Below are 286959 nucleotides of genomic sequence, written 5' to 3'. Positions count from 1 at the left end.
TGAGCCTAGTGATGCAGTTGTAAATATATGAAAAAAATGTTTAAGTCAAGGTTATCATTTTAGGTTCTCTCAATAGCCAGTTGGGAAAAACTGGGAGCTCTTAGAGGTGTTTTGGCTTCTGCTGAAACAGTCATTGAGTAGCCACCCAGCTTGAATGGAAAGAGTCTTGCCCATGGGAACATGGAGTACACCAGCATGGCACAGCCCAAGATAGACAGCTCCAGGTGTGACCGAATATACAGCCTCTCCCTGGCATCATGCAGCATCACTGCAGGTCCCACAGCCCCCTTGTGCATGGCACAGTGGGTGTTTGCAGTTTTGCTAAAAGCTATAGAGGCAGTTGCAGAGCTTGTGCTGGTGAACGGGAAGCTCTGCTGTGCGTGAGCCCTGCTTAGGCTGGACTGTCCTGGTTTAACCCCAGCTGGCAGCTGAGCACCCAGCAGCTGCTCGCTCGCTCCCCCTCACCCCTGGTGGGATGGGGAAGAGAATCAGAAAAAGGTAAAACCCATGGGTTGAGATAAGAAAATAATAAATGAAATCAAGTAAAATACAGTACTACTGCTAATAATAATTGTAATGAAAAAGGAGATACTGAAAAGAAAGAGAAGAATAAAACTTGAGAAAAAACAAGCAATACCCAGTACAGCTGCTCGCCCCCCACGGAGCGATGCCCAGCCAGTCCCCCAGCAGTAACTGGCAGCCCCAGCCAACTCCCCCTGTTTATATACTGGACATGGCGCCCTATGGTATGGGATAGCCCTTTGGCCAGTCTGGGTCAGCTGTCCTGGCTCTGCTCCCTCCTGGCTCCTTGTGCCCCTGCTCGCTGACAGGGCTGGGGGAACCGGAAAGTCCTTGGTTTAGCGTAAGACCGACCTAGCAGCAGCTACAATACCCGTGTGAGCAACATCATTGCCATACTGATCCAAACCACAGCGCTGCACCGGCTGCTAAGAAGAATAATGAGCTCTATTCCAGCAGAAACCAGGACAGAGGACTGCACTCATGGAACCAGTTCAGCTGGCTTTTGGGGTGCTTTAGGGAATTTGTGGGTGCTGCCTGCCTTGTCGGCTGTTTGGGGGGCTGCAGGCCAGTAGCTTCAGTGCCCTGCCCTGTTGGTTCCACCCGTTCCTGTCCAGAAAATGGAGAAGGTGGTACTGAAAAGTGTTGACATTTATTTCTGAAATTAGTGACATGAGTGAGTACTACTTTTTTTTTTTAGTGCATTCTCTGCCAATCTTTTGGATTCACTTCACTTGTTAATCCCTGCTCCAGCCATTCAGGGATAAGGTGTGATGCTTTTCCCCTTTGGAGCTACTGCTCTGTATGAAGAGTATGGAGACTTGGGAACTGGCCAGTGCTTTCCCTACTCCCAGGACTCCCTCTCTTCCTTCTCTGTTGTTGCTAGATATTTTGTACATCACTGAAATGACTGTGGGGTCCCACATGAGTCTTTTTTTCTCCACCAGAAGACCTCAGAAAATTGTTTCTCAGTTTCAGCTCCCACTCGGCACTGCTTTAAGTTCACGTTGCAAGAAAACGAGTGGAGTAACGTACCGTGGTGGCTGTTCATGTCTGTATGGGTGTAGGGGCACACGGAACAGGTACTGGTCCTGGGAACTGCCAGCTCCACAAAACCTAGAAATCAGCTGGAGACCGGAGGGTCAATGGAAGAAGGAGAAGAAAAAAAAGGGGAAAAGATGGGGCAAGAGATGCCCCCTGTCCCATCCAGACATATGTTGACCCCAGAGCTCTCGGATGTGTTAGTACAGGCAGCTCTTCCAAAATGCCTCCTTGCACCAGTGTCAGCAAAGACTTTAATGGTGTTTCCCAGCCTGGCTGTAACTGTGGGCAAAGGGAAACGCTGTGCAGAGCTCACAGACTGGTGGCTCTGGGGACAGCGTATTTCTGCAGAGGAGGGTGCTGGGGGGACCTGGCTGGTCCAGACAGGCCAGTCTGGCAGCATTGTGCCATGGTGGGCTCACGGGTGCAGCTCCCAGCAGGAGGTCGTCCCTGCTGAGACACCAGCACGAGGGCTGGGCTCCAGTACAGAAGGGCTTAATTGCTAAATGAACATCAGAGCTGCCCCAAAGCTACCATTGTGCTATTGATGCAGCTTTTTTTTTTTTTTTAAGAATGCCTTTCTTTCCTTTCTTTTTCTCTGGTGTTTTTTTTTTTTTTTTTTTTTTAAATGAGTAACTTGCACAGAAAAAAACCCAAAATGCATCTGAGTTTCATATGTGCCTCAAAATGATGTCAGTTAGAGATCACATCTTGTGAACTTCCCTTCTCACTTACCACATCCTGGTGGGGTTTTCTGTGTCCCATCTCAAGTCAGACATTTCTTACAGGAGGTAAATATAGCTGAGCACCTACTCGTGATGAAATGCGTGGGCCGAAGCAGTCGCCTTTGGGGGTGTAAGCACTTTCTAATTATAGCAGGTCCAGCTTCCTTTTTTCTCCCCTTCACATGTCATTATGTAAAACTCATTCTTCTCGGTTGTCTTTCCTGAAATAGGACCTCGGTGGATGTGTGTACGCAGACTAGAAGCGAGTGTCGGAATAGTGTCCTGGCCCAGTCTCCCTTTGGCCTGGTGGGAACTGGACCAGTGTAAATCAGATGACAAGGGCAGCCTTTGTTTCGTTTTGTTTTGGGCAGCCCTGGGGTGCGAAAGGTGAACACAGGAGCTCTGTTCTGTAAAAATTTCAAGAAAGCTCTTTAGAAATTAGTTAAATAATGGCAATTTGGCTCCTGTAGGCTGGAGGCTGAGAATACAAAGAGGATAAATTGCACTGTGAGAAACTGCAGATTAATCACTAAACTTTCATCTCCCATTTAACTCACTGCTATAAGTGTGTGGCAATTGTAGTCCAGCCACCCTTAGGTGGTTTTGTTGTGTTTTTTTTTTAAAGGGAGGCGAGAGGGTGGCAGATGAAGGTCCCGTTGCAATACTTCTGTGCCCTAGAGAGTCACCAAAGCTGGTTTGACTCCCAAAGTGGAGGGGGAAGGGGTCAAGGTGAGGTGGGCAGCTGTACTTGATTCACTCTATGTAGTACATCAGCCTGGATTTTTCTGCTGAAGAAGTGAGCAAAATCAGTTGTGTAGGGCCAGGCATGCTGCATACGTAGGACTGAAGTTTCCATTACAAAGAGTGCTGAAAAGGACAATTTGAGTGGAAGTGCTGCTTCTACCACCCCAACACTGCGGTCAGAGGCTAACTGCAGTCCTCCGTCCATTCCAGTGGTGTGAGCATGTGTTGGGACTGGGGTCAGGGACCTCTCCAGCATTGTGGCTCCAAATGTCGTGGCATTTTGCCATGCCTTTGACAGCAGTCGAGGTGGATGCTGCAGTGGGAGGGATGCTGGGAAAGGCTGTGGGCTTGTGAGGTGCAGAATGTAAAGGAACCAGGGCTTTCAAAATAAACACACGTAAAAATTGCCCATAACCAAGGCAGACCACTGCTCACATGCCAAGTTATTTGATAACTGCTGTCACAGTGGGTACAAGATTATGCGATGATGTACTGAGGCACTTGCAAGATAATTCATCCTGTAACGTTGCCTTGTAAGCAGAGTGAATGGTTCTGGCTGAGCAAATAAAGAGGGTGCTTTGTAGCCCTGCAGTGTTCTCTGAGATAATATGCCTGGGTGTACAGGTCCATTGATTTATTCCTTTGTTTTTATGGACTAATGTTTGTGGCAGACAGATGCTGACATACTGATATTGCAGATGGGTGGTGATGTATCACTTGCAGAACCTTTAGCTGTTTTTTTGTTTTAGTGTTTAAAATGCTTTTTATTGCAGCTCAGCCTTTTATTCTAATTATCCTGGTGTTGTCAGTAGAGAGCAGAGGCCGGAGGTTACAAGTGCCGTTACCACAAGGACAGGAGGAAAGAAGGGTGACAGCAAGGACAGGGATGTCCTCTGCAGCCAGGACCATTGGGAGTGTGTCTGAACTAACAGCAGCCTTTTGGTGGCAACTTTCTTTTCTGGGTGAAGGGGTGGCACAATGGTGCTCCTGCAGGATGACAGCCACTGGTCAGGGTTTGGGACAGTCCCTAAAGTTCTCTTTTATGCGTCCACCCTCCTCAAAACAGGAGTGTCCATTGGGCCACGTTCTTCTTCTATCCATGGGTCACATGGAGTCATAATCCTGTGATTTGGGGTTTTTTTACATGACTTTACTACCAGGGAGTGAAGGTGATTCACAACAGGCATTGCTTGTGGGAAAAACAGCACGACTCCAGCCTGGTGGGGTTGCCCGGAGCCCAGCTTCCAGCCAAGACACAGCAGAGATCTGCCCCATGCTTTCAGTGCAAGGTGGGAGAGGGTAAGAAAGGCCGGTAAATATGTTTTTTACGTGGCAGTGCTCCTTTCTGTGGATAAGTATTCTCCTCAGTCCTTCACTGTCAACCAACCTAACGTGTGGATTTACAGATGAGTGGAGAGGTTATAATGGAAATGTGGAACGAATCACTCCTTAAATTGGTTATGGGAAAATCCAAATAACTGGGGTGTTCAGCACTGCCAGAACTAACAGTACATGGTATTTTCTTCCTCATAGGATATATAGTTGAGCCACTTTTCTCTGCTGCTATGATAAGGGATCAGAGATGTTCCATAGGAATTAATGGTGTCCCTTTATGCTTCCAACTCTCCACAGCTGCACTCAGTGTTTCAAAAAGTGCATGGAATCATTCTAATCCATAAAAAAAGCCTGAAAACAGTCAGTATTTGCTACCTGTCCTGACCTAAGAGCCCTGCCTGTAACTATTTTGGGTGCTGTTTTTCTGCTGTTTTGGGGAAGTAATCCAACAGAAATGGGCAGATCTTTAAAAGCTGGGGCCATGTGGAAGCTCCTGAAATGAAATTACTGAAGAAGCCAGAGCTGCTGTCCTGTGGGGTTCCTAGGTCCTCAAAGGGGCTCTTTTGGAGTACTGGCACTCATGGAAGGCATTTGCAGCAAGGGCTGTAGAGGGCAAGGAAGCAGCTAAATTCTTGAAGTGGTTTTGTTTCTTGAAAGAGCATCTTTGTCCCAGCAGAAACACTGTTTTCCTCCCAGGAGACAGAGGCAGGAGGCTTTGCCTTGTTCTTGGTTGGTGGAGACTACGTGGACCTGCAGGGAATAGTCACCCGTTTTCTCTGAGATGGGTGGGATGACAGGTGTGGAGGGTTGCCGTGAGTGCTGCTTCCAGCAGGCTCTTGACTACTTTCAACAGTTTTGAAGCAATGAGGCATTTTGCAAAAATATGAGTACCTTCCCGTTCCTCACTGTAACATTTGGGTGGGCTTGGTAAATCCAGATAAATAAGTATTATTATGCTTTATGATTTTGCTTTATCGGCTTTGCAGTTGAAAGCCTGTCCTCAAGCAGAGGTGGGCAAGCAAGATTAGTCAGTGTAACAGTTATTCATGTGTTCTGTCTGTAAAGCAAGGGATACTCCTTTGCCGAAGCGATTGTGAAAGATTTCTCTCACCCCCTCCAAATCTGATGTAATAAATCAGAGCTAGAATGATCTCTTCTCTTTCTTTTTCCCTAGTGTAGCATGATATATTTTCTGGGAACAAATGTCTCATGTGCCTCTCTGCAATGGAAATGACCTCATTTTCAGAAAATGTCTGTGGATTGTGTGATTCTGACACCGTACATTGCTACTGCTCTCCTACTGAGGTGCAAAAACTTTGCTTCTTTTGGAGGCAGCTATGGCAAAATTATCCCGACCCTAACGCTGAAGCATATCTTGTGTGTGCATAACGTTTGGAAGGCTCTGCCCAATGCTGCCGAGCTGCACTGGCAAGGAGGTGCAGTGCGCAGCTTGGAGCAGTCCTGTGTTCTGTGATGCACACTGCAAATGGTCCAAGATGAAGTCATCCAGGCCTTCCTCTGCTGTTCTCTGAATCAGCTTATTCTCATAAATTACTTTCAGGTTCCTCCATAAAACACCCAGGGTGTGTGTTAGTGAAAGAAGCAGGGATCTCTCCCACATATATACTGTAACGATTGCAGCTCTCTGTAAATAAAGCAGTTTACAGCTGGGAGCTAAGCTTGCTGCAGACACACCAGTCATTTTTTATGGTAACAGTAGAAGAATTATTCCTTATTATATATCTGGCATTGAGGTATATCAACAATATTACTCTTTCAAAGCATCATGAGGGAAGCAAATCACCATAAAGCTCTTGGTTTGAGGGCTGTAGAATAAATCCATATTGTTTGCTCTTCTGCTGTTTTATGAATCACCTGCGCCAGAAACTGACAAAAAAATGTCATAGGTCATAATGAATGTACACTGAATCATAAGATTTGTGGGGAAAACCCCTCTGAATTTCATCAATGAGAGGTTTTATTCAGCCCTGCAGAGGCAATGCTTACTCCTCCAGGTTTCCCTGTCAATCATAAAGAGGAGGCACTGTTAGTCAGTGAGGTATTGGAAGAGGAAGTGTTTAAGCAGGATGCTAACTTCAGTAGAAATTAGTCAGCAGGACAGAGCAATAATCATTCAAGACTCTCAAAGGCACTTAGAGGGGGTGCTAGGCTGCCAACAAAAATACACAAACCTGTTGAATTCTACTTCTCCCCAGGAGAACTGGACTATAGCACATGCCATAGCTGTCTGCAGGAGCTGCAAGGTGATGAAAGAGAATTATAGATCAGCACAAGGGTGCCATGCAGAAAACTGGATGAAAGAGCTACAAAAAGACCAAAAGTCTTCCACTACAGGACTCATGCTGGTTTTCTGCCTTTTTTAATTTTTTAAAGGAATCAATATGCTGTGCAGTCAGAGAGCCAGCAGGCTAGAATTTATGTCAGCTTCCAAAAAATCTTTGATGAGGACTTTCACGATGATGCTTTTAGAGAAATTTAGTTATGGACAGAGATGATTTCTAATGATATTCCATTAGATGACTAAGTAGAAGCTGAAATCCTCTTTGGGCAGTGGAAGTGTGCAGGCTGCATTCGCCGTGCAGGTGGGCAGGGTTTGCAGTGGCTCAAGCCTTTGCAGGGGAGACTTGGACAACTCAGCATTAAGTTCTGCACATCACTGAAGAAAGCAAACAAAGGTAGTGGGTGTGCAAAACTTGGGATGGAGAATAATAATTGACATTATCAAAGCATTTGAGAAATATGGCTGTGTTCTCCCTGAGCTTACTGTCATGAACACCATCTCGAAGTGCCTCTGCTAATGACCAGACTTTTAGGCTGTGGCTAAAATAGGCTGAGATTTACCTCTGAAGAAAGATTAAAAGTGTTTTAGCAAAAGGGGAAACAAGCGTGATTTTATAGGATATATTAAGCAACAAGTGGTGAAGAAAAGGCCAACCCAAGTTTCCTGTTGAGGTCTTTCTGCAATACAGGAACAAACACAAAGCCTTAAAGACTGAAAAAGAAATTTTAAAACAGGCAGCTGGCACAAAACTGCTTCGTTGAGCATCTGCTTAGAGACACAGACATGAGATGTTAAGTGGACAGTGTTCATAATACCTTAGCTAAGATTAGCTAGCTGTTAGCTAACATTAAGATGTTATGGGAGTATCAATATTTCTGCTCATGAAGACAGCCTGAATGCCAGGTGCTTGGAAGGCGCTCCCTGCGGGCACAGCATTCGGAGAATGGGTCAGCGAAGGAACCTCTGTTCTCTACTGTCAGAGACAGGTGCTTACATACCCTTTTCCAAGTATTTATGATTTTGCGAACACCTCAGTTTAGGATCTGTTTATCAGTGGTGATTTCTCTTGCTCCATAAGTATTCAATTAAATTTGTTTCTCCAAAATTTTAAGCAGGAACCATGAGCTGCAAAGTGTTTCGGGGTTTGTCAGTTTCTCACACAGAAGAAAACCTTTTTTCATTAGGAAATGGTATTCTTACAAAATACAAACATGGTGTTTGTTTACAAAGCAAATCTGCAGATGGTGTTTTTGAACAGTATCAAAACTGTGGTTTAGGACAGGTGAGATTTCATAAAATCACTGATCGTGTTTTGTGCTTGCATTGTAATTACCTAATCTTTTTTTTCTTGTGGCTTTCAGAGAAAAATAGATGAACAGCATCCAGCAGTGCTTATGCTGATACAACACTTTTAAACAGTAATCTAAATGGAATATGAATTAATAATGTGCCTGATCCCTGCTGTAGTTCCATTTAAGTTACACATTTGCACCAGGGCAACAGACTTGACCCAGTGCATTAGGTGTCCTAGGCTGAAAATTCCCTTCTGTTCAGGGTTTGTGCAAGTTTTGTACCCGTAGCAGTGAGCTGGCCTGCTCCGTGCAGCACTGGTGCAGTTTCATTGGAATGGGAGATGTTCCCTGTACCTGCCGCTTCTCCTTCCTCCCTCTCCTGGGTGCCTGTGCCTTGTGGTGCAGTGTGGGAGGGCTCAGCACCACGCTGAGCATGTGGTGTTGGTGTTGCTTTTGGCTCTCATGTTGCTGCTGCTGCAGACAGTGAGACATGCCCTGTGGAGTGTTTCCATCTTCACTGTGTCTTGCTGGGAGGGGTGGAAAGAAACTGACTGGGAGCGACAAACAACACAAGTCATGGAAATGTGTGTTTCTGCCCACCGTCAGACCTAAGCCCTGCGTGTGAGTCCCTTAGTTCTGAAGATGCTCCTTAGGGAGGTAACTTGAATAAAATATCAGAGAAAATTTGAAAAAGAGGCTGTAAATGCAGCCCTTCCCCATGGATTCGCTGCATTAGCATTCCTTGCTTAAGCAGCAAACTTATCTCTTGTGCCTACCCAAAATCTCACATGGGCACCCAAGCACCAGCAAGATATTTTTCCTTGTTTTAGCTTGATTTCTTAAAGACGCTTTGGAAGTCACTCTGCCTGTCAGTCTTTTCCTAATATCTTTTGCATCTGCTGGCCAATTTCAACTTCATTCGGCGGAGGGACAACCTCCAAGATAGTAAGTTCTTGCAATTTCTGTGAAAACTGGCACCAGGACAGAGCAGAGAGACCCAAGTGGATGCTGCCTCTAGTTAAAGGACTTTTATAGTTCATCTTCTTGATCACTGCAGCAGGCAATGGCCTTATGGCCACAAATGTATCCCCAGTGGTGGCCCAGCTGGCATGTGTGGCTCCAAGCTGGTGACACTCTGATCCTGCCTCATGGGCAAAGCACAGGGATTTGGATGAGCTGGGCAAGGCAGGAGGGGCCATAGGGTGCAAACCTATAGCACCTTCATGTCTGCTTCTGCATGTGGAATAAGTGTGTGCGTGGGGGGTGCTGATCTTTTGATCTTAGACTTTGAGTCAGCTGGGGAAGACTAACTGTCAGGGCTCTCCTGGCTCTTTCTGCTAGGCAGGGTGGTTGTGAGGTGCAGGGAGGGATGCATGTGGATTTTGAGGAAAGTCAGGCTGATCTGAAGTGTTTTCATTGTAGTGGTGAGATGCAGGCTAGAAAGACCCTCGTGTGGTTTTCAGATCCAGTTTAGAAGTCTGCTTTTGGGGAAGGTCTGAGCAATCACGTACTGCTTCCCATAAGCATGTGAACGAGCTTTGTGAATTTTCCCTTCTTTTGCTTTCTGTTAGGCTCTGATTTTCTCAATCACTGAACAGAACCTGGTTAAATACATACATGTGGTTGCAGGTCCCAAACTAATGAGGCTTTTCCTGGATGTAAGAGTAATGTTAACTTCTCCTAACCTAAGGAACCTAACATGGACCTCTGCATGGTCCATCCTTGCGGACTGCACTGGAGAACTAGCCCAGGCCATCCCAGCCTTTCGATGTAGACTGACTGGTGCCTGCACTGCTCTGGGTGAGATGGCTGCATCCACCCTGCAGAGGTTTTCATCTTCTCCAGGCCTTTATGACACTTCTGTAGCCCTGAGACATTGTTTTTCTTTATTGGTGGGGTTTGGGGGCTTGAAAGAGGAGAGTGTGGCATCCCCTGTGCACTGCTTCTGAGCTGAACCTGATGCGGGTAGCTGGCAGTTGGAAGCTGAAAAGCTTTGCATGCCTTCCCCATGCCCCCAAATGATTTTTAAAGAGGTCTTTGTCCCTGTGGTTTATTGATGGGACTGGCCAACCTGCTTGGTGGTTTGTAGTTGTGCAGGCTCTGACCCCTGCACCTCCCTGCCATGGTTCTCCACCTTTGCTCGGTTCCTCTTTACCTTTCTGTTTTGTTCCTCCACTTCTAGCCCTCTCTGCCTGGCAGGTCTCCATCCACCCCTGCCCATAGGCAGAGTGTGGCGGCATCCCTGCATCCCAAGGGTGCCCAGCTGCGCCCTCCTGGCTATTGGAGCTGCTGCAGCAGGAGCTTTCCACCAGCTGGAAAATCCAGGGAACTATTTCCTTTACAGTCCCACTGGCATTAGTATACAGAGTAGGTCTTGTCCCCAGTTTGACAACCCTCTTTTGTCATAGCCCGGTGGTTCCTCTGTTCCCCTCCCCACCACTGTGCTCAAACAGCCGAGTTACAGAGACTCTCCTCTTCTCCCTGCCACCGCCCAGGCCATCCCCAGCCCTGCTTCCCTTACTTCAGCCCCTCCTCCCAGCAGAAAGACTTTTCTAGACTTGTTCCTAGTTAGTTTTAGGATGTTCTCACTCATTTATCTTCAAAGACCCCCGCTCCCCACCACTCTTCCAAAAATTAGAGGTGCAGTGATTCCACACAGCACACACTGCTGATGAACAGCAACTTCTTGCAGAAAAACTTTGACCCAGCAATTCCCGTCTCTTCCAGTGTCCTACAAACTTAGAGGCTTTTTTGGTACCTTCAGAGCTGGTTTTGTAATTTGCCTTTTGAAGATACTGCAAATGAGAAGGAGATCTCTGCCACTCTGGAAAGCAGCAGGCACTGAATAATTGTGAAACAGTCCCTGTGAAATGAACCCAAGGCTTCTATGGATAAACATGTGAGCACCGGCCGTGCTAGCTAAAAATATAATTTATGTGTCTGGTGTCTTCAATATTTCACATGGGCTGGAGAATGAAAAGAGGTTTTATAGAGTATGCTGAGATTATATATATATATATATATGTATATGTGCGTGTGTATATATATAAAACACTGTATCTCTATATGTATTCATATTTAATTGTCTATTAGAAAACAGGCTTGGTTTTGGTTTTAGTTACAAGCATCTTTATGTAGTTTGGCTTTAATCAAGTTGCTTATCTGCTTTGTACTTCCATTTTCCTGCCTGTAAAATGGGCACAAGGATATTGCCCTTATTAGGAACTGATGAGATGTGTCAGGAACATGTTAAAGCCTGCATAGGGGGCTGAATAGAAGTTGACAGACACATGTGATAGATGCTGTTACTGCTGGATGCCCTGATCCAGCAGTGTGGATCCTGACAGTTGCTCTTAGCAGAAATAATTTCACTATTTGCTTATACTGTGAGACAAACATATGTAAGTGTATTCAACCTTGTAATATTTTCATTGCTGAAGTGGCTGAGGGCCTTTCTACTGTTGCTGAGTTCAAACAGATCCTTCTGGTAAGGGAGTCTAGAGGTACCAGCAGGTGGCTGGTAAAGCAGAGGATTTGGGAATGTCCCCACCACCTCTCTTTTATTGATGTGAAGAGCAGAGCATTGGGACCGTGTTAATTATAGACTCAGGATACAGCAAATCTAAGCAGCTGTATGACAGAAGGAAATACACAAGCATCACTTAGCGCTGCTGTCCTTTAATTAATAATTAGCCTTTCTGACTGTAGATGAGAATGTCTCAAAAGTGCCAGCAGAGAGTTTCAGCCCTTGGTGGAGCAATAAGACAAACAAACCAAGCCTTGAGGAGCTAATTAAGGGCATTCGTCATCAGACCTAACCTCGTCTGCCTGTTGCTCTGGCTTGAAACCTGTGCGGGTGACCTGTCCATGAAGTCCTGGGTTGAATTTCCATCTGCAGAAGAAGGTGGTTGGCACTGGGGATGACCCAAGGGTCTGAGACTTGCATAAAACCACTTGGCTAGAAAGGGAGGTAGCCACAACCCAGGGCAAACAGGCCAGACTGCAGTCAGCCACAGCTCGGAGGGAGGGCAAAAGCTGTGGTCAGAATTGTCCAAAAAGCCGATGGGAGTGTTTTGTCAATACCTATCCAATGGGTCATGCAGGGAAAGAATCTCTTTTTTTGCTTCTTGTGGGTCAGTCTGACCAATGGGAAGGGGCTTGTCTACTCCTCTTGCTAATCCCTTGCCACCTCTTTTAGGCATGTGGTACTGGCCCACCGTGTGCTTGCTCCTGGGTCCTCAAGCAAGGTCTCGGTCTCACTAGGTCCATGGCAGGAAGGCTGGAATGGGGGAAACACCAAAGGGACCTTCTCAAAAGTTGCCTCAGAAGTCCTGGTTTCCCCAGGACAGATGGTTTTCTCTCAAAAAATCCAAAACTTGTTGGCCTCTGTTCCTTGAGGTGTTTTGAGGGTTGTATGTTGATGACAGCAGTCTTAAAATTTTCCTCCTTCCACAATACAAATATGAAATGTAATGCAGCCATGTGTATAGTGCCAGAAATTGTTTACTTTTATATGAGAATCAGCATTAGAAAACCATGTACATCACATTTAGGAACTCATTGCTCACATCGGTGACACACACTGTCACTTCTGTAATGGGACACATATGAACAAGCAGACGTAGTGCAAGGTGAAAACTAGACATACTATGCATGTGTCTACATGTGTGTAATTCACAGCTGGGTTTAGAGAGATGGCAACTGGAAGAGCATTATACAAGTAATCATTCAGAATATAAATAATGATGTTTATATGGTGAGTGCTTAAAAAAAAATCCTGCAAAAATATGTCTCAAAGGCATTTTCACTGCTGATGGCATTCCTCTCCCAATGCCTACAGGCTAAACTGAAGGTCAAGAAATTTTAGCCAAAAGAATGTATTTTTCTGAGAAAAGTTAGTGCCACCAGCACGTGAGCTGTCTGTGAAATGCAGCACGTGTTCAGCCATACGGAGGCACTGGGTGAGTTGCACAAGTGTGTGGTGCTGGGGCTATGCCTGCAGGCATATGAGAACTTGATTTCCTTGATCTGAGGGAGTGACACTTCTGTTACAGTTAAAGTTACACAAGATATTTTATTCTGATAGGATTTTTTTTTTTGTTGTTTAAAAAGTGCTAGCAAAAAGTAAAACATGGGAAGTGCTTTTCTTACTGGCTTGATATAGATTTGGGCAGGTTCACATGGAGTAATGCAATTTGTCATGGCTACTTTTGAGGAAAAGGCAGAAGAGATGCCTCAGCTGCCCAGACACTTTTCATCTTGTTCACAAAGAAAATCTACAAGCAGCTGGGACTTGGATTCTGCCTTTACTTGTACCACTGCTAAGCGATACGGCACAATATAGAATTAGGTGTTGCTTTTTATTTTTTCTTTCTCTTCATTTGTACAAGCTGCAGGATTTTTAATAAGTTTTTCCATTATCTGCTCATTCCCAAGATGTTGCAGTTTTGGAAGTGTGACCACATGCAGTTGTAGCTGTCATGACTCTGGCTGAGTACGATAATAATTGCAGTATTTGATCCTTGTGAAACTTGGGTCGTTATCTATTCCCATAGTGTTTCCTCTGGCACGTATTCTCAGGAAAATACTTTCTGGCACTGATTTCTATTAGATCGTGGAATAATCTTCCAAAGGAAGTGGCGGAAGGCCAATTGTTGATCCAATTAAAACACTGGTTAGAGATTAACCCCTTAACAGTTGCAAACCACATATGTAGTTCACCAAGCACAGAAAACCAAAGTAATGGAAGATACAAAGGTTAAAGCAACCATAAACTGCGTATCCTTTCTTCACAATTCTTAGGGAATTCTTGTTATTATTTTCCCCTAGTGCTCAGCTGGTTTGTTATTAGTGGCTATAAGCCTTGTAAATGAAGAAAATAGTCACAGTGCCCGCCTGTTACAGAAACTACCATCTAACTTTGCATGGAAAGTGTGCTTAATAGAGAACTATTGCTATATATACATTGTTTTTAAAAAAGAAGCTGTCTTTGTGACAATGGGGCTAAGTCTAAGGCCTGATTAGATGGGTTTTGTCTCTTCCCCCCACCCCCCCACCTCACATAGGCAGGCTCTGATTACTGGGAGCGATATCTCACCGTGAATGAATGGCATAGAGGGAGCTGCAAAGACAAAGAGCTGGCTTTGTCTGCTGATGAATTAAGATAGCATGTGGGTGGCTGGGTGGCTGGTGAATAGCACAGACTTTCTTCATCCTCCTGTCACTGAGCTTTTCTTGTGTTTTCATTAAAAAAAAATGGGCTTAATCCCATGAACAATGAATTGAGAGCAAATTAGGGGGCTTAGAGAGAAAATAATGCTACATCAATATCTCAATGGCGACTAGGGCATTGTCAAAACTCTTGAAGGAAGCAGGATCTTGGCCTTCTGTCACTAATAAATATATAGAGAAAGCTGCTGCTATTATGATCATCATATGCTTTCCTCCCGCTTTGGTCTCTGTTATATCCATGAACATCAAAAAGTCCTGGACTTGCGGGTGTACTCCAGGAAATGATAAAATTTGTGTTGGATCAGTGATTCACACCAATCCTCTCATGTCTTGCTGTGCCTGAGCTCTCTCCCTGGGCTTTTCCAGGTGGTCCCTGCCAGATGCCAAGTTTTTACTGCATGCAGGGTGGCATTTCTCCACCCCTCTGCTCTGGTGCTGCTAGCAGGGTTACAGCCGGTGGCTGGGGATGGATTCAGCACATAGAAGCAGGGCTGGGTCCTGCCTGGAGCCTGGGGCAGGGGCTGAGGAATGGCTCTCAAGTCAAAGGATCTACTCATTTCTCAAAGGTGCGAAGCATTTACAACACAGTGCAAGTAACAGAAAGAGCTTAACCAGTTTGTACTCCTCTCTTGGCTTGCAAGCATCCCACCTCCACTGTCTCCCTGCCTTTCCTGCCTTCCAGGCTGGATCTCCTTTTTCTAGGATGGGTGTCCTGCCCATATCTGCTTTGCTTTCCATTTTTCTTTTGGGGAGGGCCTGGGGGAAGCTACCCCTTGTAATCTTAACTCCTCTGAGGTCAGATGCATCTGCTTTCTCTCTGTTATTTCTTGTCTTTCCTGTTTGGTGCTCTAACAGCCCCATCACTGTGTCCTTTGACGTGAGGGAGGCATTCAGGTGGGCACAGAATCCATGTGGTGGGATAACGTGGGCATTACAAGTATTTTCCCACATTATTACCTCTCTGTTCAGGGCTCTTATTCCTTATTATTAGTCCAGGAAAGGAACATTTTCTTCCACGAGGACACCTGTGAGATGTGATGTCACAACTTGGCCTGAAAATAGGCTCACCATTGCATACTCTTATTTTCTGTTTTTCTCGAGATTTCCCAACAGCTGCTTTTATTTGGCCTTAGGTTCCGCACATCAGATCCTAAGTCTGGATTTTTAGCCTGTCAGTCTCTCAGTTACTTTTAGAGTCATGGGCTTGATTAGTTGTGCAAGTCTTCAGACCATGATGTTCATATCTGACCTTGAGTTAGATGCTTCTCTTGCTGCTGTTGAAAACTGCAGCACTCAAGTGAAGAGGGAGAGCAGAGCGCATTTAGCCGAGAGGTGGATAAGAGGTAGTTTTTTATTCTGTGAGTCCCAGCCATGCTAGCAGTTTACCTGCCTGTTTTTGTTGGGTTTTTGTTTTGGTTTTTTTGGGGGGGGGTGTGTGGTACTGGATATTGCAGTCTGTGTGAGAAAAGCTGGAGTGGCTTGGAAATTTCTGAGATTCTAAGAAATGTGCAAGCATGAAGTTAGCCCATATTGTTAATAAATTAAATAAGTAAATAATTATTCATTTACTGACATGTTTACTTCACTACTGGAAATGTAATAACCAGTTGCATGTTCTTTAAGAAGCTACCACACCATCTCTCCTGAGAAGGTAATAAAGTAGCCTAACCCGGTAAACTCCTCCATATACCTTGTACATGGGTCATCCAGACATGCATTCAAACATGTCCCTCTCTCCCCCGTGCCAACGGACACAATGTATAGGTGCACTTGGCACAGTCACTGGTAAGACAGAGGTCAGCAGCCTTGTTTCTAACCCTGGGTGCTACATTTCCAGAGCAGATGCAGTCATAGAATACAGCAGAGCCAGCCAGATATGTTACTTATGCTGGATGTTATGCTCAAGTTTTTTTTTGGGGGGGGAATGTAGAAAACTTCAAATTTGGCTTAAAACCCAATAAAACTCAACATTGTTTCCATGTCTTGTCTGGGTCCTTTGAGGTAGAGCTTGCCACCTCCCAGCCTGGGTGTTGTAGCCCGATCTCTCATGGCCGTACCTGGCTTTGCTCTTGTCTTTCCTGCAGCAGCTTCTGACATTTCTTGCTCCCTTATCTGCCACCAGTGCTGTTTTTGGCAGAATAAAAGGCATCACTGTATTGAATCCACCTCCTTCTTTGCCATGGAAATAGCTCATGGCTTTCTTGCTGCAGAACAAAGGAGGATCAAAAGAGAAAAGAGAAAATGCTTTGCTCCATTGGGATGGCATCTTCTGACCTGATCTTTACTCTCAAAGAAAGGCAGGGAATTTAGCCAAAAATAACAAGCTTGAAACTGGGAAACCAACCAGAATGCTCGTTTTACTCTTCCTTCTTTTGACCTCATGCCTTGTAGCAATATAATTAATGCATATATAAACTAATCTGTGGGTCCTCTTTTGCATACCTTAAGCAATCAGACCAGAAAAAACCCAAACTTAAAACATTGGCATATATATTGTGTGTCCAGTCAGAGTACATTGAGGAATATGCTGTAGTAGATAGCTGTTATCTCAGATTTTTATTGGATATAGGAGAAACTGTGTTCAGAATGTGATGCTGGAACTCAGGAGAGTTAAGTACAACAAGGGAAATTCATTACCCTGATACTTGAGTTCTGGTAGTGGAAATTAAACCCACCAAACCCATAGATTTCCACTGTGATCACGGGGCACCAGGAAAACCTCGTCAACATTGTTGAGGCAGCTTTTTGTCCTGTGTGGTGGAATAAGTTGTTTCAGTATCTTTTGCAAAATCCCTTGGGATCTCAGCTCCCTAAGCTTGTTCATGGTATTACAGATCATACCGCAGGCAGGTCACTGGCAACAACCTACCCTGCACCTAGGACTGGAGGGATGGAGCTGAAATCAAGCAAGACCATGAGTCGGGGCTACGGTCCTGGCAGGAGCTTCTTTGTATGTGCTGAAACATTAGTTACGTGAATTGTGCAAAAGCAGACGGGAACACAGCAGTGTTTGGGATGCACTTGCTGTTTGACGTGTGAACGATGGCTGTGGGCTCTGCACTGGGGTGTGCGCGTGCATGTGCTTGCCGTTCTTGTATTGCATATTTTTATAGGGGAATTACAGGAATTATTCATACTATTTTCCCCTGTCAGATTTTCTAGAGGACAGGAAAAGGGAAAATGTTTAAAATAAAAGACAATTTTTTTGCTCAATGCACCTAAATCTTGAATACATTCTGTATGTGTTTTGTTAATAGTTTAGCTGGGAAGATGGTAAAAGGGTTTAACAGAAAAGTCGTCTTTGGTGTTGAACATGGACCTACCCTTTAGACTGAAAACACTCATTGCAGATCTCAGCAGCTTCACATACATCTCTAAAGCATGATACAACTTCTGATTATTTGATATAGTTTTTATTTATAAAGCAAAATGGAAGTAAAGCAAACTATATTTTTGATAACCCTTTCTGTTCTTTCTTAACTGAACCTGGGCTTCATTTTATTTTTGATTGTACTCCATATTGAAAAACAGTTTTCTTCTCTGATTTAGTTGATTTAGAATAAAGATTTAGAAATGATCTTTAATAGGATTTTTATCAAGATGCAAGAAGGAAAAAAATCCAGTTTAATTTTCATATCTCAGGAGGAATATGCATTTAGAACAAAAAAAATTTTTCCTTGCCAACTTAGCAAATTTGCGCTGCAGTCATCAGCAAAGGGATTTTATTCCCATATCATGGAGCACTCATTATTTTGTCTGTCGGAAGAAGCATCTCATCTGCATGGCACTTCTATTGAGCAGCAGTGTCAGTCCCTGCTGTTGGAGCTGGCAACCACGTTGCCAAGTTGAAATGCTGTTCTGAGCTGATGCAAGCTTCAAAAGCAAAGCCCAGGTATTTCATTATTCCCACCGCTGCAAAGCATGCCACGGCATTTTCCTTTCCCGCAGAACCATGTCCCGTAACACAGCAGGACTGAGATCTGCGAGTACATTTGAAGGAGGGGTGGGAAAGAGAACTATTTAATGGAAATGCACTGAATTAATACTGCTCTGAAGTCTAGGGCTGGTTGCCAAGGAATTTTTGGGGTGGTTTGAATTTATTCCCACTGTGCCACAGAGAACACTTGGCCTTGCTTACGAAGGTTGAATCTTGGCTGCAACAAAGCTCCACAAATGGGTAAAACAGGGTGAGATGCTGCCGCTTTAATGTACTTCCAGGTGCATCAGCCCTGAGAGCTGTGCAAGTTCGCTGGTTCCTTGGACTTCCTTGTCGGGCAGAGTCATGGCCTCTCTCTCTCTGGGGTGAAATGGAGTCTGAACTTGCACTGCAAGTGAAAGGAAAACCATTTGTGAGGGCAGCAAGCATGAATTTGCCGGCGTGCTGCTCTTGCATGATGAAAAGAGGATCAAGCAATTAACTAGCACATGGGAGCTGATGCACTGCTGGCTAGACAACTGGTGCTGATTCATTAGACTCTAATTACAAGTTATTTTTACCCATCCTCCCATCTTTACAAAGGGCTGCTTGGAAGGCAGTGTTGAAAATCTTCCTTCATCCAGGCTTTGATAAAAGTCAGATGGAAGCCTGTCTGTACTTCTTTGTGTTTATTTCTTTGGAAGAAATACAAACCCACTTTGCAGATGGAAGGGGCACTGCTGCATTACTGAGAGTGGCTTGTTTGACTTTTTGCTCAGGCTGAGATGAACTGGGGGGCAGGAAACCTGTGCTGGCAATATTTGCTCAATGAGTGTTTCCAAGGGAAAGCCCAAGTTTCTCTTCAGATTAGTGGGGGGTTGATCAGTGCAAAAAACATATATTGGACTTAGGATCTCAGCCTTCTGGTTTTTCTTTCAGTCCTCTTCATGTGTTGTTTCTGTAATGATAAAGGAAGTAATTAATTAGCTGCCTCTCCATCACTTTTACTTTATGACCTATATCATGCAGCATGTGTGATTAAGAGATGGTCTGTGCCCAAAGTGACACATTACTGTCCTGTTTATGGTGCATGAAGTTTGCTCAAGAGGAAGCATTTAAATCCCATATCAGTGCCCTTACTCTCAAGGGTCAGACCACTTGCTGAAGGCGACACTTGTATTTCCCTCTGTACATAGCTTAATACTCTTCCACTAAGCACTGTCTCTAGTGACAAATTGCCCTCTTAAAAAATCCTGACGTGCTTGGATAAAGCATCTTGTCTGAGGATGAAACAGTATCTTCGTAACCCTGAGATTTCCATGCAGGTGGGAATGACCTGCCTACTTCCCTTCCTTACCTCGAGTAACACTTCCTCATGCCCTTTTACATCTAACGTGTCCAAAGCCCTTGGTACTGGCCTGATGCGGTGAACCCATGTGTGCCCAGAGCAGACTGTGGTAAGGAAGATGCCTGGACATGAGATTTCCAAGCAACCAGCAAGCATTATCTTTCTTTTTAGCTTGCCCTTTCCCTTCAGCTGGAGGTCTGAGGTCCCTGGGGTGAGTTGGCCCAGGTCCTGGGGAACGTTGGTGCAGGGAGCATGTGCCACCAGTCCTGCGGAGCCGTGACAGAGTGATGCTGATGGGATAACATTGCTCGTAGATAGTAGTTATGATTGCTGGCTTTTGTTGGGAGCTTTGGATTTCAGGCAGGCATAAAAGGTGCAAATCATGGAAAGAGCTTGTTTTCCAACACAAGATGGATAGGTCTGTTGAGAAACCTGTCTTGGCCAGTTGGCTTGGGGAAAGGTCTGCAAAGGAGTTGTCAGCAGGGTCATTGCAAAGGAGCAGCAAGGGTCATCCTGCTGCACAGCGTCTCCTTCTTTCCTGGCTTACGTGTCTCAAGAAGTCAGAAAACAGAGCAGGGAAGAGCTGGCAGACTTGGAGCATGACCCACTGAACTCTCTCTGGAGGGCCCCAGGTCAGGAGGAAGAGTGCGCACATGATGCTTCATGTGACTTGAGAAAGCCTCCCAGTCTGGGATGGTTCTCAGTCCACAGACAGTAATTTATAGGTGATGATACCTGTGCTCTGCCAAGTTCCCTCAAGCTTTTGTCAAAGACGGGAGGGATGCGGACTGTTTTCTGTGAACCCCATCTGGAAAGAACCCATTTTTCCCCCTCCGGGTCTTTCTGAGGGACTGGAGTAGAAGTGGCAGAGAGCGCGTGTGTAAGGGCAGCGGAGCGAGGAGCCAGGCAGGTTGTGCCGATGCAATGGAGAGGTCCAGCTGGGGCACTTTGGCCAAGCTGGTGGGTGGGAGGCAAGGCTTCGGGGGGGGAACAGGGAGCTGGGGAGGAGGGCACAACCCACAGCACACCGAGGGAGGCAGTGCAGGAGACTAAGTGCAGGAGAGACTGGAGGAGAGCTGGTTCTGCTGGTCGAGGACAGAGTGGGGCTTGGTGGCTTGGGCAAAGAGAGAGGAAAGCACAGCAAATGCTGAGAATATGTATCCTCCTTATTTGGAATTAATACAAAATTGAGAACAAACCTCCTAACCCCATTAAGTAGTTCTGCAGAGAAAGCATGGTGCAGGCTTTTTATTACCTTCTGGAAGAGCACACAGCCAGACATTTGGCAAGAGGTTCCAGAAAATCACTAGGTAAATGCAAACTGCAGGTGCTGTGTTAAAACGCTCAGTTCCCTGGTTCTCCCAAACTCCAGGAAAAGTCTTTTAGCACAGGGAAAAAAATAAAAAGGTCAAAAATGAGTCTTCTATCCTCTGTATAAGTAATGGGGCTCCCTAATGTGGCTTCTGCAAGCTTTTGGTGCAGGAAATGTTTCTTTTCATGCTCATTTGATGCAATCTGTAACTTTTGGTGTGCTGAAGGTTAAAAGGGGAAGAAGACCAAGAGCCCTCTCCTGGCACAGACCAAAAGGACAGCTGGAAAAATAGCACAGGCTAATGGACTTGGATGGGCAGGTGAAAAGAAGGCATGAACACTGAAGTAGGACTGAAGGGCAAGCCACACACTTTATTTATAACCCAAATATAAATGTACTCCAGGCTTAAATCTGGAGAGTGTATTCTGGGTAGGCAGGCCCATGTTGCAGGCTTGCAACATGGAAAGTGGACCGATCTTGTGGGTTCCCTCCAGGCTGCCCCTGCCCAGCAGAGCACCGGCAGTGCACAGGAGGTGAGGGAGCGCTGGATGGCATGGTTGATGGTAGACAGGCATGCTGTCAAGCCAACTTGCAAGAATTTGCGTAAACAGCTCAGCAAACTACATTTTGAAAGAGGTTTTTGGAAGGCAGATCAAGAGGTACCTTTACAATTTTACTGGACTTCCTTCCAAATTTGAGCAGCAGCTCTGGAGGAAGCACAGCAAGGTTTGCTCTTATCTCGAGACCACAGCCCCCATGGAGACCTGCAGGCAGAGTCTCCTTACTAAGTTGATTCTCATCTCACAGGCATCAATACTGAGCAAATAATCAGCTACGGTGATACAGGATTTTGCCCTACTCTTCTTCTGAACTTGTTCTATACCATTTCCCCATGGGCTCAGGATATCTCATGGGCTGTACTTGCAAAGCATGGGGACACGCTCAGGGGTTATGCTGGCAGGTGGAGCTGAGCTCTAGGATCCGTGTGTAGACTGCTTTTTACAGAGCTCAGTAACATCTCAGTGTTGCGTCTGGGATCCTGCATCTTCCATGGTATGTCCAAGCTCTTTTCAATCCATTTATGGGTTGGAAGTCCCTGGTCACTGTGGCGTGTCTGTGGTCTGCTCCCACGCCAGGTTGTCCCAAGGACATTACATTGCTGTGGTGCTTTGGCCAAGCCATTTGGACAGCATGGGTCACTGGAGAATATTCCTGATCTGGCCTGATGTGTATACTGTTATATGTTCTGTGAGCACTGCCTGAGGTCAAGACCACTGTATAATTGCTGTAATTCAAATCTTGTCTACGCTTATGTATCACCCACAGATCCAATATACCTTACGTATATGTAAACCCTAGGTTTAGATGTGACCCATGCAGTATGAGCTCTTCCATGCTGCCTGGGTTGTAACTCTCCTTTAAAAGCCAATATATGCATGAAGGTGTTTATAAGTTAAATTTTCCCATTTTGCAAACAACCCTCAGGCTTTAGCTGTCTCAGGGCTGGGAAAATCCTCAGCCTGCCCAACACTTGCAGCATGCCTGTGCCTGTGCCAAGCTGCAAGATGCTGTGTCCGCCACAAAGATGGAAGCAGAGCCAGGCACTCATTGCTCTTGTAGTCTGCAGGAGTGGGGGCAGAGGGAGTCAGTCCTCCTCCAAACTTCACATTCCCTCCTAGCATGCAAAAGGAGGCTGGGAAGGAGAGGTGCACGTATCATCTGTGCGGAGGTGATGGCCTCAGTTACCTTCCAAAGAAATAAAAACTGCCCCTCGTGTCCTCCTCACTGCCAGCATGCCCGCATCCCCAACTGCTGCTGGCACAGATGCTGGCTCCCTCCTTGCTCCTCCCTCCCTGGCACATGCATGTGCTCCCAGTACAGTAGTTTGGAAGCGCAGAGGTCCTGGAAAATGTGACGTAGTGTGAAAAAAAATTAATGTGTTGTCAGAGTAAATAAACAAACAAGGAGGGATACTCTCCTGATGGCCCAAGGTGGGGGGTGGGGGGTGGGGGTGGGGGCTGGGGGTGGATGATGCTGGGAGAGGGCCAGAGCTGCACCATCAAGTGCCCCAGCCACATAGTTCTGGTGTGATGTGTTGCGTGGGCAATGGCTTCATGCTGGCACACGGACAGTGCACTGTGAGTATTAGGTTACAAATTGTCATACAATTTTGGTGAAATCCATGCATATTACAGACGCCTGTGTTACATTATTATCCCTTCAGATCCTAGAGACATTCTTCGGTGCTCCTTTGGGGCATCATCTGTGCTGCTAGTTCCCATAACAACTTGTGAATTCATCATTCCAAAGCTTCTTTAAAAAAAAAAGAAATCAGCCCAAATTCTCTTGTCTTTTGTCAGCTACTGAAGCATTCGGATCCCTGGCAGCCTGCCGCTTCTTTTCTCCTCCTCTTTTTCTTGTTTTTTTGTGAAAAGAAATCCAGGCATATACTTAGAAGAGTCATTACAATTATTTATGAAGAAAAAGCATATTACCTATGCAGTATTATAGGTGTTGGGCCTTGGTAAACATTTAAAATTGAAAGACTGGTAGATTAAAAGATTTTTATGTTATGGGCACTGATTTAGTTGATGTATTAGTCTCTTTAGCATCTCTCTGACAGGTCTATTTAGAGCTTCCTTTTCATCTGGCCTTCCTCGGGCAATGACACTCATTACTCTCTGCCTGTCAGTCAAAAGGAGTTATAACAGAGCTTGAATGGGTCTCCTGACACAATGCCCTTGTAAGAGTAAAGGAGTGATAAATACCAACAATAGTGCTGCTACCTGTAGGCGCCTGGGGAGGGGGCAGGCAGCACCCCCGCTGCCCTGGGTGCAGGCACTCCTTCTCTCTCCCCGGGGTGCTGGTGCAGAGGAGAGTGGGTTTGTTCTGGGAGTTAAGGGGTGATGGGAAGGAACTGGAGGCTTTTGAGGGATGTGGAAAGACTGATCTTCTAAACACCCAGGCAAAGCAAATCATGACTGTGGTGAACTGAAATTGGTATGTTGTCAGTGTGGAACTAAAACTCAGTAAGTGAACAGAGGAGGAAGATATTCGACATGGAGTGGGACAGACAGGGAGGGTTGTTTAGTGTCAGCCTGTAAAACACCCCAGCATCCCCAGGGAGACAGTCACTTTTGAAAGTGAACATTTTATAAGAGAACATTTATGGACCATGCTGAATGTTAGCATGGAATAAAAATTACTTAACTGGTTAGAGATGAATGCATCTGTTATTTTCAGCTCCTGTAGATCTTTGCCCTCATTAAGGTTTCCTTGCCCAGGTAATTATCAGGTTACTTTTAATTCACTATCTTGTTCTGCCTTGGTTCTTGAGGATGGTCCTGTTTGAGTGTGTACCCTTATGTGCCACTACTTTTCTCCTCCTTTCCAGAAAGAATACACAAAAATGCAGTGAAAACTTCAGTAAGTTTAGAAGTACAGATGCTTAGTAACATCGGATATCACTTCGAAGCTATAGATAGACAAGTTCTGCAAATGTTGACAACCAAGTAATTGGACTTAAGTCACGGACTTAGTCACATTCCAGCATCTGTGCTTGTGCAGATGGGCTGCTTTGAAATACAGAGGCTGTGGGCAAAATCAGAGCTCAGGGCAGTTCATGACTTTGCTAAATTAGTGGCCACACTACATTTTAATGCAGTGGTCAGTCCTTGAGGTAAAGGACTTAACAGCCCGGTGAGAATGAGCCTGAATGTGTCTGAGGACTGTTTATTCGCCCTTCTGTCAGTCACCACATTCCTCTCTGCTGAGCAGACCCGGGGTTCAGTGCTTTTAAGGACAATGAACTATTGCTTAGGAGGAGAAATAGTCCCATTTGAATTAGATTATCTGACAATTTACGTGCAATTGCATTAAAACAGCATTAAAAAAACCATTAAGATATTCTAGATAATAGGTCAGCCTTGCCTGGTATTCACATAGCACTAGCCTTGGTTTCTTGGCTTGCTCCACCTTGTCCATCAGCCATCCAGGAACAGAACAAGGCAGATGTATAAAACTTACACAGAAAGAAAAGAAATACCTTTTCTTATATGCCAAACCTGGTTCTTGTGCATAATGGAACAAATTAAGCTTGTGGAGCCAGCTGTAATTTTGGCATTTCTCAACTCTGCAAATAAACATTCTTTAATTAAAGCCCGTCTCTCACTTCCAATGACTTTTAGAAGAAGCAAACAGAGCAGCCTGCGTTGGCTGCATGGCTGGACCCTCCCGTTTGGGCTTGCGGAGCCGCTGCCACCGCAGGACACTGGTGGCACCAGCGAGTGCCCCCCTCTGCGAGCTTCTCTGCCTGGGAGCGGGGTATGAGGTGCGCAACTCGGATTCGCTGCTGCCCTTGAACAGTTCTTCACCAGCAGCGGAGGCCGGGCAGAAAGCAGGACTCCTTACAGAGGTGGTCTAGCGGCACAAGACAGCAGGAGCAAAGCTGGCTGCTGCCATAAGCGGGGTGTATCTGCTCGGGTGAGATCGCCAGGTTTACTCAGCCCTGGGTTCTGTTCCCAGCTGGGCCAGAACTGATCTGATGCAGCTTCTCTGCTGTCTTAGTTCTACGAGTTTTGAATTATATTTGCCTTGCTCGTAAGATCAGAGACGTTGCTCAGTATTATGGAACCCAGGGAGGGCATTGTCATGGGTTGCTGGAGCTCCTGGGACTGGAGCATGTGAAAGTGTGCCCCCACAGTCCAGTGCTCCTTCCTGAAGGGGCAGTTGCAGTTTTTGCAAGCAGGGCATGATCACATGCCTCCCTGCGAGTGGGGTATGTGGGCTGCAGCAGGGCATTCAGTGTCCCGAAGTCCAATGAGGGGGCAAGGAGGGACTGGAGACTTTAGCCCCAAGTAAGTGCAAATGACGATCTTCAGGTGTGTGTAACTTGGTGAAATGGAGTGAATTTTCATGGGAGCTGTAAAGATCTCCTTCCCAAATCTAGGACTTCTGCCATGACAATTTTCCAGTTGGAGGGATCTTTAGAGAGGTGGTTGGACAGCACAATTATTTTTACTTGGGGTAAGGCATTTTATTTTTCATTTGCTTTTTGATTCTGCTGCTAAAATTATTATTCCAGTAGGACTGAGTTGTTCCTTACTAATTTAAGTGTCTAAAATAAAGTTATAAATGAGCTGTGTTTCCATGAGTAAGATCTTCATTCATCATTGCAAGGTTTCTTTCATGGCAGTGAAATCATTACCAGTAAGCAACTAGTGTGCTTTGAAAACACTGAAATCATTTAGCGATGATAATTAAATACAAGGAGTTGGTTTAACAGCTAGTATAGATTAGTTCGGCACACTAAAAATTTTGCATTTATTTACACATTGCAAGGGGAACACGTTAAGAAAACAGCACAGTGAGATTCATATTTAAAGAGCCTCTCTGCTCTCATTCGTGTGGTTTGTGCAACCAGCGTACAGTGAGCAGAGCGGCTCTGAGGGGGCACACCTCTGTAAACCTGCCATAGTTGACGGTGACGTTTTCCTGAATCTTTTTTTTCCCATTTAAATCAACAGCTTTAATCACAGTTTTACCACCTCAACTCTAATTTAGTCTCAAGTATTGCCCCTGGGAAATTCCAATTTTAGGTTTTCAAAGGTTACCCAAAGTATCAAGTTATTGGATTATATTCTGTGAGCAGATTTGGGGGGACCAGGGAAGAAGCGTGATCAATATCTGTGTCCTCTGGAGCTTTATGAAGAAATCCTCCCAGGGAATAATTTAAGCTCTGATTTTGCAGAGGTTTGGCATGGCTTAGTGCTAGCTGGAAGTGCTCAGCATCTCACAGATCGCGGAGCTGGATGTGAACTGGGCTGTTGCGCTGTTTTATCCGGCATTTTCAATGCCTCAGGATAACACTTAACAAAACCGGGCTTTGGCCAGTATCTGTAACTTGGGGTGGGGCTATTCCCAGTGTGAGCCAGACATCCCAGACATTATTGTATTTACATGCCTTGTTTTTCCTGAAGAATCGCATATCTCTTCGTTCTTCTCTCGTTACCAACTGACTTAGTTCAGAGAGACTCTTCATAACTCCCATAGGTTGACTTTGGGGTTGTCGTTAGTTTGAGATGTTATTGGCAGTGGGTTATAGGAGTTACCGCCAAGAAACATGTTTAGGCATTTGGATTACTCTTGTAAATTTTAATTAATCACTTTGCTGCTGTATAAGGCAGCACTGTAACACACACTTAATGCTCAAGTATTCAATTTCTTACAGCAACATTGCACTGCTGGTTAAAAAATAAAGCTGTGAGGTAACAAATGTCTACATTCATGACAGTTTTATTTGTAAAGAGGCTGTCTAAGTGCTCTCTGTGTCTGGAAGGGTTGTAGTTCAGGGGTACCCAGCAATGCACCTTCGTGGTGTTACCTCTGCACTGTCCAGTTAGCGGGGTGGTGATGGGTGCTCTGCCTCTGCTCCTGCAGACATCTCTCCAGACGGTTCTTCAGAAATGTTGTCATCTCCTGGCACTCTCCAGATAGCTAAAATTACCCGGTCAGCTGTGTGCAATAGGAGTCTGGCTCCCAACATGAAGCCTGTGCTCGGGGGTTTCTGTTTTCTAAGAGATGTCCAGACTTCTCAGGGGCTGCCTGATGCATTTGGTCTTTGTTTGCTTTGACAGAAGGGTAGGCATAAGCCTTTAAAATGGCAAGTGTCAAACAAAAATAAGAGCTGATGGTTTGTTTCTCTGGTCACGGCTGCAAATAGCCACCTGCAAGCTGGTGCTGGGAGGGGTGCGGAGCATCATCTCGAGCAGCCCATCTGTGGAGCAGCACATGCACGGTTGCTGTCCGGATGATCTGCCCACAAGCTGCCGTCAGGCAGGGCAAGGTGTGCGATGGGCTTCTCAAGCACCTGCAGGGACGCTTCAGGTGACGGGATCAGGGACCCAGGATGCCCAGGCACAAACATCTGCCTTTTTTGCAAAGAGGTCTGTGCAAAGCCTGTGTGCCTTTTGAATTATGCTGAAATACTGCTACGGCCTGAAAATGTGCTAAGAGAGGCTTTGAGTGGTGCAGGGGGTTTCTGGTGCTTTTGCTTTACATAAAGAAAAAGGCTTTCTGTTCCCAAGTTTGTTAATGCAGCACTTTACATCAACAATAAATGCACGGAGTAAGTCACAAAGAGAATTAAAATAGTGTGTTGACTTTAATTGAGCTACAGCTGTGTGCCATAGTTTCCGACCTCGTGGCATAGCAGAAAAGTTCATGGGTGCTAATAGGTGCAAACCATGTCCCTAATACAGTTAGCCAAAGGGGAGACAAACTCCAAACAGCAGGAATGACATGAACATACTGTCTTCAGGTTTTGTTTGCTGTCTTTGATGATGCAGTTGCGGTACTTGCAGGAAAAGGGGTTTTCAGACTGGGACTTGTGTTGTGCTAGGGGTAACCGGGTTGATTTTGAGGCACAGAGCAGCTGCTGCCGCCTCTTGCCTGCATGTCACCAGGAACTGCTGCTGCTGTTGCCGGTGCTGCTGCCATGCCCAGGGACACAGGCTTTGGTAAGTCCTGCTGCAGGGTGAGCATGGCTGAAAAAATCAGCCTTGCCATTATGGATTATGCTGGGGAAAGGAGCTGCCACAAATGCAGGAATCGGAGGGGAAGAGGCAGGTCAGGTCAGATTTATTCCTCCTCCCCGGAGCCGGTGCTCAGCAGAGCCTTATAGCCCATTCTCCAGGGCTTTGCCCAGCCTTGCGGTAAAAGGGCCTGCTACCACTTTCTTAGGAGATATTCCAGTCTCAGATGTGTCTCCTCTCTGCTAGCTTGTTTTTGTAGTACTCAGCCTAAATTCTCCTTTCCATCGTCTACTTTACCAGGAAAACACACTCCCTAGATAATTTCTTTTCAATCCAGTGTTTACACCCATCGAATTATTTGCAGATTTATATTCCCTCCCACTTTTTTTTTTTTTTTTCTTTTTTTCCCACTTGAATGAAACCTGCATGTTTGGCTCCTTTAACTCCTCCATACAAATCAGTGCTTCCAGACTCCAGGCACTGTGTTGCTGGTTCCTGGACAGGTGGTAGTTTGACCACATCTTTTAGCACAAAACCCCCACCCTAAATGGGCTTTTGGACCAGACCAGAGTTTTTGCATTGCAGCCCTGTGCAGAGGATGTTGTGGAATAGCATCAACCTAAGATGTTTGGCCAAAAACATGTGTAAAGGGATGAAGAAGACAATTTTGCTGCTTCCTTGTCTTTGATGCTTTGATCTAGGGTACCAGTGCAGCCTGGGATAGGGCAACACCCAGAAAGATATACTGAATAGGTTTTTTTTTCTCAGAAATACTGTTACAGAACCTGCCATTAGAGGCATTACAGATATTGTGAATTCCTGTGATTTTGCCCTGCTCTTATTCCTGCAACGGCTGAATAGTTGTTCTTTCACTTCTTTTTTTTTTTTTTTCTCCTAATTCTGTTTGAGAGTGAGATGGGGAGATTGACAGAGGCTCAGCACATTCTTCCAGGGCTGGAACAATATAATGGATGACTTTTGCAGCAAGGCAAAGCTGTGATTTTTTTTCTTATTTTCTTTTATTTTTTTAAAGTGAAAACCAGACTCCACAGCCAGCCTCATTACTCGAACAACTGTCCTTCTGGGACAGTGTACCCTTGCCTGCTTAGCGCTGCTGTAACTGCCTGCTCTGTACCGCATCCTGGAGCCTGGTACTCCAACCTATTGATTGACATCTCTGTCTCCAGCTCTGATCTCATGTCTTGACCATCTGCTTCTTCTGGTGGTCTCCGGAGGGTCTGCCAATCAGCAAAGCAGGCTCAAAACTCTCAGGCAAATGGGTTAGATTATTTTTGGACCCTCCTTGCAGCCATCTGTTTGGGAGGGAGCCATGAGCTTGTCTTACCCAGCTGGGTTAAGGTGCTGTGGCAGCCTGCAAGGGAGGAGGAAGCAAACAGGATAAAGAAAATTACCCTCTTCTTAAGGAGCTGATTCAGCTGCGAGACAGCGCTGAGCTCTCAGTCAGCAGCTGGCACCGCAGGGAGATAGCAGAATATTTCCTGGTTCTTGTTGGAGCTGGCTGGTGCCTTCCAATGACACCAAGCAAAACAGCAAGTTTGGGGTGGCTTTGAAGCTGACTCGTGTTTCCCAAGACAACCTGGGTTTGTCTATTTTACATACACACTCATATGCACGTGCAAATGTTGCTATAACAGCCACCCAGGACTTTTTTAAAATGTTGGACTCTGTTTTCCAGGTTGCAAAAAACACCTAACTTCTGCTGCAATCCAGGAGGCAAACAGCTGCCTTCAGTCTCTTCCCCCCATCCCCGCTAAAAAAAGCACTAAATCAAGTATGTGAGGCAAACTGTCTGGGTTAATTATGTAAAAGGAGTCTGTAATGCCTTAGTAGGAAAAGAGAGGCACACAGGGCTCTGTGCTATTCTGGTGTTCGAAACAGCCCAGCCAGTTCACGGTGGTAAAGACTGAAATGTAAATGCTGGGTTTGGTGTCTCCAGAACATCAGAGTTAGGTAACAGCACCAGTAAAGCTACTGGTGTCACCAGGCAGCAGTAAGTCATGGATCGTGGATGAAGACTATGGCCTCTTCAGTCTCTGACCCAAAGTGATCCAAAGTAATGCTGTAACCTGCAGGCCAGCAATCAGGTAAGGGTCAGAGCGTGGGGGGTGAGCAGCTAAAAGCCCACATTAGCCGTAGGAAGCCCTTCCCTATATCTGCAGGCTCTGGTTAAGGTACGATATCTAGGCAATGGCATTTGTCTCCTGTAGCAGGTTCACACCAATACTCTGTATTTACTCCTTTATTTCAGAGTGATGGGGACGCTCTGAACAGTGTTGTGTTCCCCAAAAAAAAGTTTTCTTTCAGGGAAGGGGAAAAGACGGAGAGGCACATCCACCAGCCAGCATGTGTTTCACAGGATATGCATGCGATAGCCCTCGTGTGCTGGTCTTCATCTTGTGTGTGTTTGAAAGTGAGTTTCTCCCATAAACCCAGCCCCGAAGGAGGGGAGGGGGCTCTGGTTTCCCCTTGTAGGCAGCGCTTGGTCTCCCTGAGCAGTTTGTGGTGCAGCCTGCTGCTGGGCCGCATCCTGCTGCGCAGGGGTGGGCACCACTTTCCTCCCACACACCGCAGATAAGATGACACAGAGGTTGGAGCAGGTCACTTAAGTAAGAGCTGAGAATAGAGCCCAGGACCTAATACAACACATCTCCGTGTCCCCTGGCTTACAGCTCCACCTCTGCGAAGCCATCCCCTGCTCTGCATTGGGCCCTCGGGGCTGCAGGTGATCTCAGGCAATCAGATATGAGGCATGCCATGCTGTTTCATGTTGTTTAATCTGCCAGCAAAACATGTGTCCTGTCACTCCCAAAAGTGACATACAGTTCTTCATGTGTTGGTTTAGTGGACAAAGATTGTGCTGGATTGTCATATTCCAAATTCAAGCCCATTATATGAGGGGAGAAAATAACTTGTGATTCTGTGATTAACTTAGCACAAACACTGATGCCTAGGGTACTCCAGACTTTTTTCCCACCCAGAAGCTATGTTGAGAGAACAGAGGAAAAAAATGCTTTGGATATTTGTTTGGGATTTCTAGGTATGTGATAGTCCAAAACCAGCTACAGCAGCTAGGCTGTTGGAGGTCTGAAAATCCTAGAGTAATCCTTGAGTAGGAGGTTTATACCTCCTGGTATCAACCATGATTTTTAATTTGTATGAGGGCTCTTCAATGATTTCAGCCCTTCCAGCAGGTTTATGTTGCAAAGCACTGTCTGCAGACATGGACTGCGGTGCTGGTAGACATTTCTTCCAGTCATGTTTTGCAGGTGATGTTGGCCTCCCATTAGCAGTTGAAATTTCATGCTTGTTTACAGGCTGTACTGAACAATGTCTGAATAACTGTGGGGGGTGCTTTGCCTATATTCAGAGATGGCGTCCACAAAAGGACAGAATTTGATGTAAACATGCAGTGTTCTAGAAATCGGTTCAAATTTCCAACACATGCCCTTACCTCTTACGGCTGACTGGAGACCTCAGAACCCACTCAACTAAATAAGGACCTTTTCATCCAGAGATCACTACCCTGAATCCAACCCAAAATATAAAGTATACATATTTTGTGGACTGGGGTGGTCTGTATCAGCAGAAACCATCGTGTTTTGCTCCCTGTGGTGGCTTCCAGAGAGAAGCCTTGAGCTGTGTTGGGTCTGCAGCCTGGCCTCCCTTCAAGGCCGTGATGTGCTGTGGCAGCACTCATGGGAAGCCTGTCCTCATAGACAGCCCCGTTTGCCAGGCCAACACTAAACTCCACTTTGACGTACAGCTTCTTCTCCAACGTACAAATTAGCTCATTAAACACTTTGCATAAGATACACAGGAGCTGGCAGCGAGGGAGAGGAAATCAAACCTGCTCATGCTTTGTTCACCTGCGTTCAAAGTTATGAAACCTTCCTGCAATGATTCATCCCAAGCCGCAGGCTCTGGAGCCCTGGGTTTGCCTTCTTCAGAGCTGCTCCACGGACAGGGACAGGCTGCTGAGCTGAAAGGAAGCTTTTTAGCTGCAAAATTGTGCAAGCCAGCGTGTGCTATTTCTGGAGCATGCTGTAATGTATGCGTCTAGCCTGGCTCTCTCCAGCAACGGCCAAATGTTTTTCAAGCAGTAAAGAAGGTAAAATAGAGCAACACTGTACTGGAGCCAGATTTTCCATGCATTCCATGAGCAGAGCCTGCAGGAGCTCACACGTGCGCTCATGGACACATAATTAAATTCGCCAGTCACCAGAAGGATGGAGCAGGGGGACCGGCGACCTTGGCTCAGCAGCTGCACCCGGTTATGTCGTGCTGTGGCACAGCCTGTGGCAGCGCAGGCAGCACATGCACTCCCACACTGGGGCCAGCAAAGCCCAGGCTGGGGTGAGGGTGGGCACTGCTGAGTGAGCTGGGGGTTCTACCAGGGGGAGAGAAGTGGCAGTGAGAAGGAAGCAGCAAAGCATGGTAACACATCACCCCATCTGTAGGGCTTGCAACCCCCAATGTCAGCTTACCTTCCAGGGGGCATTGGGGTGGTCATCCCACTGCAAAACTGCCACATGAAGGGCACGTCTGCGCAGTGCAGCATGGTGTCACGGGGCAGGGGCTGTACTGGCTTGTTAGGGGACTGGAAGCAATTACAGCAATGTTAGCTTGCTTCTTTGCCTGGGCTACACGTTGCTGCTTCTAGGGAGGGAGGACTGGCCAAGCCAGTGCCACGTGAACGAGACCCAACAGATTTTGGCTCTGGAGCGAGCCAATCTGGGGCTGAGTGGTGCATCTTGGCTCAGGCTGCTGAGCCCTGCAGCACACTTCGTGATGCCACTGTCAAGCAAATGTCATGATATCACTGCGTGTACCGGGAGGCCTTTGGGACAAAGGGACAGTTGCAAGGGGCTCGCTATGGGCACTGTTAACCTTTTTCCTATTTGACTGGTCTCTAGCACCCTGCTCAGGCTAATCCTGCTGAGCAGGGGGACTCATCCCTGCCGGGTTGCAGCTCCCAGTTGAAGATACACTGGAGGATGGGACCCCTCTCACATTACAGCCCATCCTGGGGGGCTCTTGATCCTCACTTGCTCCACCAATCTGGCAGCCTACTGTATGATTCCTGCACTTTTGCAAAGGTGAGAAAGTGGTGATGCCGACCAAGGGGAGAAGAGACGGAGAGAGGGACCTATCTGCCTTCCCCTGCGTGATGATTGGGATCACCCCGTCCCCCTTGCTGGATGCTGCTACTCAGAGGAAAGAAAAGGGAAAGAAGGAAAGAAAACAGCAGAAACATGGCTAAGGACTGTTTAGAAATAATGCAGAGTGGGATCTTTCTGGATCAGCCACAGCTTGGCAGATTTCTGCATGCATGCATGGCAGCAGTACCCAGCCACAGCAGGGAGACAGGCATAGATGTCTCCTTGTTTCCCTTCTGGAAGCTGGCAGGTATATGGGGCTCTGTAACACTACTGAGCACCCATGAGCCATCCTTGTGTTTACTGGCATGGAGTTTTATATGTGTTGAATGAGAGAGCTATGAGTATTTTCTGGTGTTTTACGAATGCTGCTGGCTCTCCAGGAGCAGCGTGGGGGCAGGTGCAGAACATGACAGAGATCTGAGCTGGGGCTTTATAGATCTCTGCAAAACCTTAGGTAAATTCACATTTGAGAAAGGGGCAACAAAGTCTCTTAACAGAATTTAGCAGAAAAAGGGATGATTGTTTGTCACAAGTGCTTCAGAAATTAATTGACCCATGTCCATGTTACTGTGTCCTGATGCTAGAACAAACATTTACTCACAACCTCTATGGGTTGTTAAACTGATTTTGTAGACTTGTTGGACTTTAACTCTTGTTAAATTACAATATTTTACTGTAAGACTGTTGCAAGATTAACATGTGTTTTTTTCTTTGTCTGGTATTATTGAGTAGGGTGTTTCATCTTCACCGGTGCTTTTAGCTTTTTGCTCACAGTGATTTAAAGTATTCTCAGTGTTCATATTCAGCTTTGTCCTGCCGTTTTATTTTTGTGCATAGGTACTTTTGCAATAACACTGTAAGGAGTTTTCTGTAACTTCTTACTAGCTCTGCGCCTGCATGCGTCTGCCAACGTGCTTTCAGGAGAAGCCACTAATAGGGGTACAGATTTTAAATTATCTAATTGCTGGCAGCAGAAGGCATGGTGCAGGAGATGTTATGAAGAATTGCTGGATGGCCTAACAGCGTTAGTTCCATTAAATCCTCAGAGTCTGACCTGTCTGTAGTTATTTCCTCCTGTGTAATGAGAATAATGAATTTAAAGAGACAATGAGAATAACCATGGACGGGTGTATCTGAAAGTCCTGGAAGAATTGTGGTGCTGATAGCAGATCATGGGAACTGTGTGGGCTCTATACCAGTGTCTGTGCAGCCCTGTATGGCCATGGCTGTGAAGCTGCAGCCCTCCCTTCCTCGGTTTCCACACCAGTGAAATGGGGTTAATCACTTGCTTGTTTATCTGAGATCATGAGAATTACTGGCTCACTATAAAGTGCCCAGAAATCTGCTGACAGGAGTCATGCAAGGGCACTATTCCCCCATGCTGCTGTTCTGCAGGCTGCGGTTGCTCCTCTCACTTTGCTTGCATGCCTGGTCACAGTTGGCCACTGAGGATGCTCCATGCCACCATGGGGATGCTGCCTGCAGCCACTGCAGCCACCTCTGCACATGGGGCTGCTGCCCTGGGGATGGAGGCACTTGGGAAGTGATGCCCAATGGCAGCTTTCTCCTACTGCGTCTTTTCCCTGCTTCCAGGGGAGGTGTTATGGCTTTGTTCTTTAGCTCTGCTCTAAAACAATCTCAGCCTTTTGAACATTATTTTTCCTGGATACCTTCCTATAACCCGTTGTAGTTTTCTATTAAGGCTTAGCCCTGCCAGTCCCAAGCTTGGAAGTGAAGGATCAGTTCCAAGCTGTGCCCACAGCAGCTCACCATGTTGCAGGCTGGGGCAGGGGCAGGGCCAGGGTTGGGCATGCAGGCAGCCTGGGGCAGTGCTCGTGTTAATTTTCCTACTCTGAAGCAGTCAGGATGGGGTCCAGTTTGCATTCGGGGTCTGATTCTAGGAGTATGAGTAAGCCCATCACCATCCAGGTTTCTGTGCCTCGTCTTTGCACATCTGGAAATCAGTCATTTCATGTGTAAAGAAAAACCTATGCAATTATATTCTTCAAAAGTTATTTGTCCTCAAGTCCAGGTCCTATGTGAGAAGAGGACAGCATAGAGAAAAATGCCTAAAAGGTTAGGCCGAAACAGCGGCAGAAGGGGATGCAGATAAGGTGGAGAGGGCAAGTAATGAAAAGCCCTAATGTCTCGATGGGAGCATGTAGGAAAAAATCTGAGCTGTTAATACAGTTGGAGAGATTGTGTCTGTGGTATAAATAGCATACATTTAACTGCCTCATTACATTAAGGTCTCATGTCCTCTACCCCAGGCTCCCTTTCCCAAGTCACTGTATGAATACCTGAGTCTCCTTGAAGTATCAGAGAGATGAACCTGTAGCGGCTTATCCACAGGTAAGAGGCTCAGGCACTGCTTTGGTGCCTGCTCCAGTGATTTGGGAAGCGTGGGGGGCCACCAGCCCATGGCTGCGGTGCTTGGGGGCTGGAGCCCATGCCCACGCTGCCTCACCTTGTGATGGGATTTGCTTTCTGCCAGGATTCCTGCAGGTTTGATGCCCCTCTGAGGTGATGTGGTCACAGGGGTTTGCAGTTCCTAGGGCAACTTACAAAGGTGTTTTGAGGAGCAAGGACTGATCCAGGCTGCTGATCTTGGTTTTTGATTTTATTTCTGCTGACAGTGTGTCACTGGTTTTGTTTGTAGCTGCCCATCCAGAACAACCTGTGCTCCTGTACAGGTGCTGGCTGTAATTTTCTAAACCCGGTAGATGTGGATGCAGCACTGTGATTTTTCCTATGGCTCTTTATCCGACAGCTGCCTAACATAAAATATTTAGAAACAAGCTGCTGCTGGGTGTCTCCCCTTGTAGCTGAGCAGCATGACCAGCAGGTACCCAAATCCCACCCTCCCTTGCCTGCTCTCCCTGTCCCTTGTAGCCGTGCCTCTTTCCCCTTGCAACCTTCACAAAGTTGCTTCATTTGCTGATGAAGTTTTACCTTCCTTGGAGATGCTGCTTGCCCAACTTTGGGGAAGTTTGTGGAAATAAGATGCTGTTCATGGAGCTCTTGGAGAGCCTCCAGAAGAAGGTGCTGTGCTGCTGGGCATGGATAGTAGCCACCAGCATATCGTAGAGTCTCATCCCAGGGTCTGGCACCCGTGTTGGGTGGATTTTAATGACTGGGAGTCACTTGGCTGGTATAAGACAGATTAACACAGTCCTCGAGTGAAAAATGGGTTTGTCTGCTCCCTGCTTTAGAATGTACAGCTTTACCCATGGGATGCATCCCATGCTGACTGCAGCTGGGTTCACAGACCCAGGGGCACATTGCAGATCCACAGCCAGGGGTTATTTTCAGTGTTAAAATGCAGCCGCGTAGGATGGGCAGCACAGCAGCATTCCCTGCATGAGCAAAAGGACGGGGATGCACTGGGGATGGGGACGGACTGGGGGGGTGATGGTGGTGCTGCCCCTGCAGAAGCCACAGCCTTTTCTCGGGGAGAAGCTGTTGGTCTGGAAATAACGTGAGAGTGGGTGGGTAGGAGCACAGCATCCCAGTGAGCAGCAGCCGCTGCCCCGCTGTGACACAGCCAGGCCGTTTGTCTCATCGGCGAGCGCTAATTGAAGGGGACAGATTTGGCACCCTGGGAGCAGCAGGTAGCCACACTCCAGTGAGAGCTCAGAGCCAGCTCCATCAGCAAATGCTTCTTGCTCGACTGCAGTTATAGCTCATTATCTTGCTGACCTTTAATTTCGCAAGTGTTTCTTGCAATGTGTTTCTTCAGCCTGGTCTGGCTTCTGACCTCCATTCCCAGAGGCAGTGGGATAATATATTCATCTGCTGTGTTGTCTAGCCACTTCGCATCCCTCCCTCCATCCACCCCTCCGTCTCTGTCCTTTTTGGCAATCTGTCATTTTTATTTTTGGTACAAGTCCAGGAGCTGAGTAAAAAGTACTTGGGCAGCTGGAGCGAGAAACAATGGATTTTAAATATGCTTTAATGTGTTTGTAAACAACTGCACTTCATCAGGGTCCCTGCCCAGCACACTGGCAGCAGACAAAACTGATGAGACTCTTCTGAGATCAGAATTAATTACGCTGCATGGAAATGGTGCAAAACAGACAGCACTGCAGTGGGAAATATCTCCTGTTCCATGGTCCGTGTCTGTTCGTTTATGCTGTGCCTGCCACTGTGGCCACTGAGCACCTGAGATTGCTCCTCTCTCAGCTGTGGCAGGGAAGGAGATGAGAAGAGAGAGCTAAAAACATTGGGAGGACTGTGTAGCTGTTGCACTTTGAGGATGCTCTACGGAGTGTCCGGTGGGATATCGTGTTTGTGGGAAATATCTATCAGGGAAGATCAGTACCGGGAATAATGCTGCTGTCCTGTCGAAATATTCTTATTTCTCCTGAATCCCCACAGCTTGTTCCTGGTGAAAAAAAATAGGTTTGTGGCTTCTTTGTATCAGGGAATAAAAAAATCTTTCACTGAGGATGATTTGAAGAGGGAAGCGAGCTCAGAGGCATAGGGAAGGGGCAAAAGAGCTGTACTTGGAGCCCATGGATCAGGTGATACCAGGTAACCCATTGGTAACTCACTGATTTTGATGAATAAATACTCAGTTTGCAGGGACGGGACTCCTGCTCTGTGGCTGATGGCTGCGAGCGGAGTGGGGCTGACCTCACTATATGACTGTTCATACCTGCAAGAGTTTTTCTAGTGGGGAAATAATGGAAGAGAAAAATCAAAGCACTTTGAAATTGACCCCTTCGCTGCATAGCGACTTGGCTCAGAAAGCCCTGGTGGGTCTGTGGCTGCTCCTGCTCGGGGGATGGATGCAGCCGGTCTCTGACTCTTCTGTGAGTAACAGTGTAATTGCAGAAATTGGCACGGTGGCTTGGAACGAGATCTAATTAATTAATTCAAGACATGCTGGGATTAAATTTTATTAAACCTTGGAATCAGAGTAGACTAGATGAAATGTAAGCAAAGGCTGGGAAGAGAAAGGAGGAGTATGTGCCACATGTGCTGCCTGCCAGCATTGCTGCCATCATGCCTGTCGCTGGCAGGGTACAGAGGGCGTGCTCAGGTTATATATAGATATATACCTGTGTACATATATATGTGTGCACATGTGCACCTATATACACACACATATACCTGGTTTCACTCCAGCCAGGGCGGTCAGGGAGGCTTTACTTTCCTTGTCCAGTTGCTCTGGATTTTTGCATGCAGGGTGACTGGCCCATCCCTCTCTCCTGCAGCAGGTCGTAAGACACGCGCCTCTGGCCGTGTACTCCCGAGTATCATTTGGAGTGAAAAGGAGGTTTCTTTTGCTTTTCCCCTGATCCTGTGCCGACAAACATGTCATGCCCCATCCAGACCTGCCTATTATTTTGTAATAAGGGATGTCAGCTCCATATTTACTGCCTTTAAAATGATTTGGGGTCTCCTGGAATGGAAATTCAAGACGGTCCTTGCTCACATAGTTGCGTCTGAGAGCTTACTCCTCTCCCAGAAGCTGCCTGGTCAGGCATATATGTACTGGCACATATTTACACTGCTGGACATTCCCGGAATAACTAAGATTTCTGAACAGGTAAACAAGTGTGTACGTGGGGTGTATGCAAAACCATTGGCTCTCCAGCAAGAGGTGCAGCACAGGACCCAGGCTCTTCAGGGATGTTGTTTTGCCTGCCGAATCTCTAGCATCCCACACGAGCCATCTTTTCTTCTGGTGGTTTCAAGAATACACTTAACACTAATATTAGCTCTCCCTACAAGGTGGGTATCTTTGGGGCTTGGGCACAATGAATGCCTTATTCACAAAACTACAAACACTGTAAAAAGAAGAGAGGAGGTGGGGGGCAGAAAGTGTCCCGCCCCAAAATGTTTCTGATCTCCAAGCAGCTATAATTTTGGCTTGCTCGGAGAACAAGCTGAGGCAGTGTACATTTTAACAGCCAGGAAAGGGCTGTCTGTTTATATTTAGGGCCTTGTAGATTTGCGCAGTATATGCAGGTGGCACATTAAAATGTGTGGATGATTTCTTACCAGGATAAGGCTGTGTTTTTACTGGACTGCCACTAATTCTCTTTGAAGGCTAAGTAAGTAAGCATTGAAAATTTTGTTCTAACAGTTTCTGGGGTTAAGTTTTGTAGCCTTTGGAGTGTTGTTTTGAGCTTAATCCTGGTGAATTCCTCCCATGCACCTTCCTATGCAGTTTTGCCCAGAACCCACATTTTTAAGAGCAGGTTGGCAGCTCCTGCTGTTTTGAGTCTGTAGGGCATTGGCATTAGTGATCATCATTCAGTTCTTACTGAGTAAGTGTTAGTAGACCACTGCAATGAAAATAAGTAGGTGGGTATAGAGCATCCTCCAGCAATGAGGTGGGTAGTTATCCAGGATCTCGGTCAACTTGATGGTTACAGCTCTGACCTTCACCCTGCCTGAGTCTGAAGAAGGCTGTGCCTCCCATCTATCTCCAGCCCTGCTCATTATCCTGTTGGCTCCAGGAACTGCAAAAGCCAAATCAGTGCTCACCTGGAGTCATTTAGATTTTGATGGCTTTTCCTTGGCAGGAGCTGAAGAGGATAGCGTATCCAAAACAAATGCATGTGCTTTTGGGCCATGCCATCTTGAGTTGGGCTGTTGTTGCTGTTTGTACTCCAGTACTGCAAAGTCCTGGGCAAGCTGCAAAAGAGGCAGCTTTCCAGCATGGCTGAGGTTGGTCCTTCAGAGGGAGCAGCGTTCATGTCTGGAGAAGCAGAAATTGTAACAAAATATGCATGCTGTTTGTTCTTGAGCTGTAGCTGAACAGCAACCAAATATGCTGAAGCTCCCTTGCTGATATTTGGGAACTGAAAGCCTGGTCCAGCGGCCCATCATTCTTCTGCCATCTCTCAGAAATTGCTCACTGGCTACTAATCTTGCTCTATTAATAACTAATGCCCTTTTCGTGGGGGAATCCGGATGCTTATTTGGTATTTGCAAAGCTTACCAAGATCACAGAGCTGAGGAGGTTTGTAAAAAGTAGAGTGCAGCTATTAACGTCAATTGTCTCAGTCTCCTGGAGAGTGCCTGGGCTCCAAGGTTTGTTCACCGATCCAAAATCAGAGTTGTTGAAGGTTTTTTCATTCAGAGTTATGAAAAGTCCCATTTGACTGAACTGAAACACCGGGCAGCTGTGAGCAAATGAGCTTCAAGCTGAATGTGAGAGATGGATGGAGCTCAGTGTAGAGGAAAGATATTGAACTTTAATTATATGTACCTGTGACATATCATGGCAGGTTACGGTCTCGGGACGTGGGATAGAAAAAAATGAAATCCAGGTTCTGTTTGCACTAAAATATTTCCAGGCATGTTTGGGTACTTTGCTGTGGTAACCAGAGGGCCTATTTTTAGAGTTGTTCCCAAGATGCTCCTCTATACTACACTGAGTTGCTTGGGAAGCTGGCGTACAAAGCAGTCCCAGGGGTTTTCAAGTTAAAATGAGCATTAATTCAGAAAGATTCCAAAGGACTATGTTCTTCAAAACTGATCAGCTTATGTGTGAGATCCTTCTGGCTGCACGTCCTGCCTGGACTTCATGTTGGGCATCTCTGAGATCCCAAATTCCAGCATTTAGGTGTGAAAAGTGTCTTCTTTTATTTGACCAGATCTTGACTACAGCACTAAACCAATTATATTGCAATGGTAACTTGTCTCAGCAGTTAAAGAGTAATCCCAAAATATATGGTAGCATTTTATAACCAGGGTATTTTTGGCACTCAGCCAGCACAGTGCCTCAGAGTCCAATCTTGCAAAGATCAGCTCTGTTTTCCTGTGAAGATTCATCATGGAAGAGAACAAGCCCACAGGTTCAGTTGCACATTTTTGTGTGACTCTATGGTGAAAATTTTACCCTGTCTTGTTCATCTGAAAGTCCTTCAGACTTCACTAGGCTGACACTGGCGTATTTGTATGTTCTGGTTTTCAAATGAAAGGTATTTAGAAGATTCAGCTTGAAACATTTATTTCTTAGGAAAGTGTTGTTACGCTCCATAAGGTACATATCCAAAAAGAACAAAAGCAGTCCTATTCAAAGAAGCCACAAACAACATCAACAGAGAAAGGCAAGCTTCTTTTTCAAATGCCATTCTTCGTATTTTGTTGTCTTTCATCCATAATCATTTAAATACACTCACATGTATTTGAAAAAATAACAGCAGCACAGCAATTGCACTTTACGCATAGCATGCTTGTGAATACATTCTATTCTGTGATATATTGTTTCTCTCTTGGATTTTTTTCAAAGATGTTCTGCAAAGCGTTTCCATATGCATTTTAACAAGACGGTTCTCTGTCTATACATGGATTTTATACCAGAACAATGTGCGCTTGCTCAAGGGCTCCATTATTCTTTGAACATTTTAGAAATGCAGTAACTGAAAATCTGCAAAAGAATGTCTATACACTGTCAGATTCTGAGGAAAAGGTAACCTTACACATATACATCCTAGCATACAGGCCATCAAAGAGGATTGACACAGGGACTGGGACAGTTTGGCATAATGGAGACCCAGGACTGGCACACAGATTTGTAATGCATTTCAGTATTTGAGTCATGAAGAAATGAAGCCCCACAGCTTTTAAAATTATCTGTGAGTAATGGGTCATCTTTGGTCCATGTGAACATGGTCGCTGTTGAGAGCATGATGGATTTGCCTCTCCATGATGCATCAAGCACATGCGTTAGACTAGCATGGGTGGTACGCAGTGAAAATCCTAAAGTGGAAAGTGATACGGTCTTGTTAGCATTTGTAACATGGGCGCTCTCAGCTGCTCAAGTCTTTTACTTTTAACAAGCATGCGTTGTGATATTGAGATAGATTTCAGACTTATGCTCTATTCTGTAGCCATAGAAGCTATTATAATATTATTTGCTTAGTCTCAATTCTTCTGGCTTTTATATGAAAAAAATGTAGCTTCTCACAGACAAGGAGGTAGTTAGCATTTTTTAATGCTTTGGATTTGCTTTAATCCCATGTGTCCATAGTTATGCATTTAATCCTGGAAGGTGAAGTAACTTTTAAACTCAAAAAGTTACTCGAGTTTTAAAAGCGATGTTTACCAGCCCAGTTTCATGTTGACACAGATGAACAAAATGCCCTTGTTCTTTCTTGGTTGTTTTCTTATTTCTTCTCTTATTATTATTGTTATACCACAGAAAGCAAAATTAAGTAGGTGAGTAAATAGCATCTTGCAGCAATGAGGTGGGTAGGTTCATTTTCTTATTTGTTCTGGGTGTGGGAAAAAAACAGTCTCCAGAGTACGATTATTAAAACCAGGAGGCTAGTATGGACCTGGTTACGTACAGGTGTAAGTCAGCAAGTAGCATTTAGAGGAGCAAATCTGAAATCTGTGCACATACTTAATCTTCATCGTATTAGATCTGGTTGTCATGTCCTGGTGATGGGGAAGCTGAAGCGAGAATCTGGGTGTTGCAGCAGCATGCAGCAGAGAGGCTGCTGTGGAACCTCTCCATGTACGCCTGTCCTTCTGTAAAACCAACTGCACATGTATTAACCCAGCTCACACTACAGGGAAAGCTTGTCTGAAAGCTATTAGACATGGGCAGTCCTGGCATGACAGCATGGTTTACACCACAGTGATCTAGAAGCAACAGCATTTTATCATCTGCTGGTTGTGGTAGCACGACAGCCAACGTGAAGTATTCGTTTGAAGAATGTCAGTGCATAAACACAGTTTCTCCCCGAACTGTGAGGGGAGTGTTACCAAGATGAGTGTGGAACAACAGATGTTTTTGGGGCTTTTGGCATTAATTGAGATGGATGTGAAGGATTTCTATAAATCAGTGCAATGTTTAGAAAGGGTGACTCCCTTGGAGGATACATGGCAGTGGCAATGTATCCAACACACAGGAATTCAGTCGATACAATAAACATAGTCTAAAGGTACTCAGGATACCCAGTCTTGTTATTCAGCCTGCCCTGAGAATGCAAGAGCACGTGGCCTCTAACGAGATTAGATATTGCATTTAAAAACACTAAGGCTGTTAACGCAGTGCATAATTAAGCCCTGGAACTCATTGCCAAGGAAAATCTTTGAGTGGATCTTAATAACATTCAAAAAGAGACAGACACATCTATTATTAATAAAACTAGGCATAGATCTGTTCCGTGAGAGGTATAAAAAAGCACAGCTGCTTAAGAAATAGTCTTACATGTGCAAGTCAAACACCGTCTGCCTAGCAAGGAAGCATTTTTTTCCCTTTCATGCTCACTATTATGTTCTGATTTGCACCTGTCTTTGAAGTGCTGGTGCCTGTGACTGGGGGAGATGGCTGGGATGTCCACAGGCAGGTCCTGCAGCTCCGACCAGCAGATTAGGGAGCTGTCAGATAAGCAGCGGGTCAGCTAAGGCACTTCTGAGAGCGCTCGTGCTGTTTAAGGTCACCATTACCATTTAGCAGAGTGGAAAAAAAAAGGTGTCAAGTCTTCCAACAATGTGGGGTGTTTTTGTAGCGGTTTGCCCGTAAACAGCCGAGTGTGGGGCGTGTGGATTGCTGTGTGTCTGAGCTGCAGTTGTTTTGCTTTTGAACTTTTTAAGCTGGAGGAGCAAGCAGGCCAATAAAAGTGGCTGCCAGCAACCTCAGAGTATTCTGGGCTTTCACAAGCCCCACTTTGTGCTAGGGTTAACCCAAGCAAAATCTGTGGAGAAGGAAAACGGGATGAACGCTGTCTAACCGAATGGGTGTCCTGTATCTGCACTTTGTGTCCACCAGAGCTTTACTCCTTGATTCCTTTCATTCTTAATCAGCTTTATGACACTGTAAGTCTATGAGGTCATGTCCAGTGACCTGTCAATGGTTTCTGTCATGCCAGTTCATGATCTGGTGGGCATTAATGTTTCATGCTTGATGAGGTTGTGGGTGGCTGGGTCCCATCCTGCGCTGTGTATGGAGAGGAGCTTTCTTTCAAAGGGAGGCAGACACATGGTGTGGTGATGCTGCAGGCAGACCCTGGCCATGCTGCCTGCATCTCTGCCTGCAGGCACTTGCTGGACCTAGAGCCACCGCAGCACCTTCTCAGGTGGTGGTGGTGGTTTGTGGGGCAGCCCTGGGATATGGTGGACCCAACACGTGCTTCTTGCCTCTGATCTCAAGCTTTCCTTGGTCTGGCCCACACCAGCCTCTCCTCACTCCATCAGTGGAAGGAAGGTTTATGAGGGTGTGGCAGCACTCACATGGGGAGCACAACAGGATGCGCATCATGGTACAGAGATGAATGCCCAGCACCAGATTCTCTGTGGTCCATGCGAAGCAGCTTGCAATGCTCAGACTGGCCCAGTGCCAGCAAGCTCTGGGTCAGGAAGCCCTGAGGCACTTAATGTCAGGTAACAGCCCTAGGATACCTGCTGCAGGTGTCCCTGCTTGAGCAGGGGGTTGGACCAGATGATCGCCAGAAGCCCCTTCCCACCTCAACCTTGCTGTGTTAATGTGTCTGTGAAGGATGTTTCCCTTATCCTGGGCACACAGGGGTGAATCAGGTATTAAAAGTAATAGCCCAGTGATGCTGCCACTGGTGCAGAGCCTCTTGAGAGCCAGGCTCCTTCTTGTGCTCTTGCTGTGACATGGGCATGAGGAAGGCTGGAGCTACAGCCCCTTCCCAGCTTGTGGGAAGAAATCTGGGGCGGTGAAGTCTCAGCTTTCCATCTGCTGCTTTCCCTCCATGTCCTGGGATTTGCCTACTCAGTTTCCCCTCTCCGTCATCCCTCTGGGCTTGGCTGTGCTGCTGCATCCCGCTGGTTGCTGCCATCATGGATGATGAAACCTTGAAAGAGCAATTCACCGCTATGTGCCTTGCTTGGGACGCAGTGAGCAGAGACCTGAGGAGTGCCTGGCTCTCCCTTCCCACCAGCGTGGCCTTTGGAGGGGATGTACACATTTACCAACTGGATAAAAGAAAGTTTTCAAGTTAATGATCTTTTTTTAACCTTTTTCTTGAAGCTTGTGTTACTTCCAATAATCTGTGCTCAAGATGGGGGTGGGGGTGGAGGATTCCCACAAACTCCCTGACTCAAGCTGCTGGTCCCAGTTCCCTGGGCTCTTTGGGAGCCAGCCCTCTGCCAGGAGCACCTGAGGAAGCCTGCTTCATGCTTGCTGCTTCTCCTCTTCCTCTCTGGCTGTGGCAGTCATGGGAATGGCAGGAGCCCAGCAAACGCTTACACACTGCAGCTCTTCACACTTTGTCGTGAGCTTCAGTCTGGGAAAGTATATAAGAACATCCTTAAAGTTAATTATGTGTTTCAGCACCCTCCTTAAGTAGGCATGTGTTTTTTTTTTAATTGAGACCCTAAGCTGGAGGTGAGAAGAGACAGGATAAGAACCTCACTAGCTTCACCCTGCAGGTTTGAAGTTGATTTTATGCCAAAACATCATTAATTTCTGTGATATCAGAAATTAAGCCTTTGCTGTCTGTGCTCAGTGCTGAGATATGTAGGTCTTGCTACATAGCTCTATTAGCTCAATTTACCTTTCTCTTCCAAGGCAGTTTTATCGCTAATTGACCAGAATTCAAACCAGCCTTCTCTCCTGGTAATGTGGGTTCATTGCTTATAATTGACCTGCTTTTCTGGCAGTGAAGATAGCTCTACTGGCCAGCATATACTGTGTGACTGTAGCCTGTAATTACTTAGTTTTATGCCCTTGAAGGAAAGTTTTAGGAGCTTTCTCTGCTGAATTGGAACTATAAAATAATATATATAAAAGAAAAAATTCCAAGCTAGTCTTTTAAACATCTAAGTAGAGTCAGGAAAGGAAGCTTAGCATTTCAGAGCTGGTGGCAGAATACAGCTTTCTGGAGGGGGTTGTGGATTCAGATCTCCTGGATGGGTGACCAAAGGAGCAATTTTTATGTTACTGTCTCAGAGCTGTTGGTTGTAATGGGTGACACAGAGATAGCAAAACAATTTTGCCGTTCTAAAAGCAAAAGAAACCCTGATGCTTAGGTGCTGCAGTCGACCATGGTCCTGTGCCACTCTGCAGCCTCAGCTGCGCCAACTTTGCTTGCTGGTACCGACCCACTCACACACCAACATCTCCACATACACCCTCTCTGGCAGCTGGCCAGGACACCCCAGTCTCTCTGGTACCCAATTTTTCCTGTAGTCTCACCTGTAGTGAAACATTTGCACCCCGCAGGATCCCAGGACCTTCACCTACTTGCCAACTAGTCCAGCTTGGTGTTTGCTGGTGATCACACACTGACCCCCAGTCCCAGGCCAGCTGCTGCACTCAGACCCCATACACACAGGCATGCAGAACAGTCCCACATCCAGGAAAATGGTTAGAAATTGAGTTTAGTAGAAGATAGGACGGACCGCGCTCATCAGCTCATCATGCATAGGGCATGGCTGGACAAGTGTACTGACCAGCACTGTTTACACAGGGGTGGCCCTTTTTATCTCCTTATCCCTCTGCTTTACTACATATGTTCCTCCCAAAACTATCTTGATTCCTCCCTTCCCCAACTGTGGTTCCTTCCCTAAACATCCTATTGTAAGTCTTGTGCAATCCCCAAATGCCCTCCCCCTACATCCTATGTGTCCACACCCCCTCAGGCCCAAAGGAGCTCCAGTTGAGTCATCTCAATGGGTTTCACAACTGTACCCTGGGGCTGGTAACTCTCCTGGGACAGCCATGGGAGGCAGGCTGTCCCTTTCTCCCAGCCCATAATTTGGGTCTCCACCTGCCATTGTGCTCTGTGCTCCTCTGGGCTTGTGGACATGGGCCAGGGATGGGCTGGTGGCTCCTGGGATGGGCCTGGGAGTAGCTGGGCAGGGTGTTGTTTGGTTTCCCTGCCTGCCATGGGCTCTGTGTTCTCCTTTGTCAGCGTGCAGGTAAGATTTTTATTGCAGAACCTAATACAGCCCACGGAAGTGGCTGAGATGGTCACAGCCATGTTCTGGCACAGCCTTACATGGCAGTCTCCACCAAGAGACTTCCCTCCTGGGAGGTGAGGGGAGCAGGAACAGGTGTCTAAGGGGAATGGCAAACCTCTAGTCCAAGATAATGAGATAAACCATCTTAAAATAAAACTTATCCTGGGAAGGAGGTGACTTCCCATCAGCAGTTCTCACACAGCACCTCTCCCACTGTATCAAAGAGCAGCTTTTGTGCTTCATGCTGCTTTTGGGGGTTGCTCCTGCCTAGTGGACGGGGTCTGAGCTGTGAGATGCCTTCCCTTTGAATCAAGACATAGATTAGATATGAGCAAAGTGTCCAGCTCCAAAGCTTGGGCATTTCTGAGCATGTGTGGATGCCTGAATGCCAGCACCCAGGGATATTTTAGGTACTACATGGCCTCTGGTCAAGTTTAGGCATCTGCAAGACTAAGCAGCTTGGAGGATGGCACATCTGGATTGCATTCCTGAATGTGTGCAGTGCATCAGATGCCAAAGTCAAAGATACCAAAGAAGATGCAAAAACATCTGGACATCACCTAAAGCTCAAAGATTTTCTCCATCTTCTGCTGATATCCAGCATAGAGTGTTGGCTGATGTCCAGCAGAAGTCCTTTTGTGTTCTCCTGCCTTGGAGGTAAGCAATAACATAACTTCTGCCATATAGCCATGAGGGAGAGAAGAAAATTGAGAGAGTGGGAAACACACCTCGCTGTTTAAATTAACCTCTCTGGGGTTCTTTTTAGAAGATAGGAAAAATGACAACCTGATTTACAACAGCCCTTTTCTGCCTTGAAATTGACTGTGTGCCTGTCCTGTCTCTCAGCATCTAGAAATAAATCATCAAGCGCTTCAGAAACACGCTCATAGAAATGTACCCTTTTATTTGTCCACCATATGCACTTGACAGCTCAAACACGCTTTTTCAGGCAGCGCTGCCTCTCCGTGGTTCTTCTCCAGACCCCCTTGAGTTTGAAGCATTGATTTTACATTTAGGCTTTGTGATTTTTTTGCTTGGTTGGGTTCTCTAAGGGGCTGCACAAGGGGACTACAGCAGTTTTTCATGTTGTGTAATGCTGTTTTGGCGAGTTATAATGGGAAACTTAAGAAGGATGAGCGGACGAGTTTTAAAAGCTTCATCCTCCAAAATGAGCAGGGTGTGCACGGATACACAAGGCCAAAGTTCACAAAAGCTGGTGTAATAGCAAGTTGGTGAAGCATCACCTAGCTGCTGTGTGGGCCCAGACCGGCTGTGGTTTTGCCTAGGGCATGAGAGCTGACTCAGAAAGTGCTTTTCTCTCTTTCCACTTCACAGAAAATAAAATCCAAGCTAAACCAAACCATTAAGGTCTGTCCTTCTTACCTCACGTGACAGAAGAGGCAATCTAGAGGCAAAGAGAGAGAACTACCAAGTATTTAATTCCTCTTTCTCTGCTCAATAAAATAACCAAAGATAATCTGCTGGCTAATTTTATGACATAATGGTACACTAGAGAATGAACTTAAAGTAGCTGTAAAACAAAAATTCTTTTAAAAGTAATCACAGTTTTGAAAGTTTGCATTTTCATACAGAGAATGGAGGACTGGACACTGTGTGCTGGGGGGGTGACGATCAGTGCAGCTTCCCTGTCCCCAGGCTTGGACACTCAGTGTGTTCTTAGGCACAGAGGAGAAATGTGGCTGCACTCTTCTGAGCGCGGGGAAGCAGGAAAATTGGAAACTTTGGGTGGGAATATCCTCCCAGTTCTGACCATTTTCTCAGATCTGGAAAGAAATCAATGACAGAGGCTCCTGGGAAGTCCCATGCACAGTCAGGCTTAGCTGGTCCTGCCTGTGGGACAGCTGTGCTCTTGCTAGTTGTTTTGATACACGGAGAACCCTAGTCAATTTTTTTCCTCCAGTTGATAACTAATTGTTCACATAAGAGACATCCAGTTCCCTATGCGAAAGGGTTATGATCCACCTCAAACCTGCCAGGTTATTAGGATGCTCACTTGGATGGAGAAAATTAGATCTCATCTGAGCTTCCCTCGTTGTCACTGAACACTTCAAACAGCAAATTAATTCAAGCCGAGTGAAGTCTTCCTCCTGATTTCATTTTTCAAATTACAAAATGTGAAAGATCTTCATTGCACTCCAAGGCAGAGCAGGCAGATCTCTGAAATAAGACATGCATGCATGCACACACACAAAGAAAACCTGTCTGCCAGCATCCCTGCTACAGACACAAATCTGTGTGAACTTCCCCATCTTCCTCCCATAGAATCTGCTGAGAGCGGGAGGCTGAGATGGCCCAGCAGTGCCTGTGTTTAGCTGGTTCCTTTGCCCTGGGGGTGGTGGCTTGCAGGACTGGTGTGTACTGCTTGATTAGGAGTCCAGGTGATCCCATGCTGCAGGCTTTCAGTTTTCTGGAGTTTCAGTGCTGTTCTCTGAATTCCCAGATATCTGCCTTCTCATTTCCTAGACCACTGCCATATCGTATTTTTCAGGAATAAATCCCCAAATCATCTCTATGGCCAATTCATACTCTTTCAGTTGGTTGTGTGACTCTGAATGCAGGAGAGAGAATATGGGACAGCAGAAGAAAAAAAAAATTGGAAAAAAATATCTTCTTGTGTAAAGCAAGTTTATCGGGGGTGGTCCTGGTGATTATGAAAACTCCCCTAGTCCTTAACAAGATGTGTTCCGTTAAGAGAGCTGGGATCTTGCATGTAAACTGTTTACTTTCAAGTTGTCAAAACTAAGTTTGGAAGAACCTTAGCCAACTCTTGTCTAAATTAGCAATGCCCTGCCCAGTCCCTGGTGCTGCCCTGGGAGGAGCAGCCGTCAGCAAATGGGTCAGATCCACCCCTGAGTGCCAGAGTAGCCTGCACACTACTCCAGGGGTACTACTACTGCAAGCTGAACTTCACTTGAAAATATTCCAGCCCCAATGACGTTGTAGCCACATACACAGATACGGTCTGGGTCACTTGGCCGTGTGAGGACATTATCAGCTATTTGCTGGCTCCACATGGACTTCCAAGTGGCCCAGGCACTTTGCAGCTGTTTTACCCTGTTTGTGCAAACTGTTGGCAGTTCTGGGTCTTCATCATGATACTGATGAAGTTTGATCAACCAGTGGAGAAGACCTGTCCTTATCCTGAGTGCAGTTCGATGGTACACCGAGCTTCCTACCTGCTGGCCACCGCTGGAGGAGGGATGCAGGAGTGGATACACCTCAGTCTGACCAAGAATGGCAGCTCAGCTTCTGGAACCACAAGCCCTGCAGTGGTGACTATGGTTTTCTGCAGTGCATTGGCTCAGAGTGTTAGGGGGGTTTTGCTACCTTCATTTCACATATGTTTATTTGATTTTATTTTTGTATGTGACCTGAAGTCTTAATTTTCTACATGTATCAGTTCTAAGTTACTACATTGTACTTGGAAGGGACTTTTTGATGAATTTCCTTGTCTAAGATTTTTTTTGTTATCATTAGTGAATGATACACAGCTGAATGTATGAATAATACATAATAACCACAGTGAGGGTAGTCAGGTGACATTTCTAGTGGTTTGATGAAGTGTAAAATAATGTACACTCATGCACCCACATACATCCTTTTAAGAGCATGCTACCAGAGTTTCGGGACAGTGCAAGCAGCAGGGTTGGGGCTCCTCTCATCCCTCTCCAGCTGAGAAGTCATCCACTCTCCCTTTGCAGTCAGTAGAGAGAAAAAAATGTTCCAGAGTGTGATTCACCTACCACTTTAGATGTGTATCTTGCAAAGAAGTGAATCAATTCTAGGACTTCCTCCTTAAAAGGAGGTGTGGAGGTATTTATTTTGTAGAAATCTGAAGTTGGAGGAGAGAAATTCCAGCTAGGAAGTACGCTGCAGAAGACAGACATTAATATATTTTTATTAGCAATTGCTTAGGAGGCTATGCTGCCAAGAATAGCAGATTGGGAAAAGGTGTGCAGAGTTACAGCCCCCAGCGGCCTTTTTCTCTGTACTTTAAAGGCTTTTTTTGTGCTAGGAAGCAGCACACAAAGATGCCAGACAAAGAGGAAAGGCTGCTGGGAGCCCTGAAGTCCCCAGTGCTCCAACTACCCAGTAGCCACAAAGTTTTTAACAAGCAGTGGCAAGTAAGCAAGGAGAACTGCTGCCACACTCTGCTGCCCCTGCCCATTCGTTTCAGCCAGCAGTGGATGTACAGCCATGGTACATAGGAGATTTGTTAATTCTTGTCTCACAACAGCCCTGCTTCAGGGATGTTGTATTAAGTAGCCGATGTAACGTAGGTGAGCACATTGAGTAGGTGCAACGGTCTTTCATAACTTTGCTTCATTATATTTTTCCTAGCATAGTCTACATGTAAGATTTTACTGAATTTTAACTTTGCAGAAAGTATTTCAGAGCCAGCATTACTGTGCTGTGAAGTCGCATAGGACAAAGACAAGCTTGCTGCAGAAACTAGTTTTGCACCAGTTCTAACATTATTACTCAGTGGACGCATATTTCTACACTTAAAGAACAAATGCTGTAAATTTGGAGAAGCTGTGCTGTGTGCATTTTCTTATACATCAAAGAACTGAAATCCCCCCTTTACAAATGCAAAAAACCTCAACTGACTCTTAACTATAACGTTATGGTTGTTGCCTGAATGATGCTTTTTTTTTCCCCTTTTTCGGTGTTGTTAGGCTGCTGCCTGCTCTCCCTAGAGCTTCCATCAAAAGATGCTGCCTGTTGGTGGCCAAATGCATGCCCCCAGGTCCTGTTGAGTTTAGCCACAGATGCAAAACTTATGATGTTTTGTTTTTGAAGTTTGTTAAAAGGACACAGTCCGCTAATAAAACTATTTTGGTTTTCTATTGCTAATTCTGACTTGAAAGAGAGAATATAAGCCGACAAAATGTTGCAAGTTTCTTTATTGAGAAGCAGAAATGAAGTAATGCAATTAATGCAAAGAGCAGCAGAAGCTTCTGGTAGAACTCTCACCATGGGAAATAATTATTCCAAGAGAATTCACTTATGCGTTGTTACCTGCTTTACAGTATATGGCTATTTGTGGAGTTTCAGTCCAAACACAAACTGCTGATGCTACTGCCTTAAAAGTTTTAAGAGCTTCTAATTGCTGCTCAATATACTGGATTTGGAAAGCTGTAGCAAAAGTTGTCTGTTTATCCTTAGGTCCTAGCAGAGGAGGCAGTTTTAAGGAATGCATGCCTGTTCCCTAAGCACTTTCTCTAGAAGAAAATAAGAGCTGTCATTGTCTGGCCCCATCCAGGCCTCGTACTCATCTGTCTCGTGATGTAGCCCTATTCAAAACTGCACTTCAGCATTAATCTAGTTTTTCTCTAATGAGGATGTATTATTCAGTGTTTCTTGTGTCATTTTTTATTTTACTTCTTCCCGGGGAGTCCAAAGCCATGTGCAGCTTAAGCTGTCCTGTTTAAACAGCACTGAGAATCTGGGGCCAAATGCAACCTCAGAATTACTCCATCGGAATGAATGGGCAAATTGTTGGGAAAACTTTCCTGTTTGTCTGTGTACAGAATAATGATATTAAAAGAGCACCCATCCAAAGGCCTGGGTGCCCAGGGGAAATTTTTAAAAATAGTAAAGCAACTTGCCAGTTCGGCTGGGGCAAATGAAAAAATCCTGCAAGTGAACTGAGTCCCTCAGCCCCATGGGGCAGTGCCCTGGCTTCCCCCTCTGCTCTGTGCCAGGGGAGCGGGGCTGTGCCGGGCCAACAGGTAGCAGGATGCTGAGGGAGCAGCCGGCGAACTTGTGCCAGGGGTCCCAGATGGGGCACACGCTGCCTGCGGCTGCCACCTCCTGCTCAACCCCTCCTGCGGGATGGTGCCTGCGGCAACAGGTGCAGCAGGATGCTGCCCTGGAAGGGTGGAAGAAGCAGCTGGCTCTTGCTGTGCATGGGGTTTGTCCTCTGAAACAAAGAGACAAGTTCATCCTGGCTGCGATTACACCAGTGTGGAGCGTGCACAGCATGCTGGCGATCCACTCAGCTGCACCAAGGCGCGCAAGCTGCAAGTGGAGGATCCGCATCCGAGGGTCGGTGGGTTGTGACTTAAAACCTGGAGCTCATCCAAACACTCAAAGCCCATTGCGCTCCCTGAGCCTGACATTCAAATAACATGGCTCCCCCAGCAAAGTGTGCACATCCCATGTGCTCCAGCAGCCTGTGTGGCACCAGCTTCGCTTTGCTGGCTCCGGCAGCGGAGGTCTGTACCACACCACTTCTCCCAGCAGGATCCCCGGGGCAGGCTGCTTGGCTGCGCCACCCTCTGCTGCTGGTGGTCGATGGCTAGGTGTGACGGGGCAGCAAGGCACGTGGTAAGGGATGATGGAGCAAAAAAGTTTTGGGTGTTACTCAACTCTCAGTTGCACTGGAGTAAACTGGGAGGGAAGGAATCGACACTGTTAGGTCAAACCCCATGTTTACTTTTACGCACAGCCTTTCTCCAGGGTGTGTAGTATTTTTTTTCTTTCTCTCTCTATTACCTCCTCCACCCTTTAAGTATTTTATTTATACTTTTGTTAGTTACTAATTTCTTTTGCTTGGTTTCCTGTTTGGTGCTTGGAAGCCCTGTCTCACTGCTGGTCACACATAGAGCTTTCACTCCCTGCCTCCTGGAGGCCTCGGGGTTGTGGGCAGTGTCCTGTCTGCTTGGGAATTCACAGTGAAGGCATCCTTTGCTCTGCCGTATTTATGGGTGTTTGCATGGGACAGTTGATAATTTCAGAGTCATGAATGATTGCGGTTAATTGAAAAGTGTTGTCAGGGTCAAAACTATGGAGAAACAGGTTTTAGGCAGCATGACTGAGTTCTGATGGCAATTTAGATAGTACCTTTTGTCTAAAAGGTGTGGACTATATACATATGGTGCTGCCAAAAAGGAGATAGGCTTGGCGATAGGAGGCTGATTTTACAAACAGGCATTTAGGATATCTGAGATGAGCAATTTCTAATGGGACGTAGGAGCTCTACTAGATAGAATTCAAAAGACTTTATCCAGTTAGACACAATGATGGCAATTTGTGGCCATTTAATTTCTTAAAAGCAAAATGGAGCTTTTATTTCTGCATGATTTTTGAGGGGAGATGACTTCTGTGTATATAGTGTCATTCAAAATATATGGTGAAAACTGAAAATATTTATTTACTTTTTAGATTAACAGTCTTTATGTATAGACACCCATTCTGCTAGATGTGGACCTGCTCTGTAATACTTCGTTTCATGTGTGTTGATGTGGTTATTGGGGTGTTTAGAATATATTGGTCTATGTCAGTGGTTTACAACTTATTTTTATTATTATTATTTAATTTGTAAATCTTACATTTTTACAGTGGGGTGCAGTCATTTGCATGGCAAATTTAAGGTTCCAGGCACTGGATTTGCTTTTCTTAGTTACAACTCACAAAACCCTTAGAAGCTGCCTCTGGATCCCCAGGGCTCCCCAGGCACGCTGGAAATGACTGGCCTAAAGTTAATAGGAAGGTTGTACAGAAAAACACAAGGGAAGGGAAAAAAAACGTGCTGGAAGGTAGCTGTGTCCCTTCCCCCAGTGCAAAGAGGGCCAGCAATGGTGAGAGTTCAGGCTGACAGCTCTGAAGATGCTGCCTCCTGTCCCCTGGTACTTTGCAAAACTAGGTTGGGCAAGTGAGAAGCTGCTCAGGTGCTTGTGCAAAAAAAAAAAAAAAAAAAAGTAGGGTAAGGTGATGTTTGAAGACACATGTGTAGTTTGTTCTAGCAGTGCAATAAGCATTGCTTAAGGCCCTTTGATCCCTATAGATGCTCATATGGCTGAAGGGAGAGGTCGCAGGTGTCCAGTGGACCCTTTCCCTGGGAGATGCGGAGCAGAACCTGGGAGGCAGGCAGGGAGCTGGCAGGCTGGGTACCCGCAGCTCCTGGGAGTGGTGGTAGAAGGAAGGGGCACAGGCAGAGGGAGAAGGCAGAGCCCCAGGGCGGGGGTCTGTGCCCCCAGCAAGACCTGGGGGGGGCAGCTGGAGGCAGGAACTCGGCAGCCTGGTGATTTTGCTCATTAATTCCTGCCATGCCAAAATGCAGCAACCTCTCTCCCTGAGCACTTTTCACCGTAGTGGAATATATGTGCTCACTCGTATTACTCATAGTTGGCTGCAAGTTCTATTCGCAACATATTGTTTGACAAATGTCAATTCTGAAGAAAAATAATTTAAATTACTTCTTCGAGACAAAGTTTCAGATTTAACATTGAGCAGATGCTCTGTCTAAAATTAGCATAATGATTCCTCATGCCTGCTACTTACCAGGACATGTGTCTTTAATGTAAGTGTTGGAATAATAATGAAACTTTGCAGTGATTTTCTTGATAATTGAAGATTCTCCAGCAAGCTTTTAAAATGTTTAATGAGCACAGGGACTTTCTGAGTTAAGGAACGCTGTTATTCCCATTTTACATATGTGGAAAGTGAGATGCAGAGCTCTTGCGGTGCCTGAGATCCAGTACCCAGGCGAGCTGGGGAGAGCAGAGCCACAGAGGCTGGGGGGTGGGGTGGGGGGGGTGGGAGAGAGGTGGACCAAGGCCCCCAGGCACTGAGCTCCTGATTGCTGAGGTGATGGCTGAAAAGGGACCTGGGCTTCTGGGGCCAACCTGTTCAAAATAAACACCTCTGGAAAGGTGCCTGGTGGGATTTCCATAAGCAGGGGAAGCTCAGCGCTTGTCGGTGGTGCTGACTGAGCCTAAAACTTCCGAAGAGCTTGTTTCACTTCTAGGGATTTACAGTTCAGTTGAAAAAGGTTGTTTATATATATATATATATCTGAAATACGTTTGATTCACAGGTTTCTGCTGCTCCAGCTTTCCCAAGGGGAAGAATGACATGAAAACCATATTCCCTGTCCCCTCCTCAGCCAGGAGCATGATTGCTCATACTTGGGCATAGGGGCTTAAAGAAAAAGCCCCCAAAGCAGCATTTGTAAGTCCCTAGACACTTTCCCCAGATGGGAAGACTTTGACACAGAAAGGTGAGATGACTTGTTGGTAGTTGCACCTGACCGTGCTTTCAGCTCCTGTTAATGCACTCTAGCAGCAGGGAAGAGAGGGATGAGTTAGGGACCAGCTGGCAGCATGCAGAGCACTGGAGCACGCTCCGAGGAGGAGCACGGAGCACGGAGCTGGGAGCTCTGGCACAGCAACAAGGATGGTAGAAAAACTAATAGAGCTCAAAAAAAACCCCAACCAAAAACAAAAAAACCAAACCTCCCAAAACCAGGTGGGAGCAGTTTCAATGAGGCCTTTTCAGGCAGCGGGGAATTTTTGCACACCCGGGGCCATGCTGAGGTGAACAGGGGTGGGTGACGGATGGGCAGCCAGCATACCCGGTCTAAACACCAGGGGAGGGAAGGAGCCTGACCTTTAAGTGAGGAGTGAGATGTGGTTGGTTTGACCATCCTAGGCCTGAGGAAGGTCCCTTTCCTGACTAAATGCTCCTTTCTAACAAATAATTTCCACAAAACTTCCAACCGTGGCCTGAACTTAACCTCGTGTGTTCCTGACCCTGCAGTGGGAATAGGTGTCCCAGGGGAACCTGGTCCTTCATTTTCCCATTTAAGAAAAACCACACTCTTCCACCTAAGAAAAGGCACCACCACTGGACTAAGGAACACCTTTGTGGATTGCCTTGAATGGGCATGATTACCCTGAATGGCCTTTGTACTGTTCAGGGAAAAATACCTCAACCTTTTTGGGTGTTGGAGCACAGGCATCAATCTCCAAAACTGGGAAGAGGGTGTTTGGTGTGATGGGCAGAGTCAAGGATGCTGGTTGAAAACAACAACAAAAAAATATCTATAGCATTTTTTTTTTTTTTTAATGAAAATCTTTAGTGTGCCCATGTTGGGTACTGTGCGGTGCACTTTAAAAGCAGCATTAGCACCTTGCTGTTATTTACATGAATTCCTGGGTCTGTGTCTTCCAAAGGGGAGAGAGTTTATCATAGCAAAGGCGCTGAAGCCTCTTGCAGGCATGCTGGGTGCCCTCGCCATTTCAGGCTGAAAGGTGATATTTTAGTAAGTGCTTCCCACAGCCAGTTAGTTCATCCCCATGTGCAAAAAAAAGGAAGGAAGATCGTAGATGTGTCAGGAGGAGATGATCTGTCTGTCTGGCCTAGTAAAATCATAACCATCATGAGGCTGCTGCTAGAATCTGAGGCGCTTGCACAGTAACTGAGATGCAACTGATTTTCCCCCCACTGTGGCATGGAGTAAATGAGAGACATCTTTGGTGGCAGCTTTTGGTTGTGATTAGGGGTTCTTGCATTTCTGTCTGTGCTCCTGGGAGCTCTATTTCATTTATTACGCATCAGTCCAAATTCTCAACTCAAATTTGATGGAGAAAGTGGGTGCTTGCCACTGAACCCCCGGTTCAGTCCGGACTGCACTAGCTGGGCTTTCAGTGGCAAACCTGCTTTTGCTGCTCTTGGCCCATCAGAGTGGGTCCGTGCGGGGCTGGGTGGGATCTGCTGGGAGGACCAGGAGCAGGCTGGGGGTGCAGCTGGGGCTCTGACCCTAGCAACCCGGACGCAGAAGCTCTGTAACTGCAGCCAGCCCCATTTGAAAGTTTGCTCGAGGGGGAAACACACCCAATTTTGGGCAGTTTGGCAGGGCAGAGGCTGCTCCGCACACACTGCCTGAGAGTCCTTGCAGGCCTGTTTACGTATCCAGTGTCTGGCTGCATCTGTGCAATTCCTTAAAGACCTTGAGCAACTGCACCTGCTGGCACCAAAGTGACTCAAGCTGAGAGAGAGCAGGGAAGACTGTAGCAGCATGGGAACAAAATTAAACAAATAAAACTCTGAAGAATTTTTGCATCACACTCTAATTCTCATTTCTGTCCAGAATGAGAGAAGCTGAAATTGAGTGTGAAACTGGGCTGTTGAGGAAATAATATGCTCATAGAAAGTACATGCATTCCATGGTATTTTCTTGGGTTTAGCACCAAAAGCATTTTTGGGGATCCAGTTTACCTGGAGTTTGCTCTGTGGCTGGCTGAAGATGAGCCAGGCTGGTGTTTCAGTAGCAGGTTTGCAATTATTAATTCTCCTAAAAGCAACATGATATTTTCTGAGCAAATCAACAGCTCTGTTGATGTTCACCCGAAAAAGCACATCCTGCTAAGTTTCTTGTTTGGCTGCCAGTGTAATTCTTTCCATCACAGAGACTTTGTATCATCATTATTTCATTGTTAAATGACTTTTTTTTTTTTTTTTTTTTTTTTTGTGCTTAACCCTGACTCTTGAGCCAGGCAGGAACATTGGCTTGGTAATAGTGGTTTTAGGGGGTGTGGGTGGTGTTCTTTTTCTTCTTTTTAAATAGTGTGGGGTTTTTGGGGGTTTTTTTGTTGTTTTTTTTTTTTTTTGTGTAGCCTGCATTAGAAAAGAAGGGCTGGGATGCAGCTTGGCTGGCATGGCCATGCCAGCTATGGGGTAGAGCCATGGCTGCTTTCAGCACGGAGCAGTTTACCAGGTACACTGCAGAGTGGCGATCAGTTATCAAGCACATACTGACGAGCTGAGCAAAGTCAGTTATCTTGGCCAGAGTTCACATTTTTGCCAGTAAACGCCTATTTACAGCAGCACTTCTAATGACCGCAGAAGTAGGAAACATTTTGCTGAATGTGCACGTATATTTTAAATGTGAGCGCAGCCTGGGATGCGAGGCTGCCCTTCTGCTCTCCTCTAAACCCCCCAGCCTGCATCTTCCCAGCTGTCTGGCTGAAACCCCGGGGTTATCTCGCTGTGTCCTCTGAGCTCATCCCGGGCTGCCCGGAGCCGGGATCCCGCCTGGGAGCCAGGACAAACGACACTGGAGCCCTTTTGCCATGCCCACGTGGAGGAGGGACACGCTCTGTGGATCTTTCTTGCCTGCCTGATCATTTTGCCTCGCCTGCAGCCGTATGAAGGAGCACTTTGTCTCCCCCTTTTAGCACAAGAGCTCGGGCTTTCAGTTTGTTACAGCAGTGATAACTAACAAAACAAAACAAAACACCAAATCAAACAAAAAATATGGAAGAAGAAAAAAAAGGCAAAAAATTAAAAAAGAAAAAAGAAAGAAGATAGAAAAACACAAAAAAGAAAGAGAGCAAAAAAGGAAAAGGCAACCAAAAAATGAGAGGCCAGCCGAAAGGCGAGGGTCGCTCTTTGGGGATGAAAGGGGCAGCGTGCGGGGGCGCAGGGCGCTCCGCGGGGGAGTCGGCCAGGAGCGGGCTGCCCCGGCGGCGCGCGGCCCGGCGGGGGGTACCGGTGGGTGTGCTGGAGGATCCCCCCAGCGTGGCCAGCATCCCCCTCCCCGTTCCCCCAGCGCAGCCGGGGGGGGGCCGCTGCCGCAGAGCGCTGCGCGGGGGCGGGGGCGGCCGGATCAGCGAGCGGGGGAGGAGGATGAGGATGCGGGGGAGGGATGGAGAGAGGAAGGAGGCGGCGGGGTGGCCGAGCGCTGGCAGCTCCGCCGGCAGCGCGCTCCCTCCGCGCCGGGCCAGCCTGGCCGGGACCCCCGGCCCCTTGCAGGCAAGAAACCGCTTCTGTGATGGAAAATGCCGGCTGCGCGGGGCGGGGGCACCTTCTCCCACCGCTCCCGGGCTCCGGCCGGGAGGAGCTTCGTTCCCCCCCCTCAGTGTCTGTGCTGGGGGGTGGGCAGCCTCGGCAGCAGCCCCCAGCCCCGGCCCGGAGGATTCCCTGCTCGGCGCCGCCAGCGCAGCAGCCGCCTGACAACAGGAAACAATGTGTAGTGAATGGAAAAGGGGGAGGCGCCGCCTGACCGACTTCCCCTGACATCACTGCCCAAATAAGGAGCTTCACACCGGCCCTATCTGTTGCAGCCTGGCAGAAGATCCCCCCGGAGCCCCAGGGCCGCTACCCCCGCAGCGGCAGAGCCATGGGAGAACCGCAGCTGCGGTGCGGGGGGCAAGTGCAGGTAACGAGCGGCCGCGCCGTGCCAGGGCGGGTGGCGTGTGCGTGCTTCACAGCTCTAGCGATATTATTATTATTTTTTTTTCTTGTACTAGCCGCGGTCAGTGCTGAGAGGGAAGAGCAGCCGATGAGGCGTAATTAAGAGCACTTGTAACGCGCCGCGGGCATGTCTCGCTGATGAGGTCACTGCGATGAGTAACCGGGAGTTGCTGAATGTCGGGCTGCTGTGTACTGTAAACACGGAGGGATTGTTTCTCTTGAGCCGCCGCCAGCCGGGCCGGGTGCCTACACGGGCACAGGCATAAACTGCAGCTCCGCTCTTAATTGGCGGCCACCTCTAACTAAGGTCCTGAGAGCCGGGGACTTTGGCTGGCTGCAGCGTGTGGCAGGGGTGAGCTGGCTGGCTGGGACGGATTTCCTCCGTAGCACTTGCACGGGGAAGCCAGCGGGAGGCTGGGGGGGCTGCGGTGCGCGCAGGGGCTGTGCGGGTCCGCTCCGGCCGGCGCCCCCCGCCCGCAGCCCCGCTGCTCGCCGGGGAGAAGGCGGCCCCCGCTGGGTGCACAGGGAAGTCTGGCCCTGGGGGTCACCTTTTGGCTGTTTTATCCCTTTACATTGTTTCTCGCTGCTGCTTAGCACCCGCACATCAGCGTAAAATGAGGCAGCTTTAAAAAATGGGTGCTAACGATCTAAGCTTCTTAATCCTGCTCGATGGAAATTAATAACGCTTTTGATGCACCCAGAGGTGTGATCAGAAATGCAAACACACGCCGAGCTGCTCTATGCAAATGTGTGGGTTGTTATTCCGGAAAAAAGGCACTGTGCATTATTATAGGTTTTTTCCTACTCGTTCTTTAACTAATTGGCCCACCATCACGGAAGCGCCTGGCACTTTTACCCAGTCCCACTCTGGCGAGTGGAAACGGCTGGGGCAGCTGACATGGTGATTTATGGTATGAGCAATACAATCCAAACCCTGCTCGGCTGCTGGAGGATAACCTGTAGCTTACAGGCTTTTCATTTCCCTGGTGGTGAAATATTATTAGCATCAGTGCGCTGAGCCAGTTTTACCCTCTGCTGCCGGGATGTCCTGAGAGCCCCTGCCTTGTAACTCCCACCTCTCTTACTTCAGCGATCCCCCAGGCAGCTGCTTGTGCCTGTTGGGGACTGTCAAGTTTTTCTCACAGTCTCAGTGCTTCAGGGGCTTTTCATTCTGATCCTTGTAGGATAACGTTCACAATGCCATCCGAGTGCACTTCCCTGAGAATAGGTAGGATTCGTGTGGGGTGGGATGTTGTGATTCTGGCTTGGCTCACAGGTGTCGAGAGGCTCCAAAGCCCATTGCAGTGAGTCTCATCATCCCCATCCCCTTCCTGCCTTCCCCTTCTTAGCAGGCAGGTCTGAATGAAGGGGTCCTAGCAATAAGATTTCTTTCATCCCCAGAGAAGTATCATTCAGTGAAGGATGCAGAGATACTGATGCAGGAGATGGGGGGCGTGGGGTGTGTGTGTGTTAGTATGTGCTGCCCTGACTTGCTTCTGAGAAGGCAAGCTTTCCACCTCCAAGGCTTGCTGTTGGGCTTCTTGGACCGGTGAGGGGTTTGCTGCAGTCCTTTTTAAGGAAAGGGAAAAAAAAAAATCTGTAGAAGATTTATGTAAATGGTGCATTAAAGAAAAAACTTCCAGAAGTTACTAGTTAATTAATTAATGAATGTGTTACCACACAACTGCCTGCAGCAGGTCTGGGCTTTGTATCCTCTGGGACACACTCAGCACACACAGAAGTGCGGTGCAGCCCCTGAGAAATGCCTTCCAGGAGCCCTCTGCTCTCCTGGGGAGGCTCTTGCAGCATAAGGCAAGGGGACTTGCTCACTGTGCCTGACTATTTTCATCCTAATCCACAATGGACCCTTTTTTTCATGTCGGATTTCATGGTGTCAGAAATAATCCATTTCAGAAACATTTGTATGTCCCATTGCACTTTTAGCATCGTAACGAGGGATGCTCACAAGGATTCTTTCCCCCCTGCCATGATGAGTGGCTGCCCCAGGTGCATGAGAGGCAGAAAAAGGAGAGACAGGACCACAGGCTCTGCTCGTTTGGTTTTCCTGACTGAGGGAAAACATGTTCTCACAGCTGGGGTGAGGGGAGAGCAGACCGGGGGGGTGAGCAAACTCAGAAATGTTTGGAGTTTGCTCTTGAAAAATATACGGCAGCTGTCAATAGAATAGCTCAGTGTTCAGCTTGCCTAGTTTGCAGCGTGTGTGAGCGTGATTGGATGTGGGGGACTACTGAGGGGATCCGGTGGGGTGAGTCCCTGGAGGAACGGTTTCGAAAATAATATTTATTCTGAAGTTAACAACAAAAGCGCTGTTGAGAAACCTTTCCTGAGCTGCAGGGATAAGGCATCGCTGTCATGGGTGGTTTAGCAATAATTGGAGAGAGCAGGGGAGTGTATCCCGGCTGGGGAAATCACCGAGGCTATCCTGTTGATTGGGTGGCAGGTCATTAATGAGGGGCTCCTGGGAACTCCCTTGCTGTACGTCACTGGTGAAGTCCCATGGCCGTCGGGTAGCTCCCTCTGCGTTAGGAAAGCTGGCTTTCCTCCGGCTTCTTCAGTCTCCCCTGGTCACAGAGGTTCCTGCTGGCTCGTTGCTCGGAGGAGCTCTGCCGTCATAACTCCTGGCCACATTTGGCTGCACATGTTGAATGCAAAAAGCATTTCAGCAGACTTGCTGTTTCTGAAGTGCTTTAAAGCATTTGGTTTCTTGGCAAGGGGGTTCAAACTTGCGGGGGAGGGGGGAACCTTTGGAAAGGAAAATAATTTATTTAAAATGTACATTCAACACGATTGTCTGTGACTTTAGAAAGGCTGCTTGTTAGTAGATCTTTACAGCTCTGCTGGGATCTGCAGTCAGTAGGGCCAGTTGGGATGCAGGGAAATATATATTCGGTTTTCCATTCTGCCCTTTACACTTGCTGAATTCTTCCCACCTTTCACTTGTTAATCCGGACGGGTTTCTCACTGGTGCTCCCTCTCCTGGGCTCTGCGGAGACCACCTTGCAAGAGGACAGTTGTGCTTAGTGCTCCCGCTGTGCCAGGACTCGAGTTCAAGCAAACGGTCTTTCCCAGACCTGCTCTGTGCAGGCAGCTGGGATCTCGGTCTCTATAATCGGTGCAGTAATCAGAATGGAGATTTTTATCCTGCCCGGCTCTAATTACATGCCTGTATAAGGTGAACCTTTTAATGAGCATCAAAAGATGCATTGTGTGGTGGTGGTGGGGGCTGTGTTAAAGGGACTAGGAGATTATTCAGTCATTCAAAAACCATTTGGTGAAAGTAAATGTGCAATAAATCTTCCTTAACCTCTCCATTGCCTCATTTTCTTTGCAAAGCCCTGAGCTGAGCCCAGCCCCTCCTCCCTAGCAAGTCCAGGCTGTGACTGGCTCATGTCGCACCAGTTTTTGCCTTCTGCCTGCTTTTTGGAGCTGTCTGAGAAAGCGCGCGTGCGGTAGGGTGAGGCGAGGCCATCAGCTGTGTGGAGCTGAAGGTGGGGAGTAGAGATGTCCCTGAGCATTTACTGCGTGGGAATCTTCCGAGAAGCCCTAAGAGAAGCAGTACCCAACCCATTTAAATACACCTAGATGGTATTTTTGTAACCGTTTTTTGTTTGGTTTTGGTGTTTTGGTTTTTTTTTTCAGTTGCATGGAGATTTTGGTTTGAGTGCACTTTCCTTCTGGGAACTGCTCAGCAACATTTAAGCAGGGATAACTAAGAGAGAAAACATGAGCGAGATCAAGTTTTCCTGCCTTCCCAAAAGTGACTTGCTGTAAGCAGGGACTGCTTGTCCCTCATTGACTTGAAGCCCATGTGCTGTCTCGCAGAGGCACAGAAGCATTTGCAGGGCATCGCTGCAGGGGCAAGCAGTCACTGGGACAAACTCAGAGCATCCTTGGCATTGTGGGAAACCTTGTTGTATATCAGCAACATACAAATCCTTATTGTGCAAATGAGGTTTTTGTTTTCAGCAGCTCCTCAGCCTCCAGATCCCAAGTTCTTTTTCCATGCCATTTATCCAGACCTTCCCTTGTTCCTTCCTTGGGCTTTGGAGGGTCACTTGCCCATTAAACCATTATTCAGGCTTTGCAGCCCTGGAAGGCTTTGGGCTTTCAGTTATTTCACTCTGCTTCTCTGTTGGACCTATAGATTCTAGTCAAGAAGGCAAGACGTGTCAAAATTTGTCTAATCCAGCTGAATTCAGACATAGGATTTGGGTTTCTCTGCTAATGTTGCTCTCAGGTGCATCAGGACCCAGAGGGGGTTGCTGAGCACTTATTTGGTGGTGCAGTTTCAAGGGAAAATCTCAGGAGAATCCAATAAAACTGAGCCTGGCCCTTTTCCCAGCAAAACTGGTTTTAACTGTAGTAGCTCCCTGAAGTCTTCACTGCCACGCTCCTCCATCTGGCTTGACATCCAACTTCTGCATTGCTGAGGCGATCTCTCCTGAAGGGCAGCTCACCGCTCTGCAGAACTCCAAAGGAACAAAACAGACACAGCTGTTAATTCTGTAACCGCCTGCTGTCACTTTTCATATGAATTACTAGTAGATTTAAGTCTCAGGTATACAAGGCCTTCTTCATCCTTGGGTGTATGAGTATTCTCTCCATAGCTCTGTCTGTCACCAGTGTCATGATGAACCATGAGCCAGCGGTGACAAAGGGACCCAAGGGGTGCTGGGCTGTGCACTGGCTGCATTCCCGATGCAGGGCAGGGTACAGTCTTGGGGTAAAAGGCCAGCTAAGTAAGTGTGCGACTGGACACGTGCTTCCCAGAAGTAACGTAAGAAGGTGGGTTGTGGGCTGAGTGCTTTAGAGGTCTGCATCACCGCTGGGAGTGGTGGTGGTTGTCTCCAGCCATTTCATCTGATGAAGGTGAACGGGAGGTTGTTGCTTTAGTAGTGGGGTACAGGGTTCACAAAATAGATTCTGAAACACAGATAGCTTCTAGGAGCTTTCACGGGCTTGGAGGAACACCCTGAGCCCTGGACTTTTGGCTGGCTGTTCCTAACCCAAGCAGCTGGGAGATGCCCAGGAGAAGGTGTTGGGCAGAAAGGCTCTCCCCGTTGCCTGCTGTTCGGGGCGAGGCAGTGAGCATCCTGAAGGATGCAGTGAGTGACCCGGGGCCAAAGCAGTGGGTTTGTCACTGACAGGAAAGTGCCTCAGAGTGTTCCATGAGGCATCGCTGACTCTTTAAATAGCTGCCCACAGGTTTCCTGTGTTTCCTCCTGCCCTTTATTCAGTCTTTTTGGGTTTGTTCCCTTCTGGGGAGATTTACTAACAGAAGTTAAAGCTACAGAAAAACTGAAGATGGAGCTGAGATGAGCTGAATAGAAATTAAAAAGTTTCATAAAGTTCACGTGTTTTGGAAGGCACTGGGATGGCACCTACTGCCTGTAAGACAAGAGCAGCTGCGAGTTGCTCACCATTTGGTAATCTGCAGTTTTGGCACAGGGATGTAAATCTAATTAGCTCCCTTGGGGGCTCTGCAGCCACATAGAGTTCCATCAGCTGCAAAGGAGCAAACTCAGGGTGATTAGCTGGTGGGGCATGAGGAAGGATGGGGAGGTCATGCTGTTCCTTGAGGGGATGCATCCCTTGGGAGGACGAGCATTGTGCTGTGTTTCTGGAGTGGCTCAATTTGGGAGAGCTTTGTACACGTGAAAACAACTAAGGGGCTTCTTTACTCAAATTTGAGGTCTCTTGGTGTCCCAGCTGGAGTGCTGGTCTTAACTGGGAGGTTTCTGTTGTGGGGGATGTCAGGGCTGGTAGGGGCAGGATAAAGGGTTCTGTGTGTATTTGAACCCACCAAAAATCTATTGGATCTTCATGTATTTTAAAGGGGAAAATAGTTCAGGTTGTGTTTAAAAGAAAAATACCTTCATTGTGAAGATGTGGAGTGCGTGACTTTGGAACAAGACAGTGCAATGAAAGGTCAGGCTAGAACCAAGTGCAAAAATAGTTGTAGATATCTACAGAAGAATGTGGAGCTTCTCTGAGTTGGAAGGGAAATGAAGCTGGGTGTTTAATTACCGCCCACAAACTTGCCTGTAACGCTCAGGTATTTCTTTCGTGACTTTCTCAGGCTAGAATTAACAGAACCTGAAGAGAAGCCACTCTTCCCCACCGTTTCACCGCTCTGTTTATGTGAGAAAATTGGCCGGACACAACAGTGTGACCACTGTAGTCTGACCTAAGCGTGTGTTTCTTTTGGAATTAAGGAGCTCTGCTGGAAGTTATCCTGCAAGAATTCAGAAGTGTTCTGGCCAATATCTTTCCATGGAAAAGTGCCCGTCTCACTTCCCACTTCTGTAAAATGGGGTTAAAAATATTTTCCCTCCCTCCCAGCAGCATTGCCACACTCCCTCAGCAGCAGTTCGTAAAACACCACAGTATTTTTTCCTCCAGTGTGAAAAATGCTAAATAAAAGTAAATTGATACTATTTAAAATAGTATTTTAAGTGCTTCATGCTACAGTGGATGACTACAAATAACTATTAAAACATCATGGTAAAGATTCACAGCTACGGTTTGTGAGCACCCTAGGTTGGGGAAGCTACTGCTTTTCAGCCCTGTTCACCCAGCATCCACTCAAAAAACTGCCAAAATGGGTAAAAGGGATCCAAGAATCACCCAAGATCTTCCTTGCACTGCACAAATAGACCTGCCAGCAGCACAGGCTGGATCTTCACATCTGATAGCATCCTATGGTAATGACTCACTGTCTAATGAGTTTACTACCGTGGTTGGTATCATTACTAGGGTAATCCTTTTTAAGGATTTTTCAAGGAGTGTTTATTAAAACCAAACCCTTGCTGCTTTTGCAAACCTGCTTTGAATGGCACCATTTGCATTCAGAAACAGTAAAGCAAAGAAGGCTAAACCCATTACTGCCAAACTGAAGAATTTTTTTCTTAACCTTAAGGCAGCGCTGTGTTGTTTTGCTGCTGATGAAAAAGCCTGCAGTGTTGGTTTTATTATGTATTATGCAGGTTTTAGGTCTTTAAAGAAGTTAAGGGAAAGTCCCAGATGAGGTTGTTGGTTGCCTTACAGTCTCCATGGAATACAGTTGCTTTTTGATTCTGCCTGTAATTCCATGCCGTAGACACGGTCCGCTGCCTTTGTGTTTTGATCTGTCATCCACCTGTGGGGATTTGCCACAAAGTTAGAAAATACGCTGTGTTCATATTTGCATTAATCAGAATTTGGAATTATTCAGAAGATAGGAGATGGTATGCCAAAATGTTAAACCAGCAGTTACATTTTTTTTAAGTAAACAGGTGTAAAGGCAGAAATGAAGTGCGTGAATATAACAGAAATCCTCAAATCCTGTTTCTTCTGAACTGGCGATAGATCCTCGCTGGCAGTGGGGGATGTGTCTAGACCATCTTGGGAGGCTTCTGGTGTGGATGCGTCAGTTGTGCCGAGCGCAAAACCGATCACACAGAATTCTAAGCTGGATATTGTTGTTTAGGGTTGTGTTTTTGTTTTTTTTCCTTTTTTGAACCTATTTTTGTCACCTTTATATTAGAGTGATACCTTCCTAAGTAAACAGTAGTTTGGTCAGGTACTTTAATAATTTTTAATGTGAATCAAGGGGATAAACATGGTCCTTTTTTACACGGGTAAGTGTGTTGAGTTCTTCCCAGGCGAAACAAGGCTCCTGGCTGTTGAGGACTCTGAAAGGACACAGGGACAGAGAGCTGAAAAGGAGAAGATGCTTGAGAGGGCTGTGGGGAGAGAGTGGGAGCTGGTGCCTTATTAGTGAGCAAAAAGTTTAGTTTAAAAAAAAAATAGTTCATTTTGCTCTTTTCTCAGGAGCTGCGAGGCAGTAAAGAGTTTGAAGCAGGTGAGGGCACTTGTTGCAGAAAATAGCTTTGGGAAGGTGTTTGCTGAAAGCCTTCTCTCTCGGTAAATAAATGAGGAAAGGCAGAGATGCCAGCCCAGCCAGAGCGGCGGTGGAGGCGGCGCAGGGACAGGGGGCGCAGAGTGTCCCGCAAAGACACGCACAGTTTCACACAAATGGAGACCGCAGCTCTGCATGCCTTCGACCTCAAATACCCTAATGAGCTTGAGTGCTGGGGCCGGCTGGCTTAGAGAAGCCCTGACACTTAGTACTTTTCTTTCCTGCTTTTGCAGCAGGTCTGTTTCAGAACTAAAATTGCCTCTTGTAGGGCAGGACACAGCATCTGCAGGGGTCATTTGTCCCACCTTGCTAGGCAGAGTATTTTGAATAGTGTACTAGGGAAACTGCTTTTGGAATGTGGTCAGGGATTGTATCTCCATTTGAGGGTATGCTATTGCATGCCTGCATGTCGAGTGTACCTGCCTGTGTGCCACCACCAAGACACCTACTTAAAAAGTGATATTTTGACTCTGTTTCCATCTCCATTTGCATTTGCGCTGGGGTGGCTACTCTGTGCTTGGGCTGTCACTGTGAGGAGTCATCCCCGGTGCTGGTGAGCCCGTTCGCATTCGATGGGCATGTGCCCGTGTGAGAGTGAGTGCAGGGGATGTTTTCCATTTAACAATGTTATTTCTGGCACCGCTGCTTTTTCTGTAATCACTGTGGAAACTGTTATGCTTGAGGGCTCATCAAGGAAACACTGTAGGTTCTTCTAGGGAGATATATATTAAGCAAGCAGCCATGATACTGGTTTCATAAGGGCTCACTTCAATTGGGAACAGTGTTTTCAGGAGATTTTTACTGGCTGTGTTTCTAATGGATCTGGGAAACAGTGTAAGTAGAGGAGAGCACCCAGTGTGCTGAGAAAGGGGCTGTTGGTGTTGGGGCTCTAGTGCTGTGTTGTATGATGGTGCTTCAGAGGAGGAAAAAAAAAAAAAGTGATTTTTTTATTGTGAAGAGCAGAAAAGTTTGAAGATAGATGGGATGGTCTGGGCCCGGTCTTGGAGAGATATGACAAGTTACAGATGAACGTGAGTTGTGGTGACAGGGGTTTATTAGATCCGTTAACGGGTGTCCTGCTCTGCCACGGCCACAGATGGCTCTGTTAGACTGGTGTGGCTTCGCTGTGTGGCCGAGGCTGGATTTGAGATGCCAGATGTGCCCAGATGCAGGAGCATCTCCTGTGCTCGCAGAGGGAGGGCTGCGGGTGGGAGAGCCCATGGCCCTACCGCCATCACACTCTGGCTCTGCAGGCACAGCAGCTTGTACCACACTTTTGGGGAGAAAAGCGTACAGTATGTAAGTGCTGGGAGAGGATGGCGTGTGGCTTCCCGTGCCCTGCAGCCTGTGAACCCAAGGCGCCATGGCCAGAGGCAGCAGTGAGGGCGTCTGTCAGCGCTCACCCCCAGTGCTGGGCAGGCTTCTCCTACTGTGGCATATGAGGCAGTAACGGAGTGATGGGCATGAGCTGTGCTTTACCAAGGTGCCTGATATTCCTCACAGTGTGTATTTCTGCATGGATATGGTAGCAACGCTGTTCACAAATGGGCAAGATACTTCCAAAGAACTTTTAAAACTGATTTTGTAGATACAGCACAAAGCAGAGAGGTCCTAAGCACCTGCATGAGGCTGTGAAGTACTGGCATTTTGTGCAAATGTTGTCTATTAACCCTCACTAAACTACAGTTTGAGTTGTTACATTTCCCCAGTTCCTCCTTTGATGTAGAAATAAACAGTATTTCTCCTGGGTTTGTGCTTCACATGCTCGAGGGGTCATTATTGCTTGTCAAGTAGCTGATCTGACACAGTCCAGAGGCTGGGTTATGCTGCTGCTGCTGGCCGGAGCACACGGGCTGGGCAAGCTGAATCACATCAGTTCACCTTGCTGAGCAGCCTCACCCTGGAGGATGCAACAAGCTTTGCTACACATCAGCCATGGGATAAACGTCTCCTGGCCATTTGTGTTTATTGTCATTAACCACTTATTTATAATCAAAATATCACCGTCATACACTAGAAATTGCATGTATTGGAAAAACTGGCCACGTGGTCCCAGCCTTAGGGAGCTGACAATCACAAGCAAAACTCAGAGGGAGACAGTGCGGAGATGGGGGGAAGAGAAAGGGTTACGGTGGCCAGGTGTGTGGTGGATTTGCTAGCTTTCCTGTGGGCAAGGGTGTTTTATTTGTGGTACTTAAGAGTGCTCTTTTGCCTTGACATTTGTGGAAAGGCTGATACCGGAAAGAGGAAAGGAGGTTTTGTCTATGCTATACATATTTGATGTTTTGCATTTTAATAATTACCTTAATATGTTACTCAAACTCGCCTCTCACTTTATTTTGGGATCTCTGGAGGCATTCTGTTTGCTTAACACTCTTAAAGTCTTTACAGTGCTCAGCAAATGATTTATTACTGTTGATTCATATGGCACCCAGTACAAGCTTCATGGCAGTGGTGTGCAGAAATTATGATTCTTTCAGGACCACTTCACCCACCATTGAAATAGACTCCTCTGATTAACAGGAGAGTGGAGAGTGAGATGGACAGATTCATACAATTTGATGACCTCAGCAATTAATTATTTATTGAGCTTTTAATTTTGCATCCATCATTCTAGCTGTCTCCCCTGACTTTCCAGAGTAGTTTCACAGGGAGGTAGAGGATCAACAGATGCCTTTAAAGGTGGGGGTCTGCAGCTTTGTTTGAAGCAGCTCAGCTGTGCCTGTGTTAACCCCTGAGACTCTGGGAAGGGAAGGAGCTAATACCTACTTTGCCCCTGGGTGTTTCAGGTCTTCAGAGACCCTTAGTTTTAATCCCAAAAAGCTGTGTTTTCCCCAGCACTGTGAGCTGTGGGACAGATGACAGTGTTAATCTGTCCTGGTCCTGGGGCCTGTATGTGCATAAGCTTCTTTTTCCTCCGGCTGTGGACAGAGAGGGGTTGCCTTGTTTCTCTTAGCATCTTGTACTACTTCCAGCTCGGCATGAAAACTCTGCTTTCCTTGGGTCTTGTGCTTCAGGGTTTCCAGATGATGTCTGCAGGTATCAGGAGGGCGGTTTTCCTAAATGCATGAGCAGCTGAGGATGTTTTGCCTTGGTTTTTTGGCTTTTTTTTCCCTCTCTTTTTTGAAGGATTAAGGGCGGCCTCAACTGGTAGAAGGACGCTGAGGTTTAGGATAATCTGGTGCTTTCATGACTGTGATTGTTTCCTTCCTTGCCTGTGTTGTTTTTCTCACGGATTCAGGATCGCTGTATCTGTGACACAGAAGGAGGTATCTCATAAGTTACTCTTGGGATTTTCTTCTTTCCTTACAGCCAAGGACACTTATGGGACCTCTGCACACCTGATCATTTCCAGAACCTCTGGGATAGATGGGAGCTTGTGCGTAAGCCCCAGAGCTGCCAAGTCTCCTATACTTGTGCTTGTAGTTAGTGGCTTTTTTAGAAGCCACCGGAAAGATGTGCAGGATGGGAGAAAAGGTGATGTGCTCCTGTCCAGCCCTCAGCTGAGACTGTGCAAGATCTGGACATGGTGGAGTGGCCAAGCAGACCCGGTCCCTCTGCTTCATCTGCTGAAGGCACTAGGTCCATCCGTCCCTCCAGCTCCCAGCTGCCTCCCATTGCTATAATGTGGGCAAGAATGCTCATTCATCATTTTAGGGCAAAAAAAGCACAAAGAATTGAAGAGTCTCCATTAGGTGGATGTATCCTCCGACCAGATTGGGATTGTTTCCAAAAGGTCTGTGGCATGGGACATAAAACAATGAAGAAGGAGCTTTTTGTAGTAAAAGTGCTTTCCTCCCAAGCCAGACAAGCGAGCTGTTGAGTCCAGTTCTTCCACCCTCCGCTCTTAACGGGATGCTGCTTGATGCCTGATGAGCCCAAGCAGCAAACTGGGATCTGTGGGCAGGCTCGTCCCACTGCTGACTGCAGGCTGGCTCGGATCAGGCGTCAGTGCCGGGAACGGCACCGCGGGGCCCCCATGCAGGGAAAAAAACGTCAGATAACCAAACCTCTTACCACACACTTTCTTTTCCTCTTTCAGAGCTACAGTATATTATTGATGAACTGGGCTCATTTTCTCTGAAAGATCCACTTTTCTCTTCAGTCTGTTCCGTTTGGTGCTACGGAGAGAGCTGATGGGAATCACCACAATAAAATTTTAATTAAATGCCAGGCAATAATTTGCAGTGAGTAAATTGTGGTACCTGCAGTGTGCTGTTGACATCTGTTCACAGACCCAGAGGGCCATTAGTGACTTTGAGAACCAGGAGAAAAACACAGGTCCACTTACCTTGTTTTTTATTCTTTCAGTCTAGGGCACAGAGACCTATTATGTTTAATATTTTATAGCAGTGCATTGTTGCCATCCTTCCTGTGAGTCATTTTTCCACAAGAAACCCGTGCTCACTGCGTTATTTAACCCCTTTAGAGGCTTTAAAGGTGGATTGTAAATCTTCTGCAGAAATGGTCTTTCATACACTGTGTTTCTGCCACTGCATTGCTGCACAGTGCCAGGAAGCAAAAGCTGCTTTAATGTTCAGCAATCTGCATGCTCAGGGAAGGCCGGCAGCGCACCGGGGGATGGCACAGACATCCCAAAATCACTTGGAGGCTCAGGCTCAGGTCTGAAGCTCTGACCCAGGCTGCACTCCTCTTGTGTGGTGCTGTTTCCCCCTCGTCTGAGTCCACTGGAGCCCAAAATGTAGGTTATGATGATAGTGAAAATCTGCACCCTGAAAAGGAGTGTTTCCAACCTGATAGTGCGAGGACATTTGTCCAGCCTTGAGATGTTTCAAGTGATGGGATGAACCATGGTGGGATTTCCTGATGTTCATACAGCTCTTCCCTTCTCCTGTTTTGCCCCATCCCATCAAGATATGATGTATGTGCCTGTGCAGGTACCTCTGGACTCTGACTTTCACGTGCTTGTAGTTTTGTCCGTCCCCCCTCAAAACATCTCCAATGGCTTTGCCTAGTGGTACCTTGAGGTCTTTCCAGGTTTTAGTTGAAGAAAGTGAGTCACTAATTGTTTTTGAGCATCCCTTGTGTTTTCTCTATGTTTCTGACCAAAGAACCTGGACCTGGGCACAATTACATGTTGTTTTACTGATTTTCAGCAGAGCTCTGCTATGCAGCCTCATGGGTTTGAGGACAAAAATATACACGGGTTTCATTTAAATAACTGTAGTGGAAACTTTCTATGGAAAGAAGATACCCCAAAAAGCCCCTGAAAGAACAAAGTAATTGCCTTACAGAATGACTTCCTTTTGCTGCATTGTTTTCCGTTTGCATCAGCCGTTTGTCTCCTTTGGGCTGTGCAGTTGTGGTTCTTCGGTGTGTCATCCAGCAAAAGTACAGCAGAACTTCTGTGCAAAGAAAAGAATTACTACTTTTTTTTTTTTCTCTCATAAGGCAAAAAAAAAACCCAGCTGCACTTTCTATAAATTGGGTCCGTGACATGAGTGGAATTTAAAAATTACAATTAGTCTTGGACACTGTGCTCAAGGTTACATTTTTGTGTTGTCCTTCAGATGGGGAGGTTGAAGAAAGTGAGTGGTAGCACAGGAACTGCTAATAGGTGAGACAAAAATGCTGTGCCACTTCAGCACGTGCCATGTGGAGAAGTGCTTCTATTTACCATGCTGCAGCTAAGAGAGCCTGTCTTGTCATAACGTGGCTCTACCTGGCTGCTAAACCCTCACACCCCCTGAAGGTTGGGGTTTCTGCTCTGGACATTGGTGGGGCTGCACGGACCCTTGCAGGGGACTACGGGAGGTGTGATCTCTCCCCTTCTGCTGATGAGGTGGGAAGGTTGGTGTGAGCTTTCTTGTTGCTGGCTCTTGGGAGGAGCCTGGATAGTTGTATTTTGGAGGCTGGAAAGTGAAATTTCTCATTTTGTGCTGCTAGGCAGATGAAGCAAAGATTTTTATCTTAATGAGTCATTAGTACATATGTTTGGCCATTTATTTTTTAGTGAAATAGTTTTCTATGTGATGCTTTCTCCTCAGAGATGGGGGCCAGTGTTCTGCAAAGGGATTCTGTTTCCATTTTCACTCTTCTGTAGCTGGTTACATCCTAAACGTAACTCTCATGAACTGCTGGTTCGCTCACAGCTCACAGTCTCACTCCACTTTCTTTAGTTCAGCAGAGTACTTTTACTCTGCAAAAGTGTCAAAAAGTTAAAGTGCCTCACACTTACCCATACCTGTGACTTTCTTTGCTCCTCTTAATGATTTCTAAAGGCAAAGGTCATGCTTTTTAACATCTTGAAAAACTCTTAAAATACCATACTGAAGTAAAGTAAAACCAAGAAATGTGCCACATGAATAATTTTTCTGTTGTTCTTGACACGCTGTTGATACGGCTGTGGGAAAGATGAATGAATAGCTGTAGAAACTGCCATAGACACTATGTCATGCTTGACAGCAGATTTCTTTTGAGAACATTGTGTTTAGAATGTGTTATACAACACTTGGGGAAGGGGGAGGGGGATGGGGGCTGCAGATCTCCTGAGGGTCTTCAAGTCAAGACATCACTGTGCTTGTGCTATCCGCTGCATGGGCTGGGTTGGAGAGGCAGGTTGATGGGTCTCTGCCACGGCGAGGTTCGAGCTGCCTGCCTGAGGATGTGCATCCTGTCCCCTGCGGGGAGGTGACTGATGGGGTTGCTTCCCACCCTTTCGTACCACCTGTTTGCTGAAGCACTTGGTTTCAACTTGGAGTAGCCTACTGAGCAAATGCCAGAAGATGAGAAAGACAAGACCTTCTGGTCTCCTCGGTCTTCCAAAAAGATGGAGCCCAATAAGGTCAGAGGTGTGTATTTGGAGGAGAACCCCGAGAAATTTCCTTCTCAGCTGCTAATCGCTGATTTCAGAGCACCATAAGCTGCTGGACTTGTTTTTTCCTTTTTATACTTGTTTGTGGCTTGCAGTACCTTATGCTGAAAGTGCATCTCATTCACCTCAGAGACCACAGCTTCGGGCTTCTGCATGGCTTCTTGCTTCCTGCCTGGGAATGTGAAAATAAATGTTGATGGTGGGTTTAGAAGAGGTGTGTGGAAAACAAAGAACCAGCTTGGAGAGATTCTCCGAGTTTTCCCAAAGCAAGCAATCTGTGCTCTGTGGCAGGCTGATTTCACCTGTAGGCACTGGCTCCCTGTGGGTGAGCAGTTATCCCAGCCTGGCAGTGTGGTCGGTCTGTCATTACGTGGGTTTTCATTTAATTCCCTAGAAGATGACAAGAAAGTCCTGGTTAGGCATGATCTTAATCTTGACATTGATGTTAATTAATCCTGATACTCTCATAACAATGAATGAGGCCAGGCAGGAAATGAGCAAAAAGCATTACTGAGCAAAAAAAGAAAAAAATCTCTGATTTCACACTTTGGGGTGTGGGGTGGGAAAGCTTTGAAGATGTTGTGTTCCTTCTGCAGTATAATATATTAACTTTTTTGGGTTTGGCTCATGAAGTACTCTTTTTCCCTCACCCTTAGAAGCATCGGATGTAATTAAGCTCAGAAGCAATGGCCCTTTCCAGCTCTTTCCTGTCAGCAGGGTGAAATAGCACATAAATGGGGGAATTATTTTTTTTTTTTTCTTCTTAGTGGGGGAATAGCCACTACAGAAATTCAGTTCCTTGCTGCTGTGCTACCTCCTGAGAACTGCAGCTTTGCTGGTACCTGTTCTCAGCTGCTGAACCAAGACCCTGGGTGCTTTCAGTTGCTCGTTTAATTGACTTGTCCTGCAAGTCCATTTGGGACGCAGCACTGGTGTGGGGAGACAGGATGAAATCCTGCCAACAGTGCTGCAGAAACCCACTGCTTTGTAAGAAAGCAGAGCTGAACGGTGTGTTATCACCCTGTTCAGAGTCGTGGCAAAGGAGACTTGCCAGATATCTCCATGCTAGACTAGTTACGTGATTTACAAAGTTGTTTTCAACCCAAAATAGAGATTTTCTTGCCCTCTAAATGGTTTTGCAAGCTTTTATTCAACAAGAAAGGAGAAGCAGCAAGGCCCTTCCCTCTCCACAGAGGATGGCCAGAGGAGCGAGCTGCCATTGTCTTCCAGAAATGCATAGTGCAAGGTTACAGGAGCCCCGACCCTCCTCTGGCTTAGTGAGGGCAGCCAGGCTGGGATGTGAATTTTTAACCTGTGTTCAAACTGCTTTCCCAGAGTCACTGCCTGAAGACAGAAAGCACGCAGCCTCGTTAGAGAGGATGATAACAGCTACTTTATCTGCAGTGCCTGGACCGCTGGTGTTTTTCTTTCCCTTTTTCCTTTTAATCTGATATTCTTTGTTCAAAACCCAGAAGGGGCAGATGCCTCCCAGTTAAGACTGATGCGGCTTATCAGTAGAAGTCTGCCTGCTATTTCACAGGATGTTCCCCAGCTAAATTGGGGTAAAGGCTGGAGCTTCAGCTTGTCAAAGACAGTGCAAAAAGAAATCTGTTTAAATGTTTGTGCATCAGCAAGGTGGCAAGGCCAGCATGTATTCCCACTAGCATTTCAGCTGCTCTTTGTGATTAGAGATGCCTTGGAGAAGCCTCCGTGGCAGAGGAGTGACATGACAGTAATACTTTGCTAAAGCCAGGACAGTTTTGCACTAGTTAGCATCACTCTGTGCTTCTGAAATGCTCTCTTTATTAGTTTTTTGGTTTGTTTGCTTTTTTTTTTCTTTCCTATTAAAATGAAAATTCATTTCTCTTAAAAGCATCTGTAATGCCTGTTCTGGCACTGGATTTTCCTAGCTTATCTACAGCCAGGTGGCAGTGAGGACTTAATGACGCTGGGAAGTAGCAGTGGTTTCAAAGAGCCCCTTTTGGTCTCTTGAGATCACTGGTGAAGATCTCTGCACATGCTAGAGACTGCCTGTTCTCTGCGGGTGGGGAGGGAAGATCAAGTGGCCTGGGGGCGAGTGGCCCCCTGCCGCTTGAAGGAAGCTGTGAGACCCTTTGCCAGCCCAGGTGAGGTGCCTGTTGCATCCTCTGCTGCGGCTGTCAGCAGCCTGCCAGACTGGGGGAGCAGCTTATTATAAATCTATTTTTGCACTCAATGAAAATGGCTGATGAGCAAAAGCAAATATTTTAGCTATCAAACTCCTGCCCTCCAGCCCCATCTTTATTCTGTGCAGGTTGCTTGTAATAAGAAATTAGGGCTCTGATCATTTACGTTGCGGTTTTTCACCTGCGAATGAGTATTTTGCATGTCATGTGGGAAGGCAGATTTGTTCAAAAATAAAACTGTTTTGAGATCCTATTATGTACGGCCACAAGCAGGGCATCTGCAAATATTTGAGTGAGACCTCTCTTGAATATGCTTTAATAATTCCCTAAGCAGAAAGGTCATTTTGAGATCGCACCACTGGACAGGGCTTTTCTTTTATTGTGGCAGAGCCTCTATGACATTGGCATGTGACTTGGTCTCTTCAAATCTGTTCCTTCTCCACAATATTGACACAGTAATACTTCTTTCCCCTACCTGGTCTGTGTAGGTAGACAGTGGCTGGGGAAGACTGGCTGGGCTGCCTGTGTGGGTCGTGTGGTGGGTGGGGCCACGGCCTCAACTGTTGTAATATTGTTAATAAATTAACAGTGGGTTATGTAGGTTTGGCTGGACTGTCTTTGGGTTGCTTCCTACATTTTTTTTACCCTTTGAAACAAAAAAAATTAACACTTCAATGTGTAGCCATCTCCTCTGCGCCCTTTCCTGATGGACAGTCCCTTAATTTAGCTGATCTGAATGCTGGAGAGCCTGCAGCCGTCCTTGAATTTCTATCTGAGTGCTTTTCTTCCCGTAGTCAGGAAGCTCTTCTTGGTGGCTAACCCATGTTCCTTGGTGCAATTTAAGACTATATCTTGTGCTACTCTTGACAAGCCAAGAAGATGGTTTATTTCTTTCTGTTGTGGCCCTCTTGGTGTGTTCGAGGACCATTACAATGCCTCCCTGTCATCTTTACTTTTTGGTCCAGGCTAACCTGAATTCTCAGCTCCCCCCCTTGATTTTCCAGTCTGTGCTTTCTTGATCTCTGATCATTCTTGCTGTCTGCATGGGACTTTCCCTACAACTTTATTGAAATGCCGTGTCCAATATCAGAACTTCAGCAGTGCTACATACATTAAAAGTTCCCTTTGTGTATCTTGTGAGCAGTATACCTATGTATTGCAGTGTAGTGTTTGGTTTTATTGCAGTAACATGACGGTGTTCAGCTCCTGTTTGCTTTGTGATCCGTGGTAATCCTGAGATCCTTTTCCCCAAAAAATAACCTTTGTGAGCTGGTATTTATTTCTCTTGTGACCATGTCATTGATTATTCCTGTCTTAGCACTGTTCACCCATTGTTCCTGAATTGTCTTTTTCTTTTTCTCTCTCTCTTTTTTTTTTTTTTTTTTTTTTTTTTTCCAGACCATTTCTACAATTTATCAAGATCATTTTGAATCCTAATCCTGGCCTCCGAAGTACTTGCAGCTTGTCCCAGCCTGGTATCAGCAGCAATTTTAGTAAGCATGCTATGTTCCATCATTCAAATCAATTATAAAGATACCAAATTGTGCTAGAGCTAGGACATCTTAGACACTCACTTGATATGTCTTTCCCTTTGCCAGTACGTACTGTGGCAGTATCCTGCAGTGCTGTGTTTGCTTTACAAAAGGCAATGCAGCTCCCAAGGATGATGACATTTGTGACATTTATACCCCAAAGTGAGAGATTTCATCAGCCCCTTTGAGGATTTGTAATGAGAAATAAGCTTATTTGCCATATCACAGCAGTCTGGACGAGTAGAAGTGATGCTTTCTTGGAAAACCAGCAAGTCCGCTTTTCCCAATGTATTGGTTACAGTTTTCTTATTTCCTACAATCTCAATGGAAAAAAACACCTTCTGTTCACACCTCGTAGCTGCCCTTTTACAAATACTTGCTTATTAAAGAGTGTTTGGGGCTGAGACCTGGAGGGAAGGGAAGGAGACACCATTTGTTTCCTGAGGAGGCTCAGGAGAGACCTTCTTGCTCCCTACAGCAACCTGAGAGGAGGTGGTAGCGAGCTGGGGTTGGTTTCTTCTCCCAAGTAACAAATGATAGGACAAGAGGAAATGTGCCAGGGGAGGGTCAGACTGGATATTAGGAAAAATGTCTTTGCAGAAAGGGTGGTTAAGCACTGGAATAGGCTGCCCAGGGAGGTGGTGGGGCCACCATCCCTGGGGGTGTTTAAAAGCTGTGTAGATGTGGTGCCTGGGGATGTGAGTTAGTGGTGGCCTTGGCAGTGCTGGGTTAGTGGTTGGACTCGATCTTGAAGGTCTTTTCCAACCTAAGCGATTCTGTGATTCTATGACTTATGAACTGAGGAGGCAGTTGTAGGTGATTTTTGGGGTTGTGTTGGACCTGCTGGGGGTGGCAGCTGGTATGTGTCCACGTAGATGGTCTATATGTCCTTGGCTTGGATTTTTGCCCTCTGGCTCAAACACTGCGTTTCTGTATAAGCAGACTATCCCATAAATTCATTTTGGTGGAGATGGCGAAGGGTGTAGTACTCAAGGATTTATGAACTTCCATAGGGTCTGATAAATGAAGCTTTCTTGACCAAGCTTATATTTACAGTGCAGAGGGGCAGAGCCAGATGCTGCCTGTGGAGACCAAAAATATAGTGGACAGCCACTGTTTATGTCCCTGTAACTGTCAGTGTTTAACAAATAAGAAATGAAAACAAAAATGGTGAGGGACCTCAAAGGTAATCAGTTGCAAATGAACCCAGATGAGAATTAGCTTCTTGTTTTTCTCTCAGGAGGAGTATAAAGCTGGGGTTTGTTGTTAGCCGCACATAAATATGCGTGTGCCTCAGAACAGCTCTCGGTTTCAAACCTTGTCTTCTCTGTGACATCTGCTGTTTCTGGAAATTTAAGCTTAAACAGAAAAAAACCCAAATTGCTACTTGCCTTTCACCTCAGACTTCATAGATGTGAGAGTGAATTAGGATTTGTGGGACCTGTGTCACAGGCCAGAAATAATACCCCCCATGGCACGGGAGGCCAGGATAGTGGTAGGCTCCTAGAGTAAGCCTAGATGAGAAATACTGATTCTCGTCCCCTCCTTTCTGACCTCTGCCTTTCCCAAAGGTACAAGAATTTGACAAGAAATGAAGTTCTGTGAACAAAGACATCCAATTTGAGATTGTCAAGAACTTTAACTACATAAAACTGATTTACTTTGGGGGGAAAAGCCTTAAATATCCCTGTAGAGAGTACATAATGTGAATGATTTTGTATTTATTCATGCATTTCACTGAGTGGATGAAATCTCTCCCGATCGTAATGGAATTATATTTGGATGTGCTATCTAGTATGGTGGTGGTAAAAGCAGGTACACAATGGGAATTCTTTTTGGAGAGAGGTGAAAGAAAGCTTATGGTACCAGTAAATGATTCTTACCACGGCATTAATCCTAATCAGATTAATTAGAATTAATTTAGTTGCCTGGCTTTTATTTATGTGAAATAAAAACATGTCTAAGGAGTCCTGTTTAAAACATTTATGAGTTTTAGTAACATTTTTTTTACTTGTTTCATGTGATGTGTGTATAAATCTCCAGCTGGCTGAGCTTTTAGGGAGAATTAGCCATTACTTCTCCATCTCCTCTTACATCTTTTGTTTTCAGTACATCCATCTCCTGTCACGTTTCCCACATTGCCCGGCTGTAGGTGGCCCAGCCGCCCCTGTTTCTTTTAAGAATGGAACCAAATCTCCCCTCTGGCAGCAGCCTAGTTCTGCTCCTGAACCTCTGGCATGGCCAAGCACCCCACCTGCGTAGCAGGACCCTTTACCCCATCCCATGCATGGCCTTTTCCCTCTGGAACAATCCTGCTGTAATTTTCTACTGCTGTATCTCAACAGGAGCCACATCTTTCCTCACTTGCATATGCTGCTGACTTTTCCCATCACTTTTTTACTGCTTCTTGCTCTTACTGATTTCCATTTCTGAAAAGCTGTTCAGATTTTTACAAAACAAAACTGTATGGCACTGCTTATGTGTTTGCCCGTATGTATCCGCATACAGCAGAGGTTTCAGAACAGTATGTCAAATGAGGTAATTTTCCATCAAATTCATCCTTCTATTCTCGTTTTATATTTACTCCTTGGAAAGCTTCAATTAAAACAGTAAAATGGCTTTGAGTTTTACAAGTCTGAAAGACCAGAAGATTCTCCCTGTGGAGCTTTGTGGAAGCTGTGACTGTTCCTGCTCAGCGCTGAGTGGGAAGGCTTGGTGGCGCGGGGCCACCAGCAGCCACGTGCGCTGGCAGAGGTTCTCTGCAGCCGCTCCCTCGGTGCCTCCACGTCCCACCTGACTGCTGTTTTCCCGCCTGGTTTAATTCACCTTTTCTTTCCTTGCTTGTTTTCACTGTGCCGTGAATCTCTGGTATTTTGGAAGTGTACCCTTCACATTTGGTCTTGCAAGGATTCAACAGCATCTTCATTGGCATGTTTTCCTGTGCGCTGTCACAGAAGGTCACAGAGCACTGGGAGCTGCAGAGGGGACATGGCGTGGCCTGTGGAAAAGTAATTGCTCCTGGCAAAGATTCCATTATCCACAGTGGCTTTTGGTGGACACCTGAGGACATGAGGTCCTCGTGAGTCCTTGTGCCAGAAGTCTGCTGGAGCCTGTTTTGGGGGAAGGTGCTGGGGGCACACGTGTGCCGGGATGCTGCTGCTCTCCTTCCCTTTTCCGTTACTTTACTGGTGCAGAACGGGTGTGCTGGAGGTGCCATGTCAGGATAGGTCCTCAAGTCTTTGCATCCAGGCCTGGCTTCACAGCGACGTTGGCGTTTCTGATCAAAAGCACACATCGCACCAGAACCTGTTTCAGACCCAGGGCTGGCTGTCAGAAAGCAAACTCCTTACCCAGAGTTACACGCAGCCTTTTCTTGTCGCTTTTTTAGTGGGAAATATGCTGTTACTGCCAAAATCTTTGCTCATCCCTTTTCATTCCTCTCTCTAAGCCCTGGCATCTTACTACGTTAGCAGTGAGGTGTTAAGACTGGTTTTGAACTTCCTCCCCTCCATTTTTTCCAGTGTTTTCTCTCACCTCGGCAGCGTACGGGAGCCCTGGTGCTGGGTGTGAAGTGCCACAGCTCTTTACGTCATCCTTTACCAACACAGAGAGGCGATGTTTTTTAACAAGGTAACACACACTCTATTTTAAGGTGCTTCTAAAAATAAATTCCCGCACAAGCTGGTGTTGCTGCAGTGATGTTTCATATTTTAATTGGTGCAGTTTTCTTAGGATGATTCATAGAAAGAAGATGAGCTTTACTAGTTTTACCCTGAGGTGAAATAACGTAGGTGAGTTGCTGACTGTACATGAAGGTCTAGGCAGCTGTGAGGACTTTCCCAGTTAGCTCTACGATTGCTGGCTTTTCCCCTAAGGCTGAAGTGTCACTTAAACCCTGGACAAGCTCTCTCCTGGAGGTGTCTGGCAGCTAATACAACACATTCTGTATGCAGACGGTGTCCCACAGTGCTTTGAAGAGTTGAAGGCATTGTCACATCTAATGAGAACTAAGGACTAAGGGAAGTAATGAGGAAAGAGATGGTTCCTCTGGGAAATAAGGCAGAGATTTAAAACTTGTTGCATGTGCTCAGAGCTGCAGGGAAGAACCACAAGAGCCAGAGGTACTGGGTGAGGTGGAGGAACGCACTGCAGAAGTATCTAGAGAGCAGAAGACAACTCTGCCTTCCCAACCCAGTATCTCAGCATTTTGAGGGGAACAGCTTCCTCGCTGTAGCTCCCAGCATGTGGGACAGGTTTGTTCTTTTTAACATTAAGAAGACCAAGTCTCCTGTGCTGAACTACTTCATGGTCACCCTTGTGCAGGCAAACATGTGAGCAGCTCACAGAGGAAACCTTTGGCCTCTTTTCCAACACCAAGATGTGTCGTCTCCTGGGGTTAGTGTACACTTAGAGATGATTTAGGGATTAATGTGAAATAAGGAGAAGGAACCAAAATAACTGAAGGGAGCAGAAATGGCTCAAGTCCCCTGAGTAGACTAATCAAATGACTGTCAGTAACAGTGGTTCTGGTCTGCCTGTGAGAGCAGCAGGATTTCAGGGTTGTCATCTTGAAGTTGTCTTTGAAAGGCCAAATACCTCAAAACTGTGATCTCCAGCCTACCAGCTTTGGAACATCAGTACTGAATGAAAACTGGCCGTGCTGAAGGCAATGCCATCATTTGCTTTTCCTGTAGATTTGGAGCGGAGCAGCAGTAGGCTTGTGTGTGGTCACGGGCCATGTCAGTAGGTTGCAAAGGCAGCAGGTGACCCAGTGGCCATGGATTTGCCACTGTGGGCCTGACAGCTTCAGGGGATAAGAGAAAGTGCTGCTGCTTGTAGGGTGTTCACATGAACAATGCAGGATCATGGAAGACATAAGGTTGCCTTCACTTCTCCCAGAAAACTTGCTCTTGTGCCACCAGCAATGCCTGCAGTGCTAACAAGTGCCCTGCTAGAAGCCAGGTGGTCCTGGGCTCCATCCTATGGTAAAAACAAGCTGGTGTGTCCTGTGCTCTCACTGGTGCACCCTGGCAAGGGGAAGCAGAAGCACAAGCTGAAGAAAGCCTGCTCACACCTGAGGTCCCCAGTCATGCTTCAGGGTGTCTTACTGAGCTCGGTGCACACAAGAGAAGAGCCTGTCCCGCAGAAGTTGCAAATATGACTTCTCCTCCAGACCCCTGCTGTAGTGCAGATGCACACTAGAACATTAGTACTTCATGGGGAGACACACAGAATAACTTAGTGATGATTGTACTGGCATCCTTGTGTATCACAGATGGCCAAAAAGCCCTGGCCATGTGGAGATGGGCACATCTCGCTGCTGAACAACAGGAGAGCAGATCGCAGAAATTAAAGGTTGGGTGATGATGTACATCAACCCACAGCCTGGTCCTGTTCTCTTTGAGGTCTCTGGCTGTCAGAGGATTGGGTGCTAGTCTGCAAGCTTCCAGCTCCTCTCCTGCTCATATGAATATGCCTTTCAGAGCTTGATGGCACCCTTGAGACCTCTTGTTTCCTAGAGATTTCTGTGGTGGCATTAACCTGCAGCACATTGTAGTGAAGCAGACATGATTTGCTTGACCCCCTGGAAGAAGTGATGAGACTCCACCACGCAATTCAAAGGAAAGATTGCTGCATGGGAAGTGGGAGGAAAATATCATTGCTTGCTAACAGTGTGGTTCTTTAGAATGGAAAAAGAGAAGTTTATCATGATAGGAGGAGGCAAACCAGGACGTCTGGGCCCAGCTGTGGTACTGGCTTGTCATGCAGCACTTCTTCAGGGTCCTCTCTTTCAGTTGTAGTACAGGAATGATGCATTTCTGTTTTTGTGAGGCTGTCTAGGATTCACTGATGTCGGACTTGGGATCCTAGAATAAAACGCTGCTCAAGAAATTCATCATGTTTTGAACTGACAGTAGGGATAGGAGCAGAGGGACAAATTTAGCCTAATTCTGATCTTATTTACTGTGCATTTCAGGGATGTCTGTCTCAAAGACAGCAGTTACCACCATGCAAAAACAGTTAAAGAAAATCAGAATTGTTGTCAAAGCAAAAGCGTGCAAGTTGGGACCTCTGCTGAGGCTGAGCAGAGGCGTATTGGTTTTACTTGCAAGGATACAGGCTTTTTAACCTGGTGTTTTCTTCATTTGTCTTCATTAAGAAAATGACAGCCGGAGTGAAAATGAAATACCCTAGTGAAATAAAAACACTTCAGCTGTTGATTAGATCTGCCCAGCGCTACAGCGCAGCCTTTTCAGATAAGTGTGTTCCTTGGGTTGCCTCGTGGTGAACGGAACGAGATCATCTGCAGAGCATCAAAGCCCTTGAGTAGGCAAGACAATGAAACCAGTGAAGAAGTGGGAAGAGCTGCAGTCTCACCTCTCTGTGCTGAAATTGAGTTTTAATTAGGTCACCAGGATGGGACACACACATACCCCAATAGTAATATTTGTGCCCCTGGTTCCGCATGGCAGGGGTTGAAGCGGGACAGGGACTGGGGGAAGTCCTGCTGCCACTGCCAAAGTGTTAATCCCAACATAATTGTTTCATTCTCTTTCGGAGAGGAGTTTCTCCGTGGCAGCCTGCAGGGCCGGCGGGTAAGACGCGTGATTGTGTGTTCTGGCAACCGCTTTGCAATGTGAAATAAACACCCTTTCATATAATGGCATTCATTGAGCATTGTGCCTGGAAACTCATCATGACACATGTCAGCCCGGGGCTGGGCAAGCTTCCTCCTTTTGCAGCTCAGCAAAATATTTATACAGTGTCTTCTAGTAAACCAGTTCCTCTGTGCTGCTGCGGGAAGTGGCTCTGGAACTGGGCTTAATGGCTGACCTTGCTTCAAGTCCCTCCTAAAACAGCCAGTGCAGCTAGACTGTTCAACCTGCCAGCCAGATGGAACAGCTACCAAATTTGCTTCCCTGTTAGGTTTACTTTTTAATTTGCTGTAACAGCCCTGCAGATTTAATATTGCTTTAAGTAACTGGAATATTGCTTTAAACCCAGCAGCCAGCGTACCCAGTCCTCAGGCTGTGCACTGGGGAGCTAACAGGGAAACTGTGGGGACTGGTGGTTGCATTGCGTTGAACTTTCATTCTTGGGTACTGTGCACTCTGTGATTATTAAGTCCTGCAGTTATTAAGAAAAAAAATATATCTCTCTTCTTGTTTGCAATGTTTAAGAATAACATTTAAAAAATCTTCATGTAACAGGAAAAGGAATATGAATTTTGCTGTTGGCAGATAGCCAGATGTGGGTACTGGAATGTTGACTAGTTTGCAAAGAATAGAAATATATATATTTTTATTATTTTTTTCCCCCTCCTTTAACTTTCAGCACCATAGGATCTCCATGACCAGAGAAAATTGTGATGGTTTCTGGCTCCTGACAATTGCTGCTCATCAAAAGCTGTTCCATAGTGTCACAGTCAACCTCTGCAGACCGCAAAACCAGTTGCAGCTAGAAAGTTTGTGTAAGATGTATAGAAGGCTGATTGAAAAGAAGCATGTTTCCAAGAATTCTTTATGTTTTGGTTTGTGTACGGTCTAAAATTTAAAATGTGTTTCTATTACCCCAAGTAGATCTCAAGTAGTAATTGTAGGTAGGGAATTACAACGTAAATGGCTGGTTTTAGGAAGGGCCCACAAAGATCTGTTCTTGGCTTGTGATAGTGTGGGTATTTCTCCTTGAAGAGCAAAAACAACAACAAAATAAATCTGTTTTTTAATTTTGTAGATGCAGGGTTTGGGCAGTGAAGCTAGACAAAGTAAGCCTAGAAAAAAAGGAACAGAATCTCAGCAGAGAAGAAATCAATCACTGGAACGTCTTAACTGAGAACTGCTTCTCCTACCACCGTTTGTAGTCTTTAAATCAAGACCATTTTTGTGTTTTTGTAGGAGATGCTGAAACTCAAGGACAAGTAATGAGCTTGATGCAGAAATGTCTGAGGTTCTGCAGCCTGTCTTCAGCAGGAGGTTGGGCTTTATCATTTATGGTGCTGTCTTCTGGTCTTAACATTTGGGAGTCTCTGAAGATCATGTGAGATCGTGGCATCACGTTTTGAAAATCAACCTCTTAATCTTCCTAATTAAAAAATCAAGGGCCTTGACTACAGTATAATTGTTTTCCTGAAATTATCTATCTGTAGCCCCATAAATGTGCGCTTGAATGTTGTTTGCTGTTCAATCTAGAGCTAAGAATAGGAATTCCCCGGACGAATGCTGGACTAACTGCACAGCAGGTCATGGCTGTTAGGATTTGGCACCACAGAACAGCCCGGGGAGCCCCCACAGGTCACACTGGTTTGTGAGCTGGGCACAAGCTCCTTGTGGAAACAAACATGCTCTCTTGTGCAATTACCATGCAGTTCATGTATCTTTAAATTAACACCTTTGCACCCAGGCTTGAGCTTCCCTCTATTTCAGATGATCATCTTTTTATTTCTGGGACCGTTCTCTTAAACTCCAGCTTTGGTTCTAAGAATGCCACTGGAGAGGAGAAAAAAAAAAGGGTGTGTGTGTGGGGGGTGTGTGCACAAAAAAAAGGTATGTTACTGTCTTTTTGGGTGCATGTCAGATTGGTACTTGTCTGCCCAAGCATCCTCTCTTTGCAGCCAGAGCAGGGCTGTTATTTATGGCTCTCCTCCCCCGTAATCCTGTTGTTCATGAATGAATGCAAAAGACTCAGAGGAAAATTTTACAAAGCAGAAACCCAAGGTTGTAATTTCAGGTTCCTCAGAAGAGGGCTCCTACCCAGATGGCCAATTAATTGCTCGGTTCCTTCAGCTTTGGACGCTGTTGGTTACGGGTGAGCTGGTCGGGTAGGCGGTGGGGCTCTATGAAGCCCGAAGGATGATTCAGCATCCTCCACCCCGGCTCCGGGCAGGCGGTGGTACCTACGCCATTCTTGCAGCACCACCTTCTGGCCCGCAGCCCCGGGCGGTGGAGGAGCCTGGGCGATGCTGGGGGCGTGCAGAGAGGGGGGCTCCTCACCAGCTCCAGCCTGGAAGTGCCGTGTGACTCCCGGGGTGGCTTGTGGCCAGCTGCCAAGGTGATGTTGGAGTCGGGGCCAAATCTAAGCAACCTTCACGCTGTTTTTCTGTAGTGTTTCCGAGCCCTCGGGGTGCTGGGCGGTGACAGGGGTGCTGTATGTTGTGCACCGCTAAGCCAGCGTGCACAAGGGGTGTGGGACCACATCCTGCCCGCCGCGGTGGGGCACACCCCCTGCCCTCGGAGCCAGCGATGGCAGCCAAAAGGAAACAGAGAATTACTGATCTGGCAGATGAACTGGCTGGGCAGAGGCGAGCAGCAGAGAGGGTAGAAGATCCGGCAGCACCGTGCCGTGGGGGACTTTCCCCCTGTGGCACCCCATTCCCCCCGGCGGCGTGAGAGCTGCTCAGTCCGTGACTTGTTCTAGCAAAAGCTGTGGTGTTATCGACCTGCACCAGGGCTGGTGTGGCTGAAAGCTCAGCCGGGTGTTTCTGACTATGTCAGTTGGTCTGTTTAAAGACAGGAGCTCTTCCTCCAGCCTGGGCTGGCTGTTGGTTACATTAATGAGAGGTCTCCCAGGTCCCCTCCTTAAGATGTGGCTGGAACCGTCCGTCTGTTCAGGGGTGTGCAGAAACCTCCTCCAATACATTTTCTGAACCTGTCCCCCACTGTTTTGTATTTGTACTGACATAACTGTCCTGCCCAGCTGCCAAGCAGATGAAAGGCAGCCTCTGCTTTCTGCTGCCTAAATCAGCGAGTCGTGGCAGCAGAGGCAGCAGCTGTAAAACAGACTTTCACCCGTAAAACAGCCTTACACCCATGAACGAAGGTCTGCTCCTGCTCTGTTCCTGTCAAGGCCTGTAGCGATTCTTTTTTTTTTTTTTTTTTTTTCCCCCTGCTAATGCTCAGGCATAAAGCAGGAATGCTGGCCTCTTTAATACATGTGTGTTTTGGGGTTTTTTAAATATTTTTTTTTAACCTTTCTTAAAGAGGCTGGAGGCAGTTTCAGACTTGCCTCATCTACAAACATTGTTTTGCACGTTGAGGGGAAGATAGAGACAAATCTTGTAACACCACTTGGGGCTCCTATAGTCTTAACAGGCTGTTGTCTGCACCTGGGCCCTGCAAAAACGACTTGCTATGAATAACCAAAGTGGCCTTCATGTTGATGTGGAGGTAGTCATGGCGCGTTTTCAGTAGCCCTTGACAGAGAGTTGCTGGTTAGGGCTTTAGTGCTGTGCTTTGTAGATAGTATTTTGCAAAAGAACTGTTGCTACTCTGGGGTACACCAGGAGACCCCATTGTAGATCCAAACATGAAGATTACTGGAGCTAACCAAAGCATCTGGGCAAAATTCAGGGTGTCAGTACTCTCATAAGCTGCTTTTGTTATTTCTCATGCTTGTACAGCATAGTCAGGAGGAGAAATGACCACTGGCTGAAGAAACATTTTGCCAACAGATGTTGACTTGATGGGTTTAGAGTGGTTTTGTTTGGTTGGTTGGTTTTTAAAGTAGCCGTTTAATCTGAAGTTCAGATGTGTAGCAAGTTTTGATCTTTGACTGAAAAGTTTCTTGCTTGCATTAAAATAATGAGGGGCTTTTGTGATCTTTTAGCTGTTCAGTTACTTGGAGATTTCATCTTAGGTGAGTTTTTTTTGAATTGTTGTTCCTCTTGAGGCTTTGCAAAGCAGGAGGCTTTTTGGATCAGTAGCTGAGGCACATGAGTAATTTCTGGATCTAGGTTCTGCACAGGTTTAAGATCTGTTATTTTAGTTTCCTTGAAAAAGTAACCTGCTGTTAATTTACGCTTCCAACCTGATTTTTATTTTTTTTTTTAATCTTTGTCCATTTTTTCTTGCCAAAGACATTTCAGTTCTTTTAAAAATATCACCAAGTAAATGTTTTGAAGCCTAACTGTTTCTGTTGCGCCCTCTGTTAAGCAGAAGGAATATGATCTCAGATTTCCTGGATGACTATGCACACAGATACATCCACCTTCTTTGCTAGGGACGTGGGACCAGGCTTTGAAAAATATTTCTTTGCCTTGAAATCTTCAATATTTGACCTTCATAGCATTTCCTTGATGCCATTCCAACTCAAAGCCCTATAAGCTCCGATGTGAAGTGCTGGAAGATATTTTTAATGGTGCCTCTGGTCACCAGTGCGAGCTCATTTCTAATTAAACAGAAGTACACACTTTATTTCATTATAAGCATAATAATTAATATACACACAATTGGCTGATTCTTAATTCATTGACTATTAGAAACAAATTCCGTAAGTCTATTAGGATTAGAAAGTGGAGCTATGTGTCACTGAAGTGGTCTCATTCTCCTGATCTACATTAAGATGTCCTTTTGCTCACGGCCTTGATACGTTTGGACGATTTATCTGCTCTGTGGATGCGGTGGCAGCATATACAGCTTCTGCTGAACCACTGCCATAGGTTAGACTGTACATAAGATCTCTTTCCCTTTGATTTGGGGTAGGTGCTGTAACTTCCCAGCTGCTTTCAACAAAAATTGTGATTCAGTGTCACCTCTCAGTTTATCTTCACTGGGCAGATTTCAGTGGCCAATTAAATCCTAATAAAAGTCACAAAAATTGAGCTGCTCCTCATGGATGCTGGGGTGTCTAAATAGCTGCCTTAGAAAAATAAACAGGTGGATGTAGCAAACGGGGATCTCCTGCATTAGCTCTTCCTTTGATGGGTTCAGGTGGCCCCAAACGAAGACACCCCACCCCCCACCCCCCAGCCATCCCTGTGCTGTGGGGTTTGGAAGGTTTTGCACAGTTGGCTGGGAGTGGGGTGAGGCTGGAGGTCTCGCAGAGAAGATCCTGCTGGGGTGGGTCCTCCTGCTCGTCCTGCACTCCAAATCCGTGCGTGACCTACAGCCACGTAGGACTAGGTGTTGTGGTGGACTTGGGTGGCTTTGTATTCCTTATGCGCTGCCCTTTGAAGCTCTCAAAGCTTCACAGAGATAAGGGGAAGGAGAATGTCAGGGAGTGGCATTGTCTGAAGCAGCTCGGGGCGAGGAGAAGGCAGCACCAGGTTTCTTGGCTTTTAAATTGGTTGTTAAAACTGGGAATGTCTCTCATATCTTGGGCACAGGCAGAAGTCTTTAGTTCTTCATTGTCGTAGAGAATTGTTCTCTGTCCTGCCGCATTGCTTTATGCTCAGTAAATTTTCCCACTGAAGTGGAGAGCAGCTTCCCTGTGCAAAACTACCCTAGCTCTCCAGCAGAGCCACCACAGCCCCTTGGAAGCAGCAGATGCTAGAGCGAGTATTTGGTCTAGCTGAATCCCTGTGTAGGAGTCAGGGATGGGGAATTTTTGATTGATACTTTAATCCAGTCAGATTTAAAAGAGTGGAGGCTCTCTGGTGTGGAGGAGATCCTGTCTGGGGTGGTGGAGATGTGGAAAATCCTCTTCTGGGTTTTCTCTCATTGCCCCAGTGAAGGCTACTGCTGTGGATTCCTGAGCAACAAGTTTATGAGGGGGAAAAAACAGAATAGATGGACACAGAGCCAATAGGGTCCCTACTGTAAATGTTTGCATTCATCTACAAGAAATACCTGTTAATAAAAGGCCAATCACCTGGAAATTAACCAAAACACATTCTGGTTCTCATTAAATGCTGCTTCATTTCACTGGCATAAGGTGTATTTTTGTATGTGCATACAAGGGAGTTTTGTAGAGCTTGTGATGACAAGGAAGCAAACACTGCCCAGACTTGATTCTTTTCTTCCTACAAAGCTAACAGCATTCCCGCCAAACTCAGTCATGTTTTTTCTTTCTTTCCTGTTAAAAAAATGTATATCTTGATTTAAACTTATTTCTGCTTTTTGTGACTTGGCTTGGCCTTTGCTGGCAGTACGAGATCTCTGAAATGTGACATTTCCCTCTGAACCTCCACAACGCTGGTGTGCGGAACACCAGGGGCTTCCAGCAGTGACATGGCTTCACACCCTCCATAGCTGTTTCCAAAGGGCTTGTCATTTGGAATCACTGATGTACATACATATGTGTGCACGTGCGCGGACATCTGCAGGATATATATTATTTTTTCGAAGTGAGGTTTGAGGCACGTTGCTGGGGGAGAAAAGTTGCACAAGCTGCACCACGTCTTGCAGCTGGTTCAGTGTTCATCGATCTGCTTCCCTTTGCCTAGCTGCTGGTGCATGGCGCTTCAGCAGCTCTGTGTTGCCTGAGAAAATATTTATCTTGAGAAAAGTTGTGTTAATTAAACTGACTCTTCTACCAATTCCCCTACCATGTAATGAAAACACAGCAAAGTCTTTATCAAGGAAGCTTTTCGAGATGCAGGTGGCATTGGGGACAGGCAGGCGCCTGCAGAGTGCGTGTAATATGTATTTCTACTTTTTTCACCATTTCTATTATGTGAAAAGATACAAATGAATTTCAGTATATGCTCCCAACGAGTTAAGACTGTTTCTGTAGATAGGAGGTTGCCAGCCTGGTGATAGATCAGAAGCTCTATTTTTGCCTGTAGTGAAATAAAAGGACTATTTTCTTCTCTTTCTGGATTTCTTTTCATTGAGGGTAGGAAAAACCCCATTGTCTTTGGTCCTGAATCAGTGGGGAAAGTTTCCTTGTTGAATTGTTTACACTGAGATTCCAGGATTGTTTTTTTTCACTGTCACTTAAACAGAAATCTTTCAGCATCTCCTCTTTGTGTTTGGTTAAATAAGATACAAACTGGCATAATACAGCGTTGTGTATTGATGCTGTGTCCAGAAAGTAATGCTCTACTTAGGAAGATCTGATAATTTTTTATTCTTTTCAGAGACTGCGGACAGATGCAGTAATTCCCCATCTACATCCTGCTTTTGCATCTCCCTAATTCAGAGAAATAATAATGTATTTGTATTTCTATAAGTATTTTCTATCCTTACTGGATATCAGAGCACTGAGGAACTTGGCTAACGCAATGCATTGCTTCCGATGCTGGAGTACTGGGGCAGCTGGGTGAGAGCATGCAGCAACCTTGCACCGTACTGCAGGGCAAGCAAGGAAAGAAAAGCCACTTGTCCTGCAGAGTGTGGGAATTTTAGGCTGTGGTTGCCCAGAAGGGTTTATGAGATCTTTAATGATCAGTCTTTGGATTTCAGTCACAAACTTCCATCAACCTCCCAGCCTGGGGGCACTGATGTAGCTGCTCCTCTGGTGTAGGGCAGCTGTCTGCTGCATCTCCATCTGGATTTCCCTGCAGACCTCCAGCAAAATACCAACCTCTTCCAGATCCTGCTGTAGCCAGTGAGATCTGGCGAGGTTATGACCTGAAGTGATGCAAACTGTCCACAGCAGCAGGGATTTCCCACCTGGCATGCCATGATCTGGGGAAGTGAGGCAAAAAATATAAGCTTGCTTTTTGCTGCGTGGAGAGCAAAGCTGCTTTCTTCTGGGCAAGCTGCAGTGACGCAGGCCGAATAGCTCCCCTGGGGGTGGCATGGGAGCAGCTGGACTCCTCGGTGGCACGAGGAACGGGTCTGTTCCGACCCCACTGCTACCAGACTCCGACAGTTATGAAAGCCATAGCTAGCCCCTGCAGGGCACAACCCAGATCCTTTGGCCACGCCTGGCCCTTGTGCCCGGGGGCTGTAAGGCAGCCCCTTTGCTGGGGGCAGGGGCATGCAGCCCACCCTGAGGTGGGTGGCAGGGGGGTACCTGCTGCTCCCCGCTGCCCAGTGCCAGGGACAATGTGGGGGTCGCAGCCCAGCTGTGCATTTGCTCTGGTTTGTGGTGGGTTTGGTGTTTGGCTTTTTCTGAGGGGAGGGGGCTAGGATTAAGGAGATTTAGGTTCATTCCTGTGTGTCTCACTGTAGCAGTTTGCTGGGCAAAAGGGACCTTTGCTGCCACTGTGTGTGATGGGTGCCTGGCTCCCGTCTCCCTGCAGCAGTGGCTTCAGGCTGGGCTCTGCACCTTTGGTCCTGGGTCAGCACTGGGTTTCCTAAAGCCAGAGCGATGGCAGCTTCATGGCAGGGGGTGCTTTATCAGCCTTGATCCCTCTCTGCTTTGGTTGAAGGGGGGAGGAAAAAACAGCAGGCTGGGAGGGCAGCACTTTTTGTGTTTTCTGTGGAAACTTTCTGCTGAGAACGTGTTTTGCTGAGGCTGTGGGGAGCGCTGCAGTGAGCAGGACAGGCAGTCACCTCTGCGACGAGCTCTGGAGGCTGTGGCCTCTGTGCATTTGGCTTATTTCTGTATTGTACATGTCGGATGTGATGCTCCAGATTTTCCTGGCTGACTTTCAAACGCCTCTCACCTTTACTGGTGACTGGCATTTAAACTTGGGAAGGATGCAGCCCTTGGCACATCCCAAGAGTTTTCCAAAACCTTGTAAATTTACTTTTTTTCCTTAGAGAGGGAAATTACAAATACCCATAGATATTTAATGATTATTTTTTTATATATAAACCAGAAAACATTAAAAGGAAAAGAAAGTAACTATGTATGGGCTAGCCAAAACAAAGTATGAACACTGGAGCTGGGCTGTCAGTAATATATTAACAAAATGAACCTGCCACCCCTTTGTGAATTATGGCAGAGGTCCCGCTCCGTGCCATCCAGCCAGGATGTGAGATGCTGCATCTGCCCATGGCAGAGCCTTGGCTCGGGCAGTAGCTGCTCCCGCCTCAGCTCAGCTGGTTTCTGGTTTGTTTCCCATGTGTCAGCCAGCAGCGGCTGTCAGAGCATCTTCATCTGTAACAGTAGTGGGTTACAGAAACCAATGCAAAGATGCCCTTCTGTCCACAGGGCCTTGGAAATGCATGTGCAGTGATGGGTGGGCGGCTGGGGGTGGCTGGATCACAAGGCAGAACATCGTCTTGTCTTCAGGTGTTAGATGAGGTTTTCTGCTTGCCACCTGGCGCTGCCTGCCTGGCTGGTTGGAGCACAGTGCCTTTACAAGGTGCTGTCTGCAGGCCAGTTCCACCATCTCATGAATGTGCTGCTTAAAGGATACCCAGTTTTTCAAACCTAATGTGTCCCTGAAGGCAGAAAACTGAAGCTCCTGTGTAAACCTGGACAAATGAATTCATCATGCAAAAAAAAAAAAATTAAGTCATTGGAGAAAAGGTTGTCAGTTTGGTTGTATGTATGTGCTGACATGGAAAGGGTGGCAAACCAAAACTGGTGAAACCTCAGCAGTTGTTTCTGTTTTGACGGTTACATGGCTTGATTGAGTATGGTGTGTTGGTGCACTGTTTGATGTGTATGTAGATATACACCAAGGTGCAAATGCATTCAGGAACAGATGCCTCATTGCCCTGTTTTTCTGTGACTGTGTAAGGAGAGGGAGCTTTACTGTGGGCTTGGGCTGTAATTCTGCAAAGGGATAAATGATAATGCAGCTTGCAGCCACTGGTTGACCTCCACTCCCAAGGAGAAATGTTTCTGGAGACGTTTTTCTGTAGCATTTCTTCTTGCTTCTGTATTCAAAGCGAACTAGAAGTTTGAAAGATCACTTTGTCATTTTAGTGAGGTTATACAATAATCTTGGAGTCTGTTTTAGTTTTATTTTGCTTAAGTTTTATTGCATTTTGCCTAATTGCCTCTGCTTTATTGTTAATGAGACAAAAAGCAGCTTGCGTAATAGCTCACAGAGTAAAATTATCAAGGAGCAGAGATGGAATTTGCATGTTAAAAGTTTATTTTTATTGTTTTCATTGTCTTCAAATTCCTCGTTTGGTTTTGTTCAGTCCTACAAACCTGCTGTGCCCTGCAGGCAACATCACTGACCCATCTGTGTCCTGCAAGTACATCCTTAGGGCAAGCTCATCTGGACCAGAGCAGAGGGAGGAGTTCTCCTGGCCCGATGGTGATGGTGCGCTGCCCATACTCTTGGGCATGCACTTGGTCAGGGCAGTGCCTCACTGCCTGAACACTTGCATCAGTCTGTCCTTTCTGGTCACTTCTGCAATCAGCTGAAAGTAGCCCTCTCTTCTTATATTTGTGAAATACACCAAAATGCCTCATTTTCCCTATTGTGGAATGACTTCAACTCCTGTAGTAACCAACTGTAGAAAAAACAGAGGCTGAGTTAAATGATACAGCTAACAAGGCAGTGAACTTGTTCTTTGGGTGGTTTTTTTTCCTCCATTTTTTTCTTTAGTGAAGCCTGAGGGGAATACTACTCTCAGGAAGCCCATGAAATGCAAAATAAACTGGAAAGGAAAATATATTAATACAGCTGGTGAGCATCACTCAAGAAGCTAGGACATGCAGGCTTGTGCCTAGCATTACCCCTGCTGTGGAGAGCTGAGGAAGGCTAAATGAGTTATTACTAGCTCCAATCTGAAAAGAGTATAGTTGCAATCTTTTCACAGAGCTTTCTCTGTGTCCCTGTGAAGAAAACCGTATAGAAGTTATGTCATCTAGCGTGGGGTCCAAATCATGGGTGGTAAAATCTGTGTATCTAAAACACTGTAGAATACCCTGCAAGGAATGGAAATTAATCGCATTATTACATGCAGCCATGATTTCCTTGCTGTTGCTGCCTCTTTTCTGTTATTCGGTACTATTTTGGATAGTGATTAACTGACCATCTAATTTACATAGCTGCAGGCTTGCCTGCTGGGTAACCTTTTACTCCATTAATTGTTCTCCTAAAGTCAATGAGAGAAGTTTCCAAATTGGTCCCTTATGGACACAAAGTCCAGATGTGTGAGGAGGAGCCAGTACCTGGGACTTGCTGTGTATCATTGCTGGGTAAAATGAAATACGAAAAGTGCTGGGACAAACTTATTTCCATTTTGGTGGTTGATTTGGGGTCCATTTTCTCTCACTGAATGCTAAAATCACTGCTGTGTTACTGTGATAGAAATTTTGGTTCTCAGATACAGATGATGCACGCCGCCTGCGACATGGCAGGGTTCTGGGTCTGGCATGTATTTGCATAGGGCTTGGCAAGATGTGTGCAGTGAGCCTTGGACGCCTACGCATGCAAAACGACAGCTTCATGACCCATGCTCTATCTGCCTTGCTGCAGGTCTGCAGCGTGACCTGGCTGCAGGGGTGCCATGGGTCTGCCTGGGACCCCCTGCTCATCGCAGCGGCTGCTTACAGCTCTTTTCAAACTGGGGCCACATGCTGTGAGGCAGCATCAAGCAGGATGTCTGAAAGCTGTCCGGTTACCTGTTTCTTAACATTTTAGCAGCCTGACCTCCACTGTGGTTTGTCTGTCTTTGCTCAGCTTCCCGCAGCATGCTTCCTTCTGCCCCGTGCCAGCCCTTGGGTTCGCCAGACAGCGAGAGGAGTCAGCTCCTCAGGGCAGGAGAAGCAGGGTAGTGACTAGCTGCTGGTACAAACCTCCACCCTCCAGCTGTGGAGCAAGTGAGGCTACTCTTACACCAGCAAATAAAAGGAGCCAGGATCCATTTTCTGACCCTGGGAGTCAGTGGCACGGAAGGACCTCACTCCACCTCAGCCTCTAGGCTTTACACATGCTCTCTGCAGAAGGGCAAACTTCGTCTTGAAGCAAGATTCTGCTTCTCACACAGCAAAATAGCCTGGGACAGTCCCTGTACCTGCCGGGGGTTTGCAGTATGCGTCCCCTACCCCCGGCCTGTTGGCATCTGCACAAGGCAGGTGGAGAGCAGAGCGGGCAGTGTGCAGTGACCCTTGTGCTCAGCAGGGCTGCCCAGGCATGGCGGTGTGCACCCAGGGGAGGAAGGCAAGGCAGCCTCGAAGGCCAGGTTCATCGATAAGTCAGGGGAGGGTCAAGGGAAACCATTTTTAGCTGATCACACAGCTCGCTGGCCGTGAGACCAGGGACTGTGGTATTGACTAAAACCTCGTTTCCCACTGATTCACCCTGCAATTATGAGATTGAGCAGAAATCATAAACTCCATCTGAACTGTAGTTGTCCTTTTTTTTTTCTTCTCACTCCTGTGGTTTGAAACTATGTAGAAACGTTTGGAAGGTTTCTCAATACATGAGTTTAACCATAAGTCTCAGCAGGGGGAACATATTATCGGGGAAAGGGAATTACTGCTTTAGCTGTATGCAAGACACATTACCTTGGAAAGAATCAACATCTCGCCAAAAGCTGGCTTCCCACTCTTGGTCTGGCAGGTCTGGAATTTTCAAGTCAGATGAATTTTGAAAGAATCATTATGTAGCAGCAGTTTCAAAATATTAGTTTACTAATGACTTCCTTGCACCAATGAGTGTGTGAGAAGTGAAAGCAGCAGAGATTTTTGGAGTCCCCTGGAGGAGGTGTGACAGTGATGCACATCGTGCCTCCTCACAGTCACAAGCATTGGATGGTTCTTGGGGTCATCTTAAACATTGCTAGAGAACTTGGTTTTCTTCAGTTTTGTTTGCAAGAGAACAGAATTAGTTTCCTTACAAGTGTAAAAAAAGAACAACCAACAAACAACCTCTGGAATAAGAGTGGTGTATTGCCATGCCCTTACCGTCTGCAGGAGCCTGACTTCAAATCCCAGTTGTGCTTAAGGATGGAAACAGAGCAGCTGTGGGCTGGTCCAGGCAGCATGAGCGAGGCTGTGTGCGAGAGCTGGCTCTGCCTTAAAACTCTGCCGGAGTTGTGTGTTGGATGGGGCCGAGCCAAGTGCTGGCCTGGCAGGTAGGATCAACCTGCGTGTCCTGGGCGCTGTGAGTGTGCCCAGGAGGAAGGGAGCTCTCTGCTGTGGTTTGCCTGTCTGGGTTCGTGGTGCAGAGCTTTGCTCCCTCTCTGCCTTTCTGGTGGTGGTGCTTGCCAGGCTGCACAGGGCTAGTAGCTTTTTTTTTTGTTATTATTTCCTTTTTCTTCCTAGTTTCAATGATGATATTTCTGGGAATGTTTAGGTCTAAAATATGCAGATTTTGCAATAATTACTCTGTTCTGACTCAAAGGCTTTTCTGGAAATATGGTTTTAAGTTATGAAAATAGATTAACCCTTTGCATGTGCCTTGCTGGCAAAATGCAGAGTTGCTTTTGTTTGTCTGCTTTCCTCATGGTGCAGGTACTGGTGCCCTTGGCTGCCTGGAAAGGTAAGGAGAGAAGCTGCTGAAACCATGGAGGGTATAAGTACAAGTTAATAAGCACAGCATTCAATCCTAGACCTTTTAATGAGCAGAGAAAGTCTCCTGGATGTCCTGTCTGTTTCTAGTTCCATGGAACCCTGTTCATCTCTGTGGGTCTCTCCCTTCCCGTAGTATCTGAGGGCCTCACAGACATTAATGAATGACTCACAACACATCTGTGAAATAAGGAAGTATCCCCGTTTTAGAAACGGGGACTAACACGGACGTAGATGATATGACTTGCCCAGTTTCACACAGGAAATGTGTAACCGAAGTGGGAATTGAACCCAAGTCACTTGAGTTTAGCACTGGATTGCCTTTTCCCTTGGCAGGGCTACAGCAACTCTGCAGATGTTGCATGTGAGAATTTGGTTTAAGAATCAAATGTGTGAATCATGCTGGTAGATGCCTGGTTTTGTGGGTTGTTTTTTTAAAAATCCTTTAAAAAAGAATTTATATGTTTTCTAACAATTAGCTGCCACTGAAAAAGAGTAAAACTCACCCTGTGTGTCTGCCTTGGGACAGACGGGGATCAGGCAGTTTCAGCTGGGCAGGGTGTGAATGTGCTGCAGGGGTTAGGCAGCAGTGTTCAGGTGTGTTGAGTGAGCGGCTTCTCCCAGGGAGTGTGCCCAGCCCCTACTGCGCTGCCCTTCCTGCTGGCCTGTGCATGGCGGGCGCTGCCCGGGACAGCCGTCCCCCTGCCCCTCTGACCATACACTCCATCCTCACCATCAGCGCCGGGTACCTTTCATGCCTGCAGCCTTTGCCCCGTGGATCTCGTCCCTTCCCCTCACTGCTGTGCCTTTCCAGCTGCCTCCTTGCCCAGCTGCGCCAGGAGACTAGGGGCACGCGGAGGGTAAGTATGGCGTGGGTCGTCAGCTGGAAGTGGGGTTAGAGGAGAGGGGGCTGCGCATGGACACAAACTGCCTGAGACTGACCTTCACACTTCATACGGATATGCTTCTTTTATCATCGAGCCAGAGGAGCACAGAGGGAGCAGTCTTTTGCCCATCCCAAGTGCTGCTCTGAGCTGTGGAGGATGCACATATCCTTTCTGTCACTACTTTTTTAGCCATCTGTAGCCACTTAGGGAAGCAGCATTTGCCCCAGAGCATGGGGAAAGGTGAGTTGGGAGTCAGCATGGAGATTCCCTTGCCCCATGTTGGCCCCACGTGCCTGCTCGGAAGAACTTCAACTCTTGTTAAAGCAGAGTCCTCCCTTCTCCAGCAGAAGCAGAAGTTGGAGAGGAAAAGGGAGCACTGCTTGTCCATGGTCCCTTGGCAAAGAGGGGAGGAGGACCCTCACAGCTTCTTACCCCCTTCAGTCTAGAACTCCCATAATTGGCATGATGATGGCAGTGGTTTGGGGAATTTCCTACTCGAGGGTGGCTGGAGGACTGGCTGTCCAGAGCAGGCACCACAGACATGACGATGCTGCATGGGCTAGAGATGGGTGAGGGGGCATAAGGAGTTTTTGCAGAGCCCACCAGCATTAACTGCTGCTGTACATCTCTTCCTGCACCACTGCCCATGTGCATCTGCCCTGCTTTGCTCACATCTCTCTCAGCTCCACCTGCGAGCATGCTCCCTCTTTCCTCTCTCAGTGTGCAAGCTCCTCATGGCAGCGTTTATTTTCTGTGGTATGTGACACTGAGCCCATCATTGGGACTCCTAGATGGATAAATTGTCACTTGTTGAAACGGCTGATTGCTGGGTCGAAACGCTTCAGCGACTCTAGGCATGAGCAAGAAACACCTGCAGGACCCAAGGTCTCTTGGTGCACAAAGCGCAGCAATGAGTCCGTCCAGCTTGTGGCTCTTCACCCACAGAGCACTGCCTGGAGGTAGGAGCTGGGCACAGGGGATGCTCCTGTCTCTCCGCCATCCCACAGAGCTGCAAGGTGAAGGTCCCATTTGTTTCTCCTCTCTTTGGCTCATGACCGCTGTGCTTTTGGCTGCAGGTTGGCCAGCCCTATCTGGAAAGACAAAATACACCATCCTGGTGATGGGGCAGGGAGGATAACCTGGGACATGGAATCCAGCTTCCTCAGGGGCAGGACAGTCATGTCTTGCATTTCATCACCACGTGCTTCACAGCAGTGCAGGAGGCACCTCCTCTCTTAGGGATGCCTTGTCCGTAACACAGCATGGAGGCATCAGCTGATGCCAGATGCCAACAGGACTGAAGTGGTTTGAGCTGTTTGAGCTGGGTTTTAGGTGGCGTGGCCCCAAGGGAGGTGGAATTTCAGCCCTCTTCGCAGCTACATGAGTGCTCCCTGGGCCTGGGTGTGTGGTGGCCACAAAGTTCAAATGGAGTTTATGACACTTCACCAAACATGTTTCCACTTTGATCTTGGGACTTGGGAGTGGGCAGGGCTGTGTCCAGGCAGTGCAGTGCCATCATTCTGCTGTTTTGCTCTTCCTGAACTTACAGCTTCTGGGAGTCTGGATGGCAAAACTGGAGTGAAAACTTAAGTGGTGAAAAAATGACCATTTTCTCATGGATGTGGTTGGGCATGCTACTCAGGGGAGAGGATGCTACCTGCCACAGTGTTCAGCTTCCAGACTTACCCTTTTTTAGATGTTTGTATGTCCCTGTCTGCCTGGACTGAGTTGGTGTCTGTGCAGGGAGGTACACGTGTCCCTTGGGAGGCCCTTGCACACGCTCAGGGGTTCTGCTGTTTGGAGAGGTGGGCTGGTGAGGTGGCGTCACACTGCAACCTCACCTTTGTACAGCTGGTATTGGCACAAGGAGGTGCAGCGGGGCTTGCTGCACTGTGTTTTCAGGAGGAAGGAAATGATGGGGGCTGGAGATCTGACAGGCATGATCAGGTCTGTGATGGCAGGAGGCTGAGCAATAGGGAAGGTGCAGTGCAGAATTGGACATGCTGTGGTAAAAAGGCAAGGTGGTGGCAAGCTGGGTTAAAGGCAGGTGGAAGAAGGTGACAGGAGCAAAGCTCTTTTGGGCATGTGAGCCATAAAGTCAGAGGTTGTCCTGCAGCAGCCAGCTGTGGGAGCCCCTTGAGCTTTCATAAATTTGTCACAAAGCCTGAGAGACCTTAAACTGCTTCTGAAAACCGGGGTTTCTGTGCAATCAGAATTGTCCTCTGAAGGTGCTTTAGTAAGCAATATGTTCTGCCTTTGATCCTTCTGTGGTTCAGAAATTCTGTGGCCATGTAGGAAAGTAAGACAGAAGTGTTTAGTCCTGATGGTGTTCCTCGCTGAGCTGAGCTCTGGTGGCAGGTTCAGACTCCTCTGCTGCAGGCTGGGCTACACAGGTGCCATGGGACACAGGATTCGTGATGGGGAGGGACATCAGCCTGGGGAAACCAAACATTCTCATGTGGAATTGCAATCCTTGTGTGCAATGTGAAGGAAATGTCTTTTTCTTTGCATATAAAGCACACTTGGAGCACGGTCCATACTCAGGGTCGTTTTTGAAAGTAGATCTTCATTTGGAATGTTGCTTTCCTATAGCTAAACCTGACCCATGTGCAGATCAGTTCTGGTCCTGTTAGGAAATTTGGGGAAGGCAAGTATGGAGGAACTGAATGGTCTACTTAAAACTGAATGTGGTCTAAATGCAAAACTCAGGACTAAATAGGAGCTTTGCAGGAAGGGCTGTGGCAGCTGTGTGCTGATCTGAATACTCAGTATCTGAGCAGACCTGAAATCCATGCCAGGCTGTGGAGCTTTTGCCTTGGCTGTGCTGCATCTGCCTGCAGCTGACACTGGTCCAGGAGGAGGAATGCCCCTGGCGCTGTGGTTGCTGTAAGCATGCACGTCACCATCAGGGCACACGTGCTGAAGGAGGTGAATGCAGTCACCAAGGGCTTCTCCAGCTGTTGGGACTCAGTTTGTGTACTGTTTCGGTTACCAAGCAATCCTCTCCATCAGGGCACCTGATGTAAGTCCTGTGTGCTCACTGCTAAGATGGCATTTTAATGTACGCGCATTGCAATTCCAACATGCTGTTTCTTTTACAGACTGAATTAAATTGTGGGCAAACAGAAGAGAGACAGCATCAAAATTACAGACTACCAAATCCACTGTAAGTAATCTCTGTTTTTTCTCTAGTGACTTAGCCTGGATGTGTGCACTGTCCTTTGCAGTGGGCTTAACCTGGCAGCAGGACTTGCTTTGCTCTTTGTCTGGTTTATTTTGCTTTATCTTCAATATATTTGAGAAGCATTTGCCTGGTGCGTCCTCCCAGTGCTGCAGTAGCATTTTATATTTCTGAGCCTAGTTACAAGAGGTAGTGACAGGGGATCTACTACAGCTGCCCAGTTTGTGTTGTAAATCCCTCTGTCATGAATCACTCTGAATGTCTGAGGCGGCACCTGCCCTTTTGTTCAAAGCTGCAGTTGGGATCTAGTTGCAAAGGCCACAATCTCCAGGTAGCAGAGTGCCCTACCACCCTGTGCTTTGCCCATCACCTCATCTGCTTTTGTAAAGTGTGGACTTGCAGGTTTTTTGCAAGAACTGGGGAACATATTGAGCTACTGAAATGTTTCTGTCCAGATGTGTCTGTCCAGATTGATTCCTCGGTAAATTAAAAAGGGGTAAATGCTGAATGTGGCTTTTCCGTAGATGGGACATTTTAATGGCTGCCAATAAGAAGGGAGCTGCATCTGTCCCTCAGAGGAGCAGCAATAGGAACTTTTGTTTTACTTAGTTCACTCACTTCCACAAAACTTCTAAGATTTAAAATATATTTAACATATGTCAGATGTTGGTAATTAGTTAAGTTTAGTTAAAATTGCCCAAATGGCGTAAAAGTTATCACAAGCAATAAACAGGCAGATCTTCTAGCAGCACAGCAGACATTCTCAAATAAACTTTGCATTCTTAAAAACAGGCTCAAATTAGGTGTTATAGAAGAAAATGTTGCTATGGTTGGAAAAAAAAATAAAAAATAGAGGAAAGGCAGAGTTGTAACGTCTTCCCACTAGTCACACTGCGTCTTGATCTGGCTGGGAGAGGACCAAGCACTGGAGAAAATCCTTCCATTTGCTTGAGTATTGCCAACAGCAGAGTTTTGCCATCAACAGGATCTACTGTAACGATATGTTTCAGTGTCCTGGAAACAAAAGGCAAGGGACAGAAAGCTAAGCACTGCAGTTTCCACATCGCTTGAAAGGAATGAATTCTGGAGGCCAACTACAGTGCAGAAGAAGACCTGATGCCTTCACATGTCTTTTCAGTGATGTCCCCACCGGGAGCTCAGGTGGCAGGTGCAGCCTGCAGCATTTCTCTTCCGACTTATGGGGGGTCTCAATCCTAAATCCAATGGTAAAGAGCTTGTCTGGGTGTGTGGCTGCATATATGTGGTATAGTCTCAGGCACAGAGGGACCAGCCGAAGGCTCAACACTACTTAGCGTTTCCTCAAACCCTTTAGGAGGACTTAGGTGGGGCTTAGAATTGGGAGAGACTCTGTGCTTGGGCCGCTTTGCAGGAATTCATTTCAGCCATAATAAAGTAATTAAAAATATCAACAATTGTGGCTTTCTAATAGAGCATTTCTAAGCATTTTATTTCAGGCTTTAGGGTAAAATTCTGGTCCCGTTAGAATCAGAAGGAATTTTGTCACTGATTTCTTTCATCAGGTGGCAGTCTTTGTTTCCACCACTGCAAATGAAACAGGCATTTCTGTTCATGTTCGCTCTATTGCATGTAGAGTAAAACCCTAAGAAATTATGTTTGAATAGAAATAATAGCTGGAATGCCCAGTTTTAGTGCCTGTACTTTGGATATGCCCACAGACATGCAATGTTAACAGCTGGAAACCATGTGCCACAAAATCCATGTGACTTTTTTTCTTAAAAGATTTCCTGATGTGCCAATGCCATGTGCTGTCTTGCTGTGCATTAGCTGCTGTTGTGCTGCTCTGCAGAGAGCACAGTGCAGAATACACACTAAGTGAAAGTGATAAGCAAAAATAGTAGAGGCATAACACATGACAGAAAGAAGAAGCTACTCGGGTCATGAGGAGGAGATGAAAGTGAAACCAAAAGATGTGCCTTTTCTGAGAAAAAATGGGAGAATTGGGGAAGTGTGATGAATATTAAAAGGCTCAAGTCTGAAGGTAGATTTTGACTGAGGTAAGGAGTACAGAAACTGGAAGGAAAATAAGGAAGAAAAAAAAAAGTCTCTTTTCCCACCCACCTTAGTCCCACTAAGTCCAGGAGCCAGCAGGCATCTGCCTGTGTGCAGAGGAGCTCTGTGGAGGGCTGGCCTGCGCCAGCCCCCCTGCCTCTGCCAGCTGGAGGGATGCACCAAGTGAAAGACAGAGCAGTGGGAACAAGATCTCTTATCTGGTGTAATGCAACGAGATGCTCCTGAGTTACTCTAGGTTGTATCTGAGCTGAGCGGAGCAGTGCCAGGCATCTGCAGCCAGCTTGCTGGAAGCTCTCATTCCCTTCCTTCACCATGCCTTGAGGTTCACAGGGGAGAAGGCCTCCTACAGCTTTTAACTGGGTGGACCTAGTTTTTTACTACCACTTCATTTTCACTGCTGAATTTTCTTTGGAGTGCTTTCCATCTGGAGTAACTGCATCCAGCTAGGAGATTGCCATTGCCATTCCAGGGGCCATTTCCAGTAATGGAAAAAATATGTGGAAAGTAGCCTGAATTGCCCGAGAATGGCTGTGCTCGCTGCTGTAGGCAGCAGGTGCGCCTTTTTGTTGACCAATTCTTTAAATGTTAACTTTTGTGCAGAGTTCTTAACAAAGTCAGCTGGGGCCCATGTGTTCATCAGAGGAGACTGAGGATGGTATGAACATTTGGGATGATACTGAATCATCTCAGGAAGCTTCCTCACATTATTCCTAATTATTATACCTTTAGGAGTGAAAAGGGAGCCTATAGGAGAAAACACTATTAAAATGTTTTTCAGGCATTCTTGAGTTGGCAGTTCTTAAATGTGAGTGCTTGAGCTTGTGGGAGGCAGCGTTCGCTTTATGCTTGCTGAAAAAATCTCTGCTTAACTCCATTTCTACCAAGTTAACATGCCCTGTGTGCCATGAGTGGGGCAAAGAACAGCATCTTGGGCAAAAATCTACATGATAAATCAGCTCTGCAGCTGTCTTTGATCTTAAGTAAGTCCTGTGCTGTAAGTACAGTGCTCTAAGCCTAGCCCAGACCATGGTTGGTGTTAGTCAGCATTGAAGAGCCAGCACTCTCCAAAAAGGGGTTTCAAAATGTAATTAATTATTCTTCATAGCAATGAGCCCATAAACATGAGGCACCTTTCTTAGCAGGTTGGGGCAAGTGCAGGTGCTCTGCAGGTCCTGGGAAGAGGTGAAGCTCATGCTGGAGAGGAGCAAAGCCTATATTTGAGGAAAAGGAAGGTGAAGTTTAAGGACAGGACTGATTTTCTGTATATTCACCTAAGATGTGGGTGCCACAACTGGCCAAGTAAGCCATGAACCCAGTCAATATGAGCTGACATCTCAGGGCAATCAGTCTCACTGAACTGGGACCTTAATGTGGGACTCATTGCCCCCGCTGGGTCCCTCATTGGCACCTGCCTGTCTGTGATAGTATAAGGAGCTGTGTCTAAGGACTCGAACCCTGACTTCTGGCCCTCTAAGATTAGGTGAAAACAATCCTGTCCAAAGAATAGGCAGTTTTTAACCACTTTTGTAAAGTCTAGTTGGTCATGATATGTCCTAGGGTGTTGTCATATCTTGAGACTCTGCAAAATCAAAGTTGCTTTATGCTCCATTTCTCTCTCTCCTCATTGAATGTGGAGGGTCCACAGGGTTGTGGGAATGACTAAGGAGTGGGTAATCTTGCAGGACTTTATGTTGAACGCAACCAACCTCTTCTGCTGGCTCTTCACCATTGCTCCCCAAGATGAAGTCATACCATTGTGCAGCTGAAACCTCGGTCCCCTGTGCTTCCCTGTTTTGCTGGGTTTACACTTCAGCCGCAGCCACACACCCTCCCCCTGCATGGGACAGGATCAAAGCAGCAGAGCTATGAGCAATTTCCCATAATTAAACTGATGCCATTCTGTCATAGCAAGGCACTGCACCCTAAGGCAGATAATAGCTTTGTAAAGAAGGGCGATAGTTCTTTTCTCATTGTAAATTACATGTATCAATTTACTTCACCTAAAGAGCACCGTCCTTTTTTCCTTAGGAGTATCCCACCCATTTGCTATTCCATCTCTTGGTAATGCTGTCTTATTGCAGTGGAATCAGAGAATTTCCTTTCCGAGTGTCTCATTAACAGCTATATTTGCTGACGAGGGTGGTAGGTTTAATAGAGCCACCCATTCAAACTCACTGTAAGAAGGGTTCCCCTTTCCAGACAGCCAATTTCACATCCTGCCCGGACAAAATACACGCACACTATAGAGGTTGGATTTGCAACATTGTTTGGTAACAAAAGGCAGGAAATTAAAGAGGCAAGGTTTGGGTAAAAGCATGTGTGTTCTTTCTCTTTACCTGCTGTTGTAAATGACACTGAAGATTATTACAAGCTTAAGAGCAGATTTTATGCAGAAAAGACTTGCTTTTTATTTGTCAGTGAATGTATGTGCTACATTAGGCAGTGCTTTGTATTTAGGCACCCTTACTATGTAGTCTGTTTGGAAGGGAAACATAATCATATTGTAAAACCATAAATGTTTGCAGAAGATTAGAAGGAATTCAAGTTTAAAACTGTTTTGATACATTTTTCAAAACTGTCTGTGTTTCAAGTTACTGTCTTTGGTTACTGCTGCAGAGCCAGGTTGTGTGTGCATTAAACTGAGCATGAGTCCCTGAGGTTTGACTTAGTACAATGTATGTTTAGATTACTTTTAATGGCACTGTCTCACGAATGGTAGACATTCAGTCAGTTATTCTGAATTACTTTTGTGCAAAATATTTATCCTCTATGTTATCCTCTATGGAAGTAGCAGTGTTTAATTACTTAAATACAAATGCTGAAGTAATTTTTTTTCCTGTTTGTTTTCTTTTGGATGTAATTACAGAAATGTGGGAAATACTTTTCCAAGGCTTTTGAACTCAGAAGTGGAACAGAAGGAAGACACAGGGGGACATACACCATTCAGTGTTATTTTCCTTGCACAGGAAAAAAAGATCATTATGAGATGAGCACTAAAGTCTCAAGTTTTCAAAGGTTTGCATAACAAACAAGAGACACATTGTGGGTTGCATCTTGACTTTGAAGGCTTGCCACTGTCAACTGAAATAAAATGGCAAGGTTTAAAGCCTTAACCAAGTTCACAAGGAAAATATTTGGACTAAAAGTTTTGGAAAAATTTCTCTCTTTGAAGTAGTTTGTCATGTGTTACCAATGTGAACTTTATTGACCTTGAAACTTTTTTTTTTTTGAATCAAATAGCAACTAGTGACACTTTAGTAAAATCTTAAATCAACAACCATCTCCTGGTGGCTCCAGCTTCATAGCAAATGCAGGCAAAACAGGGAATCTACAGAAGAGACCTTTATTATTCATAAATGAAGCCTGCCAAAACCTTCCCGAAATAGCATTCAAAGACCCTTTTAAGGTCATGGATCCTGAACAAAGCCAGAAGAGCACAAAAAAGGCTGAGGAAAGTCCAAGAAAGAGGCTTCCCAAAGGAGAAGCTTTCCAAGCCAGTATTTCATCTGCAGCTACGTACCAGGGCAGCTCTGCTTCTTCGCAAGGAACCCCTCTCCGAGATATCATATCGCAGCAGCACTTTTCTGGTTCTTTGCCGATTCCAAGAGAGGAGTCTCAGGAGAAGACTGGACATCAGCAGCAACCTAAGCCTTCCTCTTTTGAGCATCCTCCCCACGTTTCACAGCTTCAGCAGCACGCACTGTCACCAGCATTTATGTCTCCTGGGAAACCAGAACATGTTCTCGAAGGTCCCACGTGGCAGCTAGTTGATCCAGTAAGACCAGGTCCCTCTGGCTCCTTTTCATCACCTGGGCTTCACTCTCACCACGGCCAGCTCCTACCTTCCCATTCACCAATCATTCCTGGAGAGGACATGCCATCTGTTCAAAAGGTCTATATCCCTCGCCCTTCACAAGTTTCCTTAAAACAAGCTGAGGAAGTGCACAAGAAGGAAAAGAAACCTCAGAAGCCAGGCAAATATATTTGCCAGTACTGCAGCAGGCCTTGTGCGAAGCCAAGTGTGCTCCAAAAACATATCAGGTCACACACGGGTGAGAGGCCATACCCTTGCATTCCATGTGGCTTTTCTTTTAAGACTAAGAGCAACTTATATAAACATAGGAAATCTCATGCTCATCGAATAAAAGCTGGGCTGGCCTCAGGGATCGGAGCAGAGATGTATCCATCGAGCTTGGAAATGGAAAGGATTGGTGGGGAGGACTTCGAAGAGCCAACAGAAGGAGAAAGCACAGATTCAGAGGAGGAAACGGGTGCGATGTCGGGCCACTCGGTAGAGCTGTCGCCGAGGCGGAAGCACACCCTGCTGTCCAGCAGCCTGCTGAGTGGGGGGAGCCAAGGCTCCAGCCATGACCGGTGTTCATTGTCTCATTCCAGTATGTCCCAATCTCTTGAGGACAGCAGCCAGTTCGTGGAGCCCTCGTCAGACCATGCTCTGAGCCATAAATCTGAAGATACCCATACTATAAAGCAGAAGCTTGCACTCCGCTTAAGCGAACGGAAGAAGGTGATAGATGAACAAGCTTTCCTGAGCCCTGGGAGCAAAGGGAGTACCGAGTCAGGCTACTTCTCACGATCAGAAAGTGCGGAGCAGCAGATCAGCCCACCAAATACTAATGCAAAATCTTATGCAGAAATTATTTTTGGGAAATGTGGTAGGATTGGGCAAAGGACTGCAGCGTTAGCTGCAAACACAACCCAGGGGTTTCCACACTTGTCTACCGAAGAGAAACCTAGTATGGTACCATTATCTGTGCCTAGAACACAGGTCATTGAACACATCACTAAGCTAATTACAATTAATGAAGCTGTTGTAGATACCAGTGAAATAGATAGCGTTAAGCCTAGAAGAAGCTCTTTATCTAGACGTAGCAGCATTGAATCTCCAAAGTCTGGTGTATATAGGGAACCGTTTCAGTTTGATATCAAGTCTGGTTCCAGTAGCCAGTTGGATGCATCAAAAGTGTTGACATCCCACGGTGAAAAAATTAAGCCCGAACAATCATTGTTGTCACTTCAGCAATCCCACAGTGCCACAGAGACAGTGCCTCTCCTAAGAAGCCACTCAATGCCTTCTGCTGCATGCACTATAAGCTCCCCACATACCTTTAGAGGTAGCTATTCATTTGATGATCACATCATGGAGCCTGAAGTCTTAAGCCGCAGTCAAGCTTTTTCTTCGCATCCTCGAATGCTAAAACGACAACCAGCTATTGAGCTACCTTTGGGAGTGGAATACATCTCAGAGGAGGTTAGCTCCACAAACAAAGAAACTGTTTCCAAACCTCCCGAGGAGCCTGAAACCAAGGAAAGCGATCTTACCAAAAAGTCACGGAAGGGTCCGAAAGTTAAAGGGTTCATGTATGAGTGTAACATATGTGGTGCTCGCTATAAGAAAAGGGACAATTACGAAGCCCATAAGAAATACTACTGTTCAGAACTGCAGCTCTCAAAGCCTCATTCTTCCACTTCCCATACCTCTTCAGAGACTGAGAAAAGTGTTGCGGATCCTGACACATGGCCCCAGATCATGCATTACAAGCTAGGGAGCAGTTTGGAGCTCACCCCACTACGAAAGAGGCGAAAGGAAAAGAGTCTCGGTGATGATGAGGAGCCTCCAGCTTTCGAGTTGTCTGACACTCCTTCCTCCAGTGCTGGGCCAACAGCTCAGTTTGCAAACCCAGCATCATCTGATGTCGCTTTAAACCTGACCCGTGAATCCATTAAGTCACCAGCAGATACATGTAAATCCGCACCTTCTGATATCAGTGGCAGCTTTCATCCCAGGAATACCAAACCGGCTTCAAGTGCGGAGGGTAAAGAGAGGAGAACAACCTCAAAGGAGATATCTGTCATCCAGCATACGAGCTCCTTTGAGAAGTCTGATTCTATCGAGCAGGCGAGCAGCTTGGAGGAAGACAAACCCTTGTCGCAGTACTCCTCTCAGCCGCCCCCCCAGCAGAGCCGCCCGCCTCACTCCCTGCAGCCCAAGCTGGTACGCCAGCCCAACATCCAGGTCCCCGAGATTCTGGTCACTGAAGAGCCTGACAGACCAGAAACAGAGCTGGAGCCTCCTCCAAAAGAGCCAGAGAAAACGGAGGAATTTCAGTGGCCGCAGAGGAGCCAGACACTTTCTCAGCTCCCTGCGGAGAAACTCCCACCGAAAAAGAAGAGGCTGCGGCTGGCAGAAATGGCTCAGTCCTCCGGAGAGTCCAGTTTTGAATCAGTCTCTCTCACCCGAAGCCCAAGTCAGGAAAGCAGCATATCCCACAGTTCCAGCCACTCTGTCTCGTTCGATCGTGAAGATCACAGCAAGTCCGAGTCAAGTAGCCAGCCCTCCGAGTCCCACCCAAAGCCGCCTGGTGTTGGCTCACATATGTTGATGGTACCAAGCCACCATCATCATTCCAGGGAAATGCGGAGATCTGCTTCTGAGCAGACACCGAACGTGTCACATCCTTCCCAGATGTCAGAGACCCGCAGTAAATCATTTGACTATGGGAGCTTGTCATCCACTCCTGCCTCCACCCCTGGCCCTTCAGCCTCCTCAGCTCCACAGGAGAGAAGGAAATGCTTTCTGGTCAGGCAAGCATCCCTCAGCAGACACCCAGAGCATGAGCCAGACTCAACCCCAGCAGGCCGGCCAGAGACAGAAGATCCCGTTCCTTCTTCAAGTAAATCTCCTTCAACAAGTCTGCCCCATCAGCTGACATCTTCATCCCCTTTGCCGTCTCATGGTACTTACCCTAGTGAAAAGAGTCAGCCAAAAGACAGCCCTCCGCCAGCATACACCCAGCCATACACAGAAGCTTTGCAAGTGTTTCACCATCCCGTACCACAGCTAACACTGCATGAAAAGCAGTTCATGTCCCCGCAGGTTTCTATCTTTCCCTACCAGCACCTCCTGCCTCAGCCCGGGCAGTCTGCGGAGCTCTTTGCTGCGCACACTATGTCCGACATCCTCTCTGCTCAGTTCACCATGCCCCAGATTCCTCCTTCCATATTTCAGAGCCCACCACTGCCCCTCCCCCAAACGCTCATCCACCCAGGCCCGCTTCATATCGCTCCTCCGTTAATGTCACACCCTGCCGACATGCCCTTCAGGCAGCATCCTTCATTCCTGCCAGTGCATTACCCTGGCTCCTCACCGATCCCTTCAGCCTTTTTTCTGCCTCTTCAGTCCCAGTTTGCTCTCCAGTTGCCAGGTGAAGCTGGTGGACATTTACCACAGATCAAATCCAGTATATTCCCAGCAGCAGGAACCTCCAATCTTTCCCCGTGCACAGAATATGGCTCGGACAGTAGGTTGCACCCTCTGACGTGCACAACAAGTCCTTCGGTGTCTGTGTCCACATCTCAGCTCGTCGTTCCTACAAGGTCAGACCCAATGGTGTCACTTGTTGTCCCTGTTCGCATCCAGACAAATATGCCGTCCTATGGGAGCGCGATGTACACAACGCTGTCCCAGATCCTGGTCACGCAGTCCCAGTGCAGTTCCTCTTCTATTGTCCTCCCGAAATTTGATGATCGTCAGCCCAAGGGCACCCTAGTCTGTAGCGCTGATGTTCATGGACTAGGTTTCGATCTGGCACAGATGATCACGGAGGATCAAAGGAGCATTTTCCAGAGCCCCTATCTGAGAGTGCCCTTACCCTTACCAGAGCGAAAAGGCTACATGCCACTCACCTCCCCATCAGACAATGTCCTCGGACTGGAAGGAGGCCCATCAACAGTCGGCGGAAGCAAAAGGATGCTCTCTCCAGCTGGAAGTTTGGAGCTGACAATGGAAACACAACAACAGAAAAGAGTGAAAGAGGAGGAGGTGTCTGAAGCAGAAGAGAAGTTGGAAGTGGTGAAGCCACCCAGTGCAATAGAGGAAGGGAAAAAGCAGGATAAATCTCACTTTCTTGCAGAAAGCCAAGGCAGGGTCGAAGTTGAAACACCACCTAGTTTGTCTTTAGAGCAGCCAGAGCCAAAGGAAATCCCAAGTACTTTGCAGCAAGCTGTGTCCCATTCAGGTTCTCCAAGTTTTGAGGCACTGGAAGAGTATAAGCAGCCAGCTGGCAAGCAGTTCCTCAGCAAGGCATCTTTGCAACCCGTGAAGAAAGAAGACTCCAAAGAACTGGTGGAGCAGTCTCCACCAAACCCTGCAAGCGCTGCACCTCTGTCCGAGGTCACTCATAGTGCAATGAAGTCTCGAGAAGGTACAGACATGAAGAAGGTACTTCAGTTCCCCAGTCTCCACACAACCACTAATGTCAGTTGGTGCTATTTAAACTACATAAAGCCAAATCATATCCAGCAAGTTGATCGACGGTCTTCAGTGTATGCCAGCTGGTGTATTAGCTTGTATAATCCTAACCTTCCAGGTATATCTACTAAAGCAGCCCTGTCCCTCCTGAGGTCCAAGCAGAAGGTGAGCAAGGAAACCTACACCATGGCTACTGCTCCACGTCCAGAGGCAGGCAGGCTTGTCCCATCCAGCTCCAGGAAGCCAAAAATGACCGAGGTAATGCAATCCTATATATTTCTCCTCATCCATTTGGATACATGGGAAGAGGGGGACAAGGGATGGGGAATTGCTATTCTTAGTTTAGTAGGAGTTTATTCATCCCTCTCTCAGTTTGGTAAGCATTTGTTCTCAGTGAAACTTTTAGAATGAAGAAGCGAAAACCCCCTGTAATAAAAAAAAAAAAAAAAAAAAAGGCAAGCCTGCTCAAAGGCAATGTGCCATATTTCTGTTCTCCAGTTTCTACTTGCCTTGTAATCAAAAGAACATGTAGGAATCACCACCACACCATGAACTGCCACTGCTCAAGCACAAAGCATTAGTCTTGATTTGCATTTGTCTTGATATTTCAAATAGCTTTACAACTTTTTTCTTTTTTATTTTTTTTTAATAAATGCTGTTATAATTCCCTACGTTTTGCATGTTATAAATGAAAAAGGATTACCTTGGGGAAATGGGATTCTGTCTGGTTGTGCATCTGCTGATCTCACATTAATGAACATGGAGAGGCATGCTTATAGTATTTAAAAATATTAAAGGAAGATTTGCAAGTGTACTCTAGGCCCCTAAAGAAGTGTAAAGGCATGCAGTGACATTTATAGAAGTGCCTCAGTAGGTTAGATGTGGTGTCTTGTTAAAACACACGTGGTGTTTGGTCCATGTAGTTCATGTCCTTAGCTGTCTGCCTGCTTTTGCAGGTATCTAAGGGTATTTTATACCTGGCCTTTAGAGTTAAGGGGAGCGAGGCAAGCAGCTTCACAGGGGCAGAGCTCGCCAAAGGCACTGGCCAGGCAGAGAAGTCTTTGAGACACTTCTGGTAGCTGCTTAGTGTTATGTAGCTCATTTTGAGGCCAGACTTTTCCCCTCTTGGTTAATGCTGAACCATGCAGGTCCCTTTAATCCAAATCGTGTTCATGTAGACTAGCAAACAGAATTGCTCTAAAGATTTTGCAATTTGATATTCATCTCAAGTCAATTTATATTGATGGATTATTCATTTTATTTCTGTATCATGAAATGAACTCTGAATATTAAATTTACCATAATCGCTGCTGCAGCTGCTGCTTATAAATATGTCTTAAAATACACAGTAGAGTCACTTTGATTCAATAAATGTTTATTTCTATTCAACATTTCTCCCATTCTTCTGCAGAAATCCAAAAGACAGAATTTCTAGGGACATAGGAGCAGACAATTACCTGCGCAGTGCAATAACCATGCTAATGCTCGATATTTATGCACTCGTTTTCAAAGGATTTTATCTGTCATACCATCCTTGATTTCTCCAACAGAAGTGCCTGTGCTCCTCTGAGCTTTGCTGTCTGACATGGTGCTAAAATGCACACCAAGTGTGTGTTTCAGAAATACGAGACTCTCATACCCTGAATTTAAAGGTTAAGCTCTGGACAGGAATGGTTAAGCCCTTACTCATCAAAATACATATTTCACTGCATGCATTTGCTCAAAAGACTCAAACGCCTTTCAGAAAAAACCTTAAAAGCTGACTGGTTGTAGAAGCTAAGGTTTCCATGGTACAGCTTGCAAAAGTCAGAGTTTGTCCTGCCAAATTCATGTTAGTTCTGACATTAGTTCCTGCTGCTTAAAGGAGTGAGGTTTGCAGAAATTATGGTAATTTCAGTGGAGATAAATTGAGCTCATGCCAGGCAGAGAAATAGGTTTTGATTAGATGATCAGTAGGAGTGAAATCCTCAGTTTAGTTTTTAAAAAGCCTATGACTAGCACAGATTAGGAAGCAGCGTTGCTGGTTACTCAGGAAGATGCGATTAACAGGAGCTGCATAGCAGTAGCATCAATCAGAGGTTGAAAGTTCAACCTTCAGTGAACTCTGCTCTAGCTATTTTTCTTAAATATTTTCTTCTTGATGTAACTAGAAGTTGTCAGTCAACACAACAGAAAACGTAAAAAAACTCAAATATTTTGTACAATTATGCATGCAGCAAGCTACCGGCAAGCAGTAGTACTGTGTATACAATCTACAAACTTGGCTTGGTTTTTAAATTACCAGTGGGATTTACTGAGCAGATCAATTCTGAAGTGACTGTAGGCTCCAGCGTGCATGTAGGGATGGCTAATTACACTGTATTGGGCTTGCACACTTTGTAAATTAAATGAGATTGTAAAAGGGGATAGTAGTGACTGTATGATTTTGGCTCTCTCTGGTGCCTTTCATCTGTCTATGTTTTGTGCTTTCAAAAGCTGCAATAAATAAACCTCATGCTACATCTAGCAAGTCAATTGTTTTGTATTCCTCAGTAAATAAGGGACTGAACTGGGAAGGTTATCACTAGCATTTTTACGAGCATGTAGCTCATATCAGGAGGTGAAGTGACAATGGCCAAGGTCTAATTTTTGAAGGTGCTCAGTGTGTCTCCTGCCACTGATTTCCTCTGGGCACAGATGTCTCCATGCCCAGAGACACAGCTCAAGACTGTTTCTGCTGGAAACTGGTTCCTGGCACTGTTCTGTCCTGGGCTGATAGCCCTCTCCTGAGCAGTTCCTGGGCACATTTAGGGAGATAGGACAGGACAGGGACCATTCCCAGGAGGACCTAGGAAGGGTTAGGTCGGTCTGGTGGTGTGGATGTGGGATCATCTGCGCGAGCTGGCTCCGGGGGCAAAGAGCAGTCCCGGGTGCAGGTAATGCTCCGAGCTGAGCTTCTGAAATTACTGGGCAAATTTGAAATGTTTGACCTCAGTTTTGTAAAGCTACATCTCAGTGAGTCCATCTCTTCTCCTGCTGAGAATCTAAGGGCAGTACTGGCAGCTGGCTGCTGTGGAGGCCAGGTTAAAGCCCTCTGAATTTTGCAAGTCTGGGTTTGAGCTAATCACTCTTTGGCTTCCCCTATAACCATGGGAGACAAAGAGGCACCTCTTGTGTGATTCATCCTCCCTTAAGATAAGTGTCTAAGGTAGGGCAGATGAATCACCCTTGAGAGCTGCCACTCTTTCCAGCAGCTATGAAGTGTAGAGGGTGACCAGCTCTGCTTTTGACTTCTGCCAGTTCTTTGGCTTCGTTCACACCAAAATCCCTCTTCATAACCCTGGTCTCTGAAATGCCTTCAATCTGTTCCCATAAATTATATATAAAGCCAGGACAGGGGTAATTCAGTTGAACTTCAAAGATCTTCTTGCACTTGGGTGAGAGGCAATCTGCAGTCCTCTTTCAGAGCTTTGGAGGCCCCTGCTAGTTGTGCTGTTAGGTCGTAGAGGGGCAATGTCCCAAGATCTCATTCTGGGTGTGGAGAGCTCCCCTGGCATCATGCAGAGCTGGAGAGGCAGCTGTAATGTTTAGGTCCATATACTATAACAAATAACATTAAATATGCTAGCTGAGATGTCAGTGCATGACTTAAACCTTGGTCCAAACAAGGGGTGGCAATTTTAACAGTGAAAAAACAAATTCTACCCTGGGAACATCTGGAGAGGTTGAGGGTTATTTTCTCCTGTTGGTTTTGTGGCTTTCTCTGTGCTGTGCCCTTGGCAACCAAGTTTTGGTGAAAGGAAATTGCCCGAGAGCTTTGACTGTCAAGAGATTTATATCAAGTTTATGTGGCTAAAGTCCAAATTTGTGTGAATGTGCGTGTATGTGGGGGAAACCCAAAGGTTGAGGTTAAATATATGAATTCTACAGATGCCTCCTCTCTAGACCTTTGTAGATGCATATAATAGAGAGAGGATTATCCAAGGACAGAGCAGTGGATTTGGGAACAGAGACCTATGGTTCTACCACATGTTCAGAGTGACCCCAGCCAAGACACTTCTCTTTATGCCTCAGTTTTCCAGCTGGCAAGAACTGGATAATATTGAGCCACCATATGCAGGGGGTGATTTAAAAACTTGTAAGCAGTCACAGTAAATATAACATAACCAGCAGGGCTCAAAATCCAGAAGCAGAGGCCCTGGCTGTTGAGAGGATGTCCTAATTACTGCACTTAGCTGTCAGGAGCAGCATGTGCGGTAGGTTGCTGTCTCTTTCTGAGGCTGTTTGGTCTGTGTCTGTCTTAGAGTGATTTTGTATGTAATCATTGATTGTTTTGCTCTTTTGGGGAGATAGGTTCATTTGCCTTCGCCCCTTTCTAATGAAGGTCGAAAAGATATAACTAGAGCTGAGAAGGAAGAGGATAAAAGAGGAAAATTGGAAGAAGAGGCTCTTGTAACCAAAAGAGGGGAGCCAGTCAGGATCAAGATCTTTGAAGGAGGGTAAGTGTCTCATTTTATTTCCCTTTCTGTGTTACAGTTGCATAGGAGTTACTGATAACAATGATGGCAAGTCAGTGAAGGTGCCATGTGGAGGTGAGCAGAAGTCCAGGTATGGTTGGATTTCAGCTTACTTTCCACAGCCACTGTAAAAAACTGGCCCTCAAGATCAGTAAATACTCCGGACTGCATTAATTTTCTTTTTTTTTGAGTTGTGTTTAAGCTAGCAAGCACCTCGATATCTTTTCTGAGCGGGTGGTTGAGCGAAGGCAGCTGAAGAGCACAAATGCATCTTGTAGCTGTCTCTGATGTGACAGAAGTGTGCTCGGTATCTTTTAAATCCTTCCAGAGCCACCTTCTGAAAATGATGTTCCTGATGGTTGTTACCATTACAAGGAGGATCTGGGGAGATCTTTTCTGATGCCTGGGGTTTGGGTGGGGGAGAAAAGAAGGATTATATTAATGTGATTTTAATCCCACCCAACCAAAGTAGCTCAAACCAGAATGGATGCAAGATCTAAATTTGATGTATATCTTAATTCTCAGCTCCAGATAATTCAGAGTACTCTTCAGTAAATCAGCACTGGTCTGATACTTCTGTTTATCTTTTCAAAAATAAACAATCAGCTAATAAGTAGCATGTCTGTGGGGTACAATTAAAGATCATCCTTCCTGTGTGTTGCAGAGGGGGCCAAAGACATGTAAGAAATCCCTAGCAGGGTTCATCAGTTCTGCTTTTGCCATTGGGTGGTCTTGTTTTTTGTATGTAAGAAAAAGGCTTTAATTAGTCAGTAGTTGTGGTTTTCTGCTGTTACTAGTTGAAGTTTGCTAGTTTTTAAAAAATATTTCGTTAACAAATGATCAAACTAGCTAATAAAAAAATTAAAATACTCCTTTGGGAAAGGAAACCTGCTGCTTTGTTCAAAACTCACCTCCCACCCAGATGCAGGTGCTGTGCACCCAGTGCAGGTTTAGATGCCTGTCAGCAGTGAGTGGGGAACGCAAAGAGCTAAAGGAGTGCGGACCCGTGATGGGTACGACCAAAGTGATTGAGGGAGGGAGCCAGGAAACAGCAAGAAAGCTACAGACGGAGGGGTACGATGGGTTCGGGGTGTTGCCATCACGCTCCTGTAGCAGACAGGGGCCATGGGGCTAACTGCGCACTGGGTTTCATTGCTCTAAAGCCCATGAGCAGCCTCAGTTTCCCTCAGCTGGGCTCTCCCAGAGCTGTGGCCGTTTCAGGGGGACTCGGGCTCCTTCCTAGACATGGTGAAAGAGGCTCAGTTTTAACATGAATGAAAGTCACCCTGCCCCTCGCAGAGCAGCTCTGCAGAGGCTCCCTGGGGAGAGGTGTTGGGTGCTGGCTGCTCCCCAACTGTTCCCCATCAAGACGAGCTGCATCCCCACATCCCTGTGCTCACATGGGGAAGCTGTCTGTGTCCCTGAGCCCAGCACAATGGATGCAGAGTCACGTTTTCTAAACAACAGACACAAAATAAAGCAACTTTTTCAACATGTTCCATGTAAGCCAGCATCAGGGAATGTATTAGTCATTCTGAACGTATGCTATGTTTTATTTTAAAGTTCCTGTAGCACTGACCTAAGGCAGCCGTCCTTCTGGATGTGAGACAGAATATAGTAGCTGTTTAACACCAAGCACAGGCACTAATGCAACACACCATGTCACAGAAATAAATCTCATACCTAAATTACATGCCATACACACTGCTAAGAGGTCAGGCAAGACAGGCTGTTCTCCCGAGGTGCTTTGGTGCATACCTGGCGGTCCGTGCCTAGCTCCCGCAAGGTTTCTCATGTCAAATTGTTCAGCCTCAGCAGCTTATATCTACGAGGATATTTCCTTGCAGTAGAGGAACAAGCCTGCAGATGAATCTGCATGGTGCCTAGTGCTTTGTGCGAGATACTGAAAGGATCAGACCCCTTTCCTGGCCATCTCTTGAAAATGTTTTACAAAAAGTGCGTCATTCTCAAGACATTATTTCACTGTCTTCCCCCCACCCCCAGCCTCCTGAAAATTTCCTCCTTGTCTCATTTTCCCCCTTATTTATTAGTTTCACATGGTCTGCTTCTGGCTGGACCCATCCTTCCAGCGGGATGCAGTTGGTTTCAAATCTTTTGGAGCCATCCCATGCTTTGTTGCCTCAACCAAGGAGGGAGACTGTAAAGAAATGCAAGTGTTCTCACAAAAGGTGAACTTGCTGCAGCTTTATTAGCTCCTTCTTCCCCTCAGTTTCTATTTTTTTAGAGCTCTTGCCTTTCTCACTGCCATTTTCAACACTTGCTTTTTCCCTCTACACAGTCTCCTGGCTCCATCAATCCCGTAGCTGCCTTTCCCCTGTTGTTACATTGCTTGTAGCACTGCCAGGACCAGCTCGCTACTTTCCCTGCTGCTGTCCAGCCTGCTGGCTGGAATCATATTTCTTGGCTTTCAGAGAAGACCAGAAAAGACAGATTTCATACTTTCATTATACCCAGTGCCCATTTTTAAGGAACAAACTGATGAACCTGCCAGAGTCTCTCGGAGTGCGTGGGGCAGTTTGGCTTCCCTTGCAAAGTCTCTCCCATTTGAAGATGTCTCCTGCCTGGCCGTGAAGGTGGATAGTTGCTTTGTTGTGTTTACCTGCTGGGAAGTGTTTTGGAAACAGCTTGCAGATTCCTTGAGCCTTGAGGTACATTCGTACCTGGGTGTAGGGTCCAGGCTCAGCAATGCCATGCATGGGGTGTGCTCAAGCTCAGTTTTTCCCTCATCACTCCTTCCCTGAAGAATGTCAGTCAGCTTCCTGTGGTGCCATCTCAGGATGTGGAGTGGTGGCCCCTGGGGCTGTCAAAAGGACCTGGGTGGTGGGAGGTGTTTGGCTCCAGCTGAGTTACCCAGCCATTGGAGCATCTACCTCCCTTGGCCCCCTGTAGTCCCTTTGTATTGTGCCTCTGCTTCCTGGGGACTGCAGGAGTGTGTGGGTCTTTCTGCCTTGACTTTTCCACAGTTAACTGTAGACAGGATCCGCAGAGTTTTCTGTTGGGCTCCTGTTTAAAGAGCAAATTTCTCTTAGAGAGCAAGTCTTAAGGTCATTCCATATGCAGTTTCAGCAGTGGCTTTTTACTTGCACTCCTGACATTTTTTAAGACTGGATATAGCTCCATTGCAACCAGCATTTAGCCCCCACCCCACTGGGACACCACATGTACCTGCCTGCAGAGGAGGTGGGAGTCGTTTATCACCCCACGCACAGGCTGGGCGCTGCACAGTCTCCTCAGCTTGTGTCTGGGAGAGCCATGCCATTAGGCAGCCAGGTCAGTGTTTGTACTCCTGAAGGAATTGATACAAATATCCACTGGACTTGTCCTGAGGGATATTGTGGTGGTTTTGAGCAATGAAAATGACCTTTGAATGTCAAGCTGGCCAGTACTGCTTCAGGAGAAGTGCTGTGATTCCTTGGTGGCTCTGTGTCACCTTCATCAATCCACTCTGGTACTTTGGAGGCACCAGGCCCATTCTGAAATCTTACATCATGAAACTGTAGATTGGTATTGACCTGATTTGAGAGTGAGGTATGCGATGGTATCATGGTCTTGTCAGGGAAATGTTGCCTGTTTACTGTGCATTAGCATTACCATGATGAAATCTGATAGTAGTGGGGTAGGTACAGTCAATGTATGTTCTTCTGTTTCATAGCCAAACTCTCTGGGCTTTCAGGGGGCCCATCAGGACGGCTGTCTGTAACTGGTGGGGAAAGCAATACTAAGATACAGAAGGTTAAAGGCCACTAACCTTAACTGACATCCCCAGCCCAGGGTTATGTGATTTGAAAACTATGTCAAAAGGAAGGCTCTCTTTGAAAAAGTGTGTGGCTGCAACCTCATGGCTGCAGACCTGAGTATCCTTGCATTCGCACCTTAAAAAATATGTCCCCTTCACACTATCCCATGTGTACAAATCCACACATGAGCAAGAAGAGGCCATGGTGATGTAGTGTATCGTTCGAGGGAGATGCTTATAGTGCTGTTGTAACTGAGGCTGCTCTAGGCATTGGTTTGGTCTGACTCAGATATGAATCTGAGTCCTTTGCTCTTTGTCCTCATCAATAAGTAACAGAGAGTTGCAGGTTCACCAGCTATGGGATCTTCTGAACTGAGGTCCTGCACCCCTACCTTAAATCACTGCTCCCTTGAGCCTGGGCGAAGCCGCTTCTGCCTGGTACAGTACAAGTGACGGGGGAGTTGAGCATGGTCTGTCCATTGCGTTCCCTGGAGACCCCCAGGGCTGGAGGGGCAGGGGCTGCTGTGTGGCGCTGCCCTTTGCCTCCATGCTGTGGGGCTGCTTCTGGGGCTTCGGGCAGGCGAGAAGATGACGGAGCTCTACATCTACCTAACTTGGCCTCTCTAGCGAGAGACTTTCCCCTTCGTTGAAGGAAAATGGAGAAGCCTTGGGACCGTGTTGTCAGAGTTGAACATGACTGCTAATTAGTGGATGTGTATGGAAAAAAAAAAAACCACCAAACCTTTGGGGGACCCATTAGCTGTATGCAATCCTCCCTTCCCACAGCTATCCTCCCAGTTCTTGCCATTGTGGACTCACTGGGATCTGTGGTTGGCTTCTCTGGGGTGATCTCACTCCACTTCTATGACTGGCCACAGAAACTGCAGCTCCCACCACCCGCTGACACACACCTAATGGAAAATCCCTGGCACAGCAATGTGAGAGTTTTATTACCCTGGAGAAAGCCTCTCTGTTAAACAAGCAAAGTTTCTCAGCGTGTAACTCTGCATCGGACCCGGTTCGGTCAGGGGATTTCCTTTGCTGCTTAGATGAGTTCTAAGAATTTACCGTGTTTATTTTGAGAGAAGTCATTCTTTATCCCAAAGACACTAACTTCAGCAAGCGCTTTAGCAGCAAGGGAGGAATCCGAGCGAGCCCCCATCTGCAGCACATCCAGCTGCCGCGTGTGCCAGCGCGGGTGAACGGCTGCTGCTCCCTCATTTACCTGCAAACCTGCCCGAACCCTGGTGGTGGGCTCACCTCGCAGCCCAGGGCACTGCCCCACATGGGCGTACATCTCTGCAAAGCAGGGCTGGTGGTAAACAGCAATATTTTACTCTGTACTTTGTTCCTAGATATAAGGAAATAATGCCTGTAATTTGCATTTTTAAGTGAAAGGGGTTTTCCTGAGACAGGTTGCTTTGCACAGGAGGGAGAAATTGGTGTTAAAATGTTTCTGTTGAGGTAGTGGTGCCAGACTGACCACTTGGCATTAATTTGAGCATCTCATGGGGTTTTGTTGCTGGATTTTCCCTGTCCTGAGAAGCGCTGAACAGGCATTGCTGTGCTCCATTTGGGCAGCCCTGTGGCTGCACAGCCCTGCGGGACATCTGGTCCTGCATGTGTCAGGCTGTTCTCTGAAACATGATGTTTAATGTCTGAAGCATCAGCTTGTGCACAGGTGCTTATCCTGCTTCTGTAAAAAACCTGTAAAAAGAAAAAAGTGTTTCTTATATGCGAAATTGTGTGTTTGTTTTTCAGATAGGACTTTACACCAAATGGAGAGGAGAGCTTTCATGCCACTGGCTTTGGCACTACCAGGGCCAGCCCTGGTGCCTAGGCAGAGCTGAAAATGATTAACCAGCTCTGGGAAAAGGGAAGAGCATACCCTGGTTTTTTTTATGCTCATATGAAAAAAGACATGTCGTGTTAGGTACTGGCGGCTCTCCAGGAATCCCTACCAAAGTAGCCAATCTCCATTTCCCTCTAAGAGGTTGGCTTTCTGGTGGTCCATGCCCAGGGGGCTGGGGGATAGCTCGAAGGGTCATGGTGCTCACACTCACCAGGTTCCATCCTCATGGGCACTGGGTGCTGTGCTCTGTGCAGGGGGAAGGACAAGCCTCATTTCTCGTGCCCATATAAAAGAACATAAGGTCTCTGTTGAGCACCATACGTTTACACTCTCTTTTTCATAGCACAAGCAAAGCAAGTTTTCTGCTTAAAAAGCTAACAATCCAAAGGAGACAAGGCACAGGGTGGTAATTTAAGGAAGGACAGATTTGTGAATTTTACTGATGCTGACAAGATGAAAGGAGAAATTGTTTGAAGAGACAGGTTTGCAGGCAGTGAGAAAGGCAGCTTGAAAGATACATTCAGGAATAGCAGCAGAGAAAAATAGCAGCTAGAGAAAAAATATTTTCAAAATGAAAGGAATATGTACTTTTTGCTTTGAAAATCACTGCATTCTTATGTTAAAATATACTTAAAAGCTACTGTGAAGACAAGGTTCAATTCAGCTTGAAGCAAATGCTTTTTTCTCCCCATCATATGTCTTCATGAAAATTTGGATTTTTCTTTCTTTTAATTTTGGGTTCAATTGAAAAAAAAAAAAAAAATCCCCCTGGCAACTCAGGGAGTAGCCAAGCTGAAAAATTCGTTCTTGTCAGTGGTGTGTTCAGGAAATCTTTGCTTGGATCAGGAGCAGCAAGGCAGACGGCAGGAAACTGCCCACGCAGGAGGAGGGAAGGGAGAAGTTTGCAGGTGGAGTCAGTGCAGAGAGCAGGCAAGTAAAGGTGTAACTTTCTTGGCTCCAGCTTTGGGCACCTCAGTCTGTCTGTTTGCTTTGAGCTGCTGCTGAGATGTGTTAGATAAGAGCTGGTGTGTCTGGGAGAGCTGACAGATTTGCTTTCGGAGGGAAAGTGTAGGACGGCTCTGTAACGGCGCCAGTTCCCGGACCTGCCACTCAGCAGATGGTGCTGCGTGCCAAGAGCTCTTGTATAAGTAACCTTGTATAATATAGAAATAACCTGGGGTTATTAACTTTAAAACAGGTTATTAATTTCTCTTGGGAGTAGCTTCTGGTTGTATAATCACTATTGAAGCATCATGCAAGATCCCAAGTGGTGTATCTTTGGGACAGAACTCAGGGCTTGAAGAACTTTCTATTTTCCTTGCTCTTATGACAACACCTGCAACCTGTAAGTTGATTCTATCCCTGAATCCTCCAGGATCCATGCAATGCGAATCAGCCTCATTCACATTCAGTCTACTCTTTTCTATCTCCTTTGGTTGCCCCTTACAGATGCCAGGTACAAAAAAAAAAAACCCACCCACAACAAAAAGCCCGCATTAAATCCTGCTGCATATGTTTCAGTCAACTAAGCATGGACCGAATCTCATTACCATCCCAGTCCCGGTACAGCTGGATGGAAAGGTACTTGCAGTCCACGGAACCCTGTGCTTTTCATGCTTCTGGTGCGGTGATGCTGGGCCATCCCTGCACCACCACCACCTTGGCTCCAAAAAGCAGGACATCCCCATGTGCCTACAGCTCGGAGCTTTCCTTTAGTACCAGCTGTGTTTGTGCTGAGCAGTTCCTGAACATGCTGTTCCCTGGCCTCCTGTGAACGGTGGTGGTTAGAGCAGAGCAGTGTGACTTGGGGATGTTGGACTTGTGACTCACAGTGACTCTTGGATAAGTTATTCTCCTCTCTACACTTCAGTTTCCTTGTTTGTGAGAGGGGACACACAAACTCACCTGCTCCAAAGCTTGATTATATTATGCCTTTAAAATGCCTTAGTATTCCTCGGTGGGAATTGTTAATGTTTCGTCTCCTGAGTATCTTGTCACTTCACTTGACAAATTGGCTTCATTCTGCAGCTTATTCCTGCTTTCCCAGGAAGTTTGACAAACACAGAAGGAATTAGTCTAGGTTGTTGTCTGGTTTTCTTTATTATTTTTCCTTAATTGTTTTTGCCTGTACAGCCAGCCCTCTTCCTTGACATGTCCTGCTGGCAGGTGCCCGTAGTGCAGCTTGATGCTCATTTCCCACAGCCAATTATTAAAAAAATGTTATCTCCAGTTTCCCATCTGACCTTATGTGGGATGCTCAGCTTTCTGCAGGGATTTCTTTCCTCCTAATTAGAGATCCTTGTAAGCATCCAGCCAGCCAACCCGTGGGCTTCCCCAGTGTGAGATGGTTACAGTGGGGCAGAGGCAGTGTGGTCCTCAGGTGGAGGATGGTGTACCTCCTGAGCCCAGCATTCCCAGTAGGGTTTTCCCAGCCTCTTATTCCACTCACTAGGACTTTTATCTTCTGTGGTTACACACAGACAAGAATTCCCATTTGCTTTCAGTTCAGATAATGAAAAATACAGACTTAATGAACAGTATTAAGCAAGAAAATGTCTTTGATACCTTGCACAGGTGCCTGGGTTACCCGGCAGGGGCCAGCCTGCCTTGCTAGCATTGTGCTGTATCTTTTTTTGGGAATGAATGGTGCTCCAGCTGCCAGACTTGTCAGTGTCCTGTTGTAGCATTAAATTAATTAAAAATATACTAATAATTGCATTCATTCCAGCAATTACTTTGCTTATAACACCATGTAGATCCAAGGCTCAGTCCAGGTAGATAAAGAGAAGCAGCCCTTTTCTGCAGGCTCTGAGACTGACAAGCAAGTACATCCCTGGGGTAGGACAGAGCATGATCTTCCTTCTTCAGTGGAAAGATGAGTTCAGGTCCCTGCAGAGGCAGAGGAGGAGCACTGTCTTGCTTGGGGTACCCTTTCCATGCCCTGCCAGAGATCTGTGACCCTGGCCATCACCCCACTTCTCTCTGTCATCCCTTTGCAAAACTGTGGGCAAAGTGGAGATGACAGTAGTGGGTGTTTCATTTTCAGACCCTGTTGGGGCTGTTTAGACCATTCCACGAGTCTGCAGCGTTGCCTCTTCCCTGAACCTATGTGCAACTTCGTCTCATTTCTGGGAGTGTAGTTTGCTCATGAAACCCTACATGCACTACTCTGGGGTCATTCTCTGTAGTGAAGGCACAAAGTATACGCACTCTGAGAGGGGAAGAAGGTAAACATGGGGAAGATGACACTGTCATCCCAGGCAGGGAGGGTCTGAGGATGTAACCTGTGTGCTGGTGGGCGTTTTATACCAAAGAGTTACAAACCAAACTGGACAAACAGCATTTGGGCCAAAATGCATCAGTGGGCATTACAGGTCCAGTTGGCAGAGCAGAGCTGTGCCTGGGAGCTGGCAGAAAGTGTGACATCTATGAGCAGCTGAAGGGACACAGAAGAGCATTTCACAGTGCCTTGGTCACACAGGTAAGGGGAGGCCAGTGGAAAGGAAGAACGTGATTTGATCAGACAGACAATTTTGGCAGCTGAGCAGGAATGCAGAGGGGTAGAAATTGGTTAGAAGGTAACATTGCAATTATCCAAGCAGGAGCAGATCAGGCTGTAAGATCTGAGCTCTCACAACAAAGAGGGAGAGCGTGGGATGGAGAGAAAAATGGTATGAGTTCCTGCCAGCAAAAAAGTGAAGAGAAAGAGAGGATGAGGGTCAGAGATTATCCTAGGATAGGGAAAATTACATACTCATTGGACTTGGCGCATGCAGGCACCAAGTGAGTAACGGTCATGTCTGTTTGCATTTCCAAGAGTTTCGTAAGAGTAAGCATTTTTTTGCAGTTTAATAAAAGGCAAGCTGGACACTTTCCTTTGTCAGGGACTTGAAAACAATAATGTAAAAACATCTGTGTGAAGTCCTGAAATAAGTCCGTGATCACCTGGACTGTCCTTCTGCATCTTGAATTCATAGGCATGACACAATGTCTTATTCTGAGCCACTGCTTGATATGGGCCAAATGTCTGGAATAATAAGCTCTCCCCATTCGCAGACTATTTATGGGCTTGTGGCAAACATCAAGATTATAGGGTTGTCACTTTATTGATTCCGTGACACAATTTCTACAATTAATTCAGTGGAAAATTTAAGAAGGCAAACGTTTTTACCAGGTTTACTTAGGATTAGCCAGTTCTTAACATCTGCATATCTAGGCAGCCTGTCTTACACAGAAGTGTAATTTATAGAAGTCCTTTAATAGATTCCAAGTACTGTGCAATCAATTAGAAGCTTGATGTTCAAATAGACAGACCCAGACCTGACTGCCTGTTACTAAATCCATATTCCACTAGGTACGTGGCAGGAAGATGACTGAGAATATAATTCTGCCCTGATTTTTGGGGACTTCCTTTTCTGTCCCTTTCTAATGATGAAAACGTTACTTTTGAGGAGACAGGTCTCTTCTCAAGGCAGATGTTAATCTGATTCCTGTTTGGTGGTTTTTTGGTTTTGTTGTTTTTTATGTTGGTTTTTTTTTTAGTCTTCCCAGGTGTAGCAGTTGATTTTTCAATTCTCTTTAGTATTGACCACCAGAGGATGCTGATGATGACAGATGGGATGTGACATTCTTGTGAACAGTCTACATGACGGAAATGATAGAAGTCCAAGAGTAAAGTGTGCCTGAATTGGACTTGTGAAAAGTGACATGCATTTGGGAGCATGAATCCCATGAAATCCACCCACTGTGTTTCACCTAGAGAGGGACCATGTCCCTGAAAATCAGGGAATTAAGCACTCCCCACTCCCAGTTTGGATTCTGAATTTTATTTTTGGAAAAGTTTTACTTTTTTTTGTATAATTTGGAAGTTAGTATATGAGTCATACTGTTGGTGAGAATGCTTGTAAGAACTGAGTAAAGCCTGTTACATCCTTAAGTGGTGGGACTGTGAGAGCCAGACTCTACATTTAAGAAAGATTTTCCAAGTCTTCCCATTTTGTTGCTGGAAGGAGAGCAGCTTAGCTTGTGTGCTTTGTCCTGATATAGCCCATCATGTAACTGGATCTTTGATGGTTTTTAATATCATTGTTCATCTGCACAACTGATGGAGGTGCAGTGCCATGGAAGGAAGGTGAGATCATTCCTCCTCGTGGGACGCTGCTGGGCTTGCTCAAGGAGAAGAGGCTTGAGAGGCTGTGGGACGTGGCAGGAGCAGATGGAAAGAAGACCATCAGGACCAGAGGGAATGAACAGTCTGCTGCTGCTCAGAAAGTCAGCAAGTTGCTGGAGGCAAGGATCCAGCTGCAAAGATGTGCTGGGCAGGGCTGCATATAAACTTGTTGTTGTTGTTGTTGTTTTCTTTTTTTGATACTCCATCTTCCCAAGGTGCTTTTCACTATTTAAAAGTTATAATTCCATTTTTTTAATGATAAAACACGTTTCCTACTTTTTAGTTGTAGTCCTTTTTTTTAGGAGGAGATCAGTAGGGATGTGCTGCAGGCAGATGCATCTTAGGCTGTAGCCAATCTGAGTCCCATGATCTCTGGACCATGAAGTGCTGTAAGGCAGCTGCCAGCCCAGCTCAGTTCCTCCAGGATGGAGGAGTGGGGAAAAGCCATGGTTACTCACTGCAAGTGCTTAAAGCAATTTCCCTGTCCTGAAGGACCTGCTGCTGCATTGGATGAAAAGGGAGGTGGGGGATGTGGTGTCCCTCCTTAGAACCATGTGAGACATTCATGTGTATGTGTTGAAAAATACAAATCCAGACTGACTGTAGCTGCATGCTGCTTTATGTGTAGAACCTCAGACAAAAGGCAATGTGACCTAATAAGATATTTTTGTGGGGTTGTTTTGCTGCTTGTGCTGGTGTAGAGATAAGGCTGAAGAACTACAAGATTTTTAAAAACTGGAAGCAGGGAGGGGAGATTACAGGCAGGGTCTTGGCTGACTCTCCCGATAATGTTCACCTGGCATCTGTGCACGGTGGTTCAGTTTCTTGGAAGTTCATGTGTTTCTTAATTCTTGGGTGCTTTTGTCTCTAAACTTTATTCAGGGCTTGGTGTGTCAAACAGGGGAATAATCAGATGCGTGCAGCCAAGTTCTTATAATGCTTATTCTTATATGCTCCAGCTTCTTGTGGACCCCAGACACGATTGAATTGGTTTGTGTAACTCTTGGTTGGGTTAGCAGCACAGTAGCGGCACTTTCAAAGAGCAAATATTTCTTGCAGATGTTTTAGATCAGCAGTTAAACCAGTGGTTTTCAATGTTTGTGAATTTCTTGCCATTCTTATTTAAACAAACTATTTGATGGAAGAATTATGTGGTTTTCAAGGTTGCAAGAGGCTGAGCACTTACACCGCTCTTCTGAAATCCAACTGTATGCATTTCAGTCCCCTTACAAAACCAACGGGTGCTTCCAAGTGTGGGGTTATCTGCAAAGCATTGGCCTGAAGTGTGCCAGAGCAGCCTGTGCCTGCAAGCTGGTTTTGATAAAGTAAGAACATTTCCCAAATGTGAACCTTCATTACTAAAAATATAGCCCCTCTGCTTGGCAAGAGAGCTGCTATGGGGTGAGAGACCTGGCAGCTGGCAGTTAACTGGAGCCGGTCACTGGGGGGGACACTGTGCTCCATGAGGTCCCTGCGTTGGGTGTTGCAGGGGTAGAATGCTGCTAGAAAGAAGCAGGAGATAAAGAGAGCCTTGGGTGGGTTTGGCTAAAGAATGATCAGTTTTTCACAAGAATTCAAAAAAGCTGAGTGATGTTGGGCCTGTGCTTACTCAGGCCATGTACAATGTAGGGGGGAAGCTGGTTTTTGCATGGCTCTGTTCTCGCCTTGGCTTGTGGGTATTTTCCCTCTTTCCCAAAATGTTACAGTGTTGAGCTGCAGTGAGATCTCCTGTGCGTGTGGAAATGTAGGGTCACAGTACAAGTAAAGGATAATTAGTCTATTCACGCTGGTTGTGAATGGTTTTGAATTTTGGAACTGAGAAATGCTAGTTGTGCTGCAGAGTATCACTAATAACTATAACCTATTATGAATTTAGCTCTTTATGTGTTGAACCTGGAGTTAAATTTGTTGATCTGAAAGCTGAGTTCATCACTCAGAGGAGGACTTAATCTTCCAAGGTGCTGAGTAACGGGCAGAGCTCGTTGCAGTCATTAAGAACTATGATTATTTGTACCTGTGCAAATTGGTCCTACATATGGGTGTCACTGTATGAGTTTAAGAAGCTCACTCGCAGCATCCAAGAACTGTGGCCCTACTGCATGGTTGTACCATTAGCGCCGATGGTAAATTAAGAAGATGCTAATACGTTGCAAAGGGTACTTGCAGGTGGCAGCAGCCTGTAAAAAAAAGAAGAGCCCTGAGGGATCCCGGTCCTGCACTGTGAACACCTGCAGCCCGCAGCTTGGCTTCACCAGCAGAGTCAGCGCGGAAATTCCTGACCCTGTGCCGCTGGCCATGATGCATCGCTCTTGCGCAGTGCAGCAGCCTCCAGGGTGCTTGGGCACAGAACATGCTTGGGTCTCTCTGCAGAAGCTTAGGGCATTTTTTATTTCTTGCAGTGAAAAGCAGTGAGTTAAAATTGTTTCTAATTCTGCCCCCCCTCCTTCAGAAGAGGGCTTCACGGTCCCTTTCCTGCACAGCTCAGAAATGCTGGAGAGCAGAGGACGTGTCAGCAGCAATGGCAGCCAGCTATTTTTGCACAGACAGTCTCTGCAGCCTTCCTGCCGTCTCATAAGAAGTGTGAGTCGTGTCACCAGAACTGCCGAAGCCTCCAGCAGCCAAGGTCACATCTGGAGCAGTGGGTTCGAAAACTGTGCCTGGGATCAGATGGCTTCAAGTTCCTCTGCAGATGGACATGTCAAGGGAACTCCCAGCTGGATGGTGATCCCACGAGTGCTGGTGGTTGTTGGCAGCCTCCTACCGCTTGATGTTTATCTAAGAGAGCGGAAGATGAGTGGTTTTGAGGAGGAGTTGCCTCGCATTCTTGCAGGGTTTACTGTCGCATCGTCTTCAGGCAGCAGCATGTCTTCCAGCAGAGTCTTAGTTGGAAGCAAGCCCTCATGTCCCATACGAAGATGTGTACCTGAGAGACCCCCAGGAGTCTGTGTGTGTGTCCCTGGCTTGGGAAAAGTGCCATAATCATAGGATAAGCAAGGATGGCTGGTTTCGTAACTTTCTGGAGATAAAAATGAATATATTCTGGTCTCAGGAAAACTGAGCATGATACACTGGTACATTTGACAGTCTCCCTTGCACACATGCAAAACAGAGCGAAAGCATTCTGGGCAGGGATTTCTGGGATCTTTCAATCTTGTTCTTTCAAAGGGAAATATCCCAAACTGTTAGTGCAGAAAGGGGTTTCCTGAAATACATGGAGAATGGTCTTTACTTCCGTGGGTACAGCACACTCTGAATAGGTTGAGTCTTGTCTGTGAGCCATGTGATATTGAGCTTGTCAGGATCCACTTCCAGGTGGCAGCTCATCTCAGAGGTGGGACCAGAGATCTCTTCCCCATTCCCTGGGGGTTAGTCTGGCTCCTGGCACCCCAGCTTTTCTGCTGGGTTGGCATGAGCTTCTCCAGTGGCAGGAGAGGGCTGCAAGCTGCTTGCCATTGTCACGTAACTGATCGCTCTGTGGAAAGGCAGCACAGGTGATGCAGCCTGACTTTTCTTCTCTGATGAACATGTGCAAAACCAGCAGCTGTAAATACAATGGTGCCACCAGAGTATTCCTGCCTGTGGAGTGTTCCTGTCCGCGTGGCTAATTTGGCCTGGGTTGGCAGCGTGGAGATGACTAAGGTGAAATGAGGGGAATCCTGCCCTAAGCATCAGCTCAAGTTCAACCTGGAAAAAACATGCTGTGCTGCAAATTTTCCATTCTCAGCACCTTTCCATGACAGCACTCAACACCACCACCTTCCTGCTGTTCTCTGGGGAGCTCACTCTGTGCAGGGCATTTCTGTGGTATGTGTAGGCTCTTTGCACTTCACCAGCTCTTCATGTACAACTCCTGAATACCACCTTTCCTGTCCATATATAGGAGCAAAATTCATCAGATGCTCATCCAAATCCTTTGCTGTATCCTGTTCTGCATGCTGACAGTGGCAATCTGGGTCTGTCTCAGTCCATTTTGGAAAATAGAAGAAAAAGTAATTTCCCTAGAGCTTTGTCTACACAGAGCTCTCTTTGCATCCTCTTACACTGCCTGCTTGCCCCCTATCACATCATATGCAAACTGCTGTCACCAACAAGACTCTTCACCGCTCAGCACCACCCTGCCTGTTGTCTCTTTTTGATTACAAAGATCTCATATCCTGCCTCTGGATGGTGGCATCTTTTTCCATCCGTTCTCCACTCCCCATGTGTTACGTTTTCAAACTGTTCTTCCCTGCTGGAAAGAGCTCTCTGAAAACATCTGCCAATCTTCTTTTTCCTCCTTCGACTCACCTCTGCTGTGAAGTGTCTGCAGAAATGGTGTTTTTCCAAAACATCGAGGCTGCTGTGCCAGGACATTCCAGCACATCGCAGTGCTGTCCTGCTCCATTCCCATGCGATCTCCCTGTGTCCATCTGCTGTGACTTCATATATCCTCGGGGCAGGAACTCTGTAGGGTACAAACTAGTTTTTTATTCTGCGTGCAGTGCCAGCATAGTGGACTTGTAGGCACCATGTTAAGACAAATAACAGGGTTCCTGTCTTGGGAAATTGTCTTTTTTCATGTGTGCAAGGTACTGACCTGCAGCACTGGGGAGCAAAACCTCTGTGTGCAGAAGGGGGGCTGGCAGGGTTGAAGGGGACCCATTCTGACCTGGGAAGGGAAGGGAAGGGGAGAAGCCAGTCTGGAGTGCAGAGACATGATCCATGGGAGCTCAGCTGCAGTTACCAGCTTCTTTCTCTTACGAGCTACCAGAAAACCGCCACACCATGACAGCTTTTAGCCACTACTGCTTTGGGCTGAATGTTGAACTACAGACTCAAAGTGAAAGCCCTTCAATGTCATCAGCAGACCTTGAGGCTCTCCAGGGACTTCTTTACATATATTTTTTTTCTTTTTTCTTTCTGTTTAAACACCCTCCCACAAACCTTAGGATCTTCCACCGTTTGCACACACAAACACTGGTACATTTTTCTCTCTCCATGTTATCTCTGTGAGAATTCCATGGGAAACTTTCCAAGGAGGGATTATTTCACAGTCCCTTTCAACCCACAGGGGAGGCAGCGGGACCCATGGCATTTTCCATCAGTGACTTGGGAGCTGGTCACCTCCTCCCACCAGCGCCACATTCTTTGGAGAGAAATCCAGACTGCCGGTGTGTCTCCATCCTGGAGATTGAGGGACTGCATCCCTGCCTTACTCATTTGCCAGCTGCTTTGCTGCTTGTGTCTCTGATCTCACCCACAAGTGTGGCATAACATCTGGGAACAGACGGACCATCGCGATCCCGCAGCCCTTGCAGGGCCTTGCAGGGGTGGGGAGTGTTGCATCCTTGAAAAGCTGGGGGTCCCTGCTGGAGCAGTGAGACCTGCATTGGCCATTTGTGCTGGATGATGGTCCCGTGAGAACCACTCTGCTACTGGGGCTTATGAAAACATTTGCGTGTCACAGAACTGTTATCTGAGGTTGTAAAACTGAATCTGTAGAAACTGTTTCTAAAACTATCAGGATGTAAGTGAGACTATCTCTGGCTGAAGAATATTTAGGGACTTCTTGAAGAAATTACTTAGGGCATGCACAAATACTGCTTAAGCTACAAAAGAGTCTGCTCTTGGCATAATGGTACTTTTTTATTATTACTGTAATCATTGTACACCGAAACTTCTGCACAGCAATTACCTAATGCATCAGCTAAAAGCAGATCTGTAAAATAGAGGTGGGTTGTGAGGTTTCTTTTCTTTTTTTTTTTTTTCTTTTTTAAGTTCAGTTGCAGAAAATTGAATGGGAAAATAGCATTATGAGTTTTCCAGATTTTTGCCTCAATAATTGTGGTATCTAATGTGCGTCAGTTCCAATTTAAAAGATGAGGGTTTTGAACTCTAGGTCCTGCAAGCACAACTTTGGCTCTGCTCACCTCCTCACACATCATCATGGGTAACGAAGGCTCTACCCCTGGTTACCCTTGTGCTGCCCTGTTTCCTTCAATTGCTTTGTATATGTGATCGTAGCTGCCTAAATAGTTGTGCTGATTATGTGTGAGAGCAGGATCCAGCTCCCTCTCTCTGGGCTGTCTTGGTTTTTGCAGCAACAGCAGAGGAGGGAAATGCCAAAGTTTTTTCAGTTGCCAAGTCAGAAATTCTGACTCTGGAGATGCCCTGGGGAGGAGCAGTGACATGGGAAGAGGCACTTTCTGAAGCACTTTTCAACTTGCTGTGAGTGGCCCTGAAAAACCATGGGGTGGTTGAAACTTTGCTGAATACTGCATGGCTGATGGAGGATGGTCCTTAGGGATGCGGGATTTTGTACAGAAGTGGGAATGGTAGTCACCAAACTCCTTTCAGAGTGCCTGGGCTGGAGGAGTGAGCTGCCTAGCTGGCAAGAAGTCAGTCACTTGGTCCATGATTCATTTACGATACATGGACCCAGTTCACACCATCCACAGCAAGCCCTGGCGCGACCCTGCCTGCCCCCGTGTCTGGGCTTTCACACTGGCTTGAGGGCTGGTTGGATTGGGGCCCCTGTTTTGGCTGTAGAAACACTAAAAGCATCCTGGTGTTCACAGATTCTGTGGGAGTGATGATTTACTGCCTCTTGCCAGCTGTTTCACCATGCAGGTCCTTCCCACCAGTCAGTCGTTATTAGAGTAGGGCTTAAAATCTGCTCATCCCGCTAGTCCAGATGTGTGCTGGAGGGTTGAGACACTTCGCTCCAGCTCATCTGGAATCTCTTACCTGCTAGAACCACTCTGACATTTGGTAGGACAAAATGTTCTTATGCAGTTCTGCTGTGTTTCTGCTGTCCAGTTGGACTGATGGTATCTCAGGCCTCCTTGGGACTAGCCCTCATTTCTTTGCTTGGCCATGACAGGAGACAGGAGGTGCAGGAAACGGGAAATAATTTAATCAGTTCTTACAAATTAGTATGTGTCAGATCCAGTTTGAAGGACGGTTAAGGGCCTGGAATGAGTCTGAGCACACATTTCCTTGAAGCATTTCTCTATCTACCAGAATAAGGTACAGAATTTCATTAATAATTACAACCCCTAGGTCCTGTAGAGCAGAATGAGGGTTGGTGCGATGGTCTTCTTGTAGGTCATAATCTAAGCTTAAGCCATTAGATCCTCTGGGATGTCAAGATGTCATAATAACCTAAGTGGCTTTGGGTATTTTGTCAGTGGTATTTATATCTGGAAATCAGAAATTCATCAACCATCAATACCCAGTGGTGATAAGGGCAAGAACAGACCAGAAAGTGATACTTACTATTTTTGTTAGTAGTGGTTCTCAGGCTGTCTTCACTCTGCCTTTGTGTACGGTTTTGTTATCTTTGGGGAAAAATGGAGCAGGCAGCTGCAGCTGCTTTTGTTTACTACGTTTCAATATAGCCAGAGGCACTTCAGTTTCCATGCTATAGAAATAAATCTAGTCTACTAGGCTTTTATTTATTGTTGTTACTTATTAAGAGCTTTCACTGGGGAGTTGGACCTCACTTAGGAAAGTGTCAGACTCAGAGAAACCATTCTATTCCATTTTGCCTTCCAGCAGCCAGTGGCTGGCAGAGCCAAGGTGCATCCCTCAGAAGCCTCAGCTGGCAGGAACCTCCCAGGATCCTGCTAGCGAGGAGATGTACTCTGACATCTTGAGGTCAGCCACAGGTTACACTAGGGAAACACATATTGCAAGAGACTGTGAAGGACTTGGCTGATGCTGCCAGACCCATCCGTACTGCCTTCTTGCCTGAAGTCTTTCTGAAGGTCTTGAGACCCCAAATGGGACCATTTCTCTTGCAAAACCACCCTGCTGCTTCCAATCAGCTCCCTGGCTTCTGCTGGAGCTTCACGTGGGGTTGGAAGTAGGGTTGTCTGGCCTGTCTTGTGTAGACATTTGGAAATCAAGCATTTGTCTTGAAGAAGTTATTCCATAATGTGCAGGATATCAGATTCATGTCCAAGGTTCTTTGAAATCAAGGCACTTCCTGTTATTTCAAAGCATAATCAGGCCGCGCTTGGATGGGGCCTGTGTTATTGTTAATGGCAGGCAGTCTTAGATGTTCAGGGTTTATTGTGCCAACAGTTTATGGATGGGTATTCATGCTGCTGGTGAAGAAGTGAGTAAAATTCAATACTCCCTGCAGGGCTCTTGCTGGAGCTGCTGGAAGCCTTCTACACTTGGAGGAGAAGTGTTTGGGTTTCTATTGCTAAGTAACAAAAGGATGGGGATAAAAACAGTTCCTGAACAGCATCCCCCCTCCCATGCCCCCATACACCTCCACTGAGAGCTGAGCATTGCGGCCTCCTCACACCAACTAGAGGGAGACTGCATTCCCCAAGGAGAGCATCTCCAGCATGTAATGGTGGAGGTGAAGGGACTTGAAAGGAAGTTTTCTTTTCTTTCACCCTTCCGTTTGTCCTTATGGATTCTTCCTGTGACACTCCCCAAGTCTATCACTATCTGAGCAGTGGGAATGAAGATGTAGGAGGTTGCTTTAAAAGCATCCTTGCCAAAGCCTTTCAGAAAGTCTTTCAGAAATAAGCTCACACATAAGGAAGCCCCATGAGACAGCAAGAGGAAAACAGATGTGGCAAAGCAGACATCCATCAGTGAATGGGTTTAGCCTGAGCCATTCTTGTGGCTCATTTGTGTAGCAGAATTAGTCCTTCCTATTCCGTCTGTGCACTTCTGAGTAGTAGCATGATCAGCATTACTAACATTGGCTGATAGTAAAGGAAAGATGGAAGTAACCAGTACCCCTGTATTACATTGCACCCTTCTTTGAGAGAAAGGAGTAGCATCTCCGTTGTTTGCAGGGAGTTTTTGAAATTTGCTCGAGTGAGTTAGCTGCACCAGAAAATGCCTCTTCTTCACCTTGTGAAATGCTTTACAAGTTTTACTCAAATAAGAATGGCTGGAAATTCCTTTCTCTCACTTGGAGTACTCAGGGGGTTAAGTAGGTGGCTTGGCCAAACAGTAAGTAAACACAAGATTCCTTGAAGACGGGACATGCCACCAGCACCAAGGGTGCTCACAGGGGAAGTGGCTTCAGGTTGCCGATGCTGTTAAAATACCAGGTTCTGTAGCTCTGACTGTAGCTCATGGCTTGTCCACTCTAATGAATACCAAAAGCCTCTTAATTGCCCATTTGAGTGATTAGAAATGTTCATAATAAAATGCATTTATTGATGTCAAAAAATAATGAAAATTTGGAAATGTCATATCACATATCTTCCAAAGCTTGTCAACATTAAAACTAAAATTTTAAAGATCGTCATCTAAGTTGTAGTCAGACCTATAAGGCTAATGGTTAAGAGGACAAACTTATATGTGGTATTTCCTGTTTTCTAATTAATGGAATTTGTAACTCTAACTGCAAATTTATTTTATTCTATGATTTAGTTATACAATTTTTTCTTTAGTAATATATACTGAAATTAGAAATAGTGCATAAGGCATGGAGTCAAGACACTTAAGTCCTGAAGCAGGGTTGGTGTGCAGATGTGATAACAGAACTTAACATCTCCTAGACTTGTCTAAAGTGTGAAATGAAACCCAGTACAGAAATGCCTAAAGTCTGGTGTGATGGAATCAGTTCGGTTCGGGGTAGGGCTGATGGCCTCACCTGCACAAAGCTTCAGCAGCCCTGGCCAGTCCCTTGCTCCTGCCGGGGGGTGCTCGTTCAGGATGCTTCCCCTCACCAGCCTGGATGCGGTGATCTCTGGCATCATCTGTTCACTGAAAGCTCGGAACCTGGGGCTGAAGGGCAATCGATGAGCCAGTTGGGTCTGTTCAGTTCTTTTAACTGCTGAGTGTTTCTTTTTATTACTGAGGTTGTCTTTGCCATTTATTTGGTCTGTTCATGTCGCAGCTTGTAGCTCTGCAGCAATGTTGGCAAGTGGCTCATTTCAAGTACGTGAAATAAGCTTAGGAACCTTGACTTGACAGTGGATGTTGTTGATCTCGGTCTCAGTTTCTTTGCTGCTTCTTGTCCCTCTTAGTGAAGAGTAAAGTGGTTTTCAAATGCACCATTCAGTGCTGCACCCCCCTTTCCCACCACAGAGGAGGAACGGGACATGGGGGAGCTGGGCTGGGAGTGCCTCACTCCAGAGCAGTAGCAGAACAATGCAGTTAAATTTCCCTTGTGTGGTGTTTGTCTTAATTACTGTTTTTCATTATTTGCAGAAATGTCATTTTTTTTAACACAACAGTGTTTTAGTCTAAAAAAGTGCATCATGGCTTTTTTTTTTCTTTTTTTTTTAAACAAAGAAAGAACCAACCTCATTAGGTATCATCTTTCTAAGTCTCACCACAAAAGCAATTAGCATTCAGGCTGAATATAAAATATGTTTTCTATGTTAAAGACCATACGGAATTGGCTGCTACACTACAGATTTATTGTAAAAGCCAGTAGATGGCTCTTTTTTTTTTTTTCCTGTTTGCCTACCAGTAATTCCATTGACTATGAATGGGACAGTGCAATTTGTAGGTCAGTGATCTCTGCAAGCAAAGGAATTACTTGCAGAAGATTAAGCAATAATTGGATGAAACAATGTAAATATAATTTTGGACAGAATACTAGAAAAAATTTCCAACCCAGCCTTCTGTTAAGTGTCAGTTGAGTTTGTTTCTCAAGTGAAATGATGAAATTCCACTTTTTAATACTTTAAAACTAAGCGATGTAGCAATGGAGAGCATACAGAGGCAGCAGTGATTTTTTTCTATACCTGTCTCAAAGACACAGAGGTGTGTTCCTTTGAGGTATAAGTTGTAAATGGGATATTTATGCATTTCTAATAGGCTGGAGAACAAGAAGGCTTGTATCAGAGGTGTTGACAGAAAAGAAAATGCATTTCTGTAACATAGTCACTGGAGTCAATGGTTACTCACCCTGTCCCATGGCAGGAATATTAAGCTTGTTTCACCTTGACTTGTGTTAGGTAATGGGGGCCAGTCTGATAACAGCGCTCCCCTGTGCTGCATCTTAATGACATGGCGTCTGGCAAAAACTAGACCTGGGTCAAAAATGGAGCAAGCAGAGCACCGTGAACCCCTCAGAATGGACAGGCACCACGCAGAGAACTCAAGGAGGAGACAACCATGTCTGGGAGACAAGCGGCTTTAGGAAGAAATACTCAAAAATAAAATCTTCTGGACCAGCCCATGCATCAGGCCTAGAGGTGCTGAGCATCCTCTGTATCACCCAGTTGGACTAGGAGGGGATTGAAAGCCAGAGAAAATTCATCCACAAATGGAATAAACTCTGAATCACAGGGAAGTGTCACTCCCGAAAGCAGATTTTTTTGGCCAGAAAATGTCTATTGAGAGACTCCATTGACTGTTACATCACAGATCTACTTAATTCTGTAGTGTGTGCATTTCTGCAGTTGATAAATGGACTAATTAGAGATGAAGTATTGGTAGTATTTACCCATGTAATTAATAGCTGGCTCAAATCAAGATTGCCATAAGGAGTGGACATGACTTTGAAAAGGACTGGATTTATGCCGGACTACTGAAAACTATGCTTCCCAGATGAAAAAGTCGGTAAATGTAAAAAATACTAGTAGCATCAACCCTTCAGTAAATGGTGTAGAAAAAAAATCTACTTGGAATAAATGTGGAGGTAGATATAACGTGATGGTACCCAACCTGAATGATGAGGAGTCATGTGTACCCTGAAAGTGTGCTTTTGTCAAAAAGGGGACGTTCTTTATACAGGCACACAGAAAAGGATTAACTAAATGCATTTATGTTTATGCATCTCAGAAACCAAATCCTCATGACGGTAATTTCTCAGAATGTCTGTAACTGTGTTAAGATAAACTCTAGAGTATATTAGTAGCAGCTTCAAAACAGAGCTTGATCCCCCCTATAGATCCTGGAGCTAATGACCATACAGCAAGAGTAGTGGGCAGAGTATTTTGATGTAGGCACTTGCTTCTTAGAGTGGATATTTCTGTTCCACAGCCTCAGTGCAGTTTGAAATAATTCTTGAGTTTTAACTGATCTCAATCCAAAAGAGTTTCTTCAAGAATTTGATGATCTGTTGAGGACTAACAAGTGTTACAGACCCTAACATGCCTCCAAAAATACAGGTACTGAAGGGAGTGCAGTCAGTACCGAGAAACAAAGCACTGGATTAAGGCCATTAAACATAGCCCTTCCTCCTTGACATGGCAAGCAACAGAAGGCCAGGATGGCAACCTATAATTAAACCAGCAATGGCATCCAGACTTGTTCATAGCACTTAGAAAAATAGTTGCAGAAAGAGCTGTTTTGGGAACAAGAAGTATCTGTGTCAGACGAGAATCAGTCAGAGAGAGTCATTAATGTCAGATTCTCTGGAGATTGTTTAATCAGTTCTGATGGGGGTGGAAGAGGAAGAAATGGGATTGAGACAGGTCATCTATGGGGATTTCCATGCTAGACTTTCTCTATGAATATTTTATGAATCAGCTGTATGAGTTTGTGGTGGTTGTTTTTGTTGGTTTTGTGGTGGTTTTTTTGTTGTTGTTGGGTTTTTTTGTTGTTTTTTTTTGTTGTTGTTTTTTTTTAATCCAGTATTTTATTCTATTTGTATGTGATCTTCAAAAGGGAAAGGTGGTGCTGGAGCAGTGCCCTGGGAACAGTGTGCATGTGTATCCATGTGGACTTTTGTGTCGTGACCCAACCTGTTTGGCTGGTGCTGGGAAAAAAAGCCCAGCCTTGCGTTAGCAGTCATACAGCATTAATTTATTCTAACAGCGTAGAGGGAAATCTTCAGAAATGGACATGTAGAGGTGGAAGGCAGTCATGATGCTTTGTGATGCTGCCATCCTGGCCCTGTCATTGCAAAACACTGCAGCAGCTAATGACTTTCTTTTTTCTTCCCTGTTTTATGCCACTGTGGTGGTGGGATGAGGTGTGTAGATTGCACGTGCTCTGCAGCAACTGTTTGACTTTTGCTTGGCATCTTCTGAGGACAGGGACACATGGCCCAATTGTTAAACAGAAGTGAGAGACTGTGGAAGTTTTTGCATTACTCCTCTGCTCTTGCAATTGGATTTAATGGAAGGGAAGCCCAGAAGGGACTAATTAGCCTGTGCACACAATCAATGTAATTCCACATTTCTTCATGCTTAGGTGGCTAAAGCTGGCCACCTGGCAGGGACGATACACACACTTTTCACTGAAATACTTTCACCTTGCAGTGAATGTACTTTCATTTTTTCAGTCTCATTTCATCTCTAATTGCATTTTAGTAATCAAGCCCAGGTTTTCAGCTTGTATAAAGCAGTGTAGTACTATTTATATTGATTTTTTTTCTGAAATAGATGTGTTTTTATAGCCATTTGCAACAGCAATTAAATGATTAAAGTGTAGAGAGGATGAAGTTGTGTAACAGCAGATAGAGCCATAATGAGTATAACCATAATTTTATTTCTAATAGACTAGAAGAGGTCTGATGCCACAACCCAAAGCTGAATCAAGCTTTCTCTCAAGCATAACATTTAGAGAAGTAATATAAAACTGCACTGCTTTTGCAGTTTTATTTCCATGTACAACATTTGCTGGTATTGTGCTTGCTCTCTGTTGGATTAATTTAATTGAAGGAAGTCCTGTGGTCTGTTTTGGACATACGACGCTGCTGGAGGGCCAGCTTCAGGATCAGGGATCAGCTACAGCTGTCAGTGGAGCAGTCCTCCCACCACAGACCAGCTCGCACACTCCCAAATGCTCTTCTCCCTGTAGCCCACAACACTTCTTCAATCAAAATAGGCTCTATAGGCAAAAGGATTTGCTTTTGCTGATGGAGAAATGCCATTAAAAGTCATTCTCTGGCCTGTGTTTTTATGCTAGTAAAAGCTTCTTGTGTGGATTTGGGTTGTTTATGCATATTTTCTGTATTACTCTCACTCTGGCTGTTTGTCTACCTCTGGAGATGCTCTGTGTGTTTTACAGAGGTGTCAGCATTTGTGTCAGCTCTACCAGTGAATTTACAGCAAGAAGCTGTGTCCAGTGAAAGGTGCTTTAAAGGCTGAACATGCAGGAGGTGTTATACTGCTTAAATTCATGCCACGGCTTTGTGCAGGGTAAATATACTTGAAGACATTGGACATCTTTTTTTCGTATGTAGCTTAAATTTTCCACTTTTTGGTTTTACTCTGTGGTTCTTGGGATAACTGTCAATATTAAATGTCTCTTCATCCTGACTATGACGTACATCTTTCCAGACCATTAGCCTCCCTAGACATTTTACTGCCTGTGGTTCGATATGATGTTTAAATTGCTCACTTTTGGTACACTTTCCTCTCAAATTCATCTTTGCACCCATCTCCTTCACCAGAGATGCTGTTTCCCTTCCATTTGTTCCGGTTTGCTAGCATCATTCAGACTTCAAAACCCAAAAACCTGGACACAGTGTCCTAGATGTGATCACATCAAGAGAAGTTTCCTTTGACTTGATGTTTCTACATTGACCTCCCCATGTCCTGGTGGTCTGGCTGCCTTGTCACAGGGCAGTGCTATAGGAAGCAACTCCTGTGGCTTTTTTCAATGATATATGGGCTCTGCCAGTGTTCATGTTTTGTTGGAAGCCTGGAGAATCACTGATCTGCTTTTGGACAGTGCCTTGACCACCCATGGTGCTAGCATCACTTCTGAAGCAGCTGGCTTGTCCCACGCAGCCCCAGTGCCACTGAGGTCGTGCTGACAGAGCTGTGATCGCAAGGAGCACACTGTGGGGATACACCCACTTTATTGCTTCCCATTCAAAGAAATGTGGAAAATTGCCTTAGGTAAAATCTGAGCTGTGAAGACCCACCAAGGATATTATAAAAAGCAGAAAGAGTAACTTAGGCCTGAGCTGTCCTGTATGATCTTTTTCTTTTGCAGTGCCACAAAATTCCTCTTCCTCCTATCTAGGCTTAGATTCCCGCAGAGAGAAAAATGAGCAGGATGCATTTATTCCTGAAGTTGCCTTTAGAGTCTTTTGCCGAATTGATGTCCATTTTGCAGCTGTGGTGATCGGCATTGCTGGCAAGCCAAGGGGACATCTTGCTCAGTGGGACACCCACGCTGCCAAGGAGTACAGGTTTCCATGCTGGCAGACATGCTGTCCGGTGCTTTATGTGTGCTAGTGACTGTACGAGTAATGACTGTACGAGTAGTGACTGTATGAGTAGTGCTCCTGTCCCCCGGGAAGTGCCTCATCCCGTGGCACCCAGCACGCAGGGGGTTTACATGCAAGAAAGCTGGTGGGTCTTTGATCATCCCTCTTTTTACCTAAGCAGACTGGATGATCATAAGCAACATCTTCCTCGTTGAGGTGCTGCTCTTTGGTGAGGCTAGAGATGTTCCTGTGCAAAATGATTTAAAGGGTTTCTTTGAAAAAGTATGATCTGTTATTGATAGGACTTGATGCAGAAATAACAATATTCAGTGCTCAGAGTATCATGGAATCATTTGAGTTGGAAAAACCTTTGAGATCATCAAATCCAACCGTTAACACAACACTCTCGAGCCCACCACTAAATTATGTCCCCAAGTGCCACATCTATGTGTTTTTTCAGCACCCCCAGGGACAGTGACCCCCCCAGCTCCCTGGGCAGCCTGTGCCAGTGCCTGGCCGCCCCCTCAGTGAAGAAATGTTTCCCAACACCCGACCTGACCCCCCCGGCGCAGCCTGAGCCCGTTTCCCCTTGTCCTGTCGCTTGTCGGCTGGGAGGAGACCGACCCCCCCTGCCTACACCCTCCTGTCCGGGAGCTGCAGGGAGCGATCAGGCCCCCCGAGCCCCCTCCTCTCCAGGCCGACCCCCCCCAGCCACCCCAGCCCCCTGCCCGGCTCTGGACACGCTCCAGCCCCTCTGCGTCCCTCTGCCCGTGAGGGGCCCAACGCTGAGCCCAGGGGCGCGGGGCGGCCCCGCAGCGCCGAGCGGGGGGGCGGGGGGGACGGGGGACACGGGCACTGCCCTGGTCCTGCTGGCCACACCATTGCTGGTGCAAGTCAGGAGGTGCATGTTTGAGATTCTGTGAATTCCATTTACTGGAGGGATGATTGGTTTTCCTGGTACAGATGAGATTTTGGCAGGAGATAAAATGAGAGTATTTATCACTTGCTCCTTCTGAACTCCTAAATGATATGTACACTTAAATAAGCTGTTAAGCTCCTTTAAGAGTGCCATATTATAATTTATCTTTGCAAATTTCTACTCCAAACAGAAAATTCCTATATTACTAGCCAAAAATTAAGTAGTTAGTAATTAAAAGACAATCTAACTGCTACTGGGTAATAATGTTTTATTAATTCTGTGTTAACATATTTGTTGGGGGAATATTTAGGATGAGAAGCTTGAGCCACATTAGCACTCATAAGACCAAAAAAATCCTGGATATGTTCAAAATCTTTGAGTTGTGCCTCTAAAACATTAAAAGCCCAGTGCATCAAATGAAGCGTTCCAAATTTTTAAAAACAAGTCAAGTCAGCATTTTTCCCCCAAAATGGAAAAATTTCTTCACCAAAAGGGTTGTCAAGCACTGGCACAGGCTGCCCAGGGAAGGCAAGGAGTCACCATCCCTGGGGGTGTTTAAAAGTGATGTAGATGTGGCACTTGGAGACATGGGTTGGTGGTGGGCTCGGCAGTGCTGGGGTAACGGTTGGCCTCAATCATCTCAAAGGTCTTTTCCAACCTAAATGATTCCGTGATTCTATGAACAAACTTGAAACGGTCGCAGAAGCTTGGGGAGAAGATGTGCTGGTTTTCATGTATTTCTTGTTGCTCCTTGTGTGGAAGAGACATTGGCAAAGCCGCAGGGTTTCCGATCAGACACCAAGCACCTGCGGTCAGTGCGTCTGTCATGGTGTCTCCCCACTTCCCCCTTCCACCCTGCAGCCCCAAGCAGCCATGGACCTGAGATGTGTGAGGGAGTCCTGAAAGGGAGCCGTGCTGGTAATATTTAATCATCCGCTATCAGCGATCAGAGGGAAGATTTGTGATAGGGCACATCCATCCAGCTCCTCTGCATCAGCAAAGAGCCCCATGCACTGGAGGCATTGCAGCACGTGGGGGTAGGAGCAGCGGCTGCCAGGCGCTCGTCCCATGCCAGCAGTATGTGTTGCTGATTAACAGATGTAATACCCCTCGGCCTCTGTGAGATTCCCCATTAGTACAAGCCAGCTACTTGTCTTTGGATCAATCCCCATCTGTTACCTGAATCGGAGCCCACTCAAAATGAGGGTCCCCTTGCTCCAGGCACTGTGCTGTGCCTGCGGCGGGAGATGGTCCGGCCCCGACATCTTACCAAGCAGAAGGCCCCGGGGTTTGCTGCCTGTGAGCTGGTCATCTGGCATAGTGTAATTCTTCCAATGTTAAATCTTATTTTAGCTGCTGATACCTAATTCAGGGGCAGAATGATGTTCATAGAAACACCTTCACACCAGGCCTCTTTGCATATGTCCAGTTAGGGTGGTGGGATCACATTCAGCTCAGGCTCTTCTGCAGCTTCACTGGAGACTGGCAAGTGCTGTTTGCAAAAGATCCATTACTTCAGGCAAGGAGGAGGGAATTTCTGTGCCAGGTCCTCCCATACCCATACCCAGCTCTTTCTCTGTCTTGCAATGTCATTCTTTGGAATTTTTTTGTTTGTCTTGGTGCAATATCCCTGTCTGGTAAATGGGGATGCTAGAAGGTTTTATGATGATTTTAGAAAGCTGGAAATGACATTGTCTGGTCTGAATTTTGTAAAGAGATCCTTCTGTTTGTTCTGCTGCAGCTTGGCTTGAGTTAAGGGAGATTTCATACTGTCTGGCCCTTAGGACACACCTCTGCGTGTGGTGGTCCTCAATGTCAGCTGCAGTCTTGCAGGGTCTCCCACCCCCTGTTTCCCTAAGGTCTGCAGCGGGTGAGATGAAGGACTTACACTGCACATGCTGTTTCAGAGCGGGGATTCAGGTGTCACCGTGGAAGAAGTGGTCTAATCATCTAGTAGGGAGCTGTGAGAAAGGCAACAAACTTACTAGTGATAGTGACATTATAGTAGTTACGCATTTATCAGCAATCTGGCAAATTTTGCGGGTGGCATAAAACGTAAATTAGATTAGTTAATGCCAGGGCAGACTGTCAGGAACTTCTGAAAGATTTAGCCAGGCCAGATGAGTGGTCATCCTGATGACAGATCAAATGTGCCATCACTAAATCCAGAAGACTTACACCGAAGGCAACAACCGGAGCTACTCAGTTCACTTGACTCTGAACTAAATGCAGCAGCTCAGGAAAGGGTTCAGATATCTGATTCCTGTTACTGTGCACCAGAAATCCAAAAAGCAAACAAGTGAGTTTAACAAATGTGAAAACCAGTTGAGGAAATACTTGTTCAGTTGCTGCAAAACTAACCAGAGATGTTCTTTACCATAATATATTGTCAGGCTCCAGATTCTGGAAATTCATAAAATCAGGCTGCCTCCATGTGACTGGCAGAGAATGCAAGTGCAGCTGCTGCGGTGAGGCTGTGACCAACAAGGTCACGTCGGCAGAGACTTTGCAGGGCAAGGAAAACTCCAGGGGGTTGGAGAAAGCAGGAGAGAAGGGGTGATTCAGTCCGACTGTGTCTCAGTGAAGCAGTAAGTCCCCCAGAAACCTGCTCTCCCTTCCTGCCTGTGAACCACCAAACTTCCTTCCCCCTCCTCTCTCCGAGGTTTTATTGTGTGGTTTTCAGCCACAGGAAGATTTTGGATGTGCTCACAGCACTGAGAGGGGAAAAAAAAAAAAAAAAAAAAAAGAAGAAAAAGAAGTGTCTGTGGCTAAAAAGGATAGCCAGGTATTTGTACCAGCAGATATTAAGAACTAAGCCTGCTAAAGCCTGCAAAGGAATAAATGCTTCATGGGTTTAGGTTTCAACTAGGTGTAAGGGAAAAAGTGGAGACAAAGCTTTCTCAAGGTTCATGTTTTCCCGTTGCTGCGTTCCCTGTGGCTCCTGACAGCAGTGACTGGTTTGGGGCCGTACAGCTGAACCTGGCGCTGCCTGCGGGTCCTCTCATGCTGCCATGGCTGCGCCAGCTCCTCTGGTTCTGAAAAGCATTTGTGGTGGTTGCGTGATATTCAACACAGGCATTTGCTAGCAAAACCCAGCAAATAACCTTTCAAAAAAGCATCAAATAACTGAATTTGTATCTTTTTGTGTGTTTGTTTGAAAGAACTATTTCCTGAATTAGTCTCCAAGCTTGTAATGACCAGTTAGCTCCCTGGGTTTCAGATCATCTCGGTGTTAGATGGGAGCTGTGAGTCTGTAGGAGGTGTAAGTTGCTAACTACAGGGTTATGAATTCCACAGTGCTCTGGCAGAGAAGCCCAGATTTGCTGACACAAACTCCAACTGTGGATATTAAAGGGATCTGGTTACAGCAAACGTTATGGAGCAGGAAGATCCTTTGTCTTCACATGAAGTGAGCTGTCACTGATTTGTCTTCCTGAGGCAAATCATATGAGCCTATTGGATCCACAGAGAAACCCGTGTCATACGGAAGTAATTACCTCCATAAACATACTATAGCCTTCAGTGTAGACAGATGGCATTTGCAGCAGCCTTCTCTATGTTATGGAAGTGTCACCTCCCTTGCTTTCTTCTTGTTTGTTTTGGTATTTAAGTTACCTTTCTTTTTCTCTTTCTCTCCCCTCCCCGTGTGTTTCACACACCATCTCAGGGAGCTGTAGAAAAATATCTGTGTTGAAGGATGGCTCAGTCTCACAGAGCGTCAGATAAACTGCAATGTCTAATTTCAGATCAAATCACGTGTCCCTTTTTATCCAGGAAAAGCCAGCCCTGATAGTTTTAATGAGGCTGAAGGGACTGTTGGACACAAAGAACTTGCTTAGAGATTTCCATGTGAGAGTGTATTTGTGGGTAGTGCAAGTACAAGGCTGATAAAGGAGCAATTTCAGTTTTTAAACGGCAAGGTGATTACCAGCACAATGACAGAAAGAAAGGAGGGCAAGAAGGAAGCTTCAAATATAAATTTGAACAGAAGGAGAGGAATCAGGATTCCTGACCTCCCTTTGCTCCTTTTGTGGCTTTAGCGTTAAGTCACTGACTGAGGAAGGGACACTGGCCATCCCTAACCATTAGTTCTGTGTGCCCTGGTGTCTGCAGGGCTAGATGGGGAGAGCTGGACTCGCCTGGGGGGGAGGCTGGCCATCAGTGTGTGCTCTCCAGCTCAGGCCCCTCTGGCCAAATAGTGAGAACCTCGTGATGAAAGGGTTTTGGTATAGGGGTTTTGCTGGGGTGGAGGTGGGGGGGAAGGCGCAGGGTAGATGGCATTGCTGTGGCTTCAGTTACAAGAGGCAGAATAGAGTATCTGGGCTACCAGCTGACCCTGGTTATGGTCTGGAGAACTGCTGATACTGAAAGACAGAAGTGGAAGCTGTTCCCCCCACGTGTAGCCATGCACACCAAGACCTGGGTTTGCTGGTGCTGCTACTGGTATTTCAGGCTAGACTGGGGCTATCAAGACACCCGTTTTCCCTCTCTTCTCTAGCCTATGTCTGAACCTGCGTGGGAGATCTGTGACCTCATCACCTTAGCGCATGGGCAGCTCATCATCTTTTAAGCATCTGCTCACATGTCTCCTATGAAGCAGAGAAGTGGCTCAGCCTGCCCGTTACAGAAAAGACCTTGAGGCAGAGAGGCCAGGACTTGGCAGAGAGGAGGGGTTTAGCCCAGAACTCCCACCTACCAGGTGACACCCAGGCAGACCATTCTGAACATCACGTGTAGTAGGTCCCCCAAACACTCACGTGGAACTGAAATTCCCTGTATGCTTCCTAAGTGAAAGAAACAATACGGGGTTAAGGGCATGTGCATTCTGCCTGGGAGGGGGTAGATCAAGGGGGTCGTGCAGTGACCTACCTGCTTTTAAATCCACACTTGGGGGTAACGGGGATGTATTTTCTTGGATGCATCCTGTACAGGCCATGCCATTATCCTAGCACTTCAGGGCTGGATTCATGTCCTTTTTGTATATTTTACTCAGTTTAAATTTTTTTTTTTTTCATTATAAATACGTATTTTTTTAGAATGTACTATATCTTCACTTACTTAAGTGCTCAAGCTATTCCTAGTGCTGCTGTTTGTATCCAGTTTCTCTTCAGTCTGGCTGCTGTTTTCTCAACATTCTGGTTTGGAAAAGGCTTTATTGGGAAGATGTGACTGATGGTGTTGTGTCTTCGGATCCCCTATTAAGATGCCTGGATGTTTGGAGATTTCTAAAGACCAGAGATAATTCATACTGGATAGAAAAATGAGTTGCAAAAAGTACCACACTTCAAAAATTTGGCCTCTTAAAAATCTGAGGGGACCAATTTCGTGGTACCTTATTCTTCTTGTGCTGCAAGTACAGGAAATTGCAGACTCCATTTGCTAAATGGCAGGAGGCTAAATGATTTGTCTCAGTCTTAGAATTATTTTTCAAACCCCCATGACATAGCCTTCCCTATGCACTAATGCAGGGACAGAAAATAAATGAATACACAGTGTGAAGGAAGGATGACCAATCTCATTCTCTTGGGTAAACCTAAGTGAGGTATTGAACCATGTATTAAAGAGTCTGATGTCTGTGGTGCTTACATTTAGTACTAGCACAACATAGTTTTAAAAATTGGTATTTTCTTCTCTTTGTGTCCATTCTGGGTGTCTCATTCTAGCAGGAGTCTGTGCAGGGACCACAGCTTGCAGTGTGGCATCACAGCCTTCTCAGATGGCTCTCGCTGTTGCCCCAGTGGGGGGAAAGGCTGTGCTGCAGGAGGCTCAGGGTGTATTTTCTCAATACTTTGCATAGTGCGGTGACAGACCGTGCATATTTTGAAACACAGTATAAGCTGAGAGAGATGGTTCAGGCAACCAGGCTGGACTGTGACATATCTTATTCAGACTATTCTGAGTGCATTGGTTGGTGTTTGAGGATGGGGAAATTCAGGACATTTGGGTGGCTTTGTGACTTGTCTCAGACTTTGGGCTATTTGTCTGTACAAAGAAGCAGATGCAGGACACGAGGACAAACCCAGACAAGGAAGCAGGCATCTAGGCAAAAGCTTTGGAAGATATTTTGAATTTAGCCTAATTACCCAGAGCTAGCAAATGGTAAATGAGGCTGGTGGTGTCAATAACATGCTGAATTAATCCAGGAAAGTTGTGACTACTTTTGAGGTGGGAATCTTCTTTTTTTTTTTTTTTTTTTTTTTTTTTTACCATGACACCTGTTGCTCATAGGTACAAATCAAACGAAGAGTATGTGTATGTGCGAGGCCGTGGAAGAGGGAAGTATGTATGTGAGGAGTGTGGAATTCGCTGCAAGAAACCCAGCATGCTGAAGAAACACATTCGCACGCACACAGACGTCAGGCCATATGTCTGCAAGTACTGTAACTTTGCTTTTAAAACCAAAGGTAAGAGACAGACAGCTCCTAGCTCCTCTGCTTAGTATTTGACTTACAAGCCTTCTTGGGGGCACTGGTGAAGGGGAAGGGAAAGCCTTCCCAGGGTCTGGAAAATCCCAGGAGTCAGAGGGAGGGGGATGAGGGAGTCTTAAATTGGCTGAAATGTTCCGAAGAGGACCAGTCATGCGTTAAGTTGATGTGTGTTGTGGTGGAGAGCACTGGCTGCATGTGCCAGTCTGCAGCAGAGCATCTGCACCATCCGATTTGAGCTTCTTAAAGGGAATGATCCTGGAATACAGCTTCATTGGCAGGGATTTATAAACCAAACCACCCCAAAGTGAGAGCAGGAGCTCCTGGGTACAGGCACATTCCTGACCGAGCACCTGGAGACAGTCTTTGGGTGGCTTTTTATGCTAGTGCTCTCAAGATCTGTTTGCGCTGCACATTTCCATCCTTCGCAGCTGCATGTCGCTTTGACATTTTCTATATCATATCAACAGACTTCTTTCTCTAAAGATCTCCATTCCAGGACATCTAGTCATTAATGATCCACAACCTCATTAGCACCGGATATTCTTTGCAAGCGACCTTCATCATTGCCTCAGTGAGTGTGCGAGTGAACTCTGTCAGGAGCATGCAAAACCACATTGAAAAAAAAAAGTTTCTTCCAAGAGACTGTGGGTAGTTTTCAAAAGTCCCAGAGGTGCCCAGGTCCCTTTAACTTCCCGTAAGACTCTGGCACCATGGGTTTGACAACTCTCCCCACCATCTTTGGTTACAGCAAGTCTTGCAATAAAAATGCCAAGTTCATTTTCTCTGTTACAGTTTGACATAAATATAAAATGTCTATTGTAGCTCCATCATTGCAAATCTCAGAAGATGACACAGCTGGGAAAGTTAATTTTTCAGGAAGAGCATCAACCCCCAAAACGGTGCTATGCAAGAAATTGGCGCAGTGTGGGTGTGGGGAGGAGGCACCGTGCGCTGCGTGAACCGCAGCAGGGCTGCTTGCCTGGCAGTCCCAATGAAGGGCATGTCCGTGCCAGACAAGTGACCCCGACACCGGGTGATTCAGGCTGAGCGATGCCTGGAGCTGGCGGCTTTGTTGGTAAAGCTGGTGGGTGATTTCTGGGCAAAGACATGTTGGCAATCACTGGGTATATGGGAGCATGGGGAAGTGATACCAAATTTGAGGCTAAATTCTTATCAGACACATGCAGCTGATCCGAGCGACGGTTCTTTCCCTCCCAGCCTGGAGCTATTTCTGATCCATTTTCTTTCTCTTTCCCTCTTGCTTTTGTTACTTTGTTCTGAAGTTTTCCTTTGAGAGGTGAATCCATTCAGCCTCTTCCATCTCTTCACCTTTCTTTCCACCATGCTTCTGTTAGGCTTTTATTCAGGATGCTGTGATCAAACCATCCTTTTCACCATGTCTCTAGCTGCTTTGCTCTTCATCTCTGCTCCCTTGAAGCACACAAACCGGCAGCGCTGACGGTGCCGATTGCACACTGCAAATAGATGCTTGCCTCCAAGGGGCTTCCCTTCTTTAACTTTGCAGAGACTTGCATGAGGAAGGCAGCATGGAAATGCTTCCTTCAGAAAAACAGCCCAGTATGGGGATTTGTATGCAAAACTATCCATTTGCCTGTGGATGCATGAGGGGATAGAACTTCCTGGGATCAGTGATTTCAGGACAAATAGTTGCATGATGGTAATTTGGAATTGCATGGAAATGGCTCTTTGCTGGAAGGGGAGGGGACAGTGGGAGCCCTGGCTGTGACAGTCAGAGCCCTGGCTGTGTCCTGTGGGCATGATCATATGCCGCGTAACTTTGCAGCACTTGAGTAAAAGCTCTTTGCTTTGCTGATGGAGACACAAGGACCTCTGGAACAGTTACTGGGAAGTGAGGAAAAGATCAGCCTTGTGTGCTGATAAAATCATCAGTTAAAGGCCAGTTACAGAATCATTGCTGTTGGTGATGGAGTGTGAACCGGAGGTTTGCAGAACTGGATGTTTCACAGCTTGTTTTGCAGACGTCTAGAATAAGTTTATTTGTACCCTGATTCATGAGGATCCTCCTTCCCTGTGTGCAGTTTTGCGACCACATTTAATTGCAGAATGGAGAAACTGGAGCTCTTGCTACCGGACTGCACTTGCAAAAATATAAGCTGAGTTGAAGCTCTTTAGAAATCCGCTTTCCAAAGTTAATTTTAGCCTTTAAAGTAAACTCAAGGGGGCTATCTGTGGAGCTGTCTTCATTTTGGCTGTGGTAGATCTCTCCAGCATGATCTAATGCTCTAAACTCTCAAGTAGGCTGGAAGCGGTGAAATGTTTTTTATTATGATGTTTGATGAGGATCTTTATCTGGTTAAAATGTCTCCCTCCCCGCCCCAGAAAATCCGTATCTGTGTTCCAAGAACCTGGAGAATTTTTGTAAAAGGAAGAGCTTTAAGTATTTTCCTCTTTCCACTAATTACACTGCTTGTCTGCTTTTTGTGCATTTCTGTCAGTGTAAGCAAAGCTGTTCCTTTGGGTTATAGAACTGTAAGGGATTTTTTTAAATAGTTATTATTATTTTAAAGCAAATCCATGAGATTTTTGTATGCTCACTTAGCTGATGGAAACAGCAGTCTTGGAAATTTGGTTTGTAAAGATTTATTTGATTTTACGTTTCTGGACCAGATATAAATGTGCCTCTTTAATGAGGTGTTGCTGCCTCTACTGCAGTAGCGCTCTCCTGGGGGCTGTGTTACCATGGCCTCCAAGAGGTTGTTTCGGAGAAGTTAAGCAGCTTCTTCATTGTTTTCTTACCAGGAAGGAAATGAAGAAAAAGTTGCAGTCTTAACAATTCACCCTTTCAGAAAGGTCAGGGGGAGCTTTTCCCTTGAGCACCATCCCGGAGGGGACACAGGGACTGCCAGCCTTCCTTTGTCACTCATCTCCAGCCCCCCGAGGGAAGGGCAGCCCCCCCTGCACTCCTTCTCTTGGGTCATGTGGGGATGTGGGTCAGTGTTGACACATTCATTCCCCTCCTGTGCAGACATGATCCTTTTCCACAGCTATTTTCTGTTCTCGTTCAGGCTTACATCAGACTCTCACGTCCTGATTGCTTAAGATTTCTTTAAAACTTCTGGGCAAAGCATGTGGAGCAGCTTGCTGTGTCGATGCCGCTGCCTTTGCTGGGAGGTCAGAAGGGACAAGGAGCTGCATATTAATTTAAAAGGTGCTTGTGTAAAGGACATCAGTGCCTGTTGGCTGGAGATACCCATTTGATAGTCTAGTCCACTCACAGTTTCCAGACACCAGACTTCTTCATGTCCTCAGCCATAGTCTTCCTTTAATAAATTAGTTTGCAGTTCCTTAAATCAGCACATGACAGGCACTGAGGTTATTGAACATGTTAATATATTAAAGGCATTACCCCCTCAGCCCTTAAAGGCAAGGGTATAGCTGCACAGTTTATTATTATTACTGCTCTAGCAGACTCAGCGCTCTGCTAAGCCTCCTCTGGAAACTACATAGCAGGTCCAACTGGCGGAAAGCTCCGAAAGAATGGACTGCTATTATAGCAGGGCAGATGGATATATAGATTTGCAAAATGTCCCTGCACCCTGTGTGTGCTAGGGCCCTTCCTTAGAGGCTGGGAGGAGGGAAAGGCTTCGAGCATCCCTGTGGAGCCACTGCTGGGAGGAGGCTTTGGTCCCCCTGCTTCTCAGGGTGTCACAAACCTCCGATGGGATGGGGACAGTTATCCTCAGGAATTTGCTGCCTGCTCCCTTACACAATGGGGCGTGAGACGTGTTGCTGGGATCAGAAAATGTCCCAGTGGCCCAGACAGGAGATGAAACAAAACGCTGTGAGTAAAAGGGCTTTTCAGCTTACCAGGGAAAGGTAAAAAAATAGAAACAAGGGCTGGAAGTAAGAGACTGGCAAAATCAAGTGAAATATTAGCTGTTATTTTTTTAAACAGTGCAGCTATTAAGTCTCAGCCCAAGCCTCAATGGGAATTATGCTAATTCTCTGTGTTTTGAAATCTGCAAATCCAGCCTGGGTACCTTTCTGGAAGATTAGTTTTCAGTCAATACAAGCTGATAGGCTTCATCAGAAGTTGGGTACTATTTTATAGCCTGCATCATTACAGGCAGGCAGCCTAGATGTTCAGGTTTTCTCCTTTAATCTTTAAGTCAGTAAGTATGAAAGATAATAAATATTATTTTTTTTAGAACTGAAATCTTTTGCCTAATAAATTACATAAATCTTTCCTTTTCATAGAGTCTCACTTGGGAACATTACCTCCTTGCTGAGACCTAAATCAAGGCCTGCACATTACTTAAGTCACACATAAAACCTATTTCAAGGGTTTATCTGGGATGAAAAGTACTGGCCTGTGGCTGGTTCTCTATGTGTGAGTGCATCTCACAGCAAAATGGGAGTTTGCTAGTTACAGGGCAGCTGTTGCTCTCCTTGACTGTTATTTTAAAAGAGGAGTATGAAAGTACCTGGAAATCTGTCCTGGAAAAGCTGTGAAAAACGTCCTGGAAAGCTGTGAATGTTTGTATCAAAATGTCGCCTTGGATGCTGAGATCATACAGTTGATCATTTGTTGGGGTTTTTTTGTTGTTGTTGTGGTTAAATTGTTCACATTTAAAAGAAGAAATAGAAAGCAGGGTGTATGCCCTATACAGACAGGATAATTTCCCCAGGAATCTTAATGTTTCTGTTGCCTACATTTTGCTTTAACTCTGCCACCTTTAAAATACAATAATGGATATTCTGAAAAATTAATTTCCCTCTTTAACAGGGAAATCACTTCTAGTCCCTATTAAGCTGCTTTAAGTGCTTTTGGAACACTAGAGTTTTAGCTTTCAAAACAACACAAGTATTTAAGCTGTTTTAAGTCCAGAATAAGACCTCACAATAGCAGAAGAGCTTTAGCAGCTGGTAATACATAGTTATAAGCAGGTGTAATGCGAGCGCTGTGCTGATGCTGTACAGACTCCTCCAGTGCAGCAATAACCGGGCTGGGGTCACAATTTCCACTGGTTCCTGAATTTATTTAGATACAGCCAGTTTATTTCAAATCTGGGAACTTTTTGGTATATAATCCTTAAAGAGGACCACTTACCTGCTTAGGAATCAGTATAACTCTTCTGTTATCTAAATCCAGCTTCTCTACCTGGTAGTTTCTCTCTTGCTCCTTCACATGCATTTTTCCCACTGTTCCCAAGGAAGCAGTGCTGTGTGGGACTGAGGCTGGTTTGGGAGTGTGTGGGGTGTTTCAGATGGGAGCCGGAACTCTGTAAGACAAGTAGCTGCAAGTCTTTCCTTGTAGGACTCATACCCAGCTTTTACTTAGGCAAAGTCGTGTTGATTTTACTGGAAATTTGTTGAAGGACTTTAACATTTAATCCTGCCAGCATTAATTGAGGGGTCTGAAACCACAAACTGTAGAAAGAACCCTGATAAGATTAATATCGTTGTCCTCCAAATTGCTCCCAAGATGGTAACTCAGCTTCTCAACTGGAGTAAACAAGCCTCAAGCTTTTAACTGCCTTAAAATGATGCAAACTTAGGTCAGATGAGAATCTGGCCCGCTGAGTCTCCCTTCTCTGAAAGGACAGCAGCATCTCTACTTTGCTGGCATTGCTTCTTGGTGTGCAGGCAGGGTGCTGTACATGGATAGACTGCACCTGGGGATTTGCACCGAGAGCTCTGCAGGCTTACTTTGTTCATCAGCGCGTGTGGGTGTTACCTTATCTCATCAAATGGGAATGGAAGATGGAAAGCAGAGCAGAAAAAAGTAGAAGGCAAAAGAAAGCAACACTTGCAATGAACTGGTCCTTTGGTATTTTGCATAAGCTCATTTGCAAAGTGGGATGGGGGGGGGGTGGGTGGCACTGTCTGTGCAGTGCTTTCCAGCTCAGCCTGTGCAGGCAGCCAGCGTGGGGAAGGGAGGGGAGAAGCCATGGCCTTGCCTTGCACAAGGACAGTTGCCTCCAGTGAAAGAAAATTAAAAAGGAAGTGACACTGATGGCTTCTGGCAGAGCCTGTCAACTCGAACCATTGCCCAGGGTGGAGCTGAGTCAAAGCAGAGGCGCAGTGAAGCGATGGGCAGGGAGCTGCAGCCTGCCGCTGCACCAGCTGGGCTCCCCGTGGCTGCCCAAGTCCTGCAGCAGCAAAAGGGAGAGCGCATGTTCACTGCGAGCAGCGCTGGAGCTGGGACAGCGAGGAGGACCGGGGTGTGTAACCAGCCTTTAGACATCTGAAGTGGCCAAGGTGGCCACTGTATGCCCCCGAGGACCAGAGTCCTTTCCTCGAGTACAGGGGTGCCTGCAGTCTTGCCCAAACCATGGCACTGCACAGTCCCCCTGAGTGATCAATGTTATGCCCTCCCGGTTTAGCCAAAGCCAGATACACACAGCACGGTGAACTACTGAGCTTGTTCTGGGGATGTGGTGGCACCAGAATGCCTGGTGAACCTCCCCTCCCCACTCTTCCCACCATGGGGATCACAACCAAATTCCTGAGAGGCCACAGACACCAATAACCAACAGCCCCCTGCTCACACCAGGCATTTACTTGAGCTTATTTTCTGTGTTTATTGTCACTGGAGGGAAGCCAGGTAGGGATTTTGCTGTGGTAGCTGAGCAAAGATGGGTCATTTTTGCCAGTCAGGGTGTGATGTGCAGTGATGGACAGGCAGCAGCAGCAGGGTTTGATTTCAGCAGATTGAGTCAGTTTGCCTTTTTGCTAGTTAGGCCCAAAGTTAAATTCCAATTCCATGAGGCCACAATTTGGATTCACTGGATACTTCTCAGTGAAACCATTTTTCACTTTAAAACAATGGTGATTCACTGGAAGCAGAAGTGTCCGTGAGAGCATGCTCTCGTTTAACTGGGTGTCTTTGGATTCCACAACACAACTCCTGGTCCAGAGTGGAGAAAGAGAGGTCTGATTCGGAGCAAGGACCCGAGCCAAGCTGGCTTCATCCTCGTACCTGAGTGTCCTAACTGAGAGGCTAAGGGTATTTAGGCATAAAAAAATAATAAATCTCTCTTATTGGAGCTGTTTTGCTGCATTTAAATTATTAAATATCCTTTGAATCCACATCCTAGATGGGAGCCAGATACACAAGGATATATAGTCAGCCTTTGTCTCTCTTGGTCTTTCCTGTTGGAGCTATTCCATTTTATATAAAACAGGCTAAATAAATAATTCATGGGCTAAAGAGAAACTTAACTTGGTAGCTAGATGGTTATGGCAGTCTTCTGAGATGTGAGGGCGTCACGGGTAATTCTCTGCTCCAATGAATAGTTGCTTATTTATTTATACTATCCAGAGCAGTGGGAGGCGAGGTTGATAGAGGCTCTCTGTACTCCCACCCAGCCCAGGGACCGGGGGACTCTGTGCATTGCAGGATACTGGCTGAGGGAACTCAGCCCTCAGCTGAAGGTTATAATAATGTGTGAGAATTCATTTTTTCTTTAATTTTTTTTTTTTTTTGGTGCGAGAAAAAGAAGCCTCATGTTCAGCGCTACTCTCAAGTGCTGGCTAACGGGAACCCTGATGCCACATCGTATTGCTGCAGGGAGTTTGGAGTGCGTAGCCAGCGCCCAGGCTGTGCTGGGAAATTAAACAGCCCTTGGTGGAGCTTTAGCAAGGGCCCAAGTTTCTTCTCATCATCAGCTTAGCCCGTAAAGAGCTGTGGGAGGAAAAGGAAAAACCAATATTTTTTTCTTTATTTCCCCTACCCTTTATTTTTCTCTCTGTTCCACCTACCTACCTTTTCTCCCTCAACAAAGGTTCCCCTTTGTTCAGTGTTTCCCTTGGATGGATACAGGGTTAATAACTGTCTAATTAAAGTGCCTGTAAGTTAGGAGTTAGAATTAGAGAGGTGCCCTGTGAGGCCAGCATGCCCATGAGTTACCCCCTCAGTGTCTCAGAGCATTAAGCAATGCCCTCATCCTGGACAACCCCTTGCAGGGGCTGCTCTTCCCATCCCAGGCCCGAAGAACCCTTGTCAGTGCTCAGCAGGTTTCCCCGTGCTGCCAGCCCGAGTCCACAGGGCTTCACAGGGCGTCTGTGCCTCCTCCTGCTCCAGAGAGCTGAGAACTTTTGCCTTCCGTGCATGCCAGAGCATCTGAGCCATCCTGCTGCAGGGGAGAGGGTGACTGTAGGGGTTTTCCCCGTTGCTGGAATCTTGAGCACTCATTTCAGCAGTGCCAGTCTGCCCTGTGTGCCAAGGAGCTCCTCACCTCCAAGCAGGTGACCCTGTGTGCTGGGATGAGGTGGGACGTGATGCTAGATTGACATGTGTTTCTCTTCCTTACTTGCCTACCATTTTTCTTTGCTGCACCATCACAGCTGAAAGCAATCCAGGACTCTCCTTTCCCCCCAGACGTGTACCCCAACTGTTTTTTCAGGTTGCACAACACCTGAAAGGTCTCACAGCCCCACCAGCACCTCCTCTTCCACCCCAGCACAGCAGCAAAGGAACGAAGGGGAGGATTTAGCCTCATGCCACGGGCTGTTTGCAATGGAGAGTGGTCTGGGGAGAGTCAGGGGCCTCCCCTGGCCCGTTCAGAGCCAAATTCTTAACTTGTAACTGCTGAACTTGCAAAATGACAAAAAAAAAAAAAAAAAAGAACCGTATTGACCAAAATATGTTTTCTGCTTCTTTTCAGGGAATCTGACTAAACATATGAAGTCAAAGGCCCACAGCAAAAAATGTCAGGAGATGGGTGTGTTAGTATCTTCACTGGTGGATCTGGAAGCCGAAGAAGGTAAGTTCTTTCCTGTTATAAAGCTGCCATTGCTGCTGAGCAGGCAGCCCCCCCAGGCAAGATGGGTGCTCCCCGTGCCACCCTCCCCAAGACCTGGAGCAGCTTTGTTCACCCCAGGTCCCTTCCAGCAGCCAAGGGGGGGTCTGCCTGCCTGGGGTGGGTTGTGGGGCTGTCCTGGGGGGCTGCATCCCTAGGAGGGTCTGTGAGCCCCCCTCTCCCAGCTGGGGGTTGTGGCTGTTTGGCTCCAGTGTTTTGGCTGGCTGCAGTGGGGGGCAAGAGTCATCAGATGGGTGGGGGCCATGCTGCCTGTGGCCAGTGCCCTGCATGTGGGCTGTGCGTGTAGCAATAAATAGTGGGTCCCTGGCATGAGAAGGTGCTTCTTGGTCTTGCGGGGTGTCTCTAGCAGTGGGTTCAGGAGGTGGACTGCAGTGCTCTGGAAGAGCCTGGGTCTCTCCTGGCCATAGCAGGAGCCGCTGAAGCAGCAAAATGAGACCTAACCCCAAGGATGAATTGCATGAGGCTGTGAGCCTCCGTTTTGCTGCTGCAAGCACAGTTTGGTGGGTGCAGGAGAAAAATCAGTCCTGGCACCCCTGGTTAGGATCTGACAACATCATTTACTGGAGATGAAATGCTGAGCATGAGCATGGGGTGACCCTTGGTGCGTTGCCCATGCAGGCTGCGATGTTCTTGCAGAGGGGATGCACTCCATCAGTAGAGGAGTCTTAATGTTTCAGGGGATGTCTTCCTCCTGAAAGGGCCTATGGAGGAGGACTTTTCCATAAGCATCACCTTCTGGGGACCTGCCCATCTTACTGTATTTGGCTGATCCCAGGAGACTCCAAACTACCTGTGCAAACCTGGTCTGTGGCCAGAGGGACTGGGGCGTGCATGAGCTGCTCCCACCTCTGCAGGCAGACCCAGCCTGGACCCTGGACGGCTGCTGCGGGCCTCAGCATACCAGGATGGGGCATGAGCAGCACGGGGGCAGCTGCTTCCCTCATCCCTCACTCTCATGGGTCTTTTTCATGTGTGGAAGGGAAGGTGAATCACCTGGGACAGAAATTATCTGGAAATTTTCTCAGTAGGGAAAGAGCCAGCAAAATGAAAATAATGTGCTTTGACATTTATTGGCATTATTCTGAGTGCTTTACAAGAAGATACATTTACCCTGACTCACCTGCTTGGTTTTCATCTACTTATGCACAAACACACACACACAGAGCCTGTCCAAAGGCTCTGTAAATTCAGGAGTCTGTCTGTTCTTTTAGAAGGATGCATGACTCTCTTATGGAGTAATTTCCGCCCTGGTTTATAGTATCTGCAGCTGAATTTCCCTAAAGTCATCCCAAGAAGCAGATCTCCTCCTGGGAGGCTGGGCAGCATCAGGCAGGAGTGTGGTGACCATAAGCACTCCTGTCTCCATCAGAAATGTTGAGGGAAAAGTGAGGAAGGTCTCCAAGCTGGGAGATGAAGGAAGATGGAGAAGTCTCGTGTATACTTAGCTGTTTGAGCTGGAAAAAGATATTTTACCCAAATTATTGGAGGCTGCGCTCCGACAGCTGTTAAGGGTTAGGTTATGTGTCTCCAGGGAACATTTAGATGTTTTTACAATTGTTATTCTGTTTCCTTTAGCAAGACCCTGACTATTCGGGGCTGGAGCCACAGCACAGGAATGATGGGGAAGAAGCCTTAGGGGTAGCAGATCTCAAGTCCTCATGAAATTTTGGGTGATGTGCATTTGTGTTCAGTGGGTCGTTTGCATTTATAGGATGCACATACCAGCTGTAGAGGAAGGAGGGGCTCTGGGGGCACAGGTCTGTCTCTCTCACAGTGTGTTTATTCCTGGATAAAACACTCAGTGCCACAGTCAGGGTGGTGGTTTCCATTTGCACTGCATTGCAGGCTGGTCATGACACCATTGACCCTTCCTGGCTGCCACCCCAGAAATCCCAGTATGAAGGCAGCTCTTGTGGCTGCCTTTAGCATTTTTTCCCCCTGTTTCACCCTCCTGTCTCACCCCAAACAATTTTGATTCACCCATCCCTGGGATCCATTGTACCACAGCCCACAAGGGTTTGTTGACAATGGGTTAAAATGAACTTCATAAAACACATGGCGCCACAGTTATTTTTATAAAGTGAACATCAGCTGAGCAAGTTCTGGAGACAGTGCTGTGAGCCAGGGAATGTTAACTCGGCAGGAACAACAAACAGCGCTTATCACCCCAGCTCCCTGCTGAGGTCAAGTCCATCAGAGGCTTTATTGGGAAAGGGGCTGGTTCCTGGGGCATGGGCAGTGTCACATGCTTCCTGCTTCATAGGTAATTGAAAATGACTGTGTTCCCCTGCATAGCCCAGGGTAGGAACAGGGTTTGCTCCGCCGCAGGCTGCAGCCCTTCATGCCGCAGGGTCAGCTCGTGGTGCAGGTGGCTCCCGGGGCTGGGGAGGCTGTGCCCGCCGAGTAGCCCTGGCCACTGGGACCCTCTAAAGTGCTTTAAGTCTCAGGTTTTGGGTACTGAAGGTTAGAAATGCTGTCCCCCACAGCGTGCTTTATACTTGGGTATCTTCGTGCTGGTTAATTAAACTGCTGGGGACATATGCAGGCACTGGGATGCCATCGTCTCCACTTAAACTTCAGGAGCAATCAGCAAGACATCTGTGGTTCAGGCCATCTACCACACTTCCAAAAAAATGCTGAGCATAGTTTGGGAACTGGTGTTCCTGCAGAGGAGGATGGATGCAGCCACCCTGTTTTGCAGGCACAGAGGTGCAGATGCAGAGCAATCTGATGGGGCTGCAAGACTTGTGTCTCTGTCCCAGGACAGATGTAGCTTGGCGGGCTGATGCAGCTGTCCTTGACCTGAACAGACCATGGCTCAACTTGCCGGCAGAGAACCTGTAGGGGACACCTGAGGAGTCCCCCTGGCTGAGCAGTCCCAAGCCCCCATGATCCCCAGTGCAGTAGCACTGCGCTCAGGGGACCAGGACAGGGGAGAAGGGAAGAGCCCTGAGGCATTACCAGACACCTGTGCACCCTTTCACAGTGCCTCTCCTGATGTGTTCAGGGTTGGGCAAAGGGCTATCCCAGGCCATGCAGAATAAACATCAAACAAAGGCTAAGGCTATCTGGGCTAGCTGACAGTGTGCTGCTCTGCTGCAGGGGATGGCTTTCTTCCTTTTATATCTGCTTGAACTCTTGGCTTTTCTCCAGCTCTTCAGAACAGCCTTTTGATCAGGCAGAGACATGCTGTACTTGGCCATGGCCTTTCTGAAGGACATGGCCGAAAGAAAACCTAGTCAGGGATTTTGCAGTAGCCGCCCCAAGGGAAAAGTGCCCAAGCAGGTGCTGCAAGGGAGGCTGCTCCCGTGTGAGGTTGCCGGAAAACACCTTCAGCCCAGGAACTCGCTTAAAATGATTGATTGGCTCATGGTCTCCAGAAATAGCTCCCTGCTGTTGCACCACCTGTGGGTGATGCTTCTGCAGATCAGAGCTAGATAAGGGAAAGAGGAAAGTGGCTCCTGAAATGTTGGTTACATGACTCTGAAAAGAACAATTGTTATTCTAAACTTTTCCATTATAGTCAATTAGAACTAATGAATCATATTAATTGAGTGTCATTTTTGAAAACCTGCAAATCAGAAGTCCTATTTATGTTACATGTAATTGCAGGCTTCTGAAGAGAGAACTGCCAGGGCTCGCTGCACCAGGCCAGGGGGGTGCTTTCTCTCATGTTTTACTTCAGTCATTCATCCCCAGGCTCATACAGGGTTAATAGCAGTGCACTCTGCAGCACGGTGTGCCAGCCGTGTAAGCTGATGGAGCACTCTGCTTGTGAAAACCTGCCTCTGGTAGGTGATGAGGCTGAGCTGGTCTCAGCCTTTGGCCTCATGGAAAGAGTCGGTCTGACCAAAAGCCCCAGGAAGGTCTGCCTTGCATCCCCACCTCATCTGGGAGAGCACTCAGCAGAAAGGATGGGACCATCAGCTGGGGGACTTAATTTTGGCCATCATTGTAGCATTGGTCCCTGATTGCTGGTGGCTGAGCACCCGGTGCAGGACACCTGCTAAGCCATGCGAGGAAGGGCCCTGCCGGGACTGCAGAGGACAGGAGCCCATTAGCTTTGGGAAGGGACTCCTCTCTCTTTGTTGCTGTTGGCTGTGTGGCTGCTCACTGGAATGTGTTGCAATGTCTGGACTTCATTGTGTTATGCAAGCAATCTGTGTAATTTTAGAATTACAAAAAATATACAGACCCCATTTCCTCCCATTGATGAAGACCATTTGTGTTTGTGTAAAGGGGACGGTCTGCCAGGAAGGAATGCAGAAAGGTGAAAGCGGGAAGGCGCAGTATCAGAGGACGTTTCCTTTCTTTTCTTCCAGCTTCTTTTTCACCTGGTTAAAGCTTTTTCACCTGGTTATTGTACTTCTGAAATTTCAAACATTCTGCCTTATGAGTAAGGAGGCCCACTGCTCAGAAATGCCAAGTAAATACTAAATAAAGCAGCCAAGAAGATGGTCAGAAAATAGTATTTTGTACTGTAATGGTTGGGGCTGTTTGGATGGGTGAGAAAATAACATAGAAATGGCAGAAAGGTGCATGAGAAATCAGAGATCACAGCTGTATCATGCATCCCCTGTTCTCAGAGCAGTGGATTACAAAGAGCCTTCCCCTGTGTAACCACAGAGTGTCTTCTCTGTGTGTGAACAGGCTCAGAACAGAGCCTAGCAAAGGCTATTTTAATTAAATTTAAAAAAAATAATAATAATAAAAAATACTATTTCCATGTGACAGAAACCAGCGCAAGAAGATTGCTGTGCTTTCCTTTGGGACAGGCGGGAAAGGAGCAGCAGTTTGTAAAACTCCCTGGATTATTTTAAACTAGCATTATATTTCACTTCATTGTTTTTATTTCTATTTAAGGGGCAGGAGAAAGTAAGGGATGTTACTATAAAAGGAGACTGGAGTATAATTCTTTACTCCTGCACTGGCTTTGCTTGGTGTGATTGCGCCAGTTTGGTAGAATAACCTTAAAATAACAGATGTGTAATGAGATGCAGCCCTCAGACAAAGCCGTCGACAGGGCACGTTTTCAGTAGCTCCTCTCTCCTTCATCTCTCCCCCCCACTCTGTCTTCCCCTAACTTGCCCTTTCGCTGCCCATTTGCTCAGCAAAATGCAAATCAGTTGCAAGAACCCAGGGCTCAGGTCTGTGCTCTCTTTCTGCCTGCAAGAAGGGGGTTAGGAGGCCAAAGCAAATTCCCTTTGGGCTGTCCCAGGACTCACTGAAATGTTTCCTTTGGTGCCAAATGCAAACAACTCCCCAGTGCGGAGCTGGCTTCAGCTTCCCTCGCTCCATACTTCCAGCCTTGCTCTCTGTCCTGGCCAGGGCCTGTCCGATGTGTGACTAGAGCCAAAAAAGGAGACCACACAGGACAGGGCTCTCGGACCCGCACCGTGGGGTGGAGGCCACAGCTGCCTGTCCATTCCGAAGCCCATAGACGTCAAGCCCCAAAACCAGAGACAGGGACTAGCTCATGGCTCTGGGAGTGAAACACATTCCTTTTCCAAGCAAGAAGCATGCACAGTTCACCCTACAGCTGGGAGAACTGGTCGTGTGGAATAATATTTGTTCTGAACTCCGTTCCTTTGGGAGCTCGCAAACAATCTGCCACTGGATCCTGTGTCCAGCAAATACCATCATTACACAAGCGTTTCACCACGGAAGTCAGCCTCTTGGTGGGGAGCTGCTGCCTTTGACTCTATGCCGTATGAATGCTGCAGTAGGTTTCACTTTATGGATAATTAACAGATACTTTTTAAACCGGGTGGGGAGCAAATGAGATGTATTTCAGGCTCCCTCTTGGATGGATGATCAGCTATGGTAAAATGCATGTCCTGTGTCACTGGTAATGCCAAATACATCGTGAGCATTTAACTAGTAAGGCCCTGTTATTCAAAGTAAACAAAATTAGACTTCTCACTGTGTGGCCACATCCCCTCCTGAAAACCACCCTGCCTGCAGCTGGCAGGTGTGGGCCAGCCTCAGCACTAGCTCCCTCTAATTTCCCCTCCGGCTCGTCTTGCTGACAGATGGCAGCTCTAAATGGAAAACCGTTTCGGTGTTCATCAGAGAAGAAACAGTGTCCTAGGCTGAACTGACGGGGGAAAGAGGCCAGCGGTGCTGTAATTAGTTACCCGGCTTCACGCAGGTGTCGGAGCAGCATCCAGGTGCTCTCCTTCCAAATCCACGGACCCAGCGTGTCCCGGCAGCTCTGCACCCATCGTCTTGGCGCTGGCACAAACGGAGTTCGAGAAACTAGTATTTTATTACACACACACACCGCGCAGAGCAGCAGGGGCTGGCAGGAAAAGCCGCCTGCCAGTGCGGTTTTGCTGAGCTACAGTGACATCCAGTGGCTCTTCCCGGTGGACCGCTCCGGGCTGAGCCTGCATTCCTGCCAGGATCCCTGCCAGGATCCCTGCGCATCTGGCATGGGGAATGGCAGATTTTCCCCAGTGCAGAGCAGAGCAGGGGGTGAGGCAGCAGCGATCAGCTCGGGAGCTTGGTACCCATCTCAGAAAGCTGCTGCTGGCCCTTAAAGTAGAAGAGAGATGCTTTGGTTTTACCTGCAGATGCATTTCAAGTCCTTGGGAATTTGCTTTTGGTATACTCCTCTCTGTTTCCAAGAGTTAACAAAGCATCCCGGTGCAAGACCTTCCACAGACAGACAGCAAAAACCTCTGCCACAAAGAAGCATCTGCTTCATAGCTAGAATTTATCAAAATAAGGAAAAATCCAGAGGTTTTCCAACCCTATTGTTCACTTTTTCAAAAAAGTCCTGTCTTACTGATGTTTGACAGCAATCCAGGCAGGAGAAGGGCTGGCATGTGGAAGATGGGAGCAGTCATCACAGCAACTTCCCCCTGCTTGGGCAGCTGTTGATATTTTGTATCACTTGTAACATTTGTCACATTTGTCACATTTGTCAGGTTGTAGTTTTGTAACATTGTAGCATTGTAACATGGTAACATGTAACATTGCAACATTGTAACACTGCAACATTGCAACATTGTAACAGCACAACCGCTGACATTGTAACCTTGTACTCCTGCAACACTGTAACATTGTAACATTGCACCAAATGTTCACAAAAAGCCCAGCGAAGCTGGGTGATGCTCTTCTCCATCGAGACACTTTTTTGCATTTCTAGCGAAAGGCAGGAGGGTGTGTGGGTGTGGACAGAAGAAGCAGGGACCGATGGCTGTGTGTGTTGATGGAGCAATGGCTAGAACCAAAATTAGGCTAGAGCAGGAGGTCTGGATGGTGGGGTTCATATGGATCTACTGGGATCATCAGGAGTGAAGTTGGCACAGAGGGCACAACTGCACAAGATGATCAGATCTAGGAAAGAGCCGGGCTGTCTCTCCTCTTGTCCCCTTATAACTTTTGAGCAGATTTAGCACCCAAATTGTCCCTGTACGTGTGTTTTACACTTTCTGTTTTGTGTTTGCCCACCCCTTCAGGAACCAGTGAAGACCTATTCCAGGACTCTGAGGGGCGGGAGGGATCTGAGCCAATTGAGGAACACCAGTTTTCAGACCTAGAGGAATCTGATGATGATGATGACAATGAAGATGAGGAAGATGAGGAAGAAGAGGAGAGCCAAGATGAGCCACCTTTAAAGTTGCTGGAAGGCAAGCATACCACCCTCCCAATGCACTCTTCAGGTGGCTCTCCACCTTCTCAAGAGGAAGGCACTGAAAGAGCATTGTCCTTAGCCCAAGAAACTGTTTCCAGCAGCCAAACAGTAGGTGACGGCCAGCAGGCCTCCTCCTCCGGGCTGGAAACAAAGTGGTCAGCAGACAGCAGTGACATTGCTGTGTGCCACAGCTTCTTGAGTCTCCACAGACCAGCTTTGACCTCCACTGAACAATTAGTTTCTGCTGAAAGAGAGTCTGTCACAAGGCCACAGATGACCTTAGTTATGGACCTGTCAACCTCAAAAGACACCTCCCCAAGAAAAAGGTGGTCTCCAAGCCAGGACTCTGGCAGAGGTGGTGGCAGCAGCAGACCAATGCTAGTGAGAAAACACCTATTAACCAAAAATGAAACTTCACCAAAACGGTTTTCACCAACTGGAGAACTGTCTTCTCTAAGGTGCCTGTCTCCAGGGAGAGGGTTGTCTCCTTGCCAGCGCGTCTCTCCCAGGAGGGAGGCATCTCCACTGAGATGTGTGTCACCCAGACTTGAGCTGTCACCCAGCAGGCATCTTTCCCCCAGAAGAGAGCTGTCCCCAAGAACATACCTTCCACCAGAAGGAGAAGTCTCCCCTGCGAGGCACTCCTCGCCAAGCAGAGAGATGTCATCAGTCAGATATTTATCGTTGAAGCAAGTCTTGTCACCAGGCTGTTCGGAGTCATCTAGATATCCATCCCCCAGGAAAGAGGACTTGCCTGGTACTAGCAAATTGGCAGCAGATGACAAAGTTCAAAGCTCATATCAAGCCCAGCATGGGATATTATCTTTGATGCCTCTACCTCACAGGTTCTTTGGCAAAAACATAGAGCTCTATGAGTCCAAGCTGGTAAGTTCAAGCCCCTCTTCCCTTCCAGTCCCTGCAGTATGTCCTCTGATACGTTTTTAAATGAAGGTTGCAATGCAGAAGTGCACAGTGACTCTGACTGTGACCAATGTCATGGGTAACCCAGTGAAAAGTGACAGCAGACAGCAAGGGGGGTTGCAACCATTTTGGTCCTGCCCATCTCAGTTCAGGAGAAATAAAGTTGTCCCTTGTCAGCAGGATTATTTACACTCATGACCCAGCCAGGCTCTTGCTGAGACAAGCAGTAAGGACAATTGTTTAGTAATGACTAGTTGTCACTAAGTAGCATTTTTTCCCTGGGATATCCCAAGGATACCTGTTTCTGAGACTTCACCAGCTGGGGTGATGCTGTGACCATTTTTCACTGGTCAGTGACCTGAACCAGATCTGAACTGGCCATTGCACTCTGTTGCTGACTTCTGAGCTACATACATATGCAGCCAGCTCTGTTAGATTAACTGCTGGGAAATGTTTGTTTGAACATCTCTAATTTCATCTTGCTTCTCTCTTCAGCACAGAGAGGTGTTTCCCGCTGGGTCCAGAAAATTATTTAATCTCTCTGCTGGACCTATCAAATACTATGGGTAAAGGAAAATTCCATGTTCCTCCCACTGCTACAGGCAAATTAGGTATTGGGTTTGGTGGGACGCTTCCCATTTCTACTGAGGTGCCTAGCTCTCCTGTAATTCATGCTGATGAACACGAGATTCAGTGGCTGGAGTTGCTCTGCTGCGAAACAGGTGTGAGGAGAGGCTTGAGCCCTTAGGGACTGCACTGGAAAGAGAGGCCTTTATACAGGCCCTGGAGAACCTGTCACAGCAGGTGTTGACCCATGTCTTCTCCAGAAAAGCCACACTGCCCAGTCTGCATTTCTTTCACTACCGTCTTTTGGTGCTGCCTTCCTACTGATTCCCATATGAGTGTCTGTCTTACCTTCTCAGAGACTGTCCTTTGAGGTCCAGACTTTTGCTCACTTTAATGCTATTTCCCTTTCCTGTCATTTAACTTCTTGTGGTGAATCCCAGGCTGTGGAAAGCCGAGTCCTTCAACTTTAAAGCAGCTCTGTCAGGAAAACTGCTCATTGCCCCTACTTGCAGCTAATCCCCTAAGCTCCCTAGTCCACATAGAAGACACTACTGCATACCCCTGCTTATCTGCCCATTCACACCTTTTAACTTATGCTCTCGCACGCATGGCTTTTTCTTTCATTTTCCTGCTCCTTTCATGCACCCAAAGTCACCACTGGTGCTTTTCTAATGTGCCTCCAAAGTGACAGTAAAGATCTGAATGGGAAACTTGCCATTTATCAGCAAGGTGGACACCTGTGCTTTTGTTGCTAAATCATGTTCCTGGTAAGGCTACAAGAGACAGAAAGATCAGAGGTGGATTTATGGGATCCCAAAAGGAGCTCTGTGCTCAAAACTGATGCCCTGTGTGGTGCTTAGACACTTGGAGACAATCTTAACTTGGCTTCACTGTAAGGCTTTCTGCCAAGCCTGCACATCAGGCCTCACCATGACCATCTCTCTTCCCACTGGCTCTTGCAGTAGGTAGTCATTCCTTCTGGTAGCTGTTACACCAGTGAGATGATTTGTTTGGGGGATTCCCAGCATCCCTATAGTGGTTCTGTCAAGACTTCATGTGGATAAGTGAGTCTTAGCAAGTGTTTGGGCTTGTAACTGCTGGCCAACTCTACACTGTTTCCAGCAGCTCTTGCTTTCTCTCTCTGCTGTTCTCTTCTGCTGCATTCCTCTGTTGCCTCTTCACAGAGATCCAGCTCACAGGGTCAGGCAGTTCTCCCTAATCCTACAGAGAAATATGCCCTCCAGTGAATCCTCAGGTTTTATAGCTAACTCCATCTTAATGGAAAGTTGATTTCAGTTTCTGTTGCTTCCTGTTCTTGGGAGTCCTGTTTAGGGGTTTAGTTATAACCTCATCACTAATTAATCCATTTCTGTTTAGCCACATATGTCTCCATGATGTACATTAGGAAACTATGTGAAGCACCGAGAGAGAAAGAGGAAAAGGTAAAATGGTGGGGTCTTAACCCTTGAATTCTACAGACCACACCATGAGGGTGGTGGTGGGGACCACACTGCTGGGTGTGCTTTGTGTCAAATGAGAGTTAATGCTATATCTTACTTGGTCCAAAACATCCTTGCAATTAGTAGCTGTAAGGTTGTAATCCTGCTTTCAGAAAGAACAGTAAAAATAAATAGCGTTGTTCTGGGCTCTCAGAAACCCCATGTACTGAAAGGGATCCAAAGCAGCTTGGATGGAAGGAACACCGGCATCCTCTGCCAGGGTGTCAGAGGCAACTCTGATAGCAGGGCAAGGGGTAATGGTTTTGAGCTTAAAGAGGGTACATTTAGACGAGATACAAGGAAGATTTTTTTTTTACGAGGGTGGTGAAACACTGGCACAGGTTACCCAGAGTGGCTGTGGACGCCCCATCCATGGAAGCATTCAGAGTCAGGTTGGATGGGGCTCTGAGCAATGTGATCTGGTTGAAGATGTCCCTGCTCACTGCAGGGGGGCTGGACTAGGTGACCTTTAAAGGTCCCTTTCAAGCTGAACCATGCTATGATTTTGTAATTATCCAAGCCTGAACCAAAGCCCTGGATCTGTGCCCCAACAGACCATGGGCACATTTAAGAGGGAAAATGCTGTGGGTTGTGTTGCTCCTTTCCTTAAAGGTTTGGGGGTCCAAATCTTCCTCCGTTGATTGATCTTCCTCAAATTAGCATAAAATGTTAACAAACCCAATCCTTGTAGGGAACATTAATGATGCTAATGCTGTTACTTGCATGTTGCACTGATTTGGCTGTTTCTTTTCCCTCTCCGGTGCAGAATATAGAACCACAAAGCCCAACAGGCTCACCTGGCGTCATGCAGCCTGTCTGCTCCAGACCCTTGCAGGCACCTCATGAGATACATGTCCACGCTCCCAACCGAGGGGAGGAGAATGTCTTCAGCCATCTCCCGTTGCATTCGCAGCAGCTCACAAGGACCCCATATCCTATGATTCCCATTGGGGGCATCCAGATGGTCCAGGCAAGACCAAGCAGCCATCCCAGCTTGGTGCCCAGCTCAGTTGTGTCCCTGCAAGCGGGGTACTTTGCCTCTGGTGGCAGCAGCTTCGCGGAGTTCAGCTGGGGTCCCAGGAGGGACAAGGGATCGCAGGTCCCGCAGGAGCTATCGTCAGCATCCGTCTCCCCGGTTGCAAAAGTTTCTAAATACACACTGTCCCCAGAGCTTACGAGTGGTGGTTACTTGGAAGAGAAAACAAGGACTAGTGAGCTTCAGCAAAAGACAGACCAGGAGGAATACAGGGTAAAAAAGTTCGCTGAGTCTAGCCACGCGGAGCAGGCAGGCTGCTCGGCATCCCCAGCCAGCCCCAGCACATCTGACGAGCACTCTCCAAAGCCTTTGACAAGTGGGGAAGAACCCTTGAAAAAAACGGGCAAGAAGCAATCTGGCAGCTCGAGCACTTCTTTTGAATCATCCTGCACTTTCATCTCAGATCTCCCCTCCCAGCCATTGGACCGAAGCAGCAGCACTGGCAGCCTCTCAGAGCCCTCACCGAGCCATTCGCACTCCGAGCCATTCTCTGGCCGGAGGAGAAACCTCTCTGGAGAGCCCAGTCGCCAAGGAGGAACCTCCAGGAAGAGCAGTCCACACCTAGAGCACGCAGATTTAGGTCAAACTCAAAAAAAGGTGGATGAAAACACGGGAAGTACTTAAGCCTCCACCATCTGTTCCACCTTTAGGCTTCCTATGTAAAATCAACAGACATTTTCAACACTATTTCCTTTAGTATAATCATTGCTATAAGAAGCACTCTAGTGAATGACCAAACCCATGGAAAATTCCTGGTTTTCTTTGTCCCAGTCTGGTATTATCTCCACATGTATGCAGTTACTTGTGCCTTTTTCTATACCTTTTGTTGCTTGAAATGTACAAAACTGTTTGAGGCTGTGAATATTTTTTTAGAGTTTTTTGGAAAGGGGTTTGTTAGACCTTGTCTTTTTTGCCATTTAGGTGTGCATAATTATGGGCCTGAGAGATGCAGAAAGGAAAGGGTTAAGCATTTTAAGAGGAAGAAGATGCACTGAAAACAAAAACAAACCAGAAAAACTTTTTTTATATTGATTAAATGATTAAAAAAGCCCCACAAACCAAACCCTTGCTCCTGTGTACAGAAGTTTATGATTCGTATTTATTACATGCTTTATTTAATTCTCGCAAAGTGCTTGGTTTTTTTTTCTTGCATCCCTCTGATTGCCTATGGTTGTGCTTTAAACAGTTGAGACTGCTTTACATTTGAAAAACTTGTTTACCCTGAACCTGTAAATGAAACTAGCACTTCCCTGACTAGGGGGAGGTTCTTCGCAGCGAGAGAAATTGTCACGCAAAAGAGAAAATGAATCTTGAGCATCCCTCCCTCCTGCAGAACCCATCAAAAAGCACTTTTCTAAAAAGGGACAAAAAAAGGTTCCTCTTCAAAGATTTAACTGCAAGAACATAGGAATGTATCGAATGTAGACCCAGTGCCAGGAATGGTGTCTCTCGCTGGACGAGCCGGCCTCCTGCTTGCTTTAATCCTTCCATCCTGTGCCCGCTCCCCACGTGCACGGCTGCTCCGCGATGCTCTACATCGCCCCGGCAATGTCATGCCTGTGCCTGAGAGCCCCTCTTTTCTGGGGTTTGGAAGCCCTCTGTAAACCCTCTCCCTTGGTTTCAAAGTGGAAGTAAACTCAGCCTTGCAACCATTTTCCCTCTGTAATTTTTTAGTTGCTGACAAGCTCCCTCCATCCCACCCCCACTCAGTCCTGGCTGGTTTGGCTTCGTTGAGCTCTAGGGATGCAGGAGCCGTTTGTGCTCTGCTCGTTTGCACACCTGCGGTTCTGTAGCTTACGAGTGACTCTGTGTCTTATTTTAATTTTATTTATTTATTTAAGTGGAACATCGCAAACGTAGTCCTTATTGTGCAGATGGGCCCTTTTTTGGTGTTTTGGAAGAAAAAAGTTATGATGCTGAGTGGTTCATGTTTGCAATCAGCTTGTTATGCATGCACAGTAACTTTTTCCAGAGCAGATTTTTAATGATGACCATTCACAGCAGAGTGATGGCCTCTACTGCCAATAGATACGATACCAAATACTGGGAGACCCGATGGAGCCATTCCTCTCTGTCATGTTAACACACTTTTTAAAATACAGATGTTAAATATATTTGCCCTATCAGACAGCAGGCTCTTTACTACTTCAGAGGGTTTTCTGGTCTATGGAATCTGTACAAACCTCTTTTTTTTTTTTTTATTTTAACAAAAAAAAAAAAAAACAACAAAAAGAAAGATAAATATTTAACAAGTGGACCAGTTCTTTCTTCTTTTGGAGCTGTTCCAGTTTACTGGGTACGTAACACACTTTTTTAAAAAAAATAAAAAAGAAAAAAAATCAAAAGAAATCAAATAAAAATCTGAATTAGAACATATTTCCTTGCCAGACTTGATGAGCTATGAACTGTTCCCATTTCATGGGCAAATAATATAAATTTTTTAATAATCTTCTGTGATATTTTTTTTTTTTTTTGCTTTACTTGTAAAGGGAATTAAGTACAAAAGAAGATATCATGGAAATAACATTAAGCCTGTGACATTGACCAAAACAACATCCAGAACACATTTATACCTTAATTAGCACTTTTATCAAGTTTCCCTTTTTCCCATCTCCCCCTCTTGTCCCCAAGCCTGGAAGCTGGTCCTGCTTTCAGACCTGTCCAGATCCCACAGCTGCAGCAGGGGCTGGGAGCTCCGTTCGGCGTCACAGCTTCTTTCAGTGAAACTCTTAAGCACCAGCTGAAATCCTGCATGGGCTTTAAGCATGTGCTTCATGTCAAGCATGTGCTTTAAGTGTGTGCTCATGTCAAGCATGTGCTTTAAGTGTGTGCTTCATATCAAGGCGGCTTGGCAGGGGCTGCTCAGGCAGGGTCTGTGTGAGCACCCCTGGAAACCATCTGCCAAATGCAGTGACATTTGGGCTTTCCTGGCTTCTGCCACATTTCCCCCCTCCTTGCCCTTGTCACACTCTTAACATTATTCCGAGGTAGCTTTTTGTATTTAATTTTTTTTAATATATATATATATTGAAATTGTACATAAAAAAAAAAAATGCAGCAGTTGTGCACTCAGCGTCCTGGTTTTGTTAGGTGCATTTGACATGAGCTTTGGGCTAGATCAAATTTGCTCGGCTTCTTTCTGTAATTGTATCTTAATCCTTGACCTGTTGATACTTTGCAAGGGGTTTGGTTTTTTTGGTTGTTTTTCTTTTTTCTCTCTCTGTCATTTCTGGACAGAGGGAAAAAAAACCCACCAAAACACCAAACCTCAAAAGTCATTACATTGGTTTCTTTCTTTTGTTGTTGCGTTTTATTTTTTTAATTATTGTTATTATTATTTTATTATTATTATTATTTAAAGTGTTTCCAGCAGCTCAAGATGAGTTGAAGCTTTCTGCATCTCTCAGCTGCAGAGCGGCCAGGCTGGCAGCTGTGTGTGCAACTGTCCCCATGCCCCCACCCACGGCCAAAAACCAATGTGGGGAGAGGAGCTTGGGAAGGGGCCGTGCAACACTGAGGTGCCCCCCAGGGCATGTGACAACTCAGGAGCTGGGCAAAAAAAAACAAAAAAAAAACCCCAAGGCTGTGCCGAGTCTTGACCCAGTTTGACTTCTCAGCTGTGGGCAGCGCGGGGGAGGCTCTGGCTGGGGTGAAATGGTGCTTCATGCTATACCTACCGGGTGCGATATGGCCTATTCGACAGGCAAAAAGGATCACAAAAAAATAATTGATATTTAAGGGCTAATTATCACGCCGACAGCTCAGAGCTCTGCGGGAAAGGTGTCCTCCTCCGCACCAGCACCAGCATCTCCGTCTGCGGGCAGAGTGGGCATCCCCAAGGGCAGCCCCAGCCCAGCTGTGAAGTTATAGTGTGACCCTGTGTGACTCGTGCCCTGCTCCCCCCCCACACTCAGCCCAGGGATGCAGCGATGCCACTCCACCAAGTGTCCTAGAGCCATGCATTGCTTACAGCGGGGTCAAAGAGGGGCCGTGGCTGGTGGCTGCCTTTCCTGGCTGGAGCAGCCCTTGGCTTCCCTGGGTCACACTTGGTGAAAGCTGTTTGCAGATCAAAGATTTTAATATCACTCTGGGTGTCTGTTCTGTCTGCAAAATAGGGACAATAAATCCCCACTTACTTTCCACAAGGGCTGCAGGGGTGGCTACATTTGTATCTTGTGCAGGCGCTTTGCAGAGCAGTTAGCAGTATTACTTGAAAGGGAATATATTAATAATGCAAATAGGCAAATTAAAAACCAGAGCCCAGTCCAGCCTTTTCGTCCGCAGGTGGAAATAAAATCCCCTGCTTTTCTTATGGCAGAGGTTCTTAAATTGATAGTCTGTGAAGGCATGTGGCCCCCAGAGACTGGCTGCTCCTCCTCGTTATGTAGCCGGTTAACCAGCCCGACCCCTGCTCTGAGATTTCCTTCCCTGGTAAGCTGTTTATGTAGCTCCCATGAATGCAGGTACTCAATAGCAAATGGATGCTGTGGCATCCAAGAAATCATTCTGCACAGAGGACTTGGCCCGTGCTCTTAAGTAACTCTTTGAAGCAGCCAAGTACCAAGCCTTACTATAGCCAGAGCTAATAAAGCACTTGTATGTTGGTGTAAGCTGAAGCATTTCTGGAGTTTCAGTAACTTCTTTGTGCTTAAACATGAATTTAGCTTCTTTTATCAAGGTTACAGGACTCAGTGTCTTGCAGGACTGAGCAGACCATGGGAGGAGGAGAGGGGAGCAGTTACCTCCCCAAAACGACCCTGTGCCTTGAATCAGATCCCTGTCAGCTCTAATTATTCACAGGTTGTTGGCTGGATACCCAGGAACTGCAGCAGGAAACTCTTAAAAGTAATGATGAAGTAGCTGTGACTTTACGACTTCTGACTGGGAAATGTATTTCATCACCTGCTCCAAGAAGGTGACATTTTCAGCCCTGGTGTCTATAAAGTTACACTCCTCGGCCAGCACTCGGGCTCGCTGATAAAGCCACCTGCCAGCCCCAAACCCTGCTGTGGCTCAAGCCGTGCCAAGCTGCTGGGCTTGCTGCGAGTGCTGCCCACTCCCGTGCCGAGCCCAGCGCTGGATGCGCAGAGGATGCTGGCTGGCAGTGCCGGGGGTGCTGCCACAGCCAGTGTCGGCATCCAAGCACCTGCCACTCCTCGGCCACCAGCTCCACCGAGCCATGGCAGGTGCCACTGGCCACCTCCCCTGCGCTTTTCGTTCACCTCCCCCAAAAAATCTGCAAAAGAGGTGGTTTTTCCCTTAAGACAGCTTTCACTTTTACCTGGTTTTTGTTTCAAAACCACAGAAACAGCAGCACCTGAACAAGCAATATACTTGGTCACACAGAAGTCATTAAAATTATTCCAGTTTTCATGCAAAATCCTGGACAATTTGATCTAGCCCTTTTCTGCTGTTCTTGCAATAGCTTTTCACTTGGTTTCATCATGTGCTTTTTTTTTTTTAAGTATTTCCATCTATTGCACAGTATTTACAAATAAAACCATATTGTAAATTATTTACAAAAAATAATAAAAAAAAAAATTAAAAATCAGTCCTGATGGCATAAAACCAATCTGTTTTCATTACTGAGATATGATGGCACTTACGATCACTTTAGTAAATGTAATGTAAAAAATAATAATAATAATGTGTACGCAAATTTAATATACATGGTCTCATGTAAGATAAATATTTGCCTTTTTTTCTAAAAGGTGTATGTATTCTGTAAGTGGAATAGTCTGTAGAAAGTTTCTATATGTTCTTAAAATGGCAATACATTCCAAAAAAGGTACTGTAAATATGTACAGCATACAATGTAATTTGGTAGTTTTGCCTGTAATTTTATTTTAACTCCAGTTTCTACACTTGCATCTTGCAATGTCTGTATGGTTATATCAGTGCAAAAAAAAAAAAAAATGCAGGTAAAAGCACAGACTGATGTAAAAAAAAAAAACCCCAAACAAAAACCACAAAAAAACAAAACAAAACAAAAAACAAAAAGAAGAAAAAATACTCAGTATTTGATGTTTGTGACCCTTATTGTAAATGACATCTGTACTGTGAATGAGAAGTTTTTACAAGCATAATATTGCCTTTACTACAGCTCAGATTGTCTGCTCAGTCTGAGCGTATTTTTTAAAAAATAGTGTGTTGGAATAAATTTTAACGTCCCAACATATTACTACTTGCATGACTGGCAGTCTTTAATTTTCATTTTATTTAGCACAGTCAGGGACCTGGGTTGTAAAATGACGGAGGCAACTTCAGCTAAAGCAGCGTTAAGCTGCAGTCACCCCTTCCAGCACCCCGGGTGCCTGTAAAGTGCTGCTGTAATAGAAATGCCACAAATGTGGGTTTTTTCAGTATTTCCTCCTTGCAGTGCAGGGGTAGCCAAGCAAAGGCACACTGTGCTGCTCTGGTGGGGCTCTGCAGAGGCTGGGCTGGATTCAGTGCACTGATCTGAGACCATCTGCAGGAAGCAGCGCTGGGTTTGAGTTTTTAAGAGGTGTCTTTCCTTGCTGGATGCCCCAAAGCCTGGGATGCTGCCCAGCATCCCACCGTGGCTGCAAATGCTGTGAGGGCTTGCTGGGTTTTCCGCTGCCGGGTGAAGCAGCATGCCCTGCCAGAAAGCCAAGAGGGCTGCTTTCCCCACTCCCTCCTGTCCCATCCCTCCAGATGGTTCTTCCCCCTCTGGCCAGGCTTGGGCGCTCCTCCCCACCGCATCCCTCCTCTCCTCCTCTGCCCTGCCATCGTGCGGCAGTGCTGCCTGCCCCTCTGCCTGGGGCACCCCTGCCACAGGGCCAGCAGGGGTAAAGCAGCCCTAAAAAGGGTATTTTGGAATCTGCTGCCCTCCTCGTCCTGCTCTGCCTGCTCACCCTGCCAGCGGGGAGCGGCTCGGGGGCTTCCTGCACCCCAGCACCCCTGTGAACCCCAACCTTTCCAACCATGCTTTCCAGCTAATGCAAGCCTCGGTGCAGCAGGCATGCATCACTTCTCGGGAGCCAGGCCTGCCTGAGGCAGTTTCCACTGCCGCGCTGCTGGTGAAATGAGCATGACATGGGGGGGGGGGGGGGGGGGGGGGGGAAGGGGGCGGGGGAAAGAAAAGAAAAAAAAAAAAAAAAAAAAAGAAAAGCCTGTAATTTCCCCCTGCTAATTGTCCTTCCAGTGAAACAGGCTGCCCTCAGCCCGTCACTTCTCTTTATGGGTCAGTAAACCCTTCTGGGCAACTTCCCACCTGCTCATCCTCACCCCATCGCCTCCAGCGGTCTGACCAGCCTTTGATGGACGTTTGCAGACAAGTTCAGAGACCGAAGCAGGGGGGCTGGTGGAGGGAGGCTCTGTAAAATGGGTCAGGGAAGGAAATCTCCATCTGATTTCTATCTGTGACCAAGCAGCTGGGGCTGCATTAGCCACGAGAACCAGCTGCTCCCTGTCCAAGTATCAGAGCCTGTAGCATGAATAGTTGGCTTCTCTGGCACTGTGTTTTCTGACACAGTGGCTGTGCTGGGTAGGAGAGGTGAGGGAAGGGGTCTCCATTTAGTCTCACAAAAGCCACATTTCTGCATGAAGAGGAGGGAGCAGTGTTGGTGTCAGGGTGCAAACCTCTGCCTTCCTCCTCTCCTAGATCTGCCTGGCTTTGCAGCAATTACTGGGTTTTAATTTATTCATTGCTCACTCAGGAGGAAGTAGTGTACCAGTCCCCAGCACTCAGCTGGGGCAGCAAGTCCCTGCTCTGTGCCTCAGTTTCCCCAACTACAGACAGCAATCATGGCTGCCTCATGCAGCTATGAGAAAACTCCAGTGGTTAAAGCATATGCAACAGCAAGGCATAAGGATGCACAGCTCTGGGTAACATCTTCCCAGGGGGGCTCCTGTGTTGAAAAGGCTTAGAAAGCTTTGGGTGGTAGATGCCATAGCCCTGTTCCGAGAGCCTGCTAGGTGCAGCAGAAGTGGATCTAGCATTTTGGTCTGTGCATCCAAAAGCCTCTGTGGGACTAGGGAAGATGTGTGGGAGTCAGGGCTTGGGGAAGGCTGGGTCCCTTACTGCCTGAATAACACCTTGTATTTTCCTTTATGGTGGTTGAAGGCAACAAGTCTTGGCTGGAGGCTGTGGGATGGTGACATTTGTTCCAGATACACTGCTAGCCCCTCCAGTGTGTGCTTTAGCCACTGAATGGAGGAATGATTTTTCCTTTTAAAAAAAATAGTTTCTCAAAAACAGAGAGGCTTTAAAGGCAGGCAGAGCTGTCTGGAAAATGCTGCAGCTAAACCCTGCTAATCTCCCAAACCTGGAACCAATTTGGTTTACATGAATCTCCAGAGTGGCTCCAATTAATCAGGTGTCCCAAGAAATTCCTTCCCCCTAAAGAATCTTTGTTTTCTAGACACAGAGACCAGACATTTCCTCCCCTGTCAATCTAAACATAGTATCAAAATATTAAGAATCCTTTGGCTGATGTTACAGGCTGGTTAACCCCTGGGAAATGCCGTTACTGATAGCCGTGTGAAGCAGGGAAGGTTGTGATGATGCTGTAGGAAGTTTGAACCAGTGCGTCTCTCTGGGAGGCTGAAATTTCTGCTGCTCTTCTGAAATACCTGAGTCCCAGGGTGAAATGGTCTTTCCTTCTCCCCCGGTTCAGCCTCAGCCTCCCAGCAGCTCGGGAGCTTGATTTGAGAACCTGCAAAGATTAATCCCTGTTATAACCAGGCCTTTATGTGCACTGCAGGCATAAAAGCACCTTCAGAAATCTGTACTCCTTGACCTCTCACAGGGCTCTTGCCTGAAGAAGGAGCCAGATTACCAAGCCAAGGGGTGGGGTTCAGCTGCACTGTGCTGGAAGGTGTATCCCAGTATCACTACTGGGAAGAGCTGATGATCTTGTGTGGAGAATGAGCTGGATGGCTTTAGCAAAATAAAATTAGTTTACCTGCTTTCAGTCACTCTGCAGTCTTGCACCAAGCTGTGGCAAAGGGAGCTGCTGGCGTGGGAGGAATAACGGAGGGGAAAGGACTGGGGACAGGGATGAAGTAATGTCTCCAGGGGGATGCAGCAGGACTGAAGCCCAGACAAGGGTGGAGGTGGGCAGGGGCGACTGTCCACACCAAGATCCAGCCCTGCCAGCAAGTTTCTGGTTGTTTACTGGTTTTGCTTTTCCACACCAGCATCAGTGCAAAGGGCCGCTAGTGCTGCCCTGAGGGGTGGAGCTGGCAGAGCTTGCTGGAAAAGAGCTGGGAAAGAGCTGAGAACCACTGAGGAGGGTGTTGGTCTTTGGTCCTGGCACAGAAGGTCTGGGTTGAACGGAGCTCACACAAAGCTTGTGAGGAATGGTGAAGGAGTAGGTAAACCTCGGGTCTTCGTTGCTTTGTCCTGGAGCTCTGTTTCTGACAGACATCTGGGTGTAGCAGCAGCCCCTCACTCCAAACATCTGCCATTGAGTGGCTTTGATCTGTCGCTGGCCATGGGCTTCCAGAAGGAGAAATGCCTTTGAGGCTTTGGATTTGATGGGTTTTCTGGAGCACAGGACTATTGCCCAGTGCCCCTGATGCCTTCAGGAGCAGCTCTGGCTGTGCCTGTGCTCCTAGCACCCCTTGGAGAAGCATGTCCTAAGCCACAGGGAGCCCGTGGGGGCCATTTCATCTGCCCTGGTCGGCTTTGATCCTGCCAGTGCCTCAGGGTGCGACATGTTGGAGTTGTGTCATACAGGAAGGAGAGGAGACCCCAGGGCTGAGAGGCTCTGGGGATATCGGGGCTCCGGCGAGAGATGGAGAGGAGGGATTGCTGGGGAAGGACACGGCCCTTCCTGCATCTGCCCCACATTGCCTGACTGCGTGGGCAGCTGGAGGGAGGACAGGGCAGGCACAGAGGGAGTGGGGCTGCTGCATGGCCAGGGACATCTCGTGGCAACATGTGTGGGTGGGGGGAAGCAGCCCCCCAGCCCCCTGCCCGCGGGTGAGCTCGGCCTCTTCCCCACCGCGGCCAGACGGCTTGGGGCTGGGAGCCGGGGCTTTCTGCCGGGAGGTGGTTTTGCTGGAAGAGCTGGCATGGCCGCCACGGGCTGATGCTTGTTGTTATGACAACAAGAGGAGGCTGCTGTGTGCAGAGCAGAACAGGGGAGGAAGGGAAGGAAAAAGGATGGCAGCAAAGAAGGTCTGAACCAGCCAGGGCTCAGGCAGAAGCATGGGGTTAGCATGCATGGTGCAGGGATGGAGGACAGGGGTGCAGGGATGCAGCCAGCATGGAGGACCATGAGAGGTAGGGCTTTATGCCTCCTCCCATGGTTCATGACACCACTGTGCACAAGAAGGGTCTGAGCGTGCCTGCAATGCTACATGCCAGCAGCCTAAACCCTGCCAGCATGTGCGTGGCTAATGGGACCTGTGCAGTGGGCAAAACCTGGGGAAATAATGCCTGATGTGACAGACTACTGATTACTGCAGCAGATCACTCATGGGGAGCACTGGCAGGTGAAGCATGACTTCATTCTCCTTACAGACATTTCTTGGACAGTTAGCAAGACAAATAAAATCACCTAATAACAAACTCTGTGTCCTGTTGGAGTCACCAGTGCCCCCTCACAGCCTCTCCTGCCCAAAAGGGGGTCGGCATAATGCAGGAAGCTGTCAGGGTAAGTCCATAGTGTCAGCTTGTGCTTTTCATTTTAATCAGATGTCTCATACTGTGCACTTCTTTGTAAAAACCACAGCTCCTGGACCTAGAAGATTAAGTGAAAACCTTGGCTTCCATTGTTAGAAAGATGCAAACAACCGTATCCTCTGGGTTATGGAAGAAAACTTGGAACTGTGCCTCCTGTGTGCCTGCCAAGAGGGATTAACACCCATGCAAAATTCATGACTCTGCCATTGCCTTCCTGTGACACCTCATCACATCCCTTAGGAATGTGGCCCTGACTTTTTTAAAGTGAGCATAAAGTAAATTTTCAAGACCAGACAACATAAAGGCTGGTGTAACCTGGTCTGACCTCCTAGCTGACCCTGCTCTCAATTCGCTTCCAAACTGGATTATCCTATGATGCCAACATGTACATCTCTGTGTGAGCAATGGGTTAAAGCCTTCCAGGTGCTCAGAAGTTACGCTGGAGGCAACACCAGCCAGACATTGCCTCTGCAGCCCTGTGCTTGGGAGCCTGGGGGACTGTGAGCCCACCACATCCTGCTGCCGCTGCCCTCGCCCAAGCCAGTGTTGCAATGACGCCAGTAACTTGCCCTTATGGCACACCTTTAACTAGGTAACCAAAAAACACTTTAAACCTAAAAAAAACAACCCAACCCAACCCCCCCCCCCCCCCCCCCCAAATATCCCTGAGACATGAGTCAGCTTTATTCTTCCTTGAATTACAGATCAACTACAGAGAGGACAGGGTTTCAGCAAGAGGCGGCAGTGGGTGAGAGCATATTCAAAGTGTTGTTTATCTCAGGTCTTCCCCTGTTTCAGCTGCAAGCTGAAAGGCAGCTCAGGCCACAGATATGCCTGCTTGCTTCAGTCCTAAAGAAATGCAACATTCCAGCTGAAATATTTGGGTTAGGAGATGGAATACTAGGCTCCCAGAGAGAGGATTGGGTTGTGCTTTGAACATTTGGTTAAACCTTTGGTCCTATAAATATGTGAGCACTGGGAATTCCCAGGCACACGCATGCCATCGCTAGCCTGGGATTGTTCAGTCCTGCAATGTACTTCACTTACAGCTTTTTGCTCCTGGAATCAGGTTATTAACTGAGAATCCAAATTTTCACTTTAAAAATAGATTTCTGAGTGTTGTGGCTGTGAAAAAAAATGACTGTATTTCCTAACATAAAGCAAATATGAAGAATTCAAAATGTATTATTCTTTTAACCTCATAACATTGAAGACTTCACTTGGGACTTCTCAATACACAGAGCCAACAGTGCCATGTCTGAACACTAATCCCCTGCAGAGGGGATCTCCAATTTTAAGATCTTTACTACCTACTAGGTTGCAAATTTATTTAAGGAGGCAAGCTACATAAAAATCAGGTAGTGTTTTAAGGAGTGCTGTACTCAAGGAAGGTCTTTTCATATTTTCTGACAAGCTCTATAGTTTTGTTCTGGGGCATGTATTGCCCAGCTGGTGGCTGATGGCATGTGAGCATCCCAGCTGCTGGCCCATCACTCAGACAGTGCCATCTGGCAGGTGAGAGTGGGGAGAAAAGGGTATAAGGGTTATGGGGAAAGTACGTAAGAGATGCATGAGGAGGAGGATACCCAGGACAGATGGATCAAGGTATAGGGGAAAGCCTCCAAACTGTGGATCCACATTGCTGAGTGGAAGAGCTCAACTTCTTGTGGTAGACACTGCAGCACTGGCTGATGGCATGTGGACATCATGGCTGATCGTCCTCTGTGACAGACAGATAGGCCAGAAATTCTCCTCCCAGCTTGTTTTCTATGCCTTCCTGCCTCTTCGTGAATGTTTGTGTAGTTATCACCCGCTTTCTGAACTCCCTCTTCAGAAACAAACCCCACAATTCCCAAACTCTCATGTGGCACCAGAGGCTGGTACTTTAAATTCTTCCCTCACAACCCAGAAAACAGTGTGAGACTCACAGGCTTCTCACAGCAGAAAAAGTAATGGCTATTGCTAACAGCAAACCTATCCTCACAGTGCTTTTATATATCTGACTGGAGACCTAATAAGCACTGAATTGGTGTGTGATTTAATGGGTCGAACTTCAAAGCTGCCATTTCAACACCTAATTCACTCATCTAGACTAATAACTGAAATGGGTGGCATTTTTTTTATTTCCTTCTAGCAATTTATTATTTACCCAGTTGCTTTACAGCTCCTAATTTAATAAGTGCGATAACCCAGGGGTAATGCTTCAGGAAGGAGGAGAAACTGTAAAATCCTACAATGTCTCCTATGAACTGCTTTGGTGGACACCAGAGGTCCCATTATAACATTTTAAGCCCCTTACGCCATTGGCAAGTAAGAGATCTGGAGTGTTGTGCATCGTCAGGCAGCCTCCATCTCCAAAATGTGCCAGCAGCTGCTGAAATGGAAGAATGGCAGCGCTGGCTCCTCTGCTGTGGATTTGTGTCCTGCAGAGGCATTAAGCGTGGCTGACTATGCAGCAGAGATGGGCTGCTCCCCTGCATCGAGCCAAAGGGCACCTGCGGATGGCAAAGCACACCTCCTTTAGGCAGTGGGGCTCATTTCTGGGGTCTCCTCCCCATCCAGGGATGTACAAGAAGGAGCAATGAGCCTGTCTTAAAGTAATTTCTTCCTGTGGGTTAAAATTATACCCCACTCTGCCTTCCAGCAAGGCCGAGTCATAAGTCCTAGAGGGTTACTTATAGAGGTCTGGAGGATGTTTTGTTGGGGGATGATCGAGGATGGAAGTTTCCAGACTCCTTCCAGGGACATGTGGATAGCTCTGGGTGTGAGGGAGGGATCCCAAAGCACATTATGGTTCTTAACCTCCCTCGGCCCAACAAGCAGGATAAATGAGAGGTCTTTCTGCCCTTGTGCTGTGGTGACAGCTTCTGCACTGCTGGATCATCAAGAATTGCCCGTTTGCTTTTCTGCTAGCTTCATCCCACCTGAAGCATCCTTTAGGTCATGCAGCTCCACGGGTCTCCTTGGATATTTCTCAGCTGTATCAGTTGGGAGAAATCTGAGCTGAGCTGTCTCACCGAGATATTCTTCAGGCGTGATTTCTCTGAGCTGTTGCATTCAGATATGCTCGAAGCACAATCTGCCGTGTTTGTCATAACCACCATCCTTCCCCTTCCACATTTCTCATCCCTGGATTTCAAAGCATTTTTGCAGACATTAAAGAGCTGTTCCCCAGAACCCCAGAGGCTGTGGCTAAACCGAGCTTGCTCTGAAATGTTCCTGCTGTTGCTGTGATACCAGTGAGCGCTCGCACCAGCCGCTAGCCTTTTTATTACAGCCTAAACTAGCTCAGAGGTTAGGTCATTTTACAGATAAAGAACTGAGCCAGAGATGTGACTGTGCTAAGATCTTACTGTTAGCCACTGGCAGAACAAGGGATGCTGCTTAGGATTCATCATCTCTTTAGGCAAACTCACATCCTCCTTTTCTGCACTTACACCATTCTCCCCTGCCTCCCCCCACCCCCCAACTTATTCATCCTTCAGGCACTGGCCGTGCTTTTTGAAAATGTGCAATGTTGAAAGCATTATGGTGTTTTGTAGCCTGTCCGTTAATCAGGCAGTTCTGCAGAAGGGGAAAATCCTAATAAACCTGCAGCAGGTTCCCCTGCTGCTAATTAATTTGATCTATTTTCCTCTGTTTTTAAGTGGGAAAATAGCAGTGATCCTAGCTCGTGCTCCAAAGCCACATTCCTGGCCCATGAGCTATTCCCAAAAGACAGCTCTGAGAGCATCCAAGGCAAAAGTGCAGCTCGGTTTTCCTGACTGTGGTGCACAATGAGATGGGGCTGCATTTCCCATTTTGGGCTGCTGATAATTGAAGCCAGCAAAACCTGCCGCCAGACCTTGATTTTAGAGGTGGTTAGGCAGGGACCTGCCTGGGCTCCAGGCCACGGGGCTGGGCTAAGCTAGGGAGCAGTGCAAGCCATTGCCGGTCCTGGGGCACAGCAAGGGGGTCATACCTGGGACTCTAGAGGCAGACAGACACTTCAATCACAGCCTCCGCTGCTGAGAGAGGAAGGGGAGAGGCACAGATGATCTGCATTGGCATGGAGAAGTGTACAGGGCTGGGCTGCTGGTGCTGTGTCTGCTTGGGGAAAAAGAGCACAGGCTGGGGAGGATGCGGCTCAGCCCATGCTCAGCCAAGTGGTGCACACTGCAGGTCTGGTTATGGTCTCACCACACCAGCCTCAAGGTGTGCTTGAGCCAGAGACACCTGGAACTAATGTGTTCAGTCTGAAAGTCATGAGCACAGTGGGAGGGTGAAGAACCACAATGGTGCGGGGCTGTGCTCCTCACTGGGGCTGTAGGCACAGCGACGAGATCAGGCTTCACAAATCTGATCACTCTGTAAGTCCAGCACATCCTAAGAAAGACCTACCTAACCCCTGCCCTGCAGCTGGAATTGGAATGGGCTCAGAACTGATTCTTTCTTTGAACCTCTGCTTTTCACCTGTGGATGGCAAAACTGTGGAGCAAAGTACCAGATCCCACAGCTGAACAGCTCCAGCTCTGTGCATGTGCCTCTTGGGAGCGCTGGCAGTGAAGGCATGCAGCTGGGCTGGGCTGGGGGTGAAGGGGAAGGGAAATAGCTGATGGGCTCCCTTTTCTCACTATCAACAGTTCCCCACCCTCTGCCACCGTGCAGTGGGGTGCAGAGGAGTGTTATCTGCAGAGCACCTGCCAGTGTAACTGTGTCGGGGTGTGCACCCAGCCAGAGCTGTTTGGGGTGAACATCTGACTGCAGAGACTCAGGCTGATCTGTGTCCGCAAGGAGCTACATGTGACACCTCTGCGTGCATGAACAGATAAATATGCATCTGGTTTAACTCTGGGTCAAGGTGCACACAGCTTTGCCAGCTGCATCACTGCAAACCCTTTGGTGCCAGCACCCTGCCTCACCCAAGGGACCAGCACCACCTGCCAGCTCTCCTGCCCCATGATGGACATTGTCACCATGTGTCTGCACTGGAGACATCCACCTGTATTGCTCTCTGGCAGCAGTGGGCTGGGAGATGAGTAAAGGGGGCTGCAGGTTCAGCAGCCTTTGCTGTGCACGGTGGGATGCACAGCTCTGCAATGACAGGGCAGGGCAGCGCAAGAGGATCAAGCCACAGAAGCAGTGAGGGTACTGTTTAAGCCGGGTGCAAGGAGGATACTGCAGATGATGGAGGTATTAGTGGCTATTTAACCAGGCCTGGGCAGACTTTCTAGGGGAGATCACCTGTGTGCTGCCTGTGAGGCTGTCCATGGCTCTGTCTGGGTACCCATGGCTTATTCCTGGGATCTTTGCAGTTTGGGCTGCTGCTCCCATAGCCAGTCCTTTTGCTTTTATTTGGCTCTTGGCTGTGGTTGTGCCTGCCTCAAACCTGCTGGACTGGTAGCTGTGGAGGTGGTTTCAGCGGCCATTGACAGAAGGACAGGCTGAACGTCCTGGTTGATTCCCCACAAACTATCCATTGAGAGGCAGCAGGATCTTGGTGGCTAGGTTTGAGTCACTCCAGACACAGCTTGTGGCTTCCTGTGATGATGTGCCACATCCCCAGTCTGCCGTGACACTCGGGCAAAAGGAATCTCCACTTGGGTTTCTCAAGTTGGGACCTACCTAGATCTGGTCCCTGTCACAGGCTTCCTTCATTCTCCTCATTCTGCTCCTTTCTTGTCTAAAGATGGTCACAGCCCACCCCAGTCACCCTTTATGGCCCTTGGACCCTCAGCCCCAAACTCTGTGAGGTACCCGGCCCATCAGCATCCCTGCTCTCATCTTCAGCCAACCCTTGAGCACCACCACCTTGACAATAAATTCTATTTTCCCACCAGCCCTGAACACAGAACAGCTAAAATCAAACCAGTCATGGCCATCCCCAGTGCCACCAATGTCTGTCCACCCCTTGCAGTAATGGAAATATTTGCCCTTGTTCCTGCAGAGCAGTAGCGATGGAGTGGAAACTGTTCTCATCTCAAAGGCCAGTGTTTCCTAGGGCTGGTTGCTGCCATCACAGACATGACGATTCCTCGATGGCTCGGTAGGGTTTGCAGTCTGCACGGAGGTGGCTGCGTGTACCCTCCGGCCCCGTCATTGCTGCCTGTCTAATGGCTGCATGGTCTTACAGTGGTGATAAGAGGGGATCGGATTGCTGACAGATGGTATTAAAATGAGCTTGCAGGAATGAAACATGAAAAGATTGGATTAGCACGGGTGTGGGTGCTCATGCCAATTACTGCTGGAGCGCAGCCCCACTCCTAGCAGCCCTCCATCAGGCAGGTATGTTCGGCAAAGATTTCTTTTTAAGAGAAATTAATGGCTTTTCTTGAGCACTCTTGTCTCTTTAATTAAATTGCCTCAGGAAGCTGTCAGTCAAGCCGTGTGAGCTGCAGACCTGCTGCCAAGCAGCCATTCGGTCAAGTGAGCATTTTGTGCTCATGATGCTTGGGAAGGAGCCAGATTCACCATTCGCCCCCATGGGGGTGGCACTGGGAGCGGGGCTGGCGATCTCCCTGTGCCTCAGCCGTGGGGCTGGGAGCAGGGCCTCTGATGAAGAGCATCACCCTGGAGAAAAAAAAAGACCCTTATGGGCTCAGCTGTTCCCACAGGCATCCCTGAGCATGGCACACAGAGAAGAAAAGGGTTTGAGGCCCGATGGAAGAAAGGATTGGGTCTTGGGGTTTGCTAGGTGTTTCTCTAGCCCAAGTCACATCTTCACAGTGCGCAGCGAGTTTCCCTGGTGGGGTCTGTTTCTCCCAGCTGCCCTCATCCACCATGCCATGGAGTTGGGAAGCACCCAGACCCTCTCCTCTGATAATTATATTCCTCCAAGCAAAACAGGACCCTTTCCAGCTCCCTGTAGCCCAGCAGCAACCCCCAGCTGTCCGCAGCTTGGTCTTCCTCTGGACAAGCACCCCACTTGTCACCTCGGCTGGAGGGCAGGCTGGAGCCGCTGGGCAAGGGGAGCAGGAGGAGGAAGATGCCCCTTCCCACTGTCTCTGTCCTACAGCCACATCGAAGGACAGCTCCCTGGCATGAGCTGTTGATAAAAGGGTCAAACCAAGTTTTCCGTTGCCCTAACGCCAGGCTGTTTGATGCCGGTTATACTACAAGGGAGATGGCTGTGGTGCCATCCTTCCTGGCAAACTGAAGCCTCCCAAGCTAGAGCAGCGGGGCAGAAGCCGTGGTTTCAGGGCTTCTCTCCCAAACGCACTCCCTCCTTCACTTCAGCAAACCACTGCCTTGCCTTAGGGCTCCATTTCCCACCCCTGAAACACAGATTGCAGCCCCCTTACCTACATAAGGAGAAGCAGACCCCCCCGGGGTTCAACAGGGAGACGAACGGGCTGGGGTGCCCGGCTAGGGGCAGAAGCAGGGCCCTGGCACGGGGCACGGGTGCTGACAGTGTTGGTAGGGCACCAGCTCCCCGCGCTGCATCACCCGCACCAGGATCGGGCCCCAGCTCTGCTGCCAGCTCAGCTCGGCACGGGGCTCTGCCTCACTTAGACAGTGAATTATGCGTGTCCACAGAGTGCCATCTAGTGGGGTTTTATTTTATCATCGATATTTCCTTAAAAAAGCTGTGTTTCCTTAAAAAATACAGCACTGTACATAGGATGCATGTCCGAGAGGAGAAAACAAACTAATTAATGCAAATTTTCCCTATCGCACGCTCTCCCAGAAGCTCCTTTCCAGTTGTGTTTTTGCTTCTCCTTTCCTTGCATAATGTCTGCTTTTTTTTGGCATGTTATCAATCTTGATTTAGAGTGGAAGCTCCACAAGGAAAATATTGCACGTTTTCACTTGTATTTAAAAAGCCCTGTAAGTCAGTGGTACTACAGGGTGGATAAGTACTGTAAGGTCTAGATCCTTTTGTGAGAGACCCTACAGAAATGACTACATCTTCTCTAAACCTACTAGTGCGTATATATACGTGCATCTCTGTGTATGGGATTACGTGTGACGGAGAGGGAGCAAGAGAGTGTGTGCTTGCACTTGTTTAAGAGTACATTTGCATTTCTTTGAAAACGCAAAGTATGTCACTGCAAGCACAGGTATGTGTGGGTGCCTGCCCAAGGCACATATGTGGGTTCCTCCGAGGGACAGATGCGTGTTTCTCCATGCTGGTGGCACTCCACATGAAACGCAGGGGACAATTTGGCTCCTTGCAGCATGTCTGTGCTCTGCTCTGCCTGTCTCTCCTTCAAGACCAAGAGCCTTGCACCAGAGCAAGCCTCATCCTCATGCTTATTCCACGCTGGAGTCATTGGAAGGGTCACTGTGAAAAACTCTCAAGTGCTTTTATAGCCTAATTGTGTCCTTGGAGGTCCCCATAAGTCATGGGAGATGCTGGGCTGCATTGAGAGGACCTATTTGGAAATCACGAGTCTGGAAGGGGGGAGACCAACAATAGAGATAAGGGGAGACCAAGGATAAAGGAATTGGAGCTGGATTTAAGGCTGCAGGAGGCTTGGCCCTCTGGAGGCCATGTAAGCTATGATCAGGATTTACCTGGGCCCCTCCATCTCTCCCTTGACCATACGCATACTCCCAGCCCTTTTCACCCAGCAGCTGGTCCAACACCAACGCCTGAATCTGCCAGCTGTGGACTCTGCTGTTCTCTGTGGGCTGGTACAGAGAAACTGGAGGATGCTCCTTCAAAGAAATGCTGAAGTGGCATGGGCGATGCACCTTCCAAGGCTCAGCCCCCAGACCAGCGATTGGTGATGCTCTCTGCATCAGGGTGACCACCTAATCAGGTCACCTGTACTAGGAATGTAATGTAATATTTTCTTGAAACAGAATGTCATAGAGCAGTGGGGAGAGGCTTCATTTGCTGAAAAATCCTCAAGTTTGACAAACATTTATTTCTGTGGTAGAATAAGGGTGGGTGGGAGGCAATGCCATTGTAGCTACAGTATGCTTATGCATTAAATAGAAAGTAGGACACTGTGGTTTAAGCACCGTATGTACATATTTTTAAATATATGTATACACACATATGGTTGTGGTTTAACCCCAGGTGACAATTAAGTACCACAGAGCCACTGGCTCCCCCCCACCCCCACCCCCCTGCAAGTGGAATGGGGAGGAGAATCAGAAAAAAAGTATGACCTGTGGGCTGGGATAAGAACAGTGTAATACTTCAAATAAAGTAAAATATAATACTAATACTACTACTGCTACTACTAATAATAACAACAATAATTGTAATGAAAAGGGAGATAACAAAAAGCAAAAGAGAAATAAAGTTCAAGGGGGGAGGGAAAATGTCTAACAAAAATCCAAGTGATGCACAGTACAACTGCTCACCACTCGCTGACTGATGCCCAACCAGTCCCCAAGCAGCGATCCCCCGCAGTTTACACACCAAGCATGATATCATATGGTATGGAATATCCCTTTGGGCAGTTCGGGTCAGCTTTCCTGGCTTTGTTCCCTCCTGGCTCCTTGTGACCCCCCCATCCATCCTGCTGGCAGGGCCTGAGAAACTGAAAAGTCCTTGACTAGTATAAACACTACTTTAGCAACAACTAAAACCATCACTGTGCTATCAACATCATCCTCATACTAGATCCAAAACACAGCTCTGTACCAGCTACTAGGAAGAAAATTAACTCTATCCCAGCTGAAACCAGGACATCCACAGACACACACACATACATATGTATGTATAAAGTATTGTTTCTGATATTTTAAATATATGTAGCAGAATAACTGCTAGACTGAATTATTCTTCCTACTCTACAAGTATGGTGGATGGCTGATATATTCTGGCTGTTGAAAGAGGTACGAGTTGGCAGAAAAGGTGCTTCCCCGTCCACCCTCTCTTTGCGCTTAGAGTCTGATCAACTGAAGTGTTAAAAGTCAGAAAAAAATAATCAGTTTATTAAAATCTATTGTCAAAAATTGACCCTAAATTTATACTTTCTTGTAAAATGAAATGATAAAGGTGGGGCTGCCAGAGTGGCATTATGTCTGCTGCCTTTTGTGGGTACAGCGAATCTCTATCCGAGTGTCAGTCCTAGATAGCATTAGTCATATTTTACTCGTTACTTACTCAAATCACCACCCACAAATGAGTTGTGTGAGGAAGAGCTGAGCAGAGCCCTGAGAAGCTGATAATGTAAAATGATAGATACCTGGCTATCTCCCTAGCTTTATTTGCACACTCATTATCAGGATACCTGATACAGCCTACATCTGCCCCGTGGCCGCAGCCCGGAATGCCTGCCTGCCACATCGGACCCAAGGTACGGCTGTGTGGCAGCAGGGCCTGCCCATGATGTGGCTGGGTAGAGCTTTGGAGGGTTAATCCAGGTCAACATGAGTTGTCTCCTCGGTGGCATTTCTCTGTTCTTCCTCCTACCCAGGATAGCCCGATGCAAGGGAGAGAGAAAGGCAGAGAAAAGCTTCATTGAATCTCAAACCTGGTTGGAGGTTTGCATTCCCAAGTGGGATCATTGGGCTTGGAAACATTTAGCTTGGCTCTGGCTTTTGCCTCCGCACTTTTGGCTGCTAGTGGTCTCTCTTGTTTGCTGTAATTCACCCTCAGATAGTCCCAGTGCCCGGAGGAGCCTCGCTGTTAAAAGGCTCTGTGTTTATTCAATGGAGCAGCCTGTCGCTCCAATCAGGCAATTCCTGCTCATGTTTCTCTTGCAGGGGAAGAAAAGAGCAGTTGTTTAATTTATTCCAAGTGAGTTCCCCTTCTCAATGAGGCTGATGATAACGATACCATGGACCTGTGCAGATAGGGGAGCGCAGCCACATACAGCAGATGTGAGTCACCAGCAAGCCATCACCGCCACTGCTTTGGGACTGGCCAGCACTGCCTTAGGTCCTCAACAGAAATTTCCTGCCTGTTAGTAAAATTACACCCAGGTGCAACTGGTCAGTGGGAAGCCACAATCACAAGAAAAATACCTTGGGTGCTGAGGTTACTTTTGGGATTAAGGACTTTGTGGTGTACTCCATCCATGGTGGGCCCACAGACATCATCACAGTCCACCGTCCTCTTTCTGGGAGAGCTGGGCTCGTGGGTGGGGTTTGCGTTTGAGGCTGGCTCAGGCTGTTGGGCACATGCCATAACCTGACACACTGTTTATCTAAAACATATTCCAACTTGGACCAGTCTGTTCTCAAGAGACCTTGGCCACAGCCAACATGGAAGCAGCAAAGGGGCCCCTTTGGGAATTTGGCCCAAACAGAGACAAAGCTGTTGGTGGTGATCCAAGAATTTTAATTGATTCTGCCAACACACACACACACCCCTCAGCACTCCAAGGGGCTCAGTGTTGGCCCACGTGCACGAAATCTTGCCCCAGGGGCCTGCTAGTGTTGTGAATTGCTGGCACACTCAACAGGCAGCACTAGGGCTTCAATGGGAACATGGTGGAGAGGCCCTGCTTGGTACCAGCTGCCAGCATCTGCTCCCCTGGGGAGACCATGTAGACATTAGAGCATCCAGACAGGATCTGTGGAGAGCAGTCACAGCAGGGACGCCGCTGGCTTTGCCTACGTGTGAGGGGTGACACACAACCTTCCTTCAGCCCTGGGGCAACTGGTTGGGCATAGCTGCTCCCAGACCTACAGAGGCAAAATCACCAGAGGTGACTAATTAACATCTCTGGCCTTTTTACACCGGCATCCTTGGGATGCTGTGAGTGCAAAGAGTGTGTGCAACAGGGACCTGGTACGCTAAACTCAGCACAGGAAGGCTTTGCAGCCATCTTGCACTGGCACAAGGGACCCAGAGAAGGATCAGCCCTCAGGCTGCCTGGTAGTCTCTCCGAATTGAGGCGGGGATGAGGGAGTGGGGCACTGGGCTGGATTCACTATCTCTAATTAACGTGACTCATCCCTGCTTGCTGGGATGAAGCTCCAACTGCTGCTCCACTTGCTGCCCCTCAAAAAGTGCAGGAAGAAACACCTTCATCTGAGGGCTGCTGGGCTGAGGGAGTGAAGCAGCTTGGAGGGAAAATAGATTCTGCTGATCTGTATGAAGGGGGGCTGTTTATACTGGGTTAGTATAAGCAGGTTCTATGCACAAAGTATTTTTCTCCAGTCTTCCCTGAGTCATCTGGGACCTGGTGAGCTCAATGGTGTCACTTGAACAGCCTTTGACATGTTGATTCTGGTCCCAGCCCAGAATGGGGAGAAATGAAAAAGAACAGGAAAATTAATGAAACTTCTGAAAAATCTCTAATTAATTGGCTTTTGCTTGACAGGGGGCACAAGAAGAAGTTTCACTGCTTTCCTCCAGTGCAGTTTCGGGAGTCTCTCACTGCTTCTCTTCCTGCACATGAGCCACTGCTGTGCCAGACAGATCAGGAAACAGCTAGGGAAGTGCCCGACTTTCCGTGGAGCATTGCCTGCAGCTCTGCTCCCAGTCCTGAGGCTATGATACCCTGGGGTGCCAACTCTTCAGGAAGCTCCTAACTGGAGCCTGTAGCTCTGGCGTGTTGAAGCCATGCGGCATTGCAGCCTCTTTAAGCCTGCCTTACATCACCATGATAGAGCAAGCAAACAAAATGTGTGTAATCAAGAGAGGCGAACGTGACAAGAGCGATAACTCACATGCCACTCTGCTTGCTCACCCGGAGTAAGTTAGGCAGAAGCTATATATAGAAGTGAGATTGCTAATAACTGGCACGGGAAAGCCTTCAGTGTCTCCATTCAATTCATTTACACCTCCCACAAAGAAGACAAAGCAAGCCTCTTTGAAGGACTGCCAACCTGCTGCCATCTGAGTCAGTCATGCTCAGCCACAGCCTCCACTGCAGCCTCCGCTACCCTCTGTCATGCACGTCGAGGGCCAGGCTCACCGTGTGGTTACCTTCAGGTGAACTGCTGCACCAAGGCCTTGCTCGTGTTGCTAAAATCAGCATCTGGCCTCACCATCCCTCCACCCATTATCAAGACCCCCAAATCCTCTGGTTCAGCTAGAAGCCAGCATGGGAGAAGATAATCTACTGTTGATTTTGGAGCTCCCTTTGCTGGTCAGACTTCACAGGCTCCTCGGTGAAGGTGACCAGCACTGAGCTAACCCCAGCAACACGCTGCACATTAACTAAATGCTGAAAAGTTTCTCAGATGTCAGAAAAGGGGATGTGTTTCAAGCATCTGGACATTTCCCACACCACAGTATTTTAATTGCTGTATAAATAAGTATTGTATGTTATAATAGCCTTCTGCAGTTAATTGGTAGCCAAGGAATGTTTGAGACACAAGAATTAATAGCCCCACCTGGGTTTTAGCCAAACACTGTCCTCCATGGGCCTTCTGGAAGGGCCAGTGCAAGGCTCGGGCTGGGTACTATGTCGGGTACACCAAAGGTTTGGCAGCTCTCTGCCAATGCGGTTTTCCAGGCCCTTTGCCATGGCCTTGACTGGGGCAGGGAAGCTCAGCTGAAGATGTATGACTGGCCTGGGAGAGCCCTGAGGTGCGCTGCAGGGTGACAGGCTGACCAAGCAGAGATGCCCTGATTACAGAGCAGCAGGCAGATGTGAATAATTTTTGATTCTTAAGAACAAGGCTGGGATTAAACCTGTTGGCATAAAAACAAGTCCACCCTGACCGCACTGCTGCAGCCGCTGCCTTGCAAGGCAATAAGGAGGCAAATGTGAGATGTCTTCTGGTCCTGCGCCTAATAGGAAGGCAATTAATATCAGAGCTGTGATCAGTGCTGGACACACATGTCCTGGCGATTTTGGACAAGTCACGCAGGACCTGAACTGTAAAGTTACCTGAGGCTGCATGCAGTTTGCCTAATTGAGGTGTCTAATTCAAGTGCTACCTGCTGGAAATCTTCCATGCCTTGCCTCAGGGATGGTCAGGAGAGGTAGGTGGCCTACAGTAACCGTGTTGGAGGAGGAGAGGCCATTGTCTTGGAGAATCTGCAGAAAATGAGCCAAGCAGCCTAGTTTTGCTGTTCCTCTCTTTGTGGACAGCCCATTGCCTAAATGATTCCAGATGCATCCACCTCCCCACTAAGAATATAAGGATGCTACTGGAAATGGAAGTTGTCTTCATCAGCTGGGAACCATCCTTTCTCCTGTTTGAAGATGGTGGGCAGCAGGGTGGGTGCTGGCCACCTCGTATATCATCATCTCTCGGGGGTAACGGCCCTGCTGTTGCAAGCCTCCTGCCTGCTTGTTTTTTCCCTTTTGCATGAAATAAAAATAAACAAAATAAACAAATACGTCCTCTGGAGCTGGGATTGGATCCAGCTCTGACCCTGTGCTGAGGAGTGCTGTAATCACGGGGCGGCTGGAGCCCTCTCCTCCTTCCCCAGCCCTTTCCACTGAGTTCCCAGCAGCTCAGCAACACCAGGGTGAGTGTGAATGGGAAAGCCCCCTCCGCTGCCTGCTGAGGGAAGCATTGCCTGCTGAGGCAGAGAAGGCACCTTCCTGGGGAAGTGCTCTTTATACAGGGCTGTTAGCCCAAACATTCTCCAACTGGACTTCAGAGGAAGAAGGGACCTCTTTCCCCACTGGACTGTTGGTGGACAACCAGGCACCTCTCATAAAGATCCCATCACTACTTGGACATGGGGAAGCTGCAGGACACGCGGTGTTCTGGTTTTCATCCTGAGCTGCCTGGTGGTTTCAGTGGCGAAGTGTGTGCTTCAGTAGGAGTTTGGTGCCTATTTGTGTGGACCCGGACTGTTACCTGTTACGCCTTTGCTCCTCAGCCATGCAATAAGGGTACTGAGCCTGCCCTTCTTCGCAGCTGTGTGAAGGATAGATCCACCCCTGCCCCTCAGACACATGGATCCTGCAGAAAGGTTGCAGCAGTAAACAGGTGAGCTATGATTTCCCCTATGTTAAATCTTGTTAGCATCTGTGGTGTGGCTTTCAATGTGTGCATCAATATCACAGGTGAGGGAGAGCTGGGCTTGCTAGGCTGGGCATATGGCAGATGTCATTAAGATCTTCTCGAGTCTGTGATGGTTAATCTGCTCCAAGCAGAGCTTGTTTTCCAACTCCTACATGGAAACACAAGGCAAGATGATGCAGTCCAACTGCAAGACAAGTCGTGGTTTAACCTCCTGAAAGGCAGCTGCCCGGGCTAGCTGGAGTCCAGGATGTGGGTGCAGTGTGCTGCGTGTGGAGGAGGTTGAAGCCTTTTTTGCCCCACTGCTTTCCCCAGTGGTCCCTGGCTCCATATCACCCCAAAGGAGCCACTCTGGCTTCATCTGTGGGTGCCAAGTGATGGCATGTCAACCCTTCTCTGCAACACCATTCCAGGGATGAACTATGCTCCCTCTAAAAGCCCTGTACCTCATTTACAGACATGGCCATAACTTCTCTGAGGTGCTAATTTAGGGAATGGTTAAGGTGCCAGCCCAAGTACAGGTGAGAGGAGAATGCCGACAGTGATCGATTGAAGCGATGAGGGCAATGCTAGAGGGAAGGAAGTGTTGACAGAGACAAAACTGAAATCTGTCCAGAGTCTAACAAAGGTGTGAGGCTGGAGCCACTCCAAGGAGCCACGGGAGAGGCCACTGCACTGAACGTTGTTTTCTCTGACCCTTTGCCAATACATTTCCCAGATTGTGACAGATGATTTGGGTTTTTAGTTGCAGCATGCATTTTTCCCTCCTGTCTGGTCTCTCACACTTCCACACCTGACTGACCAGATTGAGGAACGCAGTGCCCGACAGGTATCTTGGCAAAGCAGCTCGTTTGAGAAACAGTGTGACCACATTCCAGGACCCGAAGACTGTCCCAAGAGCAGCCTGCAAACAGATGCAAATAAAACATTGGACGCACATTTATGAGACTCCCAGGGGGTTTCTGCCTCCTTTGGGTATCCCCTGGGGACTGATATTTATCTTCCTGAGATTCCTTTAGCTATAGCCGCTGTTCTGAGATTCTCATGACCACAGGCATTAATGAGGCTTAGACTCAAGTGGGTGCCATTTATCAGTCTCCAAAGAATCCCCCCCTTACTCTAATTCAATGAGCTGAAAAGAAGTGGCCTCTCAAGACAGCACGGCTGATTCATACCCCACAGTTTGCATTCCAGTGGCCAGGGAAGCCACCACACAATGCCCATGTGATACAGGAGTACCTGTGGGAAAATGGCTTTCACCTTGGGATGATCGTTGGAAGGGAGAAATCTGACATGTCCAGATTGCACCATGGCGAATGCACAAGCCCAGAAATGCTCTTGTCCCCAGCCTGGAGAGTTATCAGGTACGAGGTCCATCCACCTGAGCATTTTTTGAAAATCAGAAGTCTATGTCCAAACTAGTCAGTCTCTGCTTCAGTGGTGGGCAGGAGACCTTCAGAGGGTGGAAGCAGGTCAGGGGCACAGAGTCCTGCACAGGGACTCACCAAACGTAGTGGTCTGATCTCATGCTGAAAGAGATAATGCCCAACCTAACTGACCTTCACATTTTGATGCATTACCAGTGGTGAATGCTGCTGGACTGAAAGCAGGAATTCAGGGCCTGGAAACCTGCTCACCAAGGCATAACAGGCACAGCAAAGGCATAACAGGCACAGCAAAGGCAAACAGCAAAGGTGTTTTCTGCCCATCGCTTTATCCACCTTCAAAATAGGGAAAAGGCGCTGAATAAGAATCAGGTTGAGAGAGATTTGCCACTCTGTGCAAGGCTACAGCTGGACAGTGTTGACTAGAATGGTCCCCTCCAACATCAATAAATGGGAATGGACATCACCATTCCCTTCACCCTTCCACTAAAATTTTGCTGTGCATGATCATAAAAAGTTTATTGCTGATTATATCGCTTTTGTGCTCCAAATTCTCATCTCCCAGGACCCACAGTAAGACTTGCACATATTTTCACATAAATGAGCTGAAGACACTGCCAAAGGTAGAAATATTAATTGATACCTGTGTATGAGAAAATGTGCTGGGAGGAGGGTGGTTTTGGCTATTTCAGGCTGTGTGAATGGAAGGCGGCTCACAGATGGCTTCCAGGGGCACATGAGCATCTCTAAGTCCCTGCTGACACTGACACTGGTCACAAAGCTCAGTGCAGACAACAGATACAAATCCCATAAGCACATAAAGGCCAGTGCCCATCCATGGTTTGGATACATTTCTATTTGACATCCTCACCACTCTGCCTTGTGCCCTGTGGGAAAGGACAGTGCTACCATCCCCTTTTTGAAGCTGGGGAGCTGAGCCACTCTCCAGCGGTGCTGTGGCAGACCAGAGAGCTGAAACTCAGTGCTCTGATTTCCTGGGCAATCTTTACTGATGTCAGTAAAGATAACTGACAATAAAACCCAGATATGTACATTCCCAGACTTGGAAGCTCATTTTACGGGGACTGCAGAGAACAAGCTGTGGGCAAGAGCCATAAGTGATTAATATACCCTTTTAGGAAACAAGCCTAATCTTTTACTCATTCTTTGTGAGAACAACAAACAAAACCTTTAAGTCAGGGTGATAACAATAGTGTCCTGCCTTCCAGCCTCCCAGGCACTCACTGCTGCAGGGACATGACTCTTCATGTCCTTGTGTGCTGCCCACTACAAGGCAGCAGAGGCAAATCCTTCATGCAGTCACAGGCCTGTGTCTTCTGCCATGCGCTAAGATTGTCGTGGCCTTTGAGCAGGTATTGTTGCCAACAGTGCATTTGCTTTCTCTTTGAAATATTTAGGCTAAAATAATTTCAGCAGACCTCTTGATCTTTGACAGTCTCTATGGCCTGGGGTGGGAGGCTCCATGTGCAATGCAGCTGCCTGGCTGAAGCAGGGGGTTTAGTCCATCGTTGCAAGGACCTGGCCAGGGATGTCACAGCCCAGAGCAGACTATTTTGCTGTACGCAGCAGACCTCTCAGGAGTGATGCACAGGATTTCACATCGCCACTTAGCAGCTAGATGGAAGCTCTGCTCAGGTATCATTCATTCATCTGGACATCAAAAGTAGCATTATGCCAGACATGACACAGATATAGTTAGTTGAACCAAAGTCAGCTGCAAGTTCATTTCCATGACTTGTTTGACAGGTCCATGCTATAACCTGGCATACCACAGCCAACAGTGATGCCAGGTCATCTTCCTTCTACCTCCTTGCCACCCCATGCGGTATTCCAGGCTCTGGTATAGGCAGGTCAGTGATGGTATTTGGGCTCTGTGACCACTGATTGTTGTAACCTCAGGTGCTTTAGGGTACTTGGCTCCCGCCATGGAGCCGAAGGGTTGAAGACTGTTTAGAGATAACCACTGGGGAAGTGAAGAGTGTGTCTCAACTTTGCTGCTCACTGACCGTAGGGATGTGGGAAGGCTACAGGGAAATTCCACTCCCCAATGGCACAGCTTTGCCCTGACATTAGGCAGACACCACGCAATTCAAATACAGAACAAGGGCTGCTTTTGGACAGGACTTTGTGAAGAGCTATTTTCCAGCTTTAGGAAGTAACTCAGAGCTTCAAAGACTGGTTTAAGGACTTGGTGACCAGAAGGGAAATTCATATTTCTTCCATCCCTAACAGCAGACTACAACCTGGGTTGAAACTAGGATGGGAAAAAAGTAGTGTTCCCTGCTCCTGCTGCACACCCCTCCTACCTGCAGACTTTGCCCTCCAACAGGCTGTTTGCAAATGCCCACCATCAGAGCCAGCCGCCTTCCTCCTCTGAGCCTGCCAGAGGTGCTGAGGATCCCAGCTGAACCCTTTGAAGGCTTTGCCTCATCTCCAGGCCCCTGTGAGTCGCGTTCAGTTAGCGTGATGGGGAACCCATGCTGCCACAGGTGAGTGCTACACTGTAGGTAATCAATTATCACTGTTGCACATTGTTTTCATTCCTTGCCTGTGCGCATTTCCCAGAGAGCTGATTATGTCACTCATTAACCTTCCAGACCTCTTTATTTTCTTTATGCAAAAAGCTGGCTTTTGTCAGGCCAGCACGTTCATATTTCGGCTGAGCTTCAAGAACAAAGAGTCCCCATTAATTCCTTTCTGCTTAGTCATACCCAAGTCACGTAGAAAGCTATTACCAAAATTGGTACAGAAAGGTTGCCAACCGCAGAGCTCCAGCCCAGCTGCGTGTGGTGAGATTTGCATATCAGCGAGCTGGGGAGAAGGCTCAGTGCAGGCAGCACTTACCACAAAAGATGTTTTTGTTCATTTCTGTGAGTGAATGTTTGTAAAGTCAGAGCCTTTCCCAAAACAGTGGAGATAATCCTCCCATCTGGCCTGTCCTCCCAGAAGCTTTTATCCTCTCTCAGCACCTATGTCAAAGCCAAACTAAGCTGGCATCTCAGTGGATTAAAATCCAGGGTTTTTTGATTTGCCACATGGAGGTATTTGCTTCTTGACAGTTGAGGAACGTGGTGCCATGAAAGCATCCCACGTCCCTTTTCACCCCTACGTGCTCAAAGCATCATATTGGAATGGTGCTACTGTGCAGTTGGCTGCCCAAGATCTGCATGACTGCCTGATTCCAGCCAAGATTAAAGCAGCAGCACATATTACAGCAGCATGGCAGCAGGGCTGCAAGCCAGGGGAATATTCACGTCTAACAGGTCATGAGCCACCCCTGCTTCATCATACACAGAGTGAGGTTTGGGCACTGGTGCCTCCTAGGTAGCATCTGCAGCAGCCACAGGTGTTCCTCCAGAAGAAAGCCAAGTCATCATCTCCAGGCTGCATTCCCAGCCCCTGCTCTGCACATAAGTAGTTTTACCTTGGATCTAGACAGAGTAAGAAACCTACTTTCAAACCATGTCAGCTGAGATTGTCACAGCATGACATGAATCCAGAGCCCGGGATTCTGAGGAAGTTTTTAATAAGATTTGCAATCATACTCTTACAACTGGTGCTGATGCATTTCAGCATCCCACAGAACAGTGCTGTACCTCAGCCTGAGCTCTTCTTCTGCTTGCACAGAGTGGTAGGTTATTGAAGCTGAAGTGCTCATAGTTACACCTGGTGCTGATGACTAGATCCAGAAGACAGTGGTCTAAAACCATGGTGACACAGGATATAACATCTCCATGGCTGAAGAAGTCATGACAAATGATCCCAGAGCAGAGTCATTCTTGATTTGGCAGGGGGAACACCTTTATTCTCCCACAGAATATCTTGCCTTCTTCTCTATGTAGTCGACTCTTGCTGTGGCGTGGCTGTGGAGGAAGTACCTCCAACGTGTCATGGTGCTCGTGGCTTCTGGTTGCACTCACGTTTGGAACAGCGCAGGACACAAAGCACTGTGAAACAACGAAGGGCTGTGTGCAACATGCCCTTCTCAGGCAAGCCCTTGTGCCTTTGTAGGTTTGTGCCTTAGGGTTGCTTTGCTGAGCTGGGTGGGGTACACTCCTGGTTGCAGCTTCTCTGCCTGCAGGAATGTGTGCTCTCCATGAACTGTCATCTGAATAGTTATTGTTAAAAGTGCCTAATGTTAACTAAGATTTGTGTTACATCATCTGTCAGTAGCATGTATACCCCTTCCTTAGGTGGCATCTGTCACCATGCAGATAAATAAGATGCCTCCCAGGGCTGCCACAACTCATAATTTTCACACCTATCTCATTATGCCATTAACCTAGGGCAGATCATCCTCCTAGTATTTCTGTTCATCCCTCTGACATAGCTAGACCAAGGCTTTGCTATATCATGTCCAGACAACCATAGCACAATGAGGCATCTGCTGCTGCGTGCAATTAGCTGTGCAAAGCAGCCTGTCTTGCTGGCACTGAATTACAAAGGTTTGAACCTAAAAACACGGTGATTGGAACAACTGCAAAAGCAGGGCAGAGGATGACTGAGCCAAAGATGAGCCTCCAAAGGGTTGAAGAGCCCCTCTCGGCTCATAATTTATCAGGACAAATGTTAACAGCAGGCTCAAAACCTGTTCCTGATGGACTCCCTTCCCTCTAGCTCTGCGTGAGTACGGTGAGAGCCCTCGGAGCTGTGCTGGAAGCTGCAGGGCTGTCAGTGAAAGAAAAAGCTACCTTCTGTGCTTTTCATACCAAATCAGATCAAAGCTGAATTTGGAAAGGCTTTTTTGAAGCTAACTTTGCACAATGGACAGATCTTTAAAGGCAACAGACATCTTCAAAAGTTTTGATTCTTCAGTGTCCAATACTTTGGAGGAACATGGCTTTGGAGTGCAATGACAGATCCCCTCTAAAGCCAAGTCCCTCTAGCTCCTCACCTCTGGACACTCAAACCAATGCCAGCCAGGCCATCCTGTCATTTCCAGGCTATGGACAGTCTTTTGGATAAATTGTCCAGACTCTTGGGTCCTCTTTGATGAAGCCTCTTGAAGAAGTCCTGGATTCTGAAGAGCAATTAGTAATAACACATCGCTCCTCTGTACCCAGTTTTTCCCCTTCCTCTCATGGACAATAAAGCTCTAGCTGACCCCAGGGACAAGGTGCCCAGCAATGCCGTTCCAGTGGACAGCCTTGGCTTTTAATTTCAACACTCTCACCCTCTGGTGGGATGGAAAAGGGAAGATGTGCCCATCTTTCCTCCAGGAATCAGCTCTAAGGAGCAGTAACACCCAACTACCTTCAATTTGCAGCCCAGCCATGCATGGTCTTCTACAATCACCAGCTTCATCCTAAGAACCTGCCCGTGTTTCCTCATGCATTCCTTCACAAGACTGACTTCTCCTTACTGTCCCTAACCCTGCGGGGACAAGTTTGTCCTCCACAACCAACCAACCTTGCATTACACCTGCAAACATTTGCCTTCTACTCTTTCACCTGAAGAAATTCTTGAGGGATTTGGAAGCCAATGAGTGCTATCATGTGTGGAGCTCTCTATGTGTTATGACTATTAATGTCTACAGTGATGCTAGATTTCAATTTAGAGACACAGGCAGCCAATTTATGTTCACTTCACTGCAGATTATTACTGAGGGAGCACAAGCAAACTCACACACTTCTCTCATGAAAACTACTTCTGTTCTTTCTTGTTTTGTTCTCTTACACAATAAAAAATCCTTCTGGCTCAAAGCACCTTTGCTCACCGTGTATAGAGAAACACACGTTTTGCCAGCAACTCTCCTGAAGAGATACCCTGCAGGGATATCCTGTCTACACTTTTCCTATCGTTAAGCGGAGGATGGAAGTCTGTATTTGGGGAGCTATCAAACACCCACTGTTTGCCACTTCGCCAATGTTATCAGTGTTTGTCCCTGCTCTGTTATGTGTCCTTCAGTGTACTGCTGAATTCCTTTCCAAAATGTCATAAAACAACGGGGACAACTCTGTTGTTTTAGGAAAGAGGAGAACAGTCTGAGTGCGGTGGAGAATGTTTATGCCATGGGGATGTGCACGTACCTTGTGTAGGATGTCTGCCATGCAGCAGCAGAAATATGAGTGTCAAAAAGCCTGGGGTGTAGACAGTTTTGTGTGCACTCCTTTGGAGGAACGTCAGCACCCAGGAACCTAAAGCACCTACAGTGTTAGGTGGCAGCTCAGGTTTTCAGTTTCTCAAGGATGCCTACATGCTAGGCTTGAGCACTTAATCCCCTCTGGATTTAGCTCTTTGGACATGGTGAGCTGCTTGTGCACAAGCCCTGGAGAGACTCTTAAACTAGGCGTTCCCCACTTTCTGTTTTTTTGGCAAGACTTGATCCATTAGGCATGTGCGGAGCTTGCCAAACCCACACAAAAGACAGCAGAGACGAGCCCTCAGACATGTGTGTGTACTAGTAGACTCAAAGCCCAGTGGTTATAGCGCTTCCCTGGGCTGTGGGACAGGCCAAGTGTGAATTACTTTACCTGTTTTATGCTGTGGCTATTAAATATAGAGCCCTCTTTGTAGGAGACAGTGAGGTTATCTGGGATGGGATTTTCATCTCTTTCCTTATATTTTGTACAACTAATTAAATACTGAGTAAAGTAGAAGGTTGGAAGTAAGTGGTCTACTGGGTAGAGTGAGAAGGGAGAGAGAGAGACCTTTTTCTTCCTGGACCTCATTTATCATGGGAAACACCGGACCAGTTCCCTTATTGAACTTTCGTGGAACATTCACAGTTAATATCCCTTCTGGCTGCCTAACTCCCTCCTTTGTATTTCCCAGTGGTTTAGGCAGCTTTCTGCTCAGACTGGGTCTTCTCTGTGTCCTGTCTCCTGCTTACACCTGGCAGCACTTTGTGGATTTACCACCTGAGACAAAAGCACCTCTGAAAATTCACATTTCTCAAGCACCTTCATCTTGCCATGCTGGCAGGAGAATTTCTAACATTTTAAAATCTGTGTTTTGGCATTTCCCAGGGCCCTGGAGGACGCTTGCAGCAGAAAAATGGGACTGAACCCAGTTTCCCAAGGTAGTTGATTTGCAGCACATTCTAGTCATCACTGTAGAAAATTTAACAACTTCTGTTGCAGGCAGATGAGGATTATTGCAGAGAGGGAAATGAAGGGGCGTGGAAATCTGGGTCTGTGGGAGGGCAGTGAGAAGCACATCTGACCTACAGCTGAGCCCAGCTAAATCTGAGCCCACTGGAGACAACGGTGAAAGGGATTGACTTGGGCCCTGCAGGAGGCAGAGGTGCTTCTCTGAGAGGGAAGGGGAAAGCAGTCACAGGAGGGTGGGCTGGCTGAGCCCCGCTGTGGTGGGCAGCTGCAGAAGTGGCAAGGAGGAGTGCAGCCATGGCCAAGCTCAACAGAGGTTACTGGGGATTATGGGAGGGCTGGGTAGAGATACTGCTCAGGCCAGTCTGCTGTCTTATTATTTGGTTTTCAGTGAAAGTATCCAGAAGTATCAGTAAGAGCCTGAAAAAATGAGGCAGTGCCCCCCACCAAGGACCGCTGAATTCCCTGACACCTCCTCAGGCAATGTCCCTGTTTGAAGGGGAAGAGGGATTAAAGCAGGCTGCTCCTGCATCCGGCACTCTGAGCCACGTTGGGGTTCTAAGCACCCATCCCGACTGGATGCAAAAAAGCATCCCTGGGCCATCTGGATGGGCTGGGACTAGCCCGTTCAGCTGCCCCCTGGCTGAGCAGCACAGGCTGTATTGATGAGAACCAGTGTCTATGTTTGGGGCTGAGCTTTCCCCATCAGAGGAGCTTCAGCACATAGTATCAGCTGGGCCAGAAGCAGATGAATCAAGGTGGGTGGTAGGTTTAGATTTGCTCCCAACTGACAGCATGATGTAGCCTCGGTCGTCAAAAGGAAGAGTTTGTCTGGGAGCGGCTAAGAAGGTTTTTGGGTGTCCTTCCTGATGGCATCACGAAACCCTCTCTTCCCCAGCCTCCCCCCAGGGCTGAACTCCTCCACCAATGGGGAGACCCCATGATCTTCAGGCAATGCTGGGCAGAAGGAATGTGCATCTCTACGTGATTCGTGCTAGAGAAAACCACCCTGTAAACACAGCAGAGGCTATTTTGAGGAATCCCTGAGGTATAACTAGTAACAGCTCAGGAGGAGCTGAGTCCTCTCACCTCTGCTACTCCTGCCTTGTTTTCTCCTCGACTTTCTATTATCTCCAGTAACAAAGGAGATGGTTTGTGGCATGCAAGAGATGTCAGACATAACTAACGAGTGGCCTTCAGAGCAAAACCACTCAATGGAAACACTGTGCTCCCTGTTCAGCAGCTCCTGTTGGAGACCTGCTCTCTGGGCTGGGACTGGATTACTCAGAACCATCACAGACAGCCAAGGAGTTTCTAGAATAAATAGACAAAACAACCAGTGGCAAGAAAAAGGACAAGATTTCCTCCTTTATTCTCTTCTCCACCGTTTTTATATTGGGAAATTGAGACAAAGTGAAGATTAGAAATGCAACTGCTTTGGGTGAGTTACAAACACAGCTAGTACTGTTAAACAGCCTTTTCAAACACACTGATTGTACTGAAACCAACAATCAACAGCAAAGTTAACAATGTTAAGTATTGTTACAAATCTGCAGTATCTCATGTCTACAGTTCAGGAATGGGTTATTTTGTTATCCTGATTAAATTTACTTTTCAAAGTGAAACCTTTCCTTCAATATACTAAAATTCCGTTTGCTCAGAATACTACATTTCTGTGACCTGAGGTAATTTTGCTTATGAGATTATTTTCTTAATATGAAATGCCTAATAGTTTTACATCATTTTTTTGTTGGAATAGAAAATTGCAGAATTTCTAGTGAAGCAGCAGATCTGGTCACTACCTTCAGCTCTGATCCCTCTGGACTTGCAGTGAGATACCAACAGTTGCAGCACAAATGAGCCTGTAAGAATGAAGTTTCATGGCAGGCTAGTTAACCAGTAACTGAAATTATGGTTACATCTGTCCAAGGGCAGAGGCATACAGCAAAAAGACACTGCTAGCATAGACTGATCCCTTGCCAGCTTTGTGTTGTGATTCCTCAGCACCTAATTACTCCTACTTTAATTAAACTTTCTTGTAAAACTTTTGTTGTTTCCTTCCCTAAATGATCTGCTTCTGCAGACTGGAGTCTCTCATCTCCTACCAAAATTGCAAATAGAGCTGGATGGAAATTATGACCTTCTTAGTTTGCTGGAAATGTTTTTGTGTTTGTTTTGGGTTTTTTCTTCTCAAATCAAGTATTTCTGATTTCTTTTAAAAACAAGTTGTTTTTCAAAGTTGATAGCTTGATTAAAATGTTGCATTTTGACAGGGGAAATTTTTTTCCATTACAATTTTGAGTCCCTGAGTGAAGAAAATTAAATCAATTCAACCATTTCGCAACAAATTGCAAGACTGAGAGCTGGAATAATTTTACTGAGTGTAACAAACTGTCTGATTCAAAAGCTCTGGACTTAATTTCTAATTCTACCTATTATTTGGGGGGAAAACTGAGATATTCTCAGTGTTCAAATTTTTCAGCATTCCAGCATCTGCACTGCTCATTGGAAAACCTTTGCAAGCAATTCAGATACTGTTGTGGATTTGTACATCGTTCAGAACAATAGGGTCTGTCCTCCAGGTGGCACAAATCAATACATCAATACATCAATAAACCATATCAATAATTAATAATTAACCACATCTACAGGTGCTGAGGTTTAAAGGGCATACACTTGCATTTTCTTTGTTTTTCTTGGTTTTCTTCAAACTAGATTTAACTTCTGCCTTATGCTCTATATGAATTTCTGCCTCTGCCCAGTCTTTGCAGCTTATTTGCCTGGGTACTCTTCCCCCGGCCCCATATCTCCCCAAAAGAATGACCTAGAAAGAGTGATCTGGAATGGATGTAAGCTGCTAGCCACATGAAAACCTGTTGCTTAAAGGGGACTTCAAGCACTTGTCATCTGCTGGTATCTGAACGGGATACTGAATATTGCTGAGTCTGCAGCCTGGAACACCTTGGCATCTGCAGAAAGCAGCTGTTGCAGAAAGGGGTATTTGTGCCTGTCCGGGTGGCAGGAACCTCACGGAACTTGTCTCAGCTGGAAGTAGTTATGTTACACAAGTTGTTCTCATGCACTTGCTGCAAAGGATTGGTATCATAAAGCAGTTAGCGATAGAAGACAGCTTCGAGGTGGTGATTAATTGCATTACACCTATTGTAATTATAAATTCCAGGTCACTCATCATTCTGGAAATCTGAAGGAGTTCAACCATCAGGGTGGAGTAAACGCAGACATCCATATTAAAGTGTTCCAATGAACACCCAACATACAAGGAATGTCTCCATGGGGCTGTCTAAACACACACTGCGCTTTGCTTTTCTTGCCCTTTGGGCACAGAAAGTATGTAATCAGACAGGCATACAGGACAGATCTGTTATTGACATTCAGTTTAACTCTATAAAAAAATGGTCTTACCTGCAAATCTTACCCTTTGGTGCAACTTTTCCATCCATAGAAAAAGGGAGAACACGTTTTGCTTCCCAGGTAGTGAGGAAGGAATAGGACAAGTTCACAGCCTTTAGAGTCCTTATGTTTGTGAGAGAAGGAATAGCTTGTGTGGAAAATATTCAGCAAATTTCTTGGTGTGGCAGAGTTGCGAGTTTTTACCGGTGACTCTCTCTGCAAAATCTCCCACAGCAGTATGGAAGGGTGTCATCAGGAGCACGTTTATTATGACTTTAAAATAACAACTGTAAATGCAGGCTAGCTCAGGTCTGTGGTCTGTGGCAGTGACCAGCAGAAGATGCTGAAGAGGAAGGTGGACAAGTCTTGCCGTTGAGGATGAGGTATGGCCTGCTCCTGCTGTAGGTCTCATTCCAGGAGAGCCCTGATGCATGAAGTTGAATGTCCCTTCCAAAGCTGATCACATATCCATATATTCACAACATCCCCAGTTTATCTGGTGCCTTCCTGGATTTAATTTGAACTGCTGTCCTAGAGGCAAGTCTTACCTCCCCCCCTCTTTTATTTTACTAGACTAGTTACTTTGCTATAAAATTAATCACACTTGTGTAACAGTGTGATAATCATCTTAGACTACCGACAGCTCAGTACATGTCAAAGGTCTCTGAGACATTCAAGTCATTCTTTCCCCTTCAAAATCACCTGAGAATTGCACCTCTCTTTTACTGCCCTGAAGTTTTCATTAGCAGGTTCCTGGACTGCAGGGTTGCAGGGGCCTCCTTCTGCCCACCAGCCATCCCAAGGCAGTCCGTCATTGCCACAACCCCAGTGGCACCAAACCTGCCCTGTGCAAATGACTTTTGAGACCTCTAGTAAAAGCCGAGGAGCACAGCAGCAAGGGAGCACAAATTCACTCTATGCCTGCCCTTCCCCTTTGTTGTCTTGTAGCCTGCAGTGGCTAGCAAGGATGCCGTGCACAGATCAGCCATACTGTAACAGGCTGGCTCAAGGCACAGACAAGGCAGGCGAAGGGCAGCATCCTGTCAAGGGGTCAGTACCGCCACGGGGACACACACTTTCTGGGTGATGCTACAACCGGGCTGGCTCTCCGGGATCTGACAGGTGGTCCGTGCAAAGTCCAGCCCAGCTGCTGCTGCCTGCCCCCCTCCCACCTCACTGGCAAGGATGGAGGCAGCAAGCCCCAGGCTGCAGGGCATGGTCATCACCTTCCCCTCTAACCCCACCTTCTCTCACCATTTTCCTAGGGAGATGTCTGCCTCTGCAACAGAGAAGCCTTGTTTGTGTCTGTGATATGGGGAGATGGAGGCAGCAGGACAGCTCTAGCAGTCTCAGATGACAGTCCCTATGCCTGGGGCCAGGCTACCTCTCCCCATGCCTGTGAGGGACACGGGTTTTCTGGAAACTCCTAGGAGAGGGAAAATACACAAAGATCTGGAAACTGGGACTAAACAACCCGTCATGGTATATTCAGGTGCCAAATAGCCATATGTGTGCTGGTCAGGTTTGTGCCTGCTCAACACAGCATTTGTGATAATGCAAACCACAGACAAACACAGAACAGGGACAAATCTGTTTTCAGTAAATCATGCAAACACTCATGTCTCAATGCTTCTTTTATTTAAGGATGCCATTTAATGACTGGCTTAGATTCGCTGAAGTCCTTTTTGCTGTTGAAAGAGTAATCCCATGTCCAGCTTGGCCAAGCAGTCCCACCTCCCCATCGCACTAACAGCAACCTGCTTGCAACAAACTGTGTCAACCCAGAGCTGCTGTGCCCTGCAGGGAATCTGACTGGGGTCTTGCAGAACATATCTGGGAGACGTGAGAGAAGCCTGCATTTTCCATAATAGCTCAATAATGATTGAAAAATGTCACAACCTGTGAGGGCTGCCTGGCTATCCCAGTCCTCTCGTGGGACTAGTCCCTGTCAAAAGAAAGAAGCCAAAGGGGAATTCAAGAGCTGCCTCGGAAAATGCCTGTGTACTGCAAGTGAACTTCAGGTCACTCTCTGTGGAGCTGGTTTTAAGCCAAAATAAGAGAGTCTGGGATCTGGAGGATGTCCTCATACTGCTCATGTAATTTAGTAACCTTAAACTTGGTTGAAATTCTCCACACCACTGTCTGTGCAAGACTCTGCCTCCTAAGATCCTTGCCATTCTCAGCAGCTTTGACGGTGCAAGGACAGTGTTCCACACTGCTGCTGTGTCAGCTCAAAGCCCTAGATAGCTAATGAGACTCCTGCCCCTTTGCCCTTACAAGTATCCAGACCCTCATGTGCACCCTTCTTCACTGTGTGAAATATATTCTTCAGGCAGCCCTGTGCTCAGCCTCCCAGCACCACCACTGAAATTCCTTGTAGTCAGCAGAAAGCAGTGATTTATAACAACTGATGCGTTGATCTGGGGTGGGGAGGGGGGGCGATGAATCTCCCAAAGGAAGCTTGACTTGACAATGTCTCTTTCCTATACTTCCTAACAGGGACTCAGTGGGGGATGACCAACAGTGGAAAAATTTTGCTAATGTCCCAGGACAAGAATTATGATTATTAGCTGGGCTTCCATCCACCGTGGGGAATTCTGGCTCGTGACATCACCCCATTGTTCCTGCTGGTGCCAAGAACATGCTGGGATCCTGTCTTTTCAATGGTTAAAGCACTTTCCTGTTTGCCCGTTCCTTGTTTCCAAACAGCGCACTTCATGAATGCTGCATGGGATGTCTCTTTCTTGAGCTGTTTTGTCCCTTTCGTCATGTCTGCCTGAAACTCTTCACAATGAAGTGAACAATGTATTCCTACAGTCAGAAACAAAAGGGAAAAAATAACGGCAGGAGGCAAAGCCCATCTTTGGCATTTATGATCCTGTGTATGCCTCTGTTCCTCCTTTGGAAGCCACGTCTGTGTAGCACAGACCCATCCCTCTGCTCCAGCCTGTTGTTTTTCTTAGGGATTTTAGTGTGGTGATAATGCCAGGAGGGCTGGCCCTGGGAAGCAGTGGCCCCTGCTTTTTATCAGGGGAGCTGGGACAGTGGCAGAAGCAGTGCAGCTTCTCTGTGTCTAGGAGGTCGAGGAGAACCACTGCTCCCAGTCCCAGCTGAACCCCCCAGCCCAGAGAACGAAGGAACAGCCTAAAATGAGGAGCTACCCTTGAAACCACCATGGTTAGATACCGGAATAGTACTCTGTGGGGATGGCTGATGCTGAAACAGCTGTTTCGCCCTATGTCTGGATGTTCTTCAAAAACCTAAAGGCAAATTACTTTTTAACAAGTCTTTTCTTTATTATTTTTTTTACCTTCCCATACAGAAATTCTGTGGCTCTGGACAAAGCTCTCAGAATCAAGTTCAAAGCGGTCCTGGTCAATGCGATCTCCACTCCACCTCTCGTCTGCAGGGTTCCTACATCCCTGCAACAAACGGAGGCTTTTCTCCATAGTTCCACATTCTTCAAGATCTTTGAAACAGTGGTGCCAAATAGCCATACGTGTGCTGGTCAGGTTTGTGCCTGCTCAACACAGTAGGGTATTTCCTGGAGGAAAAAAAATAGTTCAAACTCCATTCAGTAGACATATATGAACAAGAAGGTGTAACATTTGCTCAATTTTCTGCGACAGTGCAAAATCTCTTGGGATTTATGAGAAATGAAGAAAAAAAAGTGAGAAAAGAAGTGGGTGAAGGGTCTGGTTTGTAAAGATGTTCCTGCACCTGGCATTAAAGGCAGGTACCTCGCAGGTGCCTGGGTGCTTCTGTTCCTCTGGCTGCACAGCAAGAGACCTTTGCAGACAGTGACATGTAGCTTCAGGTGCTTCTTGGAAATGCAAGCTAAGCAACAAAACTACAGCCACAAAAGGAGTCTGATGAAGGTAATCACTTGAACCTTCATCTCCAAAACCTCAGGTTAGCTTGAGACTCTTCTTCCTTCCCAGAGGTATGAGGTCTTTGTGTGACAAAGTTTTCGGCTATCCCTTTCAGCAAATGAATCCTGGAAAGCCATATTACTGGGGCTCTGTCTCGCAATTCTTGCAGACAACTGATAGCACCTTTCCTCAGAAAGTGCCCCTTCTTTAAGCAAAGTGAAGTCATTCATTCCCCAGCCTTTCCTCCATGTGGGTAACTACGGCTGCATTACCTTCCCCACGTCAAGGATATCTTCTTTCACCCTGCAGTGACCAGAGTGAGGATCACAGAAACTGGAGCCAAGGGAGGTTTATTATATCACTGAACTGGCATCTGGAATGTCACATAGTATCCGAGCTCTGACATAACTCTGAAACTTGGCACAGCTGGAATATGGGCTGTAACAGGTAATGCTGCTATTGTATTTCCCTATATTCTTTAGGACAATCACTACACTGGCACACAGGCTTAAAAACTTCCCTCTGCTTGTTTGCTAGTCACACCGAAGCTGTATTTTATCAGTTATATCTTCATTTTCTTATTATTTTAAAATAAAATTTTCACTATTCCTGATTTCCTCTGCCTAATGTATCCCCTCCCTGATATTTTAGCTGCTTTTCCATATTTTTTTTTTCATCTGCTCTGGCCTCCTGTGTCCTCACGCTTCAGCCACCCGCCTCCCCCCTCAGTAAATGCAGCTCTTGACAGTATCCGTGTTCTCATGCGCCGTCGTAGTCAGAGTTGCTGGGTGAATAGAACAATAATTTCCCCTGAGCATATTTTTTGATCCCACTGTGGGTTTTCCCCTGCACACATGCATTTTGCATGAATAGAGAGAAGCACTCACACTGGTGCTTGGTCTGTTAAAGCTTCTTGTCATTGCTTGCAGGAATGCAATCATAACTTGCTTCACTTCCACGCGACGCTGTGAGCAGAAACTATTGCTCAGATGAAAGCAGTTTTCCACACTGGTTCGGTTCATTGCACTTTTTCTTACTTCTCTTTCCATTCCTCATGCACGTGTTACACTTTGCCTGAGACCTCACACTGATTGACTGTAATTGCCGTCATCTTGCATCTGTTCATAACAACAGTGCAATAAAACCCTAAAGTGCTCATTGTAAACAAATAAAAATACACTCCCTTTCCTAAGAAGGCTTTAAAAACATCTCAGAAAGGCAAGTGCAGTAGGTCTTTGTTGGCTTTTCTAACCTGCTCATACTCCAGGCATGCTCTGCTGCCCAGACTTACCACGGATCTGTGTGGCAGTGGCCCCAGGTGACACGGGGTGCCCGGAGGCTTTTGGCCAGCCCTGCTGCGGTCAGCGCCCGGCGCCTCTCGGGGACAGTGTCCTGCTTCTGCACAACACGCACCATGGGCAGGACCAGGCGGCTTTACCGGCCTCCTCGTGCCTGCCAGCAGGTCATTGCCGTATTTCACGTCGATCGTATCCTAAAAGTGTGCAGATGGCATCGCGTATGCCATCATTAACGTCGAAGCAAAATTAGACAGCTCTCGGAGAGGATTAATGCAAGGGATGTTAACCGCTCAGCCTAGCAGAAGGCTTTAACCAGTGCAGTGAGCCACGCGTTGGGGCCAGTGACCGTGTCACCTGCCTTGAGCCCCACGGGGATCCCCCCGGCTCCCGCCGCTCCAGCTCGCCCGGGCCGCGCCGCGCGGGGCGGGGGGGGCGGCGCGGGGACCCTGCGCGGGGGCGCGCGCGGGGCCGGCATCACCCGCGCGTGGGGCGGCGGTTCCCCCGCGGCTCACGCTGCCCGCGCCCCGCCCGCTCCACCTGCCGGCGGCGGCTGCGAACTGCCTCCCGCCCCCCAGCCGCCGGCGGGCTGCGACCCCCCGGCCCCGCCGCCCCACCCGAGACCCCCCCCTCCACGGGACACCACTCGCGCACACGCTGCCCCCACTCCCCCCCCCTACACTGCACCCACTTTCTCCTCGCACCGTCCCCACGCCCCCTCCTCGCAGCGCGGGGGGGGGGGGACAGAAGGTTCCACGCGTGTTCGGCGCCGCCCGCGGGGCGGCGGGGCCGGCAGCGGGGGCAGCGCGGCGCGGGCAGGGCTCTGCCCAGGGGGTCCCCGCCGCCCCCACGCGTGTGCCCGCGCCCCGCTTGCTCCCCCGCGGCCGCCCCACGCGGCGGGGCGGAGCGGGGCCGTGACGCGGCGTGGCGGGGCTATAAAGCACCTGCCGGGCGCCCGCTGCCTCCAGACGCGGCGCGGCGGCTCAGGGCAGCGCGGCTCCCGGAGGAGCGGCAGGAGGAGCCGGCCCGGGGGGCAGAGAGAGAGAACCCCGGAGCGAGTCCCCGGAGCCCTGCGGCCGCCCCGGCCCCGCCGCCGGGCCGCGGCGATGCCCACCGCCTCCGCCGTGCTGCTGGCGCTCGCCCTCTGCGCCCTCCTGGGAGATGGTGAGCCCCGGGCCGGAGGGGGCTCGCTGCCCCTGGGGTGCCCGCCCAGGCGGGGACACCTACCCGCGCCCCCTGAGCGGGGGGTGCTGGGGGGTGCCCGGCGGCTGGCTGCGGGGTGGGGGGCGTCGTTCCCGGGGCGGCCCCTGCAGCTGCCGGGGTTACGCGAGCCCCCGCGGAGCCCGCCCCGCTAAAGCCGCCTGCCCGCCGTCATCCTCCGCGGAGGTGCAGCTGCGCCATCACACGGACGGGCACGCCAGCGCCCCGCACCGAGCCTGCGGCTCATCCCTCCCTCCTTCTGCCGCAGGTACAGGCCACCCGCCACCCGAGTCCCACCTGGCCGCGCACCCCAGGACCAAGCGATGCTCCTGCAACAGCTGGCTAGATAAGGAGTGCATTTACTTCTGCCACCTGGATATCATCTGGGTCAACACACCTGGGTGAGCATGAGTGCTGCTTTCCGGCTGGGGGGTGGCCCTGCTGCTGACTTAGCCGTTGTACGTTCTGATCGAGGGTGGGATTCGGTTAGGGGAAGGTGGGGAAGGGTCCCAGACCCGTGAGGCGCCTGCAGCACCTGCTCCAGAGAGCATTGCGAGTCCAGTCCTTTCCCGCAGCCAGAAAGGGATAAGCTGTGCTTCTGCACAGGGTTGCGGTGTAACCCCCGCAGAGCAGAGTGGAAACACAGGGCTCTGCTTCCTCATCGGCTTCTTCTGAGATTTGCACCTCTGTGTGCCCAAAGCAACACGGAGGCATTACAGCTGCAAGTTGGAAAGTTGCTCTGCCCGCTCATGAGCAGTAACCCCAAGTGCTGCCTGCCAGCGCAGCTGCAGCCAGCGAAGCAGGGGTGGGCTGGCACTAAGGTCCTGCAGCTGCCAAGTCCTGCCCTCGAGAATGCTCGGGCAGCTTTCGGAGCAGTTTCAGACCAATGGCCATCACGCTGTAGGAAAACACATGTACTCAGGTGTGGTTATAATCGTGCTTGCTAACGTGCAATTACAACTCGCTGCTTGCTCAGAGAATAGTTGCAGTCACTGCCAATCCTAAACCCTCTGGGAGAGTAGATTGCAATCAAAGATGAAGCAGGGAATGTGCTAACAGATCTGAAAGCATGCCGTGATCAGAAGAACCTGTTACGGCCCCAAGACATCTTGATCTGTACTATGTCCTGTGTGTTAAAACCCACAGGGGGAGGGAAAGCCCTGACACCTCTGAGCTTGAGGCGCTGGCAGCTTCTGCTGGGGGCCTGGGCATCTGTGCTGCTCCTGTGCTGTGCCACGCAGGTGAGCTGCCAGCTTGCCTAGCCCATGTTGCGACCCTTGCACGGGCGCTTGGGCTGTTGCAAGGAGAGAAAATTCCACTGGCGACCCAGCACATACTGGCAATCTCCCTGGGAGGGGTGGGGTGGGGAAAACAGCAGGTAGGAGAGGAGATGAAGTTTAAAGGCTTAGATGTATCAGTGACCTTTTCACCTTATGTCTATAGATGCATCTTTTATTATCCCGGCACTGGCTTGTCTGCCTCAGGATGGTGTTATAAACATGTTGGCTAATAAAAAGTTGGTTACATAGCTGATTTCTTTTGTTTTAACAGACACACCGCTCCCTATGGCTTGGGAAGCCCACCAAGGCGGCGCAAGAGATCACTCAGCAGGTGCGAGTGCTCGCACTCCAGGGACAGCATCTGTGCCACCTTCTGCCAGGTGAAGCCTGGGTAAGTCACGGGGGTCCTGGGGATGTCCCTGGGGGCTGCTCGGTGAGGGTGCAGGCAGGCAGGCAGAGCTTCGGAGCTGCAGTAACTCTGCAGCCTCCATGGGGACAGCTGCGCAGCTCTTTGCAAACAGCTGGAACTTGTCTAGTGGCTTCCATACCCCTCCCAAGAGGCCCTGGCGAAGCGTCAATAGGTGGTTTTGTTGTAGAATAGTCTCTTTACTAGCTGATAAGAAGCAATGTTACCTCCATTCCTCCTGCTGCCAGGAGGCTGAGGGAGCGCTGAGTGCACTGGTGGGAAGGGAGTTGCTGGCAGCATGCTGGAAGAGGGACAAGCACAGGACGTGAACCTTTGGGACACCAGTGTCTCCTGCACGGCTCAGGTGGGAGAGGCTGCAGGAGAGTAGGATTGCTGTGAGCTGGGACTTGGAAGTCGGATATCTTCCATAGCCAGCTTGTTTTATAGTGCGTATGGGCCCTCCGTTGTCTCACTTCAGCCAGCGGCACAGAGGCGTGCTTACACTGCAGGGAGTTGGGGAGCAGAGTCACTGTAGAGACCTGTCATTCATTTCATAGCAAAGCAATAGTTAAAATCCCCAATCATTAAATGTGATGGTGAATAGAGAGAGGTCTGGCAGAAGAGGATAGTGTAAGAATGAGCTATGAATAGCTCTCAAATAACTGCAATTAACTCTTCAAAAACATGCATTCAACTGTCTTAGTCTGTCACGGGTGATGTTAAAGCGACACTCCTCTGGTACTTACCATAGCACACGGCTGGATGTCAGTGGTTCATGCATCTCCTCTTGCTCATTAGGTACCTCCAGAGTCTGAAGCTCCCAGCGAGCTCTGGAGCACCAGCGAAGTCCCCACAGAGTGGTGGCATGAGGCCTTCCCATCATGGCCTGCTGAGAGCTCTCAGGTGAGCATGCCACTGAAACCCACTCTGAACGTCCCTCCTGAGCACTTCAAAATCTGCAGTTGTGACCCCAGACTGCAGTAACCTTCCCCCTCTTGTCTCCCTTTAAGTGAGTACACTTGCCTGTTTCTGCTCTCCATGGAATTGAAGGCTAGCACCTGAGGGAGCCAGCGTTGCTTGTGTCCTTCCAAAACTAGAGGAATATTACACAAAATGTAATTCTTGATTGGGGTGGGACATTGCTGTGATATGGGACAGGCAAATGGGTGATAGACACAAAGTGGGGGAGGGATGGCATCAGTCATGCAGGAAAAAAGTTCATTGGGCAGCAACTTTGGATGGAAGGAAATAAGCTTTTCTCACATCACGTCAGCGAGCTGCAGAACTCACTGCTGGGAGAAACTGTGGACTCCAGGAATGTAAATGAATTAAAGGGAGTTGGCAAACTGAAGGAGGGTTGGTCTGTTGGTGGCAGTTAAATTGGATGCAGTGGGAACACTTTCTGAAAGGCAGATCTGGGGAAGCATCGCTTGGGTCATGCCCTGCTGCAGGACTCCTTGAATCCGCTGCCACTGGCCGCTGGTGGATCCCCATTGTGGCTTAATATGTCTGCGAGTAGAAATTCCCCCTTTTCCTTCCCCCATCTTCTGCCTCTTGGTGAGGGGTAGATAAATATCATAAAGAGGGGCAGTTGCTGAGCAGTTAGAAAAATGGACGGGAGAATGAACATCACATCTCTTCTTTTTACAGGGATCTTGCTGCCTCCAGCCTGTGGTTCGGCAAGCACCAGCACCATTCTCAGAGGGACGCACAGCCAATGGTTTTGCCGTGGAAGAAGAAGAGATAAGAATCAGGTGCATATCAAGTTCACCAGAAGAATCTGGAGTCCTGTGGGTGCCACTAACTCCGCTGTCGGTAGTTAGAGCTGAAGGAAAGGCCATGAGTGGAAGGGGGAAGAAGTGGAAGCCTCCATGCTCCTGTTGTGTGAACCAGTACTGCATGCGCTCCAGAGAGTGTTGTAAAGGGAAAACTGCCTCTATACAGTCATAGATGTGTTGTGGAGCTGAATTGTGCCTTTTTGGATCGGGCAGGGGTCTTGCTGGAGGAGTACTAGCTTAACTCTGCGCTGGAGTCCCAGGCAGAGGGTCAGCCGGCGCTGGGCCGTTGAATCACTCACAAAGCAGGCAGCTCAGTGCAGCCCCAGGCTGGGTGCTGAGCGCTGGTTCCAGCGTGGCCCCATTCAGTGGTGGTTTGGCTGGTCTTTGTAGATGGGGATCGACCACCTCCAGCGTGAGCCTACCTTTGCACTTTTTTCTCTTACTTGTCAGAGAGTATGATATGCGTATGAATGAGACTCCCACGGTAAAGCAGCTCCCAACTTTTATTAAAGAATATGTATCATCTAGAAGCCTGAAAGCCAGCTGAGCAGTCAGGGGCATTCTTTGGCTGAGAAGGTCACTGAAGGGCCATCCGTAAGTGGCTCTTGTTTAGGTGGAGGATAGCTTGCTTACACTGGAGCTTGCACCAGATCCAAGCTGGGCTCCTGCCATCAGACACAGCTGAAGTGGGGCTATATCTCTGCAGGACCCCCATGCGTGCAGCCCCCTGTAGCCTGGGGGAGGGAGCCCTGCTGGGTACAAGGCAGAGCTGAGCTGCTAGCTTGGATGAGTGCAGTGTTGTGAATCTGTCTCATCTTGGACATACCCTTAGCAGGGTAGTGTTCTTCCAGCTCTTAACCTAACACCCCAGCTTTCTTTCAGCTCTACCTGAAAAGAAAGGCTAGGGGCAGAGAAGATGGGTGGTGGGAAAATAGCCTGCAAAGGCTTGCTTGCTGCTTCGCTTAGGTCAGGTTTTTGATTCGGGCTCTATATAATAGATGACCGGTATATGGATAGTGTGCCACTGCGAGAGGTGTAACCTAAATGGAGAACACATTAGGCCAGGGGCAGCCAGGTGGGACTGGCACAGAGGGAAGATTTGGGAGGAGGAGAGCACCATGCTGCCTGTGCAGCTTTAGGAGAAAGGCTCAGATTTAAACTCATGACAGAATCCCGGCTGCTTCCCCAGCCGTGGAGCAGCACGGTAGTGCTGGCCCAGAGGAGAGGAGGAATAATTTGGAAAAATCACTGAGCCCAGAACCTAGAAACCAATCTTGCAGGCAAACACAATCTCAAGGCTCTGGAGCTGTATCACAAGTGCACTTTTGTTTGCCTGGGCAGATTAACTTCTTTTATAAATCGTGGCTGCAGCTGTCATCTGGTTAGCACGGATAAATAATTGCTCTTCTGGAACCACTGTTGGGTCCCCCTCGCTGCCCAACCCAGTATTACATGTGAGCGTTTAAAAAGGATGCTTGAAGGTGGTGGTGGACCAAAATCTGTGGCTGTTGCAAGTGTAGTCCCATTGGACATACAAAATACTTCCCTGATTTTGCTTTAAGCCCGGGGGGTGGGGTGCGGAGGGGAATGAGACCAACTGATTGTATCATAAATGAAACAGCAAACAAATCATTTGGTCCCCAAAGCTGCAGAGAATCATTTTATATTTGGCCTTCTGAAGGTTTGAGTCATTCTAAAAAAAAAAAAAAAAATAAAAAAAATCCTTGAAAGGGTTTGTTCCAGAGGAAATTTTGCACATGGTTTAATGTGAGCCTAGTAATTTAAAATAAAACTACTGCTGTAAAATACTATGTATATCTCCTTGTGTGTATAATGTCTCATCTTTAAGTGACTTATTGCACACATGCCATATGTAGCATTCAGAAATCTGTGTATTTATTTAAATATATTGATTTTTTTAGACAGTAACTTGCAAAATCTAATTTGTAATAAATAATGACAAAAGTCAATACCATTTTTCTGCCTTATTTGATGGCTGGGTGGTGGTGGATAAAGGGAAAGAAATCCAGATGGCCAAAAGCACCATGAGGGTGGGTGGGGATGTGGAGGCTGTGTAGTCTTGTGAATGGTCCTGAGCAAATTTCAGTTTAAAGTGAATCCATCCAGCTGACTTAAATGTTCTTTCACTTAAAATAAATACCCTGTTCCTTTCTAGATGCCAGTGGGAACATATATGATAATTTCATAATATGAAATTATCCCCAGCTTGTGCTTAGGGCTGTGGATGCCAAGGCTGGCTAGAATCCTTGTACCAAGGGATCCTGTCAACGTTTTCCCGTGGTTGAGTCCTTTGCTTCCGATCCTTTTAGCAGCTCTGTGACCGTGGGTGTTGGCATTGCAGGGACAGAGCAGCCACACACTCTCTTCTGCACCCAACAACTTTTAAATCTGAGTTTGGCTGATTGTTTTAATTTTTTTAAGCCATCATCCATTTGATGGTCATCTTTGCATGAAGACCACACCATAGATTGTTCTGGTCTAGTTAACTCCATGAATCTCGGTGCACCTGTAAGAAGGGAATAAAAAAGAAACAGCAATGTAATAGCTAGGGCTGTGCTTGCTGCATACCCAGAAACCACAGCACTTTTTGTGGGTTTGCATGGCTTCCTGGGAACAGCAGTTCAGGGAGCTACAGCCCCATCCTTTCCTACTGTCCAGCTTTCTCGGCTGAGTTGCATCTCCCATGGCCGAGTCTCCGTCCTGGGACCCAGTGTCAGAGTGCGTGAAACTCAGATTACTTCAGATGTTTCTATGACAGTAAGTCATAGTTTCTATGATTTTAATGGTAAAGGTCCATGATAAAAAGGACCTTGAATTACAGGTAGAAGAAGAAAAAAACGTACCCTGAAGCACTGCAGATTTCCTATGTACAATATCTAAGGTGCATTTTTCCCCTCTTCTGCTGAACCTTGTTTCAGAATGGCCTGAAAATTTTGCCTGTTTGGGGTAATTTCCATGGTGTCCTGCTTGGACTGTTTTCGGGCGGTGTGAATGGGGCAGCTGAGGGCTGCTAGAAATTCATACATCTTCCAGGAAAGATTTCCCCATCATCTGGAATATTTATTGAGCCAGCTTTGGGCCCAGCCTTCTATTTGTCTTTCTTAAGGCACAGAACCATGTCAGCCCTTGGTCTCAGAGAACAAAGCGTCCCTGTTTGGGCAGCTCGAGGCTCAGCCAGCTGCAAGGGGAGCATCACATTTGCTGGAGGTGGAACCGTAAGAAATGCACTTACGGTATGTGGGCTTGAAGCAAGACATCCAAACAGGGAGCAAGAAAATTCTAACCAAGCCATTTGTGAGTAAGTTGGTTGTTTTGGTGTTTTGATGTTTTTGGTTTTTTTTTCTGGCCCTAAGATCAATGATCAGAGGAAAATCCGACATAGGGCTGAATGATGGAAAATCTTCCAGGGCAGGCTACTCACATCCATTTGTGGAAACTTTGGACTCACCACTGAGTACTACAGAAGGAAATACTGGAAGTCAAAATACCTGGAAAACTGGTTTAAAATTACCTCAGGACAGACATCCAGAAAAGCCCCCCAAGGCCCTGATCACAAAACCTCGGACTATCTCCTTTCTGGGAGCTTATATAAGGTCCCTCAGGTGTCCCACCAAGTGCTGAGGAACAACTTGAGCCTGGCAGTAACCCCATGATAGCCTGGGACAAAGCCAACAACTGTGCAAAGCCCAGCCCTTTGGGTACAGTTTTAATTACAAGATCTAATTAGCTATCACCCAAGGGAAGAAGAGAAAGGAGATGCTTGTGGGCATCTTAATTAGGGTGAAAAGAGAGAAGAGAGGGCTGTGCTTATTCTGTGGTTATTGAATGCAGTGATAAAGATTCACTGAAGTAGGTTGAAGGAGGCATATTTTATAAATTCTCACACATTAACAGGAAAGAACAGAATAATAAGACTTTATACGAGAGGAAAAGACAGGAAAGCAGGCAACTTCCAAAGCCAGTCCTAAGTATAAGTGATAAGGTATCTTTCCTAAGACACAACTTTTTGATTGAGCAGTCCTTTTTATGACTGGCAGTTCCCACAAAAGTGGACCTCTTGTGCCTTGCATGTGACTGTCGTCTTTTCTGCAGCAGGTATTTCTTCCTGAAGAACCTTTTCTCGGTAGCCTACAGGCAGCTAACTTTCCTTCTGCACTGTGGGACAGTTCTGTCCTCACCAAGTTGGGCAATTTTTTTTTTATGGAACTCTGTTCACATCTCATGTTTGTTGAACTGATAGGTTCTGCTCAGGAGAAGACGTATTGATATAAAAATAGAAGGATGCTTTGAGGGAGGGGTATTTTGGGTGGATGCCTTTCACAAGAGGCTTGGTGAAGCAGGGAGTGGGAGCACATGGTACAAGGGAGCTGAAGCCCTCAGCTCACCCTGCAGCCAGGGCAAGCAGCCAGCAGAGCCATGCCCCATCCCGGGACGTGCACTCTCTCCAGCAGCAGGAGGCTGGGGGCTGCTGTCCCAGGTTGGGGGGGGGGTGGGGGGGTGGGGGGAGGGGGCCTGCTTGGGAGCTGTGCAGCGGAGGGCAATCCTCCCTTTCACCTTCTGCTGCATCCCAGAGGGTGCAGGCTGCTGAGACAAGGAGCACAGAGGGGAAAATTGCTTATTTTCTGATTTAAACGAATTCTCTTTCTCCAGTTGTGTTGGTGAAGGGGAGGGAGGGTGTCACGGGCTCAGTTAGAGTCTGCACTGGAAATCACTATCCCTGCAGTGCATCTGGAACACGCTGCAAGTACAGCTCAGTGCATAGCTGGTGTTGTCTGGAGGACAGGGTATGAACACCTTGCTGAGCAGCTTTTGTTGAGAATTTACAGGGAAACACCTGAAGTGCTGCATCCAAAGGAAAGAATGACAAGGCTGATAGAAAGAGTCTCACAAACTCCAGGATCTTTAGTCTGTGATGGAGTGGTTCTGATAATGTACCTAGGAGTTGTCAGAGTTTACAAGAGGCTAGAAAATCATTTTCACTTTTCTCCCAAAGACAGACCCCTCCCTTCAGCATATCCATGCATTCATTGTATTATGACCCTAATAGCACATTATCTGCAATATGTGTTAACCAATTCAGTAAGTCACCCTGATGGCTTTTTTTTTTTTTTTTTTTTTTTTTTTTTAGTTTTCAATGCATGCCGTGAAAATCTCCAAGACTTCATTTCAGCAGCAGGACCATAACAGTTTAGGCAAGTTCTGAAATGGTGAACAACCCTCTCCCTGGGGATTTGATGGCAAATACGAGGTATGCCTCTGTGACTTTATTATTAAAACAGAATGATCTCCCTCCAGCTCTGTTGGAGGGGGAGGAGGAGGGAGCATATACAGAGCAATTAAGAAAAATGTCTTTGACCTTCAGCAACTTAATCAGCTGCCAGTGTTCTTCCTAATAGCGTGCTAATGGTTAAGTTCTTCTGGATGCCATAAAAAGTGCTATAACTGGAGGCTACAATAAAGTGCTGATCAACCCATCAAGTGAGTCAATCCAAAAGTAATATCTGTCTTTGTAATGACTACAATAAAACCTATGCCAAAGCCAGATGACGTGAATAAGAATGCTGCTTAATTATGCTGAGCTGCAATGCTGCCTGAATTTGCCACACTTCTGCAAACTTGCTCTTGGGTGACATACCCAATCCTGCCTAGGAAAACCAGACTTTGTATTTGTGTGGCCAGTGCTCCAAGGACAGTCCTAGGTGGTTTGGGCAGGTGACATTGCCATCCCAGCCCACCAGAGTTTTTGTGTAGAAAAGGCTGTTGGCTTTGGGCTGTTCATCCTGACAGTAACTGCACAGATGAAAGGAGGATGGAGACATTACTGTGATTCCCTTTCTGAGAGGCTGGGGCTGGGAAAAGGGTAAAGGTGCTTATAAATTTTATGTATCCCAGTATTAAAGATAGCCTAATATTTAATGCCATGGTATTGAAACGGGGTTAAAGTTCACTGAAGCACCCCACACGGCGGTGTGGGATGGGATATCTGAGTGTTATGATAAAAAGAGATGGATGTAATGAAGCAGAAACACCCCTGGCAGAGGGAAAAGGGCCACCCAGGTGAATCGGAGAGACCCTCCCTGGCGCTGGGCATGGAGCCAAGGAGCTGACAGAGGCTGAACACCATCCCTGAGTACTGACCATGAAGAAGGCAATATCAAGCACCTTTCAAAGGTAACTCACGGGGTAGCAGGAGCAGAGGGACTGAAGGTTCCTGCCATGCATACTGCTTTTTCTTGATGTCCCTGAGAGGTGAGGGCACTCAGCATCCCCAGGCACTTCCTCACCCTTTGCAGGATGGAACACAGCCCTGGGCTTCTCTCTAACCTGCAAGCCCTTTACAAATCATGTTTTGCCTGTCTTGCCCTTTGCAAAGGCACAGCTGAATAACAGGGTCACTGAGTAAACCAACACTGAAATCTTAAATCCCCCTGCTTTGGGAATGATCTTTCTGCCCACAAGCAGCGGGGGAATCGGACAGAGCACAAAGGGATGGCAGGTGCCAGGAGCCCAGGCACCTGCTGCTGTTGATGGAAGGATGGCGGTTGTTTTCCTACAAAACATAGCCGGTGTTTTGGGATCCTTCTGAGCACAAAGCTGCTGTCCAGGATGCTGAGAAGCAGGAACCTAATTCACAAACCCAGCATGGAGCTGGTGGAAAACACGCATCAGCCTTTCAAGGAATTGCAGAGCGGATTCCTCCCCCATCAGTAAAGAAAACAGGATGCAGGCCACATTCCTGCTCGCATAGACAAGGCTCTCCACACCAGCACAAACACATTTTCTCAGTTCCAATTAAACCCTGGCTTTATATCACCTTGCTGCTGATAAGGGTCTGATTAATGGAAGAATTGGTTTTTTTTTTGTTTTGTTTTTTTTTTTTTTTTTTAATAAAGTCTCTAGTGCTAATTGTTTTTTCCCTCTCCCATTTCTTGTTTAAAAGGTGCTTTCGAGGAGGGCTGCTGATTGTGCTGGAAGTTGTATGGGAACACTTAGTCTCTTCCTGGTTTTGTTTTTGGGGCTAACTGCTGCCACTGAGACTAGCAGGTCCAATAGACAAATCACCTCTGCGGATAACTGGCAAAATACTGCCCTTGTGCCTCCTGATAAACAAGTGCAGATTCATGTGTTTGTTCATGACACAGAACACAGCCAGAACAATTTGGTGACTTTTTGCCAGTGTTGTTTCCTCTGGAGAGCTGACTTCCCTTGCGGAGCCTCAGGTGCATAGCAACAGCTCAGCAAAACAAAAGCCAGCCACTGCAAGGCATTAGAAAAATATTATCCTGGTCCGAAGGGTGGGTCTCACCTTCCCATCGCACCCAGGCGCAGGGATCAGCCCCAGCGCCAGCCCTTCCCACGATGCAGCCGCATGCATGCCAAGCTAATTAGCTAACCATTCTTCTCCCAGGTGAAGCTGCGGGAGCAGTAGAGAGGTGGCTTCTGCTCCAAGCCCGCGGGGGACAGTGCGATGATGTGCATATGTGTCATAGTTTAAACGAAGGACTGGAGTCTTCATTTAAACATGTGGTTTCTTTGGTCATCAAAGCGCCTTTGCTCTCTGCCCTCCATGGGGTGGTGTCAGGTGGGAATGGCTCCATCTCCATGTTCGTTGTCCGGTCTCTAAGATGCAGAGTGCTGAGCAGAGATGCTGTCAGGGAGCCACACGGCTGCTCATGCCTCAGCCCTGGTGCAGGTAAGAAGGCAGGCTCGATAGACCCTGGCTCCTACAGAGCTGACACCAAGAGCTAGCAAGGCCGTGTGGTACTTGGCCTCTGAAGTGTCCTCGAGCATCTGTCCTGTGTGTGCTGGAGCAGCGCAGCTCTGCGTTGTCACTGCATCCCTGGGGAAGCTCACTAGAAGACGGTGTTGAAATGATTAATAGAGCAGAAAAACCTGAGACCCTGAGCTCCTGTGGTCCTCATGCCAGCAGAGGGGAACACAGCCAAGAAGCTCAGAGCAACAGGATATGAAGGAGACCAGCAAAATCAGAGACTGACAAAGCAAATGGAAATTGTGAACAAAGAAGGAATCAGCCAGTCTAGTCCAGTGGGGTTGAAGATGTCTGAGCTAATGGGAGAAATATCTGCTAAAAAGTCCTGTCTGTGCATGGCAGGCTGTTATGCTCTCCAGGCTGGTCACACCTGTAGGAAACTTCCAGACCTTACTGTGCTGCAGTGCCCATCTGGGCACCTGCTGTGTGGCGAAGCATTGGCTGCATGCCTGCTGTGTGTGGGACACGTGTGACCCCGTCCACCCCATCCCATTTTCCCAAGCTGTGCGATACTGCCCTGTGGGTTGGTCCCCTACACCCTCTGATGGATGCATGCCTTTCCCCAGCCAGGCTGGCCTTTTCCTTTCTTCTTCTGTTTCCACATTTCCCTGGCTGAAGCTCTCCACCTTTCCTCTGCACGTTCTTCCCCGTCTCCATCCCATGACTGTGGGCCCCTGCTTTGCTTTTCCCTCCCCTTTCTTTACCTTTCTACCTCTTGGCTGTTATGACTACACCATGATTATTTCTGTGGGTTTTTTTTTTTTATTTCACCTTTTCCTCTCCACTCTTCCTTGCTCTTCTATTTTGCTTTCCACAGTAGGTGAGGTTTCAGATTTAAGTCAAAGAAAGGGCATCAGGGCAAGAGAAGGGTTAGGTGAGGAATGTCATGACAGGAGCAGGGGAGCAATGAAAGAGAGAAACCACACAAAAGGGCAGCTCAGTGTCAGCTCACACTTATGGGGTAAGCAATGAAATGGATTTGTCACAGTGTCTACATCCATATTGCGAAGGGCACCCAGTCCACAGCATCTCATACCCTGGCCCAGTGGGGATGAGCAGCTCCTGTCCCACTGCTCAGGGGGGTTCCTCCAGGACACACAGTGCCTGGGTCCAAACAGCTCTCAGCATGGCTCTTTTCCGAGCTTTTTTGAAATATTACCAGTTTCATAGTGGTTTCTCAGGTCACAGTGATGGCTTTGTCACAGTGTGATGTTTCTGTAGCACAATGCTAAGGACATGTGCTCTGTGTACTAAAACCCAGAGGGAGGGCTTGAGGGAGAGCTTGTAAGCACCCAGGCTGCTGGGAGAGAGTGGGATGGAGAGCCGCCTGATCCATGCTGCCCCTGGGGAGCCATTCCCTCAACCACATCATTGTCCCCAGAACCACATCTGCTTTGCTTAAGAGAGAGTGATCTGATGCATCTGACAGCACAGACATAGCTGGTATAAACCAGCTGAATAGGGCATTGGGGGGATGCTCTGAGGAAGAGCCATGTAAGGAGTCCCTTGGGCAGGCAGCAGGTGACACCAACTCTGCTGGTAGCCCTGCCCAGCTCTGGGTGCCGTGTTATGCATGGGAGCCCCCTCACTGGAAAGGGAGTTCATGGCACAGCTACCACCTCTCTAGCTATGGACAGAAGTCTTGGAGATGTGGGCTTCTCACAGGGATGTCTGAAAGAGACTTGACCAAAGTCTCCTTTAGGTAAAGATTTACAACAAGTGCTGGGTCCAGCACGGGAGACTGGAAGAAACCGTGTCAGGGAACAGGGGGAATTTTCCAGCCTGGACTAGACGAGGTGTCAACCAGATGGTTCAAATGGATCCTGCCAACCTCACAGTCCTTCAGGTGTCACTGCAAAGGCAGGTGAGAATGGAGGAGAAATTTTGAAGGCGATGGAGTGAATTGGCAATCATCCCTCTTGGCTGTTTGGGAGCACGAGTGAGAAGTCGGCACAGTGGGACTGCAGGAGCTGGGGGGAGATTTCAAGAAGCAGCTGCAGAGCCAGGACTGTCACTGCAAAGTTTTATCCAAGTTTCTTGGGAAAACTGACCAAAACACAGCCCTTGGAAGCCTTAAAGCCTGAGGGTAGGTGTGGATTTTTGCTTCCTCTTTGTCATCATCTTCCTCACAGCATAGCTAGGATAGGGAGCTGCAGGCATTCCCCACCAATAAAACTTTGGATAGGATGCTGCTGCCTTACTGGGGGAACAGCTGATGCTTCATGCTGCCTGAATGTTTTATATTGAGAAGAGATCTTCGTTTTTCTTAGCTGCTGGAGCAACAGTTAGAAGATTTATGTGTCTTGTGACAATGGTTGTAGGTAGGGCTCGCTGCTCACACCTGGGGCTGCCACCAGACCCAGTGCTTGGAAGCAGATGAGGCTGACTGCCTTCATGTCTGCTCTCACTGTCAGGCAAGAGACTGAGGACATTTTTCTTTGTGTTGTGTGTGCTTGGCGCGTGTGGGGCACATACGTATTTGCAAACACCTGTTCAAGGGGATGGGCATGGAGATGCAGAAAGGTACAGGTCCAAGTTCTAAATGCAACTCGCCCCTCCATCACTGCCCTCTGGGCATGGTGGTTTGCCTTCTGAGAGATGAGCTGGGGGGCTGCAGTGGGGGGCAACTGGGGAGGTTTTGGGGCCATGACTGCATGGCATACAAGCATAAACCTTGAGGAAAGGTATAGAAATTGGGGAAGAAATGATGTGCGGTCTCCTTAAGTAAAGGACACTGCAAAAGTTTTAGGTACTAAGAAGTACACAGTTCAGCTACTATTTTATTGGTCATATCCCTGGAGAAGTTAATAGAGTACTTTTTCACTAAGCTCAGAAATTTAAAGGATCATAAATCTGTATGAAAATGACTTTAGTATAACACTGACTTCAACATCTGGCTGTACAGAAGATTGTCAGTGTGGGTCTTTTTTAATCGTTTTTTTGATGTTGAGCCAGAAAAAAAGTCATGTCTGAAGTGCGCTTTTCAACATAGGAGCTAGGAGCACACTTTAATCTTTGTGAAAAGAGTGGAGTCTCACATCACACCGTGACTCTAGGAGCTGGGGATTTAAGGAAGATGTCAAATACAAGCTGTAGCACCGATTGCTACATCCTTATCTTGGGGAGTGATTTCACTTCCCTGTCAGAAACGTGGAGCCTCAGTTCAGCTGGGAAGCTTTTTGTACACATCTTGAAAAGAAACACACTTTTCTCCCTTGTGAAGACCTTCACCTTCAGCCCTGGTTGTGTGTTTTGATATGTTGGATGCCCAGTGCCCCACTGCCTGGACTGTGATTGATCTGTCCTCTCAGACCAGGGGTAGCAGAGAACGGGAGAGTGTGGGCAGGTTGCAACAACACCTCCACATCTGATGCTTTCTTCAAGGGCTGCTCTCTCTGTGTCACCTTTGAATTTTAGGCAATTCAGTCTGGGAAGTTTTCTAGGTGGAAGGGTTTTCCACCTCTCCTGTGCAGTGGGGACTCAGGGACTGGGTGGTCCTGCTCCCGAGGAGAATGCTGTAATTGCAGGTTGCCACAGACCGAGGAACAAGAGGTGCCTGTTTTTTACCTTGAGTTGTGAAGACATAGGAATGCTGTGGATCATAGGCAGGAGGTTGGCAGGGAGACTTCCACCTGAAACCTTTGTCCTCTAGGATATCTCAAGGGCCTAAGACTGAGCAAAACTTTCCCAGATCACATTCCACATGTCCCTACCTATTACCACCTATTAGGTCCTGCCCATCAACATTTGTGTAACCTTCTGGATTTCACTTGTTGTCTTTATCTAGGAGAAAGAGGTTATTAAGGGCCTGGTTGGATCTACTAAATCAGAAGAACAGCATTCTCTTCAGCCTTGAAGACAGATCCATCAGCTGTTTTGTGCTCCACTTCCAGTTGTGTCCCTGCCTTCAGGGGCAGAGGAGGGATGCTGCTGCTGCTGCTGGCACTGGGCAAACTGGTGCTGCTGTGGTGGAGGCGATTCTGAAACTGATAGGGCAGTTTGAAGCCATATTTTGCTTATGACTGTAACCAGGCAGGCATAAAGAGACAGTCAGCAACATATCCTTCTGTTGACCTGCCTATGACACTGATTTAGAAAATTGACTGATATTTAAAGAAGTCATTATGAAAATATGGGATGGTGTTTCACGGAAATGTATTATGGTTTATCATCAGTCAGGCATTGTAACTCTTGTCCTGCTTTGAGGATGTGAATGATTAACTTGGTTTGCCGCGCTGTAGCATGAACTAATTTTATGCATATTTTTATTACTGCATTTGTTACTTGAAAAGCTAGGCACCGGCTTCTCAGAGTGTAGCCACCTGCTGCTGCTAACACCTACCTGAATCGTACCTTTAACTCAACCAAATAAGCATTGGGTTCTTGGCTTTTGCATTTATTGCAGAAGATCTCGGTCTGAACATCATTTGCACATAGTAATGAACTAGTCGTGGTGGAAAGCAGAACTCTGACACCTTCAAGTCGTGGTCACCAACATTTGCAGCACACAGACCAGGCTGAGCCAGTCCTTCTTCACAAAAGAAAAAGCACTTTAATTTGAAACGTTTCAAATGTGTTTAATGAGTCTTTTACTCTCTTAAAACCCATGCCATCACCATGGAAGGAGCCATCAGAGACTGTTCTCTCTAACGCTCTTCGTGGCTTGACTTACTCTGAAGTAACATAAAAACATCACACCTTTTTCTATATGTCTTTTTGGTCAGTGATGTTTGGAGACCTAAAAGTTCTGGGTCTATCTTTAACTTATACAGTCTCATAAAAACATATATATAAAACACAGATTCCCGATATATGGATTTTCCCAGTGCCAAAACAAGTGTATTCACTCTGCTCTGTCTGCTTTTTGTATTGATTTATGCACCCATGATTTAAAGAAAACTTCACTGAAGCATTTTAAGACAGTTTCAATTGTAGACAATGATTTATATATTTTTTTTAATGTACTGCTTGGCAAGAATGTTTGGTCATGTTAATATGCGTATGATGTTGGTAGAGGAAGAAGGGAAAACAGAAGAAAATGAGCTTTTAAACCTGTTTAAAAGGCTGCAGTGGCTTTCCACATAGATCAGAACATCATTATTTGATTGTCCCACACCTCAGCAGTATGGGCCTGAAGTGAAGAGCAAGTGGTTCAGAAGCAGCAGTGTTCACATGTGTGCCTGTGACTCTGCCGAGCTTCCTGCCATTCTGCCAGCCCAGGAAATGGGTAGGAATGGAATAACTTCTACAGGGAGCAGTTAACCAGAGGCATCTGCTCGCAGGAGAAGGAAAACGTTGCTGATGGTCCCCAGTTGTGTTCTTGGTCTCGCATGAAATCATGCTCTTACACCAAGAATACCAGATCTGCCTTGGAAGGTGTGGGTGGGGGTTGCAAAGACACAAGAAATGCATTCCCAGTATACAGGTTTTTGGGGCACTGAGCTTTAATACTTTCCCAGAAACAAGATGGAAATGTGTCAGTCATGGAATTAAGAGCAAAAAGCCAAGATTCTGGGTAATCCATTCGGAGAAGAGGGATCTGAGGCCATAGCTTTGGTAGTACATTATTTTAAATAGGAAACTGCCTGAAACCTGCTGAAGTCTGAGATTTCAGGAGCAGTCCACAATGGTGCTGAGGTCACTGCCTGAGGCCAGCAAAGTGGTTTGAGGTTAAAAAAAAAGGTACAGCTGCAATTTTGGAGCAGACCCACTTGAGTGGCAAGGTTTGCCTGTAGGAAGGAAACAAGCCTAGCTTTGGAAGAAGTTTTCTCTTCAGTAATCCAAAAAAACCGAAGAGTTGACTTAGTGCCATGAGTAGGTCCTTGAATACAAGATGATTTACAAGAACAGTTTTTTGCCCTTGTTGACAAAACATTGGCATTCCCCCCTGCAGGAAATGGGTTTTCTTGCTTTGTCTCTGGTAAAACAGTGGTTCTGATCTAACCTCATGCTTCAGGGCTGATCTGTAACTTGACTTTTGCTTGTGGGTTATGAATTCTGGTTTACCCCCTCTAAAACATCCCAGATGAGATAGGACTTTGTAGTAAGATGGGACAGAGACCCTCCAGCACCTCCTTACAGGCACAGAGCTCCACATTATCACCAGGTTTGGGGTAAAAAACCCTTTTCTGAGATTAAGTTGGCAGGTTCACAGCTTTCCTCCGTTTACTCTGAAATATGAGACACATCAGTTTCTGGGATTGTCTCTCACCCAAGCAATGTCCTGCTGTCAGAGAGGCATCAGAACCTGGCCTTTAGTCTTCCTAGTCTTTTTTGGGTCACTCAGACATGCTCAGCACAGATACCTACATAGCTGGAGTCTTTGAGTTTGCTAGGTGTTCACATTTAGGAAATGTTGATTTAACCCTCTCAGGAATTAGCATTACTCAGGGCAGTGCTGCTTTGAAGTGGTTACAGCCTAGTTAGAAGTAAGTGCTGGGTGTGGTGTGTATCTGCAAGGCAATAGTGTCATTCTGTTTCCTGGGGACTGAACTTTTAATAAAGGGAGTTTCCCTTATTGCAGGGGGCAGGTGTGAGGCAGCTGCTGTTTTGGGTAGCTGAGTGAGATGCAGAATTTGGACAACATGGTAAAATACTGCCTTTTGTTAAAGCCACTTCACACTTACTGGCATGAAGCTAGAGGAATGGCTGCTGCCCAGTAGGAGACAACACGGTTGAGTGGTTTGAGCAGAAATGTCCTGTTGCTACTTAGTACTGAATCATATTTGCAAAACCATCTCTAGTTCCTGTTTGCAAGTGGTCTGCAATGATTCTCATCTGTATCTCTAGGGTTTCACCGGTCCTGTGATGTTAGGTTACCACTTCACACATGATGCTGAAAAGTGCACGAATGGATTGTACGTGGAAATATGTGTAACTCTATGGATCAGGGTTTGCACTGGGAACATAGAAATAGTCCTGAATTATTATTATGTTTTCAACCTTGCCCCACCAGGTAGTGTGGTAAAACAGCTGCCACCAGAGGTAGAGCTGCAGCTCACCCCTGTTGCAAAATACTATGCTGGTAATGTCTAAGACATGCTCTCAGTCTATTCTGGAGGGGGTGTTTATTCATTTTCTTGAGTGCAAAGTTGGTCCCTGGACATTTTTGTTGGCAGCAATGCTGTAACACCTTGCCTTTTGGCTTTAGTTATGTAAGGATCTAAATATGCTGGAGTGACTCACCTCACTGTCTGAACAGAGCTGTTTGAACAAGAACAGCACGGTGAGTTAACCCAGAGGTGGGTGCAGAGGAATCCCAGGAGATGCATCTCCCAGCAGCACCCCCTTGTTGGCTGCTTCTCTTGAAGACCCATTTGCTCTGCTTGGGATTCACCTTTCCTCTTCTTCTTCACTGCTGGTTGTCAAATGATGTTAGACATCCTGCAAAACTGCTCAGATTCATCCACTGAACCCTCCAGCAGTCAGGCTGTGTCTTTACTGGGGGACAAGCCAAGTCCTCTCTTGCCTTTAGGAAACCTGCGTCCCATCTCCCTTTATTTGCTCCCTTTCCATTTTTCTGCTTTCTTTCTAGGGAAAGCTTCAGTCCAGAAGCCTCTGCAGTTAAGGGAGGCTGGACCCCAGTTATTTTCCTTGATCGCTGTGTGCACAATCTCTTACTGTAGCTACTCACCTATGGGCACCATGGTGCTTAACTCTTCCCTCCTCCTCCACTCAGCCTAGCCCTTGCCTGATCTGTGTCACAGGCTTGTGCCCCTCTGCAAAGAAGACTCAGTAAGTGTAGAGCAGGGGTCCTCAAACTACGGCCTGCAGGTTGGATACGGCCCCCCAGGGTCCTCAATCCGGCCCCCGGTATTTACAGAACACCCCCGCCACCCCACCCACCCACCCCCCTCCCTGCCGGGAATTGATGGGGGGAAACCAAGCAGCTGCAGATGACCTGCCACTTCATCCACGTGATGGCCCCCTGTTTAAAAAGTTTGAGGACCCCTGATCTAAGGGGTATGGAAGAGGAGCAGTCAATGAAGAGAGACCTGGAAGAAGCAGAGGGAGGAGAGCAAGAGTGCCCTGGAGGTAGGCGAGACAAGGAGGATGCAGCAGAGGCAAGAAGCAGAGGGACTGGCCTGAAGAGGATGAAGAAACAGCACGAACGGTAGATGAACCATTGAAACCTTGTAGGGGATTGGTGGCCGTGCTGGGGCAAGGTGTGGGAACCACTTATTTAAGTTAACATGGTGTGGGATGGTAAAAGCCTTATGGCAGCCAGCTAGTTTTGAGAGTGCTGTGACGAATAAGTACCTCATATCTTCTTTCACAAATTACTTTTTCTTATTTTTGTTGCCCATATCTTAGTACTCCACCAGATCCAAGACAGGTCTGTACCAAACAGACCGAACTGGTCCTGGATAGAGGGACTCCAACAGAGATTTTAGGCTACTGATTCCAAGCTTCATTTTCTTAGTGGCCCTTAGAAGTAGTCAGTCAAACCTATAGTAAAATCCATGTTAAAAGTGCAGGCATGGAATACAAGGCATTACTCATCATTTCTAGACAGAGGGACATTGGATCTGGGATGCAGGTGGTTTATGCAACAGCTCAAATATCCCTAATCTCTAGTGGTTTCAATAATTAATGCCTACATTGCACATCATAAGCTTCAGCTTTCACAATGCTGAACTAAGTAAAGTCCAAGTATCTTGAAGTTTGGGCTGTAGGACTGGGAATTAGTTTTACCTGGTCAGGAAGAAAGCAGGAGAGCACTGCCTGTGCTGTAGAGGCATGGATTGCTTTCAAGGAAAACATAAACACCCAACCCAACCACCCTACCGAAGTGCTGGTTACAGATTAAAGGGAGAAAGAGGTAGCTTGGAGGAAAGGTCAAACTGTGGATTTAAAAAAAAAAAAAAAAAAAAAAAGGCAAAACCTCTAAGACAAAAACTTGGAAACTTTCCTGAGAGTGGAGACACTTGAATTACTTCAGAACAAAGACTGTTGACTTTCCTCATAAGGAGAGAAAGTCTTATTTCTAAAAACCTAAAAGCTTGGTAAATAATTGTTTTCTTCTTTATTGATTTGCTGGAAGTTTATAAAAACTAAAATAGACACTTTGGAGTGAAGCAAATGTTTAGTTCAGGCAAACTGAATGGATAAAAATTCCAGTTATTTCACCCATTTTAAAGTATTTTGATTTTTACTGTAATTTATGCACTAGCCTGCACTAGAAAAGAAGTTTGAAACTCGGGTAATGAAATACTTTTTACTCATGTTTTGAGACCTCTTTCTTTCCATTTCTGTGTAAACAGTTTTTGAGGCAGGGATGAAATTGCGATTGCCTCTTGGAGCTCCAGGCCAGTGGGCTTGTGGTCCCCCAGGGACGTAAGTGGAAGTCTTGACATAGAAGGTAAAGGCTGCTTGTACAAGACAGGAGAGGAGGGTGTCAGAATACCCCCTCTGGCTTGTAAACCTGCATCTCCATTAGGAAATGTCACAAATTTAAATATGGCATGCAAATGAAGGAGAGATATGAATAATTATTCAGGCTGTGAATCATGGCTTGAAACTAGTGTGTGAGGGTGAATGGTCAGGTCGCTCACAGACCTTAAAAGAGTGATCATCTAAGGAGGCTGTTGAAGGCCATTCAGAGCATTGTTCACAAGCCTGGTCCTGTGAACACTTCTGGACCAGGCAGATGCGCTGGGAGGGAGGAGCAGCAACTCAGCCTGGAGAAGCGAAGTGATGGAGACTTCCATTAGCAGAGGAATAAGTATGACTGGGAAGGCAGAGCAGGATTTCATCTGGGCAGGTCCTGAAGAAGTGCATGAATATTGCATCTTACAGAGTAGACACAGGATGGCAGAAGAGAAGTGAAACCTATTGCCATGTAGAAAGGCATCTATGTAGAGAGAAGGTTTCTGAATCCTCTGGGTGAGGGGAAGCTTTGGGTTAAAGAGAACTATATAAAGGATGGCCAGGTTTTGTTGAAGGTAAAAATCAGTGGGCTCTGGATGTACGTATACAGATCCTTCTAAATCATTACGGACTAACACAAACCCCGGGTTGCTTTATGCCCTCAAAGTGTAATGGGGGTGTGTGGGGGTGTGGGGTTAAGAAAAGCCAGGCAGGAATTTGGGGCTTTCACTCTCTCCCACCACTCACTTTTTTTCCTTGCTTTTGATTGCATGCCTCAGAGCCCTGTCAAATCCACAATAAAATGCATTCCTGCATCCAGAGTATCTGCACATCACTTGTCCAACCAAAACCATAATAAATGTGAACACAAGCTTAGGACCTATTCCAGTGATTCATTAGCCATCTAAAGTCAGGGTAATAAATTATTGGAGACAGAGACAAAACCTTTTTTTGCTAGAATGACTGTAGAACCACTGCACAAGCAATACAAGAACAGATCTCTGCAAATGCCATCTGTCTAACCTGGTGCATGTGGGATGGGAAGTGGGGCTCCTGGTACAGTTCTCCAATGATTAAAATGGGCAAAGGCAATCAGGGATGCCTTCTGCATGCAAAGGCATGTCTGCAAGCAATTGATTAGCAGGAGGAGGGAGGCGAGGAGGGAATCTCTTCCACATCAGGAACACAGTAACGCTCAGTTTACTCAATACTTTGACCTTATGCAGAACATTTAGGATCAAAGTACCTCACAGCTTTTTATCCTGGGCTCTTGATCATTTTCAGGAAGGAGTGTGCTCTCTGCTCTCTAGCTTGTGGAGTACATGGAGGAAAACCCATGGCCAGCTGAAACTACAGGAGGTTTAGGAGACAGCAAGTGATTAGTAGGTGGGACTGGCCCAGATGTGCAGATAACGCACAAGCCATTGTAGAAGGGCTCTTTAATGACTGCCTTGGATCAAGTTTGCTTTGTACCCAGAAATCTGTCTACTGTTGCAACTTGCATGGTAAGCCTGCCTGTGCTGCCAGCTCCGCTTTTTCAGCAAGTGCTCACAAGCTCTTTGGGTCAGGAACTTGGTATCTTTTTCTGTATTAATCAGAAGGTTTCTGTCTGGCTCCCATTCCTAACTCCCCCATCCCTTATATCTCCAGAAAGGGAGTGGGTGTGAAAACAGGAGAGAAAAAAGAAAGAATATAACAAGGAAAGGAGCCTCCTACCCTGCCCAGAAACAATCCCATGGGATGCCTTGCACAAAGGTAGCTACTGCTGCTCGCTCCTGGGCAGTCCTGCCAAAGGGTACTCTATCTAGTTTCAGTTTGCCATGTTTATGCCCTTGGTCCTTTCCTGGACTCTCTTCCTCTTTGCTTCTCTTGTGGTTTACTATGTCTGAGGCTTCAGATAGAGCGGCCATTGAGATAAAGCAGGAAAGGTCATGTGGTGGCTTCCTTGTGGACAGTGCTAGTAGCACCAGCTTGAGGGCTCCCCATCAGCAGCCAAGTCTGGCTGATCATTCACACTGACCTCAAAGCACAGCTGACTTCACAAACTGCCAAAGTGATCCTTGGCCCAGCAGCAACAGCGTTGCAATTAGAGCACCTGTGCATGCCCAGGAGCTGCTAGGAGGGCATCACAGCCTTCCTCCTGCTCTCTGGAGGTTCTGGGAACTCAATGAGCACAAGTACCCCATGCACCATGGTCTGCTCTATTCGTGTTGGTCAGCCTGTCTCCATCCCACCGCTTCTGTCCCCTTGTGCTGTGCTCAGGACTGTCATTGCCCTGGAACCAGCCCTGTGCAGCTGGAGGCAGTTCTCTTGGGTTTCACCTGCCCCTTTCCAGAAACTCTCAAGCAATATCATGTGTCTTACAACAGTCTGTCTCAAATTTAAGAAATTCAGTATCTCCAAAGTTCTGTGTGGATGCACATTTTGAAGTTTGCAATGTTATTTTTTCTTTACCTTTTCTAGATCTTCTGTAATGTAATATCTCCTTGTTTCATTTTATTGCAGGTAGCATAAAAATGTCCTGTCAGCTGATCTGAATGTCTTTATTCCTGGTAACAGTGTCCCATCAGATACAGAGAGTGGTGCTGCTTTCATATTACTGTCACTGTTCTGCCACTGCCAGATTAGTACACAGCCTCTCTTCCCTATTCCGCTGCACCCAGATTTGTGCAAGGCTTCTTATTTTAAAACCACCGTTCCCAGTGGATCAGCTGGGAGACCAATGACATGATACCATGAAAGTTCAGACTGCCATTCTGGAAAAATGTATAAATTGATGGTTAAGAGTGGTGGGAGAAACAGTAAGCAACAGCATGAGTGTGAACCAGGACTCAGCAGCATACTGCTTTACAATCACGATACATGATGTATTTGCACACTTAAGAAAGCCATGAAATTTTGGAGCCTTTACAAGCTCCACAGAAAACTGCCAGTCTTGTGAACTGCTCCAGAGAACTGTCAGGAGAACAGGAGCTTCTGACAGTGGTGGAAATTACTCAAGGACATGACAACAAGGACATCCCTCCATGAATGTGCTGACTCTGCCCTTGCATGGCGCAATGTCACCTCTATCCTGGTCTGTGCAGCTCCATTAATGTAGTTAATGCAACTCTTTTATATGCTGATATTCTTCCACGTTCAGGGAAAAAAAGTAAACTATTAACCAAAAGACCCCTAAATAATTCATAAAATAAAGGACGACTGTTATATTACTCAAACACATGCTTTTATTTTTAAGCTTCCTATGTTGGCTCTACATGTGGACATAATTTACGTTTTGGGTGAATGCCATTTTGCATTTAACTTGTGAGTCTGACACCGTCCTCGGCGGCATTGTGTATGATCTTAAAAAGAAAGTGAACAATGAAAGATCTGCAGATCACACGGAACTGCTGAGGTCAGTCAGGACCTCCGAAGAATGGGAAAAACTCCAGGTGGACCTGCCAAAGGCAGGTGAATGAGTAGATTGGTGTTGGATGGAATGTGAGATGGAAAACCCCCAGATTATCAGATCAGGAGGAATAACTGGAGCTTTGAATATGTGTGGCTGGGCAAGGAAAAACCACACGTGGTCAGTTACAAGACACCTCAACTGAAAGCTTGGTGGTAGGCAGAAAAAAGAATGAATGTGATGATGGGCTGTGTAAAGAATGAGACAGAAAAATGATACTGAAAATATGCTAATATTATTAGATAAATCAATGCTGGTCTCTCACTGACAATATGCTGTGCAGTTTGTCACCTTATTTAAGGGGGGGGGGGGGGGGGGGGCGGGGGAAATAGTGATTTCAGAGACAAGCAATGAAGATAAGTGACCTGAAGAAATTTCTGTAAGAGGTAATGTTGAAAAGCCCCTTTCCTACCTCTCTCTGATACATGCCACAGTCTCTGTTTATCTTTTTCCTTTGCCTGCAAGACATTCCGTTCTCCTTCTGCTTTGCCATTATTTTGATTAAGCACTTTTAGGGGCTCTGATGTATGAAAGACTGTAAGTGAAGTGCACCGGACCAGTGTTGCCCCTTCAGTTCCTGCTTCGCCTTAATTGTGCTGTTAGCCCTTTGTTTGGGTATCCACTCATTTCATTTGTCAGGATGTTGGAAAGTGGCCTTTTCTTTGAAATTTTTTTCCAGCTAATTTTAGTTTGTTTTATTACATGCACATTGTCCAAAAAAGTGATTAATAATAGTGCACTGCCTTCATGACTTGCTGAAAAGCTTTGGCTAAAACTTGTTTTTGACAAAATAATGAGTGTTTGATTTTATAAGGTCCATCCTAGCAGTAGTAGCTTTCTTCAAATATTTAATTATTTTTTTTATTAAAAAACAGTGTCTGAAATCTTCAGGTTTTCTTTTAATTTGGAAGTACTGTTATCATGGCACCTTAAAAAAATTGCAACTTCGCCTTTTCAAGTCTCTGGTGTCTGTAACTTGGCCTTTTCAAGGTCCTGGCGTCTTCTATATAAGATTCCACAGACAGGTTATTGCATCCCATAAAATTAGAAGTCATCACTGTCTGTTGAATCGAAGCCATTTGCAGCTGCCTCCAGCTAATGCAGCCAGGGTGACAGGTCTTTCGCAACCGCTGCATTCTGTGTCACTGTGAACGCATTTCACATGCTCCAAGTGCTGTAGTAACCATCCTCTCCCACCACCTTCACAAGTGAAACTCCTTGGCCCCAGGGTAGTTTACAAGTGGCTCTAATGAACTCTTCTAGAGCGCTCCAGCACTGCTCGATTCCTCATTTAGGTGTATCATTTAAAGGGTATGAAGAACTGTAAGGATTCGCTGTTTTAAGTCCAAGAAGATAAATATCATGTAGCCCTGAGCATAAGAGACTGCAGGACCTCTTCCTGTAACTTCTGCATCAAGAGGTGCAGTCTGTGGTGGAGTGACTGTAGGGTCTCTAGTCAGTCTGGGATGTCTCAGGGCTGATGGACACCTGCACAGTGCCAGTGAGTACGAGATGGGGTAGGTCAGCACTCTCCCTGGCTGGAGCAGTGGCTCAAAGCCAGGTGTGACAGTGCCGTGCATCTAAGTGGTACAGGACATGCTTGTGGTGATTGAAATGGGCTTTGAAATGGGATCCGGGTTGCACATTAAAATACAAGTGCCTGCATGTGAGCTGGGCATCCCCACTCCCACCACAGCCAGTGGAGGGCAGATCAGGACAGATGGTGGAAGCTGGAGAGCAATCCCACCCGTGTCATGCAGGGCTACTGTGGGAGTGTCAGGTCAATCGATATTCAGTGACTGGTATGGGAATGTACCTGCCTGATCTATTGCAGGTTTTCCTCACATTGCAATGTGTATGTCCCATTTTCTTTCTTTGGTTGTTTGTCTATTTAGCTGAAGGGTAACATAGTCCTCTCTGTGATGAATAACATATATGATAGTGGGAGAAAAATGTCCAGTTCCAACCTGGTTTATAAACTTTCTACTCAAAGTATTCTACATTTCCTCCTGATGGATTCATTTTTCACTGCAATGATAAGTCATTTCATTGTTTCCCACCACTGAGTGGCCCAAGGTCATGGAGGGTCAATAGTGGAAACAGCAGCCTTGATGTATACATGAATTGATACCTTTTTTCATTAAATCTCAGAGGCTTTGAGAACATGTTATAATATTTGGAATCAAACTCAAAAAAGCCAGTTACTTGTGGTGTTAGCTCCCTGGTGAAAAACGAAGTGAGAGAGTGGTAAATGAGGCTGGCATGTGGTGGCAGAGCAGGGATCTGTATTTATTTACATGTCATTTGATCTCAGAGGTCAGATCCCCCCTGTTGGTGTTTCAGTTTGCCTTTCGATATAAATGCAAAGAAGAGTGATAATGAGAAAAACAATCGCATCATAGGTGCTGACCTAATGTCAGGCACAGTGAAGATGGGGGTAAAGTTTGTTTATTATTTCCTCTAAAGGCACTTTTGATCTTCAGTGATGCTTATAGTCTAGGATCTTGAGATGACCTCTCCTGGGCCTGGATTCAGTGCTGCCTACCCTCAGCTTTTGATCTGGCCTTGGCCATCCCAGTGGAAGAGCTACAGACCCTCTGCGGACGTTGACTGAGACTTGCCTGTTGCTGAAGGGATGTGTTGCAGCTGGCTGCTGGCTCAGGGAATGCTAAGTATGTCTGAAGCTGTGCCCCGAACTCAACCTGCCCTGGGGTTTGTTTCCTTCTCACTTGCCTCAGTGCTGGCCTTTTCAGTTCTTTAACACAGAGGCATGGAGTGGATGGGGTGGGGAGATCTGCACACAACTCTTGAAGGCAAGAGGAAAGCCACTCGGGAAACAATGACTGAAAAATGCAGAGGTCGTTCAGAAGGCATCAGCTCCACAAGCCCATCCTGGCTCCCACCGCTCTCCCTCGTACTGCAATGAGAGCATGCTGAGACCCATGCACTCCAGCACCTCACCTCTGAGAGTAGCCAACACCAGACTTCAAAGAAAGGTCCAAGAACCACTCAGAAGAGGATGATCTGCTCTGCTGGCCCCAAATCCATATGAATGGTCCAAACATCTGAACCTGACAGCAGCTTTTGGTCTTGCAGTAGTTAGCAGGAGAAGTTCTTTAATCAGATGTCTCTACGGCAAAAAGAGGAATCTGCAGTCAACCAAAACCCACTTTTTGCCAAAACTGTTTGTCCTCTGCCAGCAGGTGAGGAGTCTGCGACCCTGGCTCCCCAGGCTCTGTGCAAGTCTTGGTCAAAGCCTGGCTGGGCAGGTGACCTGTATGTCCCTTCTGATGGAGGGAGGCTGTAATGCCACCCCAGCACAAATGTCTGTCACATGCTGGGGTTTGCCTGCCTTGCAAAGTGTCTTTCTGCTGACTCCATCAAAGCTGGAATGTGGCATATCCAAGGCTGGCCCTGGCCTTCAGCTTGGCCCAGCACAGTCAGCAGCTGCTTCAAACTGGTGTCAATCCCCAGGCGTCCCAGGACACATGCTGCTTTCATTGGATGTGCTGTCTCAGAACAGGTAATGCTAATCCAGATTTCATAGCTTCACCTAGACTTGCCTTCAATACCAGACACGCTTAAGAGTGAAAATAAATTTATTCTGGCAAAACAAGAGTTTAAATTCCTAATCATCAAGTTTGAAAGAAGATTACAAAAAAGATTTCCATAGAAAACTGCCAGTCTTGTGAACTGCTCCAGAGAACTGTCAGGAGAACAGGAGCTTCTGACAGTGGCGGAAATGACTCAAGGACATGACAACAAGGACATCCCTCCGTGAATGTGCTGACTCTGCACTTGCATGGCACAATGTCACCTCTATCTTGGTCTATGTGCTCCTCTCTCTGTTGGGAGATCAAACAGGGACGTGCCAGACCACACTGCTCACACTGGGTGAGATATTGCGATGGAGGTCTGTGTAGTCATGAGCAGGGAGGGAACTCAAGGGTCAGGCTCCTCTGGCCACGTTTCCCATGTTTTCACAGAAGCACAGCATGCTCCCGTAGTCCCTGCACAGCAGTTTGCAAAAGTATAACTGGAAAACCACGGTCTAACTCTGTGGGAAATTAACCTCCCTAACCATACTTAGCCCTCTCCCACCGCTGGAGTTAGTCACTTTGGGGTGGATGTATGTGTTGAGGAGCAACAGCTGATCAGAGCGGCCGAGGGGACCTATTGTCTCAGCACTTGGGGGCTTGTTCTAAGTTATCTGTAAGGGAAGCCTGACACTTTGGAAAGACTATTTAGGTCCTGGAGAGTCTAACACTGTGTGCTCAGATCACCCCACTGTCATCTGTCACCAGACTGTGTAAATGAGGCCAAAATCTCCTTTCTGGGCAAAGGGGAGGGCAGGCAGGAGGCTTCATGCACAGGCAGTTTGCAGGCATAGACACGGTGTAGCTGGCAGATGATTGCCATCCATGCCACGCCGTGCAGCCTCCCCAGCTGCTGTCAAGCCCATGGGGGCTGCCAGGCACAGGCTCGGTGCCTGCACACAGCACACCTCACTGGGTGTAAATGCTGCCACTTGCCTACACATTGGATTTTCCCCAGAGCAGAAAATAGGCCATTTAGGCAGTTTGTGTTTTTAAATGTGAAGTGGATGGTATCAAGCTGGGTTGTTTGGATAGTAATTCTTGTAAGATCTTATAAAAATGTTCTGACTCAGCTGTCAGTGGCTGGGAGTTTGCAGGTACTCAGTATGACTGTCATGTATTGCAAGACCAGCTCTCACCACCATGTATTGAACTGTCTAGCAAAACAGATTAATTCTCTGTGCACTGCATATTTAAATACCTAGTGGTAGGAATATCATTGGAGACCAGCCATTTCAAACTAATCCCAATGAAATTTGCTGCAGAGGACGTGCACCCAGTGCACTCTCTCCCTGGGAGACTTTATTGTCCTGTCTGTTTGTTCCTTTCCTTTGAAGCAAATCTTGAAGGTTGCAGATTCTGCTTCGGTCCTGAAAGGTGTGTGCAGTGTGTCTGTATTTTCCTATTATACCAGTCTGGACCAGTGAGAGCGTGGACCTCTTTCCAGCACTTTGTCTTTTTTTAGACAAAGAGAGAGGCTGTCTTTCTTCCACAAGTGCCAACATTTGTACTAAACACTGAATATGTGCCTCAGCCCATCCCTCACTATTGGACTCACATTTAAAGGTCACCTGGTTATATCTTTCTTAAAGGACTTTGCAGACACCTGGGCATGGCCAAAGAAGACATAAGTCAGGTCCTTGGCCATTGACAAAAGTACTTCGTTGAGTGCAACCCCTGTCGCTGTGGCTGTATGTCTGTGCCGATCAGCGTCCAGCCTGGTCCCAGCAAGAAATGGGTCACCGAGGTGAAGTGCTTGCTCAGGGGTACAATGATCCTTCACGACTGATTTTGAAAACTCCTGGTCCCAGCTAGCAAAGGAGAGCCAAGGCAAGCAATTACAGGAGCAGCATGCAGCACGGAGCTGGAAGTATCTTCTTAATCCTGGAAATAAAGTCAAGATTTTCTTCTAAAAGATTCTAAGAAGATCCCGCTTACCTCCTGGTCTATACATGCTATATCTTCCTCTAGTTGTCGTCTTTTCTCTTGTTTCAGCGAGGCTGTGAGGCTTAATGATTTTAGGTCCTATTGAAATTGTTACAGGGATGCCAAGGAAGGAGTAGGAAAAGATTTCACTTGGGTTTCTGTGTTGAAATATTCTTGTTCCATGTCTGTCTGGTATGCCAATGACATGAATTTCTAGCATCTTCCTGAGCAAGCCTGGAAGCCCTACACAATTATATAACATTTCGCCTGAATGATTTAATCACCACCTTACACCCGTGACACAGGAGATGTGGTCATCGGCTGAAATTCCACCAGCAGAGACTGAGCTGACCGCTCTGAACTCAAGCTGTGGTGGCAATGCCACCTCCTAGCCACCAGCCGCTGGCCCGGGGGCACAGTCCCCCTCCTCCCTGCTCCAGCTCCGCCCTACCCTGCAGCGCCGTGAAACAGCATCTCCGGAGGAAGCTGCTCCATTCGCAAACGCGTGCTTCCAGTCTGAGGGCAGGAGGGGTCCTTAAAGAGGCAGGGGGCACCCCTAAATCTAGAAATCTACTTCTTTGACCCTAAGCTCTTTCAGGCACATCCCAGCCCCCCTCACTGCAGAGCTGCTCAGGCACGGCTAGCAGCGATCTCCCCTGGCCACAGTGCCAGAGGGCCGGCGAGCGCGGCTGCGCTGCGCAGTCCCGCACACCCCGCTGGGCACAGATGTCCTCTTCCCTACGTGACACTCCATCTGCACTGTTCCATCACATCCCCCAGGTGTACATACAACATCCTCAAAGAACGTCAAGAGTACAAGTTATTTCCCTGGCTGGCAGCAAGCACAAAAGATTGTTCGCTCTATCTATCGGCTACTTAAAAACAGGAAAAGTCCTTTCCGCAGCGATGCTTTCTAACCGGGGCCGTTCGTACTGAGCGCTGTGCCTGCTCTCCATGTGGAGGCGAATTTTTGTCAAGGCACATGCTGTCTCATTTGCATGAAGTATACAGCATGTCTTAAGGTAACTGATGTAAACAGAAAAGGTAAGTATGGTGTGGAGATCAGTGGGGTGTTTTATCTCAGCTGCTGGAAACAATCAAGATCAGTCCTTGCAAAACATGAGTGGTGAGCTGGTTATCATTTTTTGAAGTTCCAGTGCCAGAAAGAATTCCTCAGTTTGGAGCTTTATCTTCAGTGAAAAGGCAGAGGAAACACTCTCTGGGGTCTCTTAGCTTTCTTTTGCTGCTGGCTTTTGCCTTCCACCTTTAGACACATCTGCACATATGGATTAGTATTTGCCCTTTGATCACATGCAGCTGTATGTGTGTGTCTGACTCCTGTAATGCAGAAGATTTGAAAAGGAGCACTTGCGGGGGTAGTGCTGGTTTGGAAGCCAGTCAAGGGGGGCATTTCATCAACAGGCAATTGCTTTCCTGGAAGCAGTAGGAGAAGAATCAACGCATAAAGTTTCTTGTTTTCTTAATCATATTTCTGTTCTATCTTTCCCAGGAGATTTATGAGCCTCTGAATGTTGGACAAACACCAATAATAGTTACACATTTTTAGCATCTGAATGCTTTGCTTTGCCTGGCTTCATATGGGAAGACAAGTCCAGACAAGGTGGTCCTCCAGAAAATGGTTTATTGGGACAGCATTCTGGCCTGCAGCCATGGCACCTTGGGCAGTGATCTTATCGGACCTCCTAAACAGAGCAGGGTTGGGCCTGTTTGTTACTTCAGTGGAAGACCTCCGAGGAGAACCTGGGTGTTGCAAGAAGTGGTATCAATTGTTCTCTGGGCGATGCTTTCCCTGGAGAGGAATGAACCTGTATTGCAGGATACTGCGCTGCTGAAATGGCACCGCTTCAGGGAGATGCAAAGCCCATCTGAACTGAGGATGAAAAGCAGAAGGAACAAACAAAATCAGATCGGTATTCCCAGTGGTATTCAAGGAAGTTAGGGAGGAACTGGCCATTGATTTCCGAGGAGATCTGGATAGCTACATACTGCAGGTTCCTTTGGGAATCCCAGTCCAACCATGTGTCTTTGAAGTGTACAGTTGAGTTGGCAGAGTTATCAGCAAGGGTTTGCTTGTTTCTTATTTTAGCCAGCTTTGATATGTGGGCTGAACTTTACCTTAACTTACAGCCATCTGGAAGTGCTCTCATTCCATTTTCTATTGAGTACTGACTTGCCTGGCAGGTTTGATGCGATTTCAGATAATCTGCTGCTGAAAACAACCACATCCATAATGATGACACTTTTGGCCTTGATGTGACTGTACCTTTGGCCTTGATTAAGGTTCCTAAATATAGACTTCTAGCGACCTTTGAGACACCTTAGGGTATCTGAGACTTCTGCCTAAGGTGGGAGATAATGATGGTCTACAGAAGACCCGTTCCCTTCTCAGCTGGCAGCTGGTGGACAGGTGGACTTCCTCTACCCTCTTGGGTGGGGCTAAGTTCCTGCATGTAGGTCACTGCACTCAGCTGCCCACGTCCATAGGTTTTAGGACCCAAGTGGACTAGCATGGTCTTCAGGATGAAGTTCAGCTCTTAGTTAAGGCAACGTAGGTGTCCACATCTAAGATGTAGAGGAAGGTGAAGAGCACTCCACACGTCCACCAACTTTAATGTAAGCTTAGAGCTATAGTGCACATGGATTTACTGGATTTTAGGTGTCTTAATTGCAGACTGCATCCCACCCCTTTCTGGCCTTCTGAATAAACCAGAACAGACACTTCTTCTGGTGGATACTGCATTGATTTTGTAATTTTTGGAGTAAGAAAAGGTCTTTTATAACATTGGTGTCATTCACAACAGGATATTGCACAAACCCTATTATCATTATCATTAATGCTTCTGTATAGACCATCCCTTGCATGAAATAGTAGACAAAGAAACTAGAAGGAAATGAAGCTTGTTAGAATGATGTTTAATATAGGTGATCCTATAAAGCAGAGATGCTGGGACTGTTTTTTCTTTTTTCTTCCCTGTTTTGAACGTAAAGATTTTGGGGTAAGGGCTTTCCTTACCATGTGCATACACAAATTTCATTAGTCTCAATGGCTATGATACGGCCTCAATTGTTATGTTGTACAACCAAACACTAATATTTGCTGTGTGTTTTCCATCTCGCTACATAAAAGACTCAATTGTTGGTTCTTTCTGCCACTTCCCTTAGGAGGCTATTGCATATTCTGTTTGCTCTCATTTGATGTAAAATTCTGGCTGATTATTCTTGATGGTCTTGCGTGACTAATTACCAGTATAATAACGTGTTTTCTAGCATCATAACATTTTTTTTATTTGTGTCTTTGCATCTGATAACAAGCCATTATCACCCTAAGAAATGATACTATCATTACAGTATGATGTAGTGGGACAGAGAAGAAGTTTTTGCTAGCTGGTGGTAATACCAGATGTGGTTTTTTTTTTCTTTTCTCACAAAGCACTTAGTCTAAAACCCATTGTTGTTAACTGGCATCTTTTCTTTGGCTTCTGTGAGCTCTGCACTGGGCATAAATGCAAAACCATCAAAAATATTTAGAGATGTAAGTCCTCTTGATTTAGGTGCAACTTATTTACAGTCCTGGCCCCAGTCTCTTAAACACAAGTTACAGGGAAAAAAACCCGGTGCACAGAAAGACATGGAAAATTCTAAGGCTTCTCTTCAGTGTTTCTGAGCTCCCTCTTCTTCATTCCCTACTTGGGAATTATCTGTTTGGGGCTTCTTCCTAAGTTTCTTGCAGCATTCTCCTGAAAACTGGTATAGTTTGGAATAAAGGTGGATCTGAACCTTAAGGCAGCATCTGTCATACATAAAACATGCTTTTTTCCAGCCTGTTATCCTTGTATTTTATATGCTTCTGCAGATGATGGCATTTCATTCTGTAGATTCCATCAGAAATCAATGCTCATGAGCATGTGGTGAGAGTAACCAGACCGGGGTAAAGGAGTATTCTTGTAGGGAATTTTCTCAAAGTGTATTTGCAGTGGATCTGAAATTATTTTCACATTGAGAACGTATTCAACTAGTAAATTTAACAAAATAATGACAAGGCATTGGAAAAAATTAACTAATGGATTGTAGTACTAAGCTAGCTGGGAGCAATGTTTTGCTGGTGCTAGCCTTATCAAGACATTGGTGCTGGACCTTATCCACTTTTTGGGGGTGTATTAGTGAGACTTGGAGTCTAAAGTGAGTTTTTCTGGATCACCAAATGAAATAATAGAAAAAATGTGCCTAGAAACTCATCCCAGTGTCATTGTACTGAGTCTTTCCAGCTTTTGACATTCATCTCTTTCCAGAGCCTGCTAGATATTCCTGTGTCTGTTAGGAGAACTTGGCAATGTTTACCAAAATGTATCTTCTGGCCAGTTCTGTTTATTTACAAGAAGGAGCAACATCACATTGTTTCTTAGAATGCATTTGAAACAAATGCTGTCTGTGCCTGCCTTTCCAGTGAATTTCAGCTGTCAAAGAGTTCCCTTGCTCCTACTTCTTGTCCAGGCTATTGTTTGGAATACGTCTCTTTTCTGTTTACTTTTACTGGTTTTTTGAGGTTTCTCTTTGCATATAGATGGCTAGACAAATAATTTCGTAGCCCCTGCATTTGCCAGCATCTTGCACAAGTCCTTAATGCAGTTCAGAGCCCAGCATGCTGTCAGGGTGTCTGGATGACTTTTTCTCCATCTCCTTGGACTGATCCCCATGAAAAGAGGGGTGGAGGCAGCCACTGATTTAACTTGATCTTTGACTGATGATAACAGGGTCATCTTCTGGCCCAACAGGGTGTAAATATGAAAATAAATGAGTTAATTTTCTGTGGAGTCTAATCTATGACCACTATTGCTGCAGCCTCTTACATCAGGACTCTTGCTTAGAGTCACTGAGGTAATGCTAAACCTTAAAGACAGGTAAGAAATATCCTCTGGAAGTTCAGAAGGAGCAATAGGAAGAAACTCGATGCTGAACGGGTATTCTTTATGTCTTTATATCAAGACAGATATGAGCATTTTCTGTGTTGTCCTTAAAATAACCCTTTATCATGAAGATGTAGCTAGAATAAGCATCATGAAAAATGGGGCTACCCTGGACATAAATGTGCATTGTATCCTGCATGTGTTGAAGGGATATTTATCTGCTTTATTGCAAGGTCACAGGAAAGATCAGAACATATTCCTTATGAAGCAGAAAGCCTTGGTGAAAGCAATTTGATGATCTTCATTTAGGTCTCAGCAGAGCCCGGTTGTGTGACTTGTGTGGCCCCTCTCTTAGAAACACTTCAGCCCTTTCTTGGTCTAAAGCTGGGTGTAGAGAGTTGTATAAATCCATTGCCAGGAGCGGGTCCTGGACACATAATCGTCTGGCTATAAACTCTTGGGAAGTTCTGGTCACGAACGAATGATGTAATCACTATGGACACTTTCATCACCTGGCTTTCATCATCTCTATGGTCCTTTTATTGCAGATCTCATCCTTTGCTGATGCCCACAGCTATCCTTCCCAACCTTGTTCAGATATACCATGAAGAATTAGATTATAATAAGGCTCCTAATAAGCAAGAGAGTATGACATGTGAATGGGATATCCTTTTTTTTTTTTTTTCCCCTTACAAACACATCTCAAGAATTTGGCATTTTCCAGAGCTGAGAACACAGAGTCCTTTGAGCCGTATTCTTTGACTTATTCTTGGTTTGTTTGTGTGGTTTTTTTTCTTTCTGGAAAAAAGTCCCCCACTCTTGTCCAAAGCTGCTGAATCCTCCTAGAACAGACACAGAGAGAGCAGCAGGAGATGCTGACAGTGAGCATGGAACAAACAGCTGATGAAGACCAAGCTGTGACAATGTTGTTGATGTGGACACGGTGTCAGAAAAAAAATGTATCAGAAAAGTCTAGGGATGTCCTATTTGGGACCCTCTGATAAAGTCATAGACTTCTAATAGTGAAGCAGCGTGAGATAGTGCAGCATGGGTCCAAAGAGCACTGCTTAACTGAAAAGGAAAATTTCCTATTTGGAGAGTGAGGATTTTACACCCCCCAGGCTGAGGAGTGCACTCCCAGCCTGTACCTTGCTCTGCTAGTGGTGCTATAATGGGACTCGAGTTTTATTTCGCCAGCCTCCAGACACGGAGCTTTCTGCAGGAACGCAAGGCACAAGAGGTAGGTGTTTTGCAGCAGTGGTTTGAGTGTGCCCCTCTACCTTGTTTTGAGCATAGTCTAAAATCCCCAGAGCCTGACTGAGGCAGGTGGGAGCTAGGCTTGGGCATGACCAGCATCCTCAGCAGAAGTCTGGCAGGGAAGGGTTGAGCTGGATCCGGGAGCCAGGCTCCATGGGGTCCCCAGCCTTCCTGCAGGTCCTGTCCTTCCCAAGCATCTGACTGCTCCTGGCAGCTGGGTGATGCCTCTGCTGGGTGTCACTGGGGCCAAGGATGGATGGGGAAGCTGTACACTGGGAATGGAGCAGCTCTCCACTTTTGGGGTATGGTGTCCCACTTCCCACTGTCACAGCTGGGTGGTCAGGGTGTACATCCAGACCTGCATCCCCTTGGTTCTTCTTGCAGTCTCCTGTTCCCTTTCACCTGGAGGAAGCAAATAGATAATAAAGTAAGAGTCCCTCCCATGGGATAGGAAATTTTAGGAGCTTTACCACAGCTGGGGAATGGAACAGGGAGCTCAGTTTCAGGGATCTCCTGGAATCTTACCCCTTTTATTTCCTTTTTTGAGGGACAGTCAACATATAAAAAGTAAAAACACTGCCAGGTTTTGGGCAGCTTCTTTTGTGGGCTTTTTTTCTTTCTTCTAAGGCTTTGAACTAGCTAGCTAGAAAAGAAGTGTGTGGGTAAAGAGTTGATAATTAGCTGAGGTAGGCAGGCAGCAACAAAGCTGAGCTGATGGATGCATATGCAGGATGCAGAAGGCAAACAAAACATTAGGGAATTCCAGCTCCACAAGATCAAAAATATGCTGATAGGAAAGTTGGTTAGTACTTCTAAAAAAGCCATGGTTAGGAAATTAATGAATTACTGAAGGTTTAACTGGGTCAGTGGGGGGAAGTAGGCCTGATAAGGAACTCCTCATACAGGAGGAGTGTTTTGATGTTTGGATACATCTGTTTATTTTCATCTAGCAATATAGATAAGATAACTTCAGGCTGTATTGTAAAGCAGATTAAAACTGTTTAGTAAACATAGTTATTTATATGCATGAACATACTTGCATGGAAACTTACATATGGTAACATATATTAGCATACACTTCAGTTCAGGACAGTTTTCAATCATGATTACAGTCTTTCTCATTAGAGAAGTCTTTTATCACTGAAAGCCAAATTTTCCAGACAAATCACTGTAATTATACCTGTGAGATAAAATAGTGGGTTTTTGCCAAAGCAGGTCCCTCGACCTTTGTCTCACTGCTTTGAGGGAGTCCATCCAACCTGCTAAGGCAGCCAGAAGGCTAAAAAGGAATTGGATGGGAAACCAAATTACTCTTCTCTGAGGGCTGGGCAGACCCCACTGCGGTAGAGAATCCCAGGACCAGCACAGATGCAGCTCTGTGGGAGGGAGAGGCAAGCCAAGCTGCAGCAAGGATGCCCTGCGCAGGGACAGCTTGTGGGGTGAGGAGAGGGTCACACAACCCACCCAGGGACACACCACCACTGCCTGTGGCTTTGTCTGAGGAGGATGTGAATGCTGGATGGAGACTGAACATGGAGAAACAGAAATGGATGTTCATGTGGTAAAGTCCCTTCAATCCACAGGGAGAACGAGGGACGGAAAGCTCTCCTGGGGGGGAGCAGCCCACAGTGACAGAGCCACCAGACCAGGGGAGACTCAGTCCCATGGAGCAGGCACAGCTTCATTGCAGGCAGCACTTCTCCCGTGGTTAGCACTGCTGAGTCCTGCTCAGGCAGCAGGCACATGCTGGGTGATCCCACCTGCCTGCACAGGTCCTGCTGGGCCTTCCAGCTAGTCCTGCTGGGATGGTGACTTAAATATCTAGACTCTTGGAGTCTGCAGGAGAGTTGGATGCCCCAGAGAAAGCCACAGAGCTTCAGCAGAAGAGACTGGCCCACTTCATCAGTAAAGATGGACAGAGATGGCTGTCTCTGAGGCTGGGGAGAGGGAAGGGACACAGGGAGTCAGGAATTCTGATCCAACCATGCTGAAGGCACAGCATCTGCAGAGAGACAAGTTCTGCTGCTCTGCACATGCACGAATTCCCCAGAGGAATGTGTTTGCTTGGTGCCTGTTAGAGCAGAGGAAAATGATAGATTTACATGTGAACCAAGTAAAACCAGCAGCTGAAGTTCACTGTACCACCAGTCACAGGGAGAGAGGTGGGTGAGTGGAAGGGTATTCATAGCATCAGTGAAACACCTGCAAAACCAGCAAGTAGTTGTATGAATACCCTGCATACCCCACTAAGAAGAAACAGAGGAGCTTGTAGCCACATCACTTGTTCACTCCAGAGATTGCCCCAGTGTTTATCCCAACTTGCAAGTGTAGCAGCTCCAGCCCAGGATCTCACCTCTGCCTCATGCCAGTGCGTTCACTGAAGTAGGGGAGATTCCAGACTCCGTAGAGACAATCATTAATGTGTTCAAAGTTGGGCATTTCCCCTAGTTTTTCTGCACAGTGAAGACTTGTCAAGCTCTGGAATCTTTCTGACTGCACGTCTCAGAATACACCCGGTCCTCTTCTTTTCCTGTGTTAGATAACCAAGAATAAATCACTTGAGTATTTTGAAGAGTTCTGCCTGAAATCTAGGGTGAGTTTGGAATTGAAATTCACAACAAAATGAGGAAGGAGGAGGGTTCTGAGGAAGAGGTGAATCTACGTGAACAGAAGTTGTGGGCATAATCTTGAATGTGTCATTTCTAATTTAGGTGGAGGACTGGAGAGCTCCTACCTGCTTTCCAAGGCTGTTACATTGCTGGTTGCAAGCAGACCTGAAGTTCTGTACGTTTGTATCTTTACTTACTAATTGACTTCAGCACTGATGGTCTACTCTCAGAGCATATTTCTTTTTCTTCCTTTATACGTTTCACTGACACTTTCTCCTGGAAATGTTTTCCGTGCAATTTTCTCTGAGAGAAGGAGAATGAGTTTGCACAAAGCCTTTGATCTTGCAGGTGCTTTGGAGGGTAAGAGAGACAGGCACCTGCTAGTAGACCCCACCCTGAGAGTAGGCCATGAACTAGGGGGTCTTCAAAGAAGAGGACATAACATTTTCCCTCACCCTTGCATGTTCTGTGTGCTGTCAGTTCTGTGTCCCCAGTGTAAATGGGAAGGGAGCTGTAGGTGTAGGTCTTCATGTACAGATAGGAAGGCAAAAGTCACTCCAGGCTTGGAAAAGTGGGCATGAGGGGGTGTAGGTTGGGAATGGGACATGTAAGCACCTGCTTGCACCAAGAGGTAGCACACCTCCTCCGGCTCACGCCAGTTCTTACGGAGGTGGGGATCGATGGCCTCACTGCCCTGCACTCCCTGACCCTCTGCGTTTCCCTGCTGGCTTGCAGCAGCCAGGTATGTTACAAGTGTTTGGGTGAGTTTTCTAGATCAGTGCTTTGCAGTCCACGCTTCACTGCAGGCATTGTAGGTCTGTTTGGGTGTTGCTGTAATAGCTTCTTCCCAGGCTCTGGAACTGCCACATGCTCACCTACCAGTGTGTGTTGTGGGTTGCTGAGTACATTTTGAGGTGTACAGAGATGTTTTTCTCTCCAGCTTGCTTTTCTTGCAAAGCAAATGTCATCTTTGAGCACTGTAAGCCTCGTGCCTTAGAGCAAAAGGAAAATGACAGCTACCACCAAAGGCACAGCGCGCTCCTTGGCAGGGCAGGAAGGCCAGCATCACCATCAGTGCCAGGAAGTGTAAGGAACACGTATTTCCCTGGACATGGCAGGACATGGCATTCAGGTACCTGGGGGTGGGGGGGTGGGGGGGGGGGTGGGCAGAGAAAAGGGAGTGTGTTCCTGCCCCTTCCACACCGACAGAAAATCTTGTTCCTCCTTCTCTGTTTTATACAGAAGTAAGTTGAGGACGGAAAAGTTTTGCCCATTGTCAGCCCTCTGCTGTGGTTGAGATGGGCTGAGGATCTTCCTTTCCTGAGCTTCATGCCCTGGACTCCAATAGTTAATGCTCTGCGGTGCTTTCAAAGGTTTCCTTGATTTCCTGCCTGAGACAGCGGGGAGGAGCTTGGTCTGCCAGGGAAGGAGAAAGATGTTTTCCTACAATGCCCCGATCCAGCCCCATCTACACCCTCTGCTCAGAAGGACAATTGTTTCCCAGAGCAGTACAAAAACACACTATTCACATGAAAATCAGGAAAATAAGGAAAACTGTTTTCCCGTTTCCACCAGCTGAAGCCAGTGAAGAGACTGCTGTGTTGCACTCGAGAAGAGACGCCTGCAGCGAGGCTTGGTGCCAGGAGAGATTTCCAACAGAGGGGTCATTTTTTAGCATCACTGTGGAGTGTGCTGGTCAGCACAGCATGCCCATTGCATGGTGCCGAGCTCAGGAGACCTCTCCCTTGAGGCAGGTGAGAGGAGAGCTTAACTCTCCTCAGCTTTCCCCCACCATGTCAGGAAGAAGGCTGGAGTAGATGGGTGTCCTGGCTGTGTGCCCGTCACCTTCGGCTTCCCCAGAGCTGAGACAACAGGAGGTCATGTACTTGCCGTCAAAGCACTCAGCCAGAATTAGCATGCCATCCACTTTTCTCCTGCTACTTCCAAACTGCAGCCTCAGAAGCAGGTGCCACATTTCTTGTCCACAGCTTGTCAGCCTGTGCTGATTTTCCTTATGGCAGAGGGCAGCCTGCTGTCCACTGTGCATTTCTTTTCCTAAGGGTTTCACTCACTTTTGTCCCCCAATTCCTAGGAATTGATAAGAGCTAAAAATACTTTGTGGACAAAATACTAGAAGGACACACAGGTCTAAAGGGTGCTGGTCCTTAGGAGTCCTGGGCTGCAGCAGAGAATGATGACTTGTGAAAGATTCAGATTCTAACCATTCTCCCCCTCTTAGCCATTTTCCCTCCACTGTTTGTTGCTTTCTCTCTAAGACTTGTTAATAGCTCACCCAGATTTCTCTGTTGGTCACCACCTAGGCACACAGCCAGGGTGAACACCAGACTCCTGTTAGAGTCAAGGTTGGCTCACCTGCCAACAGCTCACACAGGCTGGGTCATGGAGAGGGTACAGAGCCGCCCTCTCCTAGCAGGAGCTTTGCCACTGTGATGATGCCTCCTGAAACGTGTCCAGGGGTTTGCAGTACAGAAAGCCTATACTCAACCTAGGGAACTCTGAACCTTGCCAGCAACTAGCACTGGTCAGATCCTGCCAGCTCTGTTCAAGCCCTTCTGCAGCCGTCAGTCCCTGTGGTGTGTGAAGACAGTCAGAAGGATGTGTAGGCAACGTCTGTATCGGCATCTTTCATGGGATGGCAAGCGGGAAAGGAAGGCTCCAGGGACTTTGCAATTTTGCAAGCTTGGGTGGAATCTGCTTCTTAAAGTTCATGAATTCAGATGTGTGATAACACCTGGGGCAGACACTGCAAATTCCTGGGATCAGGGCTTTAGGAAGCAGTGGAATAATGCAACCAGATGCTGCATGCCATGGGCCTCTTGGCCAGCTGCCTCGGACACTGCAGCAAGCAGCATGTCCATCCCTACCAGAGGACGTAAGCCCTGTGTGCTCGTGCTTTGTACACATGACCCAGGAACAACATTTACACTGCCAGACTATCAGGCAGGAGCCCTTTTTAAAAAAAGAAAAAAAAAACAATAGCCTTGTGTTTTCTTTGGAGTCTCTAACCACGCAGTACAGTTAGCAGCACAAGCCGTGGCTGGCAGCAAGCGCTGCCCGCTCACCCTCCTCTCACTCCCCAGCAACAGCCTGAGTCATGGCTGTGGTCACAGACAGTGACACAATGCCATTGTCATCCAAAGAATGCAGTGGTTTCCTGCTCTGCAAAAATATTTTGTACATTGCATTTTCCATGCTCTCCAGAGGAGACACTGTCCGGATTCTTGCTGTAAGTGCCCTCAGGAGCGCTGCTGACTAATACTCCCACTTCTCCTCGTGTTTCCCCAAGGTCCCAGACTTATTTATACTCTGCACAAAGCGCTCGGAGTCAAGGTTGGTGAAGTGGATTTCCTCAGAACAGCACATGCACTGAAGTGTGAGGAAATGGTGAATTTAATCTCTCAAGGTACGATTTGTTGAGGTCACGTCACTGCAGCAAGCCCACACCTAAGGGTCTGGCCCAGAGGAGTTGCCTCGGACATGTGTAGGCAGTGGTATAGCATACAGGCCATTTGGACCCTTACTCCAGACATGGCCACGGGATGTCTCATCCTCTGGAGATGCCCTGCTTGACATTGCTTCCTGAAGTAATGAGGCACACAGCTCAGACCAGAGCCACGCTGCAGGCACACTGCCCCCTGAAAAGGCCTGCTTTAATCACCAGCCGTGTTCCTGCCCTCCATGCACATGTCAGGGCACTGCAGCCTCCTAACCTCTACAGACCTGACTGCTCTACTTAGCTTGGGAATGAAATTGCAATTAATTCCTAATGCTGCAGTCCCTCTGCCTTTCTCATGCTGCACAGCAGCCAGCAAAGGACAGGGCTGGCATTTTCTCTTTGTTATCAGGGAGATTTAAAAGCAGGTTGCTTGGGAATATGTAGGATAAATAAATTCAAATGCAAATCTCAGCATGTGGAAAAGACCCCATTCCCCCAAATGCCTTTGCTTTATGTGACAGATGGACAGGGGACAGGGCTGCAGCAAGGCTGCATGCTGTGGGGAGCTCTTCGGCTCTTTAATCAACCCTGAGGGTGTGGTGCTGGTGTGTGTAACCCTACACACTCCATAGGTGATAGGCATGTCCTTACTGTGACAGCACACAGGGCCTTGTTAGAGCAGGGCTGTGTGACGGGGTGTAGCACAGCCGTGGTGCTTCGGCACATTTTGGGGTGCAGCGCAGTTGTGGAAGGCTAAAATGGCAAGTGGGATGCGTCAGGTGAGCTCTGCCAATGGCCGTTTGCTCCATGTTTCTGTACATGTAGGACAGATGACCGTGGCCATGACATAGTGATTGTGATGGCTGCTCCTCATTAAGTGGGTGTAAACTTACTCTATGTCTTTGTGAGAGATGTTTTTATGAGAGGTATTAATTTGAAAACTGAAGTGGCTGGTTCTGAAGAAATGCTTTGGCTGGATTTTGGGTTTCCTCAAGCATCCTTCAGCCAGGATAAAAGTCAACATTACTCATACCATAATATACACAAAGTGTATTTCCTCCCCAAACGGAACATGTGTAGGTATCACTGACAGAATGGCAGGGTAAGCCAGGCTGGATCTGGCCAGCCAGCCCAGTAAAAGCCACTGGTGGATGCTGCTGAACTGGAGCCTTCAGTGCCAGTGCAAAGCTGGCACGTTGCACATAGCCAGCTGTGAAACAGCGGATGTTTTGGAGCAGATAGGTGATGCAGAAGACTTCCTTCCTCAGCTCAGAAGGCAAATAATTTGTATCCTGATTACAAATCATGAGGGTTTGTAGATTGCAAGGTCAGAAAAGACCATTATAATTATGTCATCTGACTGTCCCAAACAGTGCAGTCTTGGAATGGCACTTGGCAATTCCCACGCCGGGGCCAGCGATCCGTGGCTGACCTGCAGTGGGTCTTTTCTTAAAGACTCAGACATGGGGACTTATCTGTCACTGACTCCGTGGCCTGCGAGGTTATTCCAATACGTAACCTTTTTTCCTGCTCAAAATACGCAGCTCATTTCCAGTTTGTATTTTGCCTGCAAGACCTTTGCCTAGTGAGATCATGCCGGATTTACAATCACCTGCTCTATCAAATAAGCATCCACGGGATTGTGCCGTGTCCCCCTGTTTCCACACCTCTTCCCACCTCATGGCTGACATCCTGGCATTAAGAAAAGACGAGACTGCTCAGGAAACCAGGGAGACTTGTGCACCCGGGGTGTCTCACTCCCACCAGTTCTGTGCAGGTGTCACACGGGAAGGTCATTTATGAGCCCAAAACCGAGACTTTGGCCTCTGCAGGATGTAAACACATTTGAAACACGTATCCAAGTGTGTTCACTGTTTAAATACCAAAACTCTCTGGAGGTTGCGGAGCACAGAGATCTGTATCAGTGCAGAATATGCCAACCCCTAATGTAACTGTGATGCATCCTGCTCTGTGATTACACCGGTCTGGCTTTGGCAACCACATTTCCTGGTTAATACAAATAACACAAAATAATTTTTGCAAACATTAATAAAGCCACTCACCACCCCAGGAGACGAGGATGTATCATTATTAATTAGGCTGTTTAACATTATATTGTGGATATATAACCCAAAGGCCCCTGGCCGGGGATGCGGGTCTCATTGCGCGGTATCTCAGAGCTGGAATGCAGTTGCTCCCCAACGCCCCTGTAGTCCAACACAAGCAGAGATACCAGCTGCATGCAGAGACCAAAGTGGTGCCTTGCAAGGTAACAGCAGGACAGGTGCTCATCGATTTACTCTTCTGGAAACCGAAACGCGTGGGTAGCAAGTCTGTGGACAGATGTCAGTGCAGAATACAGCCCTGCACCCCTGCCCCTCAGCCTCCCTGGCAGCACTGGCACTTCAGCCTTGTCTCATTGTCTTTGCTGCTTTGTACTGGAGGACTGGGGACCTGCTTTCCATTCCCAGTTTAAGACTTTTGACGCTGTTCTCTGTGCCTGTAAAGCAGGAAGGTAATGCAGTTTCCTGTCTCACAGGTGTGCGGCATGTCTTACCCCACACAGTGGGACCTGCAAGTTAGGAACTTGACTGGAAAGAGCTGGAGACCTTCCAAGCACCATTATTACATTAATATGTCACATTCATAAAGCAACCTATCTCCCATGCCTTGAGGTGTTCAGCATAGCTGGCCAGGAGTGGGGCTAAAGGGCTTTTCCAGTCCCTCATGGCAGACCTGTGGCAGGGCCAGGAGCCCCCCAAAGGCAGCCTGTGCAGATGACTGACAGCTATTGCAGTCCAGGCTGCAACACCAGTGCAGGGCTTTGCTGTGAAAGGTGCACAGGGAGTGCAGGGAAAAGTCTACTGAGAGAGGATTTACGGTACATCCATAGATCTTGAGACATGATTCGGGCTTTAGCCAGGGAAGGCAGAGCACAGTGTCAGCCCCTTCCCCACTACTGTTACCCAGCTGGCATTGGCACCGCACCAGGACATGTCCCAAGCGTGTTGCAGCTTAGGGTGCTTTTGCAGGCTTGTGTACAGCCTGGGGATGCCGTCTGTAATTTGCATGAGCAGGTTTATGCAACTTCTCAGCTCTGCACAAGCTGGCAGCATTACCTCTGATGATTTGGGCAGTATTTCAACATGAGGACAGTCCTGGGTGGAGAGGGAAAAAAAAGAAAATCAGCCATTCCCTCGGTCTGAGCTAGTGAAGGGTGGCAAGGAGATAGTGATAGAATAAGGGCAAGTGAGTCAGGCTGCACGAGCCAGCAGGGATAAGCACACACAAGCTGCTGCTCCCTCCCTCCTGCCTGGCTCCTGGCTCGCCTGCTGCTGACAGCTCTCTTACATCACCCCGTGCCCTTGGCTGTATGGCCGTTGGGCTCCTCGGGTGCACCCACCCCAGGACACTCCGTTAAGTTTGCGAGTGTCCTCCTTCTCCCCCCGCACAGGAGCTGCATCACAGGCTCAGCCCGACAGGTCCTTCCCAGGCTGGTGCAACCAGGGGGATGCGGGCTGGCGAGCAGCTCCTCTGGCACCTCTTCAGTGTGGGACACAATGAGGATTAATCACAGCTTGTCAGAAAGGCTGCTGTATTTTTCATCCATTCTTATTTGCGTGCTAGAGCCTGGAAAACAGGATGGCAATGTTTTCCTGCCACAAATTCTCTGAGACTAAACAAAAGAGGCTGTATTTCCAGCACACACATACACACCCATATCTCTGATAACTGTGGAGCTTTCAGGAATTAATTGAGGAGAGCAATAGTGGCAGAGGTTCAGATATCTGCCCCTTGGGCTGGCTGCACAGGAGCCAGGGTAGGCCACAAATTCTTCAGCCTCTGGCATCTCTGATGAGGGTGAAGGCTTTCCTTCTCACTTTTGGGGAAAAAATGCATTGCCCAAAGAAAGTTCCTGTGTGCACAGCCTGGCTGGCTTGCAACGGCTGTCCTCGTTTAATCTCATTAAGTTTTATTACTCATTGTTAAGTTCTTATTAGTTTTAAGTCCGATCATGCTAGGTGCTTTACAGTGTAGTGCAGAAGAGAAACCAGGCTGTTACAGTCTAAACAGGGAGGAAGTGTTTATTTCTAATAGTGTAATCACCAGCATCACCCAGGTTAGATGCTGGTTCCTTATGACAACATCTAAAACAGGACCTGAGCTCAACTGGGCATGAAACTCTGCCCTCACGTGCTTTGAAAGCCCAGGCCTTTTCTCTACCTGTTGCAATGCCTTTTCCTTGTCCCAGTTTCAGTAGGATGCACCTTTAGTGGATGCTTCATGGGTTTAAATAACTGCTTTCTCCCACCTCAGATGGAACTTCACAGAGTAAGAAAAAATTGGTGCTTATGCAGCTCATGTGGAACTTTTGGAAGGTCTTACAATGTTCCCTGATTTGGGGAAATAAATGGTGGAAATCCTAGTTCTGAACTGATTTTGGGAACTTAACCCCATGTGTACAATTTCTGCGTGAGCAGTGGCTCCATGTGTGAATTTGTGAGTCTTTCCCCACCAGCAGGAGCAACAGAACCAGCAGAGGCAGCTTCTAGGAGAGCGGGACCAAGGAAAGAGAACTGAAGAGAGGAAAGCTGTGTTAGATGCCTCAGAAAGCAGCTCTGAGTAGTTGTTGAGGTTTTCACACTGAAAATATCTGTTTCAACTCAGACCTCACATAGAAACATTTTCCATGTATAGATTGTCCTTCTTGCCTATTCCCATAAATGGGGAACAGTTTTGTTGACAGGGACTTTTGCTGATTTCAAGGACAAAGGCTCAACCCCCTTCCTCACATTAGATTGGGAATACCACCCAGATTTGTCTAATTCCAAGGAAGCAATCACAGTGTGGGGCTGATTCCTGTTTTTCAGCTATTATTTCCCTGGTCAAAAATACCATTCCCAGAGCTGATGTGCCTTAATGAATGTGGGTTGTCCATGCAAAGGCTTCAGCCAGCTAATATAAGGACATTTATCTCTTTTAAAAAAATATCTTCCTGTGAAACCCCTGTTTTCTAAAGCAGAATTACAATGTATGTATCTTTAAAAACACTGCCTGGGGAAACTGCTTTCCCCCTGCATGGCTTGGGGAAAATGTTGAGAAAGTGCCTTGCAGGTGTGACTGCTGGTGCTCTCCAAGGCGCGATATAGGGACTGTGCTGCCTCCTCCAGGAGTGCCTGTGGGAGCGGAGCCAGGAGGAAGAATGATGCTCAGCTCCAGCCGGGCTGGGTGCTGGGGGAGGCCAGGCGAACCACCAGCAAGTGGATTCAGTCTGCTCTGCACTATGCTTCAGTTTTCATCACTTCATTATATCTCCGAGTTTGGTCCTGGATGTTCTGTCCCTGGGGTACTAAAATGCTGAAAAACATCAACCAACCCCCCACTCCCCATAATCTCACCAGATTAAGGTCTGAAACCTTATTATAGTTTACAAGATAAGAGTTTATTAAACAGCGTGAAAGTAACCTTGAAAAAAGGGGATTTCAAAATCCACAGCTCAAGGTCCTGAGATTTGAACGCTGGGAAATCTGGTTGGGTTACTTCATATTCCTTGATGATGCTTATCTCTGTTATCCCCAGTAATTGCCACATGGGAAGCTCACTGCATTAGGGACCTGATGTTACCAGGGAAAATGGGAAGGGCTGAGAGGAAATTGTTGTCATACATATTTTTCTGTGTGGATGACTCAAGCAAAGAATAAACTATAGTATCTATAAAAATACTGGCAAGCTCTTGAGGCAGGGATGGTATCGCAGGAGCACTCTTCACATCCAACAAAACCCCCAAACCCTGTGTCCTAATTAACACAGGCACACTACAAACCACAGGTTTAGCCAGCAGCAAAGCCACAGAGCGTCTGTGCTGCAGCCAAGCACCAACATCTGGGAAACTTAGAAGGGAGCCAGGGGAGAGAGAGAAAACTCACCTGCAAACGGCAACAAAAAAAAGCCCAGATTTTGTCCCTCCTTCTGTCCCTCCGCATTTCTCAAAAAACCTTCTAAGTTACCGATTTTAAATATGGTATGAATGAATAAAAACTTGCAATACTGCCTGAGGTATGGCAAGAAAGCACGTGCTGTCATGATTAGGGCACTCAGATAGTGTGCTAATTACATAACACCCTATGAATTTGGCAGTGCTGATCTAGAAACAGGGCAAATAATCATGTTTCTCTCACCACCTCCTTCCCCATTTCTCCCTGCTTCAGTTTTCCTTGATTGAAAATTAATTTTCAAACTCTTCCAGACAGCTCTGTAACCTGGCAAAAGTAAGAAACATCTTTTGTGAAAGCTTTGTCACACCTCAAGCCACTTTTTTTTTTTTTTTTTTTAAATAGAAAAAAACTGCACTAACCTTTCAGTAGTATTTTGCTTCGGTGTTTAAGAAGTGCTTCCAAACTGTGGCATAAACTGGTATTAAGGTTGCCTGGCTCCACTTCGCCTCTAGGCAAAGACTTGGCCCAGAATAATTAAACATTCCTATCATTGTAATAATTCAGCACTGCATAAACACGAGGACATTTGTTCTATGTCATTCATGTTTAGCAGTGAAGGAATTTTCCTGTTTGATGGAGGAAAAATGGAGACAGAAGCACCGCCAGTGCTTTCCAAGCTGGCTTAAGCAATGTAAAGTCCTTCAGGCGTGCTCCAGTCCACATCCATACAATAAGCCTTGACAGCTTGGTGCTTTTGTGTTCCCAGGTCTGGACAAAGGAAAAATGAATGGCCTGCAAAGGCTTCCAGTCCAGAGCAGTGATGGGAGTGGGACCGATGCCTCCAGAGCCCTCTGAATACAGGGGGTCATCTGTCCGCCAGCTTTCTCCTTGCCTTCTCGGGCGACAGTGAGGCTTCTCTGATGTCCAGCACTAAGTACCTATGGGGGAGTGTCTTTCTCGAGCTCTGTGAACTGAAGAATCATCATTAGTCTAGGTCTAACTATTGTAGAAAGCATTTTAAAGCAGTTAGAGCACTTGCAGAACAAGTCACTGTAAGAGTAATAACAGAATTACAGTTGCAACACACACACACTGCCTAGTTTCTGTCCTTCCTCTGGGAGCCATGCACCCCCTTCCATGGCTCCCCTGGGTCTGGAAGTCAGTAGCCTCAAATGTGCCAGGGCAATAAGCTGTCAAAACTGCAGGACCCCCCCAGTCACTGTCCCACCTGCCCACCAGAGGAGCAGCTCATGGTGCAGCCTGGCTGGTTGGTGCCGTGGGGCTCCGCAGCCCTCACCCTGCTTCGCTGGGCTCTGGGTAAACTCAGACCCGAAGAGGAGATGTGTGCAGACCTTTCGATCAGTGAACTTCTCTGTGGTGAAGCATTCCTGGAACACTCCCTGTCAGCCTGGAAAGATTTGTCTACAAGAAAAGACAAACCTCAACACTGAAATATATTAGACAAAAAAAGCAAAACCAAACCAACGATTTTTGGGGGGTTGAGGTGGGGTGATGAGGGGTATGCTTTTCATTGTGAAAATGTCCGATTTCTTTCCCACAATCTCCTTAGCTAAAAGAAAAAAAAAAAAAAAGAAGAAAAAAAAATTTTGGCCTGATGGGTTCCGGCTTCACTTGACTTCCCAGAAATCAGCAGCAGTTTATAACGGCTCTTGCCAGGAGCTCAGGTGTCACTCTTGTTCTTGGTGGAGCTGCCATTACAATTGTTATTCCCATGTAAACACAGAGGCTCAGAACAGGCTGCAGGCTGCCTGTTCCCACCCAGAAAGATGATTCAAATCCCCTGTGGAATAGGGCTCTGCACCCTGGAGAGTTTGCTGTCTGCATCTGCATGGCATTGGGCAGAGGTAGCAAGGAGGCTGAGGATGCTGCCTTGTGATAAAGCTCATACACAAGGATTACTCACCACGTACCAGTTTCTTGATGGCTACAGATCACTCAGTGTTACCTGAACCTCAGCCTGCCCCCAGGGTGTGAGAGAGATGTTCAAACACAGGCAACTGCTCCATCCATCTCCAAAGCAGGTGGGATGAAGCCACCCCTCGTGTATGGACAGATTTGGATCCGCAGATATTTTTCTCTAATAGCAGAGTCCACAATATTTTTGAAGTATGCAGGAGTGCTCCACCAAACTGCAGGGGTGATGGGTTCATCTTGTAGCACGGGAAGATCTGGAAAGCTTTTCTCCCAAGCAGACAGCACAGGGTATGTGGAGAGCACAGAGGCCCCTGGAATTACTAGTAATAAAAAGAATGCCTTCTCCAACACAACCTCTGCTTCAGTGGGGTTTGGTTCAAGCTTCTCCATCATCTTTCCATCACCTCTGAATGAGAGCCAAGGAAATCAAACAAGGCCCATGCTGCTTTTTGCAGAAGTCAGTCATGTAACTGGCAGCTGGTGATAGCACTGTTTGTATCTATGCGAGAGGTTTAACCTGCCTTCAGACTCCAAAGCAGCACCTTGACATGCTTGGCATCCACAGGTAAAAATATCTAGTGTTCTTGAAGCTGGGGTTCAGACTGGCCCCCAGAAATATTGAGCTCATGACAAAAGTCCTGGCATCCTCAGTGAAGCCATGTAGGGCTAAAAAGTAATCAGGAGTCAAGTCTGGTAAAAAGCATCACTCAGCCACACTGTGTTCATGCCAGTACCAGAAACAAGCATAAGCAGATAAGCTATATCCCTAAATCTGGTTGCTTTATGCATTTATGAACTCCACTGTACTACCAAGTGATTTTTATCAGGCTACCATTTCTCTTCTGTCTGCCCATAACTAACATCACATCTATAGGCGACTACCACGCCCACCTGCTCAGTGAGGAACTGCAAATTGTAAAAATATCATCTCCCAGACTGATAGAGAGCAGCTCATCTTCCATTCGCATCGCTGTCATGTAAGACAGGGCCATATTTTTCTGTGGATCTAGAGGATTCATCATTAGCTTTGCTAGTCTGTGTGCAAAATGAAGGTCTCGGGATGATGCTGCAGCCTCCTGGCTGTGTCCAGGGTTATTCCTGGAGTGGCCAAGTGGTTCGCTGAAGTTCTGAGTTCACTGTACTTCAGTTCAGTTTGGGTAAGTCAATATTCAGCTGCATCCAGGAAAAAATTTCTTTCCAAAATCTGGGTCACTCATTTCAGAGATGTTCTTGCTGGCCACTGCACCTACACGCTGGCTGTCCCCTTGTACCTGCTCGCTACAGTAGTCAGAAGGTAATCCCCCGCTCTGCTTCATCACCTAGCTGCTTCCACCCATCCACTGTAAACTGGATGTCAATATTTAACAAAACCTGTAATACTGCCGGGTTCCTCTGGCACCTGCTGGCCCAGCCTGCATGGCAGGGCTCTGCTGGGAGGGAGACACACAGTGCAGTGGCCTGGCCAAGGGCTGGTTTGCAGCCCCTTTCCCTGCAGCTGATCCTATTTCCCACGCGGACTTGCAGACTCAGAAATAACCACAGGGATTTACCCTGAACAGTCACCTCAGGGATAGGGCCAAACGCTGCTCCAGCAGAGCAGGCAGCTAGTGGCAGGGAGTGCCCAATGCTGTGACAAGGAAATGCTTTGTCGCCTTCATCTAGTCTCACAGTGTCCCTTATCACAGCAAACCCTTTATAGAGCATTGTAACTAAACACGGCGCCTTAAACCCAGCTAGAAACATGGCCCTGCCCTGAAGAACCAACAGTCTACTCACCCACTTTATTAGTTAGTGCATTAATATAAAACCAGCTGGTGAGTGGCTGCTGAGACGTGCTGACAGCAAACACATCTCAGGGACTTCCAGGTAGGACCTGGCCGGTGCTGGCTGGGGACACTGGAAAAAGGTATGCTGTGCTTGGCTGGGTGGGGTGAAAGTCACTCATGCATCAACCATCAGTGGAGAGGAGCGGCAGAAGGCTCCAGGTCCCTTTCCCAGCAGCATCCAAGGAGCCTCCTCTGGAGTGGGGTGGAGAGGACCGGGGTGCAGAGGGGCCGCTGTGAGCTGGGGGCATGGAGGTTCATGCAGAAAGAGCTGGAGCTCAGCAAGGAGAGACGATCCCAGCAGTGCTTAGTGCTGAGTGCCCGGCCTCTTTCCTGTGTGGACCAGGAGAAGTGAAGGGCCGATCTGTGCTATGGTGATAATATGTGGCTCTTTATCGCTCACATATTCATGGTATGCAAGCACTCTGTCTTCTTGGAAGGCCAGAGATTTCACCACCCATCCTCAAGCACCCAGCTGACAAGGCACCTAGACAGGCATTGGCCAGCAATTTAATGGTCTTAACACAGAGGGGTAGGAACACCCTTGTGGGTTAAGAAAACAGTGTTGCAAAGAGTATTAAGTTTAGTTATATACAGGTGGAGGAGTGGAAGGCACAGAAAAGCAGCAACAACCATCAGCGGTACCTGCACAGAGGAACAAACCTCGGTGCAGATCCCCAAGATCTCTCTGCCCCTTCCAGCTTCGCTTCTGCTGGCTGTGCCTCGCAAGCAGGAAGGCTGAGCTCGTTCTGCAGCCCAAGCCCTTTGCACTACTTCCCCAAACAGAAAGCTGAGAGAGAGCAAAACTTGCAGCATTCATCAAAACTGCCCGTTTAAATACATGGGAGAGGTTGTGATTGCTATCTGGGCACACTCATCAGGTGAAGGCATCTCAAGACAGATACCGCAGGAGACTTCCTGGTAAATTGCAGCATCGCAGAGGAGTCTGCAGCTACTTGTACCCAGCCATCATCGGAGCTAAGAACACTCCGATTCCTGGCTGGTACCTGAGCTGATAATTGCTCAGAAAAATTAAGGGTTGGGTAATTCCTCCTGAAATTAATTGCCTCGCTGAAATGCTGCAGGGCAGTTACAAGAAGAAGGTTTGAAGCAGATGATATAACCATATCCCCCTTCAGGATTAAAACCAGGAAGCAGGTCACAAAAGTCCACCTTTGACACAAAGGGGTTTTAGCTTTCCAGATTTCTCTTCTCTGGAAACATTTTGGGCTTTTCAGGTGTTCCTGAAAGAGCTATGAGGGTCCTGAGAAACTACAAGCACTTATGGACACTCCTATCGCCTGCCCCATCTGACACTGACAATTCAGATTTCCTCAGCAGTTTCCTTTGCTCGTTTTAACTTTTATTAAGCAGCCACTACTCCTTGCAAAATGTTATAAAAAGAGGTAGTAAATTAGAAGAGGCTTAGAATATTCAGACTGATCTTCAGTCTTCAATTAATTTAAAGGCAGTCCTTCGTTGCCTTCACAAGGTCTGCTTTCTGTTACATCCTCTCTCAGATGGTGCAGCTGACTTTGGGCAAAATCCTTTATTTGCTCTGCATCTGTCTTGCCTTTTGTAAAAATTTTGCTTCAAGAGAGAACAGGTGAGACACATGGAGAACATCAGAGCAACCTGTCACCTGCCTGTCTGTGTACACATGCCTGAGCATCTCCTCTTCCTCAGCGCTTTTGAATTAGGAGTCCCTTTCGTATTTCAGGAAAAATTAGGTATTCGTAAGCCTAAGAAAATCATGCTTGTGGTCAAATGCTGAGCTCACGAAGAACAGACGCCAGCTCTGATTGTTGTGGCTCATTGCAGGTACCTGGTCCTTTCTTCAGCAAACTTTAGCTCCCTCTGGTCCTCTGGCATCCTGGCTTACCGATGCACTTCAGAGAGAGCAGGAAATCTAACACCACCAAACAAACACAGAGGGGGATCAATGCCAGCTCTTCTCCTGGGCTGCCCTTGTTTTTCTTGCTCCTGTTTTTGGCTTAACCCAGGGTTAATCACCAACGGTTCCGAATTCCACTTGTGAAAAGGGGAAAGGGAAATGAGCAGGAGGCCTTTGATTCAGCACCAGGGCACTGCATGCTGCTTGATCCCCTTGCTGCTTCATTAGTTGCTTTTCCATGTTGGGAGATGGAGGCTGCACAAGAGGCATGAGAGCTGCCAAGGCCAAGAACCAGTGCCCTTGTTCAGAGCCCACAAATGCACTTTGCATTGTTCTCATTTCCCCTCATATGAATAATAAAAGCTGTTTGACAGCATGATGATGAAAAACGATTTTCTGCCATAGCTAAATCTCCATAGCTTCTCCCACTTAAACCCTTACATCCATTTAAACCTTATTTGTCCATCTAACTATAAGGAGCATATAGGTAGACCAGAGGTGATGGACACAGCACCTAAGATGGAGCTCAGATGGCTGACAGCATGTGGTAGGCATCTGTGGCGGTGCATGTGCGTGTCTGTGTGCTGCCTGGAAAACTGAAAAGGACAGTGTGTAGGGTCGGGTGGCTGAGCAGAGCCCTAGGGGTGCAAATTAAGTTTTTTACTCTTCTACCCTGGAATTATCTCTGGAACAAGAAGGGGTTTCCTTGAAGAATGATCTGTTTACATAAGAAAGTTTTTAACCTCTCCATTGCAAAAAGGTCCACTTCAATGTAAAAACGAAAGTACTAGCACCAAAGCTGAGTGTTCGCCATGTGTCTAAGCAACATTAAGTGGAGGAGAAAAGCAGAGAATGTGTCAGCAAGCCCTGTTCTTAATGCAGAATCCTTTAAGGAAACTTGGAAATGGGAAAGTAACATTTTCAAAGATTAGCAAGTGATAAAGGCACCAGAATCTCATTTTCTACAATGATGCAGGATCTGTGGTCCAGATTCCCAGAAGAGTTTAAGTGTCCAGCTGCTGTGGACTGGGGGGGAGCAGCTACTTCGAAGTACCTACATCAAGAAGCTCCTTCTTGCTGAAGGTCGACAAGACTGGCTTAGCACCTTAGTGAATTCTGTCATTGGCCCTAACTTCCTAGGGCACTAGCGCTGTTCAGAAGACTGTTCTTCCGATTGTGAAGATAGTTTTTTTTAGAAAAATACTTGGGTTCTTTCCAGGCAGTTACTGTACCCAACCACTGCAAAGATGTTTTCCAATTAAAGATCAAACCACCCTTGTTAAGGATGCTAGAGAACTCTTTTTTTGAACACCAAGAAGAAAGCTCTCTTGGGAGAGGACAACAGGTGGGTAACAGAATGCAGGATGGTTGTGAAACATGTTGGGAAAATGAAATATCATTGTTATGGGACTCACTTAAAGTAGGATGCTTGTAGCTAAGAAAGGAACTGTCTGCAGTGGAGTCTGCTGCCTCTGCTGTTGGGAAATGCAACATCTTTAGTGAGCATATGTGAGTCATGGTGGCTTGTTGGTTTCACAGCTGCTCTGGAGAAGAGCAGCTCTGCACTGTGTCTCCTGGAAATACACCTCCTCTGTTGGGTCTGGTGGTACTGGCAGCTCCAGTTTGTAGCAAAGGTGCAACTGTGGCTCAGAGGCCCATGCATGCTCACATGAAGTGTAGTTCCCTTGGTCTGAAGCAGCAGAGGTTTAGACTTTAGGGTCAGTCAACCTCATCTCTTACCTCAGAGATATTGGGAAGGAAAAAATAAATTAAGATCAAAGAAGACAGAGATACAGAGTAAAACTAGTGCAGACTGGAGGCAATTTAAACTGAAGAAGAGACATGTTTTGCAGTGGAGAGGGCTTGACCTGTCCAGCAGGAGGGCAAACGGGCTGGGTTTTGTGTGGATTTAGGTGCCCAAACATTAAAATTGTCAATCAACACTGTCTGTGAATTGAGGAGTAGGCGTCAGATGCTTAAGTACCTTTTGACTTGGTCTCACAGTAGGTCATGTTTTCATGTGTGAACTAGAAAGGGATTGGGTTGTTAAGAAAAAAGGATCGTGCTAAAAACATGCTGGATGGTGATTTGTGAACAGGTTCATTGTGCCATTCCTTCAGCTCAGGATGCTGCTCATTAATCCGTGTGTCCCGCTGAGCAGTCCTGAGGCCATGCAGGAGCATGTTGTGGCTCTTCCACATTTCCATGAAACTTGTACTTCAAAGCTCTTGGCTATCTGGGCTAAAATCAATGAAACTGCCTTGGGGATCAGATATGTAGCTCCAACTAATCCAATAAGACCTGGATGTCTAATTGGTTTTCTTAGGTTTAAATACTAGCTTTTGCATATCAATGGATCTTTTTACCCATCACAGAAAATGGAGCACATCTTGCTAGGCTTATGACAGCAGGAGAGAGGATGCTGTACCCTCTGAATAAGCCGGGGCATTCAGGGAAAGAAACCTGCAGTTTGTCAGTCTGGTCCAGACACACCGAGACTAATTGCTGTCAACAGAACTGAAGTCCATCAGGAGAACCTGGTTATCCATTTTTTTTTTGCCAGAGAAACAGCTCTCCTGCCAGCATGGGGCCTCTGGTACCACACTGTGGCTCAGTCTCAGTATCGTCTAGCAGGGAGATCATCTGCATGTGAAGCCCGAGCCAACATCCCTGCAGAACAAGAACTGGTTATTTCTTCTGAGCATCCTTTCAGGGCTCTTGCTTGGCCCCAACCTGCAGATCCGTGGAGGACCAATGCAGGACAAACTCTAGCTGCCACGGCTGCTCTCTCTCACGCTGGCTCTCACACAGTGCCTGCAACTTGGCACCTACCGAGTTTCTGCCCTGGATTTGGTGTGGGGCTGCACAGAGAGATTGGGTGGTACCAGGGTGACCCTTTGTCATGCTCCCAAGCTCACCCTCTTTGATATCTCTGGCTGCAGCAGAGTAGGTTTTGCATGTGGCAAAGTCTAGAAGGGACAAATAATTAGATTCACTGGTGTTATGCGGACCATTCAAACAGAACTGAGAAGATATTTTCATCATAATGCTGGCTGCCTTCTCTGGTATGGAGTCACTGAGCCTGTCCCTGCTGCCCTGATGGTGATGCCATGCACCTCCTTTCATCAGCTGGGGATGGGGGAGAAATTGCCCCAAGTGCTGGAGCTTCCCCCGCAGCCTTTCCAGGGTTCGTCCCTGGTGTCCCTCCCAGCCGCATAGCGTTACTGGGAGCACACAATGCCTCTGTCCTAAAGCTGGGCTTAAAAAGGACACTGGACTTGTCAGACACCTGCATCTTCCCACAGCTATTCTCTCCCATCCCTGCTCCCCTGGTGCCCCAAGCCATGTGAAGAGGGCAGGCTTTGAGCTGTTTCAAATAATTTTGGCATTGAATAATGCTTCTCTAATAGGAAAAGGTCCCAGAAATCAAAGAGATACCTATGGCTGTGGAGAGTCCAGTGTTTTCCTTTTTCTACCACCTTTGTGATTTCAAGTAACCTGATTTTGATTGCTGCAGGGTGATTTTGGTCTAAGATTCAGGATTTTGATCTAACATTAGATGCCTAATGTCTGGGAGATGGAAACCTTTGAGTATGAGCAGCAAGTCATGGTTAACAAAGAGGTGCATTCATTTTAAAAAAGGGGAGCTGCTGAGATGCAGTAGGTGACAAGACCATATTAAATGCTCAGGTACATGGTAATCACAAGGGAAATACAGACTCTTCATCAGTGAAGTGCCAAATCTCCCTTTCCGGGTTTTTGTTCTTACCTCTGAAAAGTCACAGTCTATCAGACATGTGTCGTTTACTCTGAGCAATAATGTCTTCAGGAAGGAAAGAAATGTTAGTTTTGATAAAAAGCTTTAACTGAGTTAAGTTGCTCTGGGGCTTTGGAAGTCTGCCCTGGAGAAGGCTTGCAGGGCAAAGTCCAGGAAAAAAAAAAGGGAGATAAATGCATTTTATCACCTAGGAATTGTATAATAAATAGATGTATTGCTACCTTTGCCTCCCTTGCACCGTGGCCTTCTGTTTCTTTCTATAGGATTTACACCTTCCCACAGCTTTAACAACTCCAAAAAGTGACCAGTTTTGCAAAACAGCTGGAACTCCATGTATTTCCCTACCTGCTGCAGAATTTACTTAGAATGTTCAGACCGATATCCCAGGTAGGCAGGTGTGCATTATAATCCATTGATCTAGACAACAAGGCTGAATATTTTGCTCTGCAGAGTCCAGGAGCTGTGCAGTAACCTCGTGCACTGTGTGGCCAGTGTCTCCGCTCCCTCTCACTCTGTGCTTTTGAGAAATGTTTCTTTGTGACAGAAGGTAGGTAACCCTGGGCTGGGGTAACCCCTGAGAGCTGTGGCAGCTCAGCGAATCACCCTTTAAGAGGTACTACACCTTGTGGTAGTGGTATTTACATTTGTGCAAGACCTATCCCAAAGCTGAAGAACAGAAGGATATTTGAATCCAGCAGCAATAGTCTGCTTCACGCCTCACAATATGTCCTGTTGTGAGATATGAATATGTAAACCTGGAATGTTTCAAGAAGACACCCAGCAAAGATGCCAGTAAGTAGAAAAAAGGTGGGTGGAATTCCCTGCCTGAACTGGGATCTCTGCTGGGAAAGGCTGCTGTCCAGATGTTCCCAAGCCACCAGTAGAGACAGTGCCTGCAAAGAGCTACACTGGGGCCAGATGGTGTCTGAGGGGGTGGGCTTTGGCTCGCTTCTCTTTTTACCCTAAACCCGCAGTTTGAAAGAAGGACATTGCATAAGGCCATCAGACGTGGTGCTTTGTGCCAGGATCGCTGTGGACACAAGAGATCTGACTCGGGAGAAGTCTCTGTAGGTTCATGCAAGCTGCAGCTATGTGAGGGAAGCTCTATGGTCACACAGAGAGCTGCACAGAGCAGCCCCATGGGATGAATGGGAGAGGTTTTCCCACTAAGTATCTGTGTGTCAGCTCCCACAGGCTAGCCAGGACCACGTGGGAGACCACCAAGGGAAGCTGTGATGCTGCAGGGCGAGACACTGCGTTCTGGCATGTTGGTCTGTGAGTCAGAACTAAGTCAATGTATTTTGGATCTGGAAAGAGTCTTTGAAGGGTTATGGTCTCTGCAGACCCCTGGCTATATTTTTTACATAAGGGTACTGAATTAGTGTTATCCTGAATTCCAGCAGAGGTTACTATATCTGTCTGACAACCCTGCCCCAAGGCTCTGCTGGGAGCCAGGGCCAGCCTGCACTTCTGAAACAACAGCATGAAGTAGCGGAGCCGGAAAAGACATTCTGCCTTTTGATATCAGTGGGAGATCTAGCTCCAGGTTTATTTCTCTTTTCCTGAACTGTGTAGATTATCTGTGTCCTGTTCAGTAGCAGCTGTATTCTGGCCCAGAAGCCATATCAATCCAGAATGAGAAAAAACAGTGACATACATCAGAAACCTTGAATAGTATTCTAGAAACATTTAATTGTCATTATTGGCTAATTGTTGGAATGATTTGGGTTCCCTCGTTGTCTTTGCTGGGTGTCATGTTGTCTGTCGTGGTCGTTCAGAGCAATGTCCTGTCACCGAGGCTGAAACTGCATCTTCTGAGTTAGTTGAAGTATAGCTACCTGTGTAGCTTGGGTGGGCTTTGCAGCCAGGGCTGCCCTGGCTCAGCTGCATGCAGCCTGGCTCACACACCTGTGTGCCCTCTCGCCGCTGCAGTTCCACCAGGTCTCATTCACAGCTTTCAGAGTCAGCCAGCTAGAGGAGGCAGTTCCTGCAGTGCCTTGGATCAGCAAGAGCTTGAGGTCTAAGGGGGCTGAAGACACTGACAAAGATGCTGCAGAGGAGATCAGTTACTGGAAGAAACTGAAGGATCCCATGATACTGACTGTTTTCATAATTTGTTTCATTCAGGGCACTGGGAGTAGAGTCTGGGCCCTTTTTTTTCCTGAAAACTCTATTTCTTGTGGTAGTTTGGAAAAGCAGCAAATTAACTGTAATCATGCATTGCGTGCCAAAGGGGAGTGAACTGCACTCAGTAGAGAAACAGCTTAATTAGGGTGCCCTTGGCAGAAGCAAGACTCAGTTCTGGGTATAGTCTGAAAACTAATTATAGTTAAAAGCTGACTTTTAAGGGTGGGAGAACTGGACGGTCAGCCTAGGACTTGAGTTCACTGCACACAAAAGAGTGAAGAGACTTTATGTAGGATAGGGGAAAAATCGATGGAGGCAGATGCTTTCATGTCTGGGAACCAGACAGATGGGGGAGACAGTGGATTCCTCTTCAGCTCCCAGCATGGGAAAGGAAAAGGCAAAGCATTCTTTTGGAAAACGTTATGCTTCTTCCCAGGCAGGTAGAAGAAGCTCCAGACTGAGCAAAAGCTCAGCTGTGTGCCAGCCTGCACAGGGCACCTCAGACCTGGCCTGCAGATGAAAGCATCACTGCTGATTTCTCAGTGCTGCAGTAGACATGAGGACACCACACTTTAACAGCCCCCTGACCGGCTGTCCTCTAAATCACCAAAGAGCAAGACTTGCCTTCACTGCCATTTGCTCTCCTATTGCTGATTCTAATGCTTTGATATGTGGGGAACAGATCTGAAGCCTTTCCCCAGCCTGCTCCAATCTTTCTCACAAGATTTCACCCACAAGCTTTCTCAAACAAGCAAATGTTTGGAGTTTGCAGTCTTGATGTTCCTCCAGTTTCCTTTAATAGCCTGGAAGTCCTGCCCCAGGAGCGTGTTAATGCCCTGTCCAGCACTGCAGGGCTTAGGTCTCTGATCTGCTCAGGGTGAAGGGTGAGAGCAGAAGAAACATCCCAGTTGGGCAGGGCTGTGAGCAACAGTTTGGGAATTACAGATCTTTGGCAAGTGAAGGTAAACAGTTGTGGGGAGCATCACATGAACTGTCCTTGATATCTCTTCAGTTCCTACAATAGACCGTTATGACTTGGACTGACCGTATTCTAGTGCAGGTTCATCAGAAACAGGTCAAGGGAGAACAAGAGCTGTGAGGTATAATTACTGTGCAACTCAACAGTGAAAGCAAAAACATTTTTGTGAACAGAACTTCAGACTTTTGCATATCACAGACAATGGAGAGGTCGTCAATCAGAAGCTCCTTTCAGTGTGGACCTTTAACTGCCAAACTTTACTCTGTGTTCAGAGCTTTCCAGGTTTTATCACAAGCCCCTTGAATGGACTCGGTGGTTCCCATTTTGGAAGTTAACAGTGGGAAAACTAAGATGTGATTAAAGGTTGAAGTGATGGTAACAACACCACACTCAAGATATAATTTGGAAAATGTCAGCATCGTTGTCCAGAGAAGAGTATTCAGATTTGTTTATCACACTGCCATAAAAGTAAGATGAAGGGAGAAATAAAGAGAGATGGAAAAGTAGGACTCCAAAAGGTTAATGCTTTTTATAACATGAGAGTGGAAGTAACTAGAGGTTACTTAAAGGATTAGAGAGAAACCAAAACTTTTTTTGTGAAGTGTGATGAGAAATTAAATATTGTAATTCTGTCAAGCTTGTGTTGCATTGGAGCTGGATTAATGCATTGACCTTTGCCATTAAGATCCCACAGCCTCTAAGGAGATGGGAGATGGATACCAGCACAGCAAACCTTGCACCGAGGCGTAGCTGTGTACTGATTTTTATGGACCGTACACTGGCAGAGGCACTGAATTCATGGTCGACTGATAGTGCTCATGAGTGACTGGGAGGAGGACAGTGGGATTGCTGTCAGACACCTAACAAAACCAGTCCAACAGGAAGGAGAGATGGAGGAGCTGCTGGTGAGAGGTTTAGAGAAAGAGGACATATTCGAGAGCCGCAGCTGGGAGGGAGGTGACCCAGTGTGAGATCTGAATCACTGACTGTGGCCCATTTCAGAGGGCTGGACACCTGCAGAGCTGCAGTCTGTGAAACATCTGCAGGTGGAAGAGCTGAGCTAAAGGCAAAGGTGACTGCCTGATCTGCTCTGGGGAAGAGCTCATCAGTGCAGGATTAAGACAGAAAGATCCCTTTCCATGGCACCACTGACCCATTGACCAGTAAGTTTGTGGCCTCTTGCTGTGGCCCTGGCCAGTACCAGAAATAAGGTGCTGGACCAGGCAGACTAATGAGCAATCTTTAGCTCAGAGATGTAGTTTGAAGTATGGCACCCGCAGCAAAACAGGCAGCTTGCCTCTGAGACAGACACACACAGACAGGGCTTTAATGAGCAGATGTTAGAAATTCATCTGAGGTACCTCATGAGGATGCACTGTCAGCTTGCAAGGCTGGAGAAGTTTAAATAGAGCTATAAAATGAGTTCAGGCTTGATAGACACCGCTGCCAGGCAAACTCAGGTGGAAGGGGAGAACAAGGGGACCTCCTGCTTTCTTGTTCCAACGTGCGGGGACCTAAATATAGACAGCTCTGACAAGCCTGCTGCCACTCCCCGCTCTGTCAGCTGCACTTCGCAATCCCCACCACACCCTCCCAGTGCTCAAGGAGGGCAGCTTGCAGGGCAGGCACTGGGAATTGCCCGCATTCACTTTCCAGCTACACATCCTGGAGCTGCCTTTGGTCCTCAATGCAATTTCCCAGCAGCAGGATGAGTGTGAGGCTGCGGTGGGAGGCAGGAATACCCCCACAACAAGGACAGTAGCTCTTTGAAGGGGACAGTGGGGCAGTACTTCCACATTTCAGGAACAGGTCTTAAAGACGTAGTACAGGGAATGGATGGATCTGCAGCAAAGACCCAAGGCAAAATAATTTCTTGCCTTGACTGATTCTTCAAATGCATCTGGAGCTACTGCATGGCCAAAATCAGTCAGTCCACAGGACACAGGGGAAGCTGAGTGACTTACTGAAGGGGGAAACTCTGCTTGAACCCTGCTTGCACTTACAACAGGAGAAACCACCGTAATGTAGCAGCTGGCCAAAGAATTGAATGGATCTGTGAATTTCAGCATAGCACGGTCTGCAGCTCTTTCTACACTGGCCAAAACGCTTTTATTATATCAATCTGCTCTAGCAGTGTGGCTCTTGGTAAAACATACGCAAATTCACTGCAAAATGTTGGGTGCATTTTCTGTAGAGTCTACAGGAGCCTGCAAGCCAGTGTACGCTTCAACACTGCAAAGCTGCAATGCATACTGTGCTGGAAGGCACACAGATTAAAGTGCACTTCGGGAAGACAATGGTATCCTTTACACACCCTCTGCAGTTCAAACCCTGAATCCTTATGAAGACAGGAATCTCACTTTCCAGACATATGAGTTTTTTTCCATGATTTGTAGAAGCAAACAAAATCATGATATGTGCAGGTATCAGGTTGTGTGTAAGCAGACCCTATGATGTCCACAGTGCATGAATGCACATTTATTTAGCCCATCTGCAAACCTGTAGCAGGCTTCACAGCTAACTCTGTGGATATCAAGAAGGTTACGAACAACTTCATCTGTGATAATGCATTTTAAAGGTTGGAGACCCCTAAGAAACATTGAGTGTTTCTTGCCTTGGTGTCATGATGAATGTTGGTCACAGTTGTGTCTCCTACCAATCTTCACATGTGGCATGTGAGGAGTGAGCCTCATCCTGAAACTGTTCTTGGGTTGAAGAGACAAGGAAAAGAAGCTGTTTGCTTGACATGATGAGTCTGAAAGTTTACTAGGTACATTTGCTATTTGAGCTGCTCTGTCTGGCTCTGTCAGCCGTTTATGCCAAGAGAGTCCCTGATTCTCCTGTGTCACTCTAACAGGAGCTAGGTGCCAAGCTGAGAATTATTATTTTGCTCCTGACCAATTGTTCAGGTGTGGACTGAATGGAGGAGCAGCTCTGCAAAGCTGGAGCTTGTCTTCCCCTGATTTTGTGTGTCTACACTGGAGACATCTGCATCTTCATCGGTCATTGCACTCAGAGAACAGAATTTGGCTCTTTCAAGCCTTGATCCACCTGATCTATTTTAGGTCTGTGCTGCAGGATGTGTCACGGTCACAGTGCTCCAGTTCCTCTCCATTGACAGAACTGGGACTTGAGATGTAACTCAGCTGAATCTTGTGCTATAGCACACATGTTTGCAAGTCTCCATGACATTATTCCACATTTCCATTTGGAAATAACCAGATGAAATAGGTGACTTGTCCCAGCCATCCTTCAGATTATTCTGGTGTCATTTCACTGCTTCCTGATACACCAGAGGAATGCACAGTAGAGGCTGCCTGACAAGAACATCCCCTAGGTAAGGATGATCTGATCTATCTGATTATATCTCTTAAGCTTATTACCCTTGGGGAACACAACTGCATGCTGCAAAGGCAGCTGTTCTCATAGTTTCCTTTCTTTGCATTCAGTGGATGCTACTGTCAAATTGTCAAATTAACCCCTACTTCTTTTATAGTGAAAGCTGCTCCATAGCTCTTGAACTCTGTCCTTGGAAAAGGCTTTCAGTCACTCAGCTCCATCACAGCCAGTCTCCATCAGCTGATTTTTTTCAATAACTGTACCTTCTGGCCAGTTGCATTATTTACTATTATATGAAACTCATCATTTGTCTGAAATATTGAATCAAACTTCTGCTCTACTTTAGCTCTGCCTGAATATCTGCAGCTCTGCACAACCCAGGTTTTTCCTCTGAAAGGTTCTTCCCTGCAAGGACATTACGGCACAGGGACCTGCCTTTGCCTTAGTTATTGTGAGACACCACAAGGACTGATTCTCTTCAGCCACCACACAGGCAAGCTAGAGACACCACCAAAGATCCCCAAATCATCGCTTAGGGTCAACGCATGTGGCTTGAAACTTTGGTCAAGCACTTCAGCTGGCCCACGGGAGGGTATCAAACCTGGATCTAGTTCCTCTTCATTACCACCACTGCAAGGAGCTGGCTCAGCTAACTCTAACCTTTCTGAACTTTCCACATTTCCTAGTGACTTTGGGGTTAAAATCTACCTTCCCCCAGTCCCTACATGCCAAAGCTTTACCCTCAGAAGTGGCAACAATATTTAGGAACCCAGGACTATCAGAACCAGTAGGACTTATCTCAACAAATCACAGCACGCCAGGGGATGCTAGTAGCTGTCTGTGGGTATGCTCCGACTCCGTGGCAAATGCACTTTCTTTCATGGTGGGTTAAGCAAAGTCACTTTGCCTCAAATTTGCTGTGGGCTACGAACATACATGAACAGTTTTCACAGCTCAGTGCATGCACTGCATCTTGTTAAGCCATGGTAACTTGATCACACTTGCGCAATCCCCAGGCACCATAAAATCAGTCTTTTCATGTGGTGCAGATGTTGTCTGCCTGCTGTGGGCTGTATGGTCCTGTGCATTAGCCACAGATAAATCACTTTGTCTCATGCTTAATAAGGAAGGAAGAGGAGTGAAATGTGTTTTGTATAATGAACCCAGGCTTTGGAAAGTAACAAATGGAGTCCCGGAGAGAAATGAATGTAGAAGAGTAAAGTCATTTCTGCATCTGCAGAGAAACTGATTATATTAGGATTCCTACTGAAGACGATGTATACTGTTTCTGGAGGAAGAAAGCAGTTGAGAACAGCAGCACTTGTAGTCCAAGGAATGCACTCTTCCAACCACTGACTTTTCCACCACGTACCCACAAGAGTGCTGTTGGCAGTGCTGCGAACGGCAGCTCCCGTTTCAGCTGCTTCTGCAGAGCAGGACCTTCCTGCTGCTGCTCTGATGCCTTGAGCAAGGCAGGAGTCAGGCAGACAGCCCTCTCTTGCTGCATCCCTGAAGGCGCCAGGAAGCCACTTGCTCTTCCATCACTGGAATAAGATGGTCTCAGCCCTAGGTCAAATTCTGAGCTTCCTATTCATACTTTACTTGCCCTTACTAGAGCAAGACCTGGCTATTTCCACACAAAAAATGGAGAAAACTAGAAAACCATCCCTGTCCTATCACTGTCCCAGCACAACCAGCCTGAAGGACCCACAAACCAGAGACTGTCTTAATGATAAATCATAAAGGGTTAAACATAGAGGGTTGGGGTCCCACTTCTTTCCAATTATGTATCAAGTGTTTGAGTGCAAGGAGCTAAAAGCTTCTCTCAGCACCCTATCCAGTTTGAAGTACAAGCAGATGATGGCCCAGTGACAGGGCATACAGAGCAAGCCTCAACAAGCAGCATCATGGTTTTTCCACCCCAAAGTTTCTCAGGCGAGTTTATTTATTGGCTAATGCCCATTTCGCCCCAGTGAGATTTTTTTTTCTCCTTGAAGGAAACTCACATAACTAAACCCAATGCGAGACCTTAGGGAAAAGGAAGGTGATATTTATTTTAAGCAAAAAATTATTTAACTTGCTCCCACTCCCCAGCACCAAGACACCTGTCCAAGGGGTCTGGTCAGGGTCACCTGCATGCGGTGTGAAGGATGAGGGCTATTGGTGGTCAAGACTTCAGTGCCTCTTTGGTTTTTCTTCATTGATAACAAAAAACTGGCTTTTGATCATATCTTTTGTGCTCTTTAGGAACCAACAGTTCTTGCTATGTAATCTTTATCTCCAAACCTTGTGTCCTTCACCGTCCTTACATCTTAGGCAAGCTGCCCTTTGTTGGCATTTCCTTGTCTTAGTTATGTTCACAGCTAATGAGCATCTTCTGTTATAACAGGCAGAGTTACAATAAGTTGCACCTTGTTGCCATCCTCCAGTTATCAACCTGATACCATCCTTCCATCCTTCACCTGGTGACTCAGCCGCACTGTGGTCTTTATGCAGATGACACATTCCTGAGTGCTTACCAGTCTAATTGCTGTTGATCGTGCCCTTTTTAATCAATTAATGCCATTCTTCTAACCCTTGCTCCAATATTTCTTCTGGTGCCTCATTACAGATGTTTTCATTTACATTCCATTCAGAGCAGTTGAAGCCCTTCTGTCACAAATCATGATATAATCATGAAATATTGTGGGACTTTCAATAAAAATGCAAAATTATGAACTCTACTCTGTGGTTTCCTCCCAGCAGCAGGTGAATGATTTATTGGTCTCCTTCCCAAAACCCAGAGCTGTATCAACTCATTGTTTGTCACCAAGACTGCAAGAAAGGAAGGTCAGAGAGCCTCAGATCTTATGTGAGCTGGCTTGCTCATTGTGCAGTCACAGAAAATGGGGGGGCTGCAGCCTCACCTTCTCCAAAAAGCAACCTGACCAGTCTCTGCTCAACTGGAACTAAGACTGGAAAAGGGAAGGAAGTTCTCAGTGTGACTTGCCTGTCTGCAGAGGGAGGACTCAAGCCTGTGGGGATCAAGATGTACTGGCAAAGCAGAGAAGTGGGCATTTGTAGGGCACTAGCAAGTCCTTCTAGGCTGTCTGGCCCATTGCTTTAATTATCACTAAATAAATACCTTAGTATCAACAGACACTATTGACAGATGTATGGCTGGGCTTGTTCTTGCTTTACTTGGCCCGACTGACAGTGTGTGCAAGGCTGGCACACCAATGCCTGCTGGGGTGGAAATGTGTTTTACTTCATCCTTATCTGTCTATCAGATCACTGTAGTTTTGCAGAGGCATTAACAAGGGTGCTGTTGGAGGGCCTCACCTTGAGATAAGAAGGTATTAACAGGGCTGAGCAGGAACGGAGAGCAAATACTGGGCAAGTTGAACATTTGCAGAGTACTGGAGCTGGGAGCAATGGTGCTGCTGGGGCAAACTTTGCCCTAGTGAATGTGAACTTGTCCAGCAGAGCCCGGGACCAGCCCTGGCTTGTGTGTGTCACTTACCGCCACATCTGGACTTGGTGCAGGCAGAGACTGACAACTGCAGGAGGAACTTCAGGTGTCAGTTCAGAGAGTTTCTCCTTGAGGCTGCCAGCTGAGCCATCACCACCACGCGGTGGAGCCCAGCACGAAGCCTGTGTGCCACACGCTGTGCCTTGGGCTTCTGAGGAGAGAGGCTGCCACGCAGAGGGAGCCAGGTTTCTGACTGCTATACGCCTGACATCTCCTGCAAAATTGCTAAGCACACGCGAGCTTTCTGTCTTGATGGGTGCTGAAGTGTCTGACTCTCTCCCTGTCTTGAAGGCACCGTGCAGCCAAGCTGGGTTTGGAGCCTGTCAGTAGGTTCAGGTGCTGATCTTCCCAGACATTCATGTAAATCACAAATAAAGGTATATTATTGAATGCTTAATTACTAAAGGTACTCTAAGGAGGCAGGGCATAGAACAAGAATTCCAAAGCTGAACGTATTAAACAAAAACCTCTGGAAGGCTTGCCTGAGCCCACAGTACTGCAGGGTATCCAGTGCTTTGATGAGGGGGGAAATTCAGAAGGAAGACATTAGAAGCAGGTATTGCCTCTGGAGATAGAGACAGGCTTCCCAATGTGACTATTCTGACCGATACCACCAACTTTTCAATAAGAGCAGAAAATATCCATCTGTAAGAGCTCTCCAGGGCTTGCCAGCTCAGAAATGCACGGCAGAGACTTCCGCCACTCTTACAGACTAGCTGAGGTACAAGAGTTGTTAAGGAAATTCCTTAATTATATATGCAAATGTGAGAATGTGTTTTATTGCTTTATATTTCTGTAACTTTGTTCCATTATTGCAAATCGATGCTTTCACGTAAACACATTCTTCAGCCTTTAAATCTCTGCTAGTGATAAAGCTGACACAGCCTCACTTTCTGGTAAGCAGGCACTTCGCGCCTGAGGGTGTGGTGGTTCTCAAACTGCCTGCTGGAGGACTCGGGTAACTACCAGGCTCTCAACAACTTTCTCACAGAAAGCTGAAGAGCAGCAGGGATCCCCCCCCATGTTTCTCGGACCACCTTGGAGCTGGTGTGATGGAGGAAGTGACTGGTATCACAGCAAGCCAGGAAAGCTCGCTGTCGCCAGGAGAGCAGGGTTGGTCCCTGGGTCTCCTGCAGCAGCTTTTAGCATCTATCAGGACACAAAAATGTGCTGTCAAAGTCACAGCTTTATCACCAAAGAGTGAAAGGTCTTCACTTGGAGATTACTTCCCCTCCCTTCCATCCATTACTAATTGACTGAATTTTTTTCAGCATTTTCCCCTAATTTCAAGAAAGCTGTATGTGAGCACACACAAGGTGCTTCGTGAGCCTGGAAATAATGGCACGTTCCCACACTCACCGAATGGTGCTGTGTCTTCTGCTGCTCAGGACTAGCTGCAGTCAAAATTAGCAATTAAAATATGTAAGTGTGAGAAAACAGTTCTGTAGATTTGATGCTCCATCATTTCAGTGGGATTTGGAGCTGACTTCTTCACAGAGGTGCAGTAGGAAGTGTGCTTGAGGAGAAAAAATTGTAAGACAGATCACGGGAGCATGTTTCATCCACAGTGAAGATCAAGAATCTGGTCTGTTCAGGGCAGCACATGAGAATAAATACCCAGAGTTGATACTTCTTTGGAGATGTCCCCGCTATTTATCATCACCTATCTATGATGAAGCATGGGGAAATCAAGCCCATGTCTTCACAGCAAAGGGTTTGGTCCTCAGCCCGTAGGAATGGAAATGCCTTCTGCGGGCTCGAGGTTTCTGCTGAGGCTGTGACCTCCCGCTGTTTGACGAGCTGATGGCTGCTGAGCAGCCCAGTCTGGGCAAGTGACCTGGCACGTAGCTGATGGCAGGATTGCAGTCTGGGTGAGGGTCCAAACACCCAGAGGCTGCTGAGAGCCTGTAACCCAGCTGGTCTCTTTCATGGGTGACTTGTAGGAACCCAAACTCAACACTGACCACGGCGTCACTTTGCATTAGACACCAACAAAAGTAATTTTGTCAGGGACCTCCAGATCGTATAATGCCCCAGGTACTGCACCAGGTCAGGCAATTTTTTAGATTAAATTTAAGTATCCAAAACACACTACATAATTGTCCCCTGTCTTGTTAGCTGTATTCTTGTAATGACTTGGAGCAAGATGTCTACAGTAACACATTGATCTTTTAAGTTAAAATCCTGGTTATATAGTACCACAACTGAACAAGAAAGGCTACAGAACAGACATGATTTGATTAATCAGTGTATGCAAATCATATCACTTAAGAGACAGAAAATAACTTAGAAGCTCGGTTAGTTCCCTAACCAAGAACCTGCCCTTCCCAAGGCTAAAACTCACCCCTGTTGCAGCACCAAGTATTTAACGAGGACTGGGAGCAGATTGCAGCTGCAGTTAAGGGCAGGAGGAGCTCTGTTGCCAAGAGGAGCTCCTCTTCTCGTGTCACATCAGTGGTGTAAAATTATCTCACACAGGACAAGCAGGTATACCTAATTTATTATCTGCAGTTAGAGTTAATTTGCTGCCTGCACTTTTGGAAAGTCCCAACTTATTTTTCCCTTCTGACATGCCTGACATTTTTCCTGCTATTCTGTTTCCTGTTCATGTTACTTAGCCTAATTTAAGTCAAGATGTAGCCTACGCTATTGGCAGATAGAACAATCCTACATTTTTGAGCATCTGTCCTATATATTTAATTTACATTTAACCTACCCTGCTTTAAGGCTTAAAGTGTAAAGGTCACAGCCATTTCCTGCAGCTAGCCAATTTATAGGAGGTGTGAACGATTGGGGAGTTTGTGCCTCAGGCTGCTATCAGAGTACACACAGTGTTGCCTGTACCTCTGGCCATGTAACAGAGAAAATAGCACATGCGATGAGGAGGTGAGAGGGTCAGGTACATTCCCCAGTGCCACTGTTGGCCCCAGCAGAAGCATCGCAGTAGCAGAGTAAAATTTAATCTCTTTACTGTCAGGTTTTCAAATATGTTTCTGATTCTGGGGTAAATAAGGAGTATTTAAGTGGAAATACTTCGGTGTGGATTGTGCAGTGAAAGTCTTATGATTAGTAATGGTGAATGCATGGTTTGTTAATGGATGGACAATTTCTAAAGGATGCTACAGCTGCCGGTAGGGCCATGGCCATTCCAGTGCCGGGAGCAAGAATAAGTCTAGTCTTAACTTGGTGTGAGTCTACAGACATGCATGTCACTGCTCTTCTCATGCTCTGCTGCCTCTGAAAGGACACCTGGGCACACAGGTGAGGGCAGCATGTATGCCACAGCACTGACACACCATAATCCTATAGAGCAGGATATGCATCTTCCAGGGTTAGAGCAGCTTAAGGAGCTTAGCAGTGATGTGCTGCATTCACTGAGGCTGTGGCTGCAGAGCCAGAAGATGCGGTCCCTCTGGGACATCCAACTGATCTACTGGTGCAGGAGAGAGACTACAGAGACATTGGACTCTTGTCATTCTCCATGTTGCTTCAGCCCTCTGCCTGGCATTGGTCTGCTTGCTTTGCCCTGCCTTTGGCTTGTGCTTAGCAGACTGAGCTCTTCAGTCCCCCAGCCAACTTCTCTGTACCATAGAAGCTCCTGAGCACTCAGCAAGAGGTCCCTGATAATTGCTTGGGGTTCCTACAAACCCTGTGCCAGGAGACTGGTTGGGGATGTGAAGATCCTGAGTCGAGCAGACATGGAATAGGGATTATTTGCAGTGACGTTGTGGAGACATTGGGCTGGGGTCCTTCTCATCAGTGCTGTCTGGGAGTATTTTCCAAGCTGGATGTGATGTACTTTAAAAATTGGGTTGTACATGCTTTTTCTCAAGTAGGCTTTCTTCCTGGACTGCTGATCTGATCAGACCAAGCTACATGCAGTGAGGCATGATTCACCTGCAACTATATATTGAACTACAGCCCTGGAATGCTTGCTCACACTGGTCTGGCTCTGCAGGCATCGATGCAGCTGCTGCACGTTCACACCAGCGTGAAAGGGAAAGGAGGCCCAGGGCATGTCCACACAAGGACACTTCTTTGCAGCTCTTGAAAGAGGAGAGTTGCTTAATGAGGGAGGCTGCTTCTGGTGTTAGAAAGCTCACCTTAGTATGCCCTGCCAAGGTGCAGCCAGTTGCATGGGTTGCACATAGCACACCAGCCTCTACCTAGTCCTCCAAGCTCCTGCAGTGTCTGATGTGGTGACTCCAAATCCAGCAGGCAGGCCAGGGGAGGAGGGCAAAGGCAGACACTTAAGGAGATAACTGGTTCTTGGCAGAACTGGTTCGTTACTCCTCTGTTTTTTTTCTAAGAGTAACAGGAGTTTTCAGCCTCTCCCCTTGGGCAGGAAAAGGCTAGTGGTGGCGGTAGCCTGAAGGTGCCTGCCAGCACCACAAGACTTCTTGGGTTTGAAAGAAGAAAGGCTGCTTCCAAGGAAGCAGAAACAAGGAGAAGTGTCTAGCAGGAATCTGGATCTGTGACTCCTTTTGTATATTGTTATGTAAGACCGAGAGGAGGGAAGTGCCACAGCCTGGGAAGCTAAGCTGGGATACCAAAGGAGAGGCAGTTCTGCACCGAGAGCACATTTCAGGATGCTACGCCAGCTGCGGTGTCTCAGCCACCAAGGATCATAATTTCAAATACTTTAGCAGCAGGTTTT

General features: G+C 47.0%; 2 protein-coding genes across 11 annotated transcripts; both read left to right on the top strand.

Annotated features, from left to right (window-relative positions):
* Nucleotides 1–59850: 59850 nt before the first annotated feature.
* HIVEP3 (HIVEP zinc finger 3) lies at nucleotides 59851–174725 on the top strand. 10 transcript variants are annotated; one of them, XM_055799386.1, is made up of 11 exons: nucleotides 59851–60346; nucleotides 78701–78795; nucleotides 82356–82464; nucleotides 102854–102918; nucleotides 107852–113512; nucleotides 117587–117732; nucleotides 150756–150931; nucleotides 159607–159705; nucleotides 167229–168289; nucleotides 170270–170334; nucleotides 171158–171287. In XM_055799386.1, the coding sequence occupies exons 5-10, from the start codon at nucleotides 108395–108397 to the stop codon at nucleotides 170285–170287; spliced, it is 6618 nt and encodes a 2205-aa protein (XP_055655361.1). In that variant the 5' UTR covers nucleotides 59851–60346; nucleotides 78701–78795; nucleotides 82356–82464; nucleotides 102854–102918; nucleotides 107852–108394; the 3' UTR covers nucleotides 170288–170334; nucleotides 171158–171287. The 10 variants fall into 10 exon arrangements, 9 of the variants coding, with proteins under 9 accessions (XP_055655361.1, XP_055655359.1, XP_055655352.1 ...); XR_008746428.1 differs by having other exon boundaries at nucleotides 167229–170334; nucleotides 171158–171241; XM_055799384.1 differs by having other exon boundaries at nucleotides 170270–171299.
* A 40191-nt stretch (nucleotides 174726–214916) lies between these two features.
* EDN2 (endothelin 2) lies at nucleotides 214917–220568 on the top strand. The gene is made up of 5 exons (XM_055800829.1): nucleotides 214917–215098; nucleotides 215403–215535; nucleotides 216686–216805; nucleotides 217619–217723; nucleotides 218471–220568. Exons 1-5 carry the CDS (start codon nucleotides 215041–215043, stop codon nucleotides 218565–218567), a joined length of 513 nt encoding a protein of 170 aa, XP_055656804.1. The 5' UTR covers nucleotides 214917–215040; the 3' UTR covers nucleotides 218568–220568.
* The last annotated feature ends 66391 nt before the right edge of the window (nucleotides 220569–286959 follow it).

This window comes from Falco peregrinus, chromosome 3, assembly GCF_023634155.1.
Source record: "Falco peregrinus isolate bFalPer1 chromosome 3, bFalPer1.pri, whole genome shotgun sequence".
Classification (NCBI taxonomy): domain Eukaryota; kingdom Metazoa; phylum Chordata; class Aves; order Falconiformes; family Falconidae; genus Falco; species Falco peregrinus.
Note: the sequence above shows the minus strand (reverse complement) of the source record. Positions and strands in the feature narration are given on the sequence as shown.

Coding starts and splice junctions, on each gene's coding strand:
- HIVEP3 (XM_055799383.1), top strand. CDS start 108,395: ATGGATCCTGAACAAAGCCAGAAGAGCACAAAAAAGGCTGAGGAAAGT. Junction 150,932..159,606: donor CTTTGCTTTTAAAACCAAAG/GTAAGAGACAGA, acceptor GCTTCTTTTCAG/GGAATCTGACTAAACATATG. Junction 168,290..171,157: donor AGCTCTATGAGTCCAAGCTG/GTAAGTTCAAGC, acceptor TCTCCGGTGCAG/AATATAGAACCACAAAGCCC.
- EDN2 (XM_055800829.1), top strand. CDS start 215,041: ATGCCCACCGCCTCCGCCGTGCTGCTGGCGCTCGCCCTCTGCGCCCTC. Junction 215,099..215,402: donor CTGCGCCCTCCTGGGAGATG/GTGAGCCCCGGG, acceptor CTTCTGCCGCAG/GTACAGGCCACCCGCCACCC. Junction 217,724..218,470: donor GGCCTGCTGAGAGCTCTCAG/GTGAGCATGCCA, acceptor TTCTTTTTACAG/GGATCTTGCTGCCTCCAGCC.